General features: G+C 39.2%; 2 protein-coding genes and 1 pseudogene across 3 annotated transcripts; all 3 read left to right on the forward strand.

The window, feature by feature from the left end:
• The first annotated feature begins 322 nt into the window (after nt 1-322).
• On the forward strand, nt 323-143528 carry AKAP7 (A-kinase anchoring protein 7). The gene is given in 9 exon segments (XM_047734226.1): nt 323-652; nt 6664-6795; nt 18686-18762; nt 18764-18826; nt 28462-28598; nt 35100-35260; nt 57345-57457; nt 80498-80645; nt 142399-143528. Coding segments are annotated over 9 exon segments (1296 nt in total). The 5' UTR covers nt 323-393; the 3' UTR covers nt 142605-143528.
• On the forward strand, nt 102698-142345 carry LOC125102754 (A-kinase anchor protein 7 isoforms alpha and beta-like). 2 transcript variants are annotated; one of them, XM_047734227.1, is made up of 3 exons: nt 102698-103097; nt 105726-105794; nt 141519-142345. In XM_047734227.1, the coding sequence occupies exons 1-3, from the start codon at nt 102803-102805 to the stop codon at nt 141713-141715; spliced, it is 561 nt and encodes a 186-aa protein (XP_047590183.1). In that variant the 5' UTR covers nt 102698-102802; the 3' UTR covers nt 141716-142345. The 2 variants fall into 2 exon arrangements, with proteins under 2 accessions (XP_047590183.1, XP_047590184.1); XM_047734228.1 differs by lacking the exon at nt 105726-105794 and having other exon boundaries at nt 102717-103097.
• An 83666-nt stretch (nt 143529-227194) lies between the features above and the next one.
• On the forward strand, nt 227195-228035 carry LOC125101623 (actin-related protein 2/3 complex subunit 2-like; annotated as a pseudogene).
• The last annotated feature ends 60323 nt before the right edge of the window (nt 228036-288358 follow it).

Raw genomic sequence — 288358 nt, forward strand, 5'->3', positions numbered from 1 at the left:
ATAAGACATCTAATTATACAGATGGACATGGTCTCATTCTTGTACATCTCGCTCTTTCCTAATATTTTCTCGTCAGAACTGTTTTGAACGCTCTTTGCACAACACACGGATCCTTAGAAGACCACGGGCCGTGGATGCTTGCAGGCAGGTCCCAGTCTCACTCTCATCTCAAACGTGGGGCGGGAATTAACTGGGGCCTGCCAAAGGCCGCAGGAGGCCTCCTGGTCGGGAGCCCGGCCAGGGACCATGCGCCGCGAGGCAAAAAGGAGCCTCCAGCTCTCCGTGGCGTCCCCTCTGCCCTCCCCGCGCGGGGCTGGCGTCGCAGGCCCCAATCCGGGTACCGCTCGCGAGTCGGCCGGCCCCTTCCGCCACCGCTGGGCGCCAGGTCTGACCATGCAGCTCCCCCGGGCACTGCGGCTCTGGGGGCTCGGCGCCTCCGCCGGCCTGCTCGCCGGGGCCCGAGCCCGAGCCCCTGTCGCCCCCCGCGGCCACCGCCCCCCACCCCGCCCCCGGCCCCGCCCCGGTGTCCGCCTCCGCTTAGCGCCGGGCTTCCGGCAGCAGCACCTGGCCGCCGCCGCCGCCGCCGCCGCCGCCGCAGCCGGCCCAGACGCGCCGTCCACTAGTGCCGCCGCCATGGAGTGCCCCGGAGCCGGTGAGCCCGGGCTGCCGAGCGGGCCGGGTGGGGCGGCCGAAGCCGCGGCCCTGGGCCTCCCCGCTCAGCGCTCGGCCTCGGGGAGGGCCGGGCCTCGCCGCCCCGCCGGCGACTCCCCAGCGCGGGAAGCACGACCTCACGCTCGGCGCGCTCGGGGTGTCCTCTCCCTCTGTGCCGGCGGGACTCGGGGTCGCGCCGAGGAACCCCTCGCATTGCGGCGTGCTCGGGGCTGCCCGGAGCCCAGCGCGCGCTTTTGTTGTGGCGGGAGGCGAGGGGTGCAAACCTGTCTCAAGTTTCACTTTTGTTTCCCCCTTTCTGATCTTGTGACCTTCACTTTTAGTTTCAAGCCCCCCCTCCCCACGGTTATTTTAAGGCAGTTTTTCAAAAGCACCATGGTGTTTGTGTGGTCAACGAAACCCAGAAAAATCTCGGTTTTCATGGTCTGCCCCAGACCTTAAAGATCTGAACCACCGCGCTGTTTCATTTAGGATTTTATTCTAGGTGTGGAAATGACCTCTTTTAAACTGGCGCCAAATCTGTAGGAGGACCCGTAATTCATTTCCAGCTTAGGTCGGCATTACTGTGAACGGAACTATGTGGGTAGAGCTAGTGAGGGGTTAGGCTTGGGGTGAAAGGGACCAAAAAACCAATTAGGGAAAAGACGCTCATCTGCGAGACTTTTTTGTAATATAAATGCATACAAAGAGAGCCTAAAAAATGTTGATATGTATTACACGATAGCCGCTAACGAATAGAAATATGGGTACAATCATTATGGGAACGAATGATTAAGACTTGTGGGTGGGTGGGGAGGGCGTAGGGAGTGGGTGGGGGATTATCGGGGAGAAAGGAGACCCACATCCTGGCTCTGTGCTTCGTGTGTGGCCTTGAGTTCAGGATACTGGTAGCATTATCTGGGTCTTTTTTCCCTACTCGGTTGGCAAACTTTAAGATGTTTTTGAAGTTTACTGCCTTCCTATGTCGCTTTTCACCCAGTATTCACTTATTTTGTCCATTTCTTTCTAGTAGTGGATTGTGTTTTTTGTTCTCTTTTTACGAAGAGGAAACCAAAGCTGACTTGTTGATTATCACAGAGCTCAACACTTAACCTAGATGTGAGATGCTACTGTTTTTAGTGGCTAAGCCCGCACTAGCATGGGTAGTAGTGACCCTTTCCATTGGTTCTTGGAGAATACACCTACCAGATATATGTACTAGAGTGAACAGAAGAGTCTTGCTTAAGTCACAATTGTTATCCAAATAGGAAGTTTGCATTTTATGTGACAAAAGGCAAAACTAACTGTCCTTTTTTTTTTTGGTCTGTTGGCCTGTCTTTAATAAAGTCATTTGCTGAAGTGCACATGTATTTGAATATGACTGTATACTTAATGTACATTTTTATAATGTTTTAAATGTATGCATTAATTCTTTTTATGAAAGTAATATTCTATTTCAAATATTTGAATAGCAGAATGAGGAAAAAAACAAATATATCAAGTTCAGCTACATCAGCATTCAGAAATAATTGATATCCTTTAGGCTTTGTCTATATAACTGTAATGACAGAAGATACGCAGTATTGTATTTGCTTTTTGAAAAGTGAGCATTTGTTATAAACTTTTTTTGGTTGCCACAAAAATAGCCATTATTCGTAGTTGTCATCTGAGTGAGTATGCTTTATTTATTTCCCTGTTATTGGGCCTTTAAGTTGTTCCACTTTAAATAAAGCTGTGGTGAGTCTAGGTCAGCATATGTGATAGATACAGATATATTAGTAAGAGGAACATTTTCATAGCTCCTGACCTATTGCCAGTGTTTTTTTTTTTGAAAGGATTCCCTCAGTTTATGCTTCATAAACTATGTATGTTGAGAGGCAGTGGGGTGTGTTGCCAGAAAAAGAAGTTTCGACAGTAGAGTGACAGGATGCAAATTTCAAACCCAAACTTAGCTATAACCTTGGGCAAGTTACTTAATTGGCTAGTCTGTAAAATCAGTAAGTTAATAGTACCTCCTGATAGCATGGTTGTATGGATTAAATGAATCATTATCTATAAAATGCTTCCAGCTCTGCCCATTGTTACTACATGCTCAGGTGTTAGCTGTTGTTTTATTGGGAGTTGTGCAAAAGATAGAATTTTATTTTGACTATAGTTAGACCACATTTTAAGTACTCAATGTGACCATTTTATGGTTTAAATGCTTTATTTAAGAGTCAGTTATTTTAAGGCAGTTTTTCAAAAGCAGAATACTTCCAGCTTCTATAGAAAGAAAGTGTAGTTACGATGGATGTCTTTAAGTTGTGTCTGTCACCTTTGCCCAAACATTGGAGCTTAGAGACCTGGAGGAAGGCTTCCAGATTTGAACTCTGTTGAGAAACATTGCTCTGGAGAATGACCAGCAATTTTTTGAAGAGTTATTTTGATAACTCATATCTATAATTTGATAATTCATATCTATAAAAATTGTTTCTATTATTCTGTAGTTTCATGGAACAAAATTTGTATTTCAAGTTCTAGACTTGATTTTGACATAACATTGTATTCAAAAGTTTATATATGCTTTATTTCACAAGAGGGAGAATGATACTGAGCAAGTACTAGTACAACTCACTTTTTTTATGTCAAATGGAATAGTAGTACCTTATCTTCATCATCCTGTGAACATGAGAATCTGTGATGTGCTGAAGCTGCCATTTAAAACACCAGGAATTAGTTTTCTTGGGATTAAGATATTTGTACTGCAGTGTAACTTGAGTGATTATTATTGAGTGATTATTAACCACTCTCAAATGTGTGCTTATTCAGTGCGAATGTATTGATCACCACCTGGGAGCTGAACGCTACTAGGCATTGAGGAACCAAATGAAGATAAGACGCGGCACTTAAGGAGCTTAGAATAGGGAACCATACTTATCAGTGGGGGTGTAATTATGAAAGGCCCCCTTTCCCCTTGAGAAGTGTCCCAGATTGGGTGTTAAGTTATATGATCACTTTAACTTAGTGTCTGATGGAGAAGACTGACAAATGGACACCTGCAACATGTGTTTGTGCTGTGACTGGAGGAAGCACTAGGTCCTGGGAAGGAGATGGGATTACCTCACTTCGCCCTGAGCTGGGGATCAGGAAAGTTTTCCCTAGCAAGAAACATTGGATCTGAGTTTTTACTTTTAAGTTGATTATTCTCAACTGTTAACATAATCTCTTGGTCTGGTGAAGAATCAAGGTCTGGAAGACATGAAAGGGGATCTTTGGGAGCAGTAATTTTCAGACTTCCTTTGTGCATTAGAATCACCCTGAGAAGCTTCAAGAAAATACCAGTAGCTGCCATGATCTCCAGAGATTCCAGTTTGATTGACTTGAAGTGGGACCCAGACATTGGTAATTTTAAAAAGCCCCAGATGATTCGAAAGTGCAGCCAGGATTTAGAATTTTTCAGCTAGAACAACGATGTCATCTAGGAGAGGAGATAGGGAGTGGGGCCTGGAGAGTTCATGTGAATTGCCTGGGATCCCAGTTGGTGAAGTGTTATGCAGCACACAACACTAACATGTCTGCCTCCTAATTTCTGGCACCAAACCCTTTCTGTTACAACAGCCATCTTGCCTTGCAGCATTATCTTGACGCCACTGTTGTCACCAATGACCATTGCCCCTTCATTGATTCTGCTTTTGGCATAACCAGAGTGACCCACCTAGCACTTGTTCTTTAACTATGGGTTAATGGAGCTCAAGATAAACTAAAAGTATTTTAATAACTTTTTTTCTCATTTAAAAAACGACAAAATTTAATTCATCATGCCATTCAGGTCTCCCTTTTGCCTTCACAGAAGTCAGCCTCTTAGGCCATTCCATGTATTGCCAAGAGCCCAGTATGTTCCTACAGGAACTTTAGAGCTCCAATTGAAATGTCAGTGGTAATGGGCCAGTTTCGTATCACTGAGTTCTTTTTTTCCTCCAGTTTTATTGAGATGCAATTGACAAATAAAATTGTATATATTTAAATTATACAGTGGGATGATTTTATATAAGTATATGTTGTGAGATGATTATAGCAGTTAATTAACATCCATCACCTCACAGTTACTTTTTTTTTTTTTTTTTGGTGAGAATACTTAAGGTCTACTTTCTCAGCACGTTTCAGGTGTATAGTACAGTATTAATTACAGTAACCATGCTGTGCATTAAATCTTCAGCACTTAGTAATAAGTAATAAGTTCTTAGATTAAGAATATAATAGAGAAAAACAGAAGTTGGGTTTATTTTATTTTGTTCTGATTTTCATTCAGTTTTGTGCATATTTCACTGGCTAAATACTCTTTGTTGCACCTTTTCAAATGTAAGCTTCATAAAGGTGTAGGCTTCGAAAGGTCATAAAGGTCAGTGTTGATTCTTTATGAATAGCTACAAGTGCCTGACGGTACGTACAAGATACATATTGATGTATTAAAATTTTTGTTTAGGTATAAACTGCATTTATATTTTTCAGTGCAAACATAAAAATGGAAACATTTACTTGTTCTCACATATTTCACATAGTTGTAATTCTGTGATTAGGCTTATAGTAAACTAATATTTGTTGAACACTTAAGTGCCAGGCACTCATACTTGATAAATAAATAGCATCATTATTAAGAATGTACTGTTACTTTTTTGGTTTGTTTTGGTATGGAACAGGACTAATTGATATATAAATCTTTTTGTTGTTTTTTTCTTGCTTTTATCTAGAAAATGTATTTGTGTGTGTGTGTGTGTGTGTGTGTGTGAGAATAGTTGAGATCGCTCAAAAGGCAATAAAAATTTAGGGTTTTTTTTTTTTAAGATTTTATTTTATTTATTTGAGAGAGAGAAATGAGAGAGAAAGAGAGAGAGAGAGCACGAGAGGAGAGAAGTCAGTGGGAGAAGCAGACTCCCTGGTGAGCAGGGAGCCCGATGTGGGACTCGATCCTGGGACTTCAGGATCATGACCTGAGCTGAAGGCAGTTGCCCAACCAACTGAGCCACCCAGGCACCCAAAATTTAGGTTTTTTGATATACATGTTAACTCTTACCTTTCATGATAGTTACTATGTTGTATATTGTAAGCCATATTCTTAATGGAATGTGATTTTTAGGTATTATCTTTGAAAATAGAGGGTTACAACAGAAGGAATTTTATGACTTCATTAATATCTTTAATGGTAAATTGGTCTTAGTAAATACATAGAGTAAAAATTATACAATTATCGCAAGATTTTGTTCAGTCCTAGTTTAGACAACAATTATGTTCTGTCAATAAAAGCATGGAAAATAATGGTACTGGGACGACCACCTACTGATACATTTAGTAATTAATTTTATCAGTTTAAGCAGACACCCTTGTTCCCTTAACCTCCACCCAAGGTATGTGACTGTTCCACCCATAACTAGAAAACAAAGGCCAAATTTTGAAATATGGCTTTAATATTAGCAAACGTCCTTAGGAGGGCTGTCAGGGAAACTGTAAAATCTTTTGCTTTTTAATCATTGACTTTCTAGGAAAGCGTATTTAGAACCATGCATATTTAGAGCCATGAATTTCCAATATTAATAATGGAGAGAAGAAATTTAAAAGTCTTTATTGAAAAAATAAAGGTCAGAACTTGTACAAATGAAAACATATATGTGATATTGTTAAAAATGTAAAGGAGATTGACAAAACTTTGTTGATTTGTTTTTTAAAAGTATGTGGAAAAAATACAGTTTTAGAGTTAACAAAATAAAGCTATAAAAATTTTTAGGGATTGTTGATTAACACAGTGTTCATCTAATTCCAAGTTGAATACTGTGTTTCAGAAAATTATCAAAGTTGTTTAACATAAAAGTGCATTATAAAAATGTAGAATATGGTATAAATAATGTTTATATAGCTTTATAATATATTTGAATAGAAGTATCATTTCTTAACAGATGTTAATTTATATTGAATTCAGTTGACTTGTTTTAGTTTAGGATATAATTTTAAAAAATAAATAATGTATTTTTCTTTTTGATTAAGGAGGAATAAATTCCAGTGAGTATGAAAATGTATCAAGAGAAAAGGAAACGTCAGAAGAATTTGAAGCTAATGCTATGGATTCTCTGATAGACATGCCATTTGCCACTATAGACATCAAAGACGATTATGGAAGTAAGTACTGAAAGTGAGACAGATGTGCCTATTATCCAGGTTACTTGTGAATAGAAAACAGGGAAAAACACCAGTGTATTCTGCAAATGTTTACTGACTGTATGCTCTGTGCCACTTACTTTGCAGTCCTAGGAAGAACCTTGGTATGATTTGAAAAAAGTTTTATCTTGACTGGGTTCTATAACTGGAGGAGCCATAAGAAATTAGTTCAGTCCCCCCCAGTGTGGGGTGCTGTCTTACAAGGAACATCTAGTCCAGGTGGCAGAAGGGGCTGGGCTGGCCGGGCTTCCAGGTCCCACGCCTGCCTCCGTGGATCTAGACTCCATCTTTTTGGGGTCCTCATTTACTCTCAGTGTTTAGCTTGCATTTTGAGCAATAAAGCCTGGCGGTCATTTGAAAAAAAAAAAAATTAGTTCTATCTCTTCATTTCTAAGAAAAAGATGAGACTCAAGAAATTAATTAGGTAAACTTAAGCGATTGCGTCAGACTCCTGGTTTTATCTCAGGTCATGATATCAGGGTTGTGGGATCAAGCCCCGCTTTGGATCAGCTCTCAGGGTGGAGTTGGCTTGAGATTCTGTCTCTCCCTCTCTATCTGCCCCTCCCGCCCTTTGCACACATGTGCTCTCTCTCAAAAAAATCTATTTTTTTTTTTTAAAGGAAAGAATTGCTTACAGAATCTGTGATTTCTGATTCATTAGTCCTTTGAACATCTATGATCTCGGGAGACAAAGGCTGTACATGATGCTGTGGGCTCCCATGGGGAGAGGATATATCAGAGAGGCATCTAGCCTGGATGTGGGGTGGTGGGTGTCCTAGAAGCCTTTCTGGAGGTTTGATAAGAGTAAATGCCTGGCAGATAAGTATGAACTCTCCAAGGTTCTTTCCTCTATACTAACTGTCCGTATACTTAACTAATCCTCTGTATTTTCTATGGAATGATGAAAAAAGTACAGATTCTTTTATTTTGAGCACATAAAATGAATATATCTATCAAACACAATCACTTCTTTCTGATTTCATTACTTTCTCTAATTTGGGTGTAAAATAAAGAAGAATTTTACTACATGCCTATGATGGGCCTTTCCCAACCACCCTTCCCACCTCTGAGCCCCATTCCTATCTGAGTCATTCCCATTGGAACGCTCTTAAGTTAGGCTGAAACAAGTGGTAAACTTGTTCACTGTGCCAGCCTAGGTACTTGGAACTTGCCATACCTGATGCAGAGCTTATCTATTTGAACAGACTGCTTCTAATTGGGACTGACAGCAGGCTACCCCAAGAATCCCAGGGAGCAAATACTATTTCCGAAGTTATAACTCCTCTGGTGAGGACAAACAATGGCTACTACAACCAGGAAGAGGGAAGTGGGTGTGTTTGTGGTTCTGCACTCCTTTCCTGCTCTGAATGGTCTCGCTGCTGCTTCAGAGGATGGGCATTGGGACGATTGGCCAACCATGTATACAAATAGGATCTTTTCTCTGTAGTATAGGTTATATTTATTACTAAAGAGGTATTATCTAAGTAAGTCCGGCTCAGGACAGTCTGCGCAAATCCATTTCTCGCTGTATGGTATACTACTTTTCCATAGTTCAGTCTTTTTTTTTTTTTTTTTTAAGATTTTATTTATTTATTTGAGAGACAGAATGAGTGAGAGTGAGAGTGTGAGAGGGGGCAGTGACAGAGGGGGAAGCAGACTCCCTGCTGAGCAAGGATCCCAATGCAGGACCTGATCCTAGGATTCCAGGATCATGGCCTGAGCCAAAGACAGTCGCTTAACTAACTGAGCCACCCAGGCGCCCCAGTAGTTCAGTCTTTGTGGATTAGTCTAGACTCCAAACCACGATGTACAATATTATTTTTGTGGGAAGATAGATTTCAGATTCCAAGCTCCAACTTATAGTCAGTGTGGTATGAGAGAAAACAGAAAACTTGTGTTCTGAGTTTTGGTTATTTCATTTTCTCGTGTAACCTTGGACACTTAAACTGTATGAGTTGGGCTTTTCAACTGTGAACCTGTGGGTAAGTTCTTCCTGTTTCTCCTGTTTACCTCAGATGAGAGGAGGTAATGTGTGTAAGAGGGCAATTAAAATGTAAAATAATGCACAAATGCTATTTACAAAAGCTTTGGAATACATCTCTTAGTTATTTGGGGACAACTTGTTCTGGCTCATTTTTACAATAACATTTATTAAGACACGAGAAACAAATACTAAAATATTTTGCCAACTAGAAACTACTAACTAGTTTTTGTGAAATGAGATTTTTGTAGAAATGCACAGAAACTAGAAGTTTTTTTTTTTTTTAAAGGATTTTTATTTTTAAGGGTTTTATTTATTTATTTGATGGAGAGAGAGATCACAAGTAGGCGGAGAGGCAGGCAGAGAGAGAGGGCGAAGCAGGTTCCCTGCTGAACAGAGAGCCTGACACGGGGCTCCATCCCAGGACCCTGAGATCAAAACCTGAGCTGAAGGCAGAGGCTTAACCCACGGAGCCACCCAGGCACTCCAAAAAACTGGGAGTTTTGTTGTCAACCTTTAAACTTAAGAGAGATATAGTGTTTGTATCCAAAACACAGGAGAACTGGTTTGTGGCCTGAATGGACTTAATGTGGCTTTCTCTTACATTTAGTAACATGGAAATTTAATCAATTTACTGGACTGTGGTAGACAACAACCTTAAAATTCTCAAGTTGCTGGTTGTTGCCTTTGGTTCTTTCAGTTTCCTTTGGTGGGTGGAAATTGTGTTAACTGCCAAGAAATTCTTGCTGATAGAAACGCTGGCAGAGTGATGAGGAAAGTCGTGCTAACAAGAACGTCGTGGGAAGGAGAAGCCTTGCCAGTAAGAAAACTCCTCCCCAAATGCTTGGTTCCGAGTGTCTTAGTTGCCAACTGTGTTACCTTCAGTGTGGGTGCTGCATCATGATTAGGTGTGGTCTGGCTGGTTGAAATGGGTCTTTGCATTTTTTGTTAGTTTTGTTTTTGAGGAGAGACTATTTTATAGAATTATTTGTTAGAATATAAAATGTATTTGGGGCGCCTGGCTGGCTCATGCAGTTAAGCATCTGACTCTTAATCTTAGCTCAGGTTTTGATATCAAGGTTGGGAGTTGAAGCCCTGCATTGGACTCCATGTTGGGCATGGAGCCTACTTAAAAAAAAAAAGAATATAAAATGTATTAGGATATTATGTTGAATTAAATATGTTATATTAGAATTATATATACTGGAATATAAATAGACATATTAGAAATAAAATATCCAAATTTGTGCATGAAAGAAAATCTCTTTGAAATGTTGAAGAAGCCATACAACCTGAGCCACATGTTCTGGCTCAATAGGTTGAACATGTTCTGGGGGAAAGTGTAACATTAATGAGTTGTTGACCTGGGCCTGGATGGGTCTGTTCTCTTCACAAGGTGGAAGGGGCATTGGTCAGTTGGTTAGAAACCCGGCCAGTCATCCAGAGAAATGCTTAGATTTGCTGTTAGTCTTGCCTCTGAACATCGAATGAGAGTCTACAATGAAGAGTCATTCTCCTGCTGGTGGGAATAGCTTAGTGTGCTTCCCATGGAGAATAAATCTGTGGAGAACTTTAGTTTAATTGACTCAGTTCTCTCCAGAAAATCATAGTCTTGATAATGATCATGCCACGTTTAAGTCAAGATAGAAAATAAAATATTTGAGTAATTTTTTTTTAGTCATATGTGTGGAATTCAGGTCTTATATCAAAGTTATAATTCTTATTTTACCTCATATAGAATTCTAACCTTGTAATTATTGGAGATTTTAAAAATGTGGAAGATTATTATTTTTTTACTTATTTATTAGCTAATACAATTAAGTTGTATTTTAAAAAATACTTTAACTCTTAAGTATTTTAAAATATCGACTGAAACCTACCTTTCCCTGAAAGATTTTTTTTTATAGAAAAATGTATCAAATGAAGATTGAATATCGATATCTGGTATAATAAGTGATTATCCAGAGTCAGTTTCAACTTTTTTTTTTAAAGATTTATTTATTTGAGGGAGAGAGTGTACATGTATGTGTAGAGGGAGGGGCAGAGGGAAAGGGAGAGATTATCTCAAGCAGATTCCTGCTAAATGTGGTCCTTGTTGCAGGACTCAGACTCACAACCCTGAGATAATGACTTGAGGTTTGAAATCAAGAGTTGAATGCTTAACCAACTGATCCACCCTGGCGCCCCTGCTTTTTTTTTTTTAATTTGTAAGTAATCTCTATACCCAACGTGGGGCTTGAATCCATGACCCCCAAGATCAAGAGTTGCATGCTCTACCTACTGAGCCAGCCAGGCACCCCTCCTGAATTGATTTTAAAAAAGGTTAAAGTGGGGGTGCCTGGCTGGCTCATTAGAAGAGCATGTGACTCTGATCTCAGGGTCATGGGTCTTATCCCTTTGTTGGGTGTAAAGATTACTAATAAAATAAATTTTATTTATTTATTTATTTATTTATTTATTTTTTAAAAGATTTTATTTATTTATTTGACAGAGGGAGATCACAAGTAGGCAGAGAAGCAGGCAAAGAGAGCAAGGAGGAAGCAGGCTTCCCGCTGAGCAGAGAGCCTGATGCGGGGCTCAATCCCATGACCCTGGGATTATGACCTGAGCCGAAAGCAGAGGCTTTAACCCACTGAGCCACCCAGGCGCCCCAATAAAATAAATTTAAAAAATTTTTAAAAATGTAAATTAGGGTGCCAAATTTTTATGAAGGGGCTTAAGGCAAATATTTGTCTCAATACAAAGGTTTTATATCTTTTCCTTTAAACACATGTGTATACACACACAGGAAAACAAAAAATTGGAAAAGCCCAATGAATACATTACTTCACTCAACATACATGTACTGAGTATCTGCTATGTAGCAGGTACTTTTGGTGCTGGGTAAAGGAGGTAGAAGGTCAAAATCAGTCAGTACATAAATATATGGAGAGTTATCCAACCTCAGAAGAATTAAAGGATCCACGTTAAAATATGATTGTAACTTATCAGATTGTCAGTATCTTTTCAAAACAAAACTCAGTGATTTTAATGTCATGTCCACATTGCTTGTGACGATGTACTTTTTAAGTCCTTTTAGAATGGAGTTTGTTGGGGTTTCCAGCAATGTTCAGATGTGGGATAGACCTACTCAGGGATTCCCAATGTAAAGACATAGTCTTACGTGCAGAAAAAAAATTATTCATAAATATATGTGTCACAGCATCTTTTAAATAGTAAAAATAGGGGTGCCTGGGTGGCTCAGTGGGTTAAAGCCTCTGCCTTCGGCTCAGGTCATGATCCCAGGGTCCTGGGATTGAGCCCCGCATCTGGCTATCTGCTCAGCGGGGAGCCTGCTTCTTCCTCTCTCTCTGCCTGCTTCTCTGCCTACTTGTGATCTCTGTCAAATAAATAAATAAAATCTTTAAAAAAAAATTAAATAGTAAAACTATTGGGAAAAATACCCCACATGTCCAAGATTAGTGAGTGAGTGAACCAGTTAGACTAGTGCCTTAAATCATGTTATGAAAAGAATTTTTCTGAAAACTATCCTACAAGAAATATTTCCTACCTAAAATACAAAGCGAAAAAGTGGGGGAAAGAAGTATGGGTGTTTGTTTAAAATTGCATAAATACTTTATGTGACCTGTCACCAGAATTCATAGTGGTTGTGTTAATATAGTGGGTGTATGAGTAATTTTTGTTCCTTTCTCTAATTTTCAAATTTTATGAATATTTTTTATTCTTCCTATGAAAAAATACAATTAGCCAAACTGTGGAAAGAGTCCAAATGTCCATCATCTTATGAATGGTTATGGAATGGAATGGATAAAGAAGATGTGATATGTGTGTATATATATATATATATATATATATACACACACACACACACACACACACGCATATATACGTACACATGTATATATACATATAAATACACACACATACATACATAATGGAATATTACTCAACCATCAAAAAGAATGAAATCTTGCCATTTGTAATGATGTGGATGGAGCTACAGTGTATTATGCTAAGCGAAAGAAGTCAGAGAAAGATGAATACTGAGCTCCCAGCTTCTCCTTCTCCACTCCCCTGCTTGTGTTCCCTCTCTCACTGTGTCTCTCTCTGTCAAATGAATAAATAAAATCTTAAAAAAAGGAAGATGAATATGATTCCACTCATATGGGGAATTTAAGAAGCAAAACAGATGAACATATGGGAGAGGAAAAAAGAGAAGTAGGCAAACCATAAAAGAGACAAATTTTTAAAATATTTATTTGAGAGAGAGAGACAGAGAGAGAGAGCACACAAGCAGGAGGAGGGGCAGAGGGACTAGCAGACTCGCAGCTGAGCAGGGAGCCTGAGTGAGGCTCAATCCCAGGACCCTGAGATCAGGACCTGAGCTAACACTGAGTCAGATGCTTAAGTGACTGAGCCACCCAGGCTCCCCAGAGACTCTTAACTATAGAGAACAAACTGAGGATTGATGACGGGAGGTGAGTGGAGGATGGGCTAGATGGGTGATGGATGTTAAGGAGGGTATTTGTTATGATGAGCACTGGATGTTCTATGTAAGTAATGAATTCCTGAATTCTTATCCGGTAACCAAATTGCGTTGTGCGAATAAGTAAAAATTTGAAAAGAAAAAAAATGGGGGGCGCCTGGGTGGCTCAGTTGGTTAAGCAATTGCCTTCAGCTCAGGTCATGATTCTGGAGTCCCCAGATTGAGTCCCACATCAGGCTCCCTGCTCAGCAGGGAGTATGCTTCTCTCTCTGAATTCTTCCCTCTCATGCTCTCTTTCTGTCATTTTCTCTCTTGCAATAAATAAAATATTATAAAAAGAGAAAAACCTGGAAAAGAAAAAAATACAGTTAGAGTTTATAAATGTGCTTAAAAACTTGCTTTTTAAGATGTAAGCTTCACTGATTGAGTAAATAGAGAGCTAGATAAATTTATTCCTCTTTGATCCTGTCCACTAACATTATTCCTAATAGTGCTGAACTGTGGTGGTTATAGCTACGGGCTGTGGGGTCAGACTGGTAGGGTTTTACACTTTCTCTTAAAAAGGTTTTTTTGGGGTCGTCTGGCTGGATCAGCTGGAAGAGCATATGACCCTTGATCTCAGGGTTGTGAGTTCAAGCTCCAGGCTGGGTGTAGAGCTTGCTTAAAGAAATAAATAGACTTAAAAATTTTTTTTGGAACTATAATTAACATACAACATTATATTACTTTCAAGTGTACGACATACAGATTGAACAATTCTGTACATTATTCTGTGCTCATCATGGTACATGTAGTCACCATCTGTTACCATACAACATAATTATATTTTGACTCTATTTCCTATGCTGTACTTTTCAACTCCATGACTTATTTATTTTATACTGGAAGTTTGTACATCCTAATCACTTTTATCTGTTTCACCCATCCTCCCCTCCCCTCTGGCAAGCATCAGTTTGCTCTCTGTATTTAAGAGTCTGTTTTCCCTTTGTTTCTTTGTTCATTTGTTTTTTGACATTATACATGTAAGTAAAATCATTTGTCTTTCTCTGTCTGACTTATTTCACTTATCATAATATCATCTAGGTCCATCCACGTGGTTGCACATGACAAGATCTCATTCTTTTATAGGGCTGAGTAATATTCCATCACATATATATAACATCTTTTTTATCCATTCAGCTATCCATGGACACTTGGGTTGTTTTCATATCTTTGCTATTGTAAAGAATGCTGCTATAACATGCTGCTATAAACATAGGGGTGCATGTATTTTTGAATTAGCATTTTCATTTTCTTTGGATAAACACCCTCTAGTAGATAACCCCTCTTTATTCTTCTGCATGTGGATTGAATGGTCATTTAATGTATTTCTCTGTCCTTTATAGTTAAGTAAATTGGTAGATTAAAGAATCTCGGCTAAGTTTTGGAATATTGGCAAGAGAGCTGTAAAAATGCTTTGAATCTCCTATTGTGTGACATCAGGAGGCATATGGTGTTTGGTTGTCTTGCCTTTTTGTGATGTTAAGATTTACCAGTGGCTTCCCTTCTTGTTACTTGATGTATCCATTATTAAAATCCCCATCAGCTCTCTATTAATGCATCATCCATTGACAGTGTTTGGGCTGATCCATTGCTCTGTTAAGGGTTTCAAAATGGTGATGTTATAACTCTGTCTTTTTTTGCATTTTTAGCTGAAAATTTCTATAAAACAGAACTTTGCCGTTGTTAACTGTTTGATTCCCTGTATGCATCTTTGCTAATAAGGAAAGGCGGGATAAATGCTTGATTTTTTTTTTTCTTTTATCGCCAAATTCGTAAAATAATAGTTCTTTAGACCAATCCAAAGATGACCTGTGAATTTTGGCTTTAACTTTTCCTTTGTGTATTACAATGAACTGAAGGATTTAAGCATAGTTGATGTCTCTCACACACTGAAGTTATTATTCTATTTGATGCTGAAATTGTGCCGTCTTTGGCCAGTGAGGGGACTTTCAGATTCACATGGTGCCGGAAGTCTTTGAAGATCCAGACTCTTCTGGTATACTTTATGCCTCAGACCTAGAATAAACTATTCTCTAAGGATTGGGAAACTTTCTAAGTTCTCAGATAGAGAAATGAAGTGATTTGATGGAAAGATGCCTTGAGTCATTGCTCTTTTCACTATCTAGTGCTGCCTCTACAGGACCTGAAACAGACAGTACAGTTGCCTTGCCGACAGCTGTTCTTCATCCTATTCCTTCGTAGATACTTTTCCTCATAGGGTTAGGTTGCTAACTCACTATTCCAGCTTCCAGTGCTGGGTGGGGTTAACCCTGTGTCCTGATTTGGACAATGGGATATAAAACGAAGGATACTGGAAACTTATTTAGAATTAGCCTGTGATTTTATCTTTAAAAAATGGCTGTTTTGCTTTAGAAATATTTTTCAGTGTTTTCTTTAATTTTTTAAAAACTGCTCAAGAATGTTCTTCATTGTCCATAATAATGGAGAGTACAAGTGGCCTGGATGATGAAAAACAATGGATAGTTTATATTTCATCTTGGTTTCTTTTTGGAGTCTTCTAAATGATGTTAGCAGGTACACATTTATCTCCCTAATTCTGTTTCACTTTGGGTAATATCTGATAATTATAATAGCTAATGATGGTGCTAAGTTTGTACCAGGAAGTACAAACTTCTAAATGTCTAAGAGTGTACATGTTTTTAACTCACTCAAAAAAATGACCCTGGTGAGGTACCTATTATATCATTATTCTCAAATTATAGAGGAAGAAACTGAAGTAAAGAGAGTTCATTTGACTAATCTATGATCTCACAGCTAGTAAGTTGGGGGGTCAGGAGTCCAACCCACAAACTCTGATCCAGACTATTAAAATCGGTTTCCATTTCTGGAGTACCGGTTTACTAAGAACAGATGGAGGTGGGCTAGAAATGTATTCAGATGTGGGTTTAAATATATATAGTACTATATTAGCTATTTTGTGGCTTCTGTTTAAAATTAGTAGATTTAGTTTGTTACTACAATCGAATGTAGGACTGTTTCTAGATGTCTAAAATTACAAGCAGCTTGACAACATATTGATTCATTTTCCATATTTAACGAATTGCATGGAAAATACAACCCAATGGCATCATATGAGGCAATTCAATGATGCTCATGATACAGATGAGAATGCAGCAAACTTTTTCTAACAATATAATTTATAAGTTGTGACAAGCTTGCATATACACAGGAAGTCGATAATTTATATTTCAAATACAGTTCTGTTTGTGAGGATATATCATTTTAACCATATTAATCATCAGATAGATTGTTCAGAAATATAGTAGTGAAGTGGATGCACAAATATACCAGATAATTTTGCCCTAACTCATACTGATATAGGTCAGACCTATTACCAGGTTACCTTGCTCTTAATTTACTCCTACCTTGTAGATGTCACGAGTGCATGTTCCTCCTAGAGTGTGTTCCTCCTGTCTATTTCTATAGACCTTTAGTTTTAAATTTTAAACATACTCTACTAATTTTCTTAGAAGTTAGCACTAAAATAACATTTGTGACATTTATTTAAAAATATTTACTCTTTATACTTATTTTTTATTTTTTAAAAATCTTTTAAAGTTTATTTATTTTTAAATAATTGCTATACCTAATGTGGGGCTTGAATTCATGACCCCAAGATCAAGAATCACTTGCTCCTCTGACTGAGCCAACCAAATGCCCCACTGTTAATATTTTAAAGAACAGTAAGGACCTGACTGGTCGAGTTGCTGAAGCAGGTGACTCTTGACCTCAGGGTTTTAAGTTTAGCCCCATATTGGGTGTAGAGATTACTTAAAAATTAAAAAAAAAAATTAAAGAATAATAGAATAAGGAAAATTACTTCTGCCCTGTGGTTTTGTAGACCTTCAACAGAGAAGCAGTTTGATCCAGTAGAAAATAAACTAGAAGGAGAAAGTTAAAGGGTCTAAATACCAGATTTGACTCTCTGACATTGAGCAGTTTTTAGAATTTTTTCTGCTCTCCTTTTTTCATGTATATTGAGTTCAGTTAGATCAGGACTGTGTAGACACACAAGCAGTGTGCTATTGGTTGAACTCAGACTTCCCATAGTCCTTTCCAAGACATTGTGTGTCACGATCACCCAAGTCTCTTAGAGTTGATCCCAAAGATGGAACCAACCTCATAGGATTGAATGTAAATAAGGTGGTTTCTTCCTCTTACCTCTTTCTAAAGTCATACCTCAGAATATGCAATTATACTTGAATTTTTGCAGAGTCTCTATTAGGCACTCCATTTTGAACAGAAAGCTGCTGTTCAAGAAGACATAGCCTTGAAAATTCAATCAGTGGTAGTTTTGCATACATACGGGGAGTTTCTGATGGAGTCTGTGAAAAAGGAGACAGTAGCATTTCATACTGATTTGGTAATTATTTCTGGGGGCTTAGTTTCATAATTAGAATTGTTGGGTGTTGTAAATGGGTCTTTTGAAGCTACTTTAGTGAGTAGCCTGCTTCTCGACTATCTGTGGTTAAGGACTAGTTTTTTGGTTTTTTTTTTTAAGTTTTCTGTTTGTTCTCAGCTGATATTTTTTTTAAATACAGTAAAAAAAAATGAACTATTAAAAAAATGAAAAAAAGAACACAAAATAGAAACCAACATTTTATAGACAAAATTACTTTGCCCATTTGCTGTGAAAGTTTCTAAAGCTGTCTTAATTTTTGCAAGTTTGTGGCATGACATTGACCACAAACCAAACTTTGAGTGCATTGCTCTAGGTGGTTATGTTGTGGAGGTCACAAATACACATATACAAGATGGATGCAAAAATGATCTTTCCTAGTATCATGAAAATTGTGGCATGGTTGTTAGTTGTGCTTTAGATCGTGGGCTAAATCTGGCTAACTACCTGCTTTGTAAAGAAAGTTTTATTAGGGAGATTTGTGTGGCTCATTCGGTTGGGCATCTGCCTTCGACTCAGGTCTGATCCGGCGTCCTGGGATCGAGTCCCATATTGGGCTCCCTGCTCAGTGGGGAGCCTCCTTCTCCCTCTCTCTCTAGCTCTCACTCTCTCTCAAATAAATAAGTCAAATTAAAACAAATAAAAAAAAGAAAGCTTTGTTGGAACACAGCTATACCTATCCTCTGTGTTTGTCTGTAGCTGACTTGGTTAGTTTTGACTAAGACCATATGATCTGCAAAGCATAAAATATTTACTCTGAGGTCCTTTATAGAATAGTTTGCTAGCTACTGCTTTAGATTTAAAAATGACTATAATGAATGATTGCTACTTATGTAGTGCTTGTTTCCTTTTTTTTTCTTTTGACTTAAATATCTTTGTTTAAATACATTAGACATATTATTGTTTGACTTTTTCCCTCTAGTCACTGATGTACCTCACATAAATTTGGAGAGAAGTAAAGAAAATGAACGGATCAGTAAGGATCAAATAAAGAAGAGGAAAAAAAAAGCAAAAAGATTATCAGCCCAACTATTTCTTATCCATTCCGATCACCAACAAAGAGGTGCTTTTTTTTTTTAATTGAAGTATAGTTGACATGAAATGTTACATTGATTTTAGTTATATAACATAGTGATTTGACGATATATATTGTGCTATGCTCATGGTCACACTGACGGTGTAGCTTCCATCTGTCACTGTGCAGCACTATTAAAATACCATTGACTATATTCCCTATGCCTTTCATCCCTGTGACTTACTCATTCCATAACTAGAAGGCTGTACCTCCATCTCCCCTTCCCCCCTTCTACCCATCCCCTTACCCCTCATTCCTCAGGCAGCCAGTCAGTTCTTTGTATGTATGGATTTGTTTTGCTTTTTTGTTTGTTTATTCATTTGGTTTGTTTTTTAGAGGTGTTATTAAAAAAAAAAAACACTTTTACTATAAAGTTTTATTTTAAATTAGATTTAAGATACACTAAATGCTTGTAAACCCATTTGCTCTTAGCCCTTCAGTCTCTTTGACGGTATTTTAGCTGGGCTATATAAGAACTTACTCTTATTTAAGCAATATAATATATTTAAACAGTATTTTGAGAAATAGTATTTAACAACCATAGTTAATAATTTTGCAAAAGCCTTTTGAAAAGTGTTGCCAGATGGCATATCAAGGTTGGTTCTCTCTAAGCATTTGCCCACCACAATGGAGGAAGCTTTCAGAAGCAGAGGGTAGTGACCAGGTAGAAAAAGAGGATTCTGGAATCTCTGCTGGGAAAGTAAAGTGGGATCTCTTGCTGCTTAGTCTCGTGTAAGGCGATAGTAATTGCAACACAGTTTCTTTAAAAATTACTCATTGCTATGGCACATTTAATGTGGCATGGTAAACTAGGGTAGAAATCTATTAAACTTCTGAAAATCCAATGTGGTATGAATAATAGAAAGCAGGACCAATTGGCCCAAACTAAGAAACCCTTGTACACAGCTGAGAGCTGCCGTATCTGTTAGAACTGGTAGAGCAGCGAGGCAGGGAAGACCAGCTCCCTCGAAGAGTGGACTGTGTTCCCATATTGGTGCAGTCTGAGAGGCAGAGCGGAATTTCTTTTTCTCTTTTTTTTTTTTTTTTAAAGATTTTATTTATTTATTTGACAGAGAGAAATCACAAGTAAGCAGAGGGGCAGGCAGAGAGAGAGGAGGAAGCAGGCTCCCGCTGAGCAGAAGCCCGATGTGGGGCTCGAACCAGGACCTGGGATCATTGACCTGAGCCGAAGGCCGTGGCCCCAACCCACTGAGCCACCCAGGCGCCCCCAGAGCGAATTTCTGATGTGGACTGTGATCTCTTTTACTAGTGTCAAACAACAAAAATTCCAAGTAACTTTGAAGATCCCGTTGGCTTTATCGAGCAAGTCACGAATCGGGCAGCATCTCGTATGGCAGAGAGAAAAGTGCTCCATCAGGCTGCAGAAAAAAAGAGGGGTTTTAAAGGTAGCGCGAGAGAGAGAGAGAGAGAGGAAAGAAGGAAACTATTAGCAGAGAATCCTTGTTTTAGGTGAGGTCACCCTTGCAAGGAGAACGGAAGGCTTCTGTCAGTGAATGTCCTGCTGCTGACCGGGAAATTTCATGTGGACTGGTTCCGTTCCTGGGGGCAGTTAGGTGTGAAGTCTTGGTTGGCTGACATGAGGCCCCTATCCTTTGGGCCTTCTGTGGTTTTCTTTTTCACCCCAGGCACGCTTTGCGTTTGTTTCCCCCCCTTATTTAATTAAATTGTTTCTAGGGAATGCTAATGAATTTTTTTTTTTTTTAAAGATTTTATTTATTTATTTGACAGAGAGAGATCACAAGTAGACAGAGAGGCAGGCAGAGAGAGAGAGAGAGAGAGAGAAGCAGACTCCCCGCTGAGCAGAGAGCCCGATGCGGGCCTCGATCCCAGGACCCTGAGATCATGACCTGAGCCGAAGGCAGCGGCTTAACCCACTGAGCCACCCAGGTGCCCTGCTAATGAATTTTTAAAACCCAAAGAAATGCAATTGAAATCAAATAAATAAATATCAAAAGAAAAAAAATAAATGTTATTGATACATTCCAGGAAATTTCTAGTCTGTGAAATCACAGTGTAACTGGGGAGAGGAAGATACATAAAAAGCAATGTAAGGTTTTACAATTTAATGCAGTAATGAATTCGATTCTGATTTGACTGGTATACACCAATAGAAACTGGTGGGTTAGCCATACAGTTGTCCTTATAAGTATTTAGGTGGCACAGAGTTTAATGTCATGAGCAATTATTATGTTACATATTATATATTGTATAAAAATACCTCTGAGTTATTTGGACAGGTTTTCTTTGAAATTTAAGATCATCTGCACATATAGGAGTTAGAAGAGTGTTGGAAGTCAGAGGTGACGGTACTTAACTGTGAAGTCAGAAGCTAGCTCTTTAGGACCCAGAATGTGAAACAGGCAGAGTCTTCCCCATGCGGATACAGGATTTGTGACTGGAAGAGACCCCAGTTTCCTTATCTTGCTTTGCTGCGCAGAGATTTTTCCACTACGTTCCGTCAGGGTAGAAGTTTGGGAAGCACTTCTGCAAGTTGCTTTAATGAGGCCTTTCATGGAGTCTGTCTCTACTCCTCCATCCGTGGCTCCCGTGGTGGTCTCAGCAGCAGCTCTGCATCCTCTTCATGTCAGCCCTACCCTTTCTGGCCTCGTTTTGGCTTCCTGCTTCTTCTTGTGAAGATCAGTGGGGTGATATGATGGGGAGGGACAGGATGGGGAAGGGGATGAAGATGAAAGGGGGTCGAGCAATTTTTTCCTTTTCCTGCTGAGTTCAGGATTTGGGCCACAGAAGTGCCTGGAGCAAGCAGAAGAGGGAGGATGGTCTGCCGCTCTTGGTTTTCACCCTGTAAGCTGCCGTAGCCTTTGTTTCTGCTTTTCACTTTCTGGGAGGTTGTGTAGAAAGTGGGGAGTGCCACTTTGGAGTCCTACAGGCCTTGTTTGAATACCATCTGGGCTCTAAGCTCGCTGTGGATGTAGGTCAGATGACTTCATTTCTGTAGTTTACATTTCTTTAGGTGTAAAATGGAGGTGATAATTACTTTCTAAACCCAATCTGGACATGTCACCCACCGGCTTATATACTTCACTCTTTCCCTGGTGGTTTTAGGACAGAGACAGAGGCTTTACTGTGTTCTGTGAGGATCTGCACGGTTTTGCTTTCTCCACTTTGGCACTTGTTTCTTCGGCTTGAACCCCTCTGGTCTTGAACTTGCCAGGTTTCCTCTGCCCCCCCCCCCCCAAAGCCTTTTCTGTCTGGGAGTTTTCTTTTGTCTCCTCTTGGTTTTGTTGAGACCAAAATCTCAGTTCAGACCTCTACACTGGTGACCGCTGTGCCTCCGTCACCCACACTCTGCCACCTCCAGGCTCCCATAGCTTTCCTTTTGTGATCTGTCATCCTTGCAGTCTGAGCGAGCTCGCCTTCCACACAGAGTTCTTCGGTTCATTCCCAGTACCTAGAGTGGAGCTTGGCAGGGGTAGAAATACACACACACAAAATACTGTCATTTCAGGGCTGGAGATGTGTTTGTGGCATACCAAGTTACACCAAAACATTTACAATAATTACAAATAAGAAATACAGTGTTACAAGTGGTGGTTTCATAATGCAGTTTAATAGTCATCCTTTGAGGGTAGGGTGACTTAAGTTATGGGGAATGTAGGTTTCAAGTGACCTGGAAACCAAATAATTTAATGTTTCCCTCTCAAGAGACTTATTTGTAGATAATAGAACGCCTACATACAAATACAGAGAGGAGAGGTAGGATGGGACATTAAGAGACATATTTTCCAGCTTTTATATGAACATCTTTTCTGTTTGTTTGTTTTAAAATATCAAGTGTTAATTTTCTTTTAAAACTACTTTTGTGGGAAGGCCTGGGAAAAGAAGCAGCATTTATAACATTGTTTCAATGGGAGACTGTATTCCAAGTTCCAATTAAGTGACCTGCAAATAAGTTTGTAGAAGCTCGCACATTCACAATGAGTTGCTCTACTTTTGGCCTCTACTTGTTGGCATCTAGTTTTAAAGAAAAAAGTATTCAGACTTATATGGGTCTTTGATTTTTTAAACCTATTTTTAGGTTTTGAAATGTTTGAAATTCTTCATTAATGGAAATTCATGATTTCATACTTTTAAGAAATAGAATTAGAAAGTGCGTTAGAAGGGCTGCATAAAAATATCCTAATTTCCATTATATGAAAGTATGTGTTTCTCCATTACCTGCAATTATGCATTCATTCAAAAATAAAAATAAAGCAGGAAAAACTTAATGGGTTTATAATAAATCCTACATGTTTCTTAAGTGGCTAGAATTGTTTATTAATCCTAGTTGGATTTACTCATTTGTTGGTTTTATGTGCTTTCTTTTGAGTTGTAATATTACAAGGTAAATCAGCACTGAAAAAATGCAAGAGAACTAGAAACTGAATTCAGGAATGTATTAATTTTTTATAAGATGATTTTTTTATACTAATGGAAAAATATGATTTCCTTTGGGGGTTTTAAAAGGCATTTGTTGCATTTAATTCCATATTTCATCATTTTGTCATGAGAAAGTTGCTGGTCTTCTAAACATGATCAGAGTATTCATTTCTTTTCTGGGATATGTAATTGTAATAGTATTTGATATCCTGGTGTGTATGTTAAGCACTTGGTAGATTTTGAAACTTCTCCTATTGGAGAATGATTTTTTACTTCAGTTTTTTTCTGTCATCAGTTTTTCAAGTTCTTTCCATGGTTATAGACAAGCAAGAAAAATGAAAGTATTCAGCATTGAAGAAAAGTTACATAGCAAACTGAAGTGATAATTCTAGTAAATCTTAATGAGGCAGCAAATTTAGGAACAACATAAGTTAACAGCTTTGAAAAATTCTGAAAATAATGTCAAAAGATGGGGTCACAGATGTTCTCCTGCTCTATGTCGGAATGCAACTTCTCTTCCTTGTGCAGAAGCACTGTAACTTTAAGGCTTTTTCTCTGCACTCATATATGCCTTGAGTCAATTAGAAAGCTTGAAAAGATAGAAAAATGAATTTTCTTACTGCATTGTTTTTAGCCATATGGAATATGGCTTAGGGGTGAGATTTAACAGGTGGTTGGTTGTTCTTGTTCTCTAAACACAAAGACAATACTCAATGAAATATTTAAGATTTTAATAATGCTCATATTTTTAAAAAGTTTCTTTGAGTATCATATTTAAATATGATTCTGTAGTATTAGGTTTTTTTTTTAGAATGTGCCTGTGCAGTACTGTCAATGGCTGGGGATTAAGGTGATAAGCTTTGATGGCTTTATAGAATTTTAAATGGTGGCTGTAAAAATTAGTTTCCTTTGGCCTTTAATGACATTGGCACTTGTGGAAGAAGATGCTGAAGGTTTTTTTTCCTTTTTCTTTTATGTTTTAAGAATATAATTGGGAATAAAAAAGTGTTTAAAAACCTCTTAACATGATATCAAGGAATACATAAATTAATCTGGAGCATCATTGGGAGGATCAAAGCATACCTGGAAATAGGTCATTGACTCAGGGCACCTGGCTGGCTTAGTTGGAGGAGCATCCGACTCTTGATCTCAGAGTTGTGAGTTCAAGTCCCATGCTCAGTGTAGAGATTACTTAAATAAATAAAACTTTTAAAAAAGGAAATATATCACTTGATTAGGTTATATTTAGAATTTTCATAGGTTGAAGTTAATCCTGCATCATAAGTACTGTGTGACATTAGAGAATTAATCTTCAAAGTATTTTATGATTTTTAATTTTAAGTTTACAAGCTACTAGATAATTAAAAAATGTGAATAGTCTGAAACTATTTCAGCATGCTGGACATTGCACTAAAATGCTGAATACATGAATGAATGCAATTTTTTGATCATTATCCTGAATTTACATATAATTAGTATTTGAGCCCAGAATGGAGTGTTTTTATGAAAATGTGGATACTCTACTCACTAGGTACAAGTAGCAAGTCCCAGACTGCCTGGGTGGCTCAGTCGGTTGAGCATCTGCCCGACTTATTTTCAGCTCAGGTCATAATCTTGGGGTCCTGGGATCGAGCCCTGTGATGGAATCCCTTGCTCAGTGGGGAGGCGGCTTCTCTCCTTCTTCCTTTGCCCCTCTTCCTACTGGCACACATGCATGCTCTCTCTCTCAAATAAATAAACAAACCTTTAAAAGAACCAACCAACCAACCAAACAAACAAAAAACAAATAGCAAGTCACCAGTTATGACATAAATATCTCCAAACATTGCCAAATGGTATCAGGGAGGCCAAGCTGCATAGGGTAAAGAACGGCTGATTTTAATATTGGCAGTGTTCCATACCTTTTATTAGGCAAATGATGTAGAGCTTACAAATTACAAAGTTACAGATTACAAAAATTACAAAGGTTTTTTTTTTTTTTTTTTGACAGAGATCACAAGTAGGCAGAGAGGCAGGCAGAGAGAGAGGGGGAAGCAGGCTCCCTGCTGAGCAGAGAGCCTGATGCGGGGCTCGATCCCAGGACCCTGGGATCATGATCCGAGCCGAAGGCAGAGGCTTCAACCCACTGAGCCACCCAGGCGCCCCTACAAAGTATTTTTATGTAGCTTATCTACTTTGATTTATAACACAACACTAAGTTTGGCAGTGCAGATTCTGTTACTCCTGTTTTACAACTGAAAAAACCAAGAGTTCGGGAGAGGAGGTGACTTGAGTGGGTTCACATCTGTGGTGGACTTGGGGTTAAAATCCAGAATTTCTGAGCCACGTCCAGCACCCTTAATTTGCATCAGTCTGTTTATAAAACAGAGTTCTCATCCTGTGCTACTTATCATTTTCAGTTAAACCAGAATTACCATTTGTACCAGCTAAGATTTGGGGATGTAATTATATTTAGAGGTATGACTTTTTTTTTGACTGAAGTATAGTTGACACACAGTGTTACGTTCGTTTCAGTTGTACAACATAGTGATTTCACCAGTCTGTGTACATTACCACTCCACTCCAGCACCGCGAGTGTAGCTGCCGTCTGCCACCACATAATGCTATGGTAATACCACTGACCATATTCACTATGCCGCACCTTCCTTCTCCATGACTTACTCATTCCATAACCAGAAGCCTGTATCTCACCTCTCCCCTTCACCCATTTTGAGCATTCCACCACCATCCACCCCTCTGTAACCACGAGTTTGTTTTCTGTATCTGTGGATCACTTTCTGGATTTTGTTTGTTTATATGTTCTGTTTTTTAGATTCTGCATATAAGTGAAATCCTACAGTATTTGTCTTTCTCAGTCTGACTCCTCTCACTTAGCATACTCCTGTAGATCTATCAATGTATTTTTTTTACAAATGACAAGATCTCTTTCCTTTTTGTGACTTAATAGGATTCCATTTAATATATATATATAAAATATATATATAAATATACACACACACACACATATACATATATTTATTTGTCCCCTCTTGAAAATAAACTAATTCCTTGTATCTGTTGCATTTTTCTCATGTGTTGTAATTTATCCTTAAGTTTTCCTTTGCTGTTTTGGGTATATGACTTTGAAGAGATTTTTTTTTTAATCATCTGTTTTTCAATTTATTTTAATAGAGTTAATTCCCATATGTACCGCATAGCAACGTTCAGAGGCTTCAGTGAACCAGTATGTGTAAAATGCTTACTTTAGTATCTAGAACCTAGTGATCACACCATAAAAGTTAGTTACTGCTACAGTTCTTCAAGTACTGTTTTTTTGTTTTGTTTTCTTAATTAAAAGCTATTTTCTTGAGAAAAAAACTTTATAAGTAATGGAGTAGATAGTTAAATTGGCACCCCAGGCTATTAAAAAAAACGAAGATATTCTATATATGTAATGATTTGGAAACTGTCTAATAAATTTTAGGTGAAAAACACATTTTAGAATAATGTGAACTGACATTTACTGATGTGTTCTCATGCCAGTTCTTTATTTTATTTTACTTTAATTCCAGCATAATTAATATACAGTGTTCTATTAGTTTCAGGTATACTTTTAAAAGTTGTTTTTATTATTGTTACTAGTCACCATAGTGAGAGGGTGGTTTCGGAATAATGAACACTGACCTTGAGGTGTTTACAATTTAGTTTTATTGATAGAGTATAGAGCAAAGTCACTCTGTATGATCTTTGCACACTGTTAGGTCAGGAGCGCTTTATCAAGCTATCAATATTCTTTTGCTAAGTTTCATGGAAGTGACCTCTTGCCTTGGGAACTAGTATGTTAGGTGTTACTGAATAACTTCCTCCCAGAAAAACACCATTTCCTGTGTCACTGTCTTCCAGATGGTAAGGAGGGAAGAAATGCTGAGATTATTTTTGGTGACGTGGATTTATTGTAAATATATACGGGAAGTCAGATCCTGGGACAGCATCTCATGATTTGTCCAGTCACATTCTGCAGATAATGGGGACATTGTTCAGGATAAAACAGCTACTCTAGTATCAGAACAGTCTGCTGTGCTCATGATTCCGTTTTTTCTTATCTCTGCTGTTTTTTAATGGACTCTGCTTCAGTTGCCAGCCCCCTCTCCTTCCCCTTTTCTCTCTGATGAATTCTGCCGCCTCAGAGCTTCTATGTGCTCTCTGTTCTCTGAGAGTTGCTCAGTTTGCTGTTTCACATTCAGACCAACTTCAGTACGCTCACGTGGAGAAGTTGACTGGGATTGTACCTAGCTGGAAACGGAGGAGGGAAGAGCATCGTTCCCCTGCCTGTTTCAGAGCGGAGACTGAGAGGGGACGGTCTGATGAGAGACGAGGGCTCTCACCTCGGTGCATACTGTAATCGTTTTTCTGACCTATGCGTTTGGACTTCTTTGCAACTCTCTCTCCATGGTTATGCCCCTCCTCACACATCTGGAAAAATGACAATAGTCACTCCTGTTGAGATTATTGCTGTCCTAAAAAATTTTAAAGGCCATGAAGAATGGGTTCTCAGACACATTCATTTGGGGACAAATAAATAATACTTCCAACAGGAATGGAATGTTGTCTGCTGGTTTGACCTTTCTGTGGCAAGAATGAAACTTTTTTTTATTTACAGAAAGATCATAATTATCGTGAGTCATGCTGCATAGTCCAAGGACAAGTTTCTGAAAAGATGCCTGGTCACTGAGAGGTTGTCAACCAGTGGATTCAACCAGTGACCCAATTTGTAAAATAAGGGTCTGAGGCTTGATTTTTTTTTTTAATATATATTTATTTATTTTAGAGAGGGAGAGAGGGAGAGCACAGAGGGATAGAGAGAGAGTATCTTAAGCAGACTACATGTTGAGCACAGAACCCAGTGTGGGGCTTAATCTTAGGACCCTGAGATCATGACCTGAGCCGAAATCAAGAGTTGGATGCTTAACTGACTGTGCCACCCAGGCACCCCAGGCTTGATGTTTTTAAGATGGACAAGGATTGTATAAGTTTTAAAAACTCATACATCATATTAAGCTTCCCAAGTCATTTTATCCAGGATATTTGAGAACAAGTAGGTAATTAAGCATTGCTTGGTTGAAGAATCTTGACATAGGTCTAATTTTGATTGTTGCTTATTTTTCTTCCTGATTTTCAAATTGCCATAAGGAAATTTTGCTTGTCTCATCTCTTTTTTATGTGTATATGTGCATGTGTGTGATTAGATTACAAGAGGAATTAAGATCCTGCAAAACGCAATAATACAACAAGATAAGCAACTAGCCAAAGCAATGACCAGTGACGGCTCCTTTCATATTACTCTGCTCGTGATGCAATTATTGAATGAAGATGAAGTAAACATGTGAGTAATATGTCTTCCTTGAATGTCATCTTTCAGATTATTACTTAAATATGAATAAGCATAGCAGAACCCAGAGGCATTGAGATTCTAAGGAATCATTCTTTGTTATAATTTATTCCAATTGAGAGTCAATGTACAAAAAAAATAGTCAATGTACAGAATTAACAATACAAGTATTCCTCCTAATCTAGACTTTTAAACTCTGTTATTGTTATCTAATGGTAGCCCTTCGTTAAGCAGTTGGTTTGCCCATGTTAATCATGTAAGCATCTGGAGACTGTCCGTTTAGGTTAGGATTCTTGGTAAAGATTCTGGAACCATGGCACAACTATCTCTGAATAGAGACCTGATTTGAGGCCATTTGTCCACTTTTTAAGTAAATGGGAAAAATAATAGTACCAGTACATGTAATAGCTCCTTGTATAGGGCCTGGCACACAGCAGGCAGCCGGTGTTATCAGTTATTAGAACCGCTATACCTTAGGTCAGTAGACAATTACAATTTTACCTTACTCAATCTTATTGAGTGCCTGTATACTACCCACTCCTAATTCTAGAGTTGTGCCATAAAGTTTGGGTATAAGTCATTGGCTGCTGCTTTCCAGCCTGGAGTGGAGAAACCTTGGTCTTCCCCCCAATTCTCTGGGATACTCTGTCTGTACCTTGTTATCATCTGTATAGCTCTCTGAATTAAGCTGGAGCTTTGTTTCTTTGGAAAACCAGGATCAGAATGTATTGCAGATTACTTCAGTTTTCTACCCTGACATATAGTTTCCCAAGGGAATGAAGAACAAGACTTAGATCAGGAAGAGGGTGAGGAAAAGCTAGAAAACAATGAAGTAGTAACTCAAAATCTGAAGCCAAATTATGATTCTTGTAGTTATGTCTTTTAAACAGTAGACCCTTGTGTCTCTAGAAATTGGTCTTCTGATGTCTTCCAACCTGATCTACCCAAGAGCAGGTCTTGGGCCCTCTGCAATTGCAGAAAGGCCTAGAAGATTTTTTACTTGACTCACTTTCACTGCTCACTTTGCCAATGAGAAGACAAAATAAATACTCTGATGCTCTTAAAGAAAAAGAAACCAAGGAAGATAAAACGATGAGAAGATGAAAGCCTGAGAGAAGAGTAGTGCCCAGTGTGTGTTAGAATGGTGAATTAGTGTTCTCCAGAGACACAGAACCAATAGGATGTATATTTGTGTAGATATCTAGATGTATTGTATCTTGACATGTCTGTATCTACACTTACATACAGAATTTATTTTAAGGAATTCGCTCATGTGACTGTGGAGGCTGACAAGTCCAAAATCCAGGGAAGTGTTGATGTAGTCTCAAGTCCAAAGGCAGTTTGGAGGCAGAATTCCTTCTTTCTTGGGGGACCTCAGTGTTTCCTCTTGGTGAGCTGGTATAAGGGGTGGCAAGTAGGAGATATCGAACTAGCAACAAATTCAAAAGAACTTCAGTGTGGTCATTGAAAGCACAGACAACTTTGAGGTGGCTGCTCTGAGTCTTATTGTCCTGGGTGGGAAGGACTCCACTGGGTGGAGTCAGTGAGGCATGAAGCCAGGCACAACGTTATGGCTCCTCTGTTGGGGTTGAATATTCTTTCCAACCCCAGCTCCCACCAGTGCTGAAGCAGAGAATTAGGAATGATAGAGACACTCACATTGGTTTGGGGTTCTCAGGGTATGGCTGGGGAACACTCAAGCTCTTTGGAGAAATTCTGTTCAACTAATGCTGGAAGAATGTGGTGTCACAAAGGTGGCAGATTAGAGTCAAGGAAGATCTCTAACGGGTGGACCTGAGGTAGTTCCTACAACTCCCCATTGTCTATCAAGACATAAAGATGGATGCAGAAGTTTCTTGTGCCCTGGTGGGTGGACTTGGAAGTCCAACTCAGAAAGAATTTGTGAATCAGAAGGAGCTGGGTAAGGGATGAGGACACTACTGAACGTCCATGTTTCTTGATCAGAGACTCTGGCAGGGATCTTGTGCTTTGGCAGTACCTGCTGGTACAATGGCCAGAAGGAACAAGCATGCTGTCATGGACCCTGAAACAGGGCACCCAGGGATATGACTGGACCAGTCCCTCTGAAATGGGAATCTCTGAGGACTCAAACAGCAAACAGTCCAGAGATCTTCCTGAGTTCTCTTAGAATGGTATGCTGGATTCCTTGGGAAGAAGGAGGAGAGAGTGAAGGGATAAACTCCTGAAAGGAGGTTTGAATTAACTGAATAATTGCACCCCAAAGAGACTTTTTTAAACTAGAAAATACTGAATCACCACTGATCAGTAAGTTTAAGTTTATCTCTGTTTCAGAAGGGGGTCTTGGCCATGGCTTATGGCATGTCTACATCAGCCTCTGCTCTTGGCTTCCATCCCCCATACAAATACTATTTTCTTTTATTCTCTTAATGGTATTGGGAGGCAGCACAGAAATGCCATTTCTCTTATATATATGAAGAAGCAATAGCCTGAGGAATTAAGCAAATCTTGGTCAGTTGAGTAGCCAGAACTAGTCAGTTCTCTTATTACTCCATGGGGTGTGCGTGTGGAAGATGGGGAGATGCAAAGGGAAGGGGTGGGGTGGAGACAGGACGGAGAGGATGAGCATAGGGGCATGAGAGAAGTGGGAAAGATCGGTCTGCACAGGTATGGATGACTTCCTGTACCTCAGTGGCCTCCACTGATGAGCACGTGGTGTGCAGTGGGGGTGAGGTGGGGGGGCAGGTGTGCCTCCACTGTATCATGCTGCCTCCATTTCTCAGTGGAGGCTGGACTGCCTTCTCCAGGAGACTTTTAGAGATATTTGGGGGGAAGGTATTTTGGTTGTCACAATTACTGAGGAGTGCTGTGGGCCCTTGATGGGCAGGAGTGACAGTTGCTAAGCCATCTGCAGCTCATGGGACCATTCTGAACAAGGCAGCAGCGTCTTGCCCTGTCATGGCATTACACATCGAAGAATCCCTGTGCAGAGAGCATGGTGACACTCTGCGTCATTCAGCCCCATGTTTTACCAGGGCTTTTTTTTTTTTTTAAAGATTAAAATTTTTTTTTTTTTTTAATTTACGAGGGCTTTTTGCAAAGACTTTTAGTTCTGTGAAAAAAAAGAAATGTGTAGCCAGTCAGCTTTGTGTTTGACGTGGCATCCCTCTGCAACTTTATGATACTGGGAATATTCTCTCTACTAGAAGATGGTGACCAGGTATTTGCAGTTTAGGAATTCTTCTTGACAAAGTTATAATGAAAAATCTAAGAAATAAATGAGGTTTGCTATCTAGACAAGATAATGTTTTGCAGCTCAACCAGTGTTATCAGTCACATGCAAGATACTGAGCAGAGTGCTTTGGGGAAAATGAAGATCAATCAGGAATGGCTCTTATGCTCATGGATTATATGATTAAATTGACTAGATACCATATGAACTCAAATTACTGTAATAGAAAAATCTAAAAACTAGTATATTTCATAAGATAAAAAGTATTAATGAAATTTCAAAGGAATGAAGATTTGCTACTAGTTTGGGAAGCCAGGGAGGTGTCTGTGGCAGTGTTTTTATTATTTATTTATTTATATTGTTGAAAGATTTTATTATTTGACAGAGAGAGACATAGCGAGAGAGGGAACACAAGCAGGGGGAGTGGGAGAGAGAAGCAGGCTTCCCACCGAGCAGGGAGCCCTATGCAGGGCTTGATTCCAGGACTCTTGGGATCATGACCTGAGCCGAAGGCAGATGCTTAACGACTGAGCCACCCAGGCACCCCTTTATTTTGTTTTTAAAAAAAGATTCATGTATTTATTTGAGAGAGAAAGCGTGAGCATGCACATGGCAGGGGCAGAGGGAGAGGGAGAATCCTCCAGCAGACTTCCTGCTGAGTGGGAAGCCTAACACGTGGCTGGATCCCAGGATCCTGAGATCATGACCTGAGCTAAATCAAGAGTCAGCCACTCATTAACTGGACTGAGCCACCCGGGCCCCCTAATAGTGTTAACTTTTTTTTTTTTTAATTTATTTATTTGAGAGAGAGAGAGAGATCACAAGTAGGCAGGGAGGCAGGCAGAGAGAGAGGGGGAAGCAGGCTCCCTAGTGTTAACTTTTAAATGAGGAACAGAATTAAGATGTGACTTCACTTTTGGTAGCTATATAGTGAGAGAGAAACTGGTTGAGTTTTCTGGTAAACCATTATTTATATGAAGGATTTTCTAAGTCTCTAATCTTTTAATTTTACCTTTCATCCTACATTGTATAATATGCTGACATCTATGTTATCAGTTCCTTGTTCTATGTTCTTACTTTTCAAAATCTAGTATCATTATTTAGGTGTTTAATGATACACTGATCAGTGGGTTGGGTATGGAGTATGCAGAAGCATTTTTTAAAAATCATGAATTTCTTCAAGGTGCCTGGCTGGCCTTGTCAGTAGAGCATGCGACTCTTGATCTCAGGGTTGTGAGTTTAAGCCCCACAACGGGTGCAGAGATTACTTAAAAAAATTTTTTTTTTTAAATCATGAATTTCTTTAGATATCACCTCTAGTCCTTTGCTCACACTGTAGAAGAAAGGCACAGAATTTGTAGGGCCAAACCCAGCTCCTGAGTTGAGAAGATGGCTGTCCTGCCTTAATTTCAAATACATCTTTAGGTCTGAACTCTGGTTTCAGAGTTCTATTTCACGTATGCATATAATTTTTATTCATTTTACCATAAAGAAGGCTTTCCATAAATCACTCTTGGAAAGATACTCTATTTAAAAGAATTTGAAAGTTAGTGATACTTACCAATAGACACTATGAGTTTTTCTTACTCTGTGATCAGTGATACCTCACTGGGAGTTATTTATTGGTTTATGCTCCTAGAGATCTGAAGAAAACAAACTGGGCTGAGTTTAGATCATCTATATTTCTTTAATGAAAAAATGGCATCTAGAATTCACAGTCTATGAAAAGACCTAACCTTTAGTATGGCCTGCTTTAGTATATAGTTACATTTAAAATGAGTATCTTGAATTCCCCAGTTTATGAAAGGTGAACCAGAAGTGGCCATTTGATTTTCACAAGCTCTAACTCCCAGCACACAGTGAAGGACAGTCTTGCAGTAGAAGTATGTACACTGTGTCTCTTTGGATGAACATAAATACAGCCAGGAAAGACTGGATTCAGTATGTGCGTTTGGAGGTGCAATGAGAAATGTTGACCTTTCCAAAGGTATTTTGAAGTATTGTATACTTTGTTATGGCATAGATGAGAATCGGAACTCAGTATGAAGTTATGGATGACATCAGTTACACACTTTATATGAAAACTAATTTAGAAATATGAAAAGGCTAGAAAAATACCTAAATTTCTTTTCACACATTTGACATATAGTTACTGGTGAACAGATCACACTGATCAAGACAGTTTAAATTACTGATACTTCAGCAGGAGGGTGTTTTAAAAGCCCTCTCTGCATTATGTAAGAATGTACCTATTTCTTTTTGGAGTAATTGCTGCCCTCTAGTGAGATTTTAATTTTTTTCTCATAACAACATCCCTACACCAGAATAACTTATCCTAATTTTCAAAATATTCCAAACCTGATAATGTTTAATTCATTCATATAGTAAACATTTGTTATTATGAAGAAAAAAAAGCATAGTCCTATAATAAAATAAAAATAAAATAAAATAAGTAAACAAAGAAAAATGAAAGTGTTGTCCTAAAATCACATAGGTTAAACAGAAATAAATTTACATGGTTGTAGTTGGCAAATATAAGCTTGTATTTTGTTTAATCCAGTTACAGTATTATCTCATTATGGAGGCTGTTATAGTTTAAGAGATAATGAATATTAAGTTTTAGTAGAGTCATTTGCAGAAAGTAAATACTGTATTAGTACTTTAAGTAAGAGTCCAGAACTTTCCACATAATCTAATATAAGATCCTGTGGTATTAGACTTTTTGGAATATATTATCAGTAATATTTTTTGAGTTGTCCACGTAGTCTTTCCTTGAGTAAAAGCTTCTTGGTGAATTATAAAATAGTATATTCTTTCATGTCTTTAATATAATACAAATTATAATTAAGTGAAGATTTAATTCACTTCTTCTGTAACTTTTGTTTAAAAATCAGGGAGACAGACAAACCATGTGAGACTCTGGACTCCGGAAACCAAACTGAGGGTTACAGAAGGGAGGGGGTCAGGGTATAGGGTAAGTGGGTGATGGGTATTAAGGAGGGCATGTGTAGTGATGAGCACTAGGTGGTATATGCAACTAATGAACCGTTTAGCACTACAGCAAAAACTAATGATGTATGTTGGCTAACAGAACATAATAAGAAAAATAAATAAAAGTTAAAAAAAATAAATTTTTTAATCCTATGGATTAGGTTTTGAAGTTATTTTTGAGCTTTAACTAGAACAGATATCAAAATTTATCTTTCTAAAACTGATTATTTGTTTTGTTTTATATATTTTATTACACTTAATATGTTACTGGAAATTGTATTTTCTCTTACCAGTGGTATTGGTGCTCTTTTGGAATTAAAACCATTCGTAGAAGAAATCCTCCAAGGGAAACAGTTGATTTTGCCCTTTCAAGGGATTGACACTTTTGGAAATCAGGTTGGATTTGTCAAGCTGGCAGAAGGAGATCATGTAAACTCACTTTTGGAGATAGCAGGTAAAACAAACAGCAGCACTTCCGTGTGAAACTTAATCTGTTGGGAAAATCTCCTCCCCATCCCCAATTCTTGTAATAGAGATTTGAAATCTTTTAACTTTGGGGAGCCATTATAATCTTACTTTATAAAGGAGCTGCTTTAGCATTTGCATGTATAGGTAAGCAGCCAAATAACATACCTGAAAGTTATCTTGTTTTTGTTTTTGTTTTGAGTATGGTTGACATCAATGTTACATTAGTTTCAGGTGCACAACATGGTGATTTGACAAGTTTATACATTATGCTATGTTCACCACGAGTGTAGCTACCATCTTACCCAATATGTCACTATTACCATATCACTGTATTCCTTATGCGGTAACTTTTATTCCCATGACTTTTTTTTTTTTTTTTATTTAAGAGAGAGAAAGAGAGAGAGAGCACGGAGTTGGGACGGAGGGGCAGAGGGAAAGAATTTCAAGCAGACTCTCTGTTGAGCAGGGAATCTGATGTAGGGCTTGATCTCATGACCCATGAGACCATGACCTGAGCTGAAACCAAGAGCCGGTCACTTAACTGGCTAGCCACCCATACACCCCTCCCATGACTCATTCCATAACTGGAAGCTTGTATCTCCCACTACCCTTTGCCCATTTGCCCAAAACCCTACCCCTCTCCCTTACTTCAGCCATCATTTTGGTCTTTGTATTCATAGGTCTGATTCTGCTTTTTTGTTTGTTTATTCATTTGTTTTTTAGATTCTACTAATGAGTAGAACCACATGATATTTATTTCTGCCTGACTTATTTCACTTAGCATAATATCCTATAGGCCCATCCATGTTGTCTCAGACGGCATGATCTCATCCTTTTTTATGGTTGTGGAATACTCTCTTTTATATACACCACATATTCCTTACCCATTTGTCTATTGATGGGTACTTGGGTTGCTTCCATATTTGGGCTATTGTAAATAATGCTGTAATAAACATAGCAGTGCATATGTCTTTTTGACATTAGTGGTTTTGTTTTTGGGTAAGTACTCAAGAATGGAATTATCGGATCATATGATGTTTCTGTTTTTACATTTTGGAGGAACCTCCATACTGTTTTCCACTGTGACTGTGTACTATCTCGATTCTTTGACCTGAGGATATGTTGATGCTGGGCTGTCTGGAACGCCATGGGCTAGACATAAGAATCTGTTAGGACTGTCCTAATCATAAATCGGAAGGATTCTAGTGCTTTTCATGACATGTGACATACACTTAGCACTTACTAAGTATTGACAGTATGGATATTCAGAGGCTTGTGGGCATTTTCAGCCCCATTCCAGAGAGTCCGTGGGAGAGACAGCAGCATTTTCCTCTGTGCTGTTTTTTTTGCCCCTTTCTCTTTAGTGTACTACTCTCTGAGCAGAAGGTCCATTGATGATATTAGAAAGTCTCACTGGGGGCGCCTGGGTGGCTCGTGGGTTAAGCCGCTGCCTTCGGCTCAGGTCATGATCTCAGGGTCGTGGGATCGAGTCCCACATCGGAGTCTCTGCTCAGCAAGAAGCCTGCTTCCCCCTCTCTCTCTCTCTGCCTGCCTCTCCGTCTACTTGTGATCTCTCTCTGTCAAATAAATAAATAAAATCTTTAGAAAAAAAAAAAAGAAAGTCTCACTGGTCACTTTGTGCAGCATAATTGAAAGTGTTTAGTAAAGTGGAAGAAGAAAATTACAAAATCTGGATGAATGACTTTTGAGTTGATCCAGGGATTGTAGGTTGGATGTTAATCCACATGTTGTAAAGAATTTTTATTTTCATATCATGGTGGATAGTTTCATGTCCTTTCATTTCAGGTTTAGTGATTTTTGGTTCATAATATACTCATCATTGGTCCATACTTGTTTTACTTGATCGATCGATCCTTCTATCTTAATCTATCTATCAACCATCCATCCATTTCTATTTTAAAATGGTATCATAATCACCTGGGAATCTGCCACCAAACAAAAAACACAAACAAAATCCTTGAAACAAAAGCTAGGACACTGGTAATAATCTTAACTGTATTATCCTTTTCATTAATCCATCCCATGGCCATCCTTCATTTAAGCTAACCATCATCCTGAAGTCAGTGTTTATTATTTCCTTATATTCTTCCAAAGAATATGTATTTTTAAGTGATTTTAACCTTAGCATATATATGAGTTTTTGAGACATAAACTTTTTTTTTAAATATTTTATTTATTTATTTGACAGTGAGAGACACAGTGAGAGAGGGAACACAAGGGGGAGTGGGAGAGGGGGAAGCAGGCTTTCCGCCAAGAAGGGAGCTTGATGCAGGGTTCCATTCCAGGACACTGAGATCATGACCTGAACCAAAGGCAGATGCTTAACAACTGAGCCACCCAGGCGCCCCTAAACTTTTTTTTTTTAAACTTAGTATTAGATTGTCTTTATCTAGTTTTATAGTTACTCATTCAGAGGTTCATCTTTTGGGGTGCCTAACTGGCACAGTCCAAAAAGCATGTAACTCTTGATCTTGGGGTCATAACTTTGAGTCCCATACTGGGCACAGAGCTTACTTAAATAAATAAATAATTTAAAAAACCCAGAAAAATAAAAAACAAAAGTGCTTCTTTTTGGGGTGAAGGGAGACATTGAGGATCAAGTTTCATTTCATTGTTGGTTAAGTTTTCTTTCTTGGAGCAAAGAACATATCAGCAAACATGCAAACAATATTTATGAGTCGAGAAGTACTTAAAATTATTAGTTGGTCAAGAAAAAGGCGACTCTAATAGTTTTGATAACAAAGCATTTGGGAACCAGTGGCTGTAGTTAACAAACTTAATCTGTTCTTCCTAACTGCTCTAGAGAAAATACTAGATTTAGGTTTTTTCTTTAGGAATATAAATATCCCTGAGGTCAAGAAACATTTCTAATTAGTCATTCATTCATTGTCCTTTTAAATAATTCAATGGGTGCTTACAACATTGAGAATTCCATTCATTCTTAGCAAATATTCTCACAAAGGCAGTTTCCAGTATTGATGAAAGATCCATTGTGTGCTGAGGAATGTGAAATCTTGCCAGCTTTAGTATGACTATGAGCCCAAGGGTGTTGGTTTGTCATTTTAGGAAAGGCCACTGCCCCTGTAATTCTTTTCTTGATGCAAGAGACTGTTGCTTAAAAATATATATACTTTTCCAAAATTTAAACAAACATTACAAAAATGGAAAATAGAGGGAGAATAGCATTCTGTCCTCATATAATCACTGTTTGTTATGCTTGCTTTTAATCTTTTATGTGTATTTTGAACTGTTGCTTTTGATTATAGTTTTCATGAACTTTTATAAGAAAAATGTGTATTTGAAAAATTTCCATTGATGTTTAGTCAGTAAATGGACTAAAACTCCATATATATATAGTGTTCAGATAGAATGTTCAATACAGAGAATTTTTGTCAACATTTCACTTGATTAAATTTATTTTGACAAGAATGCCTCAGGATTAGTATTGCTTTAGTCCAATAGTATTAGTAAGTAATGTAATTTGTCTTTGTGTCACATTTTATAAACTCTCTATTCAAATAATATATTCCTACTTTTAGAATTGACCAGAGTACTACATTTCTTAAAACTGTAATAAACTCTGTGTGTGTATATGCCAATATAGGGATATTATCTTATTTGTTCAAAATAGTGAAGGCAGAGCTAGTTTGACTTAATGGAGAGGAGAATTTTTAAAGAAAATAAATTTAATTATTAAAGTATTGATAAAGAAGTTTAAGTACATATTATAAAGTAAAACTAACTTGAAAAGTTGTCAAAAATTATAATTCATGGTCTGATTTACTTAATTTTCCTAGAGTTTTAAAATTTATAAGTTAAAAGAAACAAATTCTTAAAATATTATATAGTTGTTATGAAAAAAGAACTGAGTTTTAGGCCCTAATATTTGAGTTCATTGCTGAAAAATTTCCTGATAAAGAATAATTTAGAGTTTTTAATATGTAGAATTGAAGAAAATTATTCTACATTTCAGACTAATACAGTCTGAATATATGTGCTTTTACCATCAGTAATTGAATTATGCATCCAGGTGTGCTGCTGCTAACTGTTACTTCTGGTAGATGCATAATGGGCTGAAGAGAGCAAGCCCATCTTTGTACACCGTGTCCATGTAGTTTTATGGGATAGTTGCTTGGCGTTAAAACTCTTGTGTCAGCTTCCTATCTTGACCTTGAGAGATCCTGTTTTTCCAGAAAAAAATAGCACCTACTTTCTCCTTTCTTAGTAGTACATGGTAGCTCATAGAGCTAAGAACATACTGAAAATTATGCATTTATATGGCATTTCTCCACCTCTTACAATGATGAAATTGTACTGCGAAGATTTTTGTGTAGAAATGAATATGTGATTTCATTCATTTATTTAATTTAAGCAAAATGTAGTTTTGTAATTTTGTTAAGATGTGTATTAGAGGGGCACCTGGGTGGCTCAGTGGGTTAAAGCCTCTGCCTTTGGCTCAGGTCATGATCTCAGGGTCCTGGGATTGAGCCCTGCACTGGGCTCTCTGCTCGTCAGGGATCCTACTTCCCTCTCTTTCTCTTTGCCTGCCTCTTTGCCTACTTGTGATCTGTCTGCCAAATAAACAAATGGAATCTTTAAAAAAAAAAAAAAGATGTGTATTAGATTGAGAGATTGATAAAAATTTAGCCTGCTAGAATTATAGTAGTTTTTGCAAATCTTTCTTTTTAATGAGGAATGTGCCCTTGGTTAGCATGATAAAAGATTCCAAGTGTATTTATCTTATAAGGAAAAGTGAAAGGTTTTTAGGATGTTCATTTGAACATTACACTTTCTCTTATGTTGACTGTCATTTCCCCCAAAAGATGGGGAGCATGTGCCCTGTGTTTTCTGCTCCTTGTGGGGAATCTGGTTGCTAATATCTTTGGGCCTTTCTAGGCTGCTCTGTGACAGAAGAAATATATTACCTTCTATCACAAAAGATAGTAGAAGTCCTGGACTTCTCACCACCACAGGCAGGTGAGCATCCTTCCTTTTCATGGCCTAGGTTAGGTTCTCTTCAGAAACATCAGAATACCTTCACCATACTTCATTTAGAATAAGCAAAGACCTTGGGGCACCTGGGTGGCTCATTGGGTTAAGCCTCTGCCTTCGGCTCAAGTCATGATCTCAGGATCCTGGGATCGAGCCCCACATTGGGCTCTCTGCTCAGCTGGGAGCCTGCTCCCCCCCACCCCTGCCTACTTGTGATCTCTCACTCTCTGTCAAATAAATAAAATCTTAAAAAAAAAAAAAAAGGAAGAAGAAGCAAAGACCAGCTTTTCTCCCCCATCAGGATATCTAAATCACAACCCTGTACCACTGAGGACCTTCAGAGCCTCTCTTGCATGCCCTGCTTCTGTGTGCAGGCTCCTCTAGGCAAAGGTCCCCCACACTTCCTGTCCCTTCACATGGCTCTTTTAGCCCTTTCTACTGTCCCAGTAGGGGAGGAAATGTGTTTTTGCTTCTACCCTCCTGAATTGTCCCCCAGAGACCCTGTAAAATTAGGCTGACAAAAGATTAACAGAAAACAAGGAGTTTATTAACATGTGCAGTACACATCTTGTAGAGAAGACTGTGAAGAGTAACTCAAAAGAGTGGTTAGAACTTGGGCTGATACAGCATCTTAATGGAAGAACAGTAACTTTATAGAGAAGTGATAAGATGAAGAAAAAGGTTTTAGGCTTTCTGGGGTGGCAGATTGTAGGAAGGTAAAAATGTGGGGGGCTCTAACATAGTAAGGTTTGTACAGGTCCATCTTGGCCAAAAAACTTTCCTGGATAAGAGGGTTTTGGGCAGTGTCATTTTTCAGAAGTATCTGCTTGTAGTCAGATAAGGGAAGATATGGGAAGATTTCTTTCTGCATCTACTGGTTCTCATTTGCTCAAAATTCTTGTGCCAAAATGACATATTTTGGAGTGGCATATTATGGTTCCCTATATCCTTACTTTTATTTTACTTGATTTTCAGTCAAACACTTAAATGGATTTACCTTGTGCCATTATTCTAATCATCTTACAAATATTAACTAATTTAATTTTAGCAACTCTATGAGATAGGGACCATTATTACCTTCTGCATCTTATAGATAGGGAACCTGAGGCAAAAAGAGGCTAAATAGTTTGTTAGTAAGTTGTAGAGCCAGGACTCAAATCCAGGCTGTCTCTAGATTCTGTATGCCTTTTTAAAAAAATTATTACTATTATTCATTATAATATATGTGTGAAATATAATTACATAAAGAACAGCATTTGGTATAGAATAAATGCTCTCAAGTCAGCTATCATCATTACCATGAAATAGTTTCTAAAATCATTTTTACGGATTATATAATATTCCATTGCTTCCTAATTTATTTTACTGTTCCTTTGTTAGACATATTCTTTTATCGAGGTACAGTTGACCCATGACATTATATTAGTTCAGGTTTACAATGTAATGATTTGTTATTTATAAATAGTGAAATAAGTCTAGTTAACATCCATCACTTCACATAGTTACAGATTTTTCCTTATGATGAACACTTTTAAGATTTGCTCTTGTAGCACTTGGGTGGCTTCTTTGAGCACCTGACTCTTGGTTTTGCCTCGGCTCAGGTCCTGCTCCCAGGGGATTGAGCCCTGGGTCCTGCTTGTGCTGAGCCTAGAGTCTTGCTTGCTCCTCCCCCTCACCTTACCCCTGCTTGTGCGCGAGCTCTCGTTTTCTCTCTCACTCAAATGAATACATAAATAAAATCTTAAAAAAAGATTTATTCTTTTAGCAACCTACAAATATGCAAGACAGCATTATTAAGTACAAACACCGCGTTGTGCATTACATCCCCTGACTTATTTACAACTGGAAACTTATACTTCTGACTCCTTGCACTGATTTTGCCCACCTTCCACCAGATTCTGTGTTCTTAATCACTACACTAGTCAGTCACACTGTAAATTAGCAAGCGGACTCCTAGTTTCAGGAGCATCCCCTTTACCTTCTTGCCTCAGCTGATCTATTTGCTAGTCTGAGATCACAGCTCTTCCACCAAAGCCTCACACCCAGGGGCCCAGAGATGTCAGACCTTGTTCTCTTAGTTCTCTGCTGCTTGTCCCTGTTCAACCCTCACACACAAGCCTTTTCTTATTGGTAGTTCATGCTGTAGAGTTGGTTACCCTCTACTTCTCCTCTTTGCTGTTGTCCAGATATTTCCTCTCGCTTTTTGAACACTTTGTTTCCTCGCTCACATTGTGACGCTTTCTTGCAGCACCATGAACACAGCCATCCAAACATCCTGGCTCAAAGTGAGCTGTGGCTGTGGAGTCTTTTGGAACTGCCATTGCATTTGGTTTCCTTATTTGCAGAATGAGCACAATAATGACTGTTCTCAAGATAAAATGAGATAACATGCATGAGGTGCTTAGCACAGTGTTTGGCACATATACAATGGTAAATATATGGTAACTGTTATCATTAGTAATAATGATAAGTCCTCACCACTCCCCCTGCTACCACCACAACAATTGCTTTTCTTAAAATCCCTTGACTTCTTTGAAGGTATACTCAAATACTCATACACTGCTCTAGCTGTTCATAAGCATGGTGAAACCTTTGGCTATTCATTCTCCAGAACTATTCTATTTCCAAGACTGTAAATTGGATATAGCTACCTAGCACCCTAACTTACTACTGTTTGTGCTGTTCCATTTTCTTTCCATTGCCACTCATGCTGTGGAACCTCACTGAGGTCTCTGGTCTCCTCTTCCTCGCCAACATAGTTTATTCCTTCTTAAACTGGTCATGGCCTCATGGTGCATCACTCTGTTGGTGGTTCTTTTGGGTGTCCTGTCTTCTTGTCTGTTCCGCCAGGCTGGCAAACACCAATGATAGGTCAATTCAGCCATTTGCTTTTTTACCCCAACACGTGGGCAAAATAAACTCCAGACTCCTTGCTGTGGTCCATGGTGTCTCCGTGTGGGTCTCCAGCCCCCATCTCCCAGGTCGTCATGGTTCATCAGGGACTTAACAAGTTTGTTCTTGCCTTGGAACTTTTGCGGATGTCTGAGTAGACGCTTTATTTAGACCTTTTCATTCTTTTTTTTTTTTTTAAGATTTTTATTTTTTATTGACAGAGATCACAAGTAGGCAGACAGGCAGGCAGAGAGAGAGAGGGAAGCAGGCTCTCCACTGAGCAGAGTGCCCGACGCAGGGCTTGATCCCAGAACCCTGGGATCATGACCTGAGCGGAAGACAGAGGCTTAACCCACTGAGCCACCCAGGTGCCCCGACCTTTTCATTCTTTAGCTCAAATGTCACTACCTCGGAGAGGGTTTCCCTATGCCCTGTAGAGTCTCCTCGTATGTGAATCCTCTGTCACTGTGCCTGGTGTGTCTCCTTCACAGGATCATCAAAGGTTGTAAGTGTGTAATTTTGTTTGACGGTGTTTCCTGGGTGAAGCTCCATGATGGCAAGGATCAGGACTGTTTTGTTGACCATTGTTTACTTAGTACCTTCTAGAATGTGTGACATGTAACACATGTTAGTTAGTGAGTCGTTTTATCAGATGCGTGAGAAAAATGAAGAAATCGTACAGTCCTGTAGATTGGTTCTCTTGCAAGTACAAGTTTTCCAGACTTAGCAGCATCCTGTTCAGCTGTCCCACTGCTCCTCCTTTATTCTTTCCCTTGCCCCCTGTCACTGCTCCAGCCTTAAGTTCCCTTAACCTTCTCCTCTTCCCTCCACAGATAAAGCTGAGGCTGGGACCTGCTTCATTTGTTCCCTGTACATAGTAAACCTACTGCTAGCGCATTTGGCTTTTTAAATCCCTTGTAGTTTTAGGAAAAGAGATGTCTTCTGTCTATCAAAGACTAATCTCTTCAGCTGTGTTCTCGATCTGACCTCGCAATCTGGATCTTGCTCTACTAGTTTCTTCTTCTCTTGCAGGTACTTCTGTATTTCCAGCCTTTCCTCTTCATCAGCTCATTTCCCCAACTTTGTTAACTTGATTACACCTTTCTTAGCCCTGAACAAATAAACAAACAAAAAACAATGTAAAAAAGCCCAAGAAATAGCAGAAAACTCTGCACTCCTTTGACCTTGAATTTCCTACAGTTCCTGCATTGAACCTCTCCTTCCCTTCTGAGCCAGAATCTGTAAAAGCCTAGCCTGTGGTATCTGTCTCCAGTTCTTTACGTGTGCTTACTCTCCTTTCTCTCAGCTCCTGCAGTCAGTGGGTTATAACCTACTATGTCACAGCACAGGCCGCCGATGGCTTTCTAATTCCTAAATCTAATAGATGCTTTACAGTCACATAGCTGAGCACTCCCTTCTTTCTCCTTTTCGCTACTGAGAAACCACTTTCTTGGTTCTTTTTTAACCTCTCTTAAGATATATTATTCTCAGTGTATTTTATTGGCTTGCTTCTTTATTTCTTAAGTGTATATTCAGGTTTCTGAACCTTCTTCTTTACTGCTTAACCTTGTTTCTGCTTTCGTGTTTACTACTTTGGTAACCCTCTCCACCATCCTACAAGGAGCATGAGCCAGAAATGTAGGTGTTGTCCTAGAGCCCAGAAGGTGTTTTTTTGTTTGTTTGTTTTGTTTTGTTTTGTTTTGTTGGTAGTCATTCTAATGGGTGTGAAGTGACATCTCACTGTGACCTTGATTTTCATTCCCCTATTGAGAGTGCTGTTGAGCATCTTTTTGTATGCTTGCTGACTTATTATCGTATACCTTCTTTGGAGAAATGTCTATTTGTTCTTCATTGATTTTTTAATCAGATTTTTTGTTTTTGTTGAGTTGTAGGAGTTCTTTTTTTTTTTTTTAAGGTTTTATTTATTTGTCAGAAAGAGAGCACAAGCAGGGAGTGGCAGGCGGCGCAGGCAGAGGGAGAAGCAGGCTCCCCACCAAGTAAAGAGCCCGATGCGGGACTCAGTCCTAGGACCCTGGGATCATGACCTGAGCTGAAGGCAGATGCTTGACCAACTGAGCCACCCAAGCATCCTGAGTTGTAGCATTTCTTTATATATTCTGGATATTTATTCCTTATCAGATACATGATTTTAAGATATTTTTTCCCATTCTGTAGATTGCCTTTGCATTCTACAGATCATTTCCTTTGATGGACAGATTTGTTTTTCTTAAAGGGGTTAATGAATTTGTATATTTTAAAATATTTAAATGTAATTAATTAGCTCAATATTTATGAATCTTGTATTAATCACCAGTAATCTTACAGTAACTGGTACATTTGAAAACATTCAGAACTTATACTATCACTTATTTAAATAGAATGTATTTCTCTTCTGTCCAGCTTTAATTTTTAACTTTTTAGTTTCTTAATTTTTAACTTTCAGAAGTTTTTAGTTTAGTCTAATTATCTATTTTATTTTTGTTGTCTGTGTTTTTGGTGTCATATCTAAGAAATCATTACTAAATCCACGATCATGAAGTTATGTATTCTTTTTTTTTTTTTTAATTTTTTATTTTTCAGCATAACAGTATTCATTATTTTTGTGAAGTTATGTATTCTTTTAAGGCTTTTTTAGTTTTAGCTTCTATGTTTAGTTTAGTCTTTGATCCATTTTGAGCTAATTTTTGTATATGACATAAGGTAAGGGTTTAACTTCAATCTTTTACAATGTGGATATCCAGTTTTCCCATTACTCTTTGTTAAGAATGTCCTTTCCCGACTGAATGGTCTTGGCATTTTTGCTGAAAACCATTTGACCGTATACAAGAGGGTTTATTTCTGTGCTCTTTTTCCTATTGCATTAGTTTATAGATTTGACTTTTTGTCAGTACCACACTGTTGTGTGTGTGTTTTTTTTTAGTATAATTAACATACAATGTTATATTAATTTTAGGTATACGATATAATAATTCAACAACTCTATACATTATTCAGTGCTCATCAGGTTCAGTGCACTCTTTAATCCCCATCACCTGTTTCATCCATCCCCCCATCAACCTCCCCTCTGGCAACCATCACTTTGTTCTCTAGAGTTAAGAGTCTGTTTCTTGGTTTGTCACTCTCATTTTTATCTTTGTTCATTTGTTTTGTTTCTTAAATTCCACATTTGAGTGAAATCTTATGGTACTTGTCTTTCTCTGACTTATTTTGCTTAGCATTAGACTCCCTGGTTCTATCCATGTTGTTGCAAATAGTAAGATTCCATTCTTTCTTATGGCTGTATAATATTCCACTGTATATATGCCACATCTTCTTTATCTATTTACCTATTGATGGACACTTGGGCTGCTTCCATATCTTGGCTATTGTAAATAATGCTGCAATAATCATGGGATACATGTATCCCTCTTAGTGTTTTTTGCCTTTTTTGGATAAAGACTCAATAGTGCAATTACGAGGTTGTAAGGTAGTTCTATTTTTAACTCTTTGAGAAACCTCCATACTGTCTTGCACAGTAGCTGCCTTTTTGCCTTCCCACCAACAGTGTAAGAGGGTTGCTTTTCCTTTCCATCCTCATCAACACCTGTTGTTTCTTGTGGTTTTGAATTTAGCCATTTTGACAGCTCTGAGCACACTGTTTTGATGCCTGTAGCTTTGTGGTAAATTTTGAAACAAGGAAGTGTGAGACTTCCAACCTTGTTCTTCTTTGTTAAGAGTTTTTTGGCTATTAAGGGTCACTTGAGATTCCATATGAATTTTAGGATTTTTTTTTCTATTTCTGCAAAAAGCGTCATTGGAACTTTGGTAGGAATTACATTAAATCTGTAGATGATTTTTGGTAGTATTGCCATCTTAGCAGTATTAGGGCTTCTAGTCCCTGAAAGTGAAATCTTTTCCATTTACTTGTGTCTTCTTCAATTTCTTCCAGTATCAGATTATAGTTGTCAGTCCTTTTCCTCCTTGTTAAAGTTTATTCTAAGTATTTTATTATTTTTGGCACTATTGTCAATGGAATTGTTTTCTTAATTTCTTTTTCAAACTATATTGTTAATCTTTTATAAAACTCATTTCAAATGTCACTTCAAAATAAAGGCTTTTCTGATTTCCTCAAAATAGAAATGACCATTTTCTCCCCTAATCTCCCCCATATTCTATAGATGGATATCTACTGTAGAAACTGTAATACTTCATTGCATTTGATTGTTTAGAAATTGACATTCCTCAACTAGAGTGAAAGCTCTTTGAGGAAATCTTTCATCTTTGTATCCCCAGAGCCTGCTATATAACAGAGGTTCAATAAATATCTTTTAAATGGATGTATAAACCAGTGAAAAATGTATGATGTAAACATGAAAGTATAATTGAAAGAACATTTAACCTTACGTAGTCTCTCTTCCCTTATTTATATTCATGACTAAATCTTTGTATGACAGTAAAATCCAGTCCTGGTGTCTAGTATCCCTGATTGGGGGAGGGGCATAATGGCTCAGTCATCTAAGCATCTGACTTCAGCTCAGGTCCTGGGATTGAGCCCTGCATGGGGCTCTGCACTTTGCAGGGAGTCTATATGTCCCTCTCCCTCTGTGCACCCCCCCCCCAACTCATGCTCTCTCTCTCTTTCAAATAAATAAAGAAATTCTTTAAAAAGAAATAGAATCCCTGATGGGTGATGTACCAGCATTCTCTGACAGTTCACTTGGCCTGGCTGGTTGTTAGGATAAAAAGAGGGACTTGAGAGATGATTTATAATGGCCTCATCACTTTTACTATCAAGGTTAAGTGACCTGTCCAAGAACACAAATTGAAAAATAGGAGAACTGGGCCAGTGTTAGACTGCTCCATCTGGGTCTCTTTCCTCAGTTGCAGTGGAACGAATGGGATGCCTCTGGCATCAAGGTGTAATTTTAAAGACTTGCTTTTATGAGTGAAACATTATAAAATTCTATTTGACAGTTTTACACAGTAATCAATTGGAAATATCTACTTAAAATGATGAGTATAAAAATTTTAAAATGAAGTTCATTTCAACATTATGCCAGTTGTTATGGTGAAGCATATAGTTCAGATGACTTACTAATACCATCTAAAATGGAATAGTTTGAGTAGCATATGGAAACCAGAATCCTTTAAACTGTAGTAACAGAAAAGACAAAAACAGTTGTATGGCTTTTATTTAAAGTTTTTTATGGCTAAAAAGTGATTCTAAAATTTTATTGAGATCTTTCATATTATATGTGACATAGTTTTATTGTAACTTACAATGGTATAAGAAAGTATCTTCCAGATGGAAAACAAGGAAAGACCTTGTCATCTCCTATTGTATGCTGTATTATCCGATCACAGATCAGTCTTCTTAAAATGAAAATCCAGCTTATCACCTCTGTTGCATCTGAAATAGAATATGTTAAGCTTAAGAATATGTCAGGACTACCTAATTTACATTTTGTATTCTAGACTATTTTTATTAATACATTTCTTGGCATACCTCAATAAAAAAATAAACCTCTTTGTGATTATTCTCAAGTTATATTTCATGCTATCATATAACTATCCACACAATGTTAGAAACAGGAAAAAATAGCAAAAGAAAAGAAAAAAGTTTATAAGAACGTGTATATAATTAAAAAGACATGATTTTATTAAAATTGATCTGTGATAGTTTACTTTCAGACAACTTTTAGCAATTTCTTTACATTTTAGGTATAAATATATTGTTGCTACATACTTAAGAGTTCACTTAAAGAAAATCTCCTGTGTTAAAATATGTATATTTAAAATTTAAAAAACAGAGAAAACTTCCCAGTGCTTAACACACTCAATAAATGTTTGCTGAATAAAACAAACTCACCTAAACAGATAAAACTGTACTGTATTTGTTAGGATTACAAAATATTGTTTCTTTATTAAATTATTCATTTCAGTGTTCTTTTATATAGCCAAGTCTCCTAGTGTTTAAAATACATTTTAAGGAATTGTTCTTCAGACATTTTGCATCTTTAGCTCTGAGATAAATTATATTATTTAGGAAGCGTTTTTAGCTGACTTTTGAAGGATGTCTGATATATTTACTGTGCGATTTTCTATTTAGTGCTTGAAGGAATGTCTGTGGTACTAGGAGGAATTGAACAATTTCTTAAATTATTCATAAGCTTCTCCTCCAGAACATGAGTTAATGTAGATGAAAAATGACATGTGGTTTTCACACCAGCAAAAACTCTTCTTATCTCAAGAATGATGTTTCCATAACCAATACCCTGCAGTCTGGCTAAACAATAGATTATATTACTAATAGGAATAAAAAACCAGTACTAAGAAATATTTTTCCAAAAGAAGGCAACAATTTCTTTTTTCCCCAATTTCATTCAACAGAGAGAAAAACACATTAATAACAAACTATATGTGCTTTGTGACAAATATTATTTAAAGCAGTATTGTGAATAGATAGCCATCATCAAAGATTTCAGGCCCAGTGAATAATGAGAACTATTGGGTCAAAATTCAAAGTAACAAACCTTGGGGCTCTCGGATGGCTCAAGTTGGTTAAGCATCTGCCTTCGTCTCAGGTCGTGATCCCAAGGCTCCTGGGATCGAGCCCTGCTCAGCAGGGTGTGTCTGCTTCTCCCTATCCCTCTGCTGGCTGCTCCCCTGCTTATTAAAAGTAAAATAAATAAAATCTTAAAAAAAAGTAACTGAAACCAGTAAATAGAAAAATATTAAATCTTTACATTTGATGAGTTTGTCATATCAAAATAATATGTGAAACTAATGTAGATAGTAATGAATAATACAAATGCCTACTATTTTAACTTCTCTTAACACTTCTTTCCTTATATCTTTTGTATTTTTGGATAATTCTGAACATCGTTGAGTCTTTTTCATTGGGCCCAGATCTGTCCCATGAGATGGTAATCTCTGTGAGAACAGGGCCACGTTCGCTGTCATAAGCAGACTGTGTGTCTAGCACATGTGGGAAGTGCTCTGTAAATAAATGAAGAAATGAATTTTTGCTTTCACGCCTTCATGCTGTTTCTATTTTCTGGGTTGATATGAATATAATGCTGAGTAATATGAATATATTGCTGCTATCAGCAGTTCTTCTTTGTGATAGATTCTTCAAGTACTTGATGACCTAGAAATTATGCCCTGAACCTATCAATCAGATGCTAGAAACTTAAGTAAGTGAACATCACTGTATATGTTAAGCTATCAGCCATTGCCAGTATTTGACAACTTTTGACTCATAAAAATGATGGTTTTGCATGATTTTAACTCTAGGTCTATTTAAAACAGTTACAGGTATGCCATAATAGAGAGGACCAGATCTGGGTTATGATGGTAGTTGAGGACAGATATACCTGCTTATAATTTACGTGAGCCAAAAATTGTTAAGTTAATTATAATAGTAGTTGTTACGAATACACTATTATTGTTTTAAAATATGTACATGCTGGACTGTTGTCTTTCTTTTTTCACTGCCCAGCCTCTGAACTCTTCCCCACTGTCTCCCACGTCACGTACATTCTTCCACAGTTTGCTTTGGTGCTAGGAACATGATCTTGCTTTAGTCTAGACTTTGAATCAGAAGCTAGCACCTTGAACAGAGAAGGACTGTGCAGTATCTGTTCTGGAGCTGGGTTATGTCATCAGTGGCGGCCACCACCAGTGGCAGGCAGGTGGCAACAATTCTAGCCTGCCGTGTGCTGTAGATGGTCCCTGTGTTGCCAGCTGGAGCAGGGGGTGGTGCCATGTACCTGTCCTCCACCATAGCTCTAGACACCTGTTTGGCTTCCTAGCCTTCCAGCCTGGTTTTCTAATCCTCCCGGTATTCTTTTCTTACTTACTTTTTTTTTTTTTTAAAGATTTATTTATTTGAGTGAGAGAGAGATAGAGAGAGAGCATGAGTAGAAGTGGCAGAGGGAGAGGGAGAGAATCTCATACTGACTCTAAGCTGAGTGTGGAGCCTGACGAAGGCCCCTGACCCTGAGATCAGGACCTGAGCCGAAACCCAGTCAGGTGCTCAACCAACTGCACCACCCAGGTGACCCCTACTGTTCTTATACATTTCTTCCCTGCTTAATTCAGCCAAAGTTGCCATTTATTGTTTGTAACTAAGACCAGTGTTGTGTTGTTTTTTTGGTTTGGGTTTTTTGTTTTTGTTTTTCATTTTAATGGTCCATTGCTTGACTCTTTATTACCATAAATGGGAGAGGAAAAATCGTTTGTTGCTAGTGACTAGCAGTGAAAGGTTTTAGGACATGCCCCAAATTTACAAATGGTGATCAAAATGTCACATTGAGCTCATATTAGCATTTAGCAGATATTATGAAAGTAAAATAACAAGCTAAGATTTTGAAAATATGGGGATAATATTTTGAGATACTAAGTTTTCTCATTGTATTTCTTGTATCCTTTGTTCTGTGCCTAGCCACCTCTGGGACGGTGGTACCCATGTTCTCAGAAGAGAGAGAATATAGCAAGAAAAATAGAGAAAAGGCTTTGGGATTTCAAACCTAAGCATATTGATACATTTTTCCCGCTTTGATGCTAGAAAAGATTCCCAGGGTCAGGCAAAGAAGAGAGCTAGAGGCTAAGGTAGAGTGTGAGTTCTTGCCCCTCCATAGTCTCCTGAACAGAACAGCAGAAACTCATGTCAGTTTGAGAGCAGGAGTGACCCTATGCCTTGCTCCTGGGGTGTGTTCTTAGAGCCAACGAGCCAGAATTCCCTGTGCTTCCAGAGTGGCAGTGGAGGTGAAGCAAGGGTGGTATTATGTAATGGGTGGCCTTAGGAGGTTCTGACCCTTTCCACCTTGGCTCTGGGGGATTGTTATTTTTCTATGCCCAAGAGAAGCAAGAAGGTGGTAGAGGGCCTGAGACAGGCCCAGTGAGTTCCTGCTTGCCCTGGTATGGTGTGGTGACCAATAGAATGAAATCTTGCATACCAGAGAGGGCACAGAAGTGGCAGAGCCATTATATGGGAATGAGGGAGGGTCTAACTGCAAAAACCACGCACGGCTTATGTCTCAGGAGATGCCAGATGGTGACCCAAGAGCCAGGCGCTACACTCCCATCTGAACCACTGTGCACCCCATTAGCTACCTCCCCATCAACTAAGATACAGTCCTAGGGAAAGAGGGGAGCACTTTGAATTGCCTGAGGCAATTGAATGCACCAGGAAGAAATGTAAATTCTAGCTGAAATATAGACGAATAAAGAAAGTTACTCTCACACATGAATTTCCCTTGCTTAAAACCGTCAGCATTTCCCACCATACCGAGAATGAAATCTGAAGGTTTTGCCATGCCCCATGATATTCCTGCGTACTTCTCTAAACCCATTCTGCCTCTTCCCCAAATGCTGACTCACCCTACTCCAGGTATCCTCTCCTTTTTACTGTTTCTGGACCTACTAAACATTCTTCATAAGTTCTTCCTTCTGCCTTGAGTCCTCTTCTCTGCTCAGCTGGGTAGCTTCTCAAACATCTCTTCAGAGTGGGATTCTCAGACCACCATATCTGACATAGCAACTCTTTTCTTCCACATCACTTTGTAGATCCTTCGTGTGCTTTATTTTTATTCAGATCACTGATCAATACCTGACAATATATTTATGTATTTGTTTGCGGCCCCCAGCGTGTGTGGACGTTCTGCAAAACGTTCAGCGTCTGTGCGTTGCCATGGTTCCCACACCTGGAACAGTACCTGACAGTAGTAGTCTGTCAGCAAATATTTGCCGAATGAATGAATGGATGATGAGATCTGAGTTTGTCAACTGCAGTTCCTAAGTGCTGTACAAATTTTAAAATAACCTAACCAGATTTTCCCTTTTATTTAAGAAATTTTCTTAGAGGGGTGCCTGGGTGGCTCGGTTGGTTAAGTGTCTGCCTTCGGCTCAGGCCATGATCTTGGTGTCCTGGGATTGAGCCCTGGGTCGGACTTGCTACTAGGGGGGAGTCTGTGTCTTTCTCTCTCTCCCTCTGCCCCTCCCCTGCTCACACGCAGGCTTTTTCTCTCACATAAATAAATGTGTAAATCTTAAAACAAAAACAAAAACAACCAACTTGGAGGGGAGAAAGAAGATTTTAGATTCTTTTTTTTGAAGTTTATTTATTTTAATAATCTCTATACCAGTATGAGGCTTGAAGTCATGATCCTGAGATCGAGTGTTGCATGCTCTTTCACTTGAGTCAGTTATGCCCCCCAAGATTGTTGATTCTTCACATAGAGGGCAGCATGAATGTTGTAGTCAGGTAGATTTGAGTTCAAATTCTGGCCTCACCATGACTTAGCTCAGTGATCTTTGGGAAAGCTGTTAGCATTTCAGAGTCTTAGTTTCTTCATTTTTAGAAATGGGAATAATAACTTACCCCTTAGGGATATCTGGAAGAGTACATGATCAAGCATTGCTAAAACACCTAGCACAAAGGTAATGCGCAATTCAAGCAGCTACTGTTGAATACGCACAGATACCGTCAAATACACTCAGATGCTAAGCCTGTGCAGTCACACCCGTGGGTACTGAGCTCATTAACTCCCAGGTCTTCTCCAGGAGCTCCTCTCCTGGGAGTGAGGTCCTCTTCCCTGCTTTTTGTCCTTCCTGCCGCCCAGCATACTAGGTAGGTATTACTGATGTGGCTAATAATTATGTTGTTGGTAAAAAGAATGCGTCCATTTGAATTTTCTCCTGCACAGGTATTTCTGTTTGGAAACTCTGTCCTTCTCTGTTATTTTTATTATTTTTGTGTGGACCAGTCATTACAGCAAACCCTTCTTTTTCTGAGGAAGGATAATATTGTATCTTTGTTTTGTTCACTCCCACTCTTTTTTTGTTTCGGGTTCCCATTCCAAAAAACTGAATACTTACACTATGTAAAAAATAATCAGATTGGATGGAAATATATTTGGTTTTGTTTTTATCCAGGTATTTCTGGTTATAATTCTATGTATCATTAGTAATTTCCAGATTCCAACAGAGTTGGTGGTTAAAACTAAAGTATTCTTATGACTGTAGTATTTAGTATTATATTAAAAACATCTTTTTTTTTTTTAGGACACGTTTTCTGGAAATATTAGATAATCTCCCACTAGGTTCATGATTTTCAATTGTTAGAAAAATTAAAGCATATTTAACACTGATAAGAAAGAAATGAATTTAAAAGGAACAATTCACTAAACATTTGGATAGGATGTGGTTTTATTTTAGATTCAAAGACATTTTTTACCTTATATTTTATCAGTTTCTATTTTTTAATGGACACTGTTGGCAGCATTATTTTTACTGAAGAGACCCCTCTCTGTTTTTTTGAGGACTGATTTTTCAAATTTTGTTTTTGGGTAAATGTAGGAATTCTTTTAGAAAAGGGGAAGGTATTTAGAAGCTCATGTATAAAAGAGGGGAGTTTCTCTGACTGAAACCAGTATGTGTGTGGGCATGGTGGAAGGTGACAGAATGCCCTGCCTTACTCTTCCTCATTCAGTTGCTGGAGCAGCCTTTGTACCCTTCGCTGACCCTGGCTTAAGCTGGGGTTTTAGCTAGCTTGAAACATGACCAGAGTAGAAGTGATGGCATCTGCATTCCAGTTACTTCTTTATTACTAACAAAGAGGATGTATTTGAGCATTGACTTCTTATGTTTTAGTTTTATTTACTTTTTATTTTTTTTTAAGATTTTATTTATTTATTTGAAACAGAGAGAGAGAGATCACAAGTAGGCAGAGAGGCAGGCATAGAGAGAGAGGAGAAAGCAGGCTCCCCACTGAGCAGAGAGCCCGATGCGGGCCTCGATCCCAGGACCCTGAGATCATGACCTGAGCCGAAGACAGAGGCTTAACCCACTGAGCCACCCAGGCGCCCTAGTTTTATTTATTTTTAAAATTAACTTGGGTATTAGCCCTACCTGATTTGGAGGTAGAAAGAACAAATGAGAAGTTGTTTACCAAAGATCTTTGAAAAGTATGAATTTTTCATACATAAAGCAGAAAATTCTACTTGTGCATTCTACATTCTAGTATGATGCTCGTGCACTTGTAATGTTATATTGCTAACGTCTAGGCAGTTATTCTGCTTATTTAATTAAAAAAATTTTTTTATTCAGAAGTAATACATGCTCATTGTAACCACTCAATATACAGATGTGTAAAGAAAATGTTACTAATCTTCTCTATCTCTATTCAATGTCAACCCTCATCCTACAGTAATTTATACCATTTTAATGCTAATAAAACATAGAGAATTTATCTTTTTTAAATAAGCCATGGAATCATATTATTGGTATATTAACCATGCAACTTGCCTTTTTTGCTTAATAGACCATGGGCATCTTTTCAGGTCAATACGTATAGCTGTGACTCTCTTTTTCTTGTGGTAGTCCTTGGTATGCCATATGGTAATTTAACGACCATTTCTATATTGATGAGTTATTTATACTTTGTGTGTTTTTAAGAATTGATAAATATCTTCTGTATAGAATCTTATGTGTTAAAAATTTTATTTTTGTGTATTTTCCTAGAACTGAATTTGCTGGTTCAAATACTTATGAAGTAAATTTTAAAAATTATTGCCTAGATTATTTTATGTCATGGTTGTGGCAACTCTCATTCCCCAGCAGGCATTATTTCTTCCTCTTCCTCTTTTTTAGGAATTAACTTATACATATATTAGACAACTTGCTGTTACCCCACATTTACTGATGTTCCTTCTTTTCTTTTCTTTCCCCTTTCCCTTTTCCTTCATTGCCATCTCCCTTTCCCTTCCATTTCCCTTTTGTTTCCCTTTCCTTTCTTTCTCATCTCTCTGTATTTTATTTTGGGTGGTTTCTATTGCTATGTCTTCAAGTTCACTAATATTTTGTTCTACAGTATCTAATCTGTCACTAATTCTATCCAGTGTATTTTTCTCTAGACATTGCAATTTTCATCTCTGTAAATTTGATTTGGGTCTTTTTTATATCTTGCATGTCTCTACTTTTTGAACATAAAGAATATAGTCATAATAACTATTTTGATACTTTTATCTTCTGACTCTAAATTTGTGTCCATTCCCTTTGATGAATTGATTTATCTCTTCATTGTAGGTCATATTTTCCTGTTCATTTGCATGCCTGGACATTTTTGATTAGATGCCAGACATTGTGAAATAACCTTGTTGGGTCTGGATAGTTTTGTATGCCTATAAATATTCTTGGGCTTTGTTCCAGGACACAATTAAGTTACTTGGAAACAGTTTTTTTCCTTTTGGATCTTGCTTCTAAGATTTTTTAGATGGGACTAGAATAGTACCAGTTCAAAGCTAATTTTTCCCCACTGCTGAGGGGAAAAGTTCCCCACTGCTGTACATTCTACCCAGTTTCCCACAAATCTCAATGTTTTTCCAGTTTGGCTCAAGGGAACAGACAATTCTCCTGCCCATGTATGAGCACTGGGCACCATTCCCTCTAATCCTTTTGAATGTATTTCCCCATCTCAGGTAGCTTCCTAATATATATGAGCTGGTCTATACTCAGCTGAATACTCTAGGGCAACCCTTTGTAGATCTGTGGGATTTTCTCTCTGTACAGGTCTCACTTTTCTAGGACTCTTGCCTGTGAGCTATGGATACCTTTGCCTCTCCTACTTTCAGCTCTTTTTACTCGACCCAGTGAGGATGGTTTCTTCTCCTAAGGATGTCAGCTGGGCAGTTGAAGGGCTCACCTTGTTTCTCATCTCTAAGGGATCATTGAGCTTCACTGCCTGATAAGTGGAGTGTCTTACAAACCATCATTTTATATACTTGGTCCTTTCATTGTTTCAGAGGGGAGGGTAAATCTGTTGCTGTTATTCCATCTTGGTCAGAAGTAGAAATTTTAGATATGGGTCATAGATAAACTAGTCCTTTTCTATGCATCTAGCCACCACTAGGATATTCAGTGAAAATCAGCATCATATCAGACAAACACTTATTACATTTGTTAAATGTTTTCTTTTCAAATTGTTGCTTTTGTGTTTGAAATTTCTGCGGATTTAATAATATCTTGTCCTATGCAGTGTGTTTTTATTCTCTCTCTTAGAAAGTATTTCATACAGGTATATAAAGTAATCTTCATTATAAAGTAATTTGTTATTTTTTGAATTGCCATTTAAAAAATAAAAGCCATGTGTTACAGTAGAATTTTTGTATTTTTATTTTCTTTAGAAGCTGCAAAAAGGACATTTCAAGAAAAGGGCATCTTGGCAGGAGAAAACAGGAGTTTTAAGCCTCACTTAACTTTTATGAAATTGTCCAGAGCACCACAGCTCCGGAAGAAGGTGAGTGAACATTTTTGTTATAAGCCCCATGTTACCAGCTACACCAGTCTTACTAAGCATGCTTGGGGCACGTGTGACCTTTATATTGGTTCTTGACACCCTACCACTCTGGTTCGTGGGATTCTAAGTCAGTTTGTTTCCCACTCCCAGGGAGGCTGAGTTGGCTTGTGAGACTACATGCAGGCTCTTCCAGCTGTGCCCTCCTTTGCCACAGGGGCTCTTCTTCTGCACCCTCTGCCAAAATTAGCTGCATACTTGGACCAACATTTCCTGCTGCTGCTTCTCTTGCCAAATCCGCTTCTTCCCTTGAAGAGCATTGAGGCAGGGCCAAGTACCGTTTTATTGCTTTCTCTGCTTTTGGTTGTTTACAGCCTGCTGCCCTCCAAGCTTCCTCCTCTGGCCTGCATACCTGGTGCTGCTCACTGGAACTGGGTTCTTCATGGTGGGATGCACTTCTTTACCCCCCTTTATGCCACTCTTTCAAAGATTTCCAGAAGATGGCCTTGTGATTTTAGTAGTTGTCTCCATTGAGGGCTTGGAACAGCTATACCGTGGACTGGGCAGGAGGGTAACTAAGGAGCCCTGATCCCCACATTACTTGAAAGTACTCCTTCCTGAGGATGAGCAAAGGTGACATGAACTAAGGGATATGTCTCTTCACCTCCCACATCTTTCTACCTTCCCAGGCCACCCCATCCTCCCTCAGTTTAGAGTAACTTTTGGTTTTCTTCTGGATTTATGAGCTTTTCTCCTGGAATCCTAAGGGCACCCTTCATTGTTTTTCCCATTTCAGCCTAGGGAGCTTCTCATGCAAATTTAGCCATTTGCTGACCTCCTCTAATATACCAGAGTTTTGGAGATGGGCATGCAGATTAATGTTTGTTCCTGCTCTCCATGACCCCTTGCTACAGTTAAGACTGATTTGCAGCTCTATAAATGAAAGTCATGTTTATTAGTAAGTAGATCTCTTTTCTAAATTGGACACATATTATATTTAATGTCTCCATGCACAGAAGGTCTTTCTGATCTTTAAAACATGTATTTGGGTGATTGACCATCCTGTGGTTCTGAGTTTTCTACAAACTGTTGTGAATACCTTTTCAAAAAGATACCTTGCGTGTTTTTATTTTTTCTTTTGATTACTATGCCCCACATTCAATAATAACTAAATCAGGTGCCATTCCTGAATATTTAGGTAAAAACAATTTGTGTAAGAAACAGATTTAGACATTTGGATTAACAACTGACAAAACTTGCAGACTGATGGTTAACTTCTTTACTCATTATCATTCTTGTTTTGCTTTCAAATGGATTGTCCTCTTCCCAGTGATTTCACACTTAATCACAGAATGACAAATCAGTGGTGAAGGTAATATCCACATTTTGAAGTGCTTCTTTCTCTGTTCGGTATTAAATTTTACTTGAGAGCGCATAAGGACATTTATCAGAGGAGTGTTTAAACTACTCTAGAATATGAATTTTAATATTTTAGACTAAATTTAAATGATTCCTTGGCAGTTAATTTCTCAGAATCTGCTCCCTTATGTTGTAGAATGGGAATACGAGTCTTACAAATATGAAGTGGCTGACATGAGAACCTATTCTTCCTGTTGCCGAGCCCTGTGGGGAATCCATCTTAACCCTTTCCCAGGCCCAGATTCTTCTCTCCCACTGGCACGTCTAGTTCATCCAAATTAATTTCTCTTGTCACATGAGGAGCTCCCTGGCCCAAACCATACTAACTCAACAAATATTTACCACGTGCTTAATATGCACCAGACATGGGCTGCTGGGCCCAGAGTTATGATCAAAAGAGAAACATGGGGCACCTGGCGGCTGCCTTTGGCTCAGGTCATAATTCCAGGGTCCTGGGATTGAGCCCCGAATCAGGCTCCCTGCTCTGCAGGAAGCCTGCTTCTCCCTCTCCCCCTTTCCCTGCTTATGTTCCCTCTCTTACTGTGTCTTTCTGTCAAATAAATAAAATCTTAAAAAAATTTTTTAAAAAGAGAGAAATAGTCCCTGCCTGAATGGTATATAAAATCTAAATCAGATTGTATTTCGTTTAGATTAGAAAACTCAATCTTTAGAAAATAAAGTATGACCTCACGGCCTTTCAGTAAGCCCCCAATTTTTTCTTTTCAATAATGGAATGACTCCATTCCTGTGTACTACTATGATGTCCAGTGTTTCTGAATGTGTAAGAAAGTATACTTTAAACATTGGGATTCATGTGTCAATGCCAAAGCTGCAGATTCCCACCCTCTAGCTTCAGATCTGGAGTTGTACCTAAAGATCGTGACTTTCGATAATCGATCTGTGCCACGGGTGATTCTGATCCAGATTCTCTGTAGAGCAGTGTATTTGGAGAGAGACCTGCAGGTTTAAATAAATAGCCAACATTTTTTTTTTTTTTTATGCAGGAAGTCATTTGTTCCACTGTAAAAGTTAAAGCCAGTATGAAAAGGTAGCATGCATAAAAGTGCATTTTTATTATGCTTTGTGATTTGGAATACAGATGATTTGAAAATTTGTGGTTCTTCAGTCTCTTTCTTCGTACCTTTTTACCTTTTCAACTGTCCTTTCTCAGCATTCATTCTCTACTCGGTTTTTATTCAGGTTCACTCATTTGTAAGGGAGTAGACATTGGCGAAATTAGTAGTGGAATATATTGCTAGTATTCAGCGTTGTTAGATTGATAACAAAATAAAAGGAGAAGGAGAGAGAGAGGTAGGAAATAATAGGTTTTTATCACTCAAGTATTGAAAGTTTGTCTTATTTCAAGTACTTTCTTTTCTTTTTTTATTTTTATTTTTTTAAAGATTTTATTTATTTATTTGTCAGAGAGAGAGAGGGAGAGAGAGCGAGCACAGGCAGACAGAATGGCAGGCAGAGGCAGAGGGAGAAGCAGGCTCCCCGCCGAGCAAGGAGCCCAATGTGGGACTCAATCCCAGGACGCTGGGATCATGACCTGAGCCGAAGGCAGCTGCTTAACCAACTGAGCCACCCAGGCATCCCACTTTCTTTTATTTTAAAAGTGATTTTATTTATTTATTTATTTTATTTATTTATTTTTTTAAAGATTTTATTTATTTATTTGACAGAGAGAGATCACAAGTAGACGGAGAGGCAGGCAGAGAGAGAGAGAGAGAGAGAGAGAGGGAAGCAGGCTCCCCGCTGAGCAGAGAGCCCGATGTGGGGCTCGATCCCAGGACCCTGAGATAATGACCTGAGCCGAAGGCAGCGGCTTAACCCACTGAGCCACCCAGGCGCCCCTTAAAAGTGATTTTAATTATGAAAGTATTGGGTGAATATTTGGTCATTGTAAACAGTCCAAATAGATGCAAATCTATAAAATGGAGTATACAATTTTACCTTCAGCACCACCCTACTGCCCCCTTCTTCCCCATATAATTTCTCTATCTGTAGGTTACCACTACCAGTATATTCTCCCAACTTTTTCCTATACGCTACAAATGTATAAAGCTGCAAATACCTGCATATAGTTTCTTTAAAACAGAAATAAGTATACATTATTTTGATTTATCATAATTTATTCTCCACTTGATGAATAATTACATTAATTTCCATTTCTTTGCCAGCATAAAAATGCTGCAGTGAGATTCCATGTTCATTTTCCTTTGGGTAGACATGCCAATACTTCAAAGAACCCATGGAGTGTCAAGGTCACAGGGGTATTATATGTTTTAACTTTTCCAAAACACCATAAATTGCCTTTTAAAACAGTGGCCCCAATTTATACCTCCAACCACACTGTATTAGAGGAACATTTGTTTGGATAAGCTTGAGATAGAAGGACCATCAAAGATTATGCATGGTGGCTTGGTATGGCCCTTTGAATTGTGAATTAAGCAATTCCCATAAAAAAAAATGCCAAAAATTCTTATTCTTTAACTAAGAGGTTCATGCTGCTGGGATTATCCTAAACAAATAAATTTTTAATTGAGATAAAATTGATATACAACATAGTGTAAGTTTCAGGTATACAACATAATGATTTAAGATATGACTGTATTGCAAAATGATTACCATACTAAGCTTAATTAACACATCCATCACCTCATATAGTTACCTTTTTATTGTTGTTGTGGGGACTTTTAAGAACTATTCTTAGTAACTTTCAAATATTAAATATAGTATATCTTTTTTTATAATATAGTATTTTTAATTATTATCACCATGTTATATACCCAGGACTTATTTATTTTATAACTAAGAAATAATTTTAAAGAAGAAATTCTTTATGTATAAATATGTTTACTGAGGAAATCATGTAATATAGGAAGTCCTATAATAGAGGAAAAGTTAGAAATAACTTCCATTATGATGAGGGAATTTTTTAAGTCAATTATGATAAATCATATCAATGACTTAAGAAGCTATTAAAATAGGCAATTTATAAGAATTATGGAATGGATTAAAAATATAAACCATAATTAAAGTTGTATAAAGATAGTTTCCTTGGGTTTGCCTTCAACACAGCTTAATGTGCTTCCTTGAATTTTGGAGCTAAAACGTAGGCTCCCACAACTGCTCTTTTAGCCCTTAATTCTTCTGGTAGATCAGTGAATACAGCTGACTTTAATGGTACCTGGAATATAGTAAATTCCCCTTGACACACCCAGAATTTCTCTCTTGGTTGGTTGGGGCTTTGCTTAGGTTCTGAGGAAGAGTGGAACCTTATAGGGCTGATCACAGAAATGGTGATGGGCGAGTTAGATGTCTCATGACAACTGAGGGTAAAGGGAAGCCACAAGATGCAGGAAACTTGAAGGTTTTCCATTATCTTGAGGAGTGTTCTTTGAGTTTCTGGTATGGAAGGTGATGCATAGTGAGAGTATCTCGAAAAGAGCTGATGGCGTCTCCCACAAAGATGCTCTGTTTTGAAGGTTGGCGTACTCTCTCTATTTCAGTCTGACCTGCCAGAAGGCCAACCAGAAATCATTCTTTGTAGTGAGGAGATAGATACCGGTGGACTCCGAAGATACTGGTGGTACTATTGTCAGGGTAGACGTGATAATTATTAGTGAAAAGGGGTGCTCTGGGTAGAGAAGTGCCCTGGATCATTACAGGCCAATTCCTAGATGGTTAAGATGATCCACTCATTATTACAGGAGGTGTAACCAATTATTCTGTAACAGTACCTCACGTGGTACTCTTTTTTTTTTTTTTGTCATATACCAGTTATTTTTTATAGTCTAAAAAGCTGTTATCCATGCCAGTATAAAAAAATATTCAAAGTTGGAGCCATAATCAGTCTGTTCATGAAGGTAAAACAGCTTGACATAAAAGGTGTGGACAGATGTCTGGTGCAGGGAATGAATGTTGACCTCCACTGGAATGGTCAGAAAGATCTAGTCTGAGGATTTCCCAGTGGTGCTGAGTGTTGGCTGCAGAAGTCCCTAGGCTTCTGGGGAGCCAGCCTTTAGTAGGCTCCTATTTGTAGATAATACTATTCAGTAGAATTAACCAGAAGCCCCATGGGATGACCAAAAGTTCTATAGATTGTGATCAGAATTTTGAAAGTACAGAAACCCCTTTTCACATCTCCTGATAACAGATCTTCCTCTGCCACAGGCTGGTATTCTGGTTCCCAAGCTTAGACCTGAGTTCTTGACTTTAGATCCTGAGAAACTTAAGATTTTTCTTGGCATTGTCTATATTGTCTATATTTCTAATACTAGGAGGCATTTAAGTTACTGTTACTGTGTTTTGTTACTGTGTTTTGCATATTCTTAGTTGCATGAAATTCTAGTAGGGCATATTGCATAAGAGAATATTGAAAGTAGTTATTGTATATTTTAAAGCGAGTTTGATTATCATTGTGCTTTCAGAGTTGTAGTTTCATTAAATGAATGGAGCCTCAGAGAATCTTACTAAATTTCCACGTGTTTAAAATAGTCACTGAAATTCAAGAGTTTTTCTTGAAATATATTTGTTTTAGGTTGTTAGTCTGCAGCTTGTTCACCTCTGTGCTTTTTATACTGCCCTTCTTTTAGTTCTGTTTTTCTCATCGCGTGACCTTGTACTTCTGTGATTTAACCATTGCAAAAACTGGTTGGTTAGAAGTGTGTGCTAACACTTGGTGGCAGAAGAAGACCAGTTTCAAATTAGACATGTATCTTAATGCAGATCCAGATTTCTCAAGAAATAAATGTGATCATTTCATGGATAAATCAGTTGTATTTAAGCATTAATTATTTTCTGGCCTTTTTAGGTACCTTTCCTGATCTGTGACTCTTTCAAATTACTAAGATAGCACTAAACTATCGAAGCTACAGTTTATTAATTGACTGACACTTCCTTGTGTCAGCTTTTCACAGAATTAGACAATGAGAGAACTTCAGAATGACAGAAATGATCTCCTTGCAAACTGTTATTTACTACTGTCACTTAGATGGGTTTGTTTTGAATGCAGAATTTGATATGTCCAAAGCATGGGCAGAGGGGTAGTGATTGGACCCTAAAATGATGAGGCTGAGGGGAAGTCAGGAGAAGGAAACAGGGAAGTGGAAAAAGAGAGCATATGGACGAAGGTTATGTTCTGACAGTGTAGGTAAGGGGGAAAACTTAGCCTCTGAATTGTTTGGGGATTCAATATATAGGACCAAGACTGTAACAGAAATTTTCTCAGTTTTTTTTTTAAAGATTTATTTATTTATTTATTTGAGAGAGAGATTATAAGTAGGGAGGAGGGACAGAGGAAGAAGCAGACTCCCCGCTGAGCAGAGAGCCTGATACAGGACTTGATCCCAGGACCCTGAGATCATGACCTGAGCTGAAGGCAGATGCTTAACCAACTGAGCCACCCGGATACCCTTCAGGATTTTGTTAATTGTTAAATAGGCTGGTATAAGTTAGTTGCCCCTCACTTTCCTGGGTCTGCATCGTAATGTGTCTTTAAAAGCCATTTTAAAACTCAGGAATACTAGTTTAGTTTAGGAATAGAAGACTATTCCTTCTTAAGGAGGGATCTGTAATAAATTTGAAGGAACATGAGTTTTCTATTTTTAGCTTTGTTGTTTAGCATTGGACAAATCTTATAACCTCTCTTGACCTTTGCTAATTCATACTTAAAGAAAGAGTTTAGTCTTACTGACTCCTGATTCTTGTGCTATTCTGGAATGTCTATAAGGTGAGCATTTTAACCAAATAGGAAAATTTGGCTCCACATAGAGGTTTTTTTTTTTTTTTTTTTCCTTCTTTTTTTTTTTTTTTAAAGATTTTTATTTATTTATTTGACAGAGAGAGATCACAAGTAGGCAGAGAGGCAGGCAGAGAGAGAGGAGGAAGCAGGCTCCCTGCTGAGCAGAGAGCCGGATGTGGGGCTCGATCCCAGGACCCTGAGATCATGATCTGAGCCGAAGGCAGAGGCTTAACCCACTCAACCACCCAGGCGCCCCAACACATAGAGGTTTTTTTTGGTGTTTTTGTTGTTGTTGTTATTGTTTTTTAAACCTCAGATAGGTTTTCTTATATGCAGAAAGGAGGAAAGTCTTTAAGTAGAGGAAGATGGTAGCAACTTAGATTTGACTCTTTCCTTTATCCTGGAAACCGCACGGAGCAGTAGAGACGATGGGGAAACTGTTACAAGCTGCATTTTCCGTGCAAGTAGGACATAGAGGAATTTGTAAAAAGCAAATGATGTGCAAGTACGGCTAGAAGCATCGGGGACCAGCAGGACTTTCATGAGAAGCTGCTTCAGGATGGGAAAACTGGACAGGGAGGAACAGACCTCTAGGTGGCAGATGCAGAGATGATCAGGAAATTTTCACTCCCAGAGGGTGAGGACTCCACCCTAAGAAGGTAGAGAAATTGTGAAAGGGGGCCCAGAGGAGGTGAATCTCAGGAAGCACCAGCTTCCAAAGAGGAGGGAGTCCCTCCCGCAGCAATGAAGGGGCTCAGGTCTTTCAGTGGAGAGGCAGTGCCCATATTCAACAGAGCCCCTCCCTTTCCTCCCTGGAGCCAGTGGGAAAGGACCCTTGAGCAGAGGAGCCTGCAGGACTGCCCTGCCACTTCCTTTCCCCCTTTCCTGAAAGGGGGCACTGTAGGGATCCGCAAGCCTTTATTCTTACAGACAAAAGCTTGTCTCAAAATTTCCTTGGTACAAGATAAAGCAGATTGCTTCAGTAAGCTAGTCCTGAATCTCCCAACAACGAATGACTTAATTGCTCATGGTTTTTAGTTGTTTTTGAATTTCTTCATATGACCAGGTGTGCTAGATCTGAGGTTAGAGTGGAGTTGGATTTTTCTTAATTAAAACTCAGTAAACAAACAGAACACAACAACATTTCATTTTAATGGTTTTTTAAAAGTAAAAATCCAGTGAAATCTGCCCTGAGATGGAATAATAATTTCTTCTGAGATATTCTAGGTGCCATTAATCAACTGTGTCATCTACTGTGTGTCAAAGAGCACTATTTATAGCAAGTGACTTCACTTACATTTCTAATGCATTTTTCAACTTTGTGCTGTTGTGTTGTCTTTCTCTTATATAAAAAAACACACTGAGTTTGCAATTATTTAACAATTGAAAATGGTACACAGGTAAACTGAATGTTTGAAACTGTTTATTACTTTATACATCTTTAAAATTGAAGCATATGGGAGATTATAGACAGCTGAATTATTTAAGGGAGGATTCTAGGAATGGACTAATGTCAGAGAAACAAATGATGCCCTGGTTGGCCCTAATTCTGTTAGAGATTTTGAAAACTCTAGAAGAAATGACACAGTCGACCTAATTTTAAGGCTGTGCAAAGTGGAATGGAGATTTGAAGCAAGTATTTTCATTAGCATGTCTTGAAATTTTCCTCTTGGAATATCTCTCAGGGTTTTACGTGAGGCAAAGATTCTGTGATCAAGCAAATGTTAGCAGTGTTGGGTTAAATAAAGTTAATCTGATTCTCTATTCCAACACTTCCTAGGAATTTTGAACCGCTGATATTTATCATGACTCTCAAGAGCTTACAGCAACGAAGACTGATCTTTTGCTCACAGATGTGGGTCAGGTGTGGCTCTGCTCTGCATTGTCTTTATGGAGGACCTGCGCTGAGCAGCCTCTGTGTAGGAACATCCTGGTCTTTTGGCAGAAGGAAAAGGGAGTTGGCAAATCCCAAGCTGATTCTTAAAGCTCAGAAGTGAGTCACATCATTCTTGCTCACATCTTATTGGCCAAGGCAAGACACATGGTTCCTTCTGAATTCAACAAAGCAGGATGTGTAATGTACTTGCAATAAGGGACACTACAGGGAGGGGCAGTGAATATTTTGTACATTTAGTTCATCTCAGCATCATTTCCCAGATGTACTTGACTTTTTTCATTTTTTTCATTGACTGTCTTTTTTTCATTGACTGTCTTGCAGCACTAGTGTTTGGCAGAACATGGTTTAGGAAATGTTGATCTTGATAACTCAGGCCTAAATGATATGTTTGCTTCAAACATCCAGATTCAGTTGACATTTTTACTTATTTTCCAACATTTTTATTTACAGACAAAATTCTGACTTAAATGTAATTTAAGAAACAGAGTTTTAGAGCTGGCGTTGAAATATGCAATTACAAAGTGTTCAAGGTCATTAGAATTGCATGGATTTGGCTTAACTGTATTAAAATATACATGTCCTATCTCGGCTATTACCATTAGTGTTGGGAAAATTTTTTTCTTAACAAGTCTTTTGTAGGTATTTTGAAACCTCTGTTAATTTCATTTTCCTAGTTAACGACCGACTGGAGTATAATGATCTTTTTTTTTTTTTTTTTAAAGATTTTGTTTATTTATTTGACACAGAGAGAGAGAGATCACAAGTAGACAGAGAGGCAGGCAGAGAGAGAGACAGGAGGAAGCAAGCTCCCTGCTAAGCAAAGAGCCCAATGCAGGACTCGATCCCAGGACCCTGAGATCATGACCTGAGCCAAAGGCAGAGGCTTAACCCACTGAGCCACCCAGGTGACCCTGGAGCATAATGATCTTGTATGAAACTGGCAAGGACCACAGTGGATTGATTATGGTTAAAGCAAAATAGAACACATGATCCAGAAAACTTAAACTTTATTCCCAAATAGTATTGATACAGAATCATTTTGTTTAGTTATAGTAGCTAATTTCTTACCCACTTGACTAGTTGCATAAAAACAAACCAGCTGGCATTATTTGGATGGTCATAAGATTTTCTCCACCACTAGAGAGTGGTTATCCAGCTCTTGTGAATTTTAATTGCTTGCATAAGAAAAGAAGATACAGCTGTATTTTTTTCTTAAGAGCCTGAATTAGATTTGAGGGGAAACTAAGGTTGCAATCCAAAACTGTACGAGTTTACATTGGAATTATATTCGTAATCTGAGCTGATTACTTTTGGCCACTCATTAGAATATTATTCTTTCAAAGAAAGGTATCGTTAAAAACAGAGTAATGCTAGTTTGAATTCTAAATTGCTCAGTTCTCTTTCACTTGGTTACTCCAGTAAGTTAGAGACAAAAATGTTAGTAGCCTCTTTCCCAGGGCCAAACTTCATGTTTGTGTGATTGAAGACCTAACATGTGTGATTGAAGACCTAACAAAACTTGCACATATCACCTAAGGGACTAGTCACTTGTGATGACAGGCACTCCAGCTCAGTTCCTGCGTAAGGGTTCGTCCTCTAAAAACTACCTGATGGCACCATTTTTAATTGTTGCAAAAACTGATACCATTTGGAGACCCATCTTTAAGGCTGTCCAAGTATAACTGTGGTTGTACATTGCCCTCAAGCTGATGTCGGGTATAAAGACTTTCTTCTTTAGCTACTGCTTTCCCCACAGCTGAAGTTGATGGTAATAATTTGTTACATAACTTTATTTGGACCAGGACATTTCTTACACAGTAATTTCATGTTTGGTCTCCAGCACTACTGTGAGATCTTACCAAGCCATTGCCTGGGAGAATGTTCTGTATGACCCCTTCTGGTGGCCTGCACCTTCAGCACATTTCTCCCTGTGCGTGCTCGTTACACTGTTCAGGATTTGGTCCTCTTGGATTCTTACTTCTCACCCTCCCTGAGAATGATGGTAAGACAGAGAACTTTGTACTCTTGGACTTCCAGTACAACTGTCTCTAGAACTTAATTTGGTGGAATTAAGTGTGTGTGTGTGGGGGGGGGGGAGTGGTCACATGATAATAAACTGAATGGGTGTGGAAGTCATGTCACATATCTGTCTCCATCAGTTGTAACAGTCTATGACATATATCCTGACCAGCAGGAGCCAAAATTGTAATCCCTGTTGGCGGGGTATGTGTGATGGGAAGAGGTAGATGTGTGATAGGTACGGTGGATATGGAGGGAATGGCATCAGGTGTGGTCAGTCTAGCTTTCTTGAGACCCAGCCCACTGTGATGGCAGAGACCAAGTATAGCCAAAGAATATGCCAGCACATGTAATTTTTTGCTTAACATTATCCTAAGATAATCCCTTGCTTCTCCTTAACTTTTCCATTAAAAAAATGTTTTTTTCCCTACCAAACCACTGCTTATTTTACTAGTCTAGATTTGGTTCTTGAAATTTTGAAAAGGTAATTAATTTACAAAATTTCTAAAAGAGAACGTTGTGTGAAAATTTCTGGTTAGTCTGATATCCTTCTCTCTGTAATTTATTTTTTTTTTATTTTTATTTTTTAAAGATTTTATTTATTTATTTGACAGAGAGATCACAAGCAGGCAGAGAGGCAGGCAGAGAGAGGAGGAAGCAGGCTCCCTGCTGAGCAGAGAGCCCGATGCGGGGCTCGATCCCAGGACTCTGAGATCATGACCTGAGCCGAAGGCAGCGGCTTAACCCACTGAGCCACCCAGGCGCCCCTGTAATTTATTTTTGAAGCAATGTGTAATCTCATATTCATAGGTATATACTGACAGTGAGTCCATTAGGGAAACTATGTAATCTCTGTAATTCTATTTTTCAAAAGTATACCACAGGGAGATTTCACATTAAATGTGATTAAGTTTGAAATGAGGACAAAAGATTCCAATTTTATATTCTATATAAAATTATTTTGCATAGCAACGTTTATCATATTAAAAGAAGTCATTGGACACATTTCTTGCTCTACCTGGAGAGAAATACTAATTCTGAAATTAGATTAAGAGGTATACATAATTCCCAGGTTGTATCTTTAGTGACTGTTTCATAAGTAACTATTTTTTTTCTACCAAGCTCTCTTTTATCTAAAATGATATTCAGGGAATGTTTTCAACCAAGTAAAGTGAAAAGGCTTGTATCATTGAACACCTTTCAACCTCATTCCATTTCCTAACCTGTAGCACACTCAGTGTACATCTTAGTATTACTCTTTCTTTCCTGTTCTTTCACTCACTCCTCATCACATTCCCTTGTTGGGACACCTTCCTCAGGTAGGTAGGGATTTCCGTCCTAAGTAGTGTGCACAGAATAGGCCTGGGAAAGTGAAGTATAGTGCTCTATTGAGAGTGATGGGGAGGCAGCAGGAAGGAAGAGTGTTGATGGGAAAAAAACTAAGGACATTCATTAATTCATAAGATAGTGGGAAAAGAAGCAAGTACTAGGTGGACTAGAAGCGTGAAGAGCTACAAACACATTCTAGGTCTTTCTTGCTTAACATTAGAAGGCTACAGTTAGTGATGTCTGTGCATACATTAAACTGTTTTGTCAAATATATGACCCCCTTTATCTAGGTACTTAACTCTCTCTTGGATCACATCTGAGGCTACAGTTAGGTCTGGAGTTCTGTCTATAGACAATCTAACCAATTTAGGTGAATGATTTTGACCTCTAGGCTATGAAATCAGAACACATTCAACCATAATATAAGTATGTGACAGTATATAAGCCAGTGTTAGAGGACAAATTATAACTGTTAGTATTTTCTGAACAATTTTTTTACTCTCCTGTTTGATTGCTGAGACCCTAAGAATTTTTTACACCAATGGCTTGCTGGCATTACTTCATGCTGGGAAGTATTGATTAGTAGGGAAAGCTATTGATTGAAGGAGAACATTTAAGATTAAGCTGTGAGTGAAGAGAGTTTGGTAGAATACTGTTGGTGGGAATGGAAACTTGGGCAGCCAGTCACTCTGGAAGACATCATGGAGGTTCCTCAAAAAGTTAAAAATAGAGCTACTCTGTGACCTAGCAATTGCACTATTAGGTATTTATCCAAAGGATACAAAAATACTGATTCGGAGGGATACCTGCACCCTAGTGTTTATAGCAGCAATGTCCACAATAGCCGAACTATGGAAAGAACCTAGATGTCTATCGATAAATGAATGGATAAAGAAGAAGTGCTATCTGTATACAGTGGAATATTACTCAGCCATCAAAAATGAAATCTTACCGTTTGCAATGTGGATGGAACTAGAGGGTATTATGCTAAGCAAAGAAGTCAATCAGAAAAAGACAGATATCATGTGATTTCACTCATATATGGAATTTAAGAAACAAAACAGATGAACATAGGGGAAGAGAGGGAAAAATAAAAGAAGATGAAATCAGAGAGGGAGACAAACCACAAGAGACTCTTAATCATAGGAAACAAACTGAGGGCTGCTGGAGGGGAGGGAGGTGGTGGGGAGGATGGGGTAGCTGGGTGATGAGGATAAAGGAGGGCACGGGTTGTAATGAGCACTGGGTGTTACATGCAACAGATGAATCACTGACCTCTACCTCTGAAATTAATAATAATGCAATGTTAATTAATTGATTAAAAAAAGTTGTGAGTTAATAGACCACATATGGTGAGAAATTTTGAGGTGGGGTATTTTATGTTTTATCTTTAGTTTATAGAAGTAAATGGCTAGGTTGGTGAATTCAGGAGAACATGTTGTTATTTGTTCCAAACAGCAAAATATTCGGAAAACAGGTGTGACAGGGAGGAGCAGGCTGCAGCTTGTTTACATCTAAGTGACCACAAGACTGTGGTGAGCCAAGCACACAGCTGGGGTTGGACCAAGGGGAACTGAGAGTCCAGCTCAGACTGAGCCATATAGGAAGCAGTTTTGGATGCCTCCCTTGCGAGATTCTTTCTTTGTTTTGGTGGAATGAGAAAAGCCACAGTCGAATATAATAGTCACATGGCCAAACAATGTATGGCCTCTCATGCTATCCTCAAGAAGGCTGGAGGAGGAACTAAGAAGAGGTTTGCTACGTAGACAAAGAATAAGCATATGTAATTTTCCAGGGAGCTGGTGACCTTGAGAATGTCCTTGATACCATCAAACTGTTACGTCTTTGGCTAATATGTCATTAGTATAAATGAACTAAATGTGGATTCTTCTGTTGTCTCTGATGCCAGCACCTTATGGAACCAGGCAGCATATTCTCTGGGTGATTTTGTGAAGTGGCTTGCACTATTAGGAATCAGACGCCATCTTCACTCTGTGCTGGCTTTCCCTTGCCACTGATGCCATCAAGGATCATTCAGCTCCTGCAAAGTGTTAAGATAGGTAGAAGGAGGTTTCAACAGTAGATTAAAAACATAGAGCTCTAGGAGCTGGTTGTCTACTTATTCCTTGCTGACAGGTATAATATTATAAATATTAGATCTAATGCTAGGGTAAAGAGTTGCTACTGTTTCTTTTCTGAAAGCCTCAAGATTAAACAAGGCAGTAGTGCTGAAAGCAAATTTATAAATAGAGGGATTGAGGAGATGCCTTATCTAAAAACCGCATGGCGATGCTCCATCATAAAGAAAAATGAAGAATTGAGAAATACTGTATACTCAAACAGCTGGTTTAAAAAATGCAGTATCAGGGCACCTGGGTGGCTCAGTGGGTTAAAACCTCTGCCTTCGGCTCGGGTCATGATTTCAGGGTCCTGGGATTGAGCCCCGCATCAGGCTTTCTGCTCAGCAGGGGGCCTGCTTCCCCCTCTCTCTCTGCCTACTTGTGATCTCTGTCAAATAAATAAATAAAATCTTTAAAAAAAAAGGAAAATGCAATCTCTGCCAATATTTTACTCGATTATTTGGGTTTTGACAGTATAAGAAGAGTTCTTTTTATAGGCTGGAATAGATCTTTTTTCCATGTATAAGTAACATTTGTGAATTCTTTCTCATTTTCCTCTATGAAATTCATTTGTTATAGACATACAATTATCATTTGATTTATTAATATTAATGCAGCCTGTTAAAGGTGGGTATTTTTAGAATGCTAGAGATTCCCAAAGTAATTTTCACATTGGTTTTAGAAATATGGTAATATATATGATTATATATTACAAGTGATTAATAGCCTTAGAATTTAAATATTTTAAAGGAAATAATGATGAGCTTGAATATTATCATTATATTCTTTTCAGTTTGTCTGTGCTCTCCACTTACCCTGAATCTGAATCATAGCACTTCTTACTAGCTATGTGTACTTTATATGTGACCTAATTTCTCTGTGATTTAGTTTCCTTCTCTGGGGGTAATAATAGTACCAATCTCATAAAGTTATTGTGATTATTAAATGAGTTAATAAAAGTATTTAGAACAGAGCCTGTACATAGTATTATGTATTTTCTTTTTTTTAAAAGATTTTATTTATTTATTTGACAAACAGAGATCATAAGCAGGCAGAGAGAAAGGGGGAAGCAGGCTCCCTGCTGAGCAGAGAGCCCAATGTGGGGCTCGATCCCAGGACTCTGAGATCATGACCTGAGCTGAAGGCAGAGGCTTTAACCCACTGAGCCACCCAGGCACCCCAGTATTATGTATTTTCTATTACTGTTGTTATACAGATGATAGAGCATCATTTGTTTTCAGATTGGCTCCAAACAATGAGCAAAGTACCATTGTCTTTTCTATTTTCCATCACTCCTACTTTATCATCTCTGAAGTTAGTGACAGACACGAGGCAGGGTATCGGGGCCTCACCCAGGCAGCAAATGGGCATACTGGAAAGGGGGACCAAGGCAAAGCCCAGCCCTGAGGGGTGACCCAGACAGGCAGGCGAGAGGCCACAAGAAGGCTTCCAGGCAGCTCTCACCCAGGGGTCCTGGATACAGGATCTGAAATCACCATGCTCTTCTAGAGCCCAGTAGCTCATGTGGTGAGGTTCCTTTGTCTCCCGCCAACCCTATCAAGAACAGGCTTGAATGGAACAGAGCCTGAATGGAAAGAGACTGCAATCCTGACTGAGAAGGGCTGAGGGAAGGCTGCAGCTGACAAGAAGGTAATCGTGGGGTCTGTATCAGGAGGAAGATGGAAATGAAACAATGCAAATAATGAAAAGTGTAGTTATGCCAAGACATGAAGGAAGGAGCCATTAAGAATTATAAAGTAAGATTTGCCTCGGAGAAGTCCCATGTCAATATATATATCCTTTTAGGGTACCTGCGTGGCTCAGTTGGTTAGGCAACTGCCTTCAGCTCAGGTCATAATACTGGTGTCTTGGGATTGAGTCCCACATCAGTCTCCCTGCTCAGTGGGGTGTCTGTTTCTCCCTCTGACCCTTCGCCCCATGCTCGCTCCCTCCCTCTCTCTCTCTCTCATTCTTTCTCTCCCTCCAATAAATAAATAAAATCTTAAAAAAAATGTCCTTTTAATAATTTTGAATTGACAATATGTAATTTTCATTAGGGGCAGTGACCATTAGAAATGATTTTAGTTTTTTCACTAATGCTATACTACTACAGATATGTAAACTTTTCCAATTATGGAAATGAGTATAAAAGATTACTGTTCTTAGGGCACCTGAATGGCTCAGTAGGTTAAGCATCTGACTCTTGATTTTGGCTCGGGTCACAATCTCAGGTTCCTGGGATCAAGTCCTGAGTCGGGCTCTGTGCTCAGCAGGGAGTCTGCTGGAGATCCTCTCTCTCCTCCTCCCTTTGCTCCTCTCCCGCTTGTGCATGTGTGTGTACATGTGTGCTCACTCTCTCTCTCTCAAATAAATAAGTAAAATCTTTTTTTAAAAGATTTTATTTATATTTGTCAGAGAGTGAGAGAGAGAACAAGCAGGTTGAAGGGCAAAGGGAGAAGCAGGACGCCCCCCCCACCCCCGCTAAGCAGGGGGACCGATGCAGGACTCTCCCCTTGGACTGCAGGATCATGACCTGAGCTGAAGGCACGCTTAACTGACTGAGCCACCCAGCTGCCCAATCAGTAAATCTTAAAAATAAATAAATAAATAAATAAATAAATAAATAAATAAAAAGATTACCAATCTTTGACCAGCCGATCCCCAAATTGACAAAACCAGTTTTGTTTGGCTCTTCATTTATTTCTGAATTTTGGTTTCACGTCATTACGACAGAAAACATACATTTCTTTATAGGCGCTCAAAATAGGAGTAAACTATTAGAAAGCAAAGCACAGCTCCAGGAACGTCAAGCTTACATCAGTAGGAGATAGAATTCCTTTGTCTGATATGCAGCCCATTTGTTTTCATCATAGAAGTCATGATTATTGTAAGATAACAAGTCATGATAAGAAATTACCTGCTATTTGTTTAAAAGTCTTAACCTTTTTAAAGAAACTGATATTTCGTTGTTCCTCTGATCACAATAACTTTGTCATAGAAATTAAATTAAATTTTATCTTTCAGAACCTTAGAATGATTCTCGTATTCAGATTGGAAGCTAAAGTGAATTTTCATACTTCATGGCTTTCTTTACTTCTATATTGAAAATAGAATTTGGTGCATAACATAAGTCTGAGTCCTCTTTGGTACATATTAAATTACACACATCATTTAGCTGAATGTAACTGATACTGTGAGTGCTTCTCAAGTAAATAGGTTCCATTATTCAGCAGATGCAGCCTCAGATGATTCTAAAAATACTCATCATGGTCTCAATGGCATTTTTCCTGTATTGGCTGTTTTGGTGCCAAGTTACAGTCAAGAATGAAATTATCAGGGTTTCTTGGTACATTGTACCAAAGATTATCAAGTAGCTTTGAGCATCACTGATAATACTCCTTCAACTGTGCCTGAAACTAGGCTAAAGGAAAGTAAAACCTAATTAAGGCAGTCTTGAAAATTTTTTCTGTTTGATGTTTCTTGCTACTCATTTATTGTTTCAAAGTCAGATATCTTGTATTTAACTTCCTATTTTGTCTTTCAGTGTTATGTTGCGTAATTGATATGTTGATTGTATTGGGTAAAATTATAAATGAGAAACCCTTGAAAATATACCCTGTCCTGCTAGGTTCAAGACAAAAATAATATTCAGGTTTAGTCCTAGGCAGTCAAGCATGTCCACAATTCTGGGGGTGCAACCCCCTTCACGTGGTTTGGTGGAAGTTAGCTTACACATTGTTTCCCTGCCTTTGAAATAGTCCCCACTCTCTTAGCCTTTACAGGTCAAATGTTTCTGGCTTTAACCGCTTCTGTAATTTTCTCTGGGCTCTCCTATTGTGTTATACTTCCACTGATCCTTAAATGACAAGGTACCTGGGAAAGGGTTTGGCCTGTGCAGAAGGGGAGCAGAAAATAATATGGGGGGTCTAAAACATGAAACATAAAAATAATGAAATAATAATATTCATAATAATACTAACCCAGTCTCTTTAGCTTAAACTAGACCCTTTCAGGGTGCTATCTCTGGGACTATTTTGGCAACTCAGTGGATTTCTCCAGAAAATAGGAACCTTGAAGTGCCTGGGTGGTTCAGTTGGGTTAGCATCCAGTTCTTGGTTTTGATGAGGTGGAGCCCTGAGTCGGGCTCTGTGTTCAGCGGGGGGTCTGCTTGAGATTCTCCTGCTCAAGCGTGCATGTTCTCTCCCAAAGAAATACATTTTTAAAGAAAGAAAGAAAGAAAGAAAGGAAGAAAAGAAAATAGGAGCCTTTTAGCCTTATCCTTAATGATATGCAATTTTTTTTTTTTAAGATTTTATTTATTTATTTGACAGACAGAGATCACCAGTAGGCAGAGAGAGAGGAGGAAGCAGGCTCCGCGCTGAGCAGAGAGCCTGATGTGGGGCTCGATCCCAGGACCCTGGAATCATGACCTGAGCCGAAGGCAGAGGCTTTAACCCACTGAGCCACCCAGGCACCCCAATGATATGCAATTTTGATATGCTTATTTATTTTCTTAGAACGATAGTCCTTTCTTACAAAAAAAAAAAAAAAACCAAAAAACAAAAAACACCACTTGCCGTAGCTGGGTGGTGAGACCAATTCAGATACATTTTTTTTAGAAAAGATACATATTGCTATGGGGAAAAGAGCCTGAAAAAAAAAAAAAAGCAAAAGAAAAAGAAGAAATACATTGCCAAACAGAAAATCCCCTAGAGAACAAAGATCATGTTAAATATTATATATCAGACAGAGCAGATTCTTATGTATTTCTAGATTCTTTATCACTGAAGATGTTTTCTGTTGAGAACATATAATTTCAGTGCCCCCAAGGCATGCCTTTTGAACCACAGTTCTCTCTGTAAATTATGACTTAAAGAATTAATTCCATTCCACTCTCTAATAAAAATTCTCTCCTTAAAGACTCATGTTGGAAGTCATCTGTGAAGAATTCTTGCAAAAATGGTTGGTCCTTTTTGCCAAAATTAAATAAGCCTAGTGAATTGTCACTGTTATGTTTCCCTTATTTCTTACTTTAAAGAAATAATGACACCTTATGAAACCAAAATGGAAATTATGGTGGCTAGCCAACACTGGCATAGATGTCTTGAAAACTGAAGTTCTTTTTTTTCCTGTGACATTATGGCTAGTCTTCTTCTGCCTGGTCTAAGAGAATGACACCAGCCTGCCCTACATCCCCCCGAACCCCACCCACCAACCAGCACATATGTACACTTGGAAAAAGCATTTAAAAGACAAACAAGAATTGTAAGTTTCCATTTACTGAAAACCTTTTAAAAACATTTCTGAAACCTTACCTCAACTGAAATTATTCCTTAAAATTCACTATAAATAAATAATTAATTAATAACAAACAAATAAATAATAAATTAATAAGTATGTTAGACAAATATGTTACATATTATATGTATATATAATATGTATGTATATTAATATGTAGCTATTATATATGTATATATATTATATGTAGATTGTTGTATATAACATACATGTTATATGTTATATATATAGCATTTATCATGTAAATATGATAGCCTTTACTATATTTCACTGTTTTAAACAATTCTATAAGCTCACTTATTTAGTCCATCCAACACTTTGAAGTAGGTTCCATTGTCAACTTCACTTTACAGATGAGGACCCTGAAGCAAAACCACACCTTGAAGAGTAGCAGAGCTCCTTTGGACGCACGTCAGCTCTTTCTGTCTCAGGGCTTCCTACTACCCAAACCAAAGGAAGCCCACTAGGTTTCACTCTTGCTGAACTTGCAGTGAGCAGCATTTGATGTCGTCAACTACCCTTTTCTTGGAAACTCGATCTTCTGCATTTGTGACAATTATTTATTAAGCACACGGTTCTGTGTCACGCAGCGCGCTAGGCACGGGGAATATTTCAGTGAATACAAATCAGGCAAATTCTTTTTCTGTGTGGAACGCACATGCTAGTGGAGAGAGACAGATCATGTCAGCCCGTGAAACATCAACACATTAAAGTAAATTTCACGATGCGGTGGGAGGTGGTACGTGCTATGGAAAAATGTCCGTAAATATTTATAAAGAAGGAAGGGTAGTGCATATTAAAGGGAGGTCAGGGGAAGTTCTATTAAGAAAGCAGAATTTGAGCAAGAACTGCAAGGAGGTGGGAGACCAGTCATGAGGATATCTAGGGGAGGAACATTTCCAGAAGGGGAAACCAGCAGTACACAGGCCTTGAAGTGGGTTTGCACTGGTGTGATTGGAGGCACGAGTGGAGGCTGAGGTGGAGAAGGGTGAAGGGGGAGGAGTCCAAGACAAGGCCCAGGAAGTACTGCGCATGGTCGGAGCAGGACCTGGTGGGCTGTTCTGGGGAAGTTGGCTCTTCCTTTGAGAGAAATGGGAACCCTTTGGAGAATTTTGAGTAGAGGAGTGACGTGATGTGATGTATATTTTTGTAGGATAATTCTGGCTGTTGAGGACACAAGGGTGGGAAAACAGGAGGCTGTTAGGATAATCCAGGTGAAAGAAACGGGGGAAATTTGGACAAAGGCTGCAAGGGTATGGGGAGAATTAGGCCCATGTTGAAGGTAGAGCCAACGTGATTGGCTTGGAGGCGACATTGTGAGAAAGAGGTGAATTCAGGATGACCCCAGGGTTTCGGCCTAATTAGCTGGAATAGAGTTTCTGTTAACTGAGGTGGGAAAGTCTGTGAATGGAGCTAAAGTAAGGAAAGTCTGTGAGTGGAGGTCAGTTTGGATATAGAACAAGAACATATATCAACAAAAACATGTTAAATTCAATATTAAAAATTAAGGGCAACTTAAATGTCTAACAATAAATAATTGCATGAATAAATTAATGATGCTCCCATACAGTGGAGTACTATGGAGGCAAAAATATTAAAAATATTTTGCACATCTGTATATTATTTATTGACATATTAACTGGAAAAAAAAAGCTGATTGCTAAATAGTACTCCTGGCTCAACCACATTCCTATAAAAAAGAAGAAAGTACTTTGTTTTGTATAGGAAAAATAAAATACATAATAAAATTGTAGTAGTTGCTGTGTAGGGCAATTTAATTTTAATTTTTTTGTTTTTATATCTTTTTAAAATTGTTGTCAAAACTTTTTGTGAATAAAAAGGGAAAATATATATTCTACCTACATTTTAATAAGATTTATATAAGTATAATCTAAATATAATATATGTATGCATAAAAAAAGCCCTGAAGGGGGGTGCCTGGGTGGCTCAGTCTGTTAAGCATCTACCTTTGGGTCAGGTCATGATCTCAGGTTCTGGGGATCAAGCCCCGCATCAGGCTTCTTCCTCAGCGGTGAGTCTGCTTCTCCTTCTCTCTCTGCCCCTCCACCCCTTCACCCCTCTTTATTTGTATCTTGTGCTCTCTCTCTCTCTCTCTCAAATAAATAAATAAAATCTTAAAAAAAAAAAAAAGGGAGAGAGAGAGAAAGAAAAAGACCTGAAGGATGTACCCACAGTGTTACTGTATTTTCTGTAAATGGCAGGGATGAGAATTTTTTTTTTTTTAGATTCTTCATATTTTTTGTTCTTCTTTAAAAGATTTTATTTTTTAGGTAAACTCTATACCTGGAGCTTGAACTCACAACCCCCAGATCGAGAGTTGCACACCCTACTGACTGAGCCAACCAGGTGACCCTAGATTCCTCATATTTTCTGATTTTTAAGAAATAACAAGTATTAAAAAAACAAACAAGAATTACCAGGGTAAAAGTTTTAAAAATTTATAAATTAAAAGGAAAACTTCACACATGGTCAGTCAGTAAACTTGGCCTGTAAAGAATTCTATTGTCATCTTATGGACTGTGTTTGGGACTATGAGGCTGGGGGCAGGACCACTGCATGGGAAGGGTGGGGGAGACATTCATTCCCATGTTTTGGGAAACTACAGAAGTAGCAATGTCTTCCACTGTAATTTTTCACCTATCAGCCCTCTTCCTGCTATGAAAGATACTGAGAATAAGAAGAGGCAGGTAGAGAAGGAAGATCCATGGACCCCCCCTCCTCTGATTCAAATAACCTTTCACTGTCTTCAAATGATTCTTAAGTAAGGAGTTAAAAAATCCATCTTATTAAAACATCCTATACACTATAAAATGTTAAGTTCTATATTACTTTTTAACAATTCATCAATTTCTCCATTATTGTTGGAGATGATTACTCTTTTTTTGATACCTCAAACTTCAACTTGATATACTCCATTATTTCAGAAGCTTAAAGTATATAAAGTTCTGAATGCTGCCAAATTTAAACCCCACACTCTAATGATTTTGGGTGGGGGGTGGTAATACAAATTATCCTAGACAGGGAGACTTTTAAAACAGCTTTACAACCATTTTGTGGTATCCATTTTCAAATGCCAGTAAGCAGAACTTTATACCAAAGTATAATATCAGGTTCTAAGAAAGTGATATCAATATGAACTAGCTGCCTTGGTGGAAAGATCGAGTGATGGGATTTTGTTTTGTCATTTCAAGGGAGTGAAAAAAATAGACCCCGAAGTCTATGAAAAATTTATCAGTCACAGATTTGGAGAAGAAATGGTACATCGCATTGATCTTTGCTCCATGCTAAAGAAGAAGCAAAGTAATGGTTATTATCACTGTGAGTCTTCGATTGTGATTGGTGAGTACCATTTAAAGATTACGTGCCATCTTTAGTTTTTATTTCTTTAGCATCATGTCTTTTGGCAGATATTTTGGGCTAGTTGTATATATTTTTCTCAATGACATGTTTTTATGTATATTTTATTTTGGCAATAATACATTGGAAATTTTATTTACTATTCATATTTATCAGTATTTTGGTACCTATGGTTTTTATACTTTCGTGCTTCAAATATAATTATAATGAAGCCCTGAAACCTTGGTTCAAAATTCATTCCAGTTTAATTTTCTTTCATGAATATGAAAAAAACATCTTCTCCTGTGAAGGCCTATATGAACACACCATTCCACACCAGGCATTTTCATGTTTGCTGCTTTTAATTAGCAATTAGGAATAGAATATTCCAGGCCAAAAAATTTCATTCTGAGAAGATAAAGTCTAGGTGGCCTGCAAAGATTGAAAACTTGTCCTTCAATTTCTTCCCCAAAGGGAACCATGTTTTTCTGAGAAAAAAAGATTCATGCATGAGTGCTTTTATCATCTTATCAGGGAGATTGCATGTGATTGAGACAGATTCATACACAATTATGTTTCCATGTGAAAAGTGTATGCATCAAATGAAGACTTTTTTTTAAAACCAGAACAAGGCTGTTCTGCAGTGTGAATATATTCAAAGGAATCTGATCTGTTGAGATGCAAATGTGCTATTTCAAACCCAGGCATTATTCTTATAAAATTGTGAACTTCAAAAAAATTTAAAAAATAAAATACAGTTGTGAACGTCAAGAGAACCTGATTTGTATACCTTTGAAGTAACAAAGAAGAAGTAATCAAAGAAGATAAATACTTGTATTTAAATATTTCAAGGTCTTCAATCAAGATAATTTCTGTCCGTATCAGCTTGAAGAAAATCTGTGGAAATATACATCCTCAAAGAATCTTAATACTGAAGGTTGTTAATGCATTAAAGAAAATGTTCCAGAGACACAATTTTATTTTCAAATTCTCACTAGACATTTTCAAAGAAGTCATCATTTTACCTTCCTAAGATCTTAGCTCTCTTAAAGAGAAGATATTCTGTATATCATCTGAATTTATGTTCTCAAACGTTTCATGTCTATTTCGAGGAGGATTTTTGTGTTTTCAGAATCTGGTGGAGAGCTATTTTCCATCAAAGTTTTGATGAGGGCCAAACAATTTCCATTTAGTAAGGTTAATAGCAGAGGGCAAATTTAAGACTTTCTTTTGTATCACAGACATTGGCTAGCTTTCCGTATGTTCTCTGTGTACTTCCATTGGGCCAATGTTGAAGGAGAACTCCATGCTCTTCCTTGCCTTTCCTGATCCTGTTTAAAAAACAAATAAATAAAAAAAACCCGAGTCATGTGTAGATTTTCCTGAAGATATCATGAGATTAACATCATCCAGCTTATGACACGTGTCACCTACATTGCCATTAGACAGCTCTGTTCAGCTCACTCCAAATCAGATGCGTCAACCAGTGAGTTTTCTATTTTATTGCTCCTTTCAGCTTAGTCTTTAAAATTCCCCTTATTCTAGGCAGTATCTCCAGATTTCCCCCTCAGGCTTATTTATCTCTCATCTTTTCTAACTCAGAGGAATTTAGCTTCTTTTAAATTCCACCAATCTTGTGTCCCCATACTGATCATTTAACTTATTTTAAAAAATGGCTTTTGCCAGTTACAGATGCTCTACTTTTTGTGTCACATTTTGGGATGCCAAAATGAATTTTAAAATCATATTTGCATCTAAAGTGATAATTATTAGGTTATAATTAACCAATTTTAATACACACTAGAATTCCTTTATTTACTATGGATGGTTACTGATTTTCTCAGTCTCATTTTTACTTGAGTTTAACAGAATATTTAGGAAGATTCAGGACACTTTCTTTGTAAGTTTCATTTCTTGATCTGGTTTAATTGGCTTCTTTTTGATTTGAACCTAACTCAGATTTAAAGTCTGTTTCCTATACCTTGAACCTGTATTAATATTGTATTGTATTGATAGAGTAGGACATATTTCCATTCTTAAGATATTTTGCATTCAGAAGTCTAGGGTGGAAGTTGGCTTTAAAGACTCTGGGAGTTGCTTATAAAACTTTGTATGTAGGTACATAAGTGATTTTTCTGGAGAGGGAATTCATTAGATTTACATTATTTCCTGTGTCTTAATTTGTTAATAGTGAATTCTTGGAGAGTAGTATTTCTTTTCCATTTTGGTTTCTTTTCTTTTTTGGTTCTCTAAATTATGCCATTTAGGGCATGTATATTATTTAAAAAACATCAGTGATTATATGTTTACCTCCAGGATTTCCAGTTGGTTCTTTTTCATATTTTCCTGTTCTTTTTTTTTACTTCATGGATGTATCGCTTTGAAGATTTCAATATAATTAATTATTAATGTTATTTTCATATATTTAAAAATATTTTGTTTCACCTATCTTTTTTAAAAATAAATTTGTTGTGTAACATTGAATAAATTTAAGGGGCACGAGGTGTTACTTTGATACATTTATATGTTGTGATATGTTTGCCAATGTAGCAATATTTATCACATTGCATAATTATAATATTTTTGTCTATATTCACTATACTGTAAGTTAGATCTTTATGGCTTATTCACTACTTAATATAAGTTTGTACACTTTGAAACAGCATTACTCTTACCCACCACCAGCATTTTCTGGTAACCACCATTTTACTGTTTTTTACAGGTTTAACTTTCTTAGATTCCACTTATAAGTGGTGTCATACACTACCCATTTTTCTCTGACTCTTCTTGCTTATCATAATATGCTCAAGGTCCATCCATGTTGCCACAAGTGGGAGGATATTCTCCTTTCTCATGGCTGAATAATACTCCATTGTGTGTATGTATCATATCTTTTTATCCATTCATCCATTGATGGATATTTGGATTGTTTTCATATTTTGGCTATTGTGAATAATACTGTGATAAACATGGGAGTTCATGTATCTTGTTGAAATCCTATTCTCATTTCTTTGGGTTTATACCCAGTATAGAACTACTGGATCATGTGGTATTTTCTAGTTTTAATTTTGGGGGGAACCTCCATACTCTTTCTTATACTCATTGGACCAATTTACATTCTCACTGAAAGTATGTATGGGTTCCATTTTCACCATATCTTTGCTAGCACTTGTTGCCTCTTGTCTTTTTGATGACAGCCATTCTGACAATTGTGAGGTGATACTGTTGTTTTGATTGGTGTGTCTCTGATGATTAGTGACATTGAGCTTCTTTCTGTTGGTCATTTTGAACAACAACAAAAAAACCCCAAATAATCTGACCTAAAGATGGGTAGAAGAGTTAAATAGACATTTTTCCAAACATGACTTTTCACATTTTTAAAATATCTCTAGTCCCTTGGGTATGAATTCTTCCATTTATTGGATCTTTTGTGGCACTCCTTTTCCTCTGGTGTTTATTTTTAGGTTTTGGAGAGCTCATTGTGTCATACTTGTGTGGTTTGGCAGATGTCTCAGACCTGGTCCCACAGGGAACACTGCTTTGAATTGGGTTAGGAGCTGGCAACAGCAAACTATCCTTGTCCATAAGAAGTTAGAATCTATACTTTTTGTTTTTTATCAATTTCTGAGGGTTTTGTTTGTTTTACTTTATTATTTTTTTTTTGTAATAAAGACAATTAGCCCTTTGCTTTATTAGCTCAAATATTTTCCAGGATTTATTTTACATTTAATTTTGGTCACAAGGCATTTTTCACAATAAATGCTTTTAATTTTTGTTAAATTACAGATGAAAAATTCTTCTGTGGTTTTTTAAAATTATTATAGAGTCATCTCTAAATCAAAGATTGGTAACATATTCATTTATATTTTCTTCAATTTTTTTTGTTGTTGTTGCTTTTGCATTTGAGCTTTTAACCTACCTGATATGATCATTAATATAAGTACTCAGACCCAGAGGATTAATACAGAAATCCGATTATTAATAGTGTGTGTGAAGTAGGGATTTTGTTTTAGAAATGTATTTTTATGATTTTTTTTATACCCCAATTCTGTTCCAGAGATCATAAATTAGCAGCTTTTCATTTTGTATTTCACTGGCACAGAGTTTTGTTTTTTATTTTTTTCTAATTTTAATAACTTACCCACATTGGGGTAATTTTATGTAAAAAATCTGAGTTCCTGCTGCCTTCTGAGCAATCAGAAAATGTGACAATGGTTCTACATTTTTGCATGGTAGCGATTTCCATGCAAATCGGTTGGGGTAGCGGTTGGGGTAGTTGGCATACTGACCTTAGACGTAGCTACCTTTTATCATCCCCCTTACTCTGTTGTTCTTAACATAAATTTGCTGAGCATGTTTACTATGTGCTTGGTTCTGGAAGGCATTTGAATTTGGATTTCCCCTGGCAGTTACTGCTGTTCCCTTGCCTGCTTTCCATTTCCATGCTGAGCATTTTCCTTTCCGTCTTCAACCGTCGTATACCTCCATGTGAGTTGAGTGTTAGGAGAGTTTGATAGGATATGGAGGCAACATTCATATTTTCAGATACAAGGAAAGGTTCTATATCTTAGTTCTTTCATAGTCCAAACTTCAGGTGATACTATACCTAGTTAATATTAGGCTGCTACTCCTTACCAACCAAACTTCAATAATCAGCCAAAATTCAAACCCAAAAAGAAGAAAAAGGTGAAACTAGGAATGAAATATAGCTCAGATATCCTGGAGTGGTAGAAGCTGTTCTTAGTGAGCTACTTACTGGAGTTGAGTGAATTAATTTTTCTCAGGCAGCTATATTCCATTTATTTTTCCTTAGGGAAGGTAATTGACTAAATGACACCCTTTGTAAGATTGATGAGCAATTTAATGCTTGAAAAGACTAGTTTACTTTCTGCTGTCAGACATATCTTAGAGGAGGCAATGGAGAATTTGGAAAGGTCTAGAGGTATTTTTTTGTTTTTGTAGGCCAGAATATTTCTTTATAATTTTTGCAGGTAGAGGTGGAAACCATAATTTTCTAGGAACCTCAACTATCTTTTGATTTAGTAATAATTATTCATCATTAATTTAATGAATGTTATTAAGTGTGTATAATGTATGTGTACCTCTCTGGCATCATGAGATACAGAGTAGTATAAGATATAGTCCTTAAGAGTGATAGTCATTGGGCAATGAGAAATGGAGAGAAAGGAGGAATAGATGAACTGGAGTGTGCCCATAACAGTAGTGGGTTTTGTTAGGATGCAGGGGAAGAAGCTTATGATTTTACTTTCTAGGAGAGTGGTGAGGTGAGGAGAAACAGAGCTTGGAAGAATAGGACGAGACTGAGTTGGCAGATGGAGAGCAGGGATAGGATGATCTTCTGGGGGCAGCAGGTAGGATTTATGTGGGAGAGAAGCAGGCTGCAGGCAATATTAGTGACAGGAGGCACACTACAAAGACTGTAATGACTGAACCTACAGTCTAGTTAGCTGAGGAAGGGATGGCAGGGAGCGTGTTAGGTCTGTGTATATGAGGAGTACTTGAAGGAGTAGGAAAGGAGATGTACACAGTCAAACATACTGAGGTGGTGTGTATGTAACAAAAAAGACTGAGTAGATAGATGTGGGATAGAAGGGGGCGAGGTTTAACACGTCACGTAATAACACAGAATTGGATCTTGAAGTTAAGACATTGAATTAGTTTCAGGCTGTAACACAAAGGCAATGAAGGGGCTAGGGCTGGGCTAACCTTGGCTCAAATAGAAGCATACAGGTGTGCACAGATAGGGTTATAGAAGAGGAAATGTGTCATAGGTAAATTAGAGTTGATACAGCTGTAGTCAATTCAGTCTATATCCAATGCCCAATAGGTCAGAAGAGAGAGATACCAGACTCAGACTGAAGCACTATGAGAATTCTAAGTGGCATGAGTCAATTAATTTATTCTATCCAAATGCACCTTTTTTGAGATTCACTCTTTAGAGACCTGGACAGCTTAGACAATCCTATCAGTCTTAAAAGGTTTGACTTGGTCCACAGAGGGATTTCTAGTAGTTGTTTCTAGGTGATGGAAGGAAAAGATTTTGGGGGGTACATTTGGGGAAACCCTCGTCTCTGACTTTGTTGTCTTAATCTTCAGTGCTCCTTTCTCCTTAGAAGCCATGATAGAGCTCCCAATGTGCTATCTGGATTTTGCCTACTTTAATATGTAGGCATGAGGATCTTCTTTATGGAAGATAATATTGTCAATGTGATTGACCCATTGGTTGTTCAGCAGGAAGGGGGGTAGAGGGAGAAGGAAATCAACAATTTTTATTCCTTGGGTGAAAGCCATAACTAGAACAAAAATCTTAAAGCTTTCTAGAATTCTTAAATATGAAACTTAGATCAATGATAAATTACAAGTTTTTAAGGTGTTTCATTTGAAAATATTTGTTTTGCTTATATGACGTATTTTCTCTTGAAGGTCCACTTCGTGGGAAGGGGTACTGGCAATAGATATGTGCTTGAATGTTTATTTTTCTCATGTGAACTTTTGGCTATAGAAAAATGTGTTTCACTGTGCTTATCTAAGAATGATTTAATGTCCTAATAATTTACGGGCTTTGTTGGGTTTTATGTTCTTTTTTTTTTTTTTTAAAGATTTATATATTAGAGAGAGATGGGGAGGGAGTTGGAGGAGGGTCAGAGGGAGAGAGAGAATCTCAAGCAGACTCCCTGCTGAGCACAGAGCCTGACAAGGGGCTCAGTCTCCTGCCCCTGAGGATCATGACCTGAGCTGAATTCAAGAGTCAGATGCCTAACCAATTGAGCCATGTAGGTGCCCCTGGATTTTAAATTCTTTAAAAATAGACCTTAAAAATGTACTAGTTCACAAAGTTTGGTCCATGGATCCCTGGTGGTCCCAAGGATACTTAAGATCTGTGAGGGCAAACTATTTTTATGATAATGCTAAGACATTTGCCTTTTCCTCTGAGTTAACATTTATACTAACAGTGCAAAAGCAATGGTGTGTGTGGCCAGAATGAGTCAAGGCAGTTGCAATTAAAAAAGAAAAAAAAGACAATTTCATGTAAAAATGTTCTTGCTGAGTATTAAAATCTATTATTTGTATTTGATTTGTCTCTGTATGTGTCTTTTTTCGTATTTTGTTAATGAAAATGAGAAGTGTGCATGAAGCACTTCTGCATATAGAAGCAGGAGGAAAAGCACTAGTGTCATTGTTTAAGTTACAAGCTAAAGTAACCACTTTCTTTTTGGGAACAGCATTTTTTTTCCTAAAAAATGACTCACAAGTTATCATTTTCACATTTGGGTATTGGGCTGGCATTTTCTTTAAAATACACTTGTCACATCAGGGGCATCTGACATTATTTACTACTAATGATAAAATTCAAGCTTTCAGGCAAAAATAAGAATTTTGGAAAGCTCTAATTTGTTACCATGAGTTTGACAGTTTTTTTTTTCTTTTTGTTTTAGATTTTATTTATTCATTTGATAGATAGAGATCACAAGTAGGCAGAGAGGCAGACAGAGAGAGAGGAGGAAGCAGGCTCCCAGCGGAGCAGAGAGCCGGACGTGGGGCTCGATCCCAGGACCCTGGGATCATGACCTGAGCCGAAGGCAGAGGCTTTAACCCACTGAGCCACCCAGGCGCCCCAACAGTTTTTTTTTTTTAAAGCTTTGAGACTTTCCCCCACTTTTTATTATGGAAAATTTCATAGCCAAAATAGCACAGAGTAGAATAATGAACTCCATTTTCCTAGTTTCTTTTCTTTTGTCATACTACTTTTATTTTACTGAGGTACATATTATATACAACACTGTACATATTTAAAGTGTATATTTTGATGAGTTTTTAACATAAAGATACAACTGTGAAACCATTATCACCATCAAGATCCTGACCATTTCCGTCACCCCTAGAAGTTTACTAGGGCCCCTTGTCAATCTATGGGTGATATTAATGATTGGCCCAAGGTGGTTTTGTATTTGTTTTTGTTTTAAGTAGGCTCCATGCCCAGCATGGAGCACAATATAGGGCTTGAACTCACAACCCTGGGATCAAGACCTGAGCCAAGATTAAGAGTCAGACACTCAACTTACTGAGCCACTCAGGCATCCCTAGTGTGTTTACTTTTGTTTTGTTTTTTGATGTTGTGTTAAGAAGTGTGTCAAAATATGGAAGAGCCACATAACTCTGTATTTTTTAAATGAACAGTATGTGTTACAAGACATGGATAGATAAAAGATCTACTGAAAGTTCAAGATACCAGAAGATTTGAGTGTAAAGAGTAAGAAAAGTCCAAAATTTTAAGATTTCATATTGCATTGCAACTAAACTTTAAGAAAATACAACTTGTGTTTTGGTGTAATATCCATGATTTTCTGAAAAGGCTATTATTTTCCCCTCCTTTTAAAAATTTGTATCTAAAAAAAAAAAATTGTATCTATGTGTGGCTAGATTTTCCTTAGGCTGGAAATGAAACCATATATTACAACAGATTGAATGCAGAATCAGACAAGAGGATAAAACTGTCTTTGATTATGCCAGACATTAAAGGAAATTGCAAAAAAAGTAAATTAATGCCATTCTTCTCACTGTAAAAACTTTTACTTAAAATATAGTTGTCGCTCATACAAATGTTCTTAATGGTAATATTTTATTTATCATAATAGGTTTGTGATGTTTTGAAATGAATTAGTAAATTTTCAGAAAATTCTGTTTTAATTTTGAACATAGTAAATACTGATAAACAGTAGCCCACATAAACCAAAGCTCTTTGAGTGGGAAGGAAGATGGGGAGATTATTAGAAATTTTTAAGAGTGTAAAGTGGTCCTGAAGCCAAAATGTATACAATTTACTGCTTCAGTTCATGGTCCAAGAAAACCATGAAAAGATTTAATCCTTAGACAACTCTCCAAGCTTAATTTATATATATATGTGTAAACATATATATATAGAGAGAGAGAGAGAGAGAGAGAGGGAGAGAGCGAGTAAGCACAAGCATGCAAGTGCGCACGTGTGTATGCAAGCATGAACAACGGTGGTGGGGGGGAGAGAAAGAAGGAGAGGGAAAGAGAAAGAGAGAATCTTGAGCAGGCTCCACACACGGTGCAGGCGGAGCATGACACGGGGCTCAATCTCGTGACACTGAGATCATAACCTGAGCCGGAATCAAGAGTTGGACGTTTAATGGACTGAGTCACCCAGGCGCCCCTCTCCAAACTTAATTTTGATCAGCATTTCCAGCCTTTTCTTCAAACAAATTAATTTTGGTAGCTGCACAGTTATCTAGTTTTTTCTCCATTTCTCTTTAATTTCCATTTGAGCTTTCTGTGGTAAAAAGGTAAGAAGTACAAAAATACCCCAGGCTGACAGTAGTGTATACGAATGACTCATTTAAAAGTCATTATTATTTGAAATTGATATTCTGTAATATAAAAGGTCTCTTTTGTAGTGGGCAGGACCAAAAAGTTTGTCTTGTTTTCTTTTGCTCAGGCTGACAGGGAAGATGATTAAGAAAGTTTCATCTCTGCTTAGACCAATTAAGATGAATCTATTTTGAGCATGTTAGGGGAGGAGAAGTGAAAAGACAGTTTATCATCTGAGAAAACTGTACATTTTTTTTCACTTGAAAACTTTAACAGTTGGAAATTTCCTCTGTTCAAAATTATCAAGGAAATTAATAATTGCTGAGTACAGAGTATTATAAATTATTTACTTCCTGCCACAGAAATTGAATGACCATGTAATTTGTCATTTAAATGTGCCCTTGTGAGTGTGCTAGGCTAGGATTTAAAAAAAAAGAAGAAGAAAGCCAAGACTGTCCAGATTTAACTGGGACTGTGTCATCCTGCCTAGAAAGCAGAAAGCTCTTGAAAAAGTAGAACCTTTGATATGTTAAAATTACTCAGATGCCCATGTTGTTCCTTTTTGTAATCTAATTGTCCACCTCTTAAATGTTTCTTTGGTGAAACATGTCTTCTAAAAGAAAATGTTTGAGATTTCATTACTATATGCCTTTAGTGAAAATAAAAAGCATCTGATAATTGGAACTCTCAGCTCATTTCTTTATATTTGCCTGAGTTAGGAAGTCTCAGAATTAAGTAACTGAGAAAATTAATCTTAGTGATGGCTTACTGTATTTTAACTGGTGTATCAGCTATTAATCTTGATGCTAATACAAAGTGGTAGCTGTGGCTCAGGCTATTTTGAAAATGCAGCCATCTGTTGGCCTGATTTCAAACCTTATGATTTATATTAGATGCTGTAAGAACTTTACATATTAAAGGAGCAGTGTTCTGTGGTAAATTTAACGATCTGACAAATTAAGCATCAGTGCTAGCATGATACAATAGTAATTTATGTTATTTTATGATTTATTTGTAGAGCCTTTGGTGTATTTTAGGAAATATGAATATAACAATGCCTGGGTGGTTTAGTCGGTTAAGCGTCTGCCTTCAGCTCAGGCCATGATCCCAGGGTCTTAGAATCGAGTCCCCCAGCGGGCTCCTTGCTCATCAGGGGGACTGCTTCTTCCTCTGCCTGCCTCTTCCCCTGCTTGTGTGTGCTTTCTCTCTCTGTGTCAAATAAGTAAATAAAATCTCTTAAAAAAAGGAAATATGAAAGTAAATATTGAATTTCTAAGAAAAAAAAACCACTACATGAATGATAATATTGGAGTGCAAATCCAATCTGTGGTCAAACAAAGGCATTCAGATGTACAATAAAACTAGTGTTAGGAGGCCCTTCCAGTTGCCAAAAGTTATGGCTAACTAACCCATCACATTGCCTAATTGACTCTGAATAAACTTTTCACCACATTAGTTAATACTCTAAAGGTGTTTAGCACAGTGCCTAACATAATAATCTTATAAAAATGTTAGTAACTCATATTAATAGCTGTGCTAGTCATATCAGAATACTTATAGCAATGGTGTTCTTGAGTTTCTAACATCAGAACACCCACTTCAGGTAATTATAGACTTGTGTTACTCTTAATGCTTTCCTTTAATGGCCTGTGATTAATATTGGTGCACTTAAAAAATAAAAGTGCATGGATATATATCATGTGCTTTTGATTTATGTATTTATGTAATATTTTAGATTGCATATATATTTATATGTAATTTACATATGTAACTACAAAGATAGAAACCTTAGCTTTATTTTTTCCTAGATTTAGGAAAAACACAACAAAGTTAGCAGTCTCTGCTCTTTAATGTAATGTTATTTAGAAAAAACCCAATTTGATGATGTGATGAAATCACAAGAGACAAATATGTAAAAACTCATGAAGTTCATCTCCATTTCAGTGAGGCACTAAGGAATTAGGATGCAGAACAGTGGAGAGACAGTGCACGTGCTACAGAGGGAAAGGCGCAGTGACCCAGAAGTTCTTCAAGTGAGACAGACCTTGTCGTAATGGTCACTGCCACTTCCCAGCTTGGTTTCCTTGCACACATTACTTCAGGACCCCAAACCCATCTGTGAGATGGGGTTAATAATGATGGTTAACTCATGAGGGTCGAATGAGATAATGCACGAAAAGCACTTAGCATGGTGCCTCACTTGACACTCAGCATTCGCTAACTGGTATCCGTTATTATTGTTGTGTTTATTACAAAGTGTTTGTAGAATTCTTTTTTTTTTTTTTTTAGATTTTATTTATTTTAGAGAGAGGAAGAGAGAGAGCAAGCGAGCAGGGGACAGGGAAGGAGAGTCTTACTCAGACTTCACGCTGAGCACGGAGCCCAGTGTGGGGCTCAATCTCATGACCCCGGGATCACGACCTGAATGGAAACCAAGAGTCAGTCACTAAACCGAGTGTTCTACCCAGGCACCCTAATGTGTATAGAATTCTTAAGCCTAGGACAAAGAGGCTAAAGAGTGACTTAAGGAAGGGTTAGTATAAGGAAAAAAAAGTGAATTCTTTTTAATCTTTACTGGGAATGTACTATTTTAGGAATTAGAGAAACTTTGGACTCTAAAAGATTGATTGTTAAACACTGGGACAGGGTGTTAAGGGATTTGTTAAATGTCTTTACTGACCCATCCTTTAAAGTGCAAGAGAGAGTATCATTTGTGAGTCATCTAAGCTGGAGGTCTGAGCGAGCTCATGAAAATTTCTTCCATCGTTATCATTCCCAACTTCTCTATTTTATGTTAAATTGTTGTACTTTAGTTTTTGCCGGAACTAAACTTTAATTATTATCACATCTGACTAATTGGAAGACAACAACGTTCTCATTGTCCAGCTCGTCTAAAAATCCAATTCTGCTATATTCTTTTGTTCTCTATTTACTCTTAAAACAGGAATTGGAAGGGAGGGGAGTATGACTGTGGTGAGTAAAACGGCTCTTGGCTGTTGGTGGAGTGAACTTGGGATTCAATATTGCCTGAGCTATCAGGCTAGCTCCTTCGGGGCATTTGAAGAGCTGCTAGCTGTGCACACAAACACATTTTGTTGTATTTTATTTGTGCAATTTACTGAACAGATATTTGAATATCTACCAAGCGCCAAGCATTATGTTATATATTGAAGATCAAAGGTGGGCCAACAAGGACTGTACTCTCTGAGTTTACATTCCAGTGCCAAGTCATGCAAATAATCACAATTGAAGGTGATAATGACTGTAAGTTAATGGGAACCAACTGAGTGTGCTTGTAATTCAGCCTGGGATTATCAGGGAAGGCTGCACTCAGGGAAGGCTGCACTGAAGAGGGATAACGGTAGAAAGTGAGAATGTGGGAAGGAGGACAGGTGAAAGGGAGGTGTTTTCCAGGCTGAGTAGCTTCCCAGAGGAGTGTAAATAATGCACTCAGTGCATGTGAATTACCTATCCTGCAGATCTTAATTCAGATCTAATTTTGTAAGAAATGGGAGCCTTCCAAAATTTTGGAGCTCCAAATGACACGCTCAGATTTGTGCCTTAGAAAGGCCACTCTGTTAGTAGTGTAAAAGCCCGATGGTGGGGAGAACAGGGGACTGAATCAGCAAGATGAGTGAGGAGACTGCGGCACTATGCTAGGCAGGTCCTGAAGATGGTGCACAGTTAGCACTGGCAGGGGAGGAAAAAGAGGGGTGTACCTGCAGATCTGGGTAGGCAGGAGAAATCAGTCTCTTTTCAGGTTTGCAGCAGATTATGAAAGACGGGGAGAGCTCTCGGATGGCTCCCGTATTTGGGGTTTGACAGCTAGGTTGACGGTAGTGCCCTCCACCAACATAAGGGACAAAAGAGAAAACATTTTGGTGACAGGGGGATGAGTTTGATTTTAGACATATTGAAACATCTGTGGCCCAGTCAAGTGACATTCCGGAGGGAGGTGTGGGACATAGATGACCTACCTGAGAGATAAATTTGGGATTCAGTGGCATTAGGATCACAGTTAAAGCTGTTGCTATGAATGAAGTAATTGAGGGATACTGGAAACCCGGGACTGCAGGCTAGTTTTGCAACGAGTTACCCAAGAAAACTATTACAAAGGAAGGAAGGAGATCTGACAGCAAGAGCCTTGAATAAATCGTGATGGAATTGGTTCAGCAAATATGACACATCTGATTATTATTTCATCGTGGTATATGGAATCTGGACAACAATGGCAGAAAGGAAAGGAAAGGAAAAACTTCCCTATGCAAGTTTCCTTCTTTTACTGAGAAACTTGTTCTGGTAAAAAACAGGGACCATGAGAGCTGAAGAAACTGAGTATACTCATTTCCCTTTATGAAATTGAAATTCTCTGTTTCTTTTCGTTAACTCATTAAAATCCTTGACTATTTTATCTAACTTGAAAACATTTTATATAAAGTACCTAGAACACTAACTGTCGCTAACAGAACTACATTTTGTCATTTTATTCACTGTGGTTCTACTTGATCTTCCGCTGACGAGGGTAACCAGGTGACTATTTTGACTTGCTTCTGGCTATGAGTAAAAGCAACTGCTTTTGATCATCATAAATTTTATATTTCATACCAGGGAGCCATAGTGCCAAAACTACTTTCCTTGCTAACGGCTCTGATCAAAGCAAAAGCTTTTATTTAAGAAGTCAATCTTAGCATAGTAAGGTTGGGGAGAAAGGCAGTTAATGGTTTTGATACTGGTTCTCCCAACTACACATTCGATATTTAAGTGTGCCGTACGTTTATCCACAGGTGATTGTTTTTGCTTTTCTGTTTGTTTTTTACTGGCATGGCATTCTTCTCAATTATTTACTTTTTAAGGCTTTTTCCCTTTTCTGCTATACAAAACTGTTTATTGACCCTTTCGATAACTTTGCTAATTTTAATTGACCACTGGCAACACTAGTGGTTTGCCTGTTATGAATCCATTTTCTTGCCCTCCTCATTCTCTGTTGGCAGGGCCCTGCATTCCCCGCGAGTTGGCGAACTTCAGGGCATATGGGCCTGGTTTTGGTCCTGCTGGTGACTGGTTCTGTTCTTGCCAGTGATTAGGAAGTGGCATGTGACCCATTTCTGATATTTGAAGGGATATCTACATGAGAACTCAGAAAATAGTGTTTTGGCTGAGACTTAGAGATTCATAGGGAAGAGAACATCCTCTTTTAGTTGGAAATTGTGATGTGATGCCAGGAGTTAGTGGCCGTCTTAACCACGGGGACAGTAGGTGACTACAAACATATGTACACTGTATGGGAGACTAGAAAGGTGAATCTTGATCTTGTTAAGCCACTGAATTAACTAACCCTAAAGTCATTCCATCTCTGATTATAGGAAATGATGAATCTCTTTATTTTTTTAACCATTTGGATCAAGAGTTTTTTGTTACTTGCTGCTGAGTGCTGCCCATTGGATACACATCTGGATTATGAAATAAATGTATTAACAGAAAATAGTCATAGTGATGTGATGTTGGGGTTTAGGAGTGAACGGTCAGGAAAGAAATCTTGAGATGTGGTTTTATTAAAGCACAGGCTTTATAAAAGGGTTTATAAAAAGCTGGTTTTATTAAAGCACAGGATAGGACCTGTGGGCAGAAAGAGTGGCACTGGGATTGTGAGGAGCTATTGATTATATACTTCTAAGTGGGGAGGGGCAGAGATAAAGGAAGTTTCCAAAAGGATTTTCCTGTGTTAAAGAGGCTTTAAAGGATCCTGGAGGTCTGGCTAATGCCAAGGTTAGGTTGCTTTTTGCCTCTAGCAAAGCATTAACATTAAGGCAGGTGTGAGTTCCTTGAGGAATGTGGCTTTGCCTATCCCAACTACTTGTCAATGGGAGGCTGCAAAGGTGTAAGGACACTTAATTTTATCTACATTTTTTTGCCTTTGTTTTCTACATCATCAGTATTTTGGTTTTATGTGTATTTCAACTTCTTTTTTTGTTTGTTTAGTTTTGTTTATTGAGTGATTGATTTTAGTAATCTCTATTCCCGATATGGGGCTTAAACTCACCACCCCAAGATTGAGAGTCACCTGCTCTCTGGACTGAGCCAGCCAGGTGCCCTGGTTTTATGGGCATTTAAATAACTGTTGTCAAATGTTGTTAAAAGTGCCCATACACAAAATGAATACTGACACAGTATATCAGATGAATGTTACCCTGGGCCACGGTAGATCAGGACGGATACTGAGACCTGCCAAAACCAGTCATGATTTCACTGTCTTTCATCTAGTATAAGTGAATTTTCTTTTTGTTATTTTGGGGATTTATTTTCATTCTTCCTCATCCCTTTCACTGTTATTAGAGGAAAAAAAAAACCCTTTCATAGTAGTGCACTGAGTTATTAAAGCACCTTTCATTTGAGGTCTTCCAATCCTTTATATAGCAGGAAATGTGACTGTTGTCTCGTCCAAGGTCAAACAGTGGAGCATTTTTGAGCTAAATACAGATTGGGGATTTCCCAGATAAAGAATAATTAGGAACTGTGAAAAACCCCCAGTACATTAGAAAGTATACAACCAAATTTGTGTAGTTTACATTGTTAAATTGCAAACAGAATCTACTCATTTGGTCCTATTAGCTTTTCTGAAATACATTTTTTTCCTGCTATGAAGGATGATGCTTTCCCTCAGAAAGTCTCAAGGCATTAAAGGATTAAAAGCAGTTGAATAAGAAGGCAGCCCTGTTAGATAATACAAATACTGGCCAGCAGATTAAGTACATTCTTTGCTTTTGCTTTTTTTTTTTTTTAAAGGTTTTAACATCCAATCATATAACTTGTCCTTGAGTTAAGTAATTCCCGTCGGTTTTTATGATTTCATTGTTAATACCTGAAAAGAAGGACAGAGTATAAAAGCAAGAATGAACGGCAGCTAACTAGAATAGATGACTGTTGTTCGCCTTTGTTCTCCTCTTCCTGCCTTGCCTTAATAAAAACCGAACAATGGGATTTACCATAAGGTGATGCCCCTCCTGCCCCCATGAGCACATGCCTACAGATTTCTGCCGGCTACAGCTCTGGCTCTGGCTTTCTCTCTCACTTCCTTTGGTTGTACTTACTTTGGAGTACTCCTTGTACTCCAGTTTTTATGAGTTGTGTTTTCATGAACCTCACCTCAAGAGCCATTGTGATTATCATCTTAGCACACACTAAGTGTTTAATAAATAGTGGCCAGAAGCAAATTGAATTGACTAAGTGGTATAATATAAATCGGAGGGCTTCAAGCAGGTAATGTAACCTGTCAGCCCATCCTCCAGCCTCCTACCTCAAGAGCTCTACTGCTGTCTGTTCTCTGAGCAGGAAAATAAATTCTCCTCCCTACTTTATTTCTTACCAATTAAGGGAAGGACCGCAGTGACATACATTGTTAAAGGCTGGGCCATGCACATAGAAAATAACTGACCACGGGAGCCTGGGAAGCGTGGTCGGTTGAGCATCAGGTTCTTGGTTTTGGCTCAGGTCATGATCTCAGGGTCAGGATATCGAGGCCCCGTCAGGCTGCGCACTCTGCAGGGAGTCTGCTTGAGATTCTCTCTCTCTTTCCCTCTGCCCCTCCTGCTTGTGCTCCCCACCCACCCCCGTCCAAAGAAGTAAATAAATCTTAAAAAAAAAGAAGAAGAAGAAGAAGAGGAGAAGATCCTCATAATAAACATGGAGAAAGCATCTGAAAATTGGCACTAGGCAGACATGCACTGCAGGGATTTGGAAGAGACTATGACAAACTGGTCAAGAAGGACTTCTTTTTAACTCTAGTTATCTGCTTGTTTCCTCCTCTTCCCTAAATGCACATATGCTGTGCATGGTAAATTGTGTTTTTCTCCTTGTGTTTTAAAAAGCACATTTTCCCTTTAATTACATACTGAAATTCTATAGCACCTGGCAGTTTCAAATACAAATACTTCTAACTTTCAGCGTTAGAAAAAAACAAAACACTGGAAGGAGAAATAAAAAGTCTTTGCTGAAAGTATGACTAACAGAGGAATAATGGTAAAAAAATATTCTTGGTTCCCAAATTTCACAGTTAGATCAAGATGCTTTTACCTGGTAATTAAAAATAGGCCTTTACCAGTGAGATTTACAGATAATCATTGACGTTTTTCAGTTATGACTTTCTCAACCTCTTTTTCTTATAGACAGACATTCATAAGAACAACTTTCAAAGATCAATATTTAATCAGGTAGCTTCAGAACTTTGCCCTTTGGTTACAAAATGGCTGCAAAGATGTAGCACTAGGTAGAGAGGAAAGGAGCATTTATTGGGTCTGGTTGATAGATGCTTTGTGGATTGATTATTGAGAATTGAAATTTGGTTTTACAAGAACATAGAGAAACAGGATACAATATTGAGTATGTGCATCCAACGTTCTTAAGGCCCAGATAGTCTTTGGTACCCCGATGTAAACATAAAAAATTGGGATATATTCCAAAACAATCCAATTTTTATAAGTTGTGTTTTCATCAATTGTCAAGCATTTCGTGAACTTACATACATTTTCCCTGAAACTGTGACATTTCTTAGCATAACAGTTTCCATAAGCATGCCACCTGCTGTATGATGAAATCTAACTGAAGTGTGTCTCTTGTGCTTAAAGGCATATTTCCTAAGGGCTTGGTTCTAGAATTTGGAGGGATAAAGGATTTTTTCCATCTCTTTACACTTCATGATTTAATGTCCTCTTTCTCTCTACTCTTTTTAATAAAGGAGTATTTGCTTTTTTCATTTCTTTCTCTTGTGTTTCTGTAAGTTGTCAATTGCAGATTTCCTTTTATTAATGAATTGGAGGTCTCAGAAGAGGCGGTAATCTGGACAGTTCTACAGATTCAGAGTCTTACAGTAGGATTTGTTCTTTACATTGAGTCAGACTTTTATATAGTGATGTTGCTCCAAAATCCAAGTATATGTGTTTTCAAATTGAAAATAATGCCACCCAGTGATACAGAGAATAGAGTTTTGGTCATACTTAAGAATTCTCTTTTTCCTTCAGGGGCAGTATTTTCAGAGCTGACCAAAGCACATGGAGAGGAGGCAGCAGGCACTCCTTCATACTGTTTAGCTTCCTTCCTCCTATTTTAACCATTATAACAACGGTCCAAGCAACTGTAGCAGACAGGTGTCTGTCTCAACCATGATTTGTTCATAGTTAGGCCTGGGAGAAAAGAAAACGTGAAGAGGTGATAGCTTTAAAGTTATGAACATGATATCATGTCAGGTTTTCGCATTCAGGTTAAGTTCTTTTTTTTTTTTTTTCTTTCTAAAGATTTTATTTATTTGACAGAGATAGCAAGAGAGAGAACACAAGCAAGGGGAGTAGGAGAGGGAGAAGCAGGCTTCCTGCTGAGCAGGGAGCCCAATGCAGGGCTGGATCCCAGGACCCTGGGATTATGACCTGAGCCCAAGGCAGATGCTTAACGACTGAACCCCCCAGACCCCCCCCCCCCCCATGGGTTAACTTCTTTTTAAAATCTTCTCCTAGTTATGGTAGATCTCTCTTTATGACTGAAAAGAGTCTGTTAATCCTCTAACCAAATCCCATTAATATTCTCAGGGATTCCTCACGACTGATGTAAGTTGCTATTTTTCCTGGAAGGTGAATGCTTTCAGGGGCCATTCTGGCATTTCTGTGCCCTAGAGGAAGGCTACCCCACAGCTTGGCAGGGAGCAGAGCTAGGCTCCAGCTCCTATAAGGGATCTGCCTTCATAGGGTTATATTACTCATGCCCTATGAATAAAGGAATTTGGTGGCAAAATATGAGAAACCAAGACATTTAAACATATTACCATTGATCTTCATTGAATAGCTGTTTTTATGTGCATTATTCAATATTGTAGTAAGCTGTCTCATAAGGTATATACCCGATATCACATACAAATAGTGTTTAATAATACAGAACTCTGGGCTGAGGAGCTCAGGGTCTGTACAGCCAGGCAAAGTGAGTTCAAATCCCATTATTGGCCCATATTCTCTGAGAGGTTTTGGCTTAGTTTATTTTCTGAACTCAACTTTTTCCATCAGTCAAAAGAGGGTAGAAATACCACCTACCTCACAGAACTGTGGTAGGGATGAAATGAGAGTAAATACAAAGCACTTAGCAAGACCCTGGCTTATAGTAAGTTCCAGAAAATCTTAGCATTTATCCTTGGTCAGCTTACTACTTGATTGTTTTTGCGAGATAGGGGAGGGGGAGGAGGGGCTTGTATCTTGTGCTATTCAAGTCAGTTACAGACTGTTGTATTCCCGAACAATTGGGTAAATGATGACTACTTTCTAGGTCCTATTCAACTTTGAGGAAGGGGGCATGTGATGGTGGGGGAAAAAAATAATCAGTTTTTTCACCAGTATTTGCACCTTATGTATGGTTTGTTTTTCAAACAAACAAACAAAAATCCAGACATATGAATGTTTCTGTTCTTTGGAGTTGAAAATTTGGGTATATGGAAACTCTTTTTTTTTTTTTTTTTTTTTTTTTTTTTTTTTTTTTTTTAAATTAAATTTAATTTTTTTATGTGACAGAGAGAGAGAGATCACAAGTAGGCAGAGAGGCAGGCAGAGGGGAAAGCAGGCTCCCGGCTGAGCAGAGAGCCCGATGTGGGGCTCGATCCCAGGACCCTGAGATCATGACCTGAGCCGAAGGCAGTGGCTTAACCCACTGAGCCACCCAGGCGCCCCGGTATATGGAAACTCTTAAGAAATCTATAGAAGGGAAATTACATTTAATTGTATATTTAATGAATCATCTTTATTGAAAAAAAAAAAAAAAACATAAAAATATGCAACGTGAAGACCATTCCTGGAAATCCTGGGCTGAGACTAGCTGTGACCTAAGGTATGAAACTATAGCCTTCCATAACAGAGAAAGTCCTGAGTGAGAGGAAACCAGACTCCATCCTCTCCTTGAGGTTAAATGATATGCTAATCATTTGCACAATTCAAAGCCAGTTTAAAAATACCTGTCTTGAATTTTTCAGTTGTTTTCCTAATCTTGTATTATGGTTGGTTCATTCTTTTTTTTTTTTTTTTTTTAGGATTTTGTTTATTTATTTGACAGGGAGAGAGAGAGAGAGATCACAAGGAGGCAGAGGGGCAGGCAGAGGGGGAGGGGGAAGCAGGCTCCCCGCTGAGCAGAGAGTCCCGAGATCATGATCTGAGCCAAAGGCAGAGGCTTAACCCACTGAGCCACCCAGGCGCCCCTGGTTGGTTCATTCTTAATGCTTATGAAAAAAAATCTTGGACATTACACATATGTATATCTGATATTATATGTATTTTCCCCTTAGACTGCAGGATATCCCGAGGTAGATTCTGTAACTGATATTCTTAATTGCATGTTGTTAGAAGTAGTGCCAGTAAGAATTAATTAATAAAGTGAAGCTGGTGTAGGGTTCATTACAGCGTACTGTCCCCTGAGTGCTACATGTCAGGGAGGGGCCTTTTGGCTCCGAGTCCACATGTATAAGCAGTAACTCAAGATGGCAGCCCAGAGACAGGAGATTGCAACAGGAGGCGGAGAGATTCCTGGCTGGTGCTGAAAAGACGGAGGTGCAAACAGCTATAGTAATCTGTTCTCTGCCTCTTTCCTTCCTCCCAAACACTATCTACTTTGCCACAACAAGTTAAAAACTTTATAATGAACTTAACCTGATTTTCAGGTCTTACAGAGGAGGTTAATCCAAACTCTGACAAAGAGGTCATTATTTCAGAACTGCTAATACCTGGCAGATCTGGGATTCAAACCTCTGGCTTTCTCTTTCTAAAGGTTTTATGGCAACATCGATGTTGGTGATTAGGGAATGCTAGGACTTACTCGCTTTTTTCAATGAAGAGTGTTGACTACAAATATTTCTTTAATGCACAAAATAATGTTTAACATAAAAAAAAGAATGGACAGCTTTTATTTTTCCAAACTGCGTTCTCTTCTTGTTCAGAGGGGAATGAAAATAGGCATCCTGCATCTAGAACCACAGAAAGTTTTCACGATCATCCTTCCACCTCTTGGTTAATTGGTGTGTGTGTGCCTTGCTAGGAAGTAGAGGAGTACAGCAGGAATTTGGATGGTGTTTGTCTTTCATTCCTGTGCTGTCATAAAGTAAGGCTGTTCTCTAAGGGAACAGATTTGGAGCTGTTACTTGAAGTCACTTATCTCCTGTCATGAAGTTCAAATATTGTGTTTTAAAATTAGTCCTTGTGCTGTCCCTGAATTTGCTTACCCACCCCTTGGATTCATTCTGAAAGGTGCTTTTATCTCTGCTCTTTTTCTCAGTGGTGCTTCTAGATTTGGGGAATTTTCTGGACTAATGACATACTTGATGCTCTGATTTCAAAATTCGTAGTATTGATTTACTAGAAGAACACAGGAGTGTTTCAGAAAGCAGACATTTAACTTTAAAAGCTACACTGTAAAGTGCTGACAGCAGGACTGTCCCCCACTTTCCCTGTCATTCCTACAGTTGGTGCGGCTCGTGGATCGTCAGTGGTACTTCATTCAAGCTGCTTTTTCAGTGTTCTGCCACATCAGCTTCCTTATTCTTAAAACAAAGAACCCCAAATCTCCTGGGGTAAAAGAAAGCTCTTCCTCTTTAAGTAGCAGGCAGAAAATGTAGGGATTTTTTTTCCCTCTGAATTTCTCTGAATTATTATATTTGTCTGCAGGAGCGAGGACCACTCCTTGTGGTTTGTGCCTGATTATCTTTCTTCAAGACACACACAGTTCCCTAGGCTGTGCCCGTGGCAGGGAGTGGAGGCCGGAAGCTCTCAGCTGTGTGAGAATTGGGCGAGCATATGGCTACTTCTCTCCCTGCACGCTGGTCCCAGTGCAGTTGCCTCTGGCTGGAGGGCTGGGAGGTGGAGCCTTTCTGCTCAGCGCCGCTGAGTTCCCTTCTTCTTTCTCTCTGCTGGCTGTGCATTGGCTCTTCGTGCTCTGAGTGGAATAGGCAGGGTGTGCTCACAGACCGCGGTGTAAACTGCAGTTTCTATTTGGGGTGCCCCGGGAGAAGAGCACCAGGAAGGAAAGACAGCACCAGTGCCATGGGCCAGCTTTGCTGCTTTCCTTTCTCAAGAGATGAGGAAAAAATCAGTAAGTGTGATTGTACCGTGCAGGTCCTAAGTGCTTGTGTGGTTGTCTTCCAGGGCTAGTTTTGGGGGTTTTTTCCTTACAGGAACGATAACAGAAGAATGAGCTGTGATTTTTCCTGTGCATTTCTTAAAAGGATTGGTAGGTATGTGGTTAATAATTAACTGGGGAAAGTACAGCGACTCAATAAATAAGCTATGTTAAAAATACAAAATCCTGAAAACTTATTTATGATTTTCGTCTATTGCTAATCCTATAGCTTCTTCTTATCCCACTATCTAGAGTCAGAGTTTAGTTTTGACTTTCTTTAAATCACTGCATGCAATTTGCTATGTGGTATGAGCCAGGCTTCATCTTTCTTCTCTGAAATTGGGATATTTTCAGAGCAGGGCTTGAAAATAACACACAGAGAAGTCAAGCCGGCTCTGAAATGACGTATATTACACATTTGCAGATATTTTCACGTGTCCTCTGCTTTGTTCTCCATGGAGGGGACTCAGGTGTACCTGTAAGACAGCTCTCCACACAGGGGATGCTGCCCTGCTTCCCAGCGAAAACCTCATGCATATTTTTCAGCCGATGCCAGGCAGATTCAACATCTGCTTATGGTTGGGAAAACAGAACTCAAACTGATGACATTTGCATGAAATTCTTTTCCTCCCTGGATTCTGTGTATTTACTTACATTTTGGCTTTGTTAAAGATGGGACTAGCATTTTAATTTGTGTGCTGAATAGAACTGGCCTTACACTAGTTGCCCCCCAATACTGACTTTTTCGTGCTTTTTCATAAAATGTTTGTAGTCATACTTACTAAATTTGCAGTCATATTTCTGTCACATCAGGGCTTTCTTTAAATAAATTTTAATCGGTCTCTGGAATCTCATGATATCTGCTTCAGATACCGAAGAGTCCACATCTGGCTTATATTTTCTGCTGCTGGTGCTTCAGGAAACTGGCCAGGGGCAGGTTTTAAAAAAACTGACACACATCCTATACCTGTTCCCTTGGGAAATAAGACAGTTTTTATAAGAAATCTTCGGGGAGTGCTTGGGAATAAATGTTGGGAGACTTTGGAGCATTTGATTAGTAACAAGAGCCAATAACTGTGCTCTCAGTTTTACTTGTGAAAATGATAGTGTACAACTCAGATGACTCTGAGCTCAAAGCCTGAGGTGAGTTTATAGCAGGATTGTTCGTTTTTATTTTATTTAATTTATTTATTTATTTTTAAAGATTTTATTTATTTGTCAGAGAGAGAGGAGAGCGAGCGAGCACAGGCAGACAGAATGGCAGGCAGAGGCAGAGGGAGAAGCAGGCTCCCAGCCAAGCAAGGAGCCCGATGTGGGACTCGATCCCAGGACGCTGGGATCATGACCTGAGCCGAAGGCAGCTGCTTAGCCAACTGAGCCACCCAGGCGTCCCTAATTTATTTATTTTTTTAACAATGAGCATCGGCATTACTTTCGCAGCCTGAAACTTTTCGGGTGTTTGTCAGGATGATTGATTTATAATTGCCAAGGGTTTTGGTTGATTGAGTCATTGCTTGGACAACATCTCTAGCTGGATGGACAGAAGTAGGCATAGTAATTCTCCCCTTCTCCCTCTTGACCCTTCACCACTTTCCGTTCCACTGCTCCCTGTTTTCCCCTGGAACCCTGGCTTTCCTTCTCTTCTGCTTCCCTCCTTCCTCGTGTGTCAGCAGTCTTCTTGGTGCTGACAGAAGTCAGGGTTCACCTCATTAAGAAATTTGCTCTTTTCTGTTTTTCTTTATCTGGGATTGTGGGGTGCAAATTCTTGTGTTTTGTGCACAGTGCTTCTTCATATTAGTTGATAGGGAGTCATATAGACTGCCTTTTGGGGTTATTTCCTCAAGTTCCAAAAATTTAAAAAGAATTGAAAGCATTAGGCTGTGTCTGAAGTGAAGTTCTAGTTCAGAAGTGCAAATGAAGGTTGATTTCCATGCATTCGTCCCCCTTTCTTCTCCTCCACCCCCACTGGCTGCAGACCTTCCCCTGTCCCCTCACCATTCTTGCAGTTGTCTTTGATTTTGACGTTGCTTCCCTGTTTTTCTCCTCACGATCTGCTCCACACTCCATCACACATCCCATCAGCCGTTTTCTGAATGCTGTGTTTAATTTCTCTGCTACCGGAGGGTCTAAAGAAGGGCGTCTCTGCCAGGCGCTGTAACACTGCTGGTAATACATATCTAACAGCACTTACAAAGGGGACTTGAGAAAAAAGTGGCAGAGAATTCATTGGCCATGCCTCAAGAAACGTGTAAATTAGCACTGGCTATAGATAGCCAGTCCATAAGTTGTGTTGGTAAATCCACAGGAGATGCTTGGGAGGGCCCAGCATTCTTCTGATGCTGCTGCTGGGTTGCACAGTAACCCCCGGGCCTTGTTCATTGTTGCACCCCACCTAACAGCCTAGTTAGCCTGCTCTGAGCCACATGCTCAGTGGGGACCGACTAGAGGCAGAGTCCAAAAATGCAAGGGCCTGCACCCTTCAATCCTACTGTAAGGGATGATGGCTCGGGGATATACCTCCTCAGAGCGGCTCAAATTAGGGAGGACTACATGAGGTTTGGGTGAGAGTTTAAATTTGTGGATGTCATTCTCAAAACACAGGTGAGTTGGAAAGCCCGTCCTCTACCGTCCTGCAGAGATACAGACAGGATATACCCAGCTGGCCAAGTGGTAAGATTTAGTGACTCCTTGTCCCCTCCCACTGCTGCTGTATCCTGCTTTGAGCCTTGGTGGTGGTGGTAGATGGAAAGTATTCCCATTTCATTCATTTGTTAGTGTTACTATTTTAATCTATTGATCGCAAACAAGATGATTGTTTAATCAACTAGTTGTGCAAGGGCCCTACGTTTGTGTGAAAAGTTAACTGCATGCATAGCCAGAAATCTTGTTAATGGGGTGAATTGTCAAATACAGTAGAACCCATCATGGCTTCTCAGTTAATACCACACAAAGCAACTACAACCTTTTTGTTTAAATCCCAGCAGTAAGCATTTTCTTGAGCTGTATGCTTTGGGGCCACAATAAGTAGAACATACTGATAATAAATGCATGTTTCTTGCAAGATTAATAAGTGCATTTATTACAAGTTAAAACTCTATTGCTACACAGGAACATACTTAACATGAAACATTACCATAGATATTGTGGGATTAATAGATATTGTAGATACTCTCAATCTGGTATTTCTTGGTGGATTCTTACATAGCATTTGTTTTCTTTGGATTATCTAATATCTCATAGTGAGCTTTCTGGAGGGAATGTCCAGGAACAGGAATGTTACTGCACAGGCTTACTGACCATTGTACTTCATCAGTCTCATGAAGTAGACCTCAAAAGAAAACTTAATAACGAAAGGCAGAGACCTCTGTAACAAATTAGAAAACATTCCACTGGCTCTTCCCCTTTTGCAAATTTTCCCATTTGGAAGTACATTGCTTTTATGTAGAATGAAATAGAGAAATGTCCAAAGATGAACCACACTGCCTCGTCAGCTAGTCAGGGTACTGTCACCGGAGGTTTTCAAGCATAGGATGAGAAACCATAACTAGGGGTGTGTAAGGGTGAACGAACAGCTAATGAATGTATACACTGGTAACTTGGTTACTTTCTAGCCCTGATATTTGGTGATGCTGAAAATAAAATAGTGTGTATTTCTGTAAGACCCAGATTTTAATTTTACAAGTATGTGTCTTTTTATTGAAGTATAATTGACATACAATAGCATGTTAATTTTGTGTGTACAGCATAGGGATTTGACATGTGTGTACTTTGGGATCATAACTACCATAAGTCTAGTTACCATTTGTCATCAGACAAAGTTAACACAGTATTATTGAATGGATTCCCCATGCTGTTTATTTTATTGGTGGAGTTTGGTACCTATTGGTACCCTTTACCCATTTTCTTTCCCCATCCCCTCCTCTCTGGCAACCACCAGTCAGTCTGTTCTCTGTATCTGTTGAGTCTGGGTTTTGTTTTGTTGGTTGGTTTTAGCTTCCACATGTAAGGGAAATCAGCAGTATTTATCTTTCTCTGTGTGGTTTATTTCACATGGCGTAATACCCTCAAGGGCTGTCCATGGTGTTGCAAATGGTACTATTTCGTTCTTTCTTGTGGCTAAGTAGTGTTCCGTGTGTGTGTCTGTGTGTGTGTGTGTGTTCCACATTTTCTTTATTCATCATCAACAGATACTCAGGTTGTTTTTAAAGCTTGGCTATTATAAATAATGCTTCAGTGAACATAAACATGAGTGTGTTTTATTAAATTTATGTTTTTGTGTATTTTGTTAGATACTCAGAAGTGGAATTGCTGGATCATACGATAATTCTATTTTTAATTTTCTGAGGAAACTTCATACTGTTTTCCATGGTGGCTACACCAACTTGCATTCCCACCAACAGTGCATAAGGGTTCCTTTATCTCCACACCCTCACCAAAACTTGTTATTTCTTGTCTTTTTGGTAATAGCCAGTTTGGCAAGTATGAAGTGATATCTCATTGTGGTTTTGATTTGCTTCCCCCTGATGATTAGTGAGGTTGAACATCTTTCAAATGCTTATTGGCCATCTGTGTGCCTTCTTTGGAAGAATGTCTATTCAGATCCTTTGCCCATTTTTAAAAAAGATTTTGTTGTTATTATTGAATTGTATGAGTTCTTTATATATTTTGGATATTAACCCCTATGGTATATGTAATTGGCAAATATCTTCACCCATTCAGTAGATTGCCTTTTAATTTTGTTGACTGTGCAGAAGCTTGTTTTCTTTTCTTTTCTTTTTTTTTTTAAAGGCTTTTTAAGTTTGATATAGTCCCATTTGTTTATTTTTGTTTTTGTTGTCCTGGCCTTTAGAGTCAAACCCAAAACCACATCACTAATGTAATTGTCAAGGAGCTTACCACTTATGGTTTCTTCTAGGAGTTTTATGGCTTTAGGTCTCACATTCGAGTCTAATTCATTTTGAGGTAATTTTTGTATACGGTGCAAGATAGTGGTTCACTTTTTTTCCTTTGCATGTCACTGTCCAGTTTCTCAACACCATTTATTGATGATACTGTTCTTTCTTTATTATATGTTCATGCCTCCTTTGTCATAAATTAATTGGCCACATATGCATGGGTTTATTTCCACTCTGTTCTGTTCTGTTAATCTGTGTATCTGCTTTCATGGCAATATCATATGGTTTTTATTACCATAGCTTTGTAGTCTAGTTTGAAATCAGGAAGTGTGATACCTCTAACTTTGTTCTTTTTTCCCAAGATTGCTTTGGCTATTTGGGGTCTTTTGTGGTTCCATATACTTATTAGAATTAGATGATTTGTTCTAGTTTGTGAAAAATGCCCTTGGAATTTTGATAAGGATTGCATTGAATCCATAAATTTCTTTGGATAGTGTGGACATTTTAACAATAATAATTCTTTCAGTCCACGACTGTGGAATATCTTTACATTTGTTTGTATCACTTTCAGTTTGGTTTTTTTTTTTTCATCAACATCTTACAGTTTTCACTGTACATACAGGTCTTTCACCTTCTTAGTTCAGTTTATTTTAGGTTTTTTTTTTTTGGATCGAATTATAAATGAGATTTTTTCTCTTGATTTCTCTTTCTAATAGTTCATTACCAGTGTATAGAAATGCAACAGATTGTTGTATTTTAATTGTGTATACTGTAACTTTATTGAATTCATTTATTAGTTTTAACAGTTTTGGGTATCTATTTTTGTTTTTTCCCTATATAATGTTGTGTCATCTGTTAAACAGTGACAGTTTCAGTCCTTTCTTAGCAAATTGGATACCATTTATTTCTTCTTTATGTCTTGTCTGAGTGCTGTGGCTAGGACTTCCAAAACTGTGTTGAAAAAAATTGGGGAGAGTTGGCACCCTAGTCTTGTGAGTTTGTCATATATCGTCTTTATTATGTTGAAGTATATTTCCTTTATACCCAGTTTCTTGAGTTTTTATCATGAATGGATGTTGAATTTTGCCAAATGCTTTTTCTGCATCTATGGAGATGATCACATGATTTTTTAAAAAAAATTTTTATAAACATATATTTTTATCCCCAGGGGTACAGGTCTGTGACTCGCCAGGTTTACACACTTCACAGCACTCATCATATCACATACCCTCCCCAATGTCCATAACCCCACCACCCTCTCCCTACCCACCTCCCAGCAATCCTCAGTTTGTTTTGTGAGATTAAGAGTCACTTATGGTTTTTTACCTTTCGTTTCATTAATGTCACATTATTTGATGTTGAACCATCCTTGCATCCCTGCAATAAATCTCACTTAATGTTGATATATGATCCTTTTAATGGATTGTTGAATTCCGTTTGCTAATACTCTGTTGTAGATTTTTGCATCTATGTTCATCAGGGATATTGGCCTATAATTTTCCGTTTTTATGGTGTCCTTGTCTGGTTTTAGCCTCAGGGTAATGCTGACCTCATAAAATGAGTTTGTAAGCATTCCCTGCTCCTCGATTTTTTGGAAGACTTTGAGAAGGATAGGTATTAAATCTTCTTGGAATGTCTAGTAGAGTTCACCAGTAAAGCCATCCAGCCCTGGACTTTGTTTGTTGGAAGGTTATAAGTGTGTGTTTTAATAATACGTACATATTTTACTTTTATATATGAAATATTTCTCAATATAGTCTTTTTGTTTGACATGAATTACCAGGATAGTATTTGTTTCATAAATATGAGCCAATCTCAAGATGGTTTCTTTCTGATGATTTGGAATTTGGTGCTACAACATTAATATATGAATTGAGATAAACAGTGTTAATTTCATGTCTGGTGACTACTTATATTTTTGAACCTTAATTACCATGGTGGATATTGTTCAGTTACACTCAAGGAAGTCTGTATTTAGATTTTCTAATCCTCTGGAAGTCTTCCTAGAAATCCTGTAACCTTATCTTTTGCTCCTCTCATTTGTACTTAGATACACCGACTTTGAGGTTCTCTTTCATACGTGCTTTCTATCTCCTCACAGATTTCAAGTGCTGCACATGCAGGACCCATGTTCTAGACCTCTCTTCATAGCTTCAGAGGCTAACATAGTGTGTTACCAAAACGAGGCGTGTTCTAAATGTTTGTTAGTGAAGAGAATGAGACACATTTTCTGTTACAAGTATGCGAGAACGGGAGTCAGTCTGACATCAGTCTGTCAGAGGACAGAACTTGGAACGATTCTGGTTAATACTGTAACCTGTAAAGAACTTTGGTTACTAAATGTACGAGAGAAGGATTTTAATATGTTCTCACTTGAGAACTCCTGGAACTGCTGGAGAGATGCTCCAGCAGGTGTCCCAGGAAATGTGTGATAGGGAAACTGCCACCAGCGGACAACAATGTTCACCCTCCTTCCTGGCCTGTAGAAATGCTTTTGGACACAGGGACACAGTGGAACTCCCATTCTGCTGCTGCCTGTTGAAAACATATGGCCCGTCTCTTGGCACGAAGTTTTTACTATAGAAAGAGCACAGGACTGGGCATAAGGAGAAGTGGGCGAGAAACTCAACTCTGCTCTTAACAGTCTGACACTGGGGAAATTACCAGCCTCTGTGGGCCTTGCTTCCTCATTTTTAAGAAGCAGGGCTTGAATTACCATGATCTTGAAAGTTTATCGAGCTTCTCCCCATTTGTCCCTTCAAACTAAGACTCAAAGAAAGAAATATGATAGAATGCAGCTCTTTCTTCTTCCTGCTCTTCCTCCCTCCTTCTCCTCTCCCCCCCTTCTTTTTAACTTACTGAATGCTTCCTGTGTATCAGGTACTACGCCAGGTAGGATCATTCAGAAAACTGCTTATGAAGAGAAACAGTTAAAAAATAAATGCTTCCTGACTGCCCCAGTTAAGAGGGGGAAGTGGCTGCAAGCCAGAAGTTTGGAGGAGTTCTCAGATGTGTTTGTCCAGAGGTGCTGGGGGACCAAGAGCTGGCAGTAGGCTGGGGCCCCACTGCCCCCTTTCTGAAGCAGGAAAGCACAGTGAAGCCAGCTGTGCTCTGTGTAACCAGAGACTCCATTTTGTGTAAGATTCCTGTGGGTAATACTGTGGCGGCACCAGTAATGGTGTGTGATAGAAAGCATTTAACCACAGTCACTAAAGATTAGATTTTTCCTTTACTAAATAATGTCTACCCAAGAGGTTTATGTTTCTAAAATTAAGTGGAGGAAAATTAGTGCAAATTCTCATAGTTACCATTCCTGTCTTCACTCCCTGATTCCCTTTGCTAATTCATAGGCTATCTAGTAACTGTATTACTTTTTGTTACTGTTATCAGACCTTTTTACAGTTTTCCTCAATTGTCTGATCAAATGCTAAGTAATTTTCATTGGGAGTACAGAGGTTGTAGAATTTTTCCCAGCCCCTGGTGCATCACTGACTGCTGTGAGCTCTACCCAGATGTCCTGTCGAGCAGTGTGATGTGGCCTGTCCCTATGTCTTCTTTCCTAGGTGAGGGCCAGGGGAAAAAGGAGTGGAGAATCTGATGTACATAAAGGTTTTGGCTAATGGAAGAATGCTTCCTGTATTACCCCTTCCTGGGGTATTTGCATTTGAGCAAGGCTCATTATCCCAAGTGCTCTTGGGAAGTATTTGTAGTAAAATAATAAAATAAATTAAGCAGCAGTAATGACTAAGTCCAAAATAATCTCTAGCAGAGAAATTTCAGGCAACTAGTAAAACTCTTTCAGGGCATCTGATAAATCACTTTCTATAGATAATTGCCTTCCTTTTAATTAAGTTGGCCTTGCCTAATATGTAGGTCTTTCAGCTTTCATCCGCAAATTTCTGATACTCACAGTAAAGAAACTCAAAAGAGCCCTAAAACTCTCAGTGCTGAAAACAAAGGGATTTTGAGGGCAGATATACTCAGCTTACATCTTTGGTTCTAAAATCTGCTATGTAACCTCTCTCAGCCTCTGTACCTTCATCTTAAATATCTACATATTATGAGAATTAAATAAGCTAACATATATAAAAATGTCTGACACTGTGGTTGGCATGTAATAGACCCAGTAAATATCATTTCTCTGTAACAAATGAGAGTATACTGTATAATTATAGTCATTTTAGAAGTCAGCTTGGCAGAACCATGGTTTTATTTCTGTCATGCCCAGAAGGAGAAAAAAAGGACTTATAATTTCAGGCCTTGAATTGTTGAGTAGACTTATCGGTATGGCATTTTTTCCCTTGGAACACTCCCTTGCCTTCTCGTTGGGGTCTGTCCATCAGGATGCCTAAATCTCTGTTTTAGGAAAGATGTGTGGTCCAAGCAGAGTCTACTGGAAGTCTTCCCTAAGACTTGATAGAAGGTCTGTCTTCCTTTTGGGTTGTGAGTGAAAAAGATGTAAACATAAGATTGCCAAATGGTAGGGAGTCAGTGGGAGTCTTCCTGAGAATGAAACCAGCACAGAAGAAAGGAGGCCAGAGAAAGAGAGAGAAAGAGCCAGTCCTCGTGATAATATTTGAGCCTCTGAGTTCTGCTATGATGAAGGTCTTCTTCATTAAAGCATGAAGCATTACATCCTCCTCTTTCTTTGCTTAAACTTGCTTGAGTTAAATTTCTGTAACCTACAACCGAGAGGCTTCAGATACTATTATAGAGGACACTCTGTATCTATAAGAGTAGACCCATTCTAGGAAAAATATTTACAAATCTGGTGAAGAAGTAAAACTCAAAAAGAAGAAGAAGAAGAAGTAAAAACTCTGATTTCTTCTGAACTTTCATGTTGTATTTTAATGGCAATGAAATTTAGCTTCAAGCAAGAGCTGTTATGAAGAATAATTCCATCCACTTCAACTAATATTGTTAAGTACCATACATTTGGAAAGCTCTGAGCCAGGTGTTAGGGAAGGTGCAATGATGATACGTGGTCCCTGTTGTTGGAGGATTTCTTTTTTTTTTTTTAATTAATTTATTTTTTTAGTTTCTCTTCAGTGTTCCAGAATTCGTTGTTTATGTACCACATATTCATTCATTGTTTATGTACCAAGCCCAGTGCTCTATGCAACACGTGCTCTCCATAATACCCACCACCAGGCTCACCCAACCTCCCACCCCCCACCCCTCCAAAACCCTCAGTTTGTTTCTCAGAGTCCACAGTTTCTCACGGTTCATCTCCCCCTCCGATTTCCCCCAACTCCCTTCTCCTCTCCATCTCCCCATGTCCTCTGTGTTATTTCTTTGCTGGATGATTTCTTTTTAATTTTAATGACTTTTTAAAAAGAGGTTTGTTGGATCCCAGTGTTTATTGTGGCCTGAGTGGAAAAAGCCAAGATAAAAAGTCTTGTTGTTCTCGGTCAAACAAGCAAAGTCACACCCCTTCCATACCAGGGAAGTTACATGGCTGTGTCTTCCAAGTCCAGGAAGAGCGAGTTAATTGCCGCTGAGAGTGGGGGTTGCCTCAAACCCCTGTCACAGGCAGTGGTTACAGCTTGACGCAGGCAAACACCATTCCTACAAAAAACATTTTAGAAAATAAAGTTTCCTATGACAAACATTTATACTGCCAGAAGTACAAGTTAAGAGAATTTGGAATTATTAAAACCAGCCTTTCCATTATATAGTCAAGTTCTCTGCTCTTAGGAAGTAGTCATAGACAAAAACTGAACTGTACGATGAAAATAAAAAGAGCAAGCATAGTTTTAGCTTAAAGTCTGTGGAAACTGGGATATAAAGAATGATAATTTTCCTAAAGGCTGAGTCAAAGATATTTGAAGTTTATAATTTTGTTTCTACATACTGCCCCCAAAACTTGTGAGTTTATTCAAGTACATTTGTAAGCCTAAGATATATATATATATATATATATATATATATATATATATATATACACACACACATATATATATATATACAGAGAAATTGTAGTGCCTGAGAGAAAGTGCCGTGAAAACAGGATGCTTGGAGTAGATGGAGAGAAGGTTTCACATTCCCACAAGAGACAGAGCCACCCAGTTGGTAATGAAGTTGGTAATGAAGATGGGATCCAATGGAAAAGGGTGACCCATTTTTTTACATGATCCTGTAACCCCTCCCCACCACCTCTCCTTTGTCTTGTGGTTCGAATGTTGGTGTTGACATATGCCATGTAAATTACTGCAAGTTTCAGTTTGATGTCTTATATCTGACTGTTAGAACGGAAATAAAATTCACACTTTCCAAGCATTTAATTTAATTTAAACATTCAGCTCAAGTTAGCTGTGAAGCTCAGCTTGTTCAGAGTTTTGACTGATGTTTAGGATAGCTAATAAAATGGCAAGCAGATCATCTGTTCATCTAAGACCTTCTCTCTGGATCTGTAGCAGTTGCATTCTGACACGTGGGAGTGTGTCCTGAGGAGGGAGGCCAGGTTGGTGAAGAGCCTGGAAACCACATCCTAAGAGGAAGGCTGAGGGACTATGGCTGCTGAGCTAGGAGGAAAGAAGGCAGATGAACTAGTTGTCTTGAAATATTTGGAGGACTCTTTAACATGGAAGGAAAAGAAGAATTATCATGGTTCCAGCAGGGCAAAATTAGGACAGTGGGTGTTTGTTCTCACACATTTTCTTTTGGCGATTTTAGATATATAAAACCCACTAGTATTTTAATTATGTTTGGATAACTCTAGTTTTTTTTCTGATACAGCTATGTGTATTTGTAGATGTGTATCTCTACACAAATACATATGCAAATATATAAACATAGGAGGAATTTAAAAATAAACAGTAGGAGGATTCTAGCGCTCATAAGTTGACCTTTAAACAACACAGGGGTTAGGAGTTGTGACCTCTTGTGCAAAGATCTGTATGTAGTTGGGGTTTTTTTGAGATTTTATTTATTTATTTGACAGAGAGATCACAAGTAGGCAGAGAAGCAGGCTTCCCGCTGAACAGAGAGCTTGATATGGGGCTCGATCCCAGAACCCTGGGATCATGACCTGAGCTGAAGGCAGAGGCTTAACCCACTGAGCCACCCAGGTGCCCCTGTATATAGTTTCTGACTCCCAAAAAACTTAACTACTAATAGCCTATTGTTTCCAGAATCCTTACTGATAATATAAACAGTTGATTAACACATAGTTTGTACATTATATGCATTATATACTGTATTCTTATAATAACATAAGCTAGAGAAAAGGAAATGTTATTAAGAAAATCATAAGGAAAATATATTTACAGTACAGTATATATATTTATGGAAAAAATTTGCATATAAGCTAGATCTGCTCAGTTCATACACGTGTTGCTCAAGGGTCAACTTAGCAGTAACTCTAGTTTTAAATAATGAAAATACTGAAATGGAGTCCAAAAACACAGAGAAATTATCATAGTCAGATTTTACATTAAGAAATCCCTTTTTGAAAGATATATTTATTTATTTGAGAGAGAGAGAGCACAAGTAGAAGGGGCAGAGGGACAGGGAGAGAGAATCTCAAGCAGACTGTGCTGAGCGCAGAGGCCCACAGGGGCTCAATCTCCCAACACTGAGATCACAACCTGAGCTGAAATCAAGTGTCAGATGTTTAACCAGCTGCACCATCCAGCGCCCTTGGATTAATAATTATTAATTTAAAGCCACCTTAAATGGAGGATCAAAGTTTTGGTGAAAAAAATGTATGCCTCTTTGTTATTTTTTATAATACCCATTAAATGACTATTTTAAACTTATTTCTTTAGGATCAGGACACTTGCCTTAAAAGAAATGTAGGGGCACCTGGGTGGCTCGGTCAGATAAGCCTCGAACTCTGATTTTTGAGATCAGTCCCTGCATTGGCTCTGTGCTGAGCGTGGATCCTGCTTGGGATTCTCTCTCTGCCCCTCCCTACCCACTCCCCATACTCTCTTACTCTCTCTCAAATAAATAAATAAACACTAAAGTTGAAATGTAATATGCAACTTTGGGTTCTTATCTAGGTGTGTGTTTGTATTACCTATACACAACATTAAATATTGAATTCAGTAGTAACTCTGAGCAGTTGGTATCAATAAATCCTAGAGACAACAAGCAAAGGTGCATTGCCTATTGTCTTTATAAATGAAATTTTTATAAAATTTTTATAAAATTTATTTTATAAAAATTTTATAAAATTTATATAAATTTTGTCCAAATTTAGATGCTATGTTAATTTTCTCTAATATGGGTATGGGAAGTTTAAGATAACATTTCATTGTGATGCTATTGTGTATCACTACTGTTTACTGTACACTCTACATTACTTAGTCTGCTATGTAAAATTAGATTTACAGGTTTGTAGGTTTCATAGAACCTAAAAATGTACCCATAAAACTATATGAAATTTGAATATTAAATTCAAAGGCATAATAAATTGTTTTATGGGGAAGCAAGTTCATGAAATACGCAGTTTTTCTTAAAAAAAAAAAAAAAATCAGCCTTACAGCTGCTCCAGACTTGGTACTGTTTGCTCTTATCGTTCATGTGTTAGTCCTCTGTAAATACCACGCTGTCGGGCGAAGAGACAGAAACAGTTGTGTCAGTTAGGATCCAGTCCAGCAAATACACCGGTTATTTTAACAGAGAGAATTTAACATAGGGGATTAAGTAAACAAATTTTGGAGGAATAAAGAGTAAAAGGCAATACTGAAGGAAAACATAGGTAGTGACTTTCAGGCTAGGTTCACTTGGGGGAAGGACCCCAGGGAGCTGAGCCTCAGGCCTTGGAGGAGGGGCTGCTGTCTCCCAGGAGGTACCTCTGAGCACACAGCTGGGCCCTGCGAAGCTAGGGTGCTGGCCTTGAAGGAGGGGACACTGGCCTGCTTTGCTCTTCTCTCTGAGGGAAGGCAGTGAGGCTGATTCCAGGAGAGAGGAAATAAATGAAAACTGGAACCAACTGGAAGGAGTGCCTGCCAGCAGGGGGACAAGCCATAGCTGGGAACAGTGAGCAAACAGCCAAGGGAAGGTTCCTTTCCCCCTTGTACAGCTGTCCATTGTCCCTCTGGACCTTCTTGGAAGAACCAGGTATAAAAGCTGTGGAAGGTACAGGTTGTAGACTCTACAACCTTTGGGAGACTATGCATCGCATGCATATATGTAGCTGGCAAAGGAGAAATCTGTTTGCTGAGTCCAGTATCCTAAAGCTGAATAAGGAAGGTGGGTTCAGAGCTGAGAGGCAGTCGTTCAGTAACTGGCATACAGTGGTTTCCTGTGTTTTAACATTATCTTCTGTTTTCGTTGTTCCAAGATAAGCATTCAGTTTGTCAATTTGTGGTCCTTATTTCTTTGGGGACAAGAATAATAATCATATTAAATAATGATGTATAATATACCACAAGTATTTATAAATTATGCAGATATGTGACTATTTAAAAAAATACATTTTAAAAATTGGTAGTAGTAATCAAACGAATTGTTGAGATGTTTCGAGGGAAATCCATCACCTGGATCAATTTAGTAAACTTAGAAAAAATTTTTTTAAAACTAATTCATAAACAGCTTATGAAATTCTTTAAAAATAATTTATCTTTTAAAGTTTAAGTATGTGTTCTGCAGTGTTACCAATCTTACTTACAGTATGATTTTTTTGGTGATAATGTCTCTTTTTTTTTCCAGTTTTATTGAGATATAATTGACATATGATTTTGATGTCTCTAGTTCTCTCATTCCAAATTAATGATGTTCACTGTGAACACATGATAGAGGGACAAGCTAGTGAATTAGATGGGGGGGTTACACCTGCAACCAGGCAGAGGTTAGTGTTTGGAATGATAAGCGATGCTCTCCATGGCTTCAGAAATTAAAGGGAACCAAAGGCTCAGGTGCCAGGAGGCCAGGCCAGTCTGTGGAATGTTCTGAAAAGTCTGAGGAATCCTTAAAAGGATCTGGGATCAGTCAGTCAGAACAGAAATAGAAAAGGGCAGTCAAAAGAGTCAAGCAGTTAGAGGTTAGATGCCAGGAAGTCACAGACCTCAAGGCAAATTTTTTCTTTTTTTTATTAAAAGGGAGAACTTACTGGCTTATACACAAACAAGAAGGGTAGAGTTGACCTTGAGGCTGACTGACAGGCATGGTCAGCCCTCTGTCTCCTCCAGCAGCATCTGTGTTCTCACCCTCCTAGACTTCATTCTGTGGTGGGGATGACTTCTAGTTGCTCTTGGGAACATTTTTACCTGTCCACTTTTGAGCAGAATGGGTTTCTGAAGAAAGTTACAGGTTGTAAACTACACAACCCTGAAGGGTACTATACATATTAAAGACTGTAATTTATGTATTAGGGAATTAAGTACTTTTATATACCAGTAAATGCTGTATATTGTGAAAAAAAAATTTTTAAGAGATAGAAATGAAGTGTTTTGAGGAGAAAGCACTTCAAAAAATTTATGCAGGGCACAGTATGGACCAGTGTTGCTCCGGTAGACCAGCAGCCCCACTGGAGTCACGTGGAATATGAGATGAGCAGTTAACTGAAGGGGAGAAGTGAAGTGGGTGCTCTTATCAGAAACGGTGGATGATAAATGAAGAAAGGATTTGGGCCAATTATTATAAAATGGATGCGGCCTGGAACCCTGTGGGGGTGGTTAGCAGTGGTGCAGTCAGTCACAGAGCCTGAAAGAACCATGGTGTGCTCTTTAGTTCTTGACAAGGAGAACCACCATGCATCCCCCTTCATTCTAAACATTGAGAAGCACAGAATCCAACTCATGGCTCTCATGACCTGCACTTCTGTGATCTACACTTCCCTCTGTTCTTTACTTGCTGTTACAACTTATGTTTTATCTTGGTGTCGATTTTTACTTTTTACTTATAGTGTACTTTTTACTGGATATATTTTTTGCCACTGATTATCTCACATCTTCTTGAGATTGGATGATGAACAGACCATGATGGAAAAAAGCGTGTGGCTGAAGGGATAGAAGGGCCCTACTAGGAAAACAAGAGCGAGGCAGAGGCTGTGAAGGATTTTGACTCTCAGCTGCGATCTGTTCCTATGTCTGCTGAAGGGTTCATATGTAAGACTAATTAGCAGTAGTTCTTCTTTGTACCTGAGAAGGAGTGTCATTCAGTTGAAGAACGTAGGTGCAAGCTCTAAAGAACAATGCATAAATTTCTTCTTTGCAATCACTCCAACATTGTTTTAAGGAACATACTCTATAAAGTGAGTAGCTTACTCATATCATATTTGCTTACAGAAATGTATAGAAAGGGGATCATTAACAAATAGCCTTGTAACCTTGTAAGTTGAAAGCTTTCACTTAAAACAGTAAGAATAGCTAGTTGTATTGAATTCTTACTACAAGAGGATACTGCACTGAGTGCTTTGTATTTTTATCTTACTTAATTTTCACAACAGCCCTATGGCATAGAACTACTGTTATCCCTGGTTCGTAGATAAAGAAAGTGAACCTCAGAAGGGTTAAGCAGATTTCAGGGGTACAGAGCTAGTAAATGGAGGGGCTAGGATTCTAGTCCTGGTATTTTGACCCTATAGCTTAACAGGAAGCATCATAAATGTTTTCTAGTTGGAAGTCTCGTTGCAGTGCTAAAGACATCACAGGAAGTATCATGGAATAATTTCCCATTATCAGATATGGAGCAGCATCGTGGTATGATGGCGAAAGTGTCCTGACTTTGCCATATTTAGTTGCATGGACTTGAGCAAGTCTCTTGGCTTTTCTGACCCCTGGTTTTCCTCATAGGTAAAATAGTGATAATAATAGTAAGCTTTTGATTTAAATGTGTGGGGGAAAAAAGGCAGACACGTAATAGGCACTTAATATTAGATAGGCTTATTAGTATTAAAAGGTGCCACAAATAGGATTGTTACAACTAAGTAAAGTAATGTTAGGTGTTCTGAAAACATGGGTATGTAGAGTCTTGGGACCCCAGATGCAGGACACTAGGTCTTTGAAGGAGCTGGTGATGAGGAGGATTGCTCCTCATCCTCTGAGGCTCCTGAGAAGACACTCTAAGCAGCTATAGGAGGGACAGGCTCTGGTTTACTCTTCTGAGAAAAACACTGGACAAGACCAGTCTCCTCTCTGATCTCTGAGAAGGAGGACCTTCTAACTGTGTTTTGGTGCCCTGCTTTCCCCGGGGACATCAGGCTTGCCATGGGGGTAGCCCGGTGAGGAAGCCCAGTGTGACACCGATTGTTCTTTGTCCACCTTGGGACTCGTAGGCTGGTTTCTTACCCAGACCTGAGACTCCTTTGCTGGAAACAGTTCTTCCATACTTGGAGATCAAGATCAAACATCAACTGATACAAGAAATGAGTTAATTTACATTTACATGCTATTAGTGCATTATTCAGCAAGTGTAAATGCCAGTTTAATTTCCTATTGTAAGAATTCATATGTTCAAAGAACTTTAAAAGATTTTATGTATTTATTTGAGAGAGAGATAGAGAAAGGAAGAGACGAGCACAGAGGGAGGGGTAGAAGGAGAAGCCGTCTTCCTACCGAGCAGGGAGCCCGATGTGGGACTCGATCCCAGGACCCTGAGATCATGACCTGAACCAAAGGCAAAGGCTTAACCAACTGAGCCATCCAGATGCCCCTCAAAGAACTTTAATGAATAGTAGATATCACCAAAGAGAACTTTAAAATCATTTCATTTCCATCTGAGTGCTTTCTGGAAGCCTCTAGTAAATTGATAGTCATAGGTCATTGAGAAAAGAAAAGTATATCCTAAATTACTTTCTTCAGTCATTCTTCCTAAAGCTAAAGCAATAAATGTGTGAATTCACCAAGCTTCAGTTTGTTTGTTTGTTTACATGAGTAATGAGACTATGTTAATGAACACAAGTTGGCAGTAAGGCAAGGCGTGTGTGAGGAAGGGGGGGCGGCCAGGGCTGGCTTGGTCAGGAGGTGAGGGTAAGTGGAGACATCGCTTCTTGGCTCCTCTTTCTCTTTAGGAATTCACACTGTCCCCTCGGAGTCTCTCAACAGTCTGTGGGGACAGCAGAGCAGGATGCCTGGCCCCTTTTACAGTTGGAGAAACAGGGTCCAGTGCTCAGAATTCAGTGCTCACCAGTATGCTCAGTTTCTTTATTCATTTTGTTATATGCCCTGAAGAATGGCTAAGGATAACTTTAAATTGTATTTTTCTTGATTTTATTTATTTTATTTTATTTTTAAAGTTTTTTTAAAGTAGAGTCCACAATGGGCATGGGGCCCAATGTGGGGCTTCAATTCACAACGCTGAGATCAAGACCTGAGCTGAGATCAGGAATCAGACGCTTAACCGACTGAGCCACCCAGGCACCCCTCTGATTTTATTGTAATGATTAATCATTTTCAACTTTTCTTTAGGATCATGTATTCTCTGACCGACTATTGTTGCTTTTATAATACCTGATTGGTCAGTATTCACAAGCAAAATACACTGACCAGATAGTTTTGTATACCTGAATTTTTATCGGTCAGACTTTAAAAACTAGGTTTTGGAAGCCATCAAAGAAAAAAAACAGTGGCAATTTGTCCTGTGTGTGACCTTATGTGCTAGCTTGTTGAGTAATCAGATTGAAAATCTTGTAGTATAAAATGCATTCTGCAGTCTCATCCAAAAGGGTTTGGTTTGGGATTAGGCAACTGAGTTAAAAGGAGCTATATTTTGAATAATTTTTTAAAATATTATTTATTTAATTCTATTATATTGAAGTATTTATGATGCCCTTGATCACATTGTAGTTACAGTTGTATTTTAGTCTGTCTCACTGAACTTAAGGGCTAGTTATTTGTGTTGAACCTAAAACAAAATGAAGTATAATCGTAGGTTAGTGGCATAGCTGTTGTTTTCCTATAAAATAATAGGGACATTCTTAGACCCAAGTTTATGGTTTTAAACATCAGCAGAAATGCGAAGATCTAATTATCTTTAACATTATACCTCATGGGTTAAAATAAGGAATTCCTTAAAGACAAGACTAAATGACTTGTGTAGAAATAAATGATGGGATGCCCTGTAGGAGTCTTCATAATGTCTCCCCGGGTCCATTTCCAGCTTCACCATTTTCCTTCCCTCCTACTAACCAGTCACTTTATGCTAGCCCAAGTGCTGCAGTTACCTGAGCAAGCTGGTTGGTCTCCCACTTCCCCCGCCGTCATGTCGTTTCTTCCCTGGCCCTGCTGAGAAACACTTAGAAGATCCAGCTCAGGCATCCTTTCTTGTGATATTTTTCCCCGAGTTAGAATTGCCTGCACTCTGTGTACCCACTCTATATTGTACACCTTTCCTTCTTGGCATTCACGATCTCTTCTTTATCTCTGAAGACGTGCTTCTACCTCTGCTCCATTGCAGGTCTTCTAAAGGCAGGGCTCATGTTGGAGGAATTTCTGTGTTCATAGCAGCAAAGGCGTATCACAACAAAGACGGAGCTCATGGAACCTTGTGTGGAAGGGAAGATGAGAGGAAGGAGGAAGGAAGGATGGGAGACAGAAGGAAGGGATTATGCTACATTAATCAATATCCATTATTTAGTATCAAAATCTTAATCTGAGAGTGAAATTTTCTAAATTTCTTGGTTTTTTTGTTTTTGTTTTTGTTTTTTCTTCCAACTAACCAACCATTAAATTATGTGCTGTTTCTCTCCTGTGTACCATCCCTTCCTGGGGTGTGAGTGCGCCAGAGAGCTGTGGGAAATCTGCCTGGGGGCGGGTGTCCTACCTGATTCTGAGTGAGAATGTCACATTTTTGTCACTTCTACTCTGTGATTTTAGTTTGTGTAACCTCTTGTGTCTCATTGTTCTTGCTTTTAATTTGGGAAGAATAACACTTTTACCACAAGAGGTTCCTTGGAGAATGGGATGCAACAATGTTTCTGAAAGCGCTTTGAAAAGTGTGAAGTGTTATCTAAATGAATGGAGGGAAGCATTCCGGACAGGCCCAGGGTGGATTTGCTCACTCTGGGGGACCTTTGATCCGGGTGTGTCCTGATTGCTTGTAAAAGAGGCAAAGTGGTATCTACAGTTACAGTTTATTTCACCAGATTAGATCCAGGGCAGCATTTATGCTGCTGATCTGCCTTGGTGAACGTTGCCTCTAGATCAGGAAAGTGGCCTTTATTTCTGCTTGAATCAACTCCTAGCCTGGTATATGAGCCCAGGAAGAGAAGTATGTGTTAACAAGGGCAGGTGTGTCAGCCCAACAAGGGAAAATTAATCCTAGCTCGTTCTGCTTTTAAGTTTTATGTTAAACTCTCTTTAAAAAGATTTTATTTATTTATTTGAGAGATGGGTAAGGGTCAGAGGGAATAGGAGGGAGAGAGCGAATCTCAAGCAGACTCTGCACGGAGCGCTGAGCCTGATGTGGGGCTGGATTCCGTGACCTTGAGATCATGACCTGAGCTAAAACCAAGGGTTGGATGCTCAACCGACTGAGTCACCCAGGTGGCCCTGTTTTATGTAAACTCTCTTAAATATTAAGATGATAAAAAAAATCACATGAACATGGTAAGTTTTACAATTTAAAGCAATGCTCATTTTCTAGCCCCCTTATTTTTCTGCCAGACAAGATCATGATGCTTTTGACACGGTTGAAACTACCATTTATTTCCTCCCTAAGAATACACTTTCCAGGGATAACCATACTTCTGTTGATACTCCTTTGTACCAGGGCTTGTGTTTGAAATCTCTGCTGCTTTTATTCCTGCTTAAATGGCACTTCCCAATCAGTTTTGCACAAAATGATGTATAGTGGTCCTTGAGCAAAATAGGGATATTGAGAACGCCTTACATTCCAGTACAAGAATCAAAATTCAGGGAGAAAAAAGCCCATGGTCTCTACATAATAGAGAGCATTTTGTGATAGGGAACAGCTTAGAAACAATACAAGGCAAAATAAGTGAACAAAACAACCCACGGTGTGTCCTGTGTCCCTTGGATACAGATGTCAACAACAGAGTGACAGTGATCACTTGTCCATCAGGATCTGGTTGCCATATGAGTTTGTTCTCTCTGAGCAGATTGGACCAAATGATACATGTTGTGTACACTGAAGGGGAAAATTAAAATGATTTGGGTTTCATTCATGCTCAGAAACCACCCCTGTTCATTACACTGGAAATTATTTTTCAAATTTTGATATTGAGCACAGCAGAAGAAAAATGATTCAGGAGGAAGGCAATGGAGAATCTGAAGCATGCAGCCATGAGAGATTTCAGGTAGTACGGGGGAAATGCCTTACCTTAGAGCAGAGAGAAGAGCTGAGGAAATCATTCATGTTACCAGCTACGTACTAACTACCAACAGGGACAGGGCACCAGGATTTCCTTATTGCCGAGTCCACATGGTAACCCCAGTAGACCCCGACATTGTCCCTCATCATGAGGAAGAAATTGTTCTCCTTAGTGTTGTTTAAAACTGAGGTGTCATTGACATATAACAGAATTCACTCTTTGTGTGTGTTGTATACAGTTTGGGGAGTTGAAATCAACATGTAGGGTCATATAACCACTATCACGATCAAGACTGGGAAGTGTTCCCTTTTCCGCCTAGTCCTCTAGTGCCCATTTAAAGTCAACCCCTGCCCTCTCCCAGCTCCTGGCAAGTTCCAATACCAATGGTTTTGCCTTTTCCAGAATGTCATGAAAGTGAAATCCTACATTATGAGGTCTACTGACTGTGACTTCTTTCACTTAGTATAAGGGATTTTAGATTCATCTGTGTTGTTGATGTATCAGAATTCATTCCTTTGTATTGCTGAGTACTATACTGTTGTGTGGTTGTACCACAGCCTCTTGGTTCTTTTACCAGCTGAAGGATATATTTGGGTGGTTTTGGGGAAATTAGGAGTAAAGCTAGGACAAACATTTATGTATAGGTTTTTGTGTAACCATATGCTTTCATTTCATTTGTTTTCATTTCTATCTAGCAATGAGATTGCTGGTTACATGGCAAGAATATGGCCCACTTTCATAAGAACAGTTTTTATCAGAAATTTCCAAACTGGGAGCACCTGGGTGGCTCATTCGGTTAAGCATCTGCCTTCAGCTCAGGTCATGATCCCAGGTCCTGGGATGGAGCCCCACATCAGGCTCCCTGCTCTGTGGGGAGTCTGCTTCTTCCTCTCTCTCTGATGCCCCCCTACCTGTGCTCTCTCTCTCTCTCAAATAAATAAATTAAATAATAATAATTTAAAAAAAAAAGAAATTTCCAAACTGTTTTTACAAATTGCTATGCCATTTTTGCTTTTCCACCAACAGGAAGGAGTTCCAGTTGCTATATATCCTCACCAACACTTACATTGTTAAGTCTTTAATTTTAATTTTAGCAGGTGAGTGATGGTATCTCTTTGTGATTTTAATTTACCTTTCCCTGATGGCTAATGATGTTGTTCATTTTTCACATGTTTATTGTCCATTTGTATATCCTTTGTGAAACAACTCTTCAATTCTTTTGGCCATTTAAAAGTTTTTTCTTTGTCTTCTTACTAAGTTATGAGACTTCTTTTTGTATTCTGGATACACATTTTTTAATGGCTATAACTTGCAAGTATTTTCTCCCATCCTGTGGTTTGCCTTTTTCCCCTTAACAATGTCTTAAGAAGAGAAGAAGTTTTACATTTTGATGAAGTCCAAGTTATCCCCCTTTTGTTTATTTTGGTAGATTTTGTTTTTGAGATCCTATTTAAGAATCTTTGCCTAATCCAAGGTCACTTAAAAAGTTCTGTATTTTCCTCTAGAAACTTTGTACTTTTAGCTCTTATATTAGTTCTGTGGTTCATTATGAGTTTATTTTTATTTATGGTGTGAGATAAGGGGCAAGTTTCTCTTAAAGCATATGCCTGTACCATGCTCCTAGCACATTTTTTAACATTTTATTTTTAACATTTTTATTTTTAACATTTTTAACATTATATTTTTAACATTTTTATTATTTTTATATATGGTGTGAGATAAGGGGCAAGTTTCTCTTAAAACATATGCCTGTACCATGGTCCTAGCACATTTTTAAACATTTTATTTATTTGAGAGTAAGATAGCATGAGGTGATTGGGGAGAGGCAGAGAGAGAGAGAAAAGCAGACTCTACACTGAGCAGAGAGCCTGACCAGCAGGGCTCCATCCCAGGATCTTGACATCATGACCTGAACTGAAGGCAGGCGCTTAACCCACTGAGCCACCCAGGAGCCCCAGAACCATTTTTTGGAAAATATTATTCTCTCTGTGTTGAATTATCTTGCCACCTTTGTGAAAATCAATTGGCCATATGTTTGTGAGCTTATTTCTGGATTTTTTGTTTTGTTTCATTGATCTATATATCTGTCTTTATATCAATACCCACACTATCTCTATTTCTGTAGCTTCATAATAGGTCAGGTAATACAAGATTTCCAACTTTGCTCTTTTTAAAAAAAATGTTTTGACTATTCTAATACCTTTTATATCTTCCTGATACATTTTCATATACATCAGAATTACTTTGTCAATTTCTATGAAAAATCCTGTTGGGGTTATGATTGATACAGCTTTGCATCTGTAGAACAATTGAAGGTTAGTTGACATCTGAACAATATTTTATCTTTTGATCAATGAGTATAGTTTTTTTTTTTCCTTTATTTAGGTCTTACTTTTAGACCTTTATTTAGGTCTTACTTAATTTTTCTCAGGAAATTTTGTGGTGTATACAAAGTGTATTTTGTTGAATTATCCCTAAGTGTTTTACATTTTATGCTACTAAAAATATTTTTAAAATTTTCAATTTTCAGTTGTTTGTGGCTAGTATATAGAAATACAATTGACTTTTAAAAATATAGTCCTTGCATCCTATGACCTTGCTGAACATAATTTTGTAGATTCTTTAGGATTTCTAGATAGATGATCATATACACTGAGAATGAAGATAGTTTTACTACTTCTTTTTCAGTTAAGAGGCTTTTTACTTGTTTCTGTTGTTGTTATGTCTGATTGCATTGGCTACGACCTGTGGTAGAACACTGAGTAGTACTAGTGAGAGCAGATCTTTTATATTGTGCCTGACCTCAGGGGAAAATCATTGCATTTTACCAGTAATATGACTTTGCTATAGGTTTTCATAGAAGCCCTTTTAAGCCTAAGAATATTTCCTTCTACTTTTAGTTTGCTAAGAGTGTTTATCATGATGTTTATCATGAATGAGTATTAAATTTTGTTAAATTCTTTTTCTGACTATATTGAGATGATTGTATTTCTCTATTTAGTCTGTTAGTATGGTGAATTATACTGATTTTCAAATGTTAACTCAATCTTGCATTTCTGGAATAAACTCCTCTTAGTTCTGATATATTATGTTTTCCATGCATTGCTATATTTGATATGGCAGTATTTTCGCAAAGGTTTTTGTGTCTCTATTTGTGAGAGGTACTATTCTATAGTTTTCTTTTCTCACAGTGTCTGTCTGGCTTAGATATCAAAGAATGGATTGGGAATTGTTCTCTTTCTCCTATTTTCCAGAAGATTTTGTGAATCGGTTAAATTTCTTCCTTAAATACATGGTAGAATTTACCAACAGTGGGACCATCTGTTGAAAGATTTTTTTTGGAAAGATTTTATTTATTTATGATAGAGAGAGAGCGAGAGAGCGAGAGAGAGAGCGAGCATGAGGAGGGGGAGGGGCAGTGGAAGAGGAGTAAGCAGACTCCCTAGTGAGCAGGGACTCCCCAGATCTGGAGCTGGATCCCAGGGTCCTGACATCATGACCTGAGCCAAAGGCAGACAGTTAACTGACTGAGCCACCCATGAGCCCAAAAGTTTTTTTTTTTTTTTCCACTATAATTTCAATTTCTTTAATAGAGCTATTTAACTTACCTGTTTCTCCTTGAACAATCAGGTAGTTTGTTTCTTTTAAGGAACTTGCTCATTCCATCTAGTTTGTTGCATCTGTTGGCATAAAATTGTTCATAGTATTTCCTTATTATCCTCTTATGTTTGTACAGTTGATGGTGGTATTCCCTCACCCATTCCTGATATTGGTAATACATATCTTCTGGTTTTTTGTTCATGATCAGTTTGGGTAGAGTTCTCAATCTTATCAATTTTTTTTTTTTCCCCAAAGAGCCAGCCTTTGGTTTTTTTGCTTTTTCACTATTGTGTATTTTTTTTTTTTAATTTCATTCTACTATTATCTTTATTATTTCTTTCTCTCTGTTTACCTGGGGTTAATTTGCTTTTCTTTCCCTGTGTTTTTAATGTGGCAGCTTTGATCACCAATTTGAGACTAACCTTTCTTATTTTCTTATCTAAGCATAAAATGTTATAAATTTCCCTAAGTACAGTTTTAGCTGTATTCTATAAGTTTGATGTGTTTTAATTTTCATTCAGTTCAGAATATTTTCTAATTTTTTAAATTTCTTCTTTATTCCATGGATTATTTAGAATTGTATTGTTTAACTTCTAAATAATTGGGGACTTTCAAGATATCTGTATCTTTCTGTTAGTGATTTCTTATTTGGTTCCACTGTGGTTTGGGGACATGCATTGGATGAGCTGGTAATTTTATATCTATCAAGACTTGTTTTATGGCTCAGAATATGATTTCCTTTTGTAAAGGTTTTCTGTATACTAAAAAGAATGTGTGCCCTGTGGTTGTTGGGTGGAGTGTTTTATAATTGTCAGTTTGATGGATTTGGTTGCTAGTGTTCAAAGCTACTATATTTTTATTGAACTTCTCTCTCTCTATTCTATCAATGTAAGAGTGGTCTCAAAATCTCTAACTCTGTGGATTATCCATTATCCTTTCAGTTCTATCTGGTTTTACTTCAAGTACTTTGAAGCTCTTACTATTAGTTGCATGCACATTTAGGATTTTTATAATCTCTTGATGAATTGATTTCCTTAAGATTATAAAATGTCCCTCTTTATCTCAGGTAATACTCTTTTTTTCTGAAATCTGCTCTGCTTGATTCACTCTCTAGCTTCCTTCCATGTAGCATTAGTATGATATATCACTTCCCATCCTTTTACCTTTAACCTTTTATATTTGAAGTAGCTTTTGGTAGACATCATAGCTGATTCTTAATTTTTATCCAAATTAACAAGCTTTAACATTTTACTAGAATGTTTAGACCATTCTGTGTTTTATGTGATTAGCAATATGGGTGAATTTAAACACCCCACCTTGTTTGTGCTTTTCCTATCTCCTTATTGTTCCTTTTCCTCCTCGTTTATGACCTTATTTTGTATTAAGAATTTAGTATTCCAGCTGTGTTTATTATTGGTTTATTAGCTGTGATAATTTTTATGTTTACTTTAGTGGGTGCTCTAAGGTTTAAAATACACATTCTTAACTTACGACGGTGTGCCTGCAAATGATACTATGCCGCTTCACATTTTACAAAAGAGTCTTACAACACTTATTTCCATTTTCCTGCCAGTCTTGGTGCTATTGCTGCTGTGTACTTTATATCTATGTATTTTATAAACTCCATTTTAAACAGGTTTTTTGTTTGTTTGTTTGTTTTTGTTTTTGAGAGAGAAAGAGAGAGCAAGGCTGGGATAGACACAAGGAAAAAGAGAGAGAGAGAGAGAATCTCAAGCAGGCTCCACACCCAGCGCAGAGCTCAACACAGAGCCCAAGCCCACAAGCCCAAAACCATCACCTGAGCAGAAATCAAGAGTCAGACCCGGGACACCTGGGTGTCTCAGTCGGTTAAGTGTCTGCCTCTGCCTCAGGTCATGATCCCACAGTCCTGGGATCAAGTCCCACATCAAGCTTCTTGCTCAGCAGGGAACCTGGGTCTCCCTCTGCTTGCTACTCCCCTTGCTTGTGCTTTCTCTCTCTCTGACAAGTAAATAAATAAAATATTTTTTAAAAATTAAAAAAAAAGTTGGACGCTCAACCAAGTGTGAGCCACCCAGGTGCCCCAAAACATTTGTCTTTTAAAGAGATTAAGAATGAGGAAAAAATCTTTAATTTTTACCTACATATTTACCATATATACAGTTTTTAGTTCTTTCTTGTCTTTGAGTAGATCCAAATTTCCATCTGGTATCATTTTTTTTTTTTCCTGCTTCAAGTTTTCCTTTAATATCTCCTCTAGTGCTGGTTGGCTGATGATTAACTCAGCACCTGTATGTCTGAAAAAATCTTTCTTTTTCCCTCATTTTTGAAAGATAATTGGTTGGATTAAGAGTTCTTTGTTGCCTTTTCTTTATCTTTTAGTACTTTAAACATATTGTACCCTTGTCTTTTGGCTTGCATTGTTTCTTATGAGTAAGTCTGCTATCATCCTTCTCTTTGTTCCTCCGTGTTAATACATCATTTTTCTTTTGGCTGCTTTTATGATTTTCTCTTAATATTGGTTTTAGCAGCTTGATCATGATTTTCCTTGGTGTGATTTTCTTCACATTTCTTAAACTTGACATTTTTTAGCTTTTTGAGTTTAGAGTTTAAGTTTTTATTGAATTTCAAACATTTTTTACCATATTTCTTATATATATATATTTTTTTTTTTACACCCCACTTCTTCTTTCCTTAAAATCCTTTCCTAATTAAATTGGCTCTCTGACCCAGTATTCCTTCCTGTTTCTTAACTGTCTCTGTAATGTGTCTCTACCATAGTTCATGTTCTCATTGTTTCTCTTTTTGTCTACTGTAAAAACTTGTCTCTATTTTTACCCCTTTCAGATACTTCTTCCATATTCCACATGGCTATTACAGTGAATTTCCTAAAATATGTTATCCTTAAAATTCTGTAATAAGTGCCTATTGCCTATAGAATGAACTTAGACTCCATAGCATGGTGCATAAGGCCTTTCATCTGTACTTGCTCTCCAGACTTCTTTATTCCTATACCTCCTGCCATACTCCCCGTGACACTCTGAACTCTTTATGCCATGGAAGTACCTCTAGTTCCTTACCTGCATCATGCATTTTCATTCTTCTTCGCACATACTCATGCCTTTGTTATGTCTAGGAAAACCTTCCTACTGCCTCTACCCCCATGCCTGAAACTCCTCTTCACTGAGCTGAAATACCTCCTCTGTGAAAATTAACCTTGTTATCCCTTCCCAATTCCATGGGACCCTGAACATATTCTATCATAGCCCTTAACCTGTTGTTTTACAATCATTGTTTATTGGTCATCTTCCTAGACTGACTTCTTTGTGGTCAGAGACTAGATTTTATTTATTTATTTATTTATTTATTTGCGAGAGAGCAAGCGAGAGACACAGGGACAGAGGAAGAGGGAGAGAGGGAATCTTGAGAGAGGCTCCATACTCAGTGTGGAACCTGATGAGGGGCTTGATCTCACGACCCTGAGATCATGACCTGAACTGAAATCAAGAGTTGGATGCTTAACCAACTGAGCCACTCAGGCGCTCTGATTTTATTTATCTTTAAATACTTAATGATGACACATAGTAGGCACCAAATAAAATGTTTGAGTGAATTAATGATTGGCTTATAGTAAGTATTGAGCTCATCCTTCTTAAAATAAATTGAACTCAGATCTAATCATAATACATGTATAACATGTACTAATAAAATACCTACCATATTTTGAGAGCCTACTATGTTCTAGGTGCAATGTTAGGCACTTTCCATACCTTATCTTTAATGCTTCCAACAACAATGCAAGCTATATTATCCTCACGAGTGGCGTATTGAAGGGAAATTTAGGTTTAGAGAGATTGTGAACAAGGCTGTGCAGTTAGAAAATAGCAAAATTGGATTTCAAACTCATACATGTATATTTTTCTCTCCTTACACACATATTAGGAGTTCTATCACATCACTACCCTTAATTCTAGCTCATCACCAACGCTTCCAATAAGTAATGATAGCATTATAATAGAAATTGTATAGAGAACAGTGTAGATCAAAATAAGGACTCAGAGAAATGATGTTACAGATAGATGAAGATGAAAAAGAGAAATCTCTAGAAGAGATGATTATTACATGATGTCTGGAAAGTTTTCTTTGGTAGGCTGCTTGACCTACAAACATCCAGCAAATGTGTCTTGTCACTTCTCTGATATTACTGCATGAAGAGTGGTCTTAGGAGCACAAGTCATAGAAAGCATCCTAAGCCATGTGATTTGGAGTCTTTGCAAGAATCCTATAAGGTTCTTACAGGGATGTGTGGATCAATGGGTTGGCTTCAGGCTATGACTTAGGGAACAATGGAGGGAAGTGAAGACTCTGGAGGTGCCAGCACTAGCTGTGTTAACAAAAGGCCTGAGAGCCTCATAACACTTTCTCATTATGACAGTTTTGGCCAAGGCTGTGTGGGTCGTGTCCTGGCCCACTCAGGCTCTAGGGTGACTGCCTGTTGGGACCTTATCCCCCCTTTGTTTCCCCTCAGATCTATTAGTGATATTCAGTTTAACTGCTTGCTATCTGCCCTCTCCAATTTAAAAATTGCTAGAGTGGGGCACATGGAGGGACCTACAATGTAGTGATCTCCAGGATCCCTGGGGAGGGTGGGGATTGTCCATTTTTCACACAGCATCATCTGTGCTACTGAACCCAGAATAAAACTTACAAAGGCTTTTTTCCCCTCTTTTTGAAATTTATGTTATAGAAAGAATTTAAAATACAGTTTTGGTATTATGGTTTCTAAAATTTTCTGGTGTGTGTATGTTGGAGGTGGGAAGGAATTTTGGTATTCGGCAAGAGGAGGGGAGCTTTATTTACAGGAACTCTGTTTCCTGGGTTGTTAACAGCTAATATTTCGGGTGGATAAGTGCCCAAGGACAGTGTGAGTTTAAATGTGCTGTTGGGAACAATTCTTGATCTGTCCCTTGTCACAGATAAGTTGCAAGTGGTGTGCAAGAAGTTGAGTGTGCCACCCCAGTTTTTAAAATAACCTACAGATCTCTATTAGCGTTTCTTTTTATCTGGGTAGATGAAAAGAAAAGGTAAGCTCAGTCAAAAAGAGAAAAAAATCCACTGCTAAGGGGGACACAATTATGCTGCAGGAATGGTGCAAGTGATGAGAAGATGCCTAGGAAGCCTTTTTTCAGATACCACGTGAAGTTCCTAAGAGTTGGGATGTGAGCTAATGAGAACTTTTTCTTTAATTTAGACTTTATTATATTATTTTTTTTAGAAGAGTTTTAGGTTCACAGAAAACCTGAGAGGAAGATACAGAGATTTCCTGTACACTCTCTGTCCCCCACATATGCATAGTTTCCCCACCATCAGTATCTCTCACCAGAGTGATACTTTGTTACAATTGATGAAGCTACACTGATACATCATTACCACCCACAGCGTCCTTCACTTTATGGTTCACTCTAAGTATTGTACATGCTCTGGGCGGAGCCCAGCATATAATGCCGTGTATCTATCCTTATGGTCTCATACAGAATATTTTCACTGCCCTAAAATCCTTTGTGCTCTACTTATTCATCTCTCCCCTGCCCACCCCCACCACCGGTCCTTTTACTGTGCCCATACTTTTGCCTTTTCCACAGTGTCATATAGTTGGAATCATACAGTATGTACCCTTCCCAGGGTGGCTTCTTTCACTTGGTAATATGCATTTGAGGTTCTTTTGTGTCATTTTATGGCTTGATAACTCATTTCTTTTTAGCACTGAATAGTATTATTCCATTAACTGGAGGTACCAAAGTTTATCCATTCACCTACCAGAGGACATCTTGGTTTCAAGGTGTGGCAGTTATGAATAAAGATGCTATAAACCAAAATAAATACAAAATTGAGCTAAAAGAATTAACATTTAAAAAAAGATGCTGTTAACATCCTTGGGCAGGTTTTTGTGTGGACCTAAGTTTTCAGCTACTTTGGGTAAATACTAATGCCTGTGTTGTTTGATTGTATGGTAAGAACATGTTTTGTTTTTGTAAGAAGCCATCTACTGACTCCCAAAGTGGCTGAAATATTTTGCATTCCCACCAGCAATGAAGGAGAGTTTCTGTAGCCCCATCTCCTTGTCAGTATTTGGTGTTGTGAGTATTCTGGATTTTGGTCATTCTAATAGGTGTGTACTGATGTCTCATTGTTGTTTTAATTTGCATTTCCCTGATGGCTTATGATGTGGAACACCTTTTCAAATGCCTATTTACCACCTATAGGTCTTCTTTGATGAGGTTTCTATTAAGATCTTTGGCCCATTTTTAAAGTTAGTTTGTTTTCTTCTTGTTGAGTTTTGACGTTCTTGTTGAGTTCTTTTCATATTTTAAATAATAGTTCTTTTAAAAAATATTTTCTCCCAATCTGTGGCTTGTAGTCCCATTAGCTTCACATTTTTTTTTTCCACAGAGCAAAAGGTTTTAATTTCACTGAAGTCTAGCTTATGAGTTATTTCTTTCATGGGTTGCTATTTTTGGTTTTATAGCAGAAAAGTCCATTGTTTTACCCAAGGTCATTTGGATGTTATCTTATCTCTTCTGCTAGGAGTTTTATAGTTTTGCATTTTATAATAGGTCTGTGATGCATATGAATTAATTTTTGTGAAGGGTGTGAGGTCTGTGACCAGATTCATTATTTTGCGTGTATGTGGATGTCCGGTTGTCCCAGGATTGTTTGTTAAAGAGACTCTCTTTGCCCCCATTGTATTGCTTTTGCTTGTTTTTCAAAGATCAGTTGACTGTTTTTGTGTGGGTCTATTTCTGGGCTCTCTCTTTCTGTCCCAGTGATGTATATTTATCTATTCTTTTGTCAATACCAGACTGTCTTGTTAGAGTTTTATAGCTAGTCTTAAAGTTGAGAGGTGTCAGTCATCCAACTTTGTTCTCCTTCTTCAGTATTGCATTAGCTATTATGTTATTTTTTCCTCTCCATAGAAACTGCAGAATTAGTTTGTTGATATTCATAAAATAATACGCTGAGATTTTGATTGGGACAATTGAGTACTTTGAATATGGTTGTACTTTCTCCCTTGGACAATGCATGGGACTTGCATTGGACTTGTAAGCAAGATTTTTTTTATTCTCTTTTAGAACATCTTAGCATGATTTACTCTATTTTATTTTATTTTATTTCTTTTCAGTGTTCCCGAATTCATTGTTTATGCACCACACCCAGTGCTCCATGCTATACGTGCCCTCCATAATACCCACCATCAGGCTCACCCAAACCCCCACACCCCTCCCCTCCAAAACCCTCAGTTTGTTTCTCAGAGTCCACAGTCTCTCATGGTTCATCTCCCCCTCCGATTTCCCCCAACTCAGATCTTTATTTGAGAGAAAAAGGAGAGAGTGTGAGTGGGTGGAGGAGTAGAGGGGGAGAAAGGGGGAGAGAATTGCAAGCAGACTCCACACAAAGCCAGACGTAGGGCTCAGTCCAATGACCCTGAGCTCATGACCTGAGCTATAACCAAGAGTCAGACGCTGAACAGACTGAACCACCCAGGCAGTCCTAGCACGATTCATTGTTGTCAAGACAAATAGATATTTGTGGTGGGTGGGGAATGGTGTTCCTGAAGCCCACTATGTGACATCAATTAAGAAGTTAACTCACACAGAAGGACAGCTGAACCATATTCATGTTGATCTTAAATGATTCTAGTAGGTAGAACATATTTTTGTTACAAAGGAATTAACTTCTTTTTTTTTTTTACCACGAAAATAAATTTTCTCTCTACATTGTATTGGTATCAGAGATCTCAGGTGTTATAAACAAAAACAGAATCATGGGTACATACAGTGGGTTAATGATGTTAGAATTCTTAGAGTGTGGAATTGCTTACTTGAAATTTGTTGAAAGTTTAGGTCTTCTTTTAGGGAAAAATAATATTTGGTGGGTTTAACAGAGTTTCCCATTGCCTTTCTTTTATATTTTTCGTATTCTCCCAAGAAATTGAAGATATTCTGGGGGAGACTTCTAAAATAACAGTGTCAAGGACAAAGGTTAATCTGTCACTTTAAGTAGGTATGATATTAAATGACCCAACCTGACCAAGAAAGAAAATTTTATCAATAATTTGCTTCATAGGTTGAGAATATTTTTTGTGGGTACCTTTGTTGAAATTTCAAAAGATAGTTTGTGTACCTTGCAATGGCATGTTGAGATGCTGTTTTAAACTATCCTTCAGATTAAAGGAAAGTAGCTATTTATCTTAGGGGTCACTATGGAGACATATGTTTATTCAAGTAGTAAGCAGAAGAAAAATCAGTATAACTTTAATCTTAAGATGCCTCTTGTTAATTAAGTTGAACTAAGTCTGTTGAAAGTGGGACTACAAATAAGGTCTTATTGGAATGGAGATACATGCTTTTTGAATTGCTGCACACTTTCAGGGCTCTGTGATGAACCTTCTGGTAGGATCTTCCTTGAGGTGACGTAAAGAGCCTTAAGGGTGCTTTGTGGAAATCCTAAGGTGGGATTCAGGATAGATCTGAAAGATTAATTTATAAATTTCTTTGCTTTTTTGGTTGATTGGTTAGTTATTGTAGATGGTTAATATTTGTCCAATAGGCTGGATATTTTGTCATTTTGACTTGGTTTATCAAGCCAGGTGGTTAGAGATTTTTACATGACTATTTGGGTTACTCCGGAATTCTCTGCTTTTGCTTTAAATTAATACTAAATGTAAATTTCTGGCCAAGGTGTGCTATCCTTATAGCAAGATAGGAACACTTACAGTCCTTTAAGGACTTTAATCCACAGTTCATTGAACTGAAAAATACTTGTTGAGCCTTCATGATTGAGGGGTGACCAAGAAGCCTAGGACATGGTTTCTTTACTCAGGACCCCATCTTTAGCAGAGCAGACACTCAATCAGTAGTTGTTGAATAAATACATTAATAAACAAGGCTCATAATTTGTGAAGAAAATAAGAAAGGAAAACCAGGAGGACTTTGTGTTGTCCTCTGCTGTGTCCCCATAAGCTAGAATAGCCAGGTATCTTGTAGGTCCTTAGTGCTTATGTGAATGAATGACCAAATGACCATGTACTCTCCCTGCAGCCCAAGTTCCTGGAGCCACTTCCGGCTGGGTTATTCAGGGAAGACTTCATGGAGCCGTGGGATTTTCATTAGAGAAAGGGAGGGCCATCTAGAAATAGAGGGTGACGTCGAGGCTCCTCAGGAGATGGCGGAAGCTCACAGTGGAAGCATAGCCATGTGGGGATCACCAAAGGTCAGTTCTAGAAAGCTTAGGAAGACCAGTTTAAATTTTCCCATAGAGACATTGGAGACTAAAAGGGACATTTTAGAAATAGTAATCTAGAGGTATTGTACCAGAGACGCATTTAAAGAGAGGAGAAATTGTGAAAAGCACATTTCTGGGGCTTGGTGATTAAATGGGTTGTTGAGGGAAATGAAGCCGTTAGAGATGGTGACAATCTTATTTTGAGGTTGGTTGACTTGGATAATAGTAAATGCATAATCAGAAATAGGAAACTCAGAAGGGAAAATTAGCTTTTTGTAGGAAGGTTTTTGTGTTTTTAATCTCTTAAGTAGTGGAAACACTTCATAGCAGACCCAGAAAAATCTCAGAAACACACATTTTTTTTTTTGACCTGAGGCATCTTACAGAATGAGTTATGATTAAACTCCAATACAGCCCAGCTGTCTTACTGAGGATCAGTGATATCTTGACTGATGTTAAAGCCGTGGAGGGTAGGGGACAGCCCAGAGGAACAGGTTCTTTGGTCTAGGCGCACAGCATCAGTAGGATGATGGATGCAGTCATTTCTGGTGTTTTGAAGGGTACTTAGAGTTTCCTTCATTTGCAGCTTGATTTTCCCTTTTTAAGTGTTTTTATGGTTTTTTTTTTTTGTTTTGTTTTGTTTTGTTTTCTGTGAGAGGGAGTGCATGAGCATAAAATGGCAGGTGTGGGGCTAAGGGAGAGAGAGAATCTCAAGCCGACTCACTGCTGAGCATGGAATCCGATGCAAGGCTCAGTGTCACCACCCTGAGATCATGATCTGAGCCTAAATCAGGAGTTGGATGCTTAATCCACTGAGCCACCCAGGCGCCCCACCCTCTTAAGTTTGAAGAGCCATTATACAAATAGTTCCAGATAGGAAACACATTTGGAGGTATCAGCAATACAGTATAAACACTATCTTGTAAGATTAATGTAAAATCCTTTCAGTATTACACAATATATTCATTCATTCTTACTAATAAAAATGATCTTAAATTACCCCCAAATGTGGTATCAGTAATGAATTTCTTTATCTTCCTTTTGACATATTTATGTTCAGTAACTTCTATGTAGATATTATGGAGTTGAAGCTTACTCAATTCTAAGCATATTTTACACCACAGATGCTCTTTCTAGAACTTTTAATGATGGATCTGGAGTGCCATATCACTGCTTTTGAGGCAAAAGCAGTTGCTAAGGGCTTCCCTTGGTAGCAGGTAGTCTAGAAGAGTCTTTAGGCTCTCTCCCATCTTCCTGGGTGTTGCTAGGAATGATGGTTATAAACAGAGTTGGTCCTGGACATGTGTTAAATAGAAATGGTGGGGCTCAGAAGGAGGGTTGGAGACTAGTTCTCACCCTGAGCATATGTGTTTCTGTAGTTCAATCCCTGTCATGTAAGGATAGAAAATAATTATCCATCCTCCAGCTTATACCCTTAGTAACCACCTGTCCCATACCTAAGGATGCAAGTGCAACACTGGACATTTGCTTTCCGGAGTCCTTGGGTGATAATCTAAAACTGAGCCAACCTTTATGTGTGAGCAGTCTCATTGCTTCTTTTTCTTCCCCAGGTTTATTGAGATATAACTGACATATAACATTGTGTAAGTTTAATGATGATTTGACACACTTATATATTGCAAAATGTTTGCCACAAAGACATTAGTGAACACATCCTTTACCTCACATAATTATATTTTGTTATTGGTATAGTGAGAACATTAAAGCTCTATCCTCTTGCAGCATTCATGTGTATGATACAGTGTTGTTAACTATAATGCCATGCTGTCCATTAGATCCCCAGAACTTACTGATCTTTTAATTGAAATCTGCTCCCTTTGACCAACATTCCTCATTTTTCAGCCCTGCTCAGTCTCTTGCAACCACCATTCTACTTTCTGCTACTTTGAGTTCAGTGTTTTTAGATTCCACATATAAATGAGACCACACAGTATTTGTCTTTCTCTGTCTTACTTCTTTCACTTAGCATAATGCCCGCAAGTTCCATCCATGTTGTCACAGATAGCAGGATGTCCTTCTTTTTATGGCTTTTTTTTTTAAATGTCCTTCATTTTACATAAATACCTCATTTCATCTTCTTTATCTATTCATCGTTGTACACTTAGGTTGTTTTCTTGTCTTAGCTCTTATGAGATATATTGTGATTAACAGGGAGCTCAGAGAGCTTGTTGAGATTGTGATTTCATCTTCTTCAGATATATACCTAGAAGTGGGATCACTGGATCATATGGTAATTCTATTTTTAATTTTTTGAGGAAATGCCATACTGTTTTCAATAATAGCTACACCAATTTATATTTCCATCAACAGTCCCTGTTTTCCACATCCTTGACAGTATTTGTTACCTCTTATTTTTTTGATAATAACTATTTAATAGGTTTGGGGTGATAGCTCACTGTGGTTTTGATTTGCGTTTCCCTGGTGATTAGATACTAAGTACTTTTCATGTACGTGTGAACCATTTGTATGTCTTACTTGGAAAAATGTCTCTTTACATCCTCTGCCAATTTTTAAGTTGGATTGTCTGTGTTTTTGCTATTGAGTTGAATAAGTTCCTTATGTATTTTGAATATTAACCCCTTATCAGATATATGATTTGCAAATATTTCCTCCTATTCTGTAGATTGCTTTTCATTTTGTTGATTATTTCTTTTGCTGTGGAGGAGATTTTTTAATTTGAGATAGTCCCGCTTGCTGATTTTTACTTTCATTGCTTGCTCTTTGGTGTCATCCAAAAAAATCACCCAACACTAATGTCAAGTAGTTTTTTTTCCTTTGTTTTCTTCTAGAAGTTTTCTGGTTTTAGTTCTTATTTTAAGTCCTTATTCCATTTCCAGTTAATGTTTGTGAGTGTGCATGAGATAGGGGTCCCGTTTCATTATTTTGCATGTGGATGTCCAGTCTTTCAAGCACCATTTATCGAAGAGCATATCCTTTGGCCATTGTTTTTTTTTTGGGGGGGTCAGGGGGACTCCATTGTCAAATATTAGTTGACGATATTTCCATGAGCTTATTTCTGGGCTCTAGATTGTGCTCCACTGGTCTTTGTTTCTGTTTTTATTCTAATACCATACTGTTATGGTATGTTATGGATGTTCTGTGTATTATGTTTACTATATTTTAGGTCCATTTGGTTTAAAGTACAGTTCAAGCCCAGTTGGTTTTCTGTCTGAATGATCTATTCATTGTTGAAAGTAGAATATTGAAGTCCCATACTGTTACTATATCGCTGTTTGTCATTCACTTGTGATCTGTTAGTATTTGTTTATAATTTTTTAGGTGCTTGAATGTCTTTGCCTCTAGTCATCTATTTTCCGGGGCTAGCAACTCGGTAGAAGTAAATGAGGGACTGAATGGCATGAGAGATGAGCTCCTTGTGTTTTTTTCCCAGTTAATGGAGACAAGGAAGAGAGGGAGTGGGAAATGTCTAGCACAGGAGAAATAGATGAAAAACAGCCATTTTACAGTATAATGAAAGATGGAATAATTAAACCTTCATCATAACTATCAGGAAAATAAAATTGCCATAAAGAAATTTTTTAAGATTTCATTTATTTATTTGAGAGGGAAAGAGAGAGAACAAGCAAATGAGAGAACAAGAGCAAGGGGGAGGATAGAAGCAGGCTCCCTGCTGAACAGGGAGCCCGATGTGGGACTTGATCCCAGGACCTTGGGATCATGATCTGAGCAGAAGACAGACGCTTAACCAACTGAGCCACCCAAGTGGCCCGTGGCCATAAAGTATTAACATCTAGTAATTTACTATTGTCATCCTAACTCTGGACGAGTTTCTTATTTCTTAAATTGCAGTGATAGCACTGAGAGTAAAAGGAGTAGTAGTTTTTACAAGCTTATTTGAAATAGTTCCTAGCAGTAGTAACAGCCATTGTCTTCCTGGGAGTGGTGAGAGTTTATTAACAACCAACCTATGGGCCAAACATTTAAAAAACTAGTGATTTAAGTAGTTAGTTGATTGGGAAATCTTGATCACCTGACATTTGATGGTGATGAAGGGAAAGCAGATGCAGCTCTAGCTGGTGAATTCACGTGCCTGAGGCTCCAGGTGGTGGGCACATGGACTTTTATAGTAGCAAATAACCTTGGATGAGAGAAGAACAAAAATTCTAGAAATGGGAAGCTTCGAGCATGGCAAGGTGGCGTATTTTTAGATTGGGGTTAACAAACTACTTTTCAATCTGAAATCTTCGGGAATGGGCCATTTCCTGTTTCTGCAAATACCAAATGAAAAGCCACGCCAGTGTTCTTGGATTTATAGATCCAAATTACCAGATTGAAAGGATGCTTGCGCTCTTTAAGCGAAGTAGCGGCCCCTGCATGCCGAGTGTCTGTGGCACTATGACCTCAGTGACCTCTCTTCTCTATTGTGGAATGTAGGTGATAAGAATGGAGGTGAGCCCGATGACGCTGAACTGGTAAGGCTCAGTAAGAGGCTGGTGGAGAACGCGGTGCTCAAGGCTGTCCAGCAGTATCTGGAAGAAACACAGAACAAAAGCAAGCCAGGGGATGGGAGCTCTGTGAAAACTCAAGAGGCTGATAGGAATGGCACTGACAGTGACAACAACAGGAAATGAGAGCCCAATGCAGGCAGGCCCCGCGGCTCCATGAGAAGCATCCCGCTCCCCTCTGCTGAGTCAACGGATTAATTTGCATTGTGCTGTTTCAGTGTCTCTTGTCCAATCCGTGGAGATTGCCTACGACTTTCATGATCAATATGTTTGCATTTCTGAAACACAACAGAAGAGAAGTGGAGTGCTGGGACTAGCAGAGGAAATTAACTTCCAGAAGAATGGCCCAGGTTTCACTTGCCTTCCGCCATGGCCGAGGGAGAGGGAACTTGGGGTTATGCCTCGTGGACTCAAATTAGAGGCCATGGAAGGGACCTGGCCGTCACTGGAATACTGCCATTTATATTGCTTAACAGGGCACTTGACCACTTTATCTGAGGCCAAAACACACACACAGCTAACAAGTGCTAAGTGTAAAACAATCACTGTTGAATTCGTTGTCCATGCTGTTGGTCATTAATGTCTCACGTCTGTCGTCCGTCTGCTGTTGCTCTGCAGTGATTTTTATTTACAGTAAATTGGTTTCACGCAAATGATATATTTTTGGCAAAATGCAGCCTTTTCTACAAAACGTGGGCAACATCTTAAAGGTTTCTTTTAACCTTCTTTTGATAAGTCAGTGTGCCATATTTCATATTTTTCACTGACATTTGTTTGTAAAATGTATTATATAATCTTTTTTTCCCTAGGCAAGAAACCTATTGGACTCCGGGACTTAATTAATGAAGCTTTGCACCGAGAAAGGATGAGTCTGAAGTCCAAAGTGAAACAGATAAAGGAACTTTTGTTAAAGCCTGAGACTCAGGCCAGGATTAGGAGGGAGCTTTTTGAAGGAAGATCTGTTAACAACAGTAATCAAGGAAACCAGGTTGATTTCAGTGCAAATTTGGCATAAGCTCTGCATTGCTATCATGGTACCCTAGTCAATGAAATGTTGTGAGAGTATTTCATAGCTCTTTGGTAAATACCAAAGAAGTGTCCTGATAGTGTCTACACAACAGGAAACCAAAATTTGGTAAGGAATTAACAATTTCTTACCAAAGAAAACGGATTAAGCTTGGTTATTTTTAAAGCTAAACTTGTTAAGTTTTAGCATGTTTGTTTCTGTAATATCGAGTTACTTTATAGAAAGGACTTAATTAGCTGTCGTGAGATGTTCCTTGGGTTCTCACAGATAACACATACAGACTGTGAAAAATCATTTACATAAAAAATATACTGTACTTTAAGGGGCACTTGCCTTCTGTTGATGTGATTTTTTGTCGTTATTAAATCAGAAGTAGTAATTGTCCACACAAGTCTATACCTAGTGTAACTTTTAATGGGAATTAGAATGTTTATTGAACACACTAGTACTTGAATGAACATTTCTAAGTGTAATTATTATAACTGGTTAAGAATGTTTTATAATATCCATATGTATTATTTTTCAATGATCAAAATGTAGTTTGCTTTTTCATTTCTTAATGAATAAATGTTTGGGATTTTTATTTTCTACTCTTCTGAAGATAAGCCCTAGGACTTACTGTATCCCTTATAATCTGAATTTGTTTGCACTGGTTCATTTTTAAAGACTTCTTGAAAAATTTCCCCCCATATGAAAATCTTGGTAACAGCTTTTTCTATAGTCATTGCAAAATTGTTGCTACTAAGACATCACAGTGGAGGGGAAATTGGAGATCAAATATGTAATCATTTCAAATGTAAAATCCAGTTCACTCATGGATTTTAGCTATTTTTTCACTGGGTAAATTCGACATTTATTTATAAATGAGTTTATGCATTTTCATGCCTCTTAATAAATGTATGGTTTTCCCTTGTTGCCTCTCACTCTTTTACTCCTTCTTGGAAGTTGTTGGCTTTGTGCTGGTAAAAGGAAGTCATAAACAGGCGCTTGGGTGGTTGTAGTGTTTCTTCATCTTTATTTATGCCCTTCTCCTTCATGCTCAGATAGCAGTTGCCGGAACACCTTCAACTTCAGATTTTTTAAATCACCTCAAGTCAGTCAGCTTCACAGAGAATTAACAACAGAATTTTGAATGCAAAGAAAATCTAAATAGCATCCCACAAACTGCTAATTACGTGTCAGTGAAGTGACAGCAGGAGCAAAGATGAAAGGAGTGGATCCTTCCCCACGTAAGACAGCGAGCTGCTTTCCATGAAATCCCTTGGTGGTAGAGGGCTCTCCTGCTCGAAGACAGCTTCCTTAAATAACCTGTAAGATGGGAAGCAAAGATATTTTGGGGCTTGCTTTGTTTTTCAAATGAAGATACGACTTGAGGAGACTGAGTGTCTAATTTCATGGCCACTGTGAGCAACCGGGGCCCCATCTCAATGTCCCAGGGCTATTTTCACTGTCCCCTAGTCCAGGGTTAACAGGATTTCAAGATAAATAGCTCTTCTCAGTCTCTATCCATAAAGATCTTTATTCTAAAGGAGCTGTTCCAATCTTTCCAAACAATTTGAAAGACTGAAAGAGTGTCCTTTTTTGCCATCTGCGGTCACAGGTCTTGAGTTAAGAATCATAGCTTCCATTGGTTCCACGCCTGTGTGCTGGATGATTCAGGCCCATTGTGACATTTCTTCCCTTTGGTGACCGTGCTAGGAAGTTGCTAGGAGTGTCTGACAGATTATGAAACTGTGTTAACTGGGGCCATAAATGGTGACATGGCCATAAAGCTAAATGGCTCTTTATAAAGCTAATAAAAGGCAGGGGTGAACTTAAACTTGGGTCTTCTACTTCAAAGCCATGGTCTTTCCACAATGCAACACTTCCTGTCTCTCTCTACCAAGTGTAGTACATTTCATGAGTTAAAGATAGGTAACAGAGGGGGTCGCTTTCTTTTGACCAAGCCAGCTCCCTCGCAGCCCTGAAGTTCCATGAGTTTTATGAGAGACTGTCAGCCAATAGGATGGAACTTAGGAAGGAACTGGCGGGGGTGGGGTGGGGGTGGGGCAGAGGGAAACTCAGGTACTTAATTTAGGGATTAAAGATTCTAATCCTTAGCAATGAAATCTTCATTTAAGCATGTTTACAAAAATAATGAGAAATACACAATAAAACATGTTTTCTTGCTAGATCCATTCTTAAAAACCAACTAAGAATTTGTAAAAATCTTTAAGTTTGGAATCTGAAATATTCAAAACAACCTCTTCCCCAGTAATCAGAGTCCTAGAACAACCGCTTGTTGGGTCCCATCACGAGAGTATGTTGTCCTAAAATGGTAGTAGTCGGTCTTGGGTTGGTCCAGGAAGTGCACTGTGGCTTCTAGACCTTCCACCACTGAAAAGTGATCTTTGATTGATTGATTGATTGACTGATATAAACTCCACACCCAACATGGAGCCCAGTGCAGGGCTTGAACTCACAACCCTGAGACCAGGACCTGAGCTGAAATCAAGAGTTGGATGCTTTACATTCTGTTCTATTTGTGGTAGTTCTCATCTTGAGGTGGGGAAACTGCTATGGCACATACCCACATTTATGACAAAATTCCAGCATGTTTCAGTCACTGGAAAAATAGTAGATCCTATGTGAATATTTTAAGGGATGTTAAACAGTAATATTTTCAACAGTAGAACAAGATTCTACCAGCTTTGAATTTGGTCCTATTTATAGAATCATATTTTATTAATCTACTTTTCAGTCTAGACTGACTAGAGCCATTGAGATAAACTAGATTTATAGAGAGAGAGCATACTTAAGATACAAACTGTTCGCTCAGAATCCCAAATGCGTCTCCCCCCGCTATTCCAGCAGCCAGATGTCCTCCTAAAGAGGTAAACAAAGCAGTTTTAACTTCATATTCTAGATACCACTTCAGACTTATGACCAATAAGATATGTTTGTACTCCTTCACTCAGTCACAGATACATAAACCAGCTACCACATTATGTGACAAATTAAGATTTATTTCATTATATAGTTAAAGACAACAAACCTGTAGTACATCCAAACAGAACTTGAATGGATACTCTGTTGTCAGCTATTCATCATGTTCAAAACCCTTTTATAATATTTTTTTCTTTGAACAAAATTAAGATGCGTTTCTGGAATACCAATTTTTCTCAGGTAAAGAGAAACCATATAAAAAATAAAATTGACCCAGTTTACTTACAAAAAAAAAAAATAGTTTCCAAGTCCCTGCATGGATTTGATAGATGCACACATGCTAACAAGACAAAGGCTTGGATTATTTCATTCACACTAAAAATGAATATTAAATTCACTTTGAGTCAGCAAATTTAAAATTCTGATACAGCACTTTCCCCCCCTGGATCCCTGTTCTGGGAGTAAAAAGGTAATGTGAGAGCTGAAGGAAGGTGTTATTATCATCACCCGTGCAATCCCCTCAAAACTACTTATCTGCACCTGTTAAGCACAACTGAGAAATTTAAGCAGTTTGGGATGATTTTAAAACGTAAACTGCAGTAGTTATTCCTCTTTATAGTCTATCATTAGTCACTTATTGGAAGGCCACTAAGTTCTGTTACAGCACAAAGTTAGGAATAATACAACAAAGTTAGGAATAATACAGCACAAAGTTAGGAATAATAATAAGCAATCAATTCACATCTTCCAGTAACTTCAGTTGCTTTCCCTTTTGTGGTTCAAATTATTTCTGAAAAGCCACTATCTGACGACGCGGCCCAGGATGTTTATGTTCTGCGGTATCCTCTGACCCACCTGCTTGCGGTCCTGTCAGCTTAAGCAACTCTACAGCATCCGGGGATCTCAATCTTAAGTAATCTTGCAGTGACCTGGCCCGACTCTTCTACGACTCCCCACACCTCCCGCCAACAACCACATGGGCGAAAGCTGCCATGACAATGGCTTCGAATCATAGCGCACTGCCCCTTTCTCTGCTTATTCTTTTTTTTTTTTTTTACAATTTTTAATTTTTATTTTTTATGAACATATATTTTTATCCCCAGGGGTACAGGTCTGTGACTCACAGGTTTACATACTTCACAGCACTCATTATAGCACATACCCTCCCCAATGTCCATAACCCCACCCCCCCCAAACCCCCTTCCCCCCATCAACCCTCAGTTTGTTTTGTGAGATTAAGAGTCACTTATGGTTTGTCTCCCTCCCAATCCCATCTTGTTTCATTTACTCTTCTCCTACCTCCTTAACCCCCCATGTTGCATCTCCTCTCCCTCATATCAGGGAGATCATATGATAGTTGTCTTTCTCCAATTGACTTATTTCTCTAAGCATGATACCCTCTAGTTCCATCCATGTTGTTGCAAATGGCAAGATTTCATTTCTTTTGATGGCTGTGTAGAATTCCATTGTGTATATATACCACATCTTCTTTATCCATTCGTCTGTTGATGGACATCTAGGTTCTTTCCATAGTTTGGCTATTGTAGACATTGCTGCTATAAACATTCGGGTGCACGTGCCCCTTTGGATCACTACGTTCGTATCTTTAGGGTAAATACCTAGCAGTGCAATTGCTGGGTCATAGGGTAGTTCTATTTTCAGCATTTTGAGGAACCTCCATGCTGTTTTCCAGAGTGGTTGCACCAGCTTGCATTCCCACCAACAGTGTAGGAGGGTTCCCCTTTCTCCGCATCCTCGCCAGCAACTGTCATTTCCTGACTTGTTAATTTTAGCCATTCTGACTGGTGTGAGGTGATATCTCATTGTGGTTTTGATTTGTATTTCCCTGATGCCGAGTGATATGGAGCACTTTTTAATGTGTCTGTTGGCCATCTGGATGTCTTCTTTGCAGAAATGTCTGTTCATGTCTTCTGCCCATTTCTTGATTGGATTATTTGTTCTTTGGGTGTTGAGTTTGCTAAGTTCTTTATAGATTTTGGACACTAGCCCTTTATCTGATATGTTGTTTGCAAATATCTTCTTCCATTCTGTCAGTTGTCTTTTGGTTTTATTAACTGTTTCCTTTGCTGTGCAAAAGCTTTTGATCTGGATAAAATCCCAATAGTTCATTTTTGCCCTTGCTTCCCTTGCCTTTGGCGATGTTCCTAGGAAGATGTTGCTGCAGCTGAGGTCGAAGAGGTTGCTGCCTGTGTTCTCCTCAAGGATTTTGATGGATTCCTTTCTCACATTAAGGTCCTTCATCCATTTTGAGTCTATTTTTGTGTGTGATGTAAGGAAATGATTCAATTTCATTTTTCTGCATGTGGCTGTCCAATTTTCCCAACACCATTTATTGAAGAGGCTGTCTTTGTTCCACTGGACATTCTTTCCTGCTTTGTCAAAGATGAGTTGACCATAGAGTTGAGGGTCTATTTCTGGGCTCTCTATTCTGTTCCATTGATCTATGTGTCTGTTTTTGTGCCAGTACCATGCTGTCTTGATGAGGACAGCTTTGTAATAGAGCTTGAAGTCCGGAATTGTGATGCCACCAACTTTGGCTTTCTTTTTCAATATTCCTTTGGCTATTCGAGGTCTTTTCTGGTTCCATATAAATTTTAGGATTATTTGTTCCATTTCTTTGAAAAAAATGGATGGTACTTTGATAGGAATCGCATTAAATGTGTAGATTGCTTTAGGTAGCATAGACATTTTCACAATATTTATTCTTCCAATCCAGGAGCATGGAACATTTTTCCATTTCTTTGTGTCTTCCTCAATTTCTTTCATGAGTACTTTATAGTTTTCTGTGTATAGATTCTTAGCCTCTTTGGTTAGGTTTCTGCTTATTCTTTAAACCCCGTAGATGGTAACTTATCCATAATTTTAAAAAATCTTTTATTTTTCTTTTGTCTTTTTTTGGTAAATGCTTGTGTGGGATCTATAAAGCTGTAGGTGGTGAGAGGACAAAGAGTAAGTTTCGGAGCTGGACAGGAATTACAGTGCCCAGAAAGGAAACATAAGTGGTATGTATGCACCACTCCAGAAAGTATCTGATATGGTAATTGAGGCAGAGAAAATAGAATGAATATGGAACAGTGGAGAGAAACTAAGTATATCTTTTTAAGACTCTGGAAGGCAAATTTGGAAGCTATTTTTGTCAGGTTCATGCTTGAGAAATATCCTTATGGCAGGGCATGTGATAAAGGCTTTGAACAATTTCATGGATGTGTGTCACAGTGATTTCCCAGCCTCTTCCCCAACCCCCCAACCCCAGCCTCTTTTGAACGCCTTCCTATTTAGGGGGCACTTCCTACCTTATGAGTCCTGTTTCCCCAGAGAAGAGGGGCTGAGGTAGAGGTCAGGAACTCACCTTTTTGGCCTTCTTTGTAACTGGGGTTCAGACCTGAGCTGACCTGCAACGATGACCCTGGGCTCCACCAAGCAAGAGGTTGACTCTGCATTGAATCATCCCATTCTGGAAAGGATGGTGGGGGTCATCCAGCTCTTAGAAATAGTCATGGCAAAGATGCCCTCCGAAGACTCTGTGGGGGTACACAGTGGCAGAGGGTAGTGGCCACGGGGTTGCCCTGGAGCAGCTGGCAGTGTAATGGAGACTTTTTCCTGTGTTTGGCCACCCAGCCTAATTCTCTGGACCTTCTGAGGACGCTGTGAGCTACTGAATATCTTTTGCTATCAAGTTCCATTTCCACTTAAGCTAGCTAAAGTTGGTTCTGTTGCTTGCAACTAAAAATCCTACTTAAAACCAGGTATACTCCATGGAATCAGTGTTTTGATACAAAGCACAAATGGCATTTTGAATTGGACACTTCTCTGTGGGATGGTCCTGGGCATGGTAGGAAGGTGTCATTCCTGGCTCCCAGGCAGTAAATATTAGCAGGCTTTAGTTATTGTGACAATGGAATATGCCCCATACATTTCCCAAATCCTCTCCAAATGGGGGCAACATCTGTGAGTGCTCTCCTAGTAGCAAAAAAGAGTCAGGTTTCCTTTTCATGCCCATTCTTTCAACAAGGAATTTAAAGAGGACATGCTCACAGGGACTCTGCCCATACTTTATCAGATATCTGGATAGAAACAGAAAAATAAAACTACCTGCACATTTTATGCAACATGGATCAAAAGGCCTAGTTGCTGTACATGGAAAATGGCAGAAAGGATCAATTGTGATGGCAGTGGTGTCATTGTTGAAAGAATTTTAATGGTTTATATAATTTGGAGGCAGACTTAAAATTCTAAAACGATATCACATGATAGGTAATATAATAATAGAGCTATTTCCTATTCATTTCATAAAAACATAAACATTTTACATTGTGTGCTTAAGAGAAAAATTTTATAATAAACAGACGTAGGGACATTTTAATATAATAAATTAGAGATATGTTAGAAGTTAGAGAAAAGCTTTAATACATGAAAAGTATTAATTTTCTCTGGGAGGATGCTGGAAAGATTTCAGCCTTAGAAATGGGAAAAAGCTATTTCTGGGGGCTCCACTGAAACCCAGAGGTGGCTTCCTGAGTCAAATAACATGCATAGAGAAGGTGCTGGCCAGCAGAGGTGGGAGGCTGAGGAAAGAGAATGGGCCCACTCAGAGCAGACCCGTATCTGCTGGGTCAAGGGAGTGTCTAGCAGGAACCCCCAGGAGCCCACAAAGAAAAAGGAAACTTCCTTTACATTTTCTCCCTCATGGATGCCTGTGAGAACCAAGTGTCATGTCCTGAGAGCATGAAGTCACTCAGCCAAGGAAGTAGTGTTGCTTCCCCTCATGTCCCCTCTAGGCCTGAGCTACCACCTTGGGAGGGAAAGCGTGGTGAGGGAGGACAGTGCAGGGCAGGAGGACCATCGCCCTTACCACTGCAAAGCTCTTGGTCCCAAGGAGCTTGAGGAGGGGCAGGTAAATTGTCTCCCCCCGCATCCCCCGGGCACTCACAGAACTGCACGGGCAAAGAGAGACCAAGATAGCGTATGCTACTTCAAGTTGCTGGTGGAATACATATTACACAAAAGAGGAAACACAAAATCCAAAGGCCTGCCAGAATTGTTTCCTGGTGAAGGAGAAGATTACCTACACCAAGTAAAGCTTAAAGGGGTGGGGGAAACAAAAACAAAGCTGTATTTGGCTCATGTCACAAGTCCTGTTTGCTCAACGAACTGGTCACAGCAAGATGGCTGCATCAGACTCCCATCACCTCTGCCTGTGCCCCAGGACAGCGTCCACCCTGGGAATGGTGGGGGGAGGCCTGTCTGTTGTGGAGGGAGCAGCTGGGCTTGTGTCCTCCGTTCCTTCCCCGTGTTACTCCGGACAGTTGTTTGGGTGAGGCTGGGCCCCTTCCCACATCTGAGTTTGGGGAATCTGAGAGTAGGGCACTTCTCTGCATCTTTTCTGATGGGGATGCCAGAGAGGTGACCAGCTTAGGACAGAAATGCCCCTTCTGCGGCTGTCCTGGAGGTCATCCGTAAGAGTAGAAATGGTGTCGGGGCCAGAGGAAGCACAAGAGAGCACCTGCCTCCAATTCATGATGAATTTTCTGAGGACTTGGGGTGCCATGAGAGATCCTCCTCTAGCCCAGAATGGGAAACAACCATAGTTCACAGAAAAAGTTACAAATAGGCAAAACCACGTATCATATACAAGGATATGGACCTCACCAATAATTAAATAAAACAAAACAATAATGAGGTACCTTTTTAAAACCTATCAGAGCATAGAGAGTTAAGTAAAGGTTTAAAAGTTTGTTAATATACGAAGTTGGTGAAGTTGCGTGAATCAGAATCTCTTGAATCATTTTGGTAGGAATAGGAACAGGTATAACATTTTGGGAGGACAGTTTGGTGAAATTGATGGAGACAGATATGAGACTGACGCGCTACCTACTGCGCTAACGAGGCACCTTGATGGAGACAGATAAACTGAAAATGTTAACCCAGACATTAGTTCCACTGCAAAAATTTTTCTAAAATTATATTTGCATGTTTTTGTAAAAATACAAGCGCAAGGATGTTCATTGCACCATAGCTTATGATGGCAACCACGGGGGGGGGGGGGAGGTAACTGAAATTCAATTATAAAGATCAGTATGTACATCAAGCAAAATGCAAAGCACAAGAAAATACCAATAATATGCTCCTCTTCAGGAAAGCTCTGGAAGGATACCCAAGAAATTATTGAAGATGCTTCCTTTGGAGATTTTGACAGAGGGTCTGGAAGAACATTGGGATTTACTTTCCATCAGGGTACACTGGGAAATGTAAGCAACTCTTAGACCAAGGGACTTAACTCATGTCAGGGAGTAAGAAACTGGAAGATGGAATTCAGAACAGCAAAGCCTTCAAGAAAAGTTCAGTCTTTAATGTAGGAAATAATTGGAGTCACCTGCTGGACAAGGACAAGAGAGCAGGGGATGGAGGGCAAAGGAGGAGAGGTAGGAGTACAGCTTTCTCAAGGGTAGACATACAGCTATTAAGCCAGTAATGATAAATGTCCTGAGATCCTTAGTGACAATCCCTATGTTACACCACGAGAGGGGAGTTTCTTCTCCCAAGGTCTACCTCAGGGATTTGCTACTAGTATAGGATTTGAAGGACTGGGCTTATAAATGGAAGAGATGGCACGGACGCTCCTGTTTCCAGAACACAGCAACACAGAAAATGCTCACCCAAGGAAGGGTTTTTGGGTGGAGGCCCTAGAAAAAGTGTGGACATCTGAAGCTACAATCACCTGATTCTGATGCTGGATTTGAAGGCAATAGGGCAACGGTCTGTCTTCAAACTTCAAGGACCAGAGGAGGGTTCTTTAGCAACTTGTACATGACAGAGGGGGTGAGGAAACCAGACAACAAGGACAGGAGCCATACACGATAGTCTTCTTTGAACTCTATGTTCATAGCATCACTTTTTTTTTTTTTAACTTGAAAAGCTGATTTTATTTTTTTCCAACTTTTTTGAGGAATAATGAACAAATGTAATTGTTTATATTTAAAAGCGCATGATGTGGTGATTTGATATGCATACGCGACGCGGAGTGATTACCAAAGTCAAGATAATTAGCATACACCTCATGTAACTCTGTGTGTGTGTGTGAGTGAGATGGTGGTAAGATCTGTTCTGAACAAATCTCAAGTGTACAGGGCTGTAGTCTGAGCTACAGTCACCACACTGCGCATTAGATCCTCAGAATGTGTTCCTCTTACAGCTCCAAGTCTGTACCTTTGACCCACATCTTCCCATCCCCCCCCACCAACCCCCTCAACTACCATTCTGTTCTTCATTTTAATGACATTGGCCTTTAAAAACAACAGGTCCCGCATGTAAGTGATAACACAGTGTTTGTCTTTCCCATTTCACTTAGCATAACGAAACTCCAGGCTCCTATGTCCTGGCATCATTGATCCCCAGTTACAGAGCAAACCACTTATCCAAAATGTGCAACTAGTAAAATTTTCTTACAGTTTCTGGTTATTCTTTTAAAGAAGGAAGATGGGCGCCTGGATGGCTCAGTGGGTTAAGCCTCTACCTTCGGCTCAGGTCATGATCTCAGGGTTCTGGGATAGAGCCTGGCATTGAGCTCTCTGCTCAGTGGGGAGCCTACTTCCCTCCATCTCTGCCTGCCTCTCTGCCTACTTGTGATCTCTCTGTCAAATAAATAAATAAAATCTTAAAAAAAAAAAAGAAGGAAGGGAGGGAAGGAAACATTAAGAGAATTTGTGGAGAGGCACGCCTTGATGGTGTAACAAGAACATCCTGTTCTTGATTTATCTTGTTAGTTATGTATTTTGCTACTTGTGTATTTAAGAATAATGCCCAGAGGGGCGCCTGGATGGCTGAGTCGCTGGACATCTGCCGTGGGCTTGGGTCATGGTCTCAGAGTCCTGGGATGGAGGCCCTGTCGGGCTCCCTGCTCATCGGGAAGCCTTCTTCTCCCTCTCCCACTCCCTCTGCTTGTGTTCCCTCTCTTGCTGTGTCCCTCTCTGTCAAACAAATGAATAAAATCTTAAAAAAAAATAACAATGTCCAGAGCTAGAGACACAAAGCGAAAGTGAGGGAAATGGGAGAAGTGGGTGCTTCACACCCACAATCAATTACTCCATTTTGAGTTGTATCACTTAGGCAGGCAGCTTAGAACACTTAGGTGACACGAAGTAACCATGTTGTAATGATGTTGGAGATAAGAATGCTGTAATAATGTTTTAATGATGCTCAAGTAAGAAGGCTATAATGGCACTGATTAAGACTGCAGATGAGATGCTGAAAACCCAGCATCATTATAACAAGGAGAGACTCATTGTTGGGTGGTACAGAATAAGCACTCAAGTAATTTCTAAACCAACTCAAACATTTCTGTGCAGCAAAGTTCTTTTCTTTTCTTTTTTTGGTGTACAGTTTTATGAGTTTTTATGCAAGTATGGATTCTTATAACCACCACCACGGGCAAGATCCAAAAAATGTTCATATCTTGAAGAATACCTTATTAAGCTGCCCTTTTGTCTTCAGACCCTCCCTCCACCCTGAGCCCCAGGCACCACTTATCTGTTCCCTGTTCCTACATTTTTGTCTTTTCCAAAATGTGACATAAATGGAATGATACAGTATGTATCTATCTGAGGCTGAGTTCTTTCACTTAACATAATACATATGTAATTTTTAAAAAATTTTAAAAGAATGTTTGTCTTTGCTGAAGACAAGATAAAGGACTACAAGAGAGACTCAAGTTACTGTAGGGCTTACATGGATGGTATCTTGACATCTTAAAAAAAATGGAGAAGTCACTCAGTGCAGACTGTTTTCCTTCATCTATAACAAGAGCTTCATCTATTTAAAGCATATGTATTCTGATTTGCCTTTCCTATTTTGGGCATGCTCAAATATATGTCCTCTAGAGGCATAGTGGCAGAAAACTCACCTCCCTCCAGACTTCCCTTAGTCTCTGCAGGTCGACACCCAAATACTCAGCTTTTAATTAAATTTTTTAGTTAGTTGGACACTTGATCCTATTCTGTTGCCGGCAAGATAATCCTTTGCAGCAGATTTCCTTGTTCCCTGGAAAACTGCTGACCTTCCAAGCTGTCATAGGTTTATTCAGCACAGGCTGTGCCGCCGAGCACAATTATAGGCAACACAGAATTGAGTTGGAGCTGTAAGAGGTGAGAAGGGCCAAAGCTTGCATTTTATGGCCTGAGGGGTGTTTCCAGCTTCCATCAATGTGCTCCCATTCCATTATAAGCAATACATTCTTTCTGCTGCTGAGTGCTGCTTTTTCATATGATGGGAACCGTTATTTAGGGAGGGAAATAATAATGTGCTTTGGAATTCCCATTGCAATGAACATATTTAACAGATACTGAATTTACTACCTGCTGAGTAGATAAAAACAGCAGCCTCCACTTCAGCTCTCCTCACATACACACACACACACACACACACACACACACGCACACACACACACACACAAACACACACACTCACACTCCTTTGTGTTGTGGGGGATGGGGAATGGTGGCTTTCAGGGAGCAGTCTACATTGCAAACTGGTTTGCTGTGGAGTTTGTAATGATACATTGCCATAAGGAAGCAGAGGGGCTGTGGGATGTCTAAGGTGGAGTAGAGCCTAGAGAACGGCTATATGAAAACTTGCCTTATTTCTTCATATGGTTAATATTGGCGATTTGAATTGATCTTTTCCAATGAGCTTGGTTCTGTACTTCCTAGGATTTTCTTTTAAAATGTGTTTTAGGGGCACCTGGGTGGCTCAGTGGGTTAAAGCCTCTGCCTTCAGCTCAGGTCATGATCTCAGGGTCCTGGGATCGAGCCCCACATCAGGTTCTCTGCTCAGTGGGGAGCCTGCTTCCTCCTCTCTCTCTCTGCCTGCCTCTCTGCTTACTTGTGATCTCTTTGTCAAATAAATAAATAAAATCTTTAAAAAAATGTGTTTTAATTACAAGTGGATTTGTTTTCCATCTTAATTGTTGACTTAATTGTTTCCTTTGAGGTTCTCTGTTTATTTAAAACTTTGTTTAAATTAAGAAAATTTTGTGATCAAGAAACAGAGTTTAAAATTAGGATAAGTTTGTGATCAAGAAACAAAGTAGTTCAATAACAAAGCACAGCATCAAAATATTTCTATTTTTATCACCCCTGTTGTGCTGATCAGACCAGGAGACCCTTCACTGGTTTGTCTTTCACACTGGAGAAAGATAAAACACTGTAGCAGAGAGTAAAAATGAGTAGACCATTGTTTATACATACTTTATTGGGAAAATTGAAATTGACTCCGTTTCTTATGGCTGGGTTGCCCTCTTTTGAATTAAGGAATGTTATAATGAAAACTCTGTTTTGAACTGTATATGTTTGGCTGTCATCCAAACAGCAGTAAATGCTGCTTCTTTGTGCGCTCATTACACATTGAACATACTCATAATTATTGGCTTAATGCAGCTGTGTTCCCTTCAGGTGTCTTGGAGGACTTCCATGACAGGGACTTTTCCTTTGTACACATAAAATCTCAATAAATATTTTTGACTAAATACGTATTGAGAATTATATTTTTTCCATTGTATCTGGACCTAAAAGACAATGTACTATGGCTTTGGAAATGAAAGTTTTTAGAGATCTAATATTCTGTAAAAAATTAGTCATTTTCCCAGGTCATTTCTCCCTCTATTGTAAGAATATCCGAGAAGACCCATCAAGTATTTTCTGCCTTAGGTGCTGTTTACTGCTATTCTTCTGCCAAGGAGCTGCCCAAATATCAGCTTCTGAAGCTTTATCATTCACTCCCTATGCTCTGCCATGTATGCCTCTGTTGCCTCTTCAGAAGAGCACTGTCCAGACCAGAGTGGTGTTCTTTGCTCCATCCCAAAGGTGGAAACACTGAGATGACAGTGTGATACTGCTTTCCCTTCAGTCCTTACTGGATAAAGCCATAATTATTCCTCACAGAAATGGAAAGTATTCCCCTCACCTCAATATTGTGGCACACTATATCATCTGGACTTTTAAACACATTGCCTAGTCTTACAATGTCATTCATGAAAAATGACTTCAAACTTCCACTCTTGGCCATGATGAAATATCAATGACCGGAGATAATTTCCCCCTACAAACAACTTGAAAACTAGACAAAATATATAACACAACTGTTTTTAGATTTTAGAAAACAAGCAAAATAATATGATCTTTGAGAGAAAAGAAACAAGTTCTATGTGTCTCAGCTTTTACCCAAAGGCAAATTCCAGACTGGGAAGGGAGCCCTCCCAAAACACAGGTGGCCTTACAGAGTTAAAGGTGGAGATCAGTATTCAGGGAAGGTGTGATGCCTGGAAGTTGTGGATCAGAGTTCTGGGAAAGGGGAGCTACACATAAGAAGACTTGCAGGAATCTGTATGGGGGTCCTTTTGGATCTTTGCTAAATGTTAGGCCATGCATGTATAGCATGAAACTACAAGGCAAAGAAAGTCAAGTTTAGCTTGTTTTGTTACCAGCAAAACAATTCCCAGAGTTCACACAGGATAGGGAGATGTTTCAACTACCTAGGCAAAGTGAAAATTCCTCAGTGATCATCTGAGACATCTAATGGAGATCTCAGAGTGATGATGCCTTAGTAGTAGAGCTAAACTGTCTTTTGAATGAAGTTTAAACTAGTACCATTCTAGCAAAGCTTAAAACAAAGCTTGTTTTTGTTTGATCCAAGGGATCAAACTACCCTACTAACTTTAGGACAAAAACCACTGATCTTTAATGGAAGGCAGCAAACTCCACAGATACTCAACACTTTATAAGGACAAAGTCCAGCATCCAATAAAACAAATCAAAACAAAAACAACAACAAAAAAAGGCACTACTCCATATCCAAAAACGCAGGAAATGTGACCCATGACAATGAGAAAAATTGTTAAGAGAAATAGACCTCCAAATGTTGAAATTAGTAGATAATATTGTTAGAGTAGGAATGATAAGTATATAAAGTACATAAGGGAAAACACAAACACCATAATGAGAAGAGAAGGAAAAGGTTAAAAACGGAACTTCCAGAGATCCAAAATAAAATATCTGAAATGAAACTTTCACTGGATAAGATTAAGAGCCAATCAGATACTGCAGAAGAAAAAATTAGTGATATTGAAGACATGGCAATAAAATTAGCCAAAATGAAATAGACAAAAAACATTGGGAAAAAAAAAAAAAAACAAAAAACCCAGAGACTCAGTGACCTATGAGATGGTATCAAAGAGTTTGGCATACTTATAATTGGGATCCAAGAAGGTATTAGAGTTGCATGAGGGATTAAAAAAAAAAAAAAAGAAGACATAATGCCTAAAAAATTTCCAAATTTGATAAAAATTATAAATTTCCAAATTCAAGAAGCTCAATAAATCTAAATAAGGATAAATACCCACATATACACACTTTCACATACCCAATTCCATACTGACAAATCATATGTTTCTAAAAACTAGTTGTAAGAATGAGAGCAGACTTTGGGGCATGAACTGTATAAGCCCACCTTTAAAGTGCCAAAAGAAAATGATATTAACCCAGAATTATATAGCCAGCAAAAAATTCTCCAAAAATTAAAGTAAGAAGAAAATTTCTCTGAGACAAAACCTGAGAAAATTAGTTGCCTACACTTTCATTACAAGAAATGTTGAAGAAAATTTTTCAGTTGGAAGGAATATGATACTAATACATAAAATTTAATTTTTCCAGTTAAAAGGTGAGTATTCTTAAATTGGATAAAAAGCAAGACTCAATTGTATGCTATATAAAAGAAGTATACTTTAATTATGAAGATGTACATTAAAAGTAAACAGATGAGAAAATATATACCATGCAAATACTAAGTATAAGAAAGCTGGTGTGGATATGTTAATATCAGTAAAGTTGACTTCAGGAGGATGACTGTCAGGGATAAATTGTGTCATTTCATAACAACACAGGGGAAAATTAATTCATCCAGAAGACAAAACAATAATAAATATATATAAATCCAATAACGGAGATCCAAAATACATGAATCAAAAATGAAGAGGACTAAAGTAACACTGTCAACCAACTTGACCTAATTGACATTTCTAGAATATTCCACTCAAATAAACATTCTTTCCAGAGAGGAATTAAGATAGAAATAAGAGAAAGACTTCTGGAAAATGTTTGAACATTTGGAAACTAAGCAACAAATGTGCAAATAATCCATGGATCAAAGAAGAAATTACAAGAGCAGTTATAAATTATTTCAAACAATGAAAATAAAAACAAAGCATATTAAAAATTGTGGATGGAGCTCAAGTAGTAATTAGAGGAAAATTTAGAGTTTTAAATGTTATTGTAGAGAAATAGAAGGTCTCAAATCAATGATCTAAACTTGTATCTTAAGAAGCCAGAAAAAAAGGGAAAAAATTAAATACAAAGTAAGTAGAAGGAAACAATAAAACAAGAACAGAAATCAGTGAGATAGAAAATAGAGAAATAATTCGGAATTTTTTTTTAAAAAACAACAAATCCTTATTCTATGAAAGAAAAACAATGAAATAAACAAGCCTCTTGGCAGACCAATCAAGAGAGTGTGTATTAAAAAGCTAGAAGAACTAATAAATGAGCTTAGTGGGGTCATAGGATATAAGACCAATAGAAAATTGTAATTGCATCTTTGATATATTAGCAATGACAATTAAATACTGAAATTGTAAAGTATCATTTATTATAGCATTGCCAAACATGAAATACCTAGCAATAATTTAATAAAATATGTATAAGGTCAGTATAGTGCAAACTACAAAACTGAGAGAAATTTAAAAAAAAAGTAATAAATGGAGAGATACACCATGTTAATGAATCAGAAGACTCATTGTTCAGATGTCAATTCTCCACACATAGATCTACAGATTCAACACACTCTTTATAAAGTAGTGTTTGCTTTCACTTTAGGCAGGGGGAGTTTTCCCTTTGACCTAGTTCATCTGTGTGTTCTCATGAGCTGGAATGCCAGTATAGATTTTAGTCTCTGGAGTTTGTGCGGCATGTAGAACATGATATATTTTTTACTTATTCTTCCATTAAATTTGATATCTTGGAAATATGCTGGAGTGGATGGAATGTTTTCTCTGGCAGCAAAGGTGATACTATCTCAAAATTAAATTTTGTAAGATTTTCTCATTTTAAATTAGTTCTCTATAGAAACCATTCAAGAAATAAAAAGGGTGAATGAACTGATAATAAGTATCCTCCTTTTCATAAAACAAGTTTAATAACTGGGGTCTCAGTTGGCAGGGGTTAACTTCATTGCGATTTAAGAATTGAGAGATTGTCATTGGAAATGAAGTTGACAGCAATTACCTTTTCTTATTCTTTATTGCCTTACCTCTCAAAGGACAGTCCATGGACCAAGAAAATGGACAAGCCCAGGATGCATTTTAGAAATGCAGAACCTTACACCCCACCAGGATAGATTTAATCAGAATCTGTATTTTAACATGATTCATTTTGTGTAAATTAAAATTTTAGAAGTGCTGCACATTTATTCTCCATTACAAAACCCCCAGCTAATCTGAGCTGGCATATTTCCTCCTGGAGAGGAATGATGTAGCAGTGATATCACCAATACATATTATAATCTCACTAGGACAACTGTTCTCAAACTTAACACTTGAAATCTCTAATAACTTTGATTCACTATATTCTCTGACAAGACTTTGAATCAAAAAGTTAACCATGAATATTTAGACAGCTTCATGGAACAGAAAATCAGAATTACAAAATGCTTTAACCTGTCAAGTACTGTAGGAATTAAAATGGGAAACACTTCAGTAGTTTCCTCAAGACGGTTGGTGGGGGTGGGATTTGCAAAAACCCATGGGGAAATATTTGAAAGGATAATGACAGTGACTTCAAAAATCACTTGTGAATTTTTTCAAAAGCAAAACAAAACAAAACAGAAAACCTTGTGCTTAGTAAGCAAACAAATGCAAGGACTATTAGAGCAGACTTCGAATCAGCAATCAGCCACTACCTTATCTTAATGTATTTGACAGTTTCAGTTTCTACTAAATCAACTGAAGGATGCTACTTTATATACAAAATAACATTGTTTCCAAGCACCTCTTAAAGTGTTTACCTTCACTCAGTGATCAGATATTTACGGATCACCTACTGCATGCGAGGTATGCTACGCTCGGACACAAGGCTGGTTATGACACAGTTCCTCCCTTTGTTGAGTTAGAAATGTAATAAATATTAACATAACCCACAGCCACAGAGCTATAAGAACAGAGAGGAAGGAGAGAGTCATCTTGCCTTGGGATTTAGGGAATACTTTGCAGAGTAGGTGACATTTGAGATAGGCTTTTAAAGTTTGATTCAATCCTATTGCTCTATAATTTCTCCTGATTCACCTATGGGATTTAGATTTATTTTCAATTTTTAAAAAAACTTTGAGCTACCTTATAGATCAAGTATAACAAGGAGCTAAACAAAGGAAAATGAGATTAAAAATGAAAATTTGACTACTATAATTTAGCAGTTACTGAACATCAAAAGAAGTGATGTAAAGCTTTGAGTGAATGTAAAAATCTAATTATATATTATGTGGTGACAACTCCTCTTTATTATTATTATTATTTTTATTGTAGAAAGAACCCTTAACATGAGATCTATCCTCTTAACATATTTTTTAAAAGAGTTTATTTATTTATTTATTTATAAGACAGAGAGATAGGAAGAAAGCACAAGCAGAGGGAGAAGGAGAAGCAGGCTCCCTTCTGAGGATGGGGCCCAACTCCAGACTCAGTTCTGGGATTCCGGGATCATGACCTGAGCCAATGGCAGACACCTAACCAACTGAGCCACCCAGACCACCCCCTTAATACATTTTTAAGTGTAAAATAGTGTTGTTAACTATAGGTATGATATCTTGTACAGCAGTACAATATTGATATCTAGAATTAACTCATTTTGCAAAACTAAAGCTTTATACCCTTTGTGCAGCAACTCACCATTTTCCTTTCCCTCCAAACCCTGGCAACCACCATTCAACTCTTTATTTCTATGAGTTTAGCTACATGAGATACCTCCTATAAATGAAATCATAGCAAAAAAAAAAAAAAAAAGATCTTGAATCATAAGAAATATTCTCAATTAATGTATCATTGAACTTTTGTAAGCATTATATTTTGGATTTGACTACATAAGGAATTTAAAATTACATATGCTTTAATGAGGTCTGCACATATAATTGGGATATACATAATGAAAACAATTTTATGATTTGCCTCCTAATTTAGAAAGAGGCCATTTAAAATTTTTTTGTGTGTACATCTTAGGTAGTGGTTGATTGATTCATTCATTCATCCATATGTTCCTTCACTCATTCCTTTCTTATCTATTCAGTGCTTATAGTGTACCTGGTACTGTACTAAATGCCAGTTATATGAAGTGGGATTAAACATGGTCCCCACTTTCACGAAGGTAACAACAACTGGGGGGTAAGGAAGTATCATAAGCATTGGGTGCCTGTGACTGAGGCATTTCTGGGGTCCAGGGACTAAAGAGAAATTCCACCTTGTGGAAGCAGTGTTTAGGAGGGGCTCAAAAAGGGAGATACAGCTTGAATTGACTGTTGAAAAATGCTTTGGTGAGGGGTCAAAGTAGAAGGCAGGTGACTGTTTTTTAAAAACCAAATATTGTTAAAATAAGCCAACAAGCCATATGTTGTGAAAGTCTACTCACATGATATACTATATATGTGTGTGGAGGGAGCATGTGAGGGGCTTTATAGGCATAAAGAGATTCAAGAAAAGATGGCCATCAAAATGTTGATGGCGTTGTTGCATGGGGTTGGCATTCCAAGGGAAAATGAGTAGACCCAGAAGTAAAACACTTCTTTCAAGGACAGATGAATTTCTTTTTGTTCCGTAATACTTAACAGTGTTATTCCCTTTTAAAGCATTCCAAACATTACTTTTCTTGATTTTCATGTCAACCTTATGAGTCTGTTAGCATAAGCATTATTACTTTTATTTTTCAGATGGGAGGACAGAGGCGCATAGACTCGTAGATAATAAACGAAAGGAGCCTGCAGTCTCCTGAAACTCAACCTAGATTGTCCTCTATGAGCAGTCCCTGACTCGTAGTTAGCAGAATCTTTGGAAGTTAGTTCTAACAACATCCTACAGGGAAGCAGGATATGGTATGGAATAGTACATGAATGTGCTTATGAGAAAGTAAAGACCACTTTATATACATTATAGCAATCCTGTAAAATAGTTTATTATTAACCATGTTTTATGGAAGTGGTTAAGGGACTGGCCTAAAGGATGCAAGGTAAGTGTGGGACCACCGTGGGAGCCAGTTTTCTCTCGCTCTTTCTGTCACGCCATAGTTAAAGATTTCATTGACCACATTCAGGTGCAGCACCAACACGATGAATAATTTAGGATGAATAAATTTCAGTGTGTAGTTTTTCCTTCTTTCTTAGGATTGCCTCTCCTTTCTGCTTCACTCTTTTCCTTTGGATCTTTGGATTACATGCTCATTGACATCCTAAAGTGTACAAATTCCTTTTCCCCTCTAGACAGCATCTCACACATCATTGCAGCCAACACCATGCCCTGCAAATACAAAATGCTCAAGAGAGGGCTATTAAGTGAACAACCGAGTGGAAGAAAGAATGGGAGAATGACAACTGTGGTAATATGCCCAAGGTCACATGGAGAGAACAGAGTGAAGCAAAAGCAGAATGGAAGCTCTTGGCTGTGGTTCTGGAGATAACCCAGTGCTGCTCAGTTTAATAGCAAAATCTTGAGATCCTTTCCAACAAAGGGCACCAGAGAACCAAATTGCCTGGCTCTTGCTTTGTGGATAATACCTGGCTTATTCCATATTTGGAATTCCATTTCCATACAGAATTGAAGTTTGATGAAGTTTGAAATCCAAGCAGTCAAAGAAAATGCTCAGTAACTGCAAATGCAATGTTTGTGCCATTCCCCTGTCCTAGAGGTCTGTCCCCAGGATGTCATCATCAGGTCTGTGCATGTTGCAAACAGCCCTGGCTGGACAGCTGGGGTCTAGCCTCAGCTCTGCCATCCAATATCTACCAGACCTTATGTAATCTAGTGAACATTTCCAGACATTAGTATTCTCTAGAGCTAATGATGTTGTGTGGCATGTGGGTTGTATTGATAGCCAATTGGAGTTTTCAATCTTGAGGATTTGTGCTCTTACCTTGCCATGCATAACCACCATTCTCTTTTCGATTGCTCAAAAAAACACCTTTTCTTAAATTTCCCATGCAGCTACAATGGTGGGTTGCAGAGATTGAAGAGCTGTGAACAAAGAAATTATTCCTCAAAGAAATATGCTAGAATAATGCCTCTTGCCACAAATGCTATAACTTAAAATATTTATAACAAATACATACTGAACGTCTCTGGTGTGCCAGGCGCTGGGGGTATGGGATGAACAAAACAATTATGCATGAACAGTTATTATTAAATAGGGTTTGGGTTTAGCAACATCGTAGAGCTTAAGTGAGGCCATCTGGAAAAATGGTGGGGTGGCAGCTATAGCAGGGAAGACAGAAGATTGTCCAGGAGATGAGGCCACAGATGTAGTAAGAACAGGCACCATTTTGAGAAATTTGGTTATGGAAAGAAGGAGAGAGAGAAATAGATGTGGTGGGATGGGGAACTATTAGATTTTTTTGTTTGTTTTTAGTGAGAGAAGACAGAAGGGAGAGGCAGAGTTGAAGACACAGGAAGGAGAAGGGATGGGACCCTCACTCGTTGAGGTACTTGTTGAGGTATAGGACATGAAGCACATGTAGAATTTGCTTTTGGTGAAGGGGAACACGCTTCTGACCAGATTATGAGAAGGGGATGGGATTCTGAGCTTTTCCTAGAATACCCCAGAAGGAATGGGCTCCCGAGATGCCAGTGATGAACTGCATGGTCTGCATGACCCACCAAATCAACCAAAAACTGTGAGATTGTGCCAAGGAACCTCTGACTCCACACTGCAAAGAATGTTGGGAAATATCCATGTGATACTCCAGGAAGCTGGAATCTTGGTTGACATAGTTTTTCTTCTATAGAACACACAATATTTTATTAGTTACCAGTCTCCACTAGTCTGGAGACTAATACACTGTGGGCAAAGATTTTGTAGTAGGTTCTACAGTAAGATGTAGTTATTGATTATCTAGTCTCAAGCCAATGGGACTGTCAAAACTCAGTAACTTGTAAGAGAGGTCTTCAGCCCAGACAGTACAGGTCTATATCCTGTGATGAGTTGAAGAAGATGTATTGAGTTTCAAAAATCATCTTTCTGCCAACTTCCTCATTCCTACTGGATGCTCCCAATGACCCCTAATTTTCCTTTTCCCAGGGATGCTCCTTCCTGCTCCCTTTGGATACAAGTGTCTGTTGGATCCTTCTTGTCCATATGTTTGGGCTAATAAATTTGATCTCACTTCATCTTATTCTTAGATCTAGCCCAGTCTGTGCTAAGGTATTCAAAGACTTTTCAGTGAACTGAGTAACTCCGTCCACCATTACTATTAGTTATAAAATGTTAGGGAGGCATAATTTTCTTTGTCATCAGAAACCTTCCAAAATTTTGGCAACATCTGCTTCTCTTATAGAGTGTACATTTTCTATAGTGATTCAGTTACCCAAAGTGGATTGGCAGCAGAAGTTCCTCAGTGTCTGGGTGATGCTAAAGATCATGTTTGACCAGTCCTTGGAAGGCTTCAGAGGCCTTCCAAATGCTTTCTTAGCTCTCCCCACTGACTCCTTTAATCATGGGTGAGGCCTGGATTTTATTAGATTTATCAGGGACTGGATATGAAATCCTGCACCAGGCACACAGTTATAATAATTTACTTAGTTATAATTTCATTTACTTAGAATTCTGCTGTTTGTCCAATCTGGTTATCAATTCTCTTTTTCAAGACTGATAACAATGGAAAGAACAGGTTCAGATGTCCCCCTTCTCTGAGTCATTCAAGTCATGTTTACAAAAGAAACAATTAGTTTTTCCATTTCTTTTGTTAAACTTCTGAATATTTTGACAACAGTTTCCTCAATAAGATATCAAAATTACGTGAGTACATGAATACAATTCACAATCACCTAATATATACCAGGTACCATAGGTTTTAATGTAATATACTTTAGCACAGGCTCAAAAGGATTAGTACTAGGACTGAACACCAAATGTAGGTTTCTTCTATGCTACAGTAATTAACAAAGTGAAAGTGAACAAAGTGAAAGTTTGGCCACCTGGATATCCCAGTCTTTATGTTGCTTTCCTTTTAATAGTATGAGGCCGCATTGGCTTGTTTCAACAAAATTTATTATAACTATTTTAAACAATAGTCTTTCCAGTTGTTTTTTCTTTTTTCTTTTTTTAAGGATTTTATTTTTGTTTATTTGACATAGAGAGAGAGGTCACAGGTAGGCAGAGAGACAGGAAGACAGAGCAGGGGAAGCAGGCTCCCCACTGAGAAGAGAGCCCGATATGGGGTTCAATACCAGGACTCTGAGATCATGACCTGAGCTGAAGGCAGAGGCTTAACCCAGTGAGCCACCCAGGTGCCCCTCCAGTTGTTTTTTCTTACAGTCACAGAAGAAAAATGAAATATCTATAAACATCATCAGACCACATTTAAATGTAAAGGCTTAAAAATGCTTTTTAAGGGACGCCTGGGTGGCTCAGTTGGTTAGGCAGCTGCCTTCGGCTCAGGTCATGGTCCCGGCGTCCTGGGATCGAGTCCCGCATCGGGCTCCTTACTCATTGGGGAGCCTGCTTCTCCCTCTGCCTCTGCCTGCCATTCTGTCTGCCTGTGCTTGCTCTCTCTCCCTCTCTCTCTCTCTGACAAATAAAAAAAAAAAAAAAAAAAATCTTAAAAAAAAAATGCTTTTTAAGCATTAGGAATTCCAAAAGAGTTCAGATTTGTCATTCTATCCTTCCCCATCCCCAACTCACTTTTTAAATCAAAGCATAATTTACATATTGTAAAAGTCACCAATTTTAAGAGTGTATTTTGGGTCTTCGTATTTTAACAAAAATAAAAATAAGTTAAAAAGTAAAACCACTTATTAACTTTTTTTTTTTTTTAAATTGCACAAAACAATGGGACGCCTGGGTGGCTCAGTTGGTTAAGCAGCTGCCTTCGGCTCAGGTCATGATCCCAGCGTCCTGGGATCGAGTCCCGCATCGGGCTCCTTGCTTGGCGGGGAGCCTGCTTCTCCCTCTGCCTCTGCCTGCCATTCTGTCTGCCTGTGCTCGCTCGCTCTCCTCTCTCTCTGACAAATAAATAAAATCTTAAAAAAAAAAATTGCACAAAACAAGAATATGGAATAAATTCAGAAATCTGTCCATATTCCTCCAAAGACTCTAAACTTGGACTGATTTATAAGTGTACTGCTTCCTGCTTTCCAGGATTAATTTATTCCCAGGTTCTGAAATGAATTTGGAATAGAGAAAAATATTAAATACTTCTCACTTCATTTTATGAAATAAGCAGAATCCACAGAATCCCAATATCAAATAGATACGGATGAGGTGCCATAGCCAATCTTACTTAATGATTTGTATGTGAAAATTTATTAACAAAGGATCTAATACAATTTAGTAGTATGTAAGATAATAACATATCCCCTGTGTAATGGAGTTTATTTTAGGAATACAATTTGTAGTTAAATCTAATATCAGGAAATGTACTGAAACAACCTGAATGAATAAGAATGGAATATGTTCAACTCAAAGTAGGTTATATAAGTATTTGAGAGAAGCCTCTCATTTTTTGTTTAAATAAAATAAAACAAACTCCTTTGTGACGTAAAAATGGATGGAGCATTCTTTAACGTGATAAACCATATTAATTTGAAATCAACGGCCTAGAGCTATTTATTGCTGAAACTCAAAAATATTCCCCTGAAAGTCAGAAATACATTAGGTGATCCTTTATCTATATTAGCATTTAATAACCATCTAGAATTTCTGGTCAGTGCTATCAGAGGTAAAATTTGATTAATAGAAAGATATATTAGAAAGGAAGTCTTAACATGACTATTTTTGGATGACATTATCTTGTATTTATCATATATCCTCATACATAGACAACTTGATAGAAAAATTCTAGGAATTAATTGTAAAGTTCAATGAAATGGCAGGATACCCGATAATGACACCAAAAGTCAACCTTTAAGCCAGAAATTAGTTTAGATATAATGAAAAAAGAATAGGCACTCACAATGGCAACTGATATTTAAATTACACACTGAAAACTTTAATAGAAAATGATCAGTTATAGGATTAAAAATATTCATAAAAATAATCTCAAAGAAATAGTTTAGGAGAAGCAAAGACTGTCCTAGGAATGAGCCCCAAAACAGGAATGAGTGTGTAAGGAGTACCCAACTTCCTTAACATGAATTTATAAGAAGTGCAAAAACAAATTTTTTCGAGGGGGTCTCTTTGAGTATTCATCAAGGCATTCCAAAGTTATAACCGTGCCTACACATAATTGGGTGAAAGCAGTCTAGGGGCTAATAATATATGTCAGATGTAGGGTTATCCGATGGTCTGACTTGATTCAGAGACAGCTTAGAATGAAAGCAGCACAGAATTGTCCTGGGACTAATGGCTGCTGGGATTGGGTGATGTGCACGTGTGGGTTTATGATAGACTTCTACCTATTCTGGTCTACTCTTGTGTGTTTGAGATTCTCTATAAGAAAAGCTTAAAAAGCAAACTTAAAATAGCAGCTTTTAATACAGGCTCAACGACCCAGAGAGGGATTTCAGTGTTTCAGTCATCCTCCTGGACTTACACACGAAACGTTGTCTATACGAATGAATGAAAATTTTCTTTTTCCTAGAGAGGAGGTCCAAAACTCTGATCACATCCTTAGGAGTCTATTTTGCTAAAATAATAACAACTGGAGTAAATAGCTTTCCTAACCTTTGGCCAGCCTTCCATGAGGATTATTTCTTGCAACTATTGTTTTGACTAGGAATTAAGAAATAGGGATTGAGGGCACCTGGGTGGCTCAGTTGGTTAAGCATCTGACTCATGCGTTTGGCTCATGTCATGATCTCAGAGTCATGGGATCGAGCCCTGAGTCAGGCTCTGCACTCAGCATGGAGTCTGCCAGTCCCTCTCCTTCTGCTTCCCTAACCCCTCCACTCACTCTCTCTGTCTCTCTAAAATAAAAAATTAAAAAAAAAGAAGAAAGAAAGAAATAGAGATTGTAAGGCTATGCTCTTTTGCACAGACCCTGATGTACAAATGGGACTTGCCAAACTGTGAGGGTTCTTGGAATCTTTGTGAAGGAAGAATTCATGATTTAGGAACCTAAGACTTGAAGGGAAAAGAGAGTTGGGTGGGAACTGAGGTTGCAAGTGAAGTCCGGAAAGCTATTATATTAGGCTGTCAACCTATGAAAACAACATAAATGGGGCAACTTGTTAAATAAAGGCAGCAAAAGTGACATTTCATAAATCCTAAAAAAGTTAATTACGGGCATTACAAAATTAATTCCCATTTACCATTTCTAACTCTGCAGAATTTATTCATCATCCCCTATTGAGCTGCTTTCAAATTCATTCTGCTTTGCTGCTGCTAATATGTATTCTAAAAAGCTCTCCTCCTCCCTGCCTCCCACTCTCTAGTTAGTTTCATTCTTGGTCCCAGTGTTTAAGACCTTTTAAGTTTTGTCACTAGAAGATGTTGATTCCCACCTCCCAGGCCCACAATGTTCTAGAGACAAATAGAGTGAAATAGCACCTCTTAAGAATGTTCCAGTGCCCTCTTTTAAAAAAGACTCAGCCCTGTAATGATTTTTTTCCCTCAACTTCCAAACTATCACATATGGTTTCATTAGAAAACTCCTACTCTGTCATCTACTTTGTCTCTTTTCCTTTTATAAGTAAAGGTTTTTAATTAATGAATAAAACCTGAAAGTCCAGTTGTGATGGCGATGATGATGATGGAGATGATGGCGATGATGATGTCACTTTTCTCTGTGCTTTGCCTGTCTTAACAAGTGAAATTCTCATGTCAGCCCTACAAGGTAGTGTCTGAAACATTACCTGAAACTTAGTAATAGGGAAAAGAGATAAGTGGCTGTCTTTCGAGGGCATGGCTGGGCTTGCAACTTGTCTTGATTTTCTATTTCCTTGACAGACTATTTTGCAACTTGGCAGAGGCAGAGGTTAACTTGTAGATTTTGTTGAGGCAGGAAGAATTTCTCCTGAACTTGTTTTGCTTCTAACGTTGCAATTCTATCTGAACATTTGTTTATTATACCGCCTATACATGCCTATCTTCTCAAATGCTCTTTGGGCCAGCTTTATCATTTTACTTTTCCCTCATTAACTAATGATTTAAATAAAACCCATGACACAATCATTTTTTTAACCTTTTGAAAATCATACTCTCAACACTAAGTGTGTTGCATCATAACTTCTTAATGATTGTGCATTCTTCTATTGTGTGGACTTCAATTTACTCAACTGATTCCCCCATTGTAGGGTACTGAGGTTATTTCCAATACTTTTCCTTTGAAGAAAAAACAATGCTTTATGAAATATTTCATAGACAATTACAGTTGGCTAGACAATTACAGTTGTTCAATTATAACCACACAAATGAAAAAGTTCACACCAGTTTATATTCAACAGAATATGAGAATACCCACTTCCATATTTCACATCTCTTTTCCCTGAATGATTCTCAACAGGAGTGACTCATACACATAAATTAAAAAGGAGGGATTGATGAAAATGTGTAACTAAAATTTTGAGGAAAGAGAATTTAGAATTGGGGACAATTTACTGCACTGTGTATAAAGGGCAAATTCTATTATTTGAGAATCAATGAGTAGGTTTGACAATAAAGTTATTTTCCAACTAATCTTTTTTCTTTTTTTAAAAAAATATTTTATTTACTTATTTGAAAGAGACAGAGATAGCAATAGAGATCACAAGCGAGCGGGGAGGAGAAGGAGAAGCAGGCTCCCTGTGGGATTCAATCCTAGGACCCTGAGATCATGACCTGAGCGGAAGGCAGTTGCTTAACTGACTGAGCCACCCAGGTGCCGATTTTCTAACTAATCTAACATTTGTGCCTGGATGGCTGCCTACAGATAGAGCAGTGGATTATTCATAGACAGAATCAACTTCTTTTCCTTCTTTAATTTTTTCCCCTTCCTTCTTTCCCTCCTTCCCTCCCTTCCCTCCTTCCCTACCAAAAAACATATCTAGATATTCTACAAAACAATGGGTAAAAAAACCCCACAAATTTCTGTGTCATCAAGGAGAACAACAGTAATGTCAGTGTGGAAAATACAATATTATGAAACCTAGCTATGTATGGATTTGCACAAATAAACTGAAGAATACCTTATTTTATTTTTTTTTAATTTTTTTTAAAGATTTTATTTATTTATTTGACAGACAGAGATCACAAGTAGGCAGAGAGGCAGGCAGAGAGAGAGAGAGAGAAGATGAAGCAGGCTCCCTGCGGAGCAGACAGCCCGATGCGGGGCTCGATCCCAGGACCCTGGGATCATGACTTGGGCCGAAGGCAGAGGCTTTAACCCACTGAGCCACCGAGGCGCCCCAGAGTACCTTATTTAAAAAAAGATTTTATTTATTTTGAGAGAGAGAGTAGGGATGGAGGGGCAAAGAGAGAACTCAAGCAGACTTCCCACGGAGCATGGAACCCACAGGTAGCTGGATCTTATGACCTTGAGATCATGACCTAAACTTAAGTCAAGAGTCAGATGCTTAATCAACTGAGCCACCCCGGCACCCTAAGAGTAGTTAATTTTAAGCCATATTGTTTCATTCACATCAACATAATCTATTTTATAGTGGAAGTTAAAACATTTCCTACGTTAAATAAAAAGGAGAAAAAAGCTAAGTGAATTTTAAAAGTTTTAGTAAATATATGTTTTGAAGTAGATAGAACATGGCAATTTCCACTATCTTATCTATCTAGAACTTAATTCTGTTTTTAAGGCATCAGAAATGTAAATTCTTTAAGCTTGTAGGTTTCTTAAAGTCAACAGTGAGAGCAAGTCCCAAAACATTGCTATCATTACTGTTCATTTTACAAACATTTAGTGCTTTACGAATATTTGTTTTACTATTTAATGAGTGATGGCACTAAGCCCAAAGAGTGGGTTACCAGAAATCTATATAGGGCTCAAAGAACTAAGAGGAGGAAGAGAGGTAGATGCAAGGAAGAGAACCCAGTGCTTCCAGAAACAAGCTGAATGTGTTGTCTTCTTGCTACTGAAGAATTTCTAATAGAGTGAAAACATTGATGATTTGTCTTGAACACCTCACAGTTTCCCTTTTAGTTCTATAGTGATCTGGAGTTGGGAGGGAAATATATGTACATTAATTAATTTAAAGTCACTGATAGACTTAATCTTGAGCATGAAACAACCTAAGGGTCTGAAGGTAAATTAGGTAGACTTTGCCCCCACCACGTCCCCGGGTCTCTGAGATTCCCCAGGCAGGCGACAACCATGCAGAGAGAGGAGAAGACAAGCAGTCCATCGCTGAAGAACCAGAGATTGCAGGAGGCGATGTTCCCATCACACCAAATTGCTAACCTGGTATCAGACCAGGGTTTGGGGGGGACACTTTCTTGGCATGCTATGCTGGGAACTGTGTGTTATTCTTTTTTTGTGTGTTTACTGAATTTCCTCTAAAAGCACTTAGCTCCTTCTGGTCCTTAAACACAATCTGGGTTTTCATAACCATTAAGGGGAACAACAACAAAAGGGCTGCCAAAGTTGTTAGCCTCAGTGATCAACTATCCAGATGTCGGGGGATGTTTACCAGAAATTTTCCCTAATGAGCCAGACCATTTGGCACAGGTTATGGGTGTTGCTAGAAAGGCTGTCTTGGAAATTAGTTCAGGCATATCCTCTTTGACGAAAGGGCTGGACCTCAGGCCTGAGAAGTTAAAGATTTATTTCTAATTGAGACCTTTTCAAGATTAAAAGAAAAACTAAAATTGAGTCCAGAGCAAGGTAGAGTTTGAAGGATTGGGGTTTTCTGCCAGCTCTAACATATAGTTTTAGGACACATAAGAGAAGTTTTAATGCATTGAACAGACTAGGTCAGTAAATAAATATGCATTGATCTCTAGAATTCATACTTTCCCCTACACGCTAATTGCAAGTACTCTGCTTACCTATAGTCCCATGAAAAATATTTTAAGTAAAGAAAGGGGGAGGGTATAGTATAATGATTTTTCCAAGCTTCTCTGTTTAATTTCCTTGAGGAAATCTGTGTTCTCTGAAGTTCGGTATTCACCAGAATCTGCCCGGGGTGGCACTGCTTACGTGACCAGCCCCGGGGTCCAGCCCAGGTATGACAGACCCTGGAGTACCACAGAAATCCTAGAGCTGCCATAGTTTGGGGTCTCCTGGGTGTTGCTATTGTAGTACTGAGCTGAAGAAGAATTGTAGGAGAGCCGTAAAAAGATACGCTTTAGGGGGCGCCTGGGTGGCTCAGTGGGTTAAGCCGCTGCCTTCGGCTCAGGTCATGATCTCAGGGTCCTGGGATCGAGGCCCACATCGGGCTCTCTGCTCAGCAGGGAGCCTGCTTCCCTCTCTCTCTCTCTGCCTGCCTCTCCATCTACTTGTGATCTCTCTCTGTCAAATAAATAAATAAAATCTTTAAAAAAAAAAAAAAAGATACGCTTTAGGGGAGACACTGGGCCAATCCAGATGCCTGAGCGCTTTTTCTGAATGGGATTAAATATAATGTGTTTGTACCCTGTGGGTATTGGAAATGGAGCTATTTCTCCTAGGATGAGGTAAGGGTGGGATTTGCCTCTGTGAGAGAGGAGGTAAAAATTGAGATGACTTGTTTCAAAACAAGGATCCGAGAATGTTTTCTCTTGGGTCAGACATCGGATTTAAACTTACTGTCAGACAGTTGGACAGTTAACTTAATTTCATGGTTGCTTTATATCTTCCTGCCTTTCGGGTAACAGAGAAAACGAGTGTGAGGGTCGCAAAAGGAAGTTAAGTGGTGCTTCTCCAACTGGGTGCTGGAGAAGAGGACAGTGGCTGAGGGGTGTGGTCAGGAGTTCTGGGAAGTCACAGAAGAGCCCTGCTCAGTGTCGGCAGGGGGGTGGGGACTGTCCCTGTTCTGCGTGCTGGGCGGCAGCCTTGCATCTCTTCCAGTAACACCAACTGAGACAGACCTTCATCTCTGGGCCCTTCCCAAAAGTATTCTCTTCAACCTTCCAAGATCTGATGTGAGACTCAGAAGAAAGGGCCAAAGATGTTTTCTTGTGAGAGGAGGGCTGGATCCATGGGACACTTTGGGACATCCTTAGAAAACTGTAATATTAAAAAAGTCTGAGACCCACCGTGTCCAAATCATGTAATCTGGGATCCTGTAAGGTGTGCTCTGAAATGACAAGGCCCAGAGAAGGAGTGGTTTTCCAAATGGAAGTACCCTGCCTTTTGAGAAGCACATCACGAAACATAATTTAATTTTTCTGCATGTTCCCTGTGTTCTTTTCATTTCTCAGAAACCAGTTTTGGAGGCAAATAGCTCCCTGTCAACTTCGCAAATTAAACAAATGTCATATAATTGTATAATTCTTCACTATTTCCCAATTCTTCTTCTTCTTATGCCTCAGATTGCTGGAGGAGAGATTTATCCATGATATTAGCTCATTGATCTAAATCCTAGGCAAGCTAGTTCCCGAAGAAATTGACATTTATATTACTTTAATATGATACTGCAAATGGAAGGCTAGTATTTACTGTGGAAATAAGTATTTCAAGCACATGGGTTTATTTCCAATATCCTTTCTTCTCATTATTTCTTATTTTTATTCTGATGTCTCCAGATTATTGCAGACTTTCTTTTAAAACTCTTCTCAAATTTAAGTATGTTCTGTGATGATTTCCAATCTTGATCAGAAATACCAGATGAAATAGATTTCAGGCCTTGTTTGATTGACATCGTATTTAAGTATGAAGACAAATGGACATATCTTTTTCTCCCAGTTCCAAACAAGCACTAACAAAGTCAGCTTTAAAATGTATATTATTAGTTACAAACTCCTAAGATTTGAAAAATGTTGTTGAAATTGTTAGGCGGATTGCACAGCTGAATGCTAGCAATAACCATAAAAGCTTTAAGCTGAAATAAACTCTTTGCATGAATTCTTTCATTTAATCTTCACAATGCCTCATGAAGTGGGTGTTACAAATAAGGAAACTGATGTTTAGAAATTAAGCAGTTTATCTCAATCACTCAGCTAATAGGGAGCCGATTCAAAGTTTGAATTCAGGGTTTTGGTACCAATGGTTTATACTCCCAGGAAGTCTCCTTAGCCAGAGTTAGAATAATTCATAGAGAAAGACAGTCATACCTTTCCTTAAGATTCATTAGATCTTCTTCTTTGGTTTTCAAAATTTTTTGATTTATTTAAAATTTTGTCTATATGAATTACCATATATGATGATACTTAGCGTCAAGAAATAGACGGATAGATGGTGTGAGTACTCAACCTGATATCCATAACTGTTTAAATAAGTTCATAAAGGGGCACCTGGATGGCTCAGTTGGAAGAGCACATGATTCTTGATCTCAGAGTCGTGAGTTTGAGCCCCATGTTGGGTGTAGAGGTCATTAAATAAATATATAAATAAATAAATAACTTAAAAAAAAGATTTTAAAGAAATTCATAAAATTTGTCTTCCCAGTGTACCTAAGTTCTTTTTTTTTTTTTTTAAAGATTTTATTTATTTATTTGAGAGAGAGAGAGTGAGAGAGGGCATGAGAGGGGAGGGTCAGAGGGAGAAGCAGACTCCCTGCTGAGCAGGAAGCCTGATGTGGGACTTGATCCCGGGACTCTGAGATCATGACCTGAGCCAAAGGCAGTTGCTTAACCAGCCGAGCCACCCAGGCGCCCGTACCTAAGTTCTAACGTGTGGTTGCAACAGCATGATTAGAAATGAAGCTACACTGTGTCTACCTACCATCTCGCTATTTTTTTTTCTAATTCTGTATTTCCAGATGGTGTACATTTCTTTGTCTTATGCCTGAATTTTTCCTAGGTAATTTTATGCAAAAGCCCAGGCATTTTTCATGTCTTTGAAATCCGATCTAGTTCAAAGCCCCCTGACCTTAATAGCTTATTCAGTGAATGATACGCCCCGACTACTTACAGAAACACGCTCTCGCACTCACTAGGTACCAGGCCTCTTGAATTCATTGTTGGCACAAACCAGCAACGGTAACACAGCTTTCTCACTCTTTTCTTTTCATGCCATTGTGTTATTCCATTCTGGTTGTGTATATAACTTCTCTGGGATTAAACATTTGATTGTGCCATTCTTTACTTTTATTTGTCAGCTGCTGAATGATCTCATTTATGACAAATCATGATTCTAATTAGTTAATGGGATAGTATCAGATTCCAAGTGTATATATTTTTATTTCTAATTTTGGCCCAAAAAGAGAATTTAATGTTCAGAAGAATAAAATTACCTCAACCAATGTTCAGTGCACAACACATTAACCATTACAGTTTCTTTGGCTGCTTTGAAGTTCTTTGGATTTGTACATATTGGATTTTGCTTTCCCATTTGCCACGAAGATCTGGGATCATGCTGTTGAATCAAATAACCATTGTAGAAATTTAAAAGATGACCCTTGGACTTTCTATTGTATTTTATGTTATCGTTGTGCAATAAAGTTTATTTAACAGAAGAGCTAATATAGAAAAGAACCCACAGGGGAGTATATCAGAATTAAATCTCATGTTCTTTGCAATTTCCCCAAGGCTAGTTTCCAACCTACATTGTTTTCACAATAAAGCATCTGATTTCACATAATATCTGTCGCTATGGTGACAATAGGACAATGATAGCTGGAAAAGCTAATAGTGTTTTTCTAACTTGCCTCCTGGAATGTGTAGCAGACATAAAAGCATCAACAAAGTGATTCCTGCAGGGTGAGGTCAGCGATGAGCCCATCCAGTGAGGCGTTGTCTCTTCTCCAAATCAAGGAGGACACGAGCCTTTGCTAACCAATCCTTTCATGTTTCTGCTCAAGTGTCCAGCATTTCACCTGTTCACCTGAATTTCTTGAGAAGAAATCTAAAGAATAACAGTAAACAATGCTAGAAAGAGCATGATGGAAGGACGGAAAGAGGGATGGAGAGATGAAAACCTACGTAGCACAGTCATGGCTCCAAATGATCTGAAGCCAGCCCCGGGAGCAGGGGAGAGCAGGAGGAGGGTCACATCAAAGGGTAAATGGGGAAGCAGAGAAGCAGGCACGGAAAGCAGTGGCAGTTATAGTCTGTGTGACTAACAAGTTTAAAAGCATTAGCTTTTTATATGGTAATCCACACGTGCCTCTGGCTGTGTCGCGTTATCTGAGCACAGATGGAAATACGAAAGGATACATGGTTACGTGTGAGCAGTTAGCATGGGTTACCTTGGAGATGGGGTGGATGTGGTGGAAGGCGAGAAGAGAGGCCAGTGGGTGCCAAGAAAAAATAAGATGAAGCATGTATGTGATCACAGTGTTGAAGGTCATTAAGATTATAAAAAGATGTAGGAAGAAATGAACTCTCCTTCAGACTCTGGAGGCGCTCACTTGGCACAGACGAATCCATGGCACTTGGTGAAAGGTGTTTTGCCCGGCCATATCAAGAGAGGGACTGTTGTGGACTGAAAGACAGGATATAGGCTATTCTAAAATGTCCCCGGTACTCAGCTGTAGATTCCTTCCCCACAATATTCTTATGCTTTTTCTGGGGAGCTGGGGTGTGGGGCTTGAAGGTAAGGTAGGGAAACCTTGGTGAGGTAATTTTCTGGAAATGTAGCAGAGCCAGCTTATATCTAAGGTGAAAATAAAGAAACAAACAAACATCACTGAGTGATTTGAAGAACCTATAAAAGCACTCTATTTGATAATACCTTACTTATAAATGCCTAAAATTTCACGTACAGTTAGGCTAGGGGTGGTGAGTAGGTTTCTGTTCATGGGCATCTCCATTCCATTGGTCATCTCCGTCTACCATGAAGCAATTATAATTATATATTGCTGTCTCTCAAGCCATCCCAGAACTCAGGGGCTTCAAATGACAATAGACGTTTATTATGACTTGGCTTCTGTAGGTCAGGAATTCAGGAAGGGCTCATGTGAATGTCTCCTATGAAGGAAAGTCAGACAGTGATGAGGGCAGAGGGGTCCTGAGCAGCTGAGGACTGGAATGGCATCTTTCTCTCTTTTTTAATATCAATTGATCAACTGTTTATCCATAGATAGTCTCTCTACAAGGCTTCCTCATAGCACGGTGGTATCAGGGTAATCGAGTGACTGAAGGCTTCAAGGACATGTATCCCACCTTTAAGAGCAAGCATTTCTGCTGAGAAGGCAGAAGCTGTGTCATCTCTTATGACTTAACCTTGGAAGACCACCAGAGTTGCTTCTGTACATTCTGCTGATTACAAGTGAACCACAAACCCACCCAGGCTCACAAGAAGAGGGATTAGACTCCACCTCTTAGTTGGGAGGCAATAAGATGCTGGAAAGGTCATAGGAAGAAAGACACAGCTGTGGCCATCTTTGAGAAAACCATCTGCTAATGGTGCTTTATTGAGAAAGGTTTCAGGCCACACCCACGGTGCATGGGATCGCTGGAGTGTTGTAGCGTGAGGCAGTGGGTGTGTGTAGCAGGTGCTGATGAGCCAAAGCAGCCTGTGTCATGTACGTGCCCTTCCTGCATTATGTACTTTCTTCTCTCCAGACCTTTTGTCAAACAAAAGTGCTCTTGCTGATAATATTCCCATATATTTTCTTCTTTGATAAAACAGATTAAGTCTGCAGACAAAAAAGGGAAAAACAAAACAAGAAAACTCCCCATAAAATCCAGGGTGACTTAGAAAATGCAGCAAGGCAAGAGAGTATGTAGAAAGGGTTTGGGAAAAAAAAATATCTAAAGGCTCGCTCTGGAAGATGTCATAGGAACCTACAGTTGTAAGGCTACAGAATGCAGAGAATACCTGTATATTTTTCAGGTATGGATTGCAGTGGAGTAAACTTCTTAGACAGGAAAAAAAGAATAAGTAACAAAATTTGAAGGAACTTTATACAGAAATCGAAATCTTCAGTATGACAAAGAGACACATTAAAAAGTCAAGACAATCAGACTGGAGGAAAAAAATGATTGCAATACACATAACAAAGGATTATATTTCAAAGAACTTCTGGCAAATGTGCAGGCAAATTAAAAACAGCCCAATAAAAATATGGCCTAAGGATATCAAAAGGCAGTCCACAGAAAAGAAAGGGAAAATGTCCAATAAACATAAACTTTGTGACCTGGAAGTACAAATTGAAACAAGATTGAGCTACCATTTTTTTGGATGCTTTTTATATTCTTTTTTTTTTCCCAATTTTTAAATTTTTTTAGGGGTACAGGTCTGTGAATTGCCAGGTTTACACACTTCACAGTACTCACCATAGCCCATACCCTCCCCAATGTCCCTAACCCCACCACCCTCTCCCTAGGCCCCTCCCCCCAACCACCCTCAGTTTGTTTTGTGACGTTAAGAGTCACTTTTGGTTTGTCTCCCTCCCGATCCCATCTTGTTTCATTTATTCTTTTTCTACCACCACCCTCCCCCCGTTGCATCTCCACTTCCTCATACCAGGGAGATCATATGATAGTTGTCTTTCTCCGATTGACTTATTTCACTAAGCATAATACCCTCTAGTTCCATCCACGTTGTTGCAAATGGCAAGATTTCATTTCTTTTGATGGCTGCATAGTATTCCATCGTATATATATATACACCACATCTTCTTTATCCATTCATCTATTGATGGACATCTAGGTTCTTTCCATAGTTTGGCTATTGTGGACATTGCTGCTATAAACATTCAGGTGCATGTGCCCCTTTGGAGCACTACGTTTGTATCTTTAGGGTAAATACCCAGTAGTGCAGTTGCTGGGTCGTAGGTATGAGCTACCATTTTTAACCATTAGCTTCCAATATTAAAAATAATGACAATATTGGGGTACCTGGGTCACTCAGTCAGTTGAGCATCCAACTCTTGATTTCAGCTCGTGTTGTGGTCTCAGGGTCATGGGTTCGAGCCCTGTGTCTGGCTCAGTGCAGGGCCTGCTTGAGAGTCTCTCTCTCCATCTCCCTCTCTTCCCTTCCCTTGCTCATTCTCGCTCTCAAATAAATAAATAAAGAAATAATATCTTTAAAAAATCATGACAATATCAAGTGCTGGCTAGGGTATGAGGAACTCCCTTGCATTGTTGGTGTGATTGTAAACTGCCAGAACTTACACAAAAGTAATTTGGTATTTTTATTAGAATTGAAAATTCATATGTCTTTAATACAGCAATGTACACCTTTGAGAATATATTCAGCAGAAAAAAGTTTATATTTCACATTTAATACATACATTAAAGAATGTTTATTATAACAGTTTTCTTATTTACAAAAGCCAGAAAAAAAATTAAAGGCTTGTCAAGAAGGTAGTGACTGAATTTTTTTAATTATGGAATTTTAGTCTATAGAATGCTAGGCATCCAAGTAAAATATTGAGGTATATCTCTACATATGTCTTAAACATATATCTATAGAGAGTAAAGTTAAAAAGTTACAGAGTAATATGTATTTATAGATTCTATAGTTCATAATATGCATAACATAAAGAAAATGATAAATCTATGTATATATGATTATTTAAATAAAGGAACTACAGAGGGACTCACTTGAAATTGTTAGTGGGATTAACAAAGGGTTGTTAATGCCCATTTGGGGAGACAGGAAGAGAAACAATTTTCCTTTATAACCATCTTGATCTTTGGAAATGTTTCCGGAAGCATGTATTGCTGTTTGATCCAAAAGACTAAAGAAAAGGAATGACCATTACATGTGTAGGCTAGCTTAGCTCCAGTGCAAATAACTATCTGTTGAATGAATGAACGAATTTCTTGGATCCATCCTTTGATTTATGTAAGTCTGTTTTCTGCTTGGAGGGAGCCTGGGATCTCTACACTGACATCCCCCCCCTTTTTTTTGATCGTGTGGGGAACCTGCTTATCTCAGGGAGTTAAGCATTTCCTTTGGCTGAGGTCATGATGTCGGGGTCCTGGGATCGAGCCCCAAGTCGGGCTTTCTGCTCAGTGGGAAGTCTGCTATTCCTGTTCTCTCTCTCTCAAATAAACAAATAAAATCTTAAAAAAGCAATAAATCATAGTGATAATACTTTTTATTCTTCCTGTGAGGAAGGTTATTCCAGTAAATTAAGCTTCTATTTTGATAATTCAGGCCTACATCGTTGTGTCAAAATAGTTCTAGCAAAACAAAAAATGCACAAAACAAATGTAAATGGCTCTGCTGCTCCTGTAGTTAGAGGATCAAAGATGTGTGGCATAGATTTTTCCAACTTTGATTCAGTTCTCTGCCCAAATTAACTAGAAAATGCTCATTTCATGCAATTATAGATCTTTATTGCTTTTCATTATAGAATGTTTTCCTTAAGGAATAGACCATTTTTGAGAAAGCCTAATTTTCTGCAGTGATTAAAAAAATTATAACACCTCATCTTTTTGAGAATTGAATTTGAACTAAATCCAAGAACATTCAATTCAATTTCCTGAATCCATCAATACCTACCACGTACCTAGTAAAAGTCTATGTTTCTACTCATTGTGTTTTGATCACCTGATTACAACAATGGCTTAGTTTTTGATGAAAAATCTCGTTTTTTTCTACCCACACAATTATCTCTATGTGAACCTAGTGGTGACTACCTACACTTGTTCTTTAAGGGCAGAGGGCTGGAGTGGTGCCTTCTTCAATATTATTGCCTCTTTCTTAGTTCCTATTACTAATGTCCCTGGATCAGGAGTTCTTTACCACTCACCCAGCAAGGAGCAAGATCTTCTCTGCGATAATATATGGACCTGTGCCTCACCCCTAGGCTGCTCTGGGAAGGCAGAACACCCACCAGACACGGAAGCGTCCCATAAGCTTCTGCTTCCCCAATTTCTAGGAACCTGGTCTGGATACACTGAGGAACGGCTGCATCCCTTCAGGGAGGGAGAGTTCACTTTATTCTCTACCTGCAGACAGGGTGGGAGGGCCCTGACAGTGTAACTCAGGTGGCTTTGAGAGTGATCCGTGGCAGGAAATGTGATAAAAATGCAAGGTGGTTGTGTGTGTGTGTGTGTGTGTGTGTGTGTGTGTGTGTGTGTGTATAAGGAATTTATCCAGGGAGAGGGGTTTAATTTAGAAGGTCTTCACAGCTGGCAGATTGAGGAGACACGCAGCCCTCCTGTGACAGTGACAGGCAGCCTGTAGGAGGCTCAGAGCCAAGGGGCAGACTGAGAGCTGCACATTTTTCTCTGGGGACAGACATTTCTTAGAGAGATCGCGACTCAGTGGGAACTACTTCAATTCTGTGTAATTAGGGAGTGAGATGGAGTACAGAAATCCAATCGATGCCATTTCGGAGTAGAAGACCCAGACTTGGAGCGACTATGGGAAGCCTGAAGATGTCAGGATGCTGGTATCAAGTGTGGTCTCATGAGGAAATGACCACTCCAATGAGACCAGCATGAAATAGAAGACGCGCAGGGCACAATGCAGGTACCTGACAAAGAAGAACAATCCAGGTCAGATCAGGAAAAAGATAATTCCTTGAACCATATCTGACTAATGATTTTCCTGATTCCAAATGAGAAGGGATTGAAAGTTAATAGAAAAACCATAGGATATTTAAACTGTAGTTTTAATATATTAGCATATATCTTCATGCCTGAATTACTTTTTTTTTTTTTAAGATTTTATTTATTTGTCAGAGAGAGAGAGGGAGAGAGAGCGAGCACAGGCAGACAGAATGGCAGGCAGAGGCAGAGGGAGAAGCAGGCTCCCTGACGAGCAAGGAGCCTGATGTGGGACTCGATCCCAGGACGCTGGGATCACGACCTGAGCCGAAGGCAACTGCTTAACCAACTGAGCCACCCAGGCGTCCCCTGAATTACTTTTTTAAAATAAGCTTTATATAATTCTCCATTTTTTGATGTGGAATTATGCATTGGTATCTCCCTCATCAGTTGTAGATAAAACGGAGACTGTCACAGTTGAGAAAGTCCTGTGGGTACTGAACTCATGGAGAAATCACAGCATCATACACATTTGTTCTACAACAGATCACTGGCCTCATCCACACCCGGCCCTTGGCACTGCCCAGTGTTCCTCTCAAATCTGGTCACTATGAAGTCCCCTCGTCCATTCCTGACCTACGAGTACGGGCTGGAGAATATAGGGAAGTGATGAAATCACAGACAGTTACTAGCCAGACCATACTGACTGATCCACTGAGGAAATAAGTCATAAAATTCAACTCGAATCACATGTATACATTCTCTAAGGCCAGATCGCAAAGACCCACTCTTGGAAATTGCAGATTCCCATTCAGTAGGAACGGGAATCTGCAGTGGGAAACAGAGATGAGCCTCTTACATAAGAATATCAGGGGACTCTGATAGGGGTGGTCCACGGCCCATCATTTGAGAAATGCTGCCTGCAGGAAACTCTGCTTTCTGAGCTAAGCAACTTGCGTATCTATTAGCGAGTGAACAATGAAAATTTCATGGCAGCCATTTGCAGTGTATGTGTGTAGAAATGAGCTGAGATACAGGTGTTGGCAAGACGCAGAGTATTTGGGCGCAGCTGGCCTGTCACTCTTCAGACTGCTGTAAGCATTTCCCATGCCTTATATTGCTTTCCTTCTTGGAGATGCTAAATCAGACTGCTATAAATACGGAAAAGAAAAGAAGGAAGATTCTTCATGCACATGAAAAATAATGTCCCAAGTCGACTCCACCAAACCAAGTAAACCAATGAGAACAAAAATCTATAGTAGGCAGAAAAGGGTGTCACTGTACAGTAAAAAAAAGGCTATGGGAATAATATTGATGTCAGCAAAAATTCATGTAGAAAAAGAAGGGTTAGGCTTCCGGGCTTTGTGATAATCTGAAGGTCCACAGGAGTCCATTTTCTCTATGGGTAAATTCCCATTTTAGCCACTCAAGTTAACATCATATATAAGTACTTGTGTGTTAATTTTCTTCTGTGTATGTACTTAAAATTGAGAAAAAATTTCTTTAGTGTGCTTGTAGAAGCCTGAAATCCTAGCTTTTCTGAAGAGATGATAAATGGACCTGAGGCAGGATACTTTTTGGAGATCATGCTTCTCCTGGAGCCTCCCTACAATGGGAATGAAGGAGATGTATTCTCCTTGGCCTCTAGGTTTAAGACAAATATTTTTAAATTGGCATGTCCTTAAAACAAGGTGATTTAAAGCTGGTTTTAAAGCTCTTCTCCCACCTTCCAATTTTGTTAGAGTAGGCAGTTAGACATGAGCAGAAGGGTAAAAAGGAGGGTAACACTGGGACAATTGCCAGTGACCACCCATCCCCTGCCCAGAGACTGTCCCATCTCCCTCGGGCCAACCCCTTTTGCCCTTTAGCCCAGACAAAAGCAGAGGCTATGGGCTACAGGGACTGGCCCAGCTTTGGAGCACATGCACTTAAGAAAGACTGTGTTTGCTAGAAACTCCAAGGATATTATAACATCATTTGCATTGCAGTTTGGGCCCTCGGTGGATTGTGCTTAGGCACTCATGGCAAGATGACTACCACAGACTTGCTCAAAGAGCTAGAGGGGAGGAAACCAAGGCTGACACAAGGGTGGGGTGATAAGAACAAGATGGAAGGAAGGGTACCCAATAAACCCCGATAAAAGAACACAATGAGAAACTCTGGGCTGCCGCGCATCCTCGGGTCAGCCTCTCCTCCAAGTGTGCCTTCCCTTTGCAAAGAGAAACCCTTTGCTGCTTTCACTCTATGAAGTCGGTCGACCAGATTCTCTTCTTCAAGGCCCGAGGAGTTCCACAATCCACCAGCCAGGAACCTCATTCCTGGAAAGACCAACTCTCGACGGTTATGGGAACTGTGACCTGGCTTAGTGAAATCACAGAGCTGTGTTGATTTGTTACTGGACAGTGCTTCATTTGAACTTCATCTTCTCTCTTCACTCTTCCATGAGGATGCTGGTAAGCCAAGACGATCGAGGTACAACTAAAATGAGGTGGGTGGGGCATCGGTGGAGAAGACACAAGAAATCCTAGTTCTGTTTTCTTTTTTTTTCCTAAGATTTATTTATTTAATTGAGAAAGAGAAAGAGAGAGGGAGAGAATGGGGGAAGGGCAAAGGGAGAGAATCTTCAAGCAGACTCCCCCCTGAGTGTGGAGCCCCAACAGGGCTTAATCTGAGCACCCAAGAGCATGATCTGAGCTCAAACCAAGAGTCTGACGTTTAATGGAGTGAGCCACCCAAAATCCTAGTTCTTGACCTTGAGGATCCTGATGCTGTGCCTAAGGTATCCCCCTGACCCGTCACTTCACATCTACACTGAGGGAGGTCATTGCTGGGTACTAACAGTAGACCCTTCCTAAATATTGCTTGGAAGTCAGCATGTACTCTATAAGTGATAAGTAATAATAGAATTAATATCCATCTTTCCTTTTAATCTACCCCATCTTAATTTGTGATCATTTCACATCACTTATTTTTTCTGAGCCTCAGTTTCCTTACCCATTAAATGGAAACAATGTCTACTTTGATGTTTGCCCTAGTATCACATGAAAGAGGGTTGCCAGATTTAGCAAATAAAAATAATGCCAAAAGGTGCCTGGGTGGCGCAGTTAGTTAAGCATCTGACTCTTGGTTTTGGTTCAGGTCCTGACCTCAGGGTTGTGATATTGAGCCCTGTGTCAGGCTCCACACTCAGTGGGGAGTCTGCTTGAGATTCTCTCCCTCTCCCCCCAACTCTTCCCCACCCCCCACTAAAATAAATAAATAAATAAATCTTTAAAAAATGTAATGTTGATATAAGTGTGCCCCATGCAATATTTGGAACATACTAATACTGAAAAAATTATTTGTTCTATATCTGAAATGAAAATTCACTTCGTGTCCTGTATTTTTCTGTCATTCTTAGAAATAATAGGTGATAATAGTAGCCATTTGTTCAGTGTCTGTCATGTGCCAGGCACTACTAGGTACTTCGATTACACTGGCTCTATGCTGACAGCTGTCGAAGGCAGTTATTACTAACCCCATTTTCCATCTAGGATGTGGAAGTTTTCCAAAATCAAATAGTCAGTAAATAACAGAGTTAAGATTCAAATCCACCATTTCCTGCTGCTTCTTTAGTTGATGAAAGCATTTTGAAATTGGAGAATACCCAAGTGTTTATTATTAAAAATGGGCTCTGGTCATTACTCTTATCCTGGGTACAGCAGAATGGACTAGAGACAGTAATGGGAATATGGAGATTAAGAGATGCCATTGAGTGTAGGAAAAAGCCTGTATTTTTTTCTCAACTTACAGGGTGATAGTCTTGTGCCGGGGAATCTGTGTTTCTAGGGATACCAAGGCAAGGGCGTAGGGGCTCTCTGACAATCACAGTGCCTGATACAACAAGAGATTATTTACTGTCAAGCCCATGCTAGAGCAGAGATTTGTTGACTAACTGGACTTAAAATAAATTAGTTATGCAAGCAACCATATTGACATTTTTACCTTCTCAGTGACCTTTCATATAGCCAGATTACCCAAAATAACAGCTACCTTTGTCTACTGCAAATGACAACTAAACAAAGCTGCCATGAGGGATTTTCTCATTCCTCCCTTACCCTCCCCCACCAAACCAATGATCTCCAATCTTTCAAGTACAGTCAGAACTTCATTCATTCATTCATTCAGCACTTACATAGCACTTTCCAGATACTATCCTGGATTTTTGAGGTGGGTCCAATGTAATCCTATTAGTTTTTAAAAGCAAAAAACTTTCTTTGACTGGAGACAAAAATAGATGCAGAAGGAGAAATCAGGGACAAGAAGCATGAACGGGACTTGATGCACCACTGAGGGTCCTAAGATGGAAGTCGCTGCATGGTGAGTAGGACAGCTGGCCTTAGGTGGCTGACAGGGGCTCCCCATTGACAACTGGTGAGGAAACTAGAAACTCAGATCTGCATCCATGAGGTACAGAGAGGTGCCAACTACCTGAGTGAGTTTGGAAGCAGATTCTCCTAGATTAGGGAGCTTCAGGTGAGAGCTTCAGATGAGTGCTTGGGCTGGCTTCCTGAGACACAGAGCAGAGAAATCCATTGAGCTCCTGTGACCTGGCCTAAGAAAGGGTGAGATAATACATTTGCATTGCTTAAGCCACTAAGTTTGTGGTAATTTTACAACAGCAAAGAAAATTAATATAGAGGTATCATTTTAGGGTACAGTTTTTTACATTTTAATATGGTAGCCATATCATCCTCAGTTGACCAGAGTATTTAATTAAGTAGAATATTTCATTTGATAATGATTGTGCTAACCAAGTGTTCTTTGTATTGTGCAATTGAAGAGGCTTGGCTTACCATTCCTCAGATAATGAATCCCTCCCTACTCATTTCTTGGACTCAGTCCGTGCATTATGGAATTGCTTAGAAGGGGAATCGAGTTCAGAGGAAACTCTATAGAATGGAAAAGGGAAATGTTCTTGAAATGTTGAATCAGGAATGACAGCAGAGTAAGGGAGTTTAGAGCACAGATTCTCATCCTGAGTCTGGTTTTAAACTCGGGCTTGATGACCTACTAGCTCTGTGATCTTGGGCAAGTTACCTAACATCTCTGTGTTTGGGTTTATCTTCAAAATGTGGGTGGCAAGAGTAGTACCTAGGGTTGGTCACAATTTAATGAGTTAATATAGAGAGAGAGCTCTTGAAATAAGGCCTCAGAATATGCACAGATGATATAGGGTTAGCCGTACCATGAATCTTTGTTGCCGAAGGCAAGTTGCAGTTGGAACTACACCAGATAAAGAAGATGAAAAGATAAAGAAAAGCTCACAAAGATTTGTAACCAGAGAACTGGAAATCAAAATAACAGGGAGCCATCACTTTAAACAAATTAGACAAGCACAAATGAGAGAGCTGGCTAATGCTAGTGTTGGGGAGGATGTGGAACATGGGTACCACCCTCACCACTGCTGCTGGGAGTGTCATTCTGTGCAGTCATTCTGGTGAACAACCAGCTACTACTTAGTCAAGGTAAATAAACACACCCCCTATATCGTAGCTGGGGTTCTTCCAGAAACAGACCCCAAAATGAGGATTTGAAGGGAGGTGATTTATTTGAGAGATGAGTCCAGGAAACCCTGGTAGGGGAGAAGAAAAGTAAGATGGAGAAGGAAAGGCACTCCATAAAGGGCTTGTTTTCAAGCAAGTTACCACTGTGGGTTCGTGGAGCTTGACTAGGGGAGTCCAGGAGCCAGTGTAGAACGAGAGCCTCACAGTTTGCCCACCAGAGGGATTTCACTTGGTTGAGGACTGCTGAGAAAGCCCACAGGCAAGGAGATGCAGAATCTGGCAGTGGGCAGTTGAGGAGGCCTGTGTGTGTGCGCATGGGCGTGCGCACAGTGGGGAGACCAAGGAGATAGGGGTATGGCACCCAGAGAGACCCATGAGGATGGTTCAGAATTCCACTCCTGAGCGTAAGCTTAAAGAAATGATTACCAACCTCCATATGGGATATGGATGTTCCTTGCGGTATTACTTGTGTCGGAAAGTTCTAGACAAGCTGAGTCATCATCACTAGGAGAGTAAATAGACACAATGTGGAGAATGGGCATAGGGAGCATTCTGCAGTAGTTAAAAGTAACAGATTGGGTTTACATAACAACATAATGAATCTTAAAAATAATCTGAGGCCAGAAGATAAATAGAATGAGATCTATAACACACACACACACACACACACACCCCAATGAACATTTTATAGCAACACACTTAATCAAAAAAATACACACAGCATGTTAGAATCGTTTTCCACAGGGGAGTCGAGGAAATGGAATTGGCCATGAGAACAAGATGGTAAATAAATAATTGATATAATTAATTTTTTTATAACACAGAAAAGGAACATTGTATAGATGGTGGATGATAATGTGCTGTGGACCAAGGAATGTGAATATTTCAATAACCAGCCCCGACACCCGAAAGACAGAATGTACATCAGCAATTTCTGATCATCTCCATTTCTCTGATCCAAAGTGCTTATGTGTTGGTCTCCCGGACTCTGTCTCTTCAATGGTGAGTCCGTGGCATGAGGACGGGGACCTGGGAGAGGACAACAGAGACCGCAGGACTGGGGGGAAAGGGCAGGGAATTCTTACAGCAACAGAAGTCAGTTTGGGGTGGGGAGGTTGCCTGCATATCCTAGCTGAGGGCTAGAACATGAGTCAGGCTAAGCCTAAAGAAGCCAGAGGCTAGGAGGGAGGTGGGTTGCCAAGGGGAGGAGAGAGCCAGGAAGGAGCGGTGGGTGATAGGTAGGCACCGTGTTCACGAAGTGGAGTCCTAAGGCAGCATCAGGTGGAAGACATCTCAAAGGCAACCCTTACATGCTTATATCTGCCACTGCCAGATACTGCGACAGACTGTTGTCCCTAATGAAACTGTTAGGAGTATTGGAAGTTATGTAAAATACTAAATACATTTTGAAGGGGCTTATATGAAAGATGGTCCTGATTCATTTGATTTTAATATAGTCTGTATACAAAGAATGGGATTGAGTTCCAGAAAGGGGATACTTTTTCACTTTAAAAAATCTGTTTGTGGGGTGCCTGGGTGGCTCAGTGGGTTAAGCCTCTGCCTTCGGCTCAGGTCATGATCTCAGGGTCCTGGGATTGAGGCCCGCATCGGGCTTTTTGCTTAGCGGGGAGCCTGCTTCCCCCTCTCTCTCTGCCTGCCTCTCTGTCTACTGTGATCTCTCTCTCTCTCTGTCAAATAAATAAATAAAATCTTTAAGAAAAAAAAACCCAAAACTGTTTGTATGAGTCAAGAACAACTCCCTTGTCTCTTGTGATCTCCAGCAATCACGGTGCAAATATTTAATAAGTACGTACTATAGAGTAGACCGTTTTGCCCAGGATGCATGAGAAATTTGTGGACTTTAATTTGAAACCATAATGAATTTGAGGTATCATTCCCAATACCGTTGTGTAGATAAAGATGAAAAAAGTATGGTCTATCAATTTAATCTGTGTTGGAGGTACCTTATACTGTTGTAAGTCAGTGTTCTAGAAAGAAGACGAATGAAATTTCCAAGAAGGTGGGTGTTTTTTATTTCACACTTTGGAAGGAGTTTAGAAATAGGGCTTTTGCTCTAAGTACCTAGAAAAAAAATGGTTTGACTGAGGACTTGGAAAAATTAACAGTGTTTTCAGTTGGTACAAGTGCCTTATCTTCTATCACGGCCTGCTTAGCACTCTGGAGTTGAATTCATAAAGTGTTCTGGCTGATTTGCTTAGCTAGATTGGGTGGTTAGATTATTTCTGCCTTCTTAGCCACGTGACAGTGGCTCTGATCGATTGAAATGGTCCGCTGTTGATGGAATGCCTTCTTGTTGCCAATGAAAGAATCCCATTTAACAGCAAATTATAAAATCTCCGAGTAGCTCCCAGCTAAAATAGTTTGTTTGTATTCTCCGTAATAAATGCTTCCTTTGGAGCAGCTGCTATTTCAGAGGCGATTGTAGGCATTTAAAAAATCTGGGTCACTCCTCATGCATTGCAGAAAGGAATATGTGATAGACTAAGGCCTAAGGACCCATCTGTAGTTATGCAGGAACTCTGCGAGGTTGTAAATAAAGCTGGTGAGGGGTACAGAGCAGCTTTCAAACCTTGACCCTCAGCCCTGAGATTGCCAAATATTGAAAAGTGCAGATGAGGAAAACAAAACAAAAAAAAAAAAGGAAAAGTGGAGTCTTTATGTAAATACATAATTAGAATGCTTATCATATTCACATTAATGATGAGGATTTTAATGTTGAGGAAAGGACAGCAGAGGAATGGGGTTACATGGGAGGATCACCAAAACTCTGCCCATAATGATATCTCTTTCCTGACCACTGGTCACTCTTAAAAGGAATAGTCACGTTAACCTCTTTTTGGTTAAAAAAAAAAAAAGTCACATTGATACTTGTTAGAGTTTCTGACAGGAACTTCTGATTGGTAAAGAATTCAAGTGGCAGAAGGTAGGAGGTTTCCTTTCTAGTTTACCAAGGTCACACAAGCACACGCACATAGATACTGCTAGTACTTTGCACTTGTAAAAATGTTTTTTAAAATGTTTTTTAAATATCTTGTGATTGAAGCATTGTATGGTGGGGCAGTGTGGAATAATGGGTAAGAAGGCAGATGTTGGAGCTAGACTCATAGTTTTAAGTCTGTCAGTTATTGACTGTGTGACCTGGGGGAAATTATCTTGCCTCTCTGTGCCTCATCTATTTATCTGTGCAAAGGGTTTTATGTTGAGGATATAAGTAGAATGTTGTTTAGGGGTGCCTGGGTGGCTCAGTCATTAAGCATCTGCCTTTGGCTCAGGTCATGATCCTAGGGTCTTGGGATGGAGCCCCGCATCAGGCTCCCTGCTCAATGGGAAGCCTGCTTCTCCCTCTCCCACTCCCCCTGGTTGTGTTCCCTCTGTTTTTCTCTCTCTGTCAAATAAATAAATAAAATCTTAAAAAAAAAAGATGCTGTTTATAGTCACCTTAACAATGTATACTTTAATATTTTAATATTGATAAGGTTGTTGGTGAGCAGTAGATCAATTTACTATACCAAAGTAACAGCATCTAGCGTGTTAAAACCTTCAGTAGGTGTTGGCTATTATGAATTCTTGCTTAGTAACGTGAAAAGAGAGTTGTACTCTCTGTATCAGAAATGTTAGTATTGCTTGCTGATTGTGATTATCAGTGAGCATTGCCAAAGTCCTATCTATCATTCCATAGTTTCTAGAAGGTTATTTCCTTACCAACGTGGGTAATAACTCCAGGGGTTTCTGAGCTCTGACCCTCTGCCTCATAAGCTCACAGGCTGGGTACAACTGGGTCAGTCTGATGATGCCCTGAACTTCGATGTTGCTGATTTAGATGTGTATTAGTTTGCTGGGCTGCCATAACAAACACCCAGATGGGTGGTTTAAGCAACAGAAACTTATTTCCTCATGGTTCTGGAGGCCAGTAGCCCAAGGTCAAGGTGTCCAGAGGGTTGATTTCTTCCAAGGGTCTTTTCCCGTGGCTTGTAGATGGATGTCTTCTGTGTCTTCACACGGTTTACTCTCTATACCTCTCTGTCTGTGACCTAATTTCTTCTTCTTTCAATTCTGTTGGATTAGGGCTTTCCTGTATGACCTCATTTTACCTTTATGACCACTTTGAAGGCCCAAATACAGTCACGTTCTGAGGTACTGAGGGTTAACACTTCAACATAAGAATTTTCAGAGGAGGGAGCATGGTTCAGCTCATAACAAGGAGTTTTGCTTTTTAGCTGGAAAGTGGAAGAGAAAGATAAGGGAATTGCAGTTGCCTGCCAGACTCAGCTCAACCTTGTCTCAAGATTTGGCATCAATACTGTTCTCCCTCAGAGGCTTTGATGAAGTTCTAGTTCAATAGCTCAAGTGATGACTGACCTCATATCACTCTTCCTATAAGTCATTTTCTGGCTTTCTAATCCTGTGCTCATAACAATAGCAACTACCTTGTCTAAAGGACTTACTGAGTGCCAGGCACTGCACTGCATCTTTTACTTGTATTTTCATGTCCTTCTTAATGAGTCTCTGAGCCACTAGACCCAGGCTTAAGGTAGTTTTACATGTATATACTGTATAATATGCATATAGAATATTACACTCCAACAGTGTAATCAGGGCTCTGCCATTGCCTCCCTCCATGGGTGTCTCCATTTACCAGTCAAGATAGTTGTCTGTGTAAAACTCCAGACTAATATCCTACCCTCTTCACAACAAAAGTACAGTATTCCCCCCAAACTCTGAAACAGACCATTCTGGGAAGGAGTCTGTTGAGCTAGCCCTTGTCTGTGGTGGAAGAGGGTAGAGTACCATAACAGACAGATTCACTGGGCCCATCCATATGCTAAGTTTGGCATGTGAATGTCACAAGAAGAGAGGGTGCTGCTACCAGAAGAAAGAAGTAGGGACACCTGACAGTCCAAACCAGGAGGTGTCTACCCAAAAAGCTTGTCTACTAACACAGGTGTTTTAAAGGAAGATCTACACTGGCAACCAGGTGGGGCTCTGGTGCTCCAAAGTGTTTGCTCTAATCCCCGTCTTCCTCTGGCTTCAACTCTGAGCGTCATTCAACACGTGGGAATTTCACCCCTTCTCAACAAGCTGTCTCTTCGTGGATCATATCATCAGATTTGTCTGGTTTCCCCCAACCACTCATTCCCTCTTTCTCATTCTTCTTTGCCAGCTTTTTCTCTCTCAGCCCCAAGCCTTCATCTTTATTTATAATTTCGAATGAATGATCTAGGTCATTGTAATCTAGCCCCAGATAATAAATAATTTAATAGTAATAATAATGATAATGGTGATGATGGTGATAATTGTGAAAACAGATACCTTTCTACCACTATATGTTACGTACTCTTTGAACACTCTGCCTATATTCAATAATTTAATCTACCACAGCCCCTATGAGGTAGGTGGGTTTTTTTCTTTAATTTTCTTTATTTTTATTTTTATTGAAGTATAGTTGACACACAACATTATATTAGTTTCAGGTGTACAATATAGTGATTCTACAGTTTTATACATTCTACAGTTTTATACCATGATAAGCATAGTTACCACCTGTCACCATACAAAGTTATTACAATATTATTGACTAAGTTCTCCATGCTGTTCATCTCCATGATTTATTTTATAATTGAAAGTATGTACCTCTTAACCCCCTTCATGTGTTTCACCCATCCTCCACCCCCTTCCCTTCTGGCAACCTCCAGTTCTTCCTCTGTATTTATGAGTCTGTTTCTGTTTGTTTCTTCATTTGTTTTGCTTTTTATTTTTTTATTTTATTTTTATTTTTTATTTTTTTAAAGATTTTTATTTATTTATTTGACAGAGAGAGATCACAAGTAGACGGAGAGGCAGGCAGAGAGAGAGAGAGGGAAGCAGGCCTCTCGCTGAGCAGAGAGCCCGATGTGGGACTCGATCCCAGGACCCTGAGATCATGACCTGAGCCGAAGGCAGCGGCTTAACCCACTGAGCCACCCAGGCGCCCCTGTTTTGCTTTTTAGATTCTACACATAAGTGAGATCATATGGCGTTTGACTCTCTCTGTCTGGTTTATTTCACTTAGCATAACACCCTCTAGGTTCACAATGTCATTGCAAATGGTAAGATACCGTTCTTTTTTATGGCTGAGTGATACCCCATTGTCCATCTACCACAACCTTCTTTATCAAATTCATTTGTCAATGGACACTTTCCTTCCTTATCTTGACCATTGTAAATAATGCTGCAGTAGACAGGGGGTGCCTATATCTTTTTGAATTAGTGTTTTCATTTTCTTTGAGTAAATAAACTAACAGTGGAATTACTGGTTCATAATGCTATTTCTATTTTTAACGTTTTGAGGAATGAAGCAGGTAGCTTTATCCCTGCTGAATTTTGTGTCAGCTGACTGGCCATGAGATGCCCTGATTGAACATTGTTTCTGAGCATGTCTGTTAACGTGTTTCTGGGTAAGATTAGCATTTGGATTGGTGGACTCAGTAAAGCAGATGGCCCTCCCCCATGTAGCCAGGCATCATCCATTTGTTGAGGTCTTGAATAGAACAAAAGGAGGAGAAAAGAGAATTCACCCCATTTTTAATTCCTGCCTGCTTGCTTGAGCTGGGACATCAGTCTTCTCTCGCCCTTGCACTAGGATTTGCATCCATTAGCACACTGGTTCTCTGGCCTTTGGACTTGGACTGTATTACACCCCTAGCTGCTCCTGGTCCCAGCTTGTAGCTGACTTTTTGTTCTCCATAATGTGAGCACATGCCTCATAATCTCTCTCTCTGTCTCTCATCTATGTATCTATGTATCTATCTATCTTATTGGTTCTGTTTTTCTGGACAACCCTGGATAATATAATCCCAATTTGACAGGTGAGGAAGCCAAGAGAGATTCAGTTACATGTGACCACTGGGATTCATGTGCAGATGCTCCAGCTTTCATGGTCTTAAAAGGATTTTGCAGACCTGGTCAGTGACACTCCCACATCCTTCAGATCTTCCAGGGAAGCTTGGTCAACTTCCACATACCAGCACCTGCAACTCTGGGTCTTAAACCATGGAATCTGGTCCACTTATGCACAGGGCAGGCCAGGAGGACATCCTTGACTAATGACTTTTGGAAATTAGTGTTGATGGGAGGATCCTCAGTGCTGTGTTTTGCACTTTTACCCAGACTTTCCTGGTCACCTCCTACTTGGGTAACTGGCTGCTACTGCCTTTTTTAAGTGGTTACCTTCCCTTGCCTGAAAACCTTCCCATTTTCCCTGCTACTGTTTCCCGCACTTCCCAAATAATCTATTTGTAGACAAGTTCCTGCCTTAGTGTCTGTTTCTGACAGAACCTACACTATGAAAAGTGGCAACTGTCCATGCAGGTCACTAATCAGTGTCTCCAGCCCAGATATCTCTCCTGAGCTCCGGATTCATACACCCAACTACCTGCTTGAATGTGCATTTAAGTGCTTGCAAACAGCCCAGCCTGAACAGGGAATATTAGAGCTCTGAGGATCTTCTTAACTGTTTCTCTCCAAGTTCTTCTGAGTGTATTCTTATGATGTGGAGTATAATATACAAGTCCTTGCTGTGGTTTGAAGGGTCCTAGTCATCTCAGCTGCTCACCTCTCTGGACCACTGTGCTCCCTGGGCTCTAGGGCATTGGTATCTTTTGGGCTGCCTAACAGGTCATGCTTGTTCTCTCCAGGGGCCCTGCACTTTGCTCCCCCTCTGCCTGGAAGTGCTGTCACGCTCTCCAGGGCCCAGCTTAGGAGCTGCCTCCTCTAAGAGGCCTTCCCTGAACCCCCTCGATGAAGGTGCTTCTCTCCTCCTAGTTTTGCCCCAAAACATCACTCTTTTATTTTCTCCACGGTCCTTAGCACCCCCTGAGGTGATCCTGCTTATTTGTTTATATGTGTGTCTTCAGGCTTCCCCACGATCAGAGCAGGAACTCGCTGTCCTGTCACCAGTCACTTCCCAGGAGTGATACTGGGCTGGTACAGAGTAGACAGGCTGTCCACAAATACCTGTTTGCACTTGCTGGAATGAGATTTTTAAACATATAACATCCAGAATTTCTGTGAGTATATTTCACTTTCTATTACATTTCCTTCACTTTCAACATCAACCTGTCTTTATGGGAAATTAAATTGAAATGCTTTATGTTTTTACCTCAACTGTTTTTAAAGAGATTTAACCACCTGTTTTTTTTTTTTAACTCTCATTTGATTTTTCTCCTGTAAGAATTCCAAAGTGTTTTTCTTATGAAAGTGCCCAAATGTGAGGACCTGAATATATATATTTTTAGTGTCACCAAACACATCTTTCTGAATTTGCCATTTTTAAAATAAGATAACCCTTGTGGTACACAAGAAATGATGCAGAATTATACAATCTATAACACTGTAGAAGAATTAGACTATAGATTTAGTGACTGTTATCCTAGATTCTCTATTTAAAATAGAGCAAAATACATTAAATATGTTACAACTAAATTAAAAGGAATTAGTAGTCATTATTTTCAGTAGCAAGATGTATTACTAAAGATTTCAAAGTTTAATCCATTAGTTCAATTATAGAACTTAAGCAAAGAAGGCACTGAGCACAAATCTGAAGCCCTTTATCTCATTCTGTTGCTACTTTTCTAAAGATGACATTGACTGATCTTTAAGGCGCACAGTAGCTTCTTCTAAACTGGACACGGTGTAGGTGATAATATGAAATGAGTCTGAAGCAATCATTATCTGTGACTCAGTTTCGAAACAAGTCAGGGTCACTTAATAAACAACAGGATAATGATATTTCAGCAGCCTTCCCTCTGCTCAGGGTAAAGGACAATTTTAGCCAGACAGTCTACAGAGCTGGGCACATGGCAGACACACAACAGACCACAGAGATTTTGGGAAAGGGTGAGAAAGATAGTTTATTGTGTTTGCTCTAACTGAAAAGGGGAAAGGGAGAGAGAAATCCAAACAGATGGTTTAGGCTGAGACTAGATTATGTAAAAAGGGCCCACAATGGGGTTGAAAACATTTTGAAAACTTGTAGTAACTACTCTTCAACTTAAGGTTATTTATAAAGTGGTTTGACAAACTGGCTTTTTGAATGCTCAAAATGGGTCAAATCTTTTACTTCCAAGAGGATGGAATACACATATTTCCCCCCATTCCTCCTGCTAAGTGCAACTAAAAGTTCTGGACATTATCTATAAAACAAACACAAGCAGACCTGAGAGGCGGAGAGAAGGAAGCAGACTTTCTCAAGACCTCAGATGGAGTGGGGAGTCTAGATTCCCAGCCTTATTAGGCTGTAACATCCCACCCCCCACCAAGCCAAGATGGTGTCAGAAAATGCTGATTAGGGCAGCAAAACTGGGTGGTAGCAAGAACCACTCGTCCCCTGGTATCTGTGAAGACCACGTGGAGAGCCCAGTCTTCCACCCCAAACCAGCAGTGAAGAGGCATCCCGAGTTCTCCCTGCTAGAGTGATGGCAGAGGAGGCCTATGAAGAGGTGGGCCTTTTCTATTGCCCAGCGATAACAGGACCACCCCTTTCCCCTTATAGTAAAGCCACCTGAAGACCAATAACAAGGCATTCTGACCCTGCCAGCTAGGGGAAGTACTAGTGGAGACCTAGGGGGCAGCTGGATCTCTTAGCACTGGCCAGAATTGAAGAAACTCCTCAGGTGTCAATGGAGGCCAAATGGAAAACTTGGACTTTTCCTCCCCTCTGGCAGGAACAAGAGGGTACCTCCTTTTCCCATGCTAGAGTGGTGTCCTATGAAGGCCAGCTAAAGCAGAAAGTTTATGTAGGGCCTGGAGTCTCATAACAGGCAAGATAAATGCATATTAATACTTTAAATTAATATTCACACATTATACCAAGAACTAGGAAGATCTCAAACTTAATGAAAAAAGACAACAGATGCTGGATCAGTTTGGTACTGTTGTCAGGACAAAATGCCAGAGAGTGGGTGGCTCACACAACCAAAATTCGTTTCTCAAAGCTCTGAAGACTGGTAATTGGCAGATTTGGGTTTCCCTGAGGCCTCTCTTCTTGGCCTGTAGGTGGATACCTTCTCATTATGTCCCCATACAGTCTTTCCTCTATGCTTGTCCATCCTTGCTAGCTCTCCCGGTTCTTATAAGGACACCATATACTGGACTAGGGACCCATCCTATTGGTCTTGTTTTGACTTAATCACCACTGATTTGAAGGCTCCATGTCTAAATAGTCACATAATTCAGGGCCCACTCATATGACCCCATTTAACCTCAATTACCTCCTGAAAGGTTCTATTTCCAAATACGGTTACATTCTGAGGTTTTGGAGGTTGGGACTTCAACAAATGAATTTGAGGGGGACACAATTCACCCCGTAACAAGTGCCAACATCAAGATGTCAGAAATTTTAGAATTATTGGCAAAAATTAAAATGTAGCCTCATAAAAATGCTTCAGTGAGAAATTATGAACACACTTGAAACAACTGAAAAAAAAATAAAGTCTCAGCAAAGATATAAAAGGCTCAGCGGAACATGAGAAGGTATAAAGAAGAACCAGCTGGCAATGATAGAACTGTGAAATATAATCAACAAAACAAAAAAACTCAGCGGATGAGTTCATCAGCAGAATGGAGGGGGCAGAGGAAAGAATCTTATGAACTGGAAGACAGAACAATAGAAATTACCTAATCTGAACAACAGAGGAAAAAAAAGCCTGAAAAAAAAACCAAAAATATCCTGCAGGGACCTGTGGGACTCTAACAGAAGACTTAACATTTGTTTCCCTAGAAGTCTGGAAGAAGAGGAGAAAGAAGGGGGGTCAGAAAAGTACCCAGAGGGACGCCTGGGTGGCTCAGTTGGTTAAGCAGCTGCCTTCGGCTCAGGTCATGATCCCAGCGTCCTGGGATCGAGTCCCACATCGGGCTCCTTGTTTGGCGGGGAGCCTGCTTCTCCCTCTGCCTGCCATTCTGTCTGCCTGTGCTCGCTCGCTCTCCTCTCTCTCTGACAAATAAATAAAATCTTTAAAAAAAAAAAAAAAGAAAAGAAAAGTACCCAGAGAAATAATGGTGGGAAAGTCCCCAAATTTGGCCGAAGACATAAATCCATCAATTCCAGAAGCTGAGTAAATTTCAGACAGGCTAAAGAAATCCACACCAAGTCACAGTCAGACTTCTGAATGTACCACAGTTAGGAAATGGTGGACTGTGCCCTTTTGTACACTTTGTAGGAGGGCGGCAATGTAGTGTTTAGAAAACGTGTAAACGAAGGTCAGAGGGACTTCTGTTTGAACCTGGGATCGGCTACAGCAACATATTCATTCTGGAGCGAATTACAGAATCTCCTCGAATTTCAGATTTCTCATTGAAAAAATGGAATAATAACATGCCTCCTCCCAACCCCAGGGAACATTGTCTAGATTTAATGAGAAAATACATGTAAAGCCCTTAGCACACAGCAAGTGCTCAGTATGTTATTGTCTTTCTTCTTCCATACCCCTGACCTCTCTCAACCAATGAGAAGCCCATGAGCACTAAAGACCTGGAATGCAAAAACTTCTGGACTAGATTAGCGGAGTTTGGCCCCGAACACCAGAAGATCCATTACGTTTTCTAATTTCCTTGCACTTAAAATGTGTTATTTTCCCTTCAGTTGCTTTTTCAGCAGATTTTTTTTTTTTCTTTCTAGGGAGATAGTTTTAGCATCATGGTTAAGAAGCTAATTTCTGAAGTTAGGCAGTGTAGGTCTAGACCCTTGGTCCACAATTAGATGGCAATTTACTTGGGTTCCTTGAGGCTCATTTTCCTCATCCGTGCCATCCTATAACCCCATTAGGGTTGCTCTCCTGGTGGATGATTTATTGTATGTAAAGAGCCTAGAACTGTGTCTGGCCTTTAAAAAGTACTCAGCAAGGACTATAGCTGTTTGTTGAACATAGATGTATGGATTACCTTGTTGCCTGGGGGAGGTACCTAGGGGCTCCCTCTTCTCAAGAAAATTCTCCTTGGTCTCTGATCCTCAAGCAGAATTTGCTGCTTTCAAATCTTGCCTTCCCCACTCTCTGCCCCATACTCTTCCATTGGTACAGGGTCTTCCTTAATGTCCTGACAGGCAGGGACTCCTGGAGTATTAGTTCAAATTGAATTGGTTAGACTTACAGTGTATCTAGGGTTCTCCAGAGAAACAGAACCAATAGTGTGTGTGTGTGTGTGTGTGTGTCTATCTTACAGCACTTCACATATGTATACACACATTATATATATATGTACAGTATATTTATAAATTATATATAAAATACATTTTTTTACATATATATGAGAAGGAGAGAGAAGGAGATCGGAGGGAGATTTATTTTCAGGAAGTGGCTTGTGCTATTGTGGGAGCTGGCACGTCTGCAATCTGTAAAGCAAGCCAGCAGTTTGGAAATTCAAAGACTTGGGATTGCAGTCTCGAGTCTAAAATCTACAGGCTGGGAAACTCAGTCAGGGTTTCTAAGCAATTCTTCCAAACCAGGCAACTCCCTGGGGGCATAGTAAATTGCCCCAAATTGGAATATTAATATTAGAGATTCACTTCCATGGATAGCACAACATCATCTACTATTATCTTTTAGAAGCTCAACCATCTAGCTCTGCTGACCTCACTTGAAGGGTCCATGGGCTGGCCTGGTGTGACGGTGGGACCCACAGGGCGTGACAGATACAGGGCAAGATTCCTTGGTGTGTGATTTTCTTCTTCCTCATATAAATGCATTGTCCACTTCAGTTCTGATGGAGCAGATTTTTGTTCTCTGGGTATTCAAGGAGGGAAGCGGGGAGCCTGAGGTGAAGGCATATTTAAATGGATTTGGGGATGATTTAAGGTTGTTGATAGATCAGTATCCTGGGCAGCTCCCAGGCTAACATGGCTGGCAGCCTGACTCTGTTATAATATACTAGGTAGGCATGTCTGGCTAAAATCCAGGGGGAAAGGTGACCACTGCCTGAGGGGTTGCTGTACAGTCCTCTCCTCTGAGGAGGAGTACCTCTGAACTTGAATCATATCTGATCCCTTTCACACACATCCTGGCTCCTGGCCTGGGCAGAAGGAAAGGCTTTTCCCTCCTTTCAGGAGACTCTGAGAACAATACTTTATGTTTTCCTCTCAGATACAGAAAAAAAACCTTTAACAAATCTGCGTTAAGTAATTTTAGTGCAAATTGACCCAGTGACAAAAACTTATGAGAAAACCAAATCATAAAATAATATAAATGGATCAATTTTTATGTGTCACACATCAGAGTGTTTTCATCATTAATTAGTAGACGTGGGAGCATGTCAAAGTCACCTAACCTGGTCTCTTTGTTCTTGGATGATGAAGCCAAGCCTAGAAAGGTACTGTGTTTGCCAATTAATTCATTAATTGCTAGGCAGTGGCCAAATCAAGACAAAAACCAAGCATCATGGCTTCCTGCCCAGGACTCTTTCTACTACATGCAACGTGAAATTATTCTTCAATACTTTTAGCTTGTTTCTTTATCCCTGTAAGAATTCCCTTTATAAAAATTCAGCTTTGCTTCAAATTATAACTGTTGATGGGGGGCAGGAACGTACCAACAAAACTCAGATACTTGTATCTGTACATCACTGCATTTCTCCACATGTTTTTATCCTTGCAGTGGTCTGGGGGCTCCCACAGGATCCCTCCACCCTGTTAGTGCCCCATCCCAAACTCACTCAGCCAACCAAGTCCCAACCTTGTGCCAAGCAGTATGCCTAGTACTGGGACCACAGAGACAAATAAGAAATGATTTTTCCTGAAGAGGGTTTCATTTAGCTGGAGAAAAGCACAGGCAATCAGACACAATACAAAGATGAGGCAATAAGTGCTAGAATCGAAGGTCATGGACTCTCAGTGAAACACCCGTAGTTCAAGAAGCTCTTGAAAAGGTACCATTTGAAATAGTCTGTGAGGATGAGAGGAGTTTATCAGGCAATGGAGGGAGAGGCTGCAAAGGATGTGGAAGGGCCCACCGGGGAGGTGTGCAGGGCGTGGTGGGTCAGGAGAGGAGAGGAAGATGAGGTGGGAGAAGAGGGCAGAGAGGGAGACTGGGGTCAGCTCAGGAGGGATCTGAGGTCAGATGCTGAGGAGTGTTTCCGCCATGGAGGATTTCACCACAAAGGTTAAAATACGTGTAATACAATGTCCCATTGCAGAGATTTTCAAAAAGAGAGAATGGGGTTTGACATAGATGTATTCTTCTGAAAGGGAATGCTGGTCTTCATTTCCCTGACTCAAGAATGAGAGGCAGTGTTCCTGATATGGTGTGTGTTGTAAGAATCACATGGGGTGTGTGAAAGCGCCTGGTAAATTGTGCAGCAAGGTGTAGAGGTGAAATCCTTTTTCATGTCACACGATAATAACGTCAGATGGTGAAACTCTTGTCAAGGTGAACGCTGGGTGGACAGCTCACTTCCGAGCCTCAGCGCCCTCTGGAGATTGAACCTTGAGGGTATTTCCAGCAGATTCTGCAACATGGACTTCAGCACCGAGGCCTCTCTCAAAATCACCTTCTCGAAATTGCATACTCATCTTCTACCCTTGGCTTTCGATGAGGGTCCCCACAAGAAGCAGCATCGAAACCTTCCTCAAGAACTTTGGTCTTTAAATATCTCACTGTTGTCCATGAGTCAATTAATTAATTCATTATCCTACATCATGATCATAATCATTAGAGAATGAGTGAATGAATGAATGCCAACTAAAGAAAATAAGAGAGGGTGCCCAGGAAGATTTATATACTAGAATGTTCACTCAAGTGTTATTTATAATAAGAAAAAATCAGAAACAACTTTGAATTCTCTTGAAGGTGGAGAGAAGCAAATAAACTGTGGTCTACCTCCAGGGTGCAGTATTTTGTAACCATCAAAAATGATTTCAAACATCATGATATGAAAAACTGTTCATAATATTTAGTGAAAAAAATTGTAGAGCATACCATTTGCTCCCTATTTGGGGATGAAAAAAAAATAGTAGTCCTGCCCAAAAATGACTGAAAATAATAGATCAAATTGTAATACTCAGTTTTTTATGCATGAAATTATTACAAATATTTTTCTTTCTTTCTTTTTTAAAGATTTGATTTATTTATTTGAAAGAGAGAGGGCATGTGCATGTGTGAGAGAACACTATTGGCAGGAGGTGGGGCAGAGGGAGAGGGAAAGGGAGAAGCAAATTACCACTGAGTAGGGAGCCAGGACTCTGGGTTCAATCCTAGGACCCTGAGATCATGACCTGAGCCAAAGGCAGATACTTAAACTTAACCAACTAAGCCACACAGTGGCTTTTTAAACAGAAACTCTTTTCTTTTTAAACAGATTTCCAGAATTAAAAGAATTGCTACTTAATTCAATAATGAGGAAAAACTAATGTTAAAAAAAGATTTATATTAAGTAATCTTGTGCTAAGAAATTATTATCCTATGGTTTATGCTTTTATATTTTTGAAGGAATCTCTGGTCTATTAGTACCAGTCTGGGAGATTTTATTCTAATAACTGGAAGTTTCCGAGTTCCTCAACCCCCTTTTCTCTGAGAGAGATGGAAAACCACTTTACTTTCTCACCAGTCTATTTTCAATTGCTTTGTTAATAAAATGAAAAAAAAAAAAAGTAACTTTATTTCGAAAACATTCCCATCTGGCCAACCAAAATATTCTGAGTGATATAAAGCAAACATGCTAAGGACACAAAAGAAGTTTAAAGACTTATTTCTGTACAGAAACAGCTTATGATTTATGTGGGAGGATGAGACAAATGCAGGGAACAACTAAGACATAAGAATCATAGTGATTTCATAAGAGTAACAGTGATTTTCCAAGATTAGACCATCATTTTGATTTGATAGATGAAGATAAAGAAGCTAAGAGACAGTGGTTTTTCTAATGTCACACAAAGATCCAGGAATCCTGGTTCCACTGCACTGTAAAAATGCAGGATAATACTTGAAATCCAAGAGGAAACCAAGGTCAGCAGCCTCTATGAAAGAGTTAAAGAAAGAAGGGATTGGGGGTAGGGGGTAGTTAATAACCATCCCCTGGGCTTTGACTCTTCTTCAACAGGCATTGGGGCTATGGGCCCTCAACCACTGAGACTATCTCATTGACGATATCCTGTTGAGCAGAGGGGCAGTTGTCTTCCCTTATCCATGGGGGATACATTCCAAGACTCCCAGAGGATGCCCGACACTGCAGATAGTACCAAACACTGTTATGTTTTTTTCTGATACATATATACCTATGATAAAGTTTAATTTATAAATTAAGCACAGGAAGAGATTAATGGTAGCTCATAATAAATAGAACAATTATAACAATACACTATAATGGAAGTTAAGTCAATGTAGGCTCTCTCTCAAAATATCTTATTGTACTGTACTCACCCTTCCTCTTCTTGTGAAGATGTAAGATGATAAAATGCCTATGGGAAGAGAAGTGATGATATAGGCACTGTTAAGTAGTGTTAGGATACTGCTGACCTTACGACGATAAGTCTTCCATTGACCATGGGTATCTGAAAGTGGAAAATGAATTTATGGATGGAGGGGACTACTGTGTTTCTATGGCATCACACGCTAGACTTATGATGTGCTTCACTTTCACAGAGATAAAAATCAAATGTTCAGTTGGGATGCTTTTAATCGCAAATGACAGACACTCAACTCAATCCATAACAAAATAAATAAATTAGAGGTAGAGGAGGAGGAATTTATTGAAACATAACTGGGATGTAGCAGTCTTTGAGATTGGCCAGGTTTCGAGTTCAGATATTATTAAGGCTCTTGTTCACCTTCCTTTTCTTTCTTTCTTTCTTTCTTTCTCTCTCTCTTTCTTTCTTTCTTTCTTTCTTTCTTTCTTTCTTTCTTTCTTTCTTTCTTTTTCTTTCTTTCTGATTTTATGTATTCATTTGCCAGAGCAAGGGGAGCAGCAGGCAAAGTGAGAAGGAGAAGCAGGCTCCCCACTGAGCAGGGAGCCCAATGTGGGCCTCAATCCCAGGACCCCGGGATAATGACCTGAGCCAAAGGCAGTCACTTAACCAACTGAGCCACCCAGGCATCCCTTGTTCACTCTTTCTATTTCACTTTGTCTCTGCTTGGATTCATTCATTGGGCATGTGTTCCTCAGATCATTGGCAAGATGGCTGCCAGAAATCAAGGTTCACACCTACTGTTTAGGAACACCCTGAAGATGTTTCCCTCAAAAGCTCTAGCAGAAAAGTTCTTGAGAAGACACTTATTCCCCAGACTTTGCCATGTGCCTGTCCCCGAGCCCATCACTGTTGTAAGGGGATCTGGTTTGTTGGAGATTCAGTCCCATCCTAACCACCAGAATATCGCTCCCCTTAGTGAAGAGGTGTCCTATTAATAGATGACGTGTTGGCAGAAGGGGAGGGATTGCCCATCACATGTCCACTGTGGAAGGTGGGGTCAATGATCTGAGTATTAACAGTGTAATGTACATGATAAATACAGAGGGAGAGAAAGGAGTAATAATGGGATTACTAGCGCAGTTTTCCCAGAGAAGATAGGTGATGACACATGCTAGGATAATATACAATTCTGTTCATAATAGACTAAATCAAGCCTAATTGGAAAGTAAATCTCCTCTTAAGAACACTCACACTATACTCACAGAGAAAAATATGTTTTTATGACATACGCTTTTAGGAGTAATTGCAGTGACTAGAGTAGTCCAACCTGCAGCTGTTTGGAATGAGATTATGCTTTTGAACAAATATTTAGTCTGGATCTAAAAGGTAGAGTTGAAATAGCAATATCTCTTTAGGTAATGACTTCAGAGATTAATCACTCATACAGCTAATGGAGCTGTTCATTAGGCAGCCTAACTTCTGAAAACATTACCTGTATGCGAGAGTGAACTCTCCTCACCAGTGTGGTGGGTGCAGCATTTATCACAACAATAATTCCTCCTGACATTTGTCTTCTGATTTATACTGCCATATATTAACTCAGTTGATCTTTATAACATTCCCGGGAAATAGGCACTATTGTAATCACCAACATTGTATAGATAAGAAAACCAAGGCATAAAGAGATCACAGAACTAAGGAAAGGTGGACTCTGCTTCTCCCACCATGTTTTTCCATAGCTCTTACCGGAGGAGTGCATGTTTGCTGACAGAGGATAGAGTTTGAATCTTGCCTCCACCACCCACTACCTCTGTAACTGTGCCCTTTTGTCCCTCATTGTCTCAGTTGTAAAGAAGTGATAATCATTATCTAATACAATGGTATAATGCTGAACACTGTCTCTCTTCTTAGGTTCTCCTATGGGGTCTCTCTCCTGCTCTCCAGACACCATTCAGCTTAGCCTCGAGGTTGGAGCAGGGAAGAAGAAGGGATCACAGCCTATTTTCTGGGCCATGAGCCTAGTAAAAGAACCCACCCACAGGACGGGGAAGTAAAAATGCAGCCAGAAGCTTCTGGCCTGAGGGGTAAAAACAGTGAATGAAAGGGGAGGAAAAGGACACCTTCTTTCTTTCACCTTCTCAGGCATAAATTCAAGGGGAAGGAATGTGGGTGTACCCAACAGAAGGTCTTCTGGCTCCATTTGTGTTCATATGGGAAGGCAGGTCCCCCTCGGGCCCCCATCTCACCCAGATCTGTCCTGAGTAGTTTTGTCAAAATCTTGCTGCATGGCGGCCTGATTAAGCAGAACAAGGGACCTAATTTAACAACCCGGAGTGGCCCTGGCAGGGTGAGGACTGGCTGGGAATTTGCTAGTGTCCCCAAAACTGAGAGCTCTAGATGAACAGAAGGTACCCGGAAAATATAGGGAGTCAGAGTTGGAGATTTTGATTTGAAAATAGTAAGTCTAACTGAATGCTTTTGCTTTTCCCTGTGAAAATACATTTCTGTTTTTATAGTGAATTTAGCAACTAGGGTTTTCCTTCACAAATGTACTTTGAGGCCATTATCTCTTCATTCTGAAAGCAAGACATTTCATAATGTCCTTCAGAAGTATTAATTAGCATGGAGCAAATACTAGGTTATAAGCCAGAATAAAGCTTCATGTTTTAAGAGAAATATGCATCCCATTTTTTAAAAAGATTTTATTTATTTATTTGACAGAGAGAGATCACAAGTAAGCGGAGAGGCAGGCAGAGAGAGAGAGGAGGAAGCAGGCACCCCACTGAGCAGAGAACCCGACGTGGGGCTTGATCCCAGGACCCCAAGATCATGACCTGAGCCGAAGGCAGAGGCTTTAACCCACTGAGCCACCCAGGCGCCCCTTGCATCTCATTTAATATTGCGATCTCATTTAAACATGAAATTAGGGACGCCTGGGTGGCTCAGTGGGTTAAGCAGCTGCCTTCGGCTCAGGTCATGATCCCAGCGTCCTGGGATCGAGTCCCACATCGGGCTCCTTGCTTGTCAGGGAACCTGCTTCTCCCTCTGCCTCTGCCTGCCATTCTGTCTGCCTGTGCTCGCTCTCTCTCCCTCTCTCTCTCTGACAAATAAATAAATAAAATCTTTAAAAAAAATAAACATGAAATTAAAAAAAAAACTCATAGAAACAGAGAACAGATTGGTGGTTGCCAGAGGCAGGGAAGGGGGTGGGGGTAGTGGGTGGGTAAAATGGTTGGAAGTGGTCAAAAGGTACCAACTTGTAGTTATAAGATAAGTAAGTCCTGGAGATACAACATACAACAAGGAGACTAGAGTTAACAATATTGTATTTACATTAGAAAGTTGTTAAGAGAGTAGATTTTGAAAGTTCTCATTACAGGGGAAGAAAGTGTGTAGCTATATGTGGTGATGGATGGTGGCTATACTTAGGTATTGTGGTGGTCATTCTGCAGTTTATACACATATCAAATCATTACGTTCTATACCTTCAACTATCACAATAGGTCAGTTATATCTATGTGAAACTGGAATAACCGAATACGTGTTTTTACAACCAGCTTTCGTGTTTATTTGCTTGTGAACGACGAAGGGCTGTTGTTTCAAATGAAACCCAGTCATCCTGCCACTACGGCGTGCTCCTGTGGCTCTGTGGTTTGCTCTGAGGGCTGATGCACCCAGGTCCTGGAGGGCATGGTCTTCAGGGACTTTCAGAGTCACTGGCACAAAGATCCAAACCATTACCAGCAGCTTTAATCTTGACACACCATGTAAGCATCGGCTGGCAGACAATACTGCACGTGTGTATTTCTTTGCAGACTTCCTCTTAACACAGGGTGGTCTCTGTCAGACATGGTCATTCACAGAAACAGAACACTCTCCTTCTTTTGGGCATCTCTCTCCTCTGGCTACATGTTGAGGAGGGCAGAGTTTCTCAACCTTTTATGATGGCCATTTGTGCCAGATGATCTGTCCTTGTAAGGAGCTTGTCTATACGTGGTGGGATGTCTAATAACATCTCTGGACATACTCACTAGACACTTACTGGCAACAATCAAAGTATCTCCAGACATGGCCAAATGTCCCCTAGCCTGGGTTGGGTGGGTGGGAGAAAAATCCCTTCTAGTTGAGAATCGTGATGTACAGTGTGACCCCTGCAGGCTCTTGGTCTACATGTATTTCACTGGCTATCACCTCTGCTGGGGGACCCACCCCTAGCCCACTGTGGGCCCGGCCTCAAGCCCTTGTGCAGATTCAGCCAGTAAATCAAGGGAGCTTGGTTAGTGCTGGCTGTGGGTGTAGATGCCTGTGAGGGGTTAAGTGGGCAAGTGGGTAGCTCCCTAGCCTCTAGCAAAGTCTATATTTGCTTCATTTTCTGCAGAATTTAGTTAATTCTTAGTAAAATTACTGTGATAATCAGGAACTTTCTTTTTACCTCAGTTAGCCTGAAAACATGACCCCATCTGTCCTTGTTAATGTGTGCCATGATATAAATAAGTTTGGGGAAATGCTATGGTAGCAATTTAGAAGGATGTTCCTAAAAACAGAGAAGCTCCCCTCAAGGGTTTCTCCACATCGTTTCTAGTGGACCACTTGCTCATGAGAAGAAGGAAAATCATTTCCTAGTTCCTCCTCTGTCAGTGGGAGGGCTTCATTACTTCCTGATTAAAATCCCCAAAGATGGGGACTCCTACCCAGAAATGACATTTTGGTTATGTGACTGAATCGCCCCCTCCTCCCAGAATCAATGGAGGGAAATGAATGGAGGCCATATCCATCTGCTGTATTCTTTTCCCCCTCGAAAATCCATGTACTTGACCCAACTAATTAAAAGTGAGAACTGAAACAAACAGCTGGATTCATTTAAGACGGTGCCTTTTCCTTTCAACTTGAAATAAACTTTTCAGCAGATCGCCTTTGTGGCAGTTGAAGGCCAACATAAATTTAAGCAGCGGGTCGCTTGCCTTTAAGAGACCAGAACTCCCTGGCTCTTCGGCCAACAAAGCCTTGGCTGGGGGTTGGTGGGCAGCCTTGAGGCACCAGGCTGTCAGCTTCTCACACAGAAGTGGGGGCATCTGCTCTAGGGGAAGATGTGCCCACTTCAAATACAACCTGGCAGGGGGACCCTGATGATGGGCTCACAGGTCGTCAACCGATATCATAGCCTGCTATTCAACAGGGTCCCCTGCCCAGGTCCCGGTCGATTCTCTCCATGGCATCCCTCCTGCTCAGGCAATAGAAGATTGCTAATTTTCCAAAGAGGGAAAAAGCGACAGCATGCTGTGAAAATCTCTGTTGACTGTGCGAAAGTAGTGTTTGTCCTCATTTCTCCAGCTTCAGCTTTTGTTCAAGTTTGTCATTTCTCAGAGGGAACGGAGGCTACTGATTACCAAAGGATTTTTTGCTCTGCATTGAATGCAGGTCTGCTGGTAGCATATGTATCGGTACCAACCAACAAAGCGGGATGAGACAGTACGGATGGGCAAGGTCAGAGTTTCATTTGTTAACTCATTCAACAAATATGTGCACTGAATATCAATTATATGCCATACTCTATGCTGTGTGCTGGAGACACAATGGCAAACAGACTTTGTTGGGCTTATCTATATTATTTAGATAATCATTCAGGAAAGGAGGGGGTGGGAATGGAACTGTGGGAGGACTTGTTAGGGGTTTGGCCAGAGCAGGGCTCAGACTACGGAAGTTCACGTTTAGTGTTAGGCCTTTGTCTATGAGCATTGAGCATATCATCGATGGGTGGACTAGGTGTGTGATACAACCAAGTTTGTTTTAGATCGCTCTGCGCTTATGAACCAAAACTGAGGTCAACTTCACCACGTAGTATTGGGCACATGTTTGAATGCAGAAGGTATTCTCATCAGTGCTTTAGTTAATTTACCTGTCTGGAGTTGAGAAAGTATGGCAAAAATGCCCTTTAAAAAATAAAAATCAGGGGCGCCTGGGTGGCTCAGTGGGTTAAGCCGCTGCCTTCGGCTCAGGTCATGATCTCAGGGTCCTGGGATCGAGTCCCACATCGGGCTCTCTGCTCAGCAAGAAGCCTGCTTCCCTCTCTCTCTCTGCCTGCCTCTCCGTCTACTTGTGATCTCTCTCTGTCAAATAAATAAATAAAATCTTTAAAAAAAAATAAAAAATAAATAAAAAATAAAAATCAGAAATACTGTCAGCTAGTAAGTGGAGTTCTCTTGTTAATCTCAGCAGATGAGTGAACTCAGGTTGTTAACTCAGATTCAGGAAATTGCTTGGATCTTGGCTTAATCACAACTAAATACACAAGCTAATGAAGTTGTTTCACAGGTTGTAGAGGGTTGGAGAGTGTCCTCCCAGCATTCACGTCTTCCCAACATCTTGGAATGTGACCTTATTGGAAATAGGATCTTTGTAGATGTAATTAACTAAGGATCTTCAGAGGAAATCATCCTGGGTTTAAGGTGGGCCTTAAATCCAGGGATTGGGATATATTTTTTTTAAATATTTTATTTGACAGAGAGAGAGAAACCACAAGTAGGCAGAGAGGCAGGCAGAGAGAGAGGGGAGGAAGCAGGCTCCCTGTGGAGCAGAGAGCCCGATGCGGGGCTCGATCCCAGGACCCTGAGATCATGACCTGAGCTGAAGGCAGAGGCTTTAAGCCACTGAGCCACCCAGGCGCCCCGGGATTGGGATCTTTTAACAGAAAGAAAGGGAGATTCGAATACAGAGACACAGACAGAAGGGTACTGAAGACAGAGGCAGAGATTAGGTTGCCACAAGCCAGGGAACACCAGAAGGTACCAGAAGCTGAAGGAGCTAAGGAAAGAGCTTCTTTTAGAGCTTTGGAGGGGAGGCCTACCAACACTTTGATTTCAAACTTCTGGACTCCAGAACTGTGAGCGAAAACATTTCTGCTGTTTTAAGCCACTGAGTCTGTGGTAATTTGTTGTGACAGCCTTAGGAAATTAATATATGGGCGCTTACAGGCTTCCCACCCTCCTAAATCACACAGTAATTATTGAAGAATTATAAACTGGCCCTGACACATGATAAAATTGCTTTGTTGCACCAATTTTTGCACTAGTTTTCTTTTCTCATTTTTCCAAAAAGGTAAACCAATGGGAAATTTCTCATGGTTCTTACTACCTGCTTTCACAGCCTAAAAAAAAACATAGATTTTAATCTATTATAATCGATTCTTAAAAATCAAATAACTTGCTTATTTGTTGTAAACTTAAGTTATGGACAACTTTTGGTTCAAATTAGCACAGGGTAAATTCAAATAAATTGCATTGCATTAACCGACATGAATGTTTTTCTGAAAGCTTGGTTATACTGATGTATATCAGCACAACGAATGAAAACAACAAAGGTCATTTGGGCTACAGTGGGAAGAACAGACTGAAAGGAGCTAGGACTGGAGAGGTAGCCCTTCACTGGAAGGGGCAGAAGTTTCCATGTATGTTCAGGTTGGCGGGTGGGGGATTCTGGTTCCATGTGCATGGAGAACCCCAGATAGGGAGGCCTATCAGGATAGTGGGTCCTGAATACTGAGTCCCTCAACCCGTCTGTGTATGTGAACAAGATCCTCACAGCCAGGGCCTGGAGGGAGCAGGGCTGCCGCATGTAAATGCACCAATGGGCTGGGACAGAGAGCTACCTCACGGGATCACAGTAGCCTGGAGACCAGAAAGTCTTCTTTGAATTTTGTCAAACATTCTGTGAAGAGGGGTCTTGTGACAATGACAGATCTCAGATACCATCCTCTAGGCTCAAAGGTCAATTTAGTTTAGAAAAAGAAAACAAAATGATTGGCACATATCCAACATTATAGAGCAAAATCATCCCTGTTACCTCGAGTTTCTTTGCAAAATTTACACTTTTTGGATGAGGTTCTGCATGAACTTTGTAGCACAGATGCACCTATAAGAGGCTCCAAATCACACTTTGAGCCTCTGCGACATTGTCTATTTTGCTCCAATTAGAAATACTTCTGTTTTTGTTTTTGTTTTCCAGGTGCCCATGACAGAATTCCTTCTGCTTGTCCTCACTTCACTTTCTCTGGGCTCCCTGGTACTTTGTTGTAAATCTGCCGTGCCTCCAGATGGCCAGTTCCCTCAGAGCAAGTTGTAACATTGCTGATCACTGTCCTGGCAGTCACCTTTCTAAACCTGGAGTCTGCTAACAAGTTAAATCTGCACCGCCTAAATGCCCAGATGCCTGTCGTCACACGGCGCACCCCAGAAGGGTACACCAGCAACCAGCAGCATCGTGTCTAGAGCCGTCTGGCCAGAGACGAGGGCAAAATGGATGTCTCGTTTCACTCTGTCTCTTTTTGAATATTTAAAACTTTTCAATATATTTCTATTGCTATTACTCCAGAAAAAAAATATTAAGCAAATAAAACTACCATTTAAGTGCAAAAATTAATTCCATGCTTCAATCAGGTGTTCCAAATTCTTGTGACTTTTCCATAAATCATCACTTCCCAACCATTGTATATACCTCCATTCCTTTAGTCCTTACAGCAACTGCATATGGTGAGTGTTATTTCTACTCTGGGTTTACAGATGAGGAAACTGAGGTATACAAAGAACACCTCATTTGCTGAAGGCTGCAGAGCTATTACAACAGGATCAGAGCTTGGAGGATGGCATCTAGACCCCACGTTTCCAGCCTATGCACTGCCCTGCCCATTAGTGCTGTGGGTAACATGCCCTCATCCTGTGGCTTTCCTTTCTCCCTCTATTCCATCCTTGGGAATGTCTCCATAAGCCTGGTGGAGTGTATTTTACCAGAGCGACCACGGGTCCTTTTGAGAAAGATCACACAGTAGGGGAAGAAAGAGCCAAGCCAGATCAAGGACAGCTTGGCATCTCTCTCATCTGTCCTCCAGGCCAGTTCCTGTGGCACCAAGGCTGAGACTTAGGGTGAGCAGAGAGAAGGGTTGTGTGAGAGAAAGCACCAGTAGCAGGAGATGGTGACAAGTTAGGGAGATCGTGCCCTCAAGGCAGGAGTCTCCCTGCTTGGCATTGGCCCTGATTGCTTTGATTGGGGTGGGGTGGGCACCCACAGAGGAGCTGTGGTTGCGACTTTTCCTGTCAACAGTGACAAGCCCCCTCGCTGTTATGAAGTGGGACAGTCAGGAGGAAGGTGACAGGTGTCACTGCTTAGAGAATTTAGCTTGGGAAACATATGAGATACTCCTGGAACCTTCTGGAAATATTTGGAAGGAATTCCAGGAGGACTGAAACGACTGCAGAACAAGCTGCTGTGCAATCAGGAAAACTCTCTTTTGGGTCTGATCTTACTCCCAGACTGGTGTGGCCTGATTTACACAAGTTCAATAGTCCACATTGTCTAGTGTCTGCATATGAACAATGAGGAAGTCTTCTTCAAGGATCTGAAAGTTCAAATGCAAAATTAGCGCAGGGCCTTGGAAGAAGGTGTGGCCAATGGTTTCCTGAGTTTTCAAACCTTCTCTTCTATTGGTGGGGGGTGGGATGGGAAGAGTCAATAATACCCACATCTATCACTCGTGATACCTTTCTCAACTTGCTTCAACCAGCTATGGCTTTTTAAAGGATCTCATTCTAAGAAAGACACAATATGCAAGAAAGCACAACTGAATTTAAGAGTTAAAGTTGCAAAGGGTGATCTCTGCCATGAAGCTTTGTTATGTTGGTTAATGGAAAAGATTATTAGCTTAACCACCAGCCCCAATAGAACTGTGTCTCTAATATCTTTCATTTGGAAGTGTAGATGTACTCTGCTATGTAGCAAATTGAAGGTCAGGCCAAGTAAAAACCAATTATCAAGTGTGAAATGCATTGCTATTTAACACCTTTGTAGACACAAACAAACGCCTCCTGAAAAGATACATTTACAGTATGAAAAAGCACTTAAAAAAATGACTCTCTGTGGGCGCCATAGAGTTTAGCTTCATCTCTAGTTGAAGAATCCAAAGTTGAAGAATCTATCCATCGAGCAAAGGAGAACATAAGGGGTAAGAATTCCAATTCGGTAACAGTAGATGCCACGGTAAGGGTGATGACAGGGACTGTTTGGTAATTGTCAATTCAAATGTGTCTTTGATCAGATTTGTGTAAAAAAGAGAAACTGTCAAACCAAATTTCAATATTTCTTCCTAACTAGCAGTTCCTCAATATTGCTATTAAATATTTATCTCTCCAAGTTTGGTTCCATCCATATTCCTGATCTAGAGCGAATACAAGGTAAGTTTCTGCTTAGGTTCTATTTTTGGACTCCTTGATATCCTGTCTTCATTCTCATTGCCTCAGTAATTTCTACTTTACTACAACACTTAAACTCTACTGGAAGCTCCTCATCAAAGACAGAGAACATGGTAGGAATCTTAGAATGGCAGGTAAGAACTTCCATGTGTGGCCATAACTTCCTGGGCAAACCCCCTCCCTCTGACAATCCCCTCTGGAACTCCACCCCAGCCTTGCTGAATGACCTACATAGAGCTCCCCTAGCCCTCCAGCAGCTGCTCCCTGGAGCCCGGAATGCTATTTCCCAGCTCCTGGTATACAATTGCTTTCCTTATAGATTAGCTCCAGTGACACTTTCTCTGAAGCTTTTGCAGAGGAGAAATCAGATTATCTCTGTATCTACTCTCTCCCATGGACCTCTGCCCAAACACACAAAACTTCTCAGAGAATTGTTTACTTGTCAATCTTCCCCTTCTAGTCTATAAACTCAAAGGCAGAGGAAATCCAAGAGCATACTTTACATCACATTCCTTTTTGCATTGTTCGGTACTGGGTACATAGTGCACGCTTAATAAACATTTGAGGAATCATTAAGAAATAAATTGGTTGATGGGCATTAAGGAGGGCATGTGATGTGAGAAGCATTGGGTGTTATATGTAACTGATAAATTATTGAACATCACATCTGAAACTAATGATGTACTATATGTTGGCTAATTGAATTTAAACAAATAAAAAAAAGAAGTGGAGCATAACTTTGAAATGAACTGTCTCTCCCTCCGAATATCCAAATATCCTTCTTTTGGGTGTCTGCTCAAATGTCACCTTATATAAAATTACACCTGTCCTCCCCGCTCCTGGCACTTTCATACCCTGCTTTACTTTTTTCCGTAACAGGCCATCTGTTCTTGTTTCCTTACTGATTGTCTCTGTGTGCCTCAGCTCATCCCCAGAATGTAAATACTCTGAGATAAAACCCAACCCAACACAACCCAACCCAACCCCCAAAAGTTCTTGGTTTCTAGAGCTGCCTGCACTCCTTGGCTCATGGCCTACTTTCTCTGTCTTCAAAGTCAGCTACATTGAGTCCTTCCTGGGCTTTGCTTCTCTGACTTCCACTTTTGCTTTACCTCTCCTGTCTCTTCAGCTGCTCAAGTGATGAGGTTGGCCCTTACTTCTGTATTCCAAGATAATCTCCTTATTTTAGGCCCCATGACCTTAATTGCCTCTGCCATGTCCATTTTGCTATGTAATGAAACATATTTACAGATACAGAGTGCGAAGACCCTGGGGGCCAAAATTCTGCTTGCCATAGCTACCTGTGGCCTCAGAAAATGAGGACAAATACACATATTTGCATAAAAAAACACTTGAAGGATGCACAAAATGTGGTTAGCTACAGTTGGTGGCTGTGATGATGAAAAAGCTTGGATTATTGAAATTTCCCAGTGCAAAGTGTTTGATATCATTTTGATTTTTGAACCAAGTGAATATATTACTTGGTTTAAAAATAAAGATCCTTAAACAATTAAAAATAGTTACCATATTGGTCCAGCAATTCTATTATGTCATATATAACTAAAATTATGGCGAACAGCATCTCAACCCATGTTCATAGCAGCATTATGCACAGGAGCCAAGAGGGGGAAGAAATATAAATGCCATGTGGTGTTTATATACAAGAGAATATTCTTTAACCTTAAAGGAAGGAATTTCTGACATATGCCAGAACCACCTTGAGGTTATTATGCTAAGACAAAATAAGACAGTTGCAAAAAGATGAATACTGTATGATTCCACTTACATGAGGTACCTAGAGTAGTCATATTCCTATAAACAGAAAGCAGAATGGTGGTTACTAGGGGCAGATGGGACAGGGGAATGGGGAGCTGTTTATGGGCACAAAATTCCAGTTTTGCAAGATAAAAAGAACCTGAGGATTGGTTGCACAATGTGAATATACTTAATACTACTGAATCACACACTTAAAAATGGTTACAATAGTACATTTTATGTTATATGATTTTATCACAGACAAAAAAAAAAAAAAAAGAAAAGAAAAAAATAAAACCGTTGCCTCATAAAGTGGATGAAAATCAAGCAATGGGCTTGGTATTCCTGTGGTCCAGGACCCTTCTCCCCTCCTCGCCCCAAGCCAGCAACTGGGCAAATGTGGGTGGTGAATATTAATTCCACTGGTTAAACTGAAGCTGTTGCTAAACTCTTTTTACCAGTGGTGTAACCAGCAAAAATGCTACATGGTTTTGTCCTTGTAAGTGGGGCTGACTTATCTCAGTGCTGGGAGTGTGGGGAATCTGTGTCTATGTCTTGGACGTCAGACCCATTTCTCCTGAGATTCTCCTAATCTATGGTTTCTTCCCTGGGTTCTATTCCTGTTCTAGAAGCACATTCCCAGATGACTGACAGTGAGAATGTTCAAACCCTTCAGGTTCACTTCAGGTGAACCCCCATCCTTTGCCCACAGCAACATCTTCTTGCTCAACAGAATTACTTCAAAATGCAGTGATCTAACATCAGTATATTTTGGTCATGAGTAACATCACCATTTATAGGATGGATGGGAGTATCAATTACCTTTCTCATTGTTTTGATTGAGATGCCAGGTGTGTAGTCCAATTCATTAGTGTTTTTTCTTCCTACATATATCATGTGATGTTAGAGGCTGAATTGCGTTTTCCCAAAATTCACGTCTTGAAGTCCTAGCCTTAGAATGTCACTGTATTTGGAGCTAGAGCTTTTAGAGAGGAAATTAATTTAAAATGAAGTCATGAAGGTGGGCCCTAATTCCAGTATCGCTTGTGCCCTTATAAAAAGAGGAAATTAGGGGAACTTTAGGTGGCTCAGTTGGTTCAGCATCTGCTTTTGATCTCAACTCAGGTTTTGATCTCAGGGTTGTGAGCTCAAGCCCTGAGTTGGGCTCCATGCTGGGTGTGAAATTAAAAAAAATTTTAAAAAAATTAAATTAAAAAAAAAGGAAATTAGGACACAGACACACAGAGAGGAAGGACTGGAAAGACCACATGAAAAAAAGGAAATGGCCACTTGTAAACCAATAAGAGAGGCCTCAGAAGAAATCACCCTGCCAATACAGTAGTCCTCCCTTACCTGTTGACAATACTTTCCAAGACCCCATGCCTGGAACAATGAATAGTAGAGAACCCTATATATCCTGTTTTTTCCTAGTCATACATACCTATGAGAAAGTTTAATTTAGAAATTAGGCACAGGAAAAGATTAACAATAACTAATAATAAAATAGAATGATTATAAGAGTATGCTGTAATAAAAAAATGAATGTGGTCCCTCTCGAAATATCTTTTTATATTGTACTCACCGATCTTCTTCTTGTGAGGGTGTGAGATGACAGAACGCCCTTGGGAGTTGGTGAGATGGTGCGAGGTGAATGACATAGGCGAGGGCTGCAGCTTTAGGCTACTACTCACCTCACAGCAGGGGATCATCTGCTTCTGTGGTTTGACCTCGGGTAACTGAAACCACAGAAAATGAAATGTGGCCAAGGGTGTGCATTTGTGTGTGCGTGGGTGGGGGTGGCTACTGTACGTAACCTTGAATGTCTAGCTTCCAGAACTGTAAGAAAATACATTTTCGTTGTTTACAGCACCCAGTCTGCGATGCTGTGTTATGGCTGCCCCAGCAAAGTAATACAGGGGAACAACTGGCTCTCCCCAGGAATAAGTGATAATTCCACACAGAGAGAACAATTATGTTCCTGGAGATGCAGAACACAAAATCTGCTCAGAATTAGCTCTGGCCACACATACACACAAATTTACTTTACCACAACTGAATACTTCTTTTCAGGCGATAACATCTGTTCTTCTAGTTGTTTAACAATTTTCTTGAGGACCCATGTGTCCTACTTTAATTTTGTTTAATTAAAGGGGTGAGGTGTGGAGGGGGAGCAGGAAGGAACCCCCCCAGCACACTGGGGAGAGGGGTTGCCCCAGCTGTTGCTCTAGCTGAACCCTGTTGGGGCTCAGCCTTGGCCAGTGGCCTCCCAAGCCCATAACATGGGACTTCTGGAATCCTCCATGGGACCCAAAGTATTGCTCAGCTGACTCCAAACTCAATTCATTGCCACCCTTTATTCTGCCTTCCATTTCCTGCTGCCTCCCACTACCTTCCCTCTAAACAGCATGTGTGTGCACACACGCGTGGAGGCTTAAATTACTCCTGAGGCTGTGCAGAGGGAAAGGAAGCATTGCCAACAGCTACAAAACACACCTGCTCCAAGAGCCTAAGGAGAGACAGGAGGATGGCATGCCTTCTTGGAATGGCACAATTTTCCTGGTGAAACTCAGTGCACAGAAGTGATGTCCTCTTTAACTTTGAAATATTACGTTTCTGCATGTAACTGTGGGAATATTCATTTGGTTTGCTCTACTCCTTGCTGGTACGGATTGAGAAGGAACCAAGTGGATGGCAGGCCAGGAAACTGGGAAACCCTCTCACTGGTATTGCTGGAAGGGGAGAAGGGTACTTGATGCCCCAAGCAGACCTGCAGGCTCCTAATCCTGAGCTGCAAGGATGTAGAGGACAGTGAGGATAGCGCTGGTGAACAAGTGGCTGCCCTCCTTGAACCTGGGAGTGAATTTAGTGATTGGGGGTGTGGCTACGCCAGATGTCCCTGGTTGGGTTCTCTGCAGTGGGTCCACTCCTGCCAGGGCAGCACCTGGAGAGGCCCAAAAACTCTAACAGTTTCTTTATAAATGTGTTTAGACCCCGATAAAAGGCTGAACACAGAACAGGGTATAAAATGGCTGATTTTCTTTCCAGCAATAGCAGCTTTTTCCCCTCAGTTTCCTCCGCGGAGCTGAAAAGGGAGCAGGAAGTCTGAGGATTTATTTCTGAAGACACACACACACACACACTCCAGGGCTCTAATTTATTTATAAATATGCAGGCTTTGTGACATATTTCTGAAGCAACTTGAGTCCTCTTCTCCTGTTTGGAGCTGAAAGACAAGCCTAAGTTATTTTGAATGTAAACTCTTCGATTTTTCATAGATAAGAACCTTTCAATTTGACTTTATTGATCAAAAAGCCAAAGTGTTACTAAATAGTGATTAGATAATGTAAACAAGAAGGTAAAAGTATAGAGAACTGCCAAGTGTTAAAAATATATATATACGAATCACATTGTAAAAAAAAAAAAAAAATCACTGATAAAACCCAGAAAACCGGAATCATCAAAGTCATTGAGATCCGCTGGAACAGAGGATGGCCGTGAATTAAAACAGGTGAATCTGAAGACCTCCAAGGCGCGGTTCAGCTCTACAGAGACACACGTAATAAAAGCAAACAGATCTCGTTTGGTCAACTTGGTCTGGGACAGTTCTGTCTGTTTATACAGATACAACAGGAGGTCTGAAGCTCACATTTCAAACACTGAATTGTTAACCACATAAAGTGACCCTCCGAAGGCAGACTGTGTAGCCAGCCTGTGTGGACCACCCAAGCCGCGCAGCGTCTGGCCCTGGCCCTGCCCATTGCTAGCGGGGATGTAGGGCAACCCCGCCCCCAGGATGTGTCCCATCACAGCAGAGCTGAAGCTTCTTGTCACCCAGGGAGTTGAAAAATCAGAGAAACTACACTCTGGGGGCCTCCGGTTCTTATGTGTAAAACAAGGGAATTGGAACAGATGGGTATTTCCTAAACTATGAGCCAGAAAAATTGGATTCTATGGATAAGTTTAGAAAAGTCTGGGCTCGGTAAGTTAAATAGGATTCTTTATTTAACATATTTAGACTTATTGAATATATTCAACCTTATTTCTTAGATTTAATGTATTAATGATATTGTGAATCCCTCCCACCCCCGTCCCCGCTGCTTCACGCAAATGGGGATAAGATAAATGATACATTCCAAAGGTGCTTGAACACAAAATCCTTTGGGAAATGCTGAACTAGCAGGTCTACTGCTCCATAATTCCAGGGAAAGAATGAGGCCATGAGATACAGGAGTGGGGAAAGAGACACAGGCTCCTGCTTCCAGAATCCCCTCATGCCTACCAAAAATGGAGAGAGCTTGGTAGGCCTCTTGGAGTACCCATGACAGTGTCAGGGGTTATAATTTTGCAAAAAAAAAAAAAAAAAAAAATTTTTTTTTTGCATCAGCACTTTTTAATTAAGAAACGTGCTTAGGTGGAGTACGCACTGACCTGTGATGTGTTGGCTTGGGTGCTAAAAAGTTAACTCCATCCCCTCAAAATCCTTGAGCCACCAGTAATGAATTCCTTAATTCCAGTCATGTACTTTGTGTTGTGTTAAAATGTCACTGCCCCAGGAGGGAGACCCTTAAGCCTCATATGTCGTAAATGTGTATGAAGCTGAAGCTGTCAGATCTTTTCCTAAGGGAAGATTTGATTTAAAAAAAAAAAAAAAGAAAGAAAAGAAAATGTGCAAAATGTGAACACTGGTTGGCAGAGAGGAAAGGGACAGATAGGGGATTGTAGAAATGACGTATGAGAGCCCCGTTTTATTTAGTTGCACTGTCTTAGGTCGGCTTTTTGAGAAGCAGAGCCTCAACCAAGATTCTCGTGGAAGAGGTTTGTTGAGGGAATGCTCTCTGGAGAAAGAAAGTTGGGACAGCAAGATGACTGACAGAGGAGAAGCTAAGAAAGGGTGAGCTCTAGTCTGGCTAAAGCCAGACCCCATAGGGGACCCACTGGGCCACAACTGTGCCACAGGATTTGTTTTCCTCCCAGGAGAGGCCAGCCTTTTGTAACTCTGTATCAGGCAGTGAGTGAGTGCCAGCTGTTCCGTCTGCCCTCCCCGGGGCAGGGCATAACCTTGCAGGCAGGAGACACTCAGACAGCTGAGGGTGCAGCTCTTGGGTCAGGGCCAGGTGTGAGCCATCAGAGGCCAACACTCCAACCAGCTGGGGCATGGTCCCCGTGGCCAGATGACAGGGATCTGGGGGTTGGGGAGGCACCAGATGCACCCATAACCCACATGTTCAGAATTGGCTCGGTTTGCCTGACAAAATTTAGTAACTGGAACGGCTTATGAAATTCCTCATGTCTCGCCATACCTTGGAGTCCTAGATGTTGATAAAAGTCTTCTCTGCTGACAAGAGTTTGACATCTCCTTGGGGGAACGTTAACCATACTCTAAGCTGCTCTCTCAGTTCCAGTAATTATTAAGAGTTAAAGGAATTCTGGTGATTTCCTGTCTGTCTAGATTATTTTTTCTTTCTTTCTATCAAAAGAATTTTGTAAAGCCCCCCTGACGTGCCTATATCTTTTTGAGCAATATCAAAGTTCTATATTGAAAAAAAAAAAAAGGTAGGGGAGGGGAGGATCTATCTTTTGAAAAGAAGTAGCTGGTTTCATAGCATTAATTTTTATTTTTATTTTTTATAAATCTGCCTGAAAGAAAGAAAGAAAGATCTGCCTTTCAGGTAGTCTTTATCCTAAAGCAATTCTAGACCAATGTCAAGGAGATTTCAAGGTAATCCTCCGCAGTGCTTAGTGTAAAGTAAGAATAATAAGCTTCTTATTGTAAAGGTAATTTAATTTGCCTAATAATTATTATTACGTTATAAAGTCTTTTCTAAGGTGTGCCTTGGAGAACTGTTAAGGGCTTGGATTTTCTCTTTAAAAGCCTCTAGTTCTTTTTTCTAAGGGTTCATCAAATAATGGAGGGAGAGGGAGGGTATCTGCTTAATCCATTCCCCTATTTTTGCTGGTGTTCGGTAGCTCATTTAAATGACCTCAACATCCTGTGTATTTTGTGAAGTGGCATTTCTAGTTAGTTTGGAAATTCATCAGGGAAAGGTCCACAAACATTTCTAGAAGATCTTATCAAAAGCTGTATGCTCTCTGGAAGCACAAGCATAAGAGGCAGGAACCATGGCAAGGTCTAGGTCAGTATGAAGACAAAGAACATTCCTCATGTGTCTCTGTCAAGAGGATTTGTCCATCATCATCATCCAGTTATATGATCCCTTCTTAAAAGGGAATTTTCTTTTATTCTCCAAGAGCCTTGCACAAAAGAGACACTTAAAGTAAATTACAAAATTCCACATCTTCCTGCCTGCTGGTCAGACTCTATTCCTTTGGATGGGTTGGGGAGGGGGAGGGGAAGGGATGATGTCATGTGACAAAAACAGCTATTTTATAATCTTTCCCTTCTCTGGCTTATTTACAAAGTCTATGCTTTTAATTTTCCAGGCTTTGGCTCTATATTCAACTTCAACCCTTAAAATTCTCAAAATAATAGCCCCCATCCCCCCACCCACCAAAACCCTCCTATTTTCTTTGTCAAACAAGTCTGGCTTACGTAAATAATCATTGCCATGGCTTTGCTTCTAAGCCATTGGGTCTGCTATGAATTTACAAAATCCATGCAGCAATTCGTTTGACTTCAGGCTTCCTGCCCTGGAAAGCAGTGTGCATCTGAGTGTTCTTGTGAAAGCCAAACTCTTGAATTATGGAAACGTGCAAGGAAGAACAGGGAACAGCAGTTTCCTAACGCAGCCAAACGCCAGTCCCAATACATTAGTACCTTTAGTACCTGTTTGTAGAATCCAGTTGAATGCCATGGGCATAGCTAGAGGTTTACAGCAGGTATGGGGAACCGAAACCATCCTGACCAGCTGGCAGCATGTCCAGTCCTCCCCGGAAGACTGCACAGCAGAGTGACTCATCCTTCATCCATCTCTGGCATCAGAGCCAAAACAGAGGTCCTCAGATAAAATTGCCATCAATCCCAGCCTACTCCCAAACTAACCTCGGTGGGTGCCCATTTATTTTTCCCTTCCTGACTCAAACAATGCATCATTCCTATTTCCCTCGAATGCCAGTTCTGGAAAATGTCTAATTGTCTGTTAAGACGTGGAATCAATGTCCTCTTTTCTGTGACTTCTTGACTGATTCAGCATCTGTCACATCTGTCACTCCCCCTTTGTGCTCCTCTAGTTTGGCTCTGCTTTCTTGGTTCTGTATCTCTAGATGCACGTTTGTCTCCCACCAGATTGTGAGCTGCTCAAGCGTGGAGACTGTGCCTTATTTGTGTTTACCTTTGGAACATACTGCTTGCATGTGAATGCACTCCTCATAAGGTTGTAGAATGAGTGACAGAGTGTCACATGCTTCAAGGAAATTAATGTGGGAACAGTGCATAAAACGGGTGGAAGAATGAAAAAAATTGGTGATGAGGATGACTTTGAGAAAGCTATTATAATAATCTAGTTGATAGATCACGAGCGCCTGACTCGCCAAGTGTGGCAGGTAGAAGGGCCGTGTGCAAACTAGTAAGGAGGAGACTGGAGTTAAGAGAAGATTCCAGGTTTGCAAGCCATTATCAAATCTTTTTTTTTTTTTTTAAAGATTTTATTTATTTATTTGACAGAGAGAGATCACAAGCAGGCAGAGAGGCAGGCAGAGAGAGAGGAGGAAGCAGGCTCCCTGCCGAGCAGAGAGCCCGACGCGGGGCTCGATCCCAGGACCCTGAGATCATGACCTGAGCCGAAGGCAGCGGCTTAACCCACTGAGCCACCCAGGCGCCCCATTATCAAATCTTGATAATCATTCATTTATTCATTCATTCAGTATATAGTGTCCCTTTTTATTCCAGGCACTAGTCTAGGGGCTGGAGATACAGAGCAAAATAAACAAATCAAGCCAAAACAAGAACATAAACTCAGAAGAATCAGATTTAAGGGGGGAATGAAAGTAATACAGTCTGTTGTTTTTAGTTTGTCAAGTTTGACAGGTAGTGGGCAGTTGGAAATCTAGGACTGGAGCTTTGGAGAAAGTTCAGGTATTTATATAAATATTTGGGAAGCATTATGCAAAAGGAATAATCACTTTAGGATTCCCGAGGGTAATGATTACAGAAAGAATTAATGAGAAGATACAGTTTTGTGAGAGCCTTGAAATACATATTCTGAAACCATAGAGAAAAAAAATCCTACAAACATTTGGACAAGAGAAACAGAGGTTAGCTCTCTCGAGAGAGCACAGACTAAGACATATTAAGGCAGAAGCTGAGAGAGACTTTAGGACGAGTCATACATATTCTTCTTTTCTCTTTCTTCTGGAAACATAGTAAGATTATCTGTTCTTAATCCTCTTTGAATTAGGTGAGGAGGCTGACTTGCACTGTGAGTGTGGTGTGCCTGATTTCCATCTGGAAGCTTCAGACAGAACACGGTTTGCCAAGTGCCCTTCTCACTTGTGTGCTCATTAAGGAATATATTTAAATGATGCCCTCCATTATGCTGGATCCCTGAGTGACTACATGAGCAGACCCACCTTACTGACCTGTGCTGCACATGCAGCATGCGTGAAAAAGAAACCTTACCTGTGTTAAGACACTATGCTTTAAGGGTTGTTTGTTACTGCAGCGGAACCCAGATGAAGCTGATGGAAACATAGACTAAACTGCTATAATTAGAAACTCAAACATCTAGGGCAGCTGGGCGGCTCAGACAGTTAAGCATCTGCCTTCAGCTCAGGTCATGATCCCAGGGTCCTGAGATCAAGCCCTGCATGGGACTCCCTGCTCAGCGGGGAGCCTGCTTCTCCCTCTGCTTACTGCTCTATCTGCTTGTGCTCTGTCTCTTTCTCTCTGTCACATCAATAAGCAAAATCTTAAAAAAAAAAAAAAAGGACTCAGACATCTGTGTACCACATCATTATTGATGGTCACAGGTTCCTTCCATTTTCCAGTCTTCCCATCCTCCTGGTGGATTTCCTCATTCATTTGGTCAAAGGTTGTTCACCAGCTCCAGTCCAGAGAAGGAACAAAGGGCAACCAACTTATTTCTAAGGAAGTGAAGTTAAAGTTGCACATATCACCCTTCCACACCTTCCGTTCATGAAAGCCAGGTCACAGAGTCACACCTAATAGTCTGCGAAGCTAGTAAAAGTAGTAACCAGAAAAAAAAAAAAAGCAGTGACTACCAATTTTGTGTCCTACTGAATCTGGAGTGAGGTCAGTTCTATTACTAAGAGAAGACAATGGATACTGGGGGCAATTTACAGTGTCTGCCACAGGGTTCCTAGCACCTCCAAGGAACTAAATGTAGTCTAGCTATGGTCGGAGAACATAGTGAGACATGGAGGGTGGTTAAGAAGAGGTGGCAAAAGGAGTGGGGTCCAAGTTCAAGGAGGGCCTTCTAAGGCTTATCCAAATGCAATGGAAATCCATTGAAGAGTTTTTTTTTTTTTTTAAGTTTTTTATTTATCCTTTTGAGATAGAGCAAGTGAGCCAGAGAGAGAGAGAGAGAGCAAGCACAAGTGGAGGGGGGAGGAGCAGAGGAGAAGGGAGAAGCAGGCTCCCCATTGAGCAGGGAGCCCCATGCGGGGCTCAATTCCAGGACCCTGAGATCATGACCTGAACCGAAGGCAGATGCTTAACTGACTGTATCACTCAGGCGTCCCAACTGAAGGGTTTTAAGTGGAGGAGCAACACACTCAGATTTGTATTTAAAAGATTCTCCTGTTTGCAGGATGGAGAATAGATCAAAAAAGATCAATTAGACAGCCTTCGCAGGGTCCAAGTAAGAGCACGTAGTCACTTGTCTCCAAAGTAGAGGCTCTGTAGATAGAGAGATGAAGATGAATTCCACCACTATGTGGAATCCAGAAGCAAGAATACTGAAAGGTGTGGGTGAGAAATATGGGGATTTAGGGAAATAGGGGAGTTAAATATCTTCCCAGATTTTCTGGCTTTAGGATTGAGATGGATACGGTTGTCATTTTCTGGAGGGAAGATTCTGGTAGAGGAGCAGTTTACTTACTGAGAAAGAAATGAGTGTCATTTTGAGTACTTTGTATTTAATGCACCTGGGAGACATCCAAATGGGAATATCTGGTAGTTAGTTAGATGTCTATGGGCTTGGGTTCAGGAGAGGGATCTAGGATAGATCTAAAAGACTGAGAATTGTTAGTGTATAGATGGTAATTAAATCCAAGGAATGGGATGAAATGGTCTGGGGAAAGTGGGTTGGAAAGAAAAGGGGAGTTCTGAAGAACACGACATTTGAGGAATGAGGGAGAGGGCAGCCAAACATCAACATAGAGAAGAAAGTGCCAGAGGGAAGACCAAAACTCAGGAAATACACAACTTCACGAATGCTGAAGGAAGTTAAGAGTGTCAAGGAGAGAGTGATCAAAGTATAAAACTTAATGAGAAGTAAAACAAAGTAAGTGCAGAAAACACGTTTAGATAAGATACAGTCCACATAGTACAAGGCAGAAAGCCAATGAAACTGCAAATCATAAAAAAAAAATAGGAAACATGTAATAAAAGAGTTGAAGTTATATCAAAAAGAACAGCTATGTCATAAAAGGAAAAGGACAAAGCAATAATTTTCAGATTATTTTTAAAATCAGAATTCAAATACGTGTTGCTTACAAGATGCTTGGCAGAAACACAAGATGTCTCTAATGGTTTTTGAAGGAAGAGGCAAACACCACCCAGGAAATTTGAATAGTATGGTGAATAAATACAGAATGGCTAAATTGTTCTGGAAATTATACAGTGATTAAATTTGAAAGCCTGGAAGGTGAAAAATATTCTGAAAAAATCACCAAGGTAAACTCAAAGGCAGTTAAAAAAAAAAACAAAAAACAAAAACAGCAGTAAACCAATCAGCACAGGTCGGTGAGGTGGCAGTGGTGGAAGCGGCAGGTGGGTGCGGCATGGGGGGGCGTGGGGGCGCTGGGTAGGCTCTGCCGAGATCCTGCTCAAGGTGAACAACCTGAACAACTGCATCATCGAGGGATGCTCAAGCTCAAGGTGGAGAACATCGCTGCCAATAACAAATCAGAAGTAGTAGAAGTAACATTTGTAGATTTTGATATTGTCCTCTAACATATTTCAAAACCTAATGGAGACAAAACAAAAGCGATGGTCAGTCTTTCCTTGAAATTCAACAAGGAACGTCAGGCACATGGTGCGGATGAGTTATAGCAGATAGCATATGGAAATTTCTTGGTAAATCCCAAATCAGGACACAATGTCTCCGCTATATGACCTTGAAAATCCGCCAACATCCGAGGATTCCATTGTGCATCAAGTCTGGTGTGTTGAAACAAAACTGTTTTGCTTCTGTCTTTGAGAAAGACTTCCAATTCCAAGCAGAGGGCAGTTACCCATTGGAGGGATGATGAGACCATGTATGTTGAGTCTAAAAGGACCAAGTCACGGTCATCTTCTGCACAGTGTTTAAGGACAACAGCGATGCAGTCATTGGAAAAGTGTTCATGCAAGAGTTCAAGAAGGACGCAGAACCACGCACGCAGCCCTACGTGTCCCGTTTAGCCACAGGGAAGCTCCTCTGGATTTGAAAGACATGTGTGCTGCCATGACACCCAAGACATGGGTGACAGCGATGGCTATACACCTCCCTGCCATTTCCTTGAGGCATACCAACTCCAGTGCTTGAGACAACACCATCCACCTGATCCACCCGTTCTGGAACAATCCACACTAACACATCAAGTGCCCTAAGGTCGATATTCACACACGTGTGTGGGCAAAAACAGCCGACTTCCTCAAGGTGCTGAACCATGCACACCCAGATATTAAGAAAAAAGAAAGGAAAAATGTCAAGGGGAAGATGGTTTCATCTCACTAACTCTTGGAAAGAGGAAGAGGAGGCAGCTAGCAGCTAAAGGCTGGAATTCTTACTACTGGGTAATCGTAGCTTTAAATATTGTACTTCTTCAGGTTCTTAAGGGATTCTCCATTTTGGTTCCATTTTTTACACCTTTGGAAAATAATCTACAGAAACGAGCTGTGCTTGCAAGGACTTCATAGTTCTCCAGAATTAAAAAAAGAAAAAAATGGTGCACCTGGGTGGCTTAGTCAATTAAGCCTTGGACTTTTGATTTTTGGCTCAGGTGGTGATCTCAGGGTTGTGATATCGAGCCCCACAGTGGACTCTGTGCTGGGCATGGAGCCTGCTTAAGATTCTCTCTCTCCCTCTCCACCCCCCATCTCACCCACCCTCCCCACAAAATAACAACAAAAATACTTTTGAGCATCGAAAGGCAACATCAAGAAGTAAAACAAAACAAAATAAACAAAACAGCCCATGGAATGGGAGAGAATATTTGCAAATCATATGCTTCATAAGAGTTTAGTATGTTTAGTATCCAGACTATATAAAGGATGCTTGCAACTTGACAATAAAAAAGACAAATAACCCAATTTAAAAATAAGCAAAAGTTTGCACAGTTTGCACTTCTCCAAGGAATAAATAAAGATAGCGAATAATACCTGAAAAGTTGCTAAGTGTATTAGTCATTAGGAAAATGCAAATGAAAAACACAGTGAGATTTTATACCCACACTGATGGTTGGAATTGCTGACTATAACAAGTTTTGACGAAGGTGTGGAGAAACCAGAACCCTCATACGTTGCTGGTGGGCTTGTAAAATGGTGCAGCTATTTGGAAAATAGCTTGACAGTTCTTCAAAAAGTTAAAGAGTTACCATATGCCCTAGCAATTTTACTTCCAGGTATATACCCAAGAAAGTTGTAAACATATGCCCACACACAAAAACCTGTGCATAAATTTTCATAGCAGCATTATTTATAGTAGCCAAATAGTGGAAGCAAACACAATGTCCACCAAGTGGTGAAATGGATACACAAAGGTGGTATATCCACACAATGGAATATTATTTAGCTATCAAGAGGAATAAAGTACTGATAATGTACTACAATTTGGATGAACCTTGAAAACATCTTAACTGACAGAAGCCAGCCACAAAAGCTACATATTTCATGACTCTGTTTATGTTAAATTGTCAAGAATAGACACAGGGACAGAAAGTAGATTAGTGGTTGCCAAGGCCTGGGGGTAAAAGGGAATGGAGAGATTATTAGCAGATATGGGTCTTTTTTTGGGGGGATGAAAATATTCTAAAATTTGATAGTGGCAATAATTACACAATTCTGAATATACTCAAAACCACTGAATTTGTACACTTTAAAAGATTAGATTATTTTGGTATGTGAATCTAATTTCAATATTTCAATAAAAATGTATCATGCTTTTATATTTACCCATGTAGTTACCTTTACTGATACTCTTCATTTCTTTGTATGGATTCAAATTACTCTCTACTGTCCTTTCATTTTGGTCTTAGTGACTCCCTTTAAGAGTTTTTTGGAGGATAAGTCTGCTAAGTAATGAATTCTCTCAGTTTTGGTTTATCTGGAAATGTCTTTATTTCTCCTTAGTTTTATAAAAGGCAGTTTGGGTCAACAGTCTTTTTCTTTCAGCACTTTGAATATGTCATCCATGGCCTTCTCGCTTCCCTGGCCTCTGACGAGAAGTCAGCTATAAACTTATTGTGGATTCCTTGTATGTGATGAGTTAATTTCTCTTGTTGCTGTCATATTTTCTTTGATTTGGCTTTTAACAGCTGACTACAATGTATCTATGTGTGGATCTCTTTGTGTCTATCTTATTTGCGGATCATTTAACTTCTTGGATGTGTAGATCAGTGTTTTTCATTACCTTCAGATGGTTTTCAGGTACTGAGTTTTCTATTGTTCTTTCTACTGCTTCCTCTTCTCCTTTCTTTCTGGGACTCCCATTATGCCTATGCTGACAAATTTGCATATGATGGTGTCCCACAGATCTCTGAGGCTCTGTTCTTTTTTTGTACCTCAGACTAGATCATCTTAATTGACATATATTCAAGCCTACTGACTCTTTATTCTGCTAATTCAAATTTGCTGTTGAGCCTCTCTAAGTGAATTTAATTTCTGTTATTGTTATTTTAAACTCTGGAAGTTCTAATTAATTGTTTTTTTTAAAGATTTTGTTTATTTATCGGACAGACAGAGATCACAAGTAGGCAGAGAGGCAGACAGAGAGAGAGGAGGAAGCAGGCTCCCTGCTGAGCAGAGAGACCAATGCAGGGCTCGATCCCAGGACCCTGGGATCATGACCTGAGCCAAAGGCAGAGGCTTTAACCCACTGAGCCACCCAGGCACCCTAATTAATTGTTTTTATAATTTCTATTACTATTCTGTATTTGAGGAGACATCAGTCTCATAATTATCTTAAATATTTAGATATGGTTTCCTTTAGTTCTTTGAACATATTTATAATCTCTGATTTAAAATCTTTGTTAAGTAAGTCCAACATCTTGGTTTCATCAGGAGAGTTTCCATTGACTGCTTTTCTCTCCTGTGTTTTTCCAGATGGGCCATGTTTTCATGCTTCTTTGCATGTTTCATACTTCTTTTGTTTCACACAAAAACAATGCATTTAAAATAAGTGAATAAAATCTGGCAGCTCTGAAAACCAGATCCCCTTCCCCTAGCTTGGAGTTATTTTGTGACTGTTTGTTATCATTTTTGTTATGGCTGCTGTTTGTTTTAGTCTTTCCTGGGTAACCCTAGAAAGTCTGTATCCTCAGAAGATAAAGTGTGTCCCCTCAGAAGCCTTTGCAGTTAGCTTTATGGCCAGGTAATTGTTGGACAGAGATTTACTTAAATGCTTTGAACCAATAAGTCAACCAGACTTTGCTAGGTGGTTCTACATGTTTATAAAGGTGAGCGTCCAATGATCTGGCAGGCAGTTTACAATTTTACTTTACCTGTTACTTCCTGCTCATTCAGAGCTTCAAGGTCAGCCTGAGGTGAGTGATTAGGGCCTTCTCTGTTCTTCTCTGGGCGTGCACCCTACCCGATGCATGTACAGGGCCTTTTAGACTTCTGGAAGGATATTGAAGGTTTTTAAGTCCCTTTATGACCATCTCATTCCCCATTCTTCCTTTTAAGTGTTTTTGTTCATTTGTTTTGTTTTGTTTGGGTCAGCCTGGTGTTAGCCCCAAATGTCATCATTGCTTCAGACAGCGGTGATGTTAAACAATTGCTGGTCATCATTTTTGATAAATGCTTTGGTAATATATTGTTTGCACAGAGCATGCTCTGAGTGAGGTCAAATAATGCTTCATTTTCAGAGCTTTTCCAAGGAACTTCCAGATTAGTCAAATGGTGAAAACGCTCTGGAAATGGAGCATTTTGAGAAGCTCCAAACCCTTTCTTACTCCTCCAGGAGTTGCTTGGCTGCTGATCTTCACAGCTACAGTGCTTACAAAGCTATTGGCTTCTAAAACTACAATGGAGTTAGGTAATGGGGGATGGGAAGACAGCAAGTTAAAACTGCACAATGGTCACTATTACTGAAACTCACATGATTTTCTTGAAAAAAATCCTCAGATTGTTGTAGACCTTTGATCAATTTCTAGAATTCTGAATTTTGGTAACTTTTGCCACAAATGTTCTCATTGCTTTTATGGATCAGGAAATTTTTGGAGATCTTCACTCCCATCATTTCATGGGTACTTCTCCTAAGAAGCATTTTGAACTGAATAAAAATGAAAACACAACACATTGATGTTTGTGGGATGTTGCTAAAGAAATAATTAGAGCAAATAGCTCTAAGTATGTATATTAAAAAAGAAAAAAGATTCGAAACCATGAGCTTGACTTTCACTTTAGGAAACTAGAAAATAAAAAGAGCAAATGAAACACAAAGTAAGCAAAAGAAAGGAAATAATAATAATAATCAGAGCAGAAATCAATGAAATAAGAGACAGGAAAACATATATAAAATGAACGCAATATAAAACTGATATGTTGGTAAGATTAATAAAATTGATATACCTCTACGTAGATTAACCAGGAGGGATACAGGGATGGAGAGAGAGAGAGTGGGGTAAGACACAAATACCCAACATTAGGAATGAGAGAGGAGGCATGACCGCACATTTTGCACATACTAAAAGGATAGTAAGGGAGTAGTATGAACAACTTCATGCCAGTAATTTGCAACCTTATGTGAAATGAATGAATCACATGAAAAACAAACTTATCAAATGTCACTCAAGAGAAGTAGATAAACTACATCTTTTTTAAAAAAATGAATTTGTAGGGGCACCTGGGTGGCTCAGTGGGTTAAGCCTCTGCATTCGGCTCAGGTCATGATCCCAGGGTTCTGGGATTGAGCCCTGCATCGGGCTCTCTGCTCAGCAGGGAGCCTGCTTCCCTTCCTCTCTCTCTGCCTGCCTCTCTGCCTACTTGTGATCTCTATCTGTCAAATAAATAAATAAAATCTTTAAAAAAAATGAATTTGTAGTAAAATTTTAACCACAAGGACTCTGATGAAAGAAATCAAAGATCTAAATAAACAGGGAGCTGTTGTGTAGACATGAATAGTAAAGTTCAATACCATTAAGATGCCAGTTCTTTCCAACTTGATCTATAGGCTCAATGTAATGTAAATCAAAATCCTAGCAAGTTATTTTGTGGATATTGACAAACTGATTCTACAGTTTGTATGGAAAGATAAAAGACCCAGAACAGGGGCACCTGGGTGGTTCAGGGGTTAAGCCTCTGCCTTCGGCTCGGGTCATGATCTCAGGGTCCTGGGATCGAGCCCCACATTAGGCTCTCTGCTCGGTGGGGAGCCTGCTTCCTCCCTCTCTCTCTGCCTGCCTCTCTGCCTACATGTGATCTCTGTCTGTCAAATAAATAAATAAAATCTTTTTTTTTTTAAGATTTTATTTATTTATTCGACAGAGAGAAATCACAAGTAGGCAGAGAGGCAGGCAGAGAGAGAGGGAGGAAGCAGGCTCCCTGCTGAGCAGAAAGCCTGATGCGGGGCTCGAACCCAGGACCTGGGATCATGACCTGAGCCGAAGGCAGCGGCTTAACCCACTGAGCCACCCAGGCGCCCCTAAATAAATAAAATCTTAAATTAAAAAAAAAAAACAACCCAGAACAGCCCACACAATATTGAAGAAACAGAACTCAAGAAGACTGACACTATTCGACTTAAAGACATTCTAAAGCTATAATAACCAATACAGAGTGGTACTGGCAAAAGAATAAATAAATAGATCAATAAAGTTGAATACAAAGCTCAGAAATAGACCCACGTAAGTAAAATCTTGCCAAAGGAGAAAAGTCAATTCAATGGAGAAAAAACAGTTTTTTCCATTAAATGGTGGTGGAACAATTGGATATCCACATGCAAAATAATGAACTTAAACGCAGACCTCACAACTTACACCTTTCCCACTGGCTGCTCTGAAAACCCATCTTTGCACTGTTCCCGTGTTCGGCTTCCCCTTCTTTGCAGCCACCTCTGCTGGATGCCTCGGCCACCACCAAGGACGCTGGCAGCTTTATCTCCAGAGTCCTGGAACTCTCACTTTATTTTGAATCCAATGCATTGGATCCAAGAGTGCTCCATCAGGTCGCTGCAGCAGACACCGCTCTGAGATCATCGCCAGGGACTTAAAGGAGAGGAAGGAAGTGGTGGAGAAGGCTGAGGATAGAAGAGATGTACCTGCTAACAGGGACACTGAGATTGAGAAAGATGGGGAGCAGGAAGTCAACAACGAGTGGATGAAGAGGGAGACTTGGGGGAGCAGGAGAAGGAAGGCGATGGTGAGGAAAAGGATGGAGAGGAAGATGAGGAAGCCGGGGCAGTTAGGGGCTCATGGGCAGCTAAAGATGAGGAGGGGAATGTCGACACCAAGAAGCAGAAGACAAATGAGGATGACTACACAGCAAAAAAGGAAAAGTTACACTTAACAAAACCTATTCACCTTTTGCTTCCCGTCTTGGACTCTAAACATGGCCACCTTCCAGTGGACAGTCCCGCTTGGCCACCCCACATGGGCAACGCCACCGTGCAGGTGACACACGCACTCCACCAGCCAAAACCACAGTGGGAAATTGCAGCAGGGGAGGAAAAAAGAACCCCAATTTCCCGGGCTCTGCCCTTTTTCTTAAAAAATACTTTAACAAGGAAAATTTGCATTTTCTATTTACTTTATATATTTCTGTACATATTGTTGGTGGTCAGCCATTTTCAATGATCTCAGATGACCCAACCAGTCTTCAGAGCATTTTCTGTCCTACTTCTGACTTCACCTGTGGTGTGCCTATGTTCATTATGATTATCCCAGTAACATTTTTTGTGTATGTACTCAGTTGTACTGTAAGTCTTTGGCTTGTATGAAATGGTTAAAAAGACCAAAAATAAGGGTGCCTGGGTGTTGCAGTGGGATAAACGTGGGACTCTTGGTTTGGGCTGGGGTCATGATCTCAGGGTCTTGAGATTCAGCCCTCTCAGACTCTGTGCTCAGCCTGGAGTCTGCTTGAAGATTCTCTCCTTCTACCCCTGCCACTTGCTCCCCCACGTTCTCTCTCTCACTCTCTCTCTTTCTTTAACATTAATAAATAAATTTCTTTTTAAAAAAGAGGCCAAAGATAAAAGATTTCTTTTTTTATCAGTCTTTTTTAAAAAAAGATTTATTTACTTATTTATTTATTTGACAGAGAGAGATCACAAGTAGGCAGAGAGGCAGGCAGAGAGAGAGGAGGAAGCAGGCTCCCTGCCGAGCAGAGAGCCCGATGCGGGGCTTGATCCCAGGACCCTGAGATCATGACCTGAGTTGAAGGCAGAGGCTTTAACCCACTGAGCCACCCAAGTGCCCCTAAAAGATTTCTTTTTTTCCCCTTTTTTTGTCTATGAAGTTGCTTTTTATTTATTTATTTATTTTGGCCTGTGTGAGGTATGTGTGGAACAATGTTGTCGAACAATAAACCAGAATTTTATTCCACTGAGCTGTTCTTAAAAAAAAAATTAACTCAAATGGATTATAGATTGAAATATAAAATATGAAATTATAAAACTTCTAAAAGGCAGCATAGGAGATAATCTAGGTGAATTTGGGTTTGGTAATGAGGCTTTAGATCCATCACCAAAAGCATAATCCAAAAAAGAAAAATACTAATAAGTCAGATTTTATTAAAATTAAAAGCCTCTGCTCTGTGAAAGATGCTGACATTTTAAAGAGGGGTCTTTCTATACATTACCTAAGATTTAGAAACACTGTCCTAGAGAACAACTATGATTTTTATCTTTAGAAAAGTTCAAAATCACTGTTAACAGGTGCCATTTAAAAAATCCCCAACAAAGTACTTTCAGAGGTTAAAATTTAATTAATATAACTTTTTATTAGATACTTTTGGTACTTGTAAAATGTATCCATAGTTAACTGAGTGAGTTGCATTCTTAAAATGTTAAAAGTCATTTTCCAAAACTTACAGCTTTTACTTTGAAAACATGAGCTTTAGCTTTCATTTATAATGGTACTATAAATAGCAGGGCCAGGCTCTGTTAAGATGATTACTGTCGTGTGAAAATGAATCATGTTGTCTGCACATGGAAGAACGCTTATTGTTTTATTCTTTATGCATTCAGCTCATCAGAAAGTGATCTCAAATCCTTTGGATCCAGGGGGCCAGGGCACACCCCTTATAATCCCAGTAAACATTGTTATCAGACACAGGGGAAGAATGTTCCCACAGGCCCTGACATTTGTACTGATAAGGAGCTAGTTCTCTATTAAAATCAAGGACTTGGGTTATATTTCAATTCAAAGAGCTTAGTTCATAACAGTACTTGATACCAGCTCATGGCGTCAAAGGCTGAGTAAAGATCAGCAAAAAGGTACAAACTTACTCCCTTAGCCGAGTTTTCTATGAGATGTTACCAACAGAATAGCCACAGCTATTAGTTTAAGCACAGATTTACAATTTATTAAGAAGGAAATTGATGTAGGCTTTACCTGGAGGTCCAATGTGTTATTGGTTAAAATATGGAGGCAGTAGAGATTTATCCATTTTTCTTTTTAAAGAGCCTAGATTATACTATGTTCAAGTACATGATGGTGTTAGTACATGTATGTTCTTCTACTTCTCCTCCCTCTCCTCCCTCTCCCCTACCTCCTCCTCCTCCTCCTTCTTCTTTGAATAGATGTATGTTCTTAAAAAGGTCTGAAGGCAGAAAATACTTCCTGGGTACTAAATTATTCTAGAGGTTTCTATACAAACTTGGGAGAATTTCTGAATCTAGTCAGAATGAAATCTAGTCAGAATGAAATCTTAGATTTTTATTTGTTTTTATTTTTTTTAAGTTTTTTAATTTATTTGACAGAGAGAGGGAGATCACAAGTAGGCAGAGAGGCAGGCAGAGAGAGAAGGGGAAGCAGGCTCCCTGCTGAGCAGAGAGCCCGACGTGGGACTCGATCCCAGGACCCTGAGATCATGACCTGAGCCAAAGGCAGAGACTCAACCCACTGAGCCACTCAGGCGCCCCGAAATCTTAGATTTTTAAAAACAACATTTCAAGTTTTAGACAATAAACAGATTGATCAAACAAATATCATGTACATTTTAGTTCAGCCTCCCTAAGTTGAATGTGTATAGGATTTTGACCTGAAAAAAAGCTGAAAATATTTTACAAACTTTGACTGTGTGAAGAGTGGCAGCAAGAGCCGTATTTATTCCTGACATCATGAAGGCTGGTGCTTACTGATGGCTATCCATGGGCCTGGTGCTAGGCTGAGTACCTTGCGCACTTCTCTCATTTAATCCTCAGATCACTGTGAGGTCTGTGCTGTTGTCATCCCCATTTTACAGATGAAGTTGAGAGCCTTAGAGGTTGAAGATCCCACTGCTGAAACCAGAGCCTGGCCTTTTCACCAATCCTATCAATGAACAAATACACAAATGCAACATGTTTATCTGTGTAAGATGATGGATTTAAGGGTGACATGAGAAATTTACCTTCTATCAGTCCTGTGGTAGCATAGTTGACTCCTTGCAAGGAGATCAAGGTGGTTTGGAAGATTTGACAGTCTCTACTCTTTTCCAGACTTCCCATCTGTGTCTGACTATGAGCAATCAGTTAATACCCAGCTCCTTAGGAAGCACTCTTTAGGCTCTCATCAATCACTACCATCCCTTTGTGGTTCTAGTCATTGGTCTACCAAATAATTCAGCAAACACATTGGATTACCACTCTAGATGAAGGAGCAGTAGATAAACAAGGATGCTTGTCCACTGGGAGATACTATATATTAGTAAGAGAAGTAATACATTCGAATACAATCTAATGGTGGTGCAGAGCTTTCTCCTTCCTAAACATACTTGGTGCTCATTTGGAGTTTGTATCTGCCTTGTTACAGAACATGATGTATTTATATTTTCAAGTGTGTGAATCTCTTATTCTCTTAGATGCTGTAAACCTCTTCATGATTAAACAACATGATGCTTTATTCTAGGAGATGCTTTCTCCAAAGATACTCACCTTCTCAGACCTGACTAATGTGGAATTGTATTTGTAGTTATTTATAGCAAAGTCTAGAGATGAGGGTCACCTGAGGGGCTTTGTCAGTCAAACATCTGACTCAATCTCAGTTCAGGTCTTGATCTCAGGGTCATAAGTTTAAGACCCATGCTGGGGCTTAAAAAAAAAAAAAAGTCTGGAAATGAAAAGAGTTTACTTTAGAGTTCTTAAAAAATATATACCAGCTTTTGATATTTGCAATATTTAAAAGAACTCTATGTGACCAAGAGACAACCACAAATCCAAAATATGATGTTAAAATAGAAAAACACATAAATTTTCACTGCTACAAATCTAAACTAATGTAATTATTTCATCATATGTGTGAAAGAATGAATATTTTGATATTTTTATCTCAAGAATTACTGTAATTGTTTATAAGTGACATTTTAAAAACAAGACAGGTGTATGAATTTTCACTATTAGACACAGTTAGAAATTTCAGATCCTGGGCACCTGGGTGGCTCAGTGGGTTAGGCCGCTGCCTTCGGCTCGGGTCATGATCTCAGGGTCCTGGGATCGAGTCCCGCGTCGGGCTCTCTGCTCAGCGGGGAGCCTGCTTCCCTCTATCTCTCTCTCTCTGCCTGCCTCTCTGTCTACTTGTGATCTCTCTCTGTCAAATAAATAAATAAAATCTTAAAAAAAAAAAAGAATCCTTCTTTAAAAAAAAAAAAAAAGAAATTTCAGATCCTTAGCAATCAGCATTTCTTTTTCTATGAAACAGTCCTTTTTTTTTTTTTTTTTTAAAGATTTTATTTATTTATTTGACAGAGAGAGATCACAAGTAGACGGAGGGGCAGGCAGAGAGAGAGAGGGAAGCAGGCTTCTTGCTGAGCAGAGAGCCCGATGCGGGACTTGATCCCAGAGACCCTGAGATCATGACCTGAGCCGAAGGCAGCGGCTTAACCCACTGAGCCACCCAGGCGCCCTCTATGAAACAGTCCTAAGGAGAAAATCAAATATGGGCACAAAATGTAAGTATAAGCATATTCAACACACTATTACTTATATAATAATAAAAAATACTTTGGGATAAAAACAAAATAACCAACAAGAGAAGAATGGGCTATTAGGTAGACATATGCATATAAAATGTTTTCAGTAAATAGTTAATAATACGGAAAAATGTTCAGTTAAGGAGAAAAGATAAAGACTAGTAGACAATGATGATAATGATCTCAATTCTGTAATAACCATAACCCTTCCCACATGGGATGCCCTCCAGCAGTGATTTCTGTTTTCTGTGACTCTGACCCATTACCCATTGGATTTAGGATTAGGGTTGAGATAGAAAGATACTCTTCTCCACTGGCCACAAATGTAGCAATGTGAACATGGAGGTGGAGAGAGAGAATGAGAGAGAGAGAGAAAGACAGAGACAGAGACTTAGTAGATGCCTGGATTCCCGATGACCTCAAGTGCTGTGTCCAGTCTCTTACTGGTACCACTTTGGTTCTTTCCATTTCCACTTAAGCTGATGTCTTTGCATTGAAAAATTACTCACATTCCAATTAGACAAGGAAAAAATGTAGATATTTTTCATCTTGAAAATAGACCTCATCTTCTTTATAAGCTCCCCTGGGTATTGGGAAAACCGTAGTTTAGCCATACCCAGTAAATGCAGTGCAATCCAATTGCCGTCAGTGCACAGGGCTGCACGAGTGCCTGGCTCCAGGACTCCCAAACAGACTAGGTTTGGCCACTCACCACTGACAAAGTCCAAAGGCAGAGAGAGGAGGGTAGTGAAACAAGAAAACAATGTGTTTTTGTGAGGCCACCACCAGGAAAACAGCAGACTAGCATCTCTGACTGTCTCCAAAGTGCTGAAAATACTTCCAGGTTTCTATAAGGAAAATGTGGGGCAAAGATGGGTGGGTGTGTGCAAGTAGGCAGTGAAGGTTTAGTCCATCCTTGTCATGGAGACCATCACGGGTGGGGTCTTGCTGGCTCAGGGCAGCCCTTGAGGGGTAGTTTTGGTTCCTATCGAGGGAAGCTTTGCCCTCAGAGTCTTTTGACGGAGGTAAGAGAACATCTGGAAAGAAGAATCCAGCTAAAAAGTCTGAGGTCAAATGGAAGCAGCCAAAGTCCTCTTTCACAATGATTTAAAGAGTCTCTGCAGATAATTCATGTACTGTGGATGACTTAGTATTTGATATTTTGAATCAGCTCCCACTTACTGTTTTCTCCAAAATGGGAATCTGGGGAATTCGGAAGGCTTACAGCAGTTTGGTGTCCTTCAGGCATCCATTGTTGAAACATAGAGCTAGCACAGCTTGGTCTGTTCTGTCATGGTTTAGTTAACCTAGTAAGCCCTTCCTACTGATCCATCTCTTCTTGAGACTTGTTCTTGCTGTGGGTCCATGATATTTGACTGTCTCTTTTCTAGTGGAGATTCCTTAGTTTCAGGGTCTCTTTGTCCTAAAGATGGTGATCTCTTCCAGCAAATGTCTAGCCAACTGCTAGCTCGTTTCCGAATAGCTGCAGGTGAATTCAAGATCCCATTCTATGCCATATAGAAACTGATGATGGCTTGAGAGAGTCAAATGCAGGCCCCTGTCTGCTTATCTCCGTAGGTGGTGGGGGTCACCTGTGAGATGTCCTCTCCAAATGGAAAGTAGAGCAATGGCTCCTGCCCTTCATATCCTCTCTGCTAGCCCTTCCTTCCAGGACTTTGGCCAGATGGGAGGCATAGTAGTATGTCTCACCATGGACTTGCTTCCCTTTTCCATTCTTCCTCTTCTCACAAGTCACCAGAATCAGAAAGGGTGGGCTACCTCTCCTTCGTCCTTCTCAGCATCTTCTTCCATCATATGCGCTGCCTTCCAGTGCTTGCAATCAACCTGTTCCCTTACCTGGGACTATGGGAGCTGATGAGACATGGGTGAGGAAGAGATTAGCCTCCTGATAAGGGAAGTATCAGGATCAAAAAGTATACATCAGAATGAATGAAGTGGTTTTTTTGTTTTGTTTTGTTTTCTTTTTTTAAGATTTGATTTATCAGACAGAGTGAGAGAACACAGCAGGGGGATCGGCAGAGGGAGAGGGAGAAGCAGGTCCCTCACTGAGCAGGGAACCCAAAGTGGTGCTCATCCCAGGAGCACAGAATCATGACCTCAGACAAAGGCAGATGCTTAATGACTGAGCCACCCAGGAGCTCCTGAAGTGGGTTCTTATGGCTGGAAAACCAAAAGGCTAATATACCAGGATGCCCAACAGTATGCAGAAGATTAGATCCGTAAGCACGCACATACACACTCAAAGCCTCTTTAGATCACTATCTCTGCTTTATTTAGATTTGAAGTGTGGCTGTGCTTCTTGTTAACTAGAGTATTTGTTATAAGAAGTTCAACTAAAAAGACCATAAGGTGAATCTTCTCCATGCTTTGAAATGTGCATTTACTCTTCTGAGAGCACCTCTATACATCAGCCTTGGCTGGGCTTTCTGCCAGGGCTTTGTTGCAATTACTTGATTCCTGTAGATTGGATAATGGCCTCAGCTTCTTCACGGAAGAGAGACAAAAGATTCAGAGATATGCTCTGAAAGGTCTTTATAGCTGTGTTGCCCTGTGATCCTACAAAGATTGAATCTGGGGAGAAGTGGGAGGAAGAGGAAACTGTCTTTCGACTCTCGCTTTCATCTTCGCCACAGTTTTTCTGAATGAATCTGGTCACCCATCCGCTAACTCAGAAGGTCTTGAAATGTTTTTCTCAGTTTCTCTTTCTGTCACATTAAAGGAGTTCTTTAACCCCTCAAGTGTAAAATGATGACTGTAATATTGTATATGGCGAAGGGTTGTTTTGAAGGTTTGACCAGAAATAGAAAAGCCTTCAAAACCCTAAGGGACTTGAGGCACCACTGGGGAAGTGTTCAGGGAAGGCTTTATTGCCAGAATCCCAAACTGAACCTTGTCGGAGCTCCTCACTTTGCTTCCTTCATGAGCGTCTTAAATCACCTTCTCTGATCAGGAAGTCAAGTGTGGCAATACGAAAAGGATTGAAATCAGTTGATCAGTGTCTTGAGAAGCATAAGAGTTAGGAAAGAGAGATGATTTTAATGGAGGATGAAGTCCTTCCTGGGGTTCTCACCAGTGTTGTGAGCTACAGCAGGTGGCTCGGCCTCTCTGAGCTCTGTTTCCTAAGTGCAAGTGATAACCTTGCTCTTCCTGGGGAGATCATTGCAAGGGAATAGACAGCTTTCAGGGGGAAAAAAAAATGCAAGCCCAGAACCACCTGAATGGTGAATGAACATGCCCGGCAATAACCAACTGTATTAATAAGCAGGGAAATGCACAGTAAAACAAGATATGTCTCCAACTGGCAAAGATTTTGAAGTGTGACAGTATTGAATACTGGTCAACATATGAGGAGGCAGGAATTTATAGTCCCTGTTACAGAGTTTCATTGATATGGTTCCCATGGGGATACACTTATTTGTATTGAGGAAATTTTAAAATGTATCCCCTTAACCATGTGTACTCTAGAAATATCTCTTACATCCAAGCACAAAGAAACATGTATGAGCATATTTATTTGAGTAGTTCCCGTGATAACAAAACTTTGAAACTCCACCTATATGGAAAGAAGAATAGATAACTTAAATATTCATAAGACTGAATTCTACACAGAAAGAATGAAGGAATGGATAAGATTATATATAGTACCTATAAAATAATGCACTTTGACATGCATAGATAAATGTTTAAAACCAAATGTTATTGCCAAGTTATAGGCATACAGTATTAGAAATACTCTTTCAGGGGGCACCTGGGTGGCTCAGTGGGTTAAGCCTCTGCCTTCGGCTCAGGTCATGATCTCAGGGTCCTGGGATTGAGCCCCTCTCTGCTCAGCGGGGAGCCTGCTTCCCCTCTCTCTCTGCCTGCCTCTCTGCCTACTTGTGATCTCTCTCTCTCTCTCTGTCAAATAAATAAATAAAATCTTAAAAAAAAAGAAATACTCTTTCATACAAAACAATACCATATATTATTTATACTATTAATGGATATATATGTGTATGTATACATATATATACACACATAGCTATCTATCTATTTATCCATCTATAGATACGTACATCTGCTAAAGAACAGACTGCTAATATATACACAAATGAAATGATAATGGTAATGGTTGCCTTTGGGGAGAGAGTGGGAAATGAGACTGGAAATGGGGATAAAGCAGATTTCAACTATATTGTAATGTTTTCTTCCTTGGATAAAAAAGAAAAGCAAATATGAGTGAATGTTAACTGTTCTCAATTCTGTACATGGCTGCATTTTTTTCTTAAAGGTTATCATGATTCTTGACTCATATTTAGTAGTTATTCATATCACTTCAAACAGGTTTATGAAATTAAAGAAAAGTGATTCAAGTGAACCCTACATTTAAGTAATTAATCTATGGAAGCAATTGAAATTGTACCTCTAAGGTTTCTAATATCATATTTTCCAGAAGGAGAAACAAGAAAGAAAAGAAGGGAATAGGTGGTGGCTCGGATAGCACCCCACGATGTCAAAAAGAACACAGGACCAACCTTCCCCATACTTCTTTTACAGACTTAAAATTGCTTATGTTACTCCTTCGTCTTATCTCGCCCCACCCCCCGCCCCTGCCCCTACATTCTTTTTCATGACCACTTTGGATGGTTGCATCAAAGTAACCTCATCTGGAGTAGGATGATGAGTTGGGAGGGGGGAGCCCAAGATTGGCCTTGCATCCCATGCATCCCTGGATATAGACTGAGAAAAATCACTGCCCACTTAGCCGCCTCAGCTGAACAAACCTCATATTTATTTTCTTATTAAATAAGCTTGCAATGTGCCCTGGTATACAAGTTTGTCAGCCATTCTACAGAGTAGTAAAAGAGAGAAAAATGGAGACTATGCATAAATAAAAAACAGCTATTTCTATAGGTCAGTCATCACCTTTATTAGGCTGTGTGGTTTTCCAAAGTGAATTTTCAACCAAAGCTGTCTTTTGCTCCACCAATTATTAAATGAATCAAGGAAAGGGCATTAAAAAAGAGGAAAATATTTTGAGACATTTTAAGTTCCTGAACTTTCTATTTTCAGTTAGTAGTGAGAGGAAGGGACTGGAGGAGTCTGGGGAGAGAAAATCTAAAATTACCCTGACAAGTACAATGACATAGGCTTCCAGACTTTACAGAAATCACTGAGCTAACTATACAAATTAGCCACGGCCCAAATGGCCATTTGGGAAAGAAATGATCCCACCCCTAAAAAGAAATATGTAAGAGATTAAAAAAAATCAGAACAAACATTTACAATTATAGTGAGGGTTTCTGCATTAGGCGTTCCTTCTTTGAGTACTCATTCATTGAAGCAGTCTTGGGGTACATTATGATTTACCTTGGCATTTTCACCTTATCTGTCTGAGATACACAGAAAATATGAATCTCATACAGAAAAATGTCATTTCACAGTTGCTATACCCATGGTATTGATGGTTTGGATTTTATTGAGTGCATCGTTAGCATACCAGCTGCAGTTATGCTCATTGCTCTTAGGAATGAAAACTGGAATTTGTGTAATAATATTATTGGATAACTTTGAACTTGTTTGAATTTGTTTCTAAAAGAAATCACTGTCCAAAGCTGGTATTTTATATCTTGTAACACTGGTGTCAGGCATCACAAGTGATCATGAAAAACCAGTTTCCATCAATAGGAAATTAGTGAAATTTGATTTATATTTCTGATTGCCAATCTCAGGTTTGGGAGCAATTAAGGGGAATTTCAAAAGAGTAAGAATAACCTCAGAAGGACTTGTTTGAAACTACATAGTAGGAAGAAAGTGTTGCTGTTAAATGACCAAAAAAATCATCATTTTAATACATCCTACTTTTACAACATAAAGAGCCAAGACACTTGATGAAAAACACACTAAGCTTCTTTACACACAATCTAAGAAACATTTTTGAGAAGACATAGAATGAACTAGAATTAGTAAACACATTGGAAAATTTAACCTTAAAATAATATAAAAATGCAAATTAAAACAACGAGCTACCTCATTTATGGCCTTGGAATTAACAATTTAAAAAGGTTAAAAGATAATTTCTTGGGCTTAGGTGGGTGCCACGAAATTACCATTTTCATAGGTTACTTGAAATTCTGACATAGCAATTTGGCAAATAAATATTTAGAGCCTCAAAAATACTCATAACTTTTGGCTCAGTAACTAGTTGACATTAAGCTATAGTTGTGCAGATGTTTATCATAATATTACTCATATGGTAAAAATTAGGAATTTGTAATATTTAAAAATTGATAATAACCAATTTGGATTTGTTAAGTGTTCTTTGGCACACTTATCAGATGGTGAAGGGAAGGAAAATGCTTATACTACCCTTCAAAATTCTTCCAGCTGGATTGAGAATTAAATTTACATGAAACAGATTGATAGGAGAAAGAAACCAAATTTTTATTGTATGCACCTGGAGGCCCAAAAAGGAGATTAAAACCTAAAGACATGACCAAACTAGGTGGTTTTTATATTTTCTTTTCTTTTTTTTTTTTAATTTTATTTATTTATTTGACAGACAGAGATCACAAGTAGGCAGAGAAGAAGGCAAAGAGAGAGGAAGGGAAGCAGGCTCCCTGCTGAGCAGAGAGCCTGATGTGGGGCTTGATCCCAAGACCCTGAGATCCTGACCTGAGCTGAAGGCAGAGGCTTTAACCCACTGAGCCACCCAGGCGCCCCAGTTTTTATACTTTCTGAGACCAAGTGATAATAAATTTGTGAGGAATTGACAGGATAAAGAAAACTTCGGAAACTTCAATTAGTAAGGAATTCTAAATGGCATTTGGGGCCGGGAGTCAATTAGTAAAAAGTAACAAGAGTTGTTTTTACAGCCTCCTTGGCCCTAAATCTCCCATCTCTGGTGACAAGAATGTCTCTTTGCCTCCTGGCATAAGAAAAGTATCTTTCACATGGGAGATTTATTTCCTGCTCTCAAGGGGACAGAGGAGGGTCTGTCTGAATGTCCTTCCGGTACAGACTGTCTTTTAAGTAATTAAAAAGGTAACCAGTATACCAAAGTGGCACACCCTGGGGCAGCCTGCTCTTGGCCCCTACAATGGCCTACTATTTAGCCATTAAAATGTTACCTATTGAAGACCAGGTAGCTAATTAAACATCGTAATAAAGTAATACGAAGTGCAAAAATCAGACCCACATCTGGATAGATAAAATTGCTACAACTTAGATCAAAAGACATGAAAATTTAGGCATAGGAAAAAAATGGAAGAAAACATGTGAAAAAAAAAATCAAAACTAGCTTGCTCTGAGGTGAAAATAGTTATCAGGCTGGGATAACAGGCAAAGATCAAGATCAAACCAACCTGCTAGGTTAACAGGAAATAATTTTCTCCCAAGGCCATGCTACAGCTATAAAGTGTCACAAACATCCCCTTACTTAAGGGACTCTTAATCTCTTACTCACCGAAAAATCCTGTGTCTAATACCTAAACTGTCAAAAGTTTGCTCTTTGGAATCATAAGAATAAGGGTGAAGCACCCCGCTCTTTTTGTTGGGAGGATGTCAGTCCTTTGACACAGAAAAGCAGCCTTGATTTCCAGCCCATGTACAGAAGTTCAGATAAGGGATTTCTGTACACATCATTTCACATCCAGTTCAACTTTGTGGTCTCCCAGGAAAAAAGACTCTGGGTCCCCTTTGCAGTCCAGACTTCATGTTGACTCTTTTATCCCCAGTCCTGCTTTGCTCTGAGTCTATCAAAGCACTGCTTCTCTTAAATCCTGCGATAACCCCATTTCTTTCTTTCTTCGATGAAACATCCCATGATTCCTCTGGTTTGTGGTCTGCCTTATTGCAAAAAGTCAGCAAACGTGATTTTTCAGACTATAGCTTTTCTGCTAATGGCCTTGGCTAATTGGGCTAGAAGGCATCAACATGGTAATGGGGACTATCTTCACATGATCGGACTGTCCTAAGTAAATTATACTTTTTCCACATATTTCTCAATGAAAAGCTATTTCTTTCATAATGTAGAAAAGTTAGACACTAAGTTGACTAAGCCAACTAAAATTAATCATGCAAGTATCACACAAACACATTATAATACTAATCACAATTATATCTGGATGGTAAAATTATGGGTAATTTATTTTTCCTTCCTTGGGCTTTTCTGTTTTCTTTTTTCTCTAAAATCTTTATAATAAAAGCATGTTACTTTTTGAAATAAGAAATAAGTCAGTAATTACTATTTCAAAATCTTTGACAAAAATTCTGCTGATTAACAAAATGAAATCTATGTTCCTTCATAATTATATGGTGGAATGAGTGACTGAAATGACAAGTTCAGAGCCTGGCCAGAGGAGAAAGAAGTAGTGCTTCTTCCAATAAAATGGTAGAGGTATCAGTCCCCATTAGCTCTGACAAGCTAATTTGGCCTCTTTCCTGTTTGTGCTCCAGTAATCCAGAAGCTGTGATTCTGGGAGGGTGCGCAGTTTATGTCAGGGTCTTAGCAAGAAAAGGCTGGAAGTCTTTAATTCAGGAATACCAAGGGAGCTATGGTCTTTTCTGAACTCTCCTCAGTGTTCTGATGATTTAATAACATATCCTGGCTGATAACTAAGGCCTAAAAGATGTCATTCTACCATTTTGAACGCAAACCAGAAATGGACATTTTAGAAGTTCTCTTTGTCTGCCTTGCTTTTTGTGTGGCTTTATTCAAGTTCATCTTACAGCATCGTGCCGTGTTTTCTGAGGCCCTTTTGACGATCCTCTGTTAAAATAAATGTTATATGGAGAAAGAAGATAAAGGAAAAATTTTAAAACTTGTGCCAAGATATATAGAACATAAAATTTTCCACTGAAATAATTTTAAATGTATAATTTAGTGGCATTAATTATGCTCACACTGTTGTGTAACCATCACAGCTACGTATTTTCAAATTTCTTTTAGCATCCCAAATAGAAACTCTGTCCCCATGCAGCAATAACTCTGCATTTCCCCTTCCTGCCTAATCCTTGGTAACCTCAAATCTACCTGCTGTCCCCATACATTTGCCTGTTCTAGATATTTCATGTAAAGACAATAGTTGTCCTTTTGTGTCTGGCTTATTTCACCTAGCATTATGTTTTCGAGGTTCATCCACGTTGTAGCACAGCACTGCTCCGCTCCTTTTCACTGGTGAACACTATTTCATTGTGTGCATATACTTCATTTGATCCATTCATCTGTTGATAGATGCTTGGGTTGTTTCCACCTTCGGGCTATTGTGAAAATGCTGCTATGAACACTGGCGAACACGTTATCTCTTTGAATCTCTGTTTTTAGTTCTTTGGGATATATTCTTAGGCATAGAATTGAAGGGACTGTATGGTAGTTTTATGTTTAATTTTTTGAGGAACTGCCACACTGTTTGCTACAGTAGCTGCACCACTTCTCATCTCATCAGCAATTTATGGGGGTTCCAATGTAAGGGTGAAGATAAATTTGGGACCTGATTTCCAGTCCTAACTCTTCTAAGATTTGGTTTATTGTTTAACAAATCTATCGTGGCATACCTTCTTCCGTGATGCAGTGTTTTTTCTATTCTATTGAATTACAAATGTCAACCATTTCTGAGGACAGATAAGGAGATTATTTAATCATTTACCTTCATATCTATGTTTATAGATTGCCCCTTGTGTAATTACTGTGGTATTTGAATAGCTAAAATCTTATGGCTGGATGTCAGGATGGACTTTCCTCATGCCCAATTCCAAATTTCCAAATACTACTGCAGTGATAGAATGTATATATTATGTTATTATATAATTATTATATAGTATATATTTAATATAAATTATATGAAATAATTACATATAATTAATGTATTTTATAATTATATTACATTATAATAAAAGTAGCCTAGAAATAGAAGTGACTTTTGTACTTATGTAATGAGAAACTGTTATGCCTTTCTCTTGGGTAAAGAATCTGGGAAAAAAATTCCCACTTTGATCCAATACTAGAATTAATTAATTAATTTGAGAGCTTTATTCTCTGAGACTACCTAACTTTGGTTCCAAATGCAAGTACAAGTCACATCCACTTTCCTGAAAAGCATACTGATCCTTCCAGATGGTAGCTCTCTATTTTACTCCTAATTGTTCCTGGCATTTGGCAGTGGAATGTCTCAAGTGTTAAAATTAGTAAACTCAAATGCCGTACAATCTTAACTGGATGTCTAAGAAGCATACCATATCTAAATACTGAACATACCTGCTCTTTAATTTCTTGGTTATTACTCCCTGGTCATTATGGTGTTGTGAATTTTTAGGGAGGATACTGGTAAGGCTGTATGTTTCTTATGCACTGGCTTTCCTGGAGAATTGTGACATTTCAAACATGGAACTGCTGGGAAGAAAGCAACATCCACATTCTCTCACACTACCATTTCAAAGGCAGTGTCAAAAATCTTCCATTTCTCCCTCCAGATGTACCCTCCTCCTGTTCTCTGCCTTGAGACCTCTCTACACTGCATCTGTGGGTCCCAAAACACTGGCTTCCAGTTAGATTGGGCAAGGAGGAGTAGTGGGAGTCAGCAAGGACATCAGAGAGGGAAGATACTCTTCCCAGTATCCCAGTGAGGATACTCTTCAGCTTCCTACTCGAGTAGTTTGCCTCAGCCTGGTTGGTACCTTCATCAAAAGTCATTCTCAAGGAGATCTTTTCTAGACAATTCTCTCTCTTTCTGGCTTTGGGTATCTCTCCTTGACCAGACCTGGGTCCCTGCACAATTCCCTGGGGTTCTCCTAACGAGTTCTTTTGTAAATAAACTCTTCCTGAGTTAGTTTAACTTGACTGTCCATCTGTTTTCTCTTGGGACCTTGAATAAAACAGGCAAGACAATGATTTTGGTAGTGCTGCTTCTTTAAATAAAGCTCACCCTGGCTAAATTAGCAATTTTTTTTTTTTTTTATTTTGGGTTGTGACAGTTCTGGGTGACACTATTTACTTCAATGGGCATCATGAAATTTCTCAAAACGTTTCAACTGTAATCTGAAACCAAAAACTTGACATTTAGCACCTTCTAACAGGTGGGGATGAAGGAGTGTGATCATCAAAGTCACTGACTCAGACACTCTTGATCTGATAATTGGCCATTAAAGGAGGTACATTCCAGGAGGCCGGGCATGAGGCCAAGGAGTGGCAAACACACATGCTCAAGGACAAGGGCGGGGAAGACAATAGAACATATTGAATATTATGAATTAGAGAATGGATACTCTGCCTAAGGGCATTCAAATTCAAATTCAAATTTTTTTTTAAATAAAACTATAAATCTAGCAAAACTAAGCTGTAATCTTTTGGATGTGAGAACAGGTGTCATCTTTTGGATGCAGTGAAAAGTGATGACATGTTCACCAATGACTCTAAGTCAAGCAACTGACTACATCTGAGGTAGGAGGGTCCTTCTGGGGTGCTACCTTAGTTTGCCAGGATGGCCACAACAAAATACCACAGACTGGGGGACGTAAACAACAGAACTTTATTTTCTCACATTTCTGGAAGTCCAAGATTAAGGTTGTTGATAATTTGATTTCTTCTGGCTGTCTTCTCCCGGCGTCCTCACATGGTCTTTCCTCTGTGCATACACGTGTTTGGTATCTCTCTCTGTGCCTCTCAATTTTCACCTCTCATCAGGACACCCATCATATTGGATTAGGGCCCATCCTAACAACCTCATTTAACCTGAATCATCCCTTTTAAAGACACTGTCTCCAAACAGTCACCTTCTGAGGTACTCGGGGTTAGGGCTTCAACACAAGTCAGCTCTTAGCAGGAGCTGATATTCTATTTCTTGACCTGGGAGATGGTTTCAGAGGTAGTTAATATATAATTATTTATTAAGTTATATATTCATATATTATGCATTAACCTGCTTTTTCTGTTTTTTCACAACTTGAAAAGTTAAACAAATCAGCCTACCATGCTGGCCAAAGGAACTGTTCTGGGCCACCCTTTCAGACCTCACATAGGCAAGTAACATTCATTTCCAAGAAAAATGTAAAAAATTAGGTATGTACCAGGACAAGGCAATTCATCTTCTTGACACTGTTTTTCTTCCTCAAGAATGTTAGGCTATGAAATATTTCAGGATCTTTATTTAGCATGCCTGGTACATAAATACTTTACCTGATTTTATTTTTTACCTCTTCTGAATATTAAGACTGTGTGTGTCTTTCATACAAACTCTATCCTTAGTAGGAAAGATCACTAGTTCGGTTGTGTAGTGTTACTTGAAAGGTACCAAAAAGCCTTTCTCCTCTCAGTAGAACTTATTCATCCACTTGCTATAGGATAAGAGATTCCCAATATTCCAGTTACTTCTTTATTCAGCCTCCAGCAATGTGCCAGGTAATGGAATGCAAAGATGAAACAGACATAGTTACTGTTGTTACGGAGCTCTCTGTCCAGTAATTAGATAGGTAAAGCATTAATTACAACACAACACAGTGAGGCAAATTAATAAAGGTTTACAGAGGGAAATATGGAAATAAGAGGGGATACACAAGGCAGGTTGTAGGTTCAGGGAATTCTTCCCAGAAGTGATTCTGTGCTTAAATGCAAAGGAAGATAAAAAGTTAATCAGGTTACAAGTCAGGTAACAATGTCCTGAGGAGATGGACTCCCATTAAAATGTCACAGAACCATTAGCCATCTCAGAGTGTAGAACTATGGTCATTTGTATGTTCCAAAGGCAAAAATAGGAAACGTGGTTGGAGAGATGAGAGTGAAAGGAACTTTTATTCTATGTTAAGAATGATGATGTCATATTACTTTTAGATGTATTAATCTGGCTTCTGTATGAAGGACTTGGATATGAAGAAGAAGAAGGACTGGGACTAGACAGAATGACCAGTTAGGAGAGGTGATGAGAGTTTGGACTGATGGGGTAGCAATGAGGACAGACTGATAAAGTTGACAGGATTTGCAAGGGAGTAGATTGTAAAGGGGATGGAAGAACTGAAGTCGAGTCTCCAAATGCGATCTGGGATGACTTCATGAATAAGAGCAGCACTAAAACAGAAAACACAGGGAGGTTCGGGAGCAAGTTTGATCATTTCAGTTTGGGACTGGATGAATTTGTGGTAAGAGTATGATACTGGTGAGTAGTTAGATGTATAGGAGAAGATCGAGAGAGCAATCTTCAGTACAGGTAATGGTTTGGAAGTTGTTAGCACAATGGTGCTTTGGAATCATGAAAGTAGATGAGGTCATCCTTTCAAAATTACTGTGTAGAATACAAGCAGTAGACAAGCATGGAATCCTAGGAAATGCATGATTTAAAGTGTAAGCAGAAGATAAGGCTAATGAGGAAACAGGGAATAAACTAAATATAAGAAAGAAAAGAACCAGGAAATTCAGATGTAATGAAAACCAAGGAAGTAGAGAGTTTCAAAGTAGAGAGAGTAATCAATATTGGCAAAATAGCATGCTAATTCCATGTGAAATAATTGAAAAATATCCATTGGATTTGATAATCAGGAGATTATTTCTGACTTAACTAAAAAAGTTCCAGCAGACTGATGGAGTAGCCCAATTACCCTAAACTATGCATTGAACAGAAGATGTGAACAAAGCTAGAGTCTGTATTGCTCTTTTGAGATACTTGGGTAAGAAGGAGAGGGTAAAGACTAATGGTAATTCAAATAGAACACTGGGTCAGAGGAGGATATTTGATGATGGGCAATACTTTATAGGCTGAGGGGAAGGAGCTAGTAGACAGAGAGAAGAGGGGATGGTTGAATAATGACCATGAAGTATCAAGAAATGATGGACTCAAAAGAAGAGATGAAGAACATCTTAATGTTTCCTAAGTTCCTAAAAACATCCTAACAGTTTCCTAAGGCTGCTGTAGCACATGCCACAAACTAAATGGCCTAAAACAATGGAGATTTATTATCTCACAGTTCCAGAGGCTGGAAGTCTGAAATCAAGGTAAGCCATGGTCCCTCAGACTCTGGGTAGAACATTTCCTTGCCTCTTCTTAGCTTCTGATGGTGACCATTGGTTTTTAGTACTCTTAACTGTTGTGTTTGTGGCTTCACATGGCATTTGTCTCCTTGTGTGTGTGTGTCTGTGTCCAAATTTCTTTCTTCTTAATGACCATCTACAAAGACACTATTTCCAACAAGGTCACATTCACAGGTACCAGAGGTTAGGACATCAACATATCCTTTTGGAAGGCACCATTCAACCCCTAACAGAGGGACTGATCTTGAAAAAAAACAAAAACAAAAACAAAACCACCCTAACAGAGGGGCTGATCTTGAGAAAAGGTACCTCATCCACTGAGAAAGAGAGGAGGATGGGAATGGATGGAGACAAGCTTGTAGGTAAAGAGGGCAGAGAGTTGACACCGTTCATGCCTAACAGCCTCAATTGTCATATGTTGAGAGTAAGCTGGGGCAGAGTTGAACAAGGGATTTAAGAGAACGGCAAAGAGCTAGACAGGTATGAAAGGGAATGGACAAACTAACCTAGGACAAGTGAGAAGACTGACGAATGGTAGCCATGAGTGTTCACGTAAGGCAGGAGAGTGAAGAGAGTGAAAAGGTTACCACCTATCCTACTAAAAGAGGAGGGAGAGATGTTCACATCAAATCAGAGTCCAGGGAAATTAATGCAGGGGAGGGGAAGAAACCCATAGTAGGAGGAGTCCTGTAGGGAGTGAGAGATGGGATGGTAACAGAGGGTGAGATTGCCTTTCCCTGACTGAGGAGTGAGAGGCACCTCTGGAAGAAACTGGCTGCATGTAATTTAATTCTGACACATAGGAATAGATTCTTCATTCCTTGAAAAATATAGCCAAGACTCAGTGATGACAAAAAAAATGTTTTTGGCTGCTTTACAATTTGTAAAGACTTTTCACATAGACTGTTCTATCTAAAGGCTAGAATCATGTCTTATACAAATTCCTGCAGAACTTAGTTAAGTACATGGAGGGGCTCAAAATAAGCTTGTTTCTTGTGGATTCAAATATTTTACTTGAAACAAAGAAACAGTCCATTATGTCTACCACCCTGCATGGCAATCTAAGGAAAGATGGAGTTGTAGACAGGTACATTTTAATGGGAGATAAAGGGATAGTAGAGATGTAGTTAAAAAAAGTTTTTAAGGTGTAGCAGAAAAGGGCTTCGAATCTGGAGTTAGATACCCCTCTGTTGGATCTTTGATTTTTGTGTGTTTGTGTGTGCAACTATAGCAGAAGCCATGAGTCTACTATGAAACATAAAAAATGATGACCACGGGGCGCCTGGGTGGCTCAGTGGGTTAAGCCGCTGCCTTCGGCTCAGGTCATGATCTCAGGGTCCTGGGATCGAGTCCCGCATCAGGCTCTCTGCTCAGCAGGGAGCCTGCTTCCCTCTCTCTCTCTCTCTCTCTCTCTCTGCCTGCCTCTCCATCTACTTGTGATCTCTCTGTCAAATAAATAAATAAAATCTTTAAAAAAAAAAATGATGACCACGATGGCAAACTCCTCATGGGGAGACTGAATGCCCCCTGAGACATGTCATATTTGGCTGAATTGGAGCTTTTTAAAAAGTTGACTTTGAATTTGAATAGCCAAACTATGGAAAGAACCTAGATGTCCATCAACAGATGAATGGATACAGAAGATATATGTATATATAGATATAGATATAGATACATAGATATAGACACACACACACACACACACACACAATGGAATACTACGCAGCCATCAAAAGAAATGAAATCTTGGGGGCGCCTGGGTGGCTCAGTGGGTTAAGCAGCTGCCTTCGGCTCAGGTCATGATCCCAGGTCCTGGGTTCAAGCCCCACATCGGGCTTTCTGCTCAGCGGGGAGCCTGCTTCCTCCTCTCTCTCTGCCTGCCTCTCTGCCTACTTGTGATTTCTCTCTGTCAAATAAATAAATAAAATCTTAAAAAAAAAAAAAAGAAATGAAATCTTGCCATTTGCAATGACGTGGATGGAACTAGAGGGTATTATGCTGAGCAAAATAAGTCAATCAGAGAAAGACAATTATCATATGATCTCTCTGATATGAAGAATTTGAGAGGCAGGTCAGGGCGTGGTGGGTAGGGAAGGAAAAAATGAAACAAGATGGGATTGGGAGGGAGACAAACCATAAGAGACTCTTAATCTCACAAAACATACCAAAATTTGCTGGGGGATGGGGGGTAGGGATAGGGTCATTGGGTTATTGACACTGGGGAGGGTATGGGCTATGGTGAGTGCTATGAAATGTGTAAGCCTGATGATTCACAGACCCGTACCCCTGGGGGCAAATAATACATTATATGTTAATAAAAATAATTTTTTAAAACAAGTTGACTTTGAATGCTTTTAGCCTGGGACCTATCCATTTTTTGTAAAGGAAGGGAAAGGGGAAAACACCACGAAGTTATGAAATTTCAGAAACTGACTGATGCAGAAGTGACCAGGTTGTTTTCCACCATCTTGTGGAAACAGTGGCCAAGAGAGGGTTTGCTTCAACTATAGAAAATACCAGAGAGCTACCTTTCTTAATAACTGCAGTTTATAGCCTATGAAATTAATACCCAGTATGCTTATCATATGAATTTCTACCATTTGGACTTTCTCAGGTCCTTAGCAGTTATGATTGTGCGTATAACACGATAGTTTTATTTTCCTTATTATTTTTTCTAGGAACAGGTCTTCTTCCTTCAAAGGTCCCATTCCCTCCCACTCTGCCATGCCTGCTATAGTGGAAAATGACTGAACCTATGGCCAACATGAATGTAACTTAGAGAAGAGGATGATTTTTTAAAAATGCATCTATTTCTCATTATTAATAAACACCCTCTTTAAAGACCTAAGAAAAATTGTTTCCTATTATAGCAATTTTAATTGAGCTTTTAAAGCAAAAGTTCTCTATAAGAGGCCATTAGAATCGCAAAACCTCGGGGTGCCTGGGTGACTCAATGGGTTAAGCCTCTGCTTTCGGCTCAGGTCCTGATCTCAGGGTCCTGGGATCCAGCCCTGCATCAGACTTTCTGCTCAGCGGGGAGCCTGCCCCCACCCCACCACCTGCCTCTCTGCCTACTTGTGATCTCTCTCTCTGTCAAATTAGTAAATAAAATCTTAAAAAAAAAAAAAAAAAAGAATGGCAAAGCCTCGTTCTTCAGCCTCCAGGTTAAAGAACTCATTTAAAATTCCCCCTAAAAACCACCACAGACTTTCAGGACAGAAAATAACAATGGTACAATTGTTACCACATGGAAAAGCAATATACTGTACGGTAATTAAGAATTTTAAACCTAGACTAGTGTGTGTGGAATGGATTCTCCAGGTATGAGCTGAATATACCTTGTATCAAGGATCGGTTCATCATATGAGAAATGGGAGTTGCTGTGGTATCTCAAGGAGTGGGGGCATGGCCTCAGCAGACTATTACCTCACTTCCTCTTCCCTAGCTGGGCCCCAGGCAGCAAGCTCAGGAAGTAACCGCCCCCCACCTTTGTGGCTAAATCTTGATTAGTTGACTAGTAAAAGTGCTGTTCTCTTAGCCCACATTTCCCAGTGTGCACTGTAGGGCACTAATTCAGTGAGGTGTTCATTCTTATGTGATTTTGAGAAATACCACATCTCCCTCCACCATTTTCTTGAAGACTCAAAACATATATATTTTATATTAAAGTCTCAGATGCAGCTCTCACTGAGAAAGTTTAGTGTTTTCCAATTGTACTGGGTCACAGAACTATTTCTTAAATTATTTTTTATTGAAACATAGTTGCCACACCATGTGACCAGGTGTTAAACAGTGATTTGGCTTCTCTGTACACTATGCTGTGCTCACCAGAAGCATAGCTCCCATCTGTCACGATACTCACTACTACAATACCATTGATTATATGCCCTATGCTGTGCTTTTCATCCGTCTGACTTTTTCATTCCATACCTGGAAGCCTGCACCTCCCACTCCCCTTTGCTCATTTTGTCCATTTCCCCAACCACATCCTTCTGGGGACCATCATCTTGTTCTCTGTATTTATGGATCTGTTTCTGCCTTTTCATTGTTATTTGTTTGTTCATTTGCTTTGTTTTTTAGGTCCTACAAACAAGTGAAATCATATGGTATTTGTCTTTTTCTAAACTTATTTCACTTAGCATAATTCCTTCTAGGTCCTTATTGTTGCAAATGACAAGATCTCATTTTTCTTTGTGAATGAGTAATAGTCCATTGTATATACAGACCACATCTTCTTTATCCATTTATCTGTTAATGGACACTAAGGTTGCTTCCGGGCCTTGTCTATTGTAAACAATGCTGCAATAAAGAACTCTGTTTTTACATTCTACTAATTCCTAACCATAAAATCAGTTTTTCTTTTTTTTTTTAAATTAGGTTTTCAAGAAACGCATTTTGGGAAATGTCGCATGAGTGTCTATGTATTGTTTTTAAATAAGTTATGTTGGGGCTCCTGGGTGGCTCAGTGGGTTAAAGCCTCTGCCTTCAGCTCAGGTCATGATCCCAGGGTCCTGGGATCCAGCCCCCCATCGGGCTCTCTGCTCATCAGGGAGCCTGCATCCTCCCCTCTCTCTCTGCCTGCCTCTCTGCCTACTTGTGACCTGTCAAATAAATAAATAAAATCTAAAAAAAAAAAAATAAGTTATGTTGAACTTAAACCACTGAAAGACTATTTTATGGTATATTTGCATATAAATTATTATATCTATATTATACTTTCTTAGCTAATACCAAAATTATCCTTAGCGTCTTTATCTCTTGGTGGAGATGACTTTTTTTTTTAAAGATTTTATTTATTTATTTTAGAGAGAGAAAGAGAAAGTGAGAGAATACAAATAGAAGGGGAGGGGTAGAGGGAGAGGGAGAGGGAGAGGCAGACTCTCCACTGAATAGAAAGCCAGATGCAGGGCTGGATCCTAGGACCCTGAGACCATGACCTGAGCTGAAGGCATATGTTTAATCAGCGAAGCCACTCAGTCATCCCAATGGAGATGATTTAATAAAATTCTATGGAATTTTATTCCATATAAAATTCTAAAAGAATATAAAATTCTAAAAGAAATTGGCTGAGTTTTAAACTAAGGTAGTGCATCTGCCACTCTGCACCCTCCCCCAATTGGTTTCTTGGATCTAAAACCATTCTCATGTGAAGCGGTAATAGTACTTTTGGGAGCATTCCAAAACGGGAGCATTTGCAACAAAATGCTTCTTCACACATTAACAAAATATCTGTCATCACATTATTTTCACCTAAAGGTTTCAAAACACTTAAAGCATGGATTATGGAATGACGTTTGGGTTGATAAAATGTGCTATTTTTAAGGGCATTTTACATTTCTGAGAACACCCTACTGGTTAAAAACTAAGGGAAGAAAAGATTTATGCAAGGCTAAGACACAGCTGCAGGGTGTGAGCAATCTCTGTTTTTGTTTTGTTCATCATGTTGCTTCTGCTTTTTTTCTTCTTGCTGTCAGAAAGCATGAATGAAATAACAGTATGAGAATTGGTTTCTTTTATCCTTGAATCTGACAAGATGCCAAAGCCATAATATTGCTCAAACACTTAATTGGGTATGCAAAACGCATAAGAAATTTTAATAACTTTCAAAAATACTGAGAAGAAACCAGAAAACTTAATTTAAATTCTCACATAATACATGTTCAATAAATATTCATTGATTCATATTCTAAAAGCAAAACTGTTTTTGAAGAATGCACTTTGGTAGTATTTCTTTCGGTAGTATTTCTTGAAGCAAAGTTATATATAGAAACAAATATAAAGGAAACATTCTCCTTTCTGGCTATTGGGGAATTAACGGTTCAAAAACAACTCGACTTAACAATATCTGGTGGTATGTAAATTTATTTATTCTACTCTGATTATAAGTTTTAAATGTATTATGACTAAATTTTTTTAAAGACTGAACTTTAAGGCTGAACTTTTACAATCGTCAATTTACACTTGACTTTAATTCACCGATTTGTTGTCATATATTTTTCAAGTAAGTATTGAATAAATACAGGATAGCCCATATTAACATATGAAATAAGTACAAAGGTATGAAGAATACAAAAAAAAAAAAATTGCCCAAAAACTCTGGAAGGGGAACGCAAAGAAAATGTTAGCACTAAAGAGAACTTAGAACTTAGTAAAACTTATAACTTAGAAATAGAACTTAGTAAAAGAAGTAAAATAAGAACCGAGAAGACACAGCTTTCTGCTCCCCACATTCCAAGATGTCTGTATAGTCCTTGCTACTTTCCTTTTGGTTCCTGGATCTTTCTGGAGCCTCTGCTTCTTAAGCCAATGATACCTATGCACTTGTATACACTAAACCTACACCCTTTTACTTACTTTACTGAAATAAGTCCTTTACTTTACATGTGAAGATCATGAAAAATCAGAAATTTCCTGGAAATTAGAGTCTGGTTTAATTGTTTGGCTCTCAATGTTAATTTCAAACTCATGTTTAGCTAAGTCATTCAATTGCTTGAATTGCATCAGTGCATCAGTGACATTAATAATCAATAAATAACCAATTCAAAATGGTGATGATTGTGGTGATGATGATAAACTCCAGTGTGAAATCCAATCTCTGTACAACAGATAAGACTACTCTCCCCTCCTCCCCTAGGCTTTTGTCTCTTCTGCCAGTTCTTTTATTATCTCAGACATAAAACAGGCTTTGGCTAGACCGGGAAATTCACCAACCCTTGAGTTCACCCTGAAATTTCTCAACTCTGGTACTCTAATTCCTTGCATTCATGCTGTTCTAGACCAGAGATTCTCAACCCTGGATGCATATGGAATTACCTGAGGAGCCTAAACCCCACCCCCAAACTATTTAAGTTAGACTCTCTAGGCATCAGTATCTATTATGGGGGAGAGGGTGGGATGGTGTCAAGGGATAACGAAAGATGTTTAGCCTTAATAACTGTTGAAATTGGGTGATGAGTACAAGGGAGTTCATTCTACCGTTCAGCCTACTTTGCAAACATTTGATATTTTCCATAATAAAATGTTTTTTACAAAAGCATCCAAGGTGATTTTAATGTGCAGTCAGTCCCCTTCTTGGGGATCCCAATCAGTTGTAGGAACCATGAAAGTAGACTCTTCAGTCTCTTCTTTTTAAGGCCCCCATTATATAATATATATATATAAATGCTCATGCTGGGCTGGAACAGTCCTAGACCATGGCAGGCTCTGGAGACCCCTGAAGGGGCTTACATTTATTCGGATGAAGTATGCCTTTCAAAAAAAAAGCTATAGTCCCTAGGGTTGATTGTGTGTTCAGGGAAAAGTAGGGCATAAAGGAAGTATGTGTGTGTGTGTATCTCTGTGTGTGTGATAAGGGAGGTACATTGTACCTCAGGGAAGCATCAGGAACTGGTTCATGGGAAAGTGACTGTGTGAAGATGAGTTTGGTGAAATCCTACCCACCCTTTAAGATCCAGCTCAAATTTTACTTCCCACATCCTTCATTTTTGTTACTAAACAAACATAATCTCTGTTTCCACTCCGTATTATAACTCTTTGTTTCTACATGTAATTTCAATTACATTAGGCTTCGTGTTAGTTTATTGTAAGTTCCTTGAAATGAAAATTGTTTTATTTATCTTTGCATCCTTCAAAATCTTCTAGAAAAGTGACTTTTGAACATTATAAGGACTCAGCAAGAGTATGCAGAGTTAAATAAAATCAATTATCCTTATAGTTTATTGCTGTATTAAATAACGTCGTCACATCACTTGACATTTGAGTTTATACATGTGCCATAACTGGCAATCAATTATTAATTTAGGAAAAAGTACTGGTCTAAAAGAAAGATATGTTAAGTTGGAAAGAGAACCTTTTCTTTCTTTTTTTTTTTTTTTTTTTTTGGTCAAAAATGGACACTGCTCTTTTCAAAGAGCTATAAATAAACACCATAATTTTTCTCCTCACTGAAAGAGGCACACTATCTAGCCAAGTGCAGCCTTGAATGTTAATTTTGTTCTATTGAAAGCACCTGGGATTCAAAGGCTTTTCCTTCTCTGGCTTGCACAAGAGCTGTTTTATCTGCTGCATAGAATTTGGAATGACCCAAATCTGTCACTTTGGTGGGAACAAATAATTAAAAGAAAGTTGGTTGACAGAGATAAAAAGCACAGAAAAAGAAAAAAAAGCAAAGCACAGGAAAGTATCAGTGAGGCATTTTCTTGGCACTTCATTGATTTCGAATGAAGTACTATTTCTTGCTTTGAACTTGGTAAATTCGAAACCATTCTTATGCTTGGTTTACAAGTTCTGGCATAGTTAATAAAATGCTTGAGGGCTCACACCAGAGAGTATATTAGTAAACCTACTAATCAAGAATGGCAGAAACACAAGGAATAACTGGGCTCCACCTGCCTGTCAGGAGGCTGATTGGATCCATAAATCTCCTATTTTTTTCTAACACTTAAACCTAATCTCTTTGCAGGCAATGCACTGGAGCAGGAAATTTAGAAATGAACTCCACCATGAGAAATACACAGAAATTCCCAAATAAGTATTTGCGCTCTCAAGAACAGGATTTTTGCTTCTCCCTCCTGCTGCCTCCCCTCTCACCACGCCTCAACTCCAGTGAGGACAAAACCATGATATGATACTACAGAAAATCTGTTTTAAATGCTAGAAAACTTGTATTTTGAGAAAAATCATGAGAAATCACAAACAACAACAGGCATATTTTTTATCCTGTCAGCTTTTTGCTCACTAACACTCCTGCCAAGAACAATGAGAAACACTGGATAAATTATTACAAAATACCTACTTTAAAGGATCAGAGACCTACCAAGGTCCCTGGGGCTTATAGGACAAAAATCCCAGAGAGAAGAAAAACACAATAATGTGAGCCCAACGTTCACCAGCTTTCCTTTTTATGGCATTTGTCAATTTATGAACAGCAATAAGAAACTAAAATTGAGAACTTCTAACTGTCTTACAATACCGGAGTAAAAAAAAAACAAAAAAAAAAACAGGATTCTGAATCTATCAATGAGGACAGACACTAGCTTTCTGCTGGCACCTAGAAAATGGTCTACACTAGGAGCAGGAAAAGCTGGAGATGGAGAAGGCCTGATTAACGTGAGCTTTCTGTCCTCTAATCATGTGCCAGAAAGAAAAGAACCATTGCAAAACTTCAATTTTATTTAGAAATTTTTCATGCCCAATATCTGATATTCAATTAAAAAAAATCATCAGACATAACAGGAAATAGATAAAATGACTAAATGCCAAGAGAAAAAACAGAAAATACAAACTGACCCACAGAAGATCCATATTTTTGGAGTTCAACAAATTAATTAATAAGTTCAACAAATTACTTGATGCTGATGGAGAACTTCAGGAGAGAACCAGAAGCCTAGGTTAAAAAACAATCAAAGGTAAACTGTGAAATTGAAAATTTTAATAACTGAAATTAAGAGCTCAGCATTTGGATTTAACACTGTATTGGACAAGTTGAAAGGGATAGTGCCCACCTCTGGGGTATAGAAAGGGGGTAGTGATGTGGAGTACAGGGGGTCTTCTGCGATTTCAGTTATATTCTCCTCCTTTATCCAGTTACATAAATGTATTCATTTTATTGTATTTCAAATTATGCATACACGATTTATGTTCTGTTGTGTATGTGTGTTAACTGATGAGACTTGTGCATAAAACATATGAAATTCTTGGAAGAGTGGAGTATTTCAGAAAGCTGAACTCCTGCAGGTAGGGAAAACACAAGGACAAAAATAGACAACATTGTCAGTGTTTTAGAGTCTTAAATGACTTCCTCTGACCTGACTTGCTGGGATAACTGCCATGCACTTCTCCCTCTGTTCACTCTTCTGACAGATGTCCACAGTATGTTGAACGCTCCGCTAGTAGGCTCAACATGTTTGCCTTCATTAGGGTGTGTGATTACCAGTCAGTTGTGTTTGCTACCAAACCTGAAACTGGGCCTATTGTACTTGTTCCTTTAATAATTCAAGATTTAGTTAAGTATTATATAAACTAATGACATTTGAGTGCAAAAAAAAAATGGTTTCTGTGAAAAGTTGAATACTTTCTCGATAAGGATGACTTAGTAGAGAAGAAAAATAAACAGACTGCACAATGAATAAGGAAGGTCATTGAGAAATAACATTTCTGTGTGCACCATCATTATGTATTGTCCATTCAGAGGAATATGAGTGCCCACATGAATATATAGCTATGTGCATGATAGATATAACCTAATCATTATTACTTCATAGGGTTGTCCCAAGAGTCAAATTAATTGTTATATCTAAATTAGAAGCACAGACTAAATGGTAGCTATTGTTATTAGGCATTAATACAGAATTTGGATTCAAGTTCTTAAGCAGAAATAGCTGCATTTTATGAAGATTCTTTTTAAAATTCTATTGTGTTACAAAATAATTTGCTGACTTAGATGAACACAAGCTCTCCCTCAAATGACTGTACTATGGCAATATAGAAATTAAATGGATTCCTACTAATAATGGGAAGTGTATGCAAATAATATAAGTTAATAATATTTAGGCACTTTTTTTTCCAGTTAGAAAGAAACAATCAGAAAATTTAAAAAGATTTTTATAGTTGACCACTAATAGAACCATAAACTGAATCAATAAAATCCATGGATTTAATTAAAAGAAACTTTATTATTTCTCTCCCACCATCACTTTAAATCCCATAACTTTGCTCCTTCCTCTGTCTGACAGAAATGTAAGATAAGTCATACTTACCTTAAAGAAAATTACAGACTTCTCTAATCATATTCGAGTAATAAAGACTATCTCAATTCAGTAATAGAAATACGCAATGCTTTATATACACTCAAGTTTCAGCTTCTCTCTTTCCCCACAACATCAGGGCTTCTGCAGGCTAGCTATAGACAGTGGGAGAGTGGCTGTTCCATTCTTCCCTGGCTGGACTTCTACTCAACCCCATCCTGATGCCTCCATTTGTGACTGTGCCAGGATTAGAACTGTGTAGGGGAAATAAAAAGGGAGAAAGGGGAAGGAAAATCCTTACTTAACACAAAATTTCCCTGAGCTTGGGATGTATTTGAAGTTGTGTCTCTCCTAGGACCATCTTCCCCCATCACTGGAGGCATCTCTACCACAATCCCTGTTGTGGCACATTTTATCTCTTCTGGCTGCTCACCTTGGTTTCTTGTTTAACCTCTGGGCATATGGTGGTGTGTCTCCCTGTTAGGGTCACTTTGAACAGGCACCCTCTGATGGCCCACATGCAAGGACATACTGATGTTACCATTTCCCAGAACATCCTGGAGAATACAGGTAACCTCCAGTGCAGTGACTTCCTTTTGCTGCAGTATCAGAGCAGCTGGCCAGCCCACCTCTTCTTCTTTGCATTCCCCTGGTACTAGGTAGACACCAGATCTTAAATGGCATGAGTGTGCAGGGGGACACTTGTCAAACTCCCCAGTTTCCCCAGATTTGAGGTAGAAAGAAGCAAGCCTCCTCTTCAGGGATGGGTCATACAGCATATTAACTACCAGACCCCCAAATTTTCTCTCCAGTTCCAACCCTTCCTGGTCTCTCCAGCCTCTAGGCTAAAGGTGGGGGATCAGTTTGGGTCCAAACACTACATTTTCACAAATCCATTATTCAAATCTTGCATAGTGATTTCCTATCTTACTTTGCACTATGGATGGTATCTATTTGTCTTGGACCTTCAACCCAAATGAGACATAAATAATTCTGATCCCTTGAGTCATTTTTTGCACAACTGGAATGACAACAGAAGCCGACCTAATTCACTGATTTGTGTTTGCACATGTTGTGCTTATTAAATATTCATTGGACGCTGAATAAATGTGCTAATATGTGTTTCCTATTTGTGCACGCAATTTGATTAAATGGTTATGATGGAAGACGGCAAATTTTTCCTCACACCTTTTAGATTGGGTTAGTTGTCCTGTCAGAAGGTGTTTGGGCTACCTGCCCTGAGATCAGTAGCAGGGACTAAAGGCTGTTATAGTCTTTTCCACACCGGGGTCTCTAGAACCAACAGTCCTAACCTTGTAAAAAAAATCAGAGCTTCATGTTCCAGATGTAACTCTCTTTATCTCACTTTCCCCTGAATTCTGTAATTCATTCATCAGAGCATTTTAGGCTCTGAGAAAATGGATTTGAAGTCTGACTCACCATCTTTGTTCTGTCTCCCAGCTGGTAAATAACCCTCCAATCAGCTGGTAAAAGGGAAGTTTCACTTAATAATCAGGCTTCTTCAGACCCCTACTGGAAAGAAATCAGGCCACTGGAAGGGTTCTGAGACATGGGATCTAGGGACACCATGTCTGGTCTGCGGGCAGCACACAGTTTGGGAAACTGGGAGTGGTAACCAACCTGCATCTCCACAGTTGGGATGAGGGAAGCTGCTGAGTAAGGAGGAGTAATTACCTGTGAATGACTCTTCTTCTGGGACAGAAGCTGGTCCCCATCCCACTGCACTGAGAATAGATCCAAAGCCCCTACTGTGCCTGAAAGTCCATATCGGCATCACCTCTGACCCCGCTCCCCACGTAGGGCCACTCTGAACTACGTGGTATTACTCAAACAAGGTAACTCGCATCTGCCTCTGTCATGCCACTTGCTGGCCCCTCTACTTGGAAATGACTTCCTCCAGATGCGTGCCCAGCTCACTTGCCCACTTTTTTCAGGTCTCTGCTGTAATACAGCACCCTCAAAGAGACCTTTCCTGAGCATCCTACTTAAAACAGCTCACGGTATCATTACCCCAATCACCCTACTCCATTTCAATGTACCGATTCTACTTCTGGACTTTAAGGCACCAATTCCTGCCTGATGTATTAACTTTTCTCTGTTTGCTCATTTTCTGGTGCCCACCTGAGAATAAGCTTCATTGGGGAAGGGATTTTATTATTATATGTGCTGCCGAAGCGAGCACGGGGAAGGGATTTTATTATGGCTTTTCCCCAGCACCTTGAACACTCAGCACATGCTCCATAAATATTCTTGAACTAATGAGTATTACTCTACTGGCTTTACATTTTTATTTGGGTCATGTGATGTATCTCATCTGCACGGAAGTCTGATAGTGTGAATTATAAGCTAAACTGTGAGAAAGGCTTATAACTAACCCAGGACCATCAGAACTGACACTACAGAAATTGAGTGTGAGTGGCTTTCTTCAAAGTTACATGAAGAAATGATTACGGACAAGTTTCCTATGTCTGCCAGATTACCACAAATGAGGTGGCCTAAAATGACAAATTTATTCCTTCACAATTTTGAAGGCTAGAAGCCCCAAACCAAGGTGCTGGCAGGGCCACACTCCTCTGGGACTCCAGGGGGTGGAGGATGCCTTCTTCACTCCTTCCAGCTTCTGGTGGCTGTTGGCAGACTCCAGTGTCGGTCTCTATCCTCACATCATCTTCTCTTCAGAGTCTCTGTCTCACTGCTATAAGGACATTTGTTTTGGGATGTAGAGTCCCTCTGGATAAATCACGATGATCCCCTCCCCTCCAAATCCTAAACTCAATTGTATCTGCAAAGACATTTTCCATTATGGTAACATTCGTAGGTTCTGGGGTTGAAGACACAGACATACCTTTTTAGGGGTCACTGTAGAGAGTTCAGTGTTTCTGATTCACAGTTAAACTTGCTCAGTCTGCGATTGCCATTTAGAGGCCAATATTTAAAAAACCTACGTTTTAAAAGGAAATATTCATCAAAACCCATGGCACCAATACAATTTAATATTTGAGTGACTGGGATCAACCTAAACTGACTTTTCACTGTACATACTCAGCAATCAGGCCAACCCGGCCCTTTGTGTGGGACAGACGGTGTGCCTCTGCCCCTGCCTTCCTGTTACCCTATTTCCTTTTGAGCACAGCACACCTTCGCTATTATATACTGCCAGAATCTACTGGCAGCTCTCCAGCACAGTTTTGCCTACTTTTAACCTTGCCGTCCATATTCCTCAGGACATTTTCTGCTTTTATTTTTCCCCCTTCGTGTTTATTGAGGTAGTATGGCTGGACATTGATTTCTTTTTTATCTTTTCTTTTTCTTTTTTTTGCAATTCAGATTTTAATTTTAGACATTGACGTCTCTGTTATGGATTGAATTGTGTCACCCTCCCCCGCCAAAAGGTATATGAATATCCTAAGCCCCTGTATCGGAAGTCATCTTATTTGGGAATAAGGTGTTCACAGAGGTAATCAAGTTAAAATGAGGTTATTATACAAAAGATTTTATAAAATGATGTATATTGGGAGGGGGAATAATCCAGTATGATTAGTATTTGTGTAAAAAGAAGAAATTTGGACATAGAAACAGACACGGGCAGAGGGAAGAAGCCATGCGGGGATGGAGGACTGGAATAATGCATCTCCAATCCAAGGAATGTCAAGGACCTCTGGCTACCCTCACTTCCACAAGCAAGGGTTGCTTAATTATCATAAGCTGGGAAGAGGCAAGGAAGCAAGATGGCCTTGCTGACACCTCGGTTTCAGACTTTTGGCCTCCAGAACTAATTGACCCTAAGACCATCAATTTCTGTTCTGTGAAGCCACCCAGACTGTGGGACTTTATTATGGCAGCCCTAGGAAGTGACGACAGGCCCTAAGCTACCCTATCTCCTTTCCTTCAACACTCAGAATTCAGTCCCATCCTGCGACTGCCCTAGTTGCTCTCTGAATTTTCACCTCAGTACTCTGGTAAGACTTAAAATAATGCAACAAAAGGCTAATAATCATTTGTTTGAAGCTCCAAAAAAGTTTTTAGGAGAATTGCTTTAAAATTTGAAGCAAGTGAAGGCATGAGTAATAGTTCAAGGTAAGGGCTTATTTATATAATCTCAAATTGGCTACTGAATATGTTAGTTCCTATAAAGAAGCTACATAATTATTTATTGAAACTTGATTTAAGAAGACAGGAATCCTGCTGTGAGAATAATTGCACATGGGGCAAAGACTGAGTCATTGTCTCACATGAATTTATGAATTTCTTAATTATTAAAATATGAATTTTCTCTTTCTTTTCCTCATCGTCCTTCTTCTTTCATGATATGCCCTCAGCCTGCCTACTGGGCACCATCTTTGTTTGCTCCATCTGTAGGGGCAGAGAGCAGAAAGAGTCCTTGATATCCTCCCGGATGCTGCAGAAGCCCGGACCCTACCCTGGGGGTTTGAGGCCTGCCCGGATCTTGGCGGTGGAAGGTGCTTCTCAGTGGGTGGTACGATTATTATGGGTTCCCCCAACCATTTTAAGATTGTTTAGGTGGAAAAGATGTCTGCACCAAACGTAGTTGGTAGTTTTATGATATTTTTAACTCTGAGAAGGAAATTTTCCCTCTAACATAACCCTTATTGATATTTGGTCATCTAATATGTGCATTTCTAGAATTCCCAGTCTATACAAAAGCAAGATACTAATTCAAATTCTTAAAAAAAGGATTACCTCCCCAGAAACTATATGCATTTTTACTGGGGGTCTTGATCCAAAAACAGGGTATATCCTATACACTGAGGGTTGGTGAGTGTGGTTTTTTGGCAAAGGTTTTTAATGTATCTTCAAGCACCCAGCAAGATGGCTGCCTGCTCTGTCTTTGTATGCAGTTTGTCCTGAACACTTAGTGACATGAAAGTGCAGGTTTGTGTGCAAACTCTCATGGTCAGACAGTGTGGAGCATTCAGCTCATGGGAGTCAAAAGGGTCATACCAAATTCCCCAGAGGAATACATGTCCAAGTTTCCCGAGTCAGGACACCAGATGATTACCCCCTGCCCCTGAGACCAGTATTCTACCATACTCCCCATAGATAACATTTCTATGACCTTCCTTAAGTAGCAACCAAGCAGCGCTGGGTCAGTGCCACCATCTGGTAACTAGTGCTGCAAACCACCTAACCTGAAAATTGTTCACCACTTTCTTGAGCAAATTAGACATAACAAAAACCAATCCTAGCAATCTGCTTTTCCTCAAGTGCCAGCATTCACAATAAAGCAATGCTCCAACTTTTCCCTCTTTTATTTAATTTTCATATTGCAATAATATTTTCTATGGTAAATATATATTTTAGATGAAATTATTTTAATAAGTATGGAGAAATGTGTTCATATTTCCAAAATATTGAATTATTATTAGAATTGGACTTTTGCTTTGTAATCTCTTAATAATCTGAAAAAATATATATATATGGCACCACATAAATCCTTTATTTCAACATCAAGATACAAAATGTGCCATTTTCTTTCATTCTTTAAATATTGTATTTTCCAAATTTTTTTTTTGCTGTAATGGCGGGAAATTTTATCTTACTTATTAACAGATTCCCTTTTCCCTAGTCCCACTAGGGTTACCCAAAGAGCTAAGGATTCCTACACAGTCCAGGTCTTACATGAAAGGCCCTTTCATCTTTGATCTTTGTGGTTACTACCAAATGTAGTGGCAGTACACAGAGGGCAGAGAGATGGTTCTGGTTCTATTGTTCTTAACAAAGGGACCGAGAGGTCTTTGTCAAGTGTTGAGGCTCCTTTTCCCAGATCTAGCCTCTGTAGGTGCACCAGACAAGTATTCAGAGGTCCTGCCATCTCTCCAGAATGCTGAGGTAGCTGTTCTCTCTCTGTCCTCTCACTGCCACCTGCCCCAGGTGGGCAGTGTCCCTGTTCCTCTGTTAGATCCACCTGCTTTCCTGGTCAGAACAAGCTCTTTCAGTTGGCCACTTTGCATCCTTACTCCCAACCCCATAGACCTCTATTCTTCACCCAGCACCCCCATAAGGCAAATATTTTCAAAATCTTTCAATTCTACAATGGGAGTCAAAGAGCTTAAATCCTTGCTTGTCTTCAAGTCTGGGACATGGGGAAAGACTAAAACTCCTCGTTCCTTCTGATTCTTTCATAGGCAAGCAAATAAAACAGAAAGCAAACAAAAGTAGCAAAGAAACCAGACAAAAAAGCACCATAAAATTGATAACTTAATAAACTGCCCTTCAACACATGTGTAATTGTGATTGATCTCTGATTTTTCTTAATCTCGTAAGGTGTTTTCCACACTCTGAGAAGTTACATGTCACACTTACCAACTTATGTCATTAGGTCTCTAGAAAAGGCTAATAGAAGATACCATTTGGATAGCATTTTGTGTGTCTCTAAAGATATATATCATTCTGATTTTTTAAAATTGGAGCTATTCCAGAAAGATTTTCTCCTTCGTGTGATATGCCCACTTAACTCCAAAACATTAAAAATACTTTTTGAGATGAGAGACAAGATCTACTGGCAGGTGATGCTGCCTATGGAGAGGGGGAGATCCGGTACTAACTTCTTCCTTGCTCACCTCTCGATTCATGCTTTGTCCTTGGATCATTAGCATAGTCCCAAAGAATTAAACATCTACAAGGAACAAATCTATTATTTCTCTTCTTCCAAGGAGAATAAAGATATGAGAGTTTGGATAATACATTTACAAGTTGAATAGCTCTTTTTTTAAGTGTGTTTTTTTCCTTTGAAAACCAACTTCTTTGAGTTTTCTTGGAAAAATTTTAAAACCCTGCAGAGCTGGTGATAATAAATACAGCCCTTGGCCAGCTTTGCCTGTGTTGGAGGTGGTGATATAGTTTCCTTTTTTTAGTTATTTCAGGGAATTGAACTCACTTAAATTTCACCATTAAAAAAAAACCCCACCCCCAAACAGTGCTGTTTCATGTTGTCTGAATAATTCACGAATGGGCAGATGGAAGTGCACATATAGCTACAAACCGAGTGTCCCTTCATATAAGCATCCTTCTGTGAAATATTCCCTATTCAGTTCCATGGTGGCTAAAGCAGTACATAGAAGGAATCAAAGCAATCAACTTCTCCACTAAAATACCACATTTACGAGGATTTATTAAAACCATTCCCAGCCAAGCAATATGTCTCTGAAATCTTTCAGAACAAGGACAGAGTAATTAGAATCCAGGCATTGTACCACAAAATAAGCATCTTGTCAAAGAATTACACTCCTGGTTCTGAGTTTCTTTATTCCTTAAAAATGTTTTAAGATAACAATGATTGTTTTACCCATTCAAAAACAGGAACAGAAAAGTAGAAATCATCAAGCTACCACCACGTTTTCCTGAGATAACCCAGACCTCCTGCCGAGCAGCCATTGGAGGGGGGCAGGCGCTGTGTGACTCAGAGAATGAAGCACTGAGCTGAGGTCCCAGAGCCTGAATCTAATTTTTAGTGACCTTGTGAAAATTACTTGGAGAGTCTGTGCCTCTGCTTGCTTTAAGGTGAGGGGAATAATATCCGTCTCCTTTCAGGAGCGTATGGGAGTGAATAGCAAATGAGTATAATTGAAAATGCATCGCTAATACTCTATGGAGAGCCATGTGAAATACCTAGTGATAACCCTTCTCAGTGTAGGATGACTAGAAGGTGAGCTGATGACAAATAGCCTGTTGTATTTCTACGGTTCAGCCACACTGCAGCTTGGAAGTCTTTTGAAGGCTTTGTTATGGGCTAAGAGCATGAATAACTCATGATGGTCCCAAAGAAATGAAACATTAACACTTGCATGTTCAAGCATTTCAATAAAAATTTGGAAGAAATATGTCTCCTTCTAGTTTAGCCCAAGATCCTAGAAGCTCAGAAGTCATTTAGACCCCCACCACCCATGCCCAGTGTATAGGAACCAAATCCTTGAGGAGGGCCATTTCCCATGGGAAAATATTCACTTCCTCCTAGTGACTGCATCAGGCAGAAATTCTTCCTGATACCAAGTTAACTCCGATTCCTTACAGCATCTATCTGATGGCTCTAGTCTTATTGTCTGAAGCAACAAAATCAGTCTATTCCTTCTTCCACATGACAGACTTTCAAATTATTGAAGTCAGAGCTCCCATTTTTCTTGAGTTTCTGTCTTCAGATGAAGTATTTCCATATGTGACGTGGCACTTGTAGATCCTCATTTGTCAGTGTCATCTTCTTGTAATCCAGTCTAACTCGTTATTGTTTCTTTTAAAATGTAATCTTCAAAATGGATCCCTACTTTAAGGGCTGGGTCTAATAGTTCAAAGCATAGTGAAGTTTTTTTAATTTAAATTTTAAATTTTGATCAAACAGGTATTTATTTGGGCAATTTTTATGTTTTTGGCACTATGGATATAATGATGAGCAAAACAGACATAATTCTTACCCTTACAAAGCTTATGTTTGAAAATGGTAGAAGTGCATGGAGAAAACTCCCCTCCTAAAAGAAAGTTACAAAAAGTCAATAAAATAAGTCCAAGTCTTGAGATGTGTTATGGTGGATGGTTGACTGGCACTCAGCATTTCACCTTCTTCTAGCTTCTTTTTCTTTTCTGTATAGCCTGGAAGCTAACACTACACTTCCCAGACTGCCTTGTAGGTAGGATTCTGGGTGGAATTAAGTTTTACCAAGTAAACGCAACTCAAGTAGGCTTTTTGTCAATTAGTTTTATTAAAGCAATGAAAAGCCATTGAAGGATTTTAAGCAGTGTTCTACCATTTATATTTCTAACAGGTTTAGATACCTGATAAGGTCAATCTCCTCCTATTTCTTTTTCTTTTTGAAAAAGTTTATTTTCTAAAAATGTTTTAAAGATTTTATTTATTTGACAGAGAGAGAGAGAGGAGAGAGAGAGAGATCACAAGTAGGCCGAGAGGCAGGCAGAGACAGAGGGAGAAGTAGGTTCCCCATCGAGCAGAGAGCCTGATGCAGGGCTTGATCCCAGAACACTGAAATCAGGACCTGACCCAAAGGCAGAGGCTTAACACACTGAGCAACCCAGCTGCCCCTGAAAAAGTTTCTTAAGCCAGTTTTTGCTCAGTTATCAGTCAGTTATCTGACAGTTCTAGATGCATTTTAGAATAATTTTATCAGTTAAAAAAACCAACAGTGGATGATCATATTGGGTTAAGCTTAAAAATTAATTTGAGAAGAAATGACTTAATTTTTCTATCAATGTATTACTTCTCACCACTTATACAAATTACCTAGCTCTTAATAAACTGAATAGTGAACTACACATGTGAAATATTCCTACAATTGGAGTTACTGGGATACTGTGAGAACTGATTATAGTGGAACCTAAGCCCTACTCATGATTATAGGCAAGTCTTTCCAAAAGTGACAACTTAGTTGAGTCTTAGAGAATAAATAGGAGTTCACTGTGCAGAGATAGAGTTGAGGGAACAGACTCCCAGATAACTTGATCAAATTATAGAGGGTCCAGAGGAAAAAGAGAGTATGGAAAGGTAATTCAAGAAACTGAAAAATTGAATAAGACTAGCACATAAAATCCAAAAGGAGAGGGGGACAAAAATGGAAAAATCTAGGTAACCAATGGCCAAATTATGAATAGCTTTGAAAGCTATATGTGAGAGTTTAGATGTGTTTTTTGAGATTAGATGGCAGAACCACACTGACGTGTTAATGGAAGTGTAGGAATGGTGAAGGAAAAAAAGGTGTTAAGGAGAACACCCAGGATTCTGGCTTTGGAAATGGATAAATGGCAGTTCCTTTCACAGAAACAAGGAGAACAAGAGACGAATCATGTATGAGGGAGAAAAGATCATGAATGTACTTTTGTACCTCTTGAATTTGAATTCCCAAGCGGAAATTTCCAGCAGACATTTGAATCACAACCAAAGATCAAAACCACAGAAAAGTAATATAGGTAGAGATTGATTTTTGAATCATCTAATAACTGAAGGCATGAAAGTGGACGATATCAGTCAAGGATAGTCAAGATAGTTCAAGAAGAACAAGAAAACAACAATTAACTTAGACCCTTTGTTCTGAAGCCCAAGGATGAACTCAGATAAGTGAAAAGTCTCATCACACTGGTGGTTCATACAGCACTCACGTAAACCTTCTGGTCTATTTCAAACAAACTCTAGGGAGGATACCTGGTTGCAAGTGGCAGATATCCAACCCAAATTAGTTTAAGAAAAAACAAAAAAGGAACCTGGGTTCAGAGTAGGAGATCCAAAGTAAACTTCAGATATAAGTACATCCAGGGAGCTCAAAAGCTTACTTCGGATTTGCAAACTTCTGTAGGGTATCTCCTACATGGTAGATGAGATGAACTCCGGCCAACCCAGCTCACAACCTCAAAGCCTGACAATATCAGTGGGAAGAATATTTCTCTCTTCAAATGTAAATATATTAATCCTAGGAAGACACCGATGGCTTAGGTCTCATCCCAACCATAGTTCACTTGCAGTAGCCAGGATAATAGAGAAGTATCATTGGGCATCCTGGATCAGGAGCTCTAAGAAAATATAAAATCCTTGAAATCCACTCTAAACCTGAATCAGAACATCCTGGGGAGAATTGCAAGAGTTGGTATTTTTTTTTTTTTAAACAAGCTGCTAGAATGATTCTTACTGAGGGGGGTTCACAGATCGTGTTTTGAGAATCACAGCAAGTTTGCAAACTGGCTGGGATGGGATGCTGCCTGAAAAGAACTCTGGGATACACCCCACCAGCCTCGGTTAAGCTGAAAAACTTTCAGGCTTTGGAGTAGACTTGAATGGACTTGGGGTCAAATCTGGTCCAAATCCATTTCTTAAATATTTGAGCAGGCCATCCCTTAACTCCCCCAACATTTAGTTCCCTTATCCCAGCACACAGGGAAGACTCCCTTAAAATAGTTGTGCAAGGTTAAATAAAAGAGCATTTGTGAGGTCCTACTGCCCACTAGCACTCACCATTTCTCAGGGTCCTCAGCCCATGGAATGTCCAGGCTTTCCATTGTTCAGTATATGGGTCCTGACTCTTGTACCATCTGACAGTTCTCAGTGTTCATCCTTCCTTCTTTTCAGGTCCCTAATGCTGCATTTCTGGGATGCAAAACCTTGCCTGCCCACCTAGACCCTCACTGTGTCTCCGCCCCACCTTTTACCTGCCTGACCTCTCCCTGGCCCAAACCTCCACACTCAGCCTCCTCAGTGAACCTTTTTAATCTCCATGTTTCATACTTCTGAACCCAAGACTCAGGCCTGGAATATATTTTCATGTGCAACTTAGTGCAAGCAGTATTGTCTTAAGGTAAAAGATCATCTGGGCCTTTAACAAGGGCCAGATTGCAGGAAAAATGAAATTATCACTCTTTTTCAGGAGGAAAACATTTCATAGAAAGAACTTGAGAATAAGACTCTGCCTTGCAGAGCCACGCTTGATAAAAATAGACCCCCCCAAAAAAAAACCTCACAAAAAACTACCAAAGCCATGTTACATTGTCCATATATTTGGTCCTTCATCATTTTTTAATTTTCTTTATTTCCAGCTGCCATCTTGGGAGAAAGAGAAAAGCAGAGAGGATACAGAAAACTGACCTGTGCTTTAACAAGAAAATGGCTCCTGACGGGGTTGACATAGCAGTCATTAGAAGTGGGATAATGAATTAAAGGGCGTCCACACTCTGTGACCTCAAGCCAGCAGAGAGATATTCACCCCTCAATGGGGCAGGCTATGATAATGTTGCCCGGTATGTGGTGGACAGAGGTCCTCTGTCCTCATCCTCACAGAGATTGCTGGGAAAGCACAGCTTTTGCAGTTCCTAACTTTTTTGGATAGTGAGCACACTCGGCTGTCTCATGCACAGTTTGTCCTTCCGTGTGTCGCTGGGTTTGTGCCAGAAAAATAAGCTAGTGGGGCTCTTACTCAAGTCATCCAAGGACCTTTATTCCATGCTTTGTTCCTTACAGCTGAGTGGCATTTTTATTTTAAAGAGCTTAAGAGTGACAAGATACTATTTTGGTCTTGTCTTTTTTATATTATCCCATTTTTTTTTCTTTTCTATATTTTCTTTGTTGAAAGAGTTCTTTGTCTGGCCCTCCTTGTCTCCAGAGAGGAAGGGGAAGGATAAACTTGGAAATCCTAGCTTTTGTTCTCCAAAAATCCTAAACCCTGGAAGGAGGAGGAAAGCTGTGAGCCCAAGGAAAGTGACCTTAATAAGCATGGCAGGTGAAGGGTTCTCCGAGATCAGAAACATTCCCCAAGGCCCAGGCTATCTATCATCTATCATCTATCTATCTATCTATCTATTTATCTATCTATCTATCTATCTATCTATAGAGAGAGAGAGAGAGAGTTGCAATACCTCATACCTAGCCTCCTGCTAGTGCTACCAGGAAGGCAGGGAAATCTCTGAAAATCTTGGGTCCTAAGAGCAAAAGGGACAAAGGTCTGGCCTACTGCAGCCAGACCATGGAGATCAAGGCTTTACGGGTTCTCAACCAGGGTCATAACCCCATGTGGCCATGTTCCAGGTGGGTTCATGTGAACATGAGGTTTGGAGTGGTGTACCTGGGAAACTAGTGGAGTTGGTGCAAAACCCTAGTGTGTGCCTGCCCAAGGACAATCTAATACCACATTTAAAACTGCTGTGGTGTCAGAAGAAACAGACCTATTCTACTTGACAAATTTTGGCCCATGGTCTAGGGGCCGCATTGAGTGGGACAGTGACTGTCTTAGTAGTAATACCGAGTGTGGATACATAAGGCTCAGGGGGCCCCCAGTGGCTTATTGCCTCATAAGTCCCCAAACATTGTCATTTACTCTGAGAGGAATGGGAGGGGAGAAATATTGAAACGACCAGGTGAACTACTCATAGAAGTATCAGGAAGAGATTAAACCGAGTTATAGAAATTTCCTAAAGTTTCTTATACACCTGATTTACGGGCTGATACTCCTGTCATCGGAGAGGTGTCTGGGATAGTCCGGGTTTCACCTGCTTCTGTCTTTACTGGCTCTTCCTTGTCCTTGTTTAAACTTATGCACAGAGAGCTTTTATTAAAAATGAAACCATTGCTCAATCTTAGGTTTCCCTGCAGCCACCTTGTTATCTTTTCCTCTCCCTTCAAAGTCAAGCATTTTGACCATGTTTTGTTTACTTGTCTCCTCACCTCACCTCCCTGTCAGTCCTCCACCAAGCAGGACCTGGTGCACATCCCTTGCCTTTCTTTCCACCAAAACCACTCCTTCTTGACAAATCCATTGGCAAATTTTGAGCCCTTGCCTCCATCCAGTGGTATCTTTGACACCACTGCCACTCCCCTGTCCTCTTATCTCTCTTGGGGCTCCTCTGAAATCTTCTCTGAGTCCTTCTCTCTGCCCAGCCTTTATACACCTGTGCTCAAGGTTTTACCCAGAGCCTCTTCTCTCTTCATTATCTCTGTGCTGAAATATCTAATCCTGTGCCTTCAATTACCATCTTTAACTTCTTTTGAATCTGAGTGGAGATGACACACAATGCTACATTAGTTTCACATGTACAACTTAGTGATTCAGCATCTCTTTACGTTATGTGGGGCTCACCACAAGCATAGCTCCCATCTGTCACCACACAACACTATTATAGTCTCATTGACTATACTGCCCGTGCTGTACCTTTTATTTTTGTGACTTACTTACTCCATAACTAGAAGCCTATATCTCCCCCCAACACCCATTTTGCCCCTCTCCCCATATACGCCCCCTCGGGCAACCACCAGTTTGTTCCTTGCATTTATGGGTCTGATTCTGCTTTTTGTTGTTTGTTTATTTGTTTTATTTTTTTAAATTCCACATATAACTGGGCCACTTTCTACAGCATACACCAAAATGGACTCAAAATGGATTAAAGACCTAAATGTGAGACCTGAAACCATAATAATCCTAGAAGAATACAGGCAACAATTTCTTTGACATCGGCCATAACAACATTTTTCTAGATATGTCTCCTACAGCAAGAGAAGCAAAATCAAAAATAATCTTTTAAGACTACACCAAAATAAAGCTTTTACACAGCAAAGGAGACTATCAACAAAACAAAAAGGCAACCTATTGAATAGAAGAAGATATTTTGAAATGATATATCCAATAAAGAGTTAATATTCAAAATATCTGAGCTTATACAACTCAACACCAAAAAAAAATCTGAAATAAGCAGAGAACCTGAAAATAGACATTTTTCCAAAGAAGACATACAGATGACCAACAGGCTCATGAAATGATGCTCGACATCACTCATCCTCAAGGAAGTGCAAATCAAAACCACAATGAGATATCACCTTACACCTGTCAGAATGGCTAAAGTCAAAATGACAAGAAATGGCAAGCGTTAGCTAGGATATTGAGAAAGGGCAACATTTCTGCACTGTTGATAGGACTGTAAACTGGTACAGCTACAATGGGAAACAGTATGGAAGTTTCTCAAAAAATTAAAAATAGAAATACCATAGGATTCAGTAATTCTACTACTGGATATTTATCCAAAGAAAATGAAAACATTAATTCAGAAAGATAATATGCACCTCTATGTTTACTGCAGCATTATTTACAATAGCCAATGTGTAGAAGCAACTTGAGTGTCCATCAATAGATGAATGGATAAAGATGTGGTGTGTGTATGTATATGTATATGTTTATGTATATGTATATGTAATATGTATATATACAATGGAATATTATGCAGCCATTAAAAGGATAAGATCTTGACATTTGTGGCAACATGATGGACCCAGAGGGTATAATGCTAAGTGAAATAAGTCAGACAGACAAACAAATACCATATGATTTCCCTTCAATTATCATCATTTTTAAAAATCTCATAGTGTAGTTGGATTGTGTCTTACCTTTCTAGTTTCACAGCTCACCTATCCAGTCTTCAAGTCTTTTCAAGTATTCATATCAGCATATTTTAAATCATTGTTATTGTCCAAAACTAGTCTCAGACTCTTGCTATCTCTTACTAAGATTTTGAGGGTAAACTTCTGGCTGGGCTTACTGACTCTCATCTTGGTTCCTTTCAATCAATATCACAGCCAGAGAGAGTCTTCTAAAATAGAGGCCAACACTGATGAATCACAGACCTATACTCCTGAAACAAATAAAATATTATATGTTAATTTAAAAAATCAATTAATTAAATTTAAAGAGTTTATATGGTTGATAGAATCTAAAGCAAAAAAGTTGATGGTGGTAGAAAAAATAAAATAAAATAAAATAGAGGTCAACAAACTTTCTATAAAGGCCCAGATAGTAATTGTTTAATTTTTATTTTTCATCATCATTATTATTGTTTTTTTAGAGAGAGAAAGAGGGTTAGCAGAGACAGGAGGGGCAAAAGGAGAGAGAAAAATAAGCAGGTCCCACACTCAGCACAGAGCCTCACATGGGGCTTGATCTCACAACCTTGAGATCATGACCTGAGTCAAAATCAGGAACCTGACACTTAACTGAATGAGTCCTAGATAGTAATTATTTTAGGCTTCGCAAGCCCTGTGGTCTCTGTTGCAAATATTCTAATACATTGTAGCTTGAAATCAGCCATAGACAATATGTGCATGGATATGAGTCAGTGAAACTAGTTGCAAAAGAGGCAGTGGACCAGATTTGACCTATGAGCCATAAGTTGCTCATCCCTGTTTTTTTTTAAATTTTTTTAAAGATTTTATTTTTATTTATTTGACAGAGTGATCACAAGCAGGCAGAGAGGCAGGCAGAGAGAGAGGAGGAAGCAGGCTCCCCGCTGAGCAGAGAGCCCGATGCGGGGCTCGATCCCAGGACTCTGAGATCACGACCTGAGCCGAAGGCAGCGGCTTAACCCACTGAACCACCCAGGCTCCCCTCATCCCTGTTTTGAAACATTAACTTAAACACGTTCTTCCCATTGCCTTTAGGATAAATCTTGTAAACAGCCTATAAGCCCAGCCATATCTCTTACTACTGACCTTCATTATGAATTCAGCTCCAGCCATATCGCAAGACTTACATTACTGCTTTGTGTTTTGACCTGCAGCTGTCTAAGTAGGTCTATTTGGGGCTGATATTCTAAACAACACAAGTTTAAGAGACAGGAATTGATGTCAGTCTGAGTTACAGCTCTATCCATACTAAAACTGGTCTTGGGCAAGCATCAACTTCTTCATTTATGAAAATAAATGGGGTTAATTACATTACTTGGGAATAATCGTAATATTATCTGCCTCTTACACAATTCAATTGTCTAAAAATAAGTGGCATCATGAGTATGAAAAACATTCATAAACTGTAAAGTGTTCTGTAAATGTCCTTGTTGCCTACATAGTCTTGGCCAGTCTCTCTTTCCCCTTCCCTCTCAGACTCTCCTGGCTGGCACTCTTTCTACTCTTATTGTCAACATCAATCTGCTTTAAAAAAAAAAAATTATTTGATAGAGAGAGAAAGAGAGAACGAACAGTGGGGAGGGTGGAGGGAGAGAGAAGCAGACTCCCTACTAAGCAGGAAGTCTGATGCAGGGCTTGATCCCAGGACCCTCAAGACCCAGAGATCATGATGTGAGTTGAAGGCAGATGCTTAACCAACTAAGCCACCCAGATGTCCCTACATCAATCTGCTTTTTGGCATTGCAAGTCAGCCGTAGCTCAGTGGAGCCTGCAGGATTCAGCTGACTGTGCCCTCCCCAGATCAACCCACTTTGCCAAAGGAGCCTAATCCCACTTCCCTGCCTAGCCCCAAATCTGGTGATGGAAACCCTGGCCCTTTCTGGAACAATCTCTCATTCCCATGAGGGCGAATTAGAAATTGTGTGTGTGTGTGTGTGTGTGTGTGTGTCCTTGTTGGGGGAGGTGGTGATAGACAAGGGGAGAATTAGCCTACTAACGATACCTGGCCCTCTCTTGTTTCCTTACTGTTCCAGGGAGGGGATGGTACATTTCCAAATGGAGGAACTATGGACCAAGGAGATGTTGTAAGCGGAGCAAGTCAAAGCAGTAACATACTTAGGGATCCTATATTCCCTTTGTGAGCCTGGGGGTTTTCCCACCTATTTGTAGCACCAAAATACAGTCCATACTTAAACATCAAATGGGACCTTTTATTTTTGTATTTGCTTTTTTAAAAAAGCTGCTATAATATCTTCTAACTTTGGTTGTCTTCTTATTCAAAGATTCTCTGACTCATTCAGGCTTCTTAACTAACCTATTGAAGTTTTCTGACAGGCACAAATCACAGGGAACTAATTTTCTGTATTCTTTAAAAACCCTCCTATCTGGACACTGGGATCAATTACACAGGAGAGCACCAGAAAGAAACAGCAAAGGAACAGAACATAGCTGTTTTATATTTGCTGCTTGAACTAGATTAAATTGCCTTTTCATAACAGAGAACTAGAGAATGCACCTGATTATATTTTATAGGGTATAAATCACTTTTTTGGATTAAAAATTACTAAGAACATTGTGACAGGCATCTATATAAGTAAATTCATTCACTGGGAGTGGTGCTTCTTACAAAGACTCATATATATATATATATATATATATATATATATATACACACACATATACACACACACATATATATATATGAATTGCATCATGTTGCATTTTTCACAAAGGAGGAAGTTCTGTAGGAATTTTTATAATTGATTTTTATTTCTCATGTGATTAGAAATCCTTTTTTTTTTTTTACTGTGTGTTTTTTATTTGCTTTTTAAATTTTAATTCCAGCATATTTAACATACAGTGTTAAATTAGTTTCAGGTGTACAATATAGCAATTCAGTAATTCCATACATGACCTGGTGCTCATCACAAGTGCATTCCCTCATGCCCATCACTTATTTCACCCATCCCCTGACCCCTATCCCCTCTGGTAACCATCAGTTTGTTCTCCAGTGTTAAGAGTCTGTTTCTTGGTTTGTCCCTCTCTCTCTCTTTCTTTTTTCTTTGTTGATTTGTTTTGTTTCTTAAATTCCACATATGAGTGAAATCATATGAGATTTATCTTTCTCTGATTGACTTATTTTGCTTAGCATTATATTCTCTAGCCCTATCTACATTGTTGCAAATGGCAAGATTCCATTCTTCTTTTTTAAAATTTTTTAAAATTAACATATAATGTATTATTAACCCCAGAGGTATAGATCTGTGAATTGTCAGGTTTATACACTTCACAGCACTCACCATAGCACATACCCTCCCCAATGTCCATAACCCAACCACCCTCTCCCTCCCCCACTCCCCGAGCAACACTCAGTTTATTTTGTGAGATAAGAGTCTTTTATAGTTTGTATCCCTCCTGATCCCATATTGTTTCACTTTTTCTTTCCCTACCCACTAAACCCCCCACTTTGCCTCTCAAATTCCTCATATCAGGGAGATCATATGATAATTGTCTTTCTCTGATTGACTTATTTCACTCAGCATAATACCCTCTAGTTCCATCCACATCGTCACAGATGGCAAGATTTCATTTCTTTTGATGGCTGCATAGTATTCCATTGTATATATGTAACACTTTTTCTTTATCCTTTCGTCTGTTGATGGACATCTAGGTTCTTTCCATAGTTCGGCTATTGTGGATATTGCCACTATAAATATTCAGGTGCACTTGCCCCTTCAGATCACTACATTTGTATCTTTAGGGTAAATACCCAGTAGTGCAATTGCTGGGTCATAGGGTAGCTCTATTTTCAACTTTTTGAGGAACCTCCATGCTGTTTTCCAAAGTGGCTGCACCAGCTTGCATTCCCACCAACAGTGTAGAAGGGTTCCCCTTTCTCCACATCCTCGCCAGCATCTGTCATTTCCTAACTTGTTAATTTTAGCTGTTCTGACTGGCGTGAGGTGGTATCTCATTGTGATTTTGATTTGTATTTCCCTGATGCTGAGAGATGTGGAGCACTTTTTCATGTATCTGTTGGCCAACTGGATGTTGTCTTCTTTGCAGGAATGTCTGTTCATGTCCTCTGCCCATTTCTTGATTGGATTATTTGTTCTTTGGGTATTGAGTTTGATAAGTTCTTTATAGATTTTGGATACTAGCCCTTTATCTGATATGTCATTTACAAATATCTTCTCCCATTCTGTCAGTTGTCTTTTTGGTTTTGTTGACTGTTTCCTTTGCTGTGCAAAAGCTTTTAATCTTGATGAAGTCCCAATAGTTCCACTTTTGCCCTTGCTTCCCTTGCCTTTGGCGATGTTTCTTGGAAGAAGTTGTTGTGACTGAGGTGGAAGAGGTTGCTGCCTGTGTTCTTCTCAAGGATTTTGATGGATTCCTTTCTCACATTGAGGTCTTTCATCCATTTTGAATCTATTTTTGTGTGTGGTATAAGGAAATGGTCCAGTTTCATTTTTTTCTGCATGTGGCTGTCCAATTTCCCAACACCATTTGTTGAAGAGACTTTTTCCCATTGGACATTCTTTCCTGCTTTGTCGAAGATTAGTTGACCATAGAGTTGAGGGTGATTAGAAGTCCTTTTTATTGTCTTTGTCATTCTCTTTTCCTGTTCTAAAAAATTCTATATTCCTTTATGTGAATTAATGAACTATACACAAATATTTCTAAACATTTGCATGGTGGCACTATTATATATACCCCAAATATTTTATTAAATATTAAACTGTAAGACAGAGGATGACCCAACCTATTGTTAGATTTCCTGAGCACCTTGGGAAAAAGTGATGGTCCCTCTAGGTTTCTGAATGGATAGAGAGGCATCATCATTAAGCAGATTGAACAATTATGAAGGGACTCCTGGGTGGCTCCATAAGTTAAGCAACTACCTTCAGCTCAGGTCATGATCTCAGAGTCCCATGTTTGAATCCTACATCGGGCTCCCTGCTCAGCAGAGAGCCTGCTTCTCCCTCCCACTACCCCTTCTTGTGCCCACTCTCTCTTTCTTTCTGACAAATACAATTAAAAAAAAAAAAAGAATGATTATGAATATATATGCACTTAGAAACAGAGCCCTAAAATGTATGAAGTGAAAATGGACAGAATTCAAGGGAGAAATAAGTGAGCATGCAATGATAGTTGACGACTTCTGTACCCTACTTTCTATAATGAACAGAATAACTAAACAGAAGATCAGGGAGGAAACTGAGGCCTTGAACAGCACTATAAATAAAGTAGAACTGACAGACACACAAGTCAGCAGAATACACATTTTCCTCAAGTGCACATGGAACATCCTCCAGGATAGACCATATGCTAGAATACAAAGGCTTGTATTCATCCAAATGTTTGAAATCATCCAAAGTGTCTTTTCTGACCACAATGGAATTAAACTAGAAATCAGTAACAGAAGGAAAACTGGAAAATTCACAAGTTTGAGGAAATTAGTCAACACACTGTTATACAATACAATTCAACCCATCACAAGAATTCTCTTCTTTTCTTCTCAATTCCAGTTAGACAACCTAGAGACTGAAACTGACTCTAACAGCCCAACCGGAGATAAGGTCCTTCTCTGGGCCAAAGGGGACCAAGATTCTAAGCTGGTGGAAGAGGATGACCAAGCCTTCTATAAGCATGCACTGGGGTCTGTGTGATCTCCCAGGAGCAGAAGGGGACCTGCTCAGACAATATTATCAGTCTACCACACTGATAGTGGTTTGTATAAAGTCGAAAGAATTCTAAGGAAATTAATATTTAAGATACACATGAAGAAATAAGGGTGTGGTGATAATGGTCATCTATTGCTCTGCTGGGTGAGGGAAAGCTGGGAGCTCCTTTACCTAGGTAATGTGAGACTCTGTATCTACAAATAGCAATAGCCAGTGAATCTGAATTTGTATCTCTGGCTGTCGAAGCCAGAGAGAATCTAAGTGTATCTAAATGTATCATTAGAACTTCACTTGAACCAACACTGAGAGCTGAAGTACAGAGGAACCTGGGGGAAGAACCTAAGAAACAGAAGGAAAGAGGTGTGACTTAGAAAAATGCTGGAGATGGGGCTGTTGCCCACTCAAGTGTATGTGCACATTTCTAGAAGCACATGGGAAGGGTAGGCTGGGTCCAATAGCAAGACCTGATGATTTTAAGAATTTATTTCCTTATTCTTATTTTTTCAGATGGATTTAATTCCTTTCCTTCTTGGTATCTAGAGGGGGAATGGAAAGGACCTCTGCATTCAGGGAACAAAAGGTTCTGTTATTATGGTCACTTAAATTGGGTCCCTTTCTCACTTCAGGTAATCTCCCTGAGGGCTGTTTGCTGTGTCCCTATTTTATTTATTTTTATTTTTTTATTTTATTATGTTATGTTTGTCACTATACGATACATCATTAATTTTTGATGTAGTGATCCCTATTTGAAAGGTGCTCATTTAATTACCTGGTTGCAGCTAGTGGTGGTTCAAAGCATGGACAGGTGACAGGTGGTTTTCAAGGCAGTTTTCTTTTGTGCCCAATCTGCTGAGCTGATCTCTGTTGCTGATAATTAACAGACTCTTCATCCCTATTCAGGAAGAATTTCCTTTTCTTTCTTGCCGGTAGTGGTGACCAGTCATACTTCGTAGACAGCTTTGTGAAATCCCCAGGGGAGAAAGAATAAAAATAGATCTCAGCAAATGGATGGCAAGAGGAAATTCTTTTGTAAGGAGTTTAAATAAGGAGGTATACTGACTTTAAATAACGTTTGTCCCATTTTGAAAACTTAGTGAGATGTCTCCAGATATTTTAAATTCATTTGGTACATAAACTATGTGACCTAACTAAAAGAAATCCTCCTAAGTACTCTAAAGATATTTAAAATATTAAACTTATGATGTTGGAGAAACTTGGATTTTCTTCAAGGTACTGAAACAGTATGTAAAATTAAGAAGATTTCATTTTGAAATCACAAGTCCAAATTATGTACTCAATTATACATTTTAAATTGGAATTGCAATGCTGCTCTTACTCTAATTAACCAAATTCTTTGAAACATAATGAGTATGAAAATATTAAGAATGCACAGGTTTATTTTATTTATTTATTTATTTTTAATTTTATTTTTTATAAACATATATTTTTATCCCCAGGGGTACAGGTCTGTGAATCACCAGGTTTACACACTTCACAGCACTCACCATAGCACATACCCTCCCCAATGTTCATAACCCCACCCCCCCTCTCCCAACCCCCCTCCCCCCATCAACCCTCAGTTTGTTTGTTTATTTGTTTTTAAATTTTATTTATTTATAGGCAGAGAAGCAGGCAGAGAGAGGGGGAAGCAGGCTCCCTGCTGGACAGAGAGCCCGATGCGGGGCTCGATCCCAGAACCCTGAGATCATGACCTGAGCCGAAGGCAGAGGCCTAAACCACTGAGCCACCCAGGTGCCCCCAACCCTCTGTTTTGTGAGATTAAGAGTCTCTTTTGGTTTGTCTCCCTCCCAATCCCATCTTGTTTCATTTACTCTTCTCCTACCCCCTTAACCCCCCATGTTGCATCTCCTCTCCCTCATATCAGGGAGATCATGTGATAGTTGTCTTTCTCCGATTGACTTATTTCGCTAAGCATGATACCCTCTAGTTCCATCCACGTCATCGCAAATGGCAAGATTTCATTTCTTTTGATGGCTGCATAGTATTCCATTGTGTATATATACCACATCTTCTTTATCCATTCGTCTGTTGATGGACATCTAGGTTCTTTCCATAGTTTGCTATTGTAGACATTGCTGCTATAACATTCGGGTGCACATGCCCCTTCAGATCACTACGTTTGTATCTTTAGGGTAAATACCCAGCAGTGCAATTGCTGGGTCATAGGGTAGTTCTATTTTCAACATTTTGAGGAACCTCCATGCTGTTTTCCAGAGTGGTTGCACCAGCTTGCATTCCCACCAACAGTGTAGGAGGGTTCCCCTTTCTCCGCATCCTCGCCAGCATCTGTCATTTCCTGACTTGTTAATTTTAGCCATTCTGACTGGTGTGAGGTGATATCTCATTGTGGTTTTGATTTGTATTTCCCTGATGCTGAGTGATATGGAGCACTTTTTCATGTGTCTGTTGGCCATCTGGATGTCTTCTTTGCAGAAATGTCTGTTCATGTCTTCTGCCCATTTCTTGATTGGATTATTTGTTCTTTGGGTGTTGAGTTTGCTAAGTTCTTTATAGATTTTGGACACTAGCCCTTTATCTGATATGTCGTTTGCAAATATTTTCTCCCATTCTGTCAGTTGTCTTTTGGTTTTGTTAACTGTTTCCTTTGCTGAAGAATGCACAGGTTTATTAACACAAATATTAATCCTATAGTTTTGGTGACTTAAGCATATCTACATTTAACTCTAAATCTTTATAGAATTGAAAAATGCTTAACTATCAAGGAAATAATTATACCACTGCAGGCAATTTTGAAGGCTATTTTTTCTGCTATTTGAAATTCCTAAAGGGTGGAAGATTTCAGCGGGAACACTGATTGGATTCTTATTGATAAAATTGCTGGGACATGTTTTGACCTATTATATCATGACCTCTAAATAGGCTGGTCTGCCCCCCCCCCCCATGCTCCACGTTCTTATGTTTAGGCTAAATGTTACTCAATTCTTGTATCTGTTCACAGACTATGAGACTGTTGTCAACAGCTGTGTAAATAATTCTCTTATTTCTTTTGTTCTTTCATGGGGTGTTGGGAGAGGGGTCCTGTTCTAGCTACATATTTCTACATAGTAAATTATTCTAGAACTTAGTGCCTTAAACAAAACCCATCTTATTATAGCTCGCAATTTTGTGGGCCAGGCATTTGGGCAGGAATCAGCGGGTTCCTTCTTCTGTGCCACCAAGGGACCTTCGTTAATACCATCATATGGGACAGAAGGATCATCCAGCTGCACCCTGTAGCATTCTTGACCTAGAAAACTATGAAAGAGAATTAAATGGTCCAAAGGTTCAAGAAGGTTTCATTCACATTTGGGAGAACGGCTGGAATGCTGGGCTTTGCGGAGACTGTCTGTTGGAGTGTCTACATGTGTCTTCTCTAGCAGTGTGATTTAGGGTAGTCAGACTTCTTACATGCCCTCTAAGGGCATTCGGTGCCAGTGTTCCTGTAACCTGTAACCAAGGTGGAAACTATGTGACTTTTTGTGATCTAACCTTGGAAGTCGCATAGAGTTCACTGTCACTAGACTTGATGGGTTGAAAAGTCACAAGCACCATCCATATTCCAGAGGAAGGGACAGAGTACCTCCTTTCTATGGCAAAAGTGTCAACAAATATGTGACTTCCACCAAAGCTTTTAAAATACTTAAAGATTTTTCCATTTACATCAAAAGGTCTTTGAATTTGATGTGTATTCTCAAATGCTTCCTGTATTTTATGAGCAGTTGGCTTATTAAAACAATATCCGAATAAATTCTAGATATATTGCATGGCAGTGTCTGACAATCTGGGCATGACTTTGAAAGGGTCATTCTATTTGGTAAAATGACCTTGCAAGAGCATTCTATTTGATTAAATCATTTATAAGAAAATCTCTGTACTTTATTCACTGATGAGCTGCAGTTGGCTATCTCTTGAGATGAACTCTGACTGTGAAATGTCCTGGTTTTACATTAATGATTTCTTGATTTTTTTTGAATGATAAATGTGCATGGAAAATATGTTATGTTCTTATATAAAATGAGTACCTTTTGAAGTGAGGTTTGGATTTCAAGGAAGGTTTGGATTTTATCAGGATTGGTAGTTAGGAACTCCTTCAAGATAAATGGAAAAAGATGAACAATTGAAGTAAGAAATCATCCAACATCCTTGAGGATGACCGTTCTAAAGAGAAGCTAGTAGGTCTGCAACCTGCTTTTGTCTGGCCCAGGGGGCGAGTCCGTCTTGTGTCTTATTTTAACTGTTAACTCCTACAGAGATCTTAATCTTGATTCTACTTTTTGGTCAATTATTTCCACTGTTTCTCATTGAAACAAGAATTAGTAGATGTTGAATAAGTATTTGTCGACTGCATAAATGAATGAC

This window comes from Lutra lutra, chromosome 6 (genome assembly GCF_902655055.1).
Source record: "Lutra lutra chromosome 6, mLutLut1.2, whole genome shotgun sequence".
In the NCBI taxonomy this organism is placed as follows: Eukaryota; Metazoa; Chordata; class Mammalia; order Carnivora; family Mustelidae; genus Lutra; species Lutra lutra.

Excerpts from the sequence above, each read along its gene's own strand:
- LOC125102754 (XM_047734227.1), top strand. The coding sequence starts at position 102,803 with ATGGCTACTTCTCTCCCTGCACGCTGGTCCCAGTGCAGTTGCCTCTGG. Across the intron at positions 103,098-105,725 it reads AAGAGATGAGGAAAAAATCA|GTGAGTTGGAAAGCCCGTCC; the intron begins GTAAGTGTGATT and ends CTCAAAACACAG. Across the intron at positions 105,795-141,518 it reads TATACCCAGCTGGCCAAGTG|GTGATAAGAATGGAGGTGAG; the intron begins GTAAGATTTAGT and ends TGTGGAATGTAG.